The sequence below is a fragment of the Sus scrofa genome, chromosome 1 (genome assembly GCF_000003025.6).
Source record: "Sus scrofa isolate TJ Tabasco breed Duroc chromosome 1, Sscrofa11.1, whole genome shotgun sequence".
NCBI classification, from domain to species: domain Eukaryota; kingdom Metazoa; phylum Chordata; class Mammalia; order Artiodactyla; family Suidae; genus Sus; species Sus scrofa.
The window spans coordinates 242,396,457-242,678,712 of NC_010443.5; the positions used below are offsets into that span (position 1 = coordinate 242,396,457).

Genomic DNA, 282,256 nt, shown 5'->3' on the forward strand with positions numbered 1-282,256 from the left:
TTGAGTTGAAATATTTGCCTATTTCTACTGCATTCATAATCTCATTGTGGCTTATTCCAAGCCACCATCGGATATTACAGAATGTAGAGCTGGGGAGAGGTGAGCATTCTGTTAGATGACATTTCCACCCTGCAGATGTAATAGACGCAAATAACTTCAATGGCATAGATTATAGTAAATTATAATAATGTAATTAAGGAGTGATGACCCTTGAGTCTACATTACCTTTAGAATTTTTTATTTTTTAAATACTTTATTGAGATAAAAATCCACATACCATAAAATTCACCCTTCCTATTTTTTGAACTGTATTTATATTTTATTTATTTCACCCTTCATCTAGTTTGTGTCCATTTAAGTTGAATGAATTTTTGTACATTTTCTGAACTGTACAACCATCACCACAAATTATTGCCTTTTAAAAAAGTTTTTTTGCAGTATAGTTAATTTACAAGGTTGTAATAATTTCTGCTGTACAACAGTGACCCAGTCATACATATACACATATCCATTCTCTTTCAGATTCTTTTCCCACATATATTATCACAGAATATTAGGTAGAGTTCCCTGTGCTAGACAGCAGGTCCCTGTTGGCCACTCATTCCATATACCTCAATGTGCTTATGCCAATACCAAACCCCTAGTCTATTCCTCCCCCTTCCACCTGTCCCCTTTGGTAGCCTTAAGTCTTTCAAAGTCTGTGAGTCTATTACTGCCTTTGCTTCTTAACAGAATTTATTTAGGTGTATGTTTATATAATTTAATAATAGCTGTTCACAAAATTGTTGAAAATTTAACATTCAGCTCTCACAAGTAGGTCTTTGGCATGCCACAGATTTTCTGTGAAATCTCCTAATTTAAAAATGTTGACTCAAAACAAAAAGTATGGTGTGTTTAAAGAAACACACCTGTAACCTAGGTTGGCTGATGGGCTGCCATTTTGTGGTCTCTGTAACAGGGGCAGTAAGACCAGGTGTTATGTGGGAGTTGCTAGGAGCAACACACCACTTCCCAGGCTTTCTTCTCAGGTGGCACCAGCAGGCGTGTGGGATTCTCTGCCTCCATGATGCAGGACTGGGGGTATTTGGGGTTGTTGCTGTGCCAGGGCCACTGTGGTGGCATTCACTGGCAGCCCCTTGAGTGATGGGAGGTGCAGGGGCTGTGGTGAAGGGTCTTCAGTTAGCCTTTTACTGTGAGAGAGACCCTGCGGGGAGACAGAGCAGGAGAGGAGGAAAAACGGAAACTGTCTATGGAGGCAGAGACCCTTATGAGACAGTCCAATCAGAAATCTTAAAACTGTGGGGAAGTATCTAGAAGCCCTGAAATCTTTGGTGAAGGTGTGTTAAAAATCACATTAGGGAGTTCCCATTGTGGCGCAGTGGTTAACGAATCCGACTAGGAACCCTGAGGTTGCAGGTTCAGTCCCTGGCCTCGCTCAGTGGGTTAAGGATCCGGTGTTGCCGTGAGCTGTGGTGTAGGTCGCAGACGTGGCTCGGATTCCGCGTTGCTGTGGCTCTGGCGTAGGCCGGCGGCTACAGCTCTGATTAGACCCCTAGCCTGGAAACCTCCATATGCTGCGGGAGCGGCCCAAAGGAAATAGCAAAAAGACAAAAAAAAAAAAAAAAGACCAAAAAAAAAAAAAATCACATTAGATCTAGATGGGACCTTATATTGGGAGGCTGTATATTCAGTAATAAACTGGGACACTTTTGAGAGTGAAAGAGAATGTTATGAATAAAATAGCCAGGAACAACAGGTGTAAGTGGGGACTGTGCTGGACAAACTGGCTCAGTGTTCACTCTGCTTATTAAAGTAGTTCTTGGAGAGGATGCGCTATAGACTGTGAGGAAAATTTCCAAAATAATGACGCAATTGGGAAGGCGGGGAGAATGAGGTGTAGAGAGCAGTTCTTTTCCAGAATTTGGTGACAGGAAGAATATACAGTTTACAACAGCTCTCCGGGTGTGTCTTGTCCCCTCTATCCCACGCTGAGGGTGGCAGAGGTATGAGGGTCACAAGGTGGCAGAAGTTCTGGAACCCAGAGCTTCACACTGGGCTTGGCACAAAGAAGTTGATGATAGGGCACTTAATGACCGACGGAACTCACGTATCTTGTTTTCCAGGTCTCTCAATTTCCGGAACAAAGCGGATTCCAGGTGCGCTTGCGCAGACTCCAGCGTGGGAGGGGGTGCTCTCAGGGTCCTCAACGCAATTCCATCCTCGGTTGGTGACCTTGCCTGCCAGTGGATCTCGCTTCCCTGTGACTCACCTGTGTTAAGTTCCTGAGAGGGACACAACCCCACCCACACACCACCAGGCAGCCTCTGTTAGAAATTGCTTTGCGCACAGAGACTCAGCACAAATCTGTTCTTAAGCTTGTCCTAGTAGCCCCCGGAGTGCGAGGTGCTGCGGAGACTGCGTTAGAGAGGGTGGTGGAAGCAAAGGTCTGGCGGTGGAAGCCAGGGTTCGGCAAACAATACCTTCCAGCCTCGGCCTAGGGGCCCACGTGATGCCAGGGCAGCCTGTGATCCAGGCGCCATATTTTAGGTCTAGTCTGTCAGTAAATAATATGAAACAGATGTTGCTGAATATTTTATGATTTACTGGCCCCAGGGGTCCCTAAATGTTTTATCATTTCTGGGTAAAGCTAGCAAGCATCCAGGGCTGTGTGCTCTTCGCGGCAGGTTCAGTATCCTTTTAACACTTTAGATAAGAGACTTTCCCCTCTTCCCACAATCACACTTTTGAAAGACAATAGCCATAAAGGTTAAAGCTTGGGTTCTGTGTGAACATGGCAGATGCAGGGAAATAACATCCAACTGGAGGGGTGGAGACTAATTTCAGGATTATTATAATGATAAGGTAGCTTGATTTTTGCACAAAATCTTGAAAACAGATTGATGACTCTTGGTTTTTTGGGTTGAAGCCTTTTGAAATTGACCTATGGAGCAGAACTGCTTTCTTTTCTATAGGGAGGCACAGTTTTTTTCTTTCTTTTTTTTTTTCTGCTTTTCAGGGCTCCCTTTTTTTTTTATAATGATTTTTATTTTTTCCATTATAGCTGGTTTACAGTGTTCTGTCAATTTTCTACTGTATAGCATGGTGACCCGGTTATACATACATGTATAGATTCATCACAAGTGATTAGACATAGTTCCTAGTGCTATACAGTAGGATCTCACAGTTGTTTCTTTATAAGGGTCAAATTCATCTCAAGATTAGGTCAGCTGGGTATAAGGAGACTCTCCGAATCTCCCCGGCCCTCTGTTCTTAACCCATATCAGCACGATCTTAAACAGCAGAGGGCGCCCTGCTGACAGCAATCTGAGGGATCTCCCCAGAGTGAGGACCAGGTGAGCTGAGGTTGTGTGTGCCTGTGTTTACTTTTAGTTTACCTTTTCACATTCCTTCAGTGAACTAAAATGGAATCCCGTCTCACAGGTCAAAGTAGGGAGTGTGGGAATGTGGGAGGGAGACAAAATTTAATTAGAGTGGGAAGGAATGGCAGTACAGTGTAGGGTGATGGTGAAGCTCATGCACTTAGGAGACTTGAACTTGGATTTAGCTTCTGGCTTTGCTTCTTACTAGCTGTGTCCTTGAGCAGTTATGTTTTTTCTCTGCTGTTTCCTTATTAATTAAATGGTGATAAATATTAACTTTTTTTTTTTTTTTTGGTCTTTTTAGGGCTGGACCGTGGCATATGGAAGTTCTCAGGCTAGGGGTGGAATTGGAGCTGTAGCTTCCAGGCCTACACCACAGCCACAGAAATGCCAGATTCCAGCCACATCTGTGATCTACACCACAACTCACAGCAACGCTGAATCCTTAACCCATTGAGCAAGGCAGGGATCGCATCTGTGTTCTCATGGATACTAGTTGGCTTCATTACCACTGAGCCACAACAGGAACTCCCAAATATTGGCTTATTTGTAATAAGTCTTTGGCATAATGCAAACGTACTCAAATATTTGCTTTAAAAAGAAGAAAGTAAGCAAACAGACATTCTCAGGTTCAGGCTAGGGGAAGAGAAAGGCAGAAAATGAGTAGGGAGCCTGCTCACCTATCATGATGGAATAACTTATTTTGAAACATATTGTACAGACTAAGATATATATATATGTATATAACTGATTGATTAAAAACAGTCTTTTATAAGGTGTAGGTCCGTGTTACTTATCATTTCATGTTGGCTTTCCATTTATTTGGGAGTTGTTGGTTTTCTTTCACATATAAATGATTTGATAGTGTGAAATTCTAAAATAGAAATTTGAAATTATTCTCTAAAATAATCCTATGCTTTTCCAGGGAGAAACTTGATATGCCCAAGTATGAACCCAACTTAAAGAGGAAGAATGATATGAACTGGAGGTGCTTTCGGAAACTTGTTGCAGATCTGAGGTCTGAAGATGCAGAGAAATGGCTTTTACCACGTTTCACTTTGAAAGGTAGGAAACTTCTTTGACACAGTTGGTAGAATTTCAGAGGCAGAGTCCTTAAGCTTCTTATACTTAAAAAAAAAATAACTTACCTGTCCCTCCTCCCCCCACCCAATTAAATAATGTCTTAACAGTGGGGCTAGGTTAGGAGCACTTTTACAAGCTTCTCAGGTGATTCTGTGCACAGCATTGTGAACTCTTGATCTAGACCAGCTCATTTTACTGATGGGAAAAGTACTTTCTGCTGGTGGGGAAGGTACATGTTCATCTTCCATGTGGCCTCCAAAATATGCTAAAAAAAGAAATTGGAGTTAAAAACCTTCACTGAGTCCCCCCACCCCCTTTCTGACATTTCCCTTCAGTTTTTAGGACCAAGCTCAGGGTGTTTAGCTTAGATCACAGCTCTTTTCAGTATTTGCCTCTTGCTACACATCTCACCTCCATTTTTCTCTTCCCCTACTTCTACCCCTACACCCTCTGTCTAGTCACGCCCAACTGCTTGCATTTCTAGAATGAGGCATGATGCTTTACAGTGCCACACTTTAATGCATGTTTTTCTCTCCTCCTCCTGGGCTGCCTTTATCTCTTTCCTCATTTTCAAAATGCAGCTCAAGGTGAGATTCCCAAGTAGAGGGGCAACTAGGGAGCATTAGCTATGGCTACCTCGGTTAAAACACTGTAGATATTTCTTTTAAAGACTGGGAAAGACTCTTTGAGATTCTTTCATTTCTTTTCTTTTTTCTTTTGCTTTTTTAGGGCCACACCTGTGGCATATGGAGGTTCCCAGGCTAGGGGTCCAACCAGAGCTACAGCTGCCGGCCCACCTCACAGCCACGGCAACGCCAGATCTGAGCCACGTCTGTGACCTACACCACAGCTCATGGCAACGCTGAATCCTTAACCCACTGAGAGAGGTCAAGGATTGAACCCGCAACCTCATGGTTCCTAGTCAGATTCATTTCTGCTGTGCCACGATGGGAACTCCTCAGTCACCTTGTTTTTCAGATGAGGAAACAGAGCCAGGGAGGGTGCTGGGAACATGGTAGTATATGGCAATGTCAGAACCCAGGTCTCTGAATATAGGTCCAATCTTTTTCCCATCACACCATAAAACTGTGGCACATTTCCCTTTTAAGTGCTACTGAATTTATCCCAGGCAATAATAATACTCATTGACAATGGTACAGTGTTGCACAATTGGTGAAAAAAAGCCCTAACTCCATGTTGTAAAAGTACAGATCAGGAAGGTGCTATAAAATAAGATGTCTTTTTCTTCTTGAGTTAGACTTCCTGCCTACAGAGGCAGAAGACCATTTTCTCAGGTCTGCTTGGAGCACCCTGCCATGGACACACTCAGCTCTAGCGTTATTCTAGTCTGAGACACTTCTCTCCCAACTCACAGTTGCTATACAATGAAATCTTAGCTCTGCTGTCTGATTTATTCATTTCCCTTTCTAGGCTGCTTGGGTTGGTTTTACACCTTCAGGATATCTGAAAATAAAAACATCTTCCCCAGCCTTCTTATCTAGAAGAAAGGAGTTTATTCACCCCATATACAACTGAAATGCCAGTTATCCTCGCATGTGGCTGAGTTTGAGCCTGGGTGTTTCCTCTGGTCTGGTAGAGAGATGCTGTACTGGCTGAGTTCTGAAAGCTTCCTTGCTAAGGAAGATAAGGCTTTATTCTGATGCATGAATGCCCTGGGCCTGTTTTTCCTGCTTCACGGGTCATTGTCCAACCTAAGGTATGGAGAGTACTGCTTTGGCTCTTCAACCGAAAAAATAGCTATGCTTGCTTCTTTGCCAAGGGACTAACTATTGGGGATAGAGGAAAATCTTCCACATCATGCCATCAACAGGGCTGGGAAAAAGATAGCAGAAATAGTAAGCGGTGAAGGATATGGTGTGTAGGATAAAATCTTGCCTCTTAGTTGATCAGAAGATTGCAGATTTGGAGAGGAGAGGCTGGGAGTTTGGGATGTCCACTGTTTGTCAAGATGACTACCCCTTGCCCCCTCCATTAGAAGCATCTCACAGTAGCTGGGAGATTTCCTTCTTAGCTCCTGGATACTTGCCATCTCTCTGCCCTGTCCTTATGTTGTGGTGATGCATAGTGGTTTATGAGATGCAGGCAACTTCCTGGCCCACGTTGCTGAATGGCCAGGTGTGTTTTATTGATGTTGTGGTCACAGAAGGTGTAACTCTCCTTGCAAAGCAGCAGAGTCTGTGTTTAAGGCAGACTTTCCTCAATTAAAACACTTCCTTATCTTGAAAGTCTTGGTTGAGAAAGATAAATATTTATAATACAAGGAAAAATGTAAAAATAAAAATAAAACAATAGGAACTGAAGAACAGTAAATTATTTAACCACTTAATAAAGGAAGGGACAAGCCATAGGTTTATTTTAAATAGCAAGATCTCTAATAATTTTTTAAAAGGTTTCCCTTTATATACAACTTTCAAGAAACAATGTTATTTGTATTTGTATATTATTTACACTCTTCCCACTGTTTAAATACAAAGCAGATCTTGATATATAGAAGCTTAAGCCATCTTTAAAGATGAGAAAGTTCATATTTACAAAGGTCTTTCTTTCTATTCCAATTTTATGATTTTCATAATTATAACAACAGATATTTTATATGCCATGATTACAAGTTTCAGAATTGTATTCACAACTTGATAAATTTGTTCTTAGACATAATTATGTAGTCTAGTCCCTGTGCTGCAATATCCTTATATGTCTGACACTATGGCAGTGACATTTTCTGGATTTACTGCTGTAGCTACTACCTGTCTTCATAGTCTGGTTCTTAGAAAATCCTTAATATTCAAAAGGAGCTAATGACTGGGAGGCGTCACCATTTGTTCTTTAAAATATTTTAAATAAGAAGTGAACTCTTTAAACAGTCTGCAAGGAAAGCCATCTCTCTTGGTGGTTTCTGTGTTCGTAAAATTCCCCAAATGTGCAGTTTTTCTTTGGTAACTTAATTTCTGCTGCAGATGTCCATCCAATTTATTTGTGATTTATCATAGATTTTAATTTATAGTGAAAGTGCTGGGCTGGATTTGCAAAGAGGTAATATTTTTTTCCTAACCTCATTCCGGTTTCAGTGAATAATTGTTTTTTTTTCCCATTATTACTAATTTATCTTTGGATGTTAATGCTTCTGGACAGTGACTAGCTTCAGAGTTCTTCTCTGGCCGTCATGTTGCAAACCTAACACACCTGGGACCTTCTAATGCCAGTGTAGCTTTATATTAGTAGAAAAAATTTCTTATGACTGAGTCTCTTTATGTTAAGAATGGAGTTATAGAATCAAATGTTTGAAAAGAAACTTAGAGGCACATAAGGCATGTCATTTGTTTGATTCATAAGTGTCATCTTTATTATACCTGGAAGGTAATCGTCTTACTTCACTATGATTCTTCAGAGACAAGGAACTTACTCCTGGTTGCAGACACCTCTGGTCACCATTCAGGCCTAATTTTCCCAAAATAGGACTTGTGAGTCCTTGAGCAGATTGCTTACCCTTATATGGATTGGAATATTCTCATGTATATAGTGAAAATATAATAGCTGCTGTGCCTATTTTAGAAAAAGTCTGTATAGCTTGTTGGTTGAGAGAAATGAACTCTGGGGCCAGATGGATCAGTGTTTAAATCTTAGCGCTGCTGCTTAGTATAGTGTGACTCTGGGAAAGTTATTTAACCTTTCTGAGCCCCACTTTTCTTTTTTTTTTTTTTGGTCTTTTTGCCTTTCTAGGGCTGCTCCCGCGGCACATGGAGGTTCCCAGGCTAGGGGTCCAATCAGAGCCACAGCCGCCAGCCTACGCCAGAACCACCAGCAATGCAGGATCCGAGCTGCGTCTGTAACCTGCACCACAGCTCAAGGCAATGCTGGATCCCCAACCCACTGAGCAAGGCCAGGGATCGAACCTGCAATGTCATGGTTCCCAGTCAGATTCGTTAACCACTGCGCCACGATGGGAACCCCTAACCTTTCTGAGCCCCACTTTCTTCTTCTAGACAATGGGTAAAACATTGATACCAACCTATGGCATTGTTATGAAGATGGAGTGTGATCATGTATTTTCTGTGCTTAGTGTAATACTGGGCATAATATAAGTTTTCCTAATTTATTGTGGCATGTTTATGCATCTGTTTATATGTATTTGTAAAGATCAAATAAAATACAAAAGTGGTTTAAAAGTGGTGTAAAAGTGTTAGGGAGCTATTCAGATATGTTGACATCATTATTTGAGCACTGCAGTTTTTTTTTTCCCTTGAGCCTGGACCTCGAGTCACAAACCTTCCAGAAACTGAATGAGGCAGCCACAGGAAGGCCAATCCATGTCCACCTTCTGTCTCTAGCCACAGGTAGCGCCGTCCAGCTATTATGCAGTCCAGGTCCTGTGCTTTGCCTACTATACTTTGTTCAGCTGTTATTATTCCAGGTCCTGTGCTTTGCCTACTTCACTATTAACCCTCCTAACAATGCTGCAAGGTGGGTATGATGATGCACCTTCTATAGTAATAAAATGAATATTATAACTTCTTTAAGGTTTATCTGAAACAGCTCTTAAGTTGGGGAATTAAAATCAAAATCCAAGTTTATCTGGATTGAAAGTACGTGTGCTTTTCACTTTACCATGTCTCCTGGTGGGAGTGTAACAGCGGTTGTGAGTCAGATAGATTTATACCTTGTCCTGGATCTGCCACTCACAAGCCCTGGGTCCTTAGGGACCTTGGCTTTCTACTCGAGCCTAGGTTTCTTCATCTGTAAAAGGGCAGAAGCTACCCCATGGGAATGCTGTAAGTATTAAACTAGAAGGCATATGGTTAGTGACATTAAATGATGGCTGTTCATGTTTTTTCTTCTGCTACTTTCCATCTCCCCAGGGGGTGCTGGAGAGCCGCTCCTCCCTCTCCAGGTCAGCAGGGGGCAGTCGAGACCATAAAGGACAGGGCCAAATCAGGGCTGTAGCCTTAAATCTGCTCCGACTGGTATCCACCCAGCAGTCTAGGAATCTCTGAATCAGATCAGATTAGTGATCTTTGATTCTGGCCCTTAGAGGAAAAAAGAAGGAAAAAACCCTGTTGTTATACAGAATAATAGTAGAAAAAAACACCACAACAGTGGTAATCCCTAGTGTATGCATAAGACTCAGAATAGATGGTTTTATATTACATATGAAGCTATTCGCACTTGGCCTGTGTTAGCGATTTCATTAACCTCATGAAGACATTAATATCATTAAGAAAACAGAAGGCGAATACCTCCAACTCCTTCATTAGACCCAATTAGCAGAACACTGCAGCACAAAGGAGGTCCATGCCGTGCCTGTCTGTGCTCACGCCTGCAGCCCCTGTGATCCCCATTACATTATGTCTCCTTGGAGTCATTACATCAACCTCATTTGTGATATGGAGGCATCCTTCCCCAAATAGCTTGCTTTCAAGAAATGAATATTGGTAAGTGATAATGATGATAAATTAACCCAAGATGATAAAGTAAATGCAGTATGGATTAGACCAAACGGGGATGGATGGAGTGGGGGTGATACATCTCAATTGCTTTGCAATATTATTTGTTTTTTCTTCATTTCTTAAATCAACCCTATGAGACCCTTATTATTTTTGTTTTTCTTCTGGTTTCTCTGGCTTTCTCCTTCTTGCTGTCATGAGCCCTTGCAAAGTCCTCTGTTTTTCTCAAAAGGGGTAGTGGTGTGTGTGTGGGGGTGTCCCCTGTGTACCATGAACAGTTACGATGGATTTCCACGTGGCACATGCAGTTTTATTCCCCTTTCTTCTGCGCTTATGTTCCCCTAAGCCACGGTGAGTTATTCCCACTGTCCATGGTCCCTTCTTTTTTGTAGTGTGACCGTTGCTGGTTATACTGGTTGCCCTCAAGCTCTGGAGGTGCCAGACTATGGTGTTTGTGCTCAGGTGTGTGTGTCTGAAAGATGCTTTTTTCTTTTTTTGAAAACTCACATCCTATTAGACACTGTCAGTACGATACCTAGAGGACCTAGAGGACCCTGGTTTCTTTGTGAAAATAGACGTCTTTGTGTCCATCCTTCAAAACTGAGCTCAGATATCCTGTTCTCCAGGAAGTCTTCCCCAAATTCCAGGTTGCTCTGTGAGCAGCCCCAACCCCCCTGATCCCAAAGTCCTTTGCTTACTGCTCTCTCAGCACACCGTAGCCACCAAATCCTAGTAGGACAGATGACATATAACTCCTTGTTCACTTTCGTATTCTCAGCACCTGGAATAGTGCCTGTCTCTGTTCATGGCATGAACCTAATCTCTTTGGTTTTACTCCTGGTCCTGTTCTTGCCACCTCTTACTTTTTTTAATCAGCTCTGTCTGTTGTCTCCCTTCTTTGGCCTCACACCTTGAGTAACTCTTTTTACCTAGGCCTCTGGCTTAGTGGTCTGATTTTCGGTGATCCACCAGGTTTTAAACCAAGGTTTTGATGCTGTGTTAGTTCAGTGGGGCTACTGGAATGAAGCACAACAAGCTCAGGGGCTTATCAGAAATATGTTGTCTCATAGTCTAGAGGCCAGAAGTCAAAAATCAAGGTTCATGGAGTTCCTGTCATGGCGTAGCAGAAACGAATCCGACTAGGAACCATGAGGTTGCGGGTTCAATCCCTGGCCTTGCTCAGTGGGTTAAGGATTCAGCGCTGCTGTGAGCTGTGATGTAGATCGCAGATGTAGCTTGCATCTGGCGTGGCTGTGGCTGTGGCGTAGGCCGGCAGCTGTAGCTCTGATTCAACCCCTAGCCTGGGAACCTCCGTATGCCTCAGGAGCGGCCCTAAAAAAACAAAACAAAACAAAACAAAACAAAACAAAAACAGGGTTCTTCAGGGTTGGTTCCTTCTCAGGGCTCTGAGGGAGAATGTGTTCCTTGCCACCCTCCCAGCTTCCAATAGTCTCAGCCATATCTTAGTTTGTAGATGGTGTTTTTCTGTCTTCACATTATTCTCCCTCTGTAAATGTCTGTGTCCAAATTTCTCCTTTTTAGGGCACCAGCCATATTGTATTAGCCCCCTTCTTCCCCCAGTAACCTTGTCTTAACTTGATCATCTGCAACTATTTCCTAAAAATGTCATAATCACAGGTCCTGGAGGGACTTCACCATCATTTTGGGAGACACCATTCACCCGTAGCAGATGCCTCATGGGCTAACACCTCAAGGGTAGATGGCATCACTTGACTAGCTGAAGTTTGGCCAAAGTTCCCCATGGCTGTTTCTCTTTTCAGGGAGGGCATTCACACAGAGCCTAATAGTTGCTAGCTCACTTTCCTTTTCCCTCTTCTCAAGGAGAGCACAGAGCTCACATTAAGACCTGTTTCTTATTTTTCATGCTTCAAGTGAACTAGGCTGTGCCTTTATTTTGAGAAGTGCAAAAAATTGCCCATGCTAATCAGCTGAAATCAAACTCGGTAATATCCTGGGGTATTTGGGGTTTCTGTCCTTATAGCCCATTTGTGGGAAGACAACTGGAGTGTTACAGCAAACTCCTGATAAAATATTCCAAAATTTTATTAATTCGCTACCTCCGGGAGTTGCTGTTGTGGTGCAGCGGAAATGAATCCCACTAGGAACCATGAGGTTGTGGGTTCAATCCCTGGCCTCGCTCAGTGGCATTGCTGTGAGCTGTGATGTAGGTTGCAGCCACGGCTTGGATCTGGCATTGCTGTGGCTGTGGTGTAGACTGGTAGCTGTAGCTCTGATTCAGCCCCTAACCTGGGAACCTCTATATGCTACAGGTGTGGCCCTAAAAAGACAAAAAGACAAAAACAAAGTTGCTACCTCTGAATGGATTGGGAATCCCCTGAATAATCCCGCTGAGGCTGGGTTATCTTAGAACACATCTTAACAGCAGTGAATCCTACAGAATAGGCTTGTTTGAAACAATCCACAAGGATCATCTCTAGAGAGAAAATAAAGTCAAAAGCATCAGAAAGAACTGAGTGGGAGAAATGAAGCCAGTGGAGGATTTAGCCAATTTCCATTTTAGATTTGAGTCCCTGGTTTAATCTTGGCTCTTGTTCTTGAAGCTGCCCACGTTGCTTTCCTTTTCATTTTGACGTTCAGTGTGTGAACCATCTGTGTGTCCTTCCATTCCCTCTTTGGCTGTTACTCTCTCTGACTTTCCTTGCAGAGCTTATGCAAATGCATCCAAGTTTGGGGGTCCCTTACTGAAATTTGTGACTTTACACTCGAGGTGCTCAATCCTGGCTGCATTCTCACAGATCCTGCTGCAGTTTTTCTAAGTGGTCTGGGTGTCAGTGCTTTTAAAGAGCTGATCTGCTGATTCCAGTGAGTAGCCAGTGCTGAGAACCACTGACTTGCACCTTTCTGGTTTGTTGGATTTGAAAGGCACATGGGCACAGCTTGGGGACTCTTTGGAGTGTAATGTCTGCCTGAATCCCATGAGGCCACGTCTTCTCCTGGACAACCTTTATCCCCAGGTAGGTACGTTGAGGCTGAATCCCACCAGAGCTCCTACCATGGCCATGGCTGTGGAAAAGCATGCAGCTCCATGATAGTTGCTTACTGCCCACAGCTTTGAGTCCATGTGGTAGTCGGATTCCCTAGACACTGGGCTTTTAGTGTCTGGTGAAATTGCCTTCTATTTCGTGGCCTTTTGGCTGAGTTGGTGGGTCATGTGACTGCTGTAAGCATTTTTCCTTATTTGGAAAGCAGAAACAATTGGCCTCTTCCCTTGTACTATTGTGAAATGAATACAAAAATTCTGAACTTGCAGAAATTGCTTGAAACTGCCGTCTTCCATTCCCATCAACATACCTCTGTGTGTCTGGTTTCTCTGTGATGAAAACATGAAATAAATCTATCTATCTATCTATCTATCTATCTATCTATCTATCTATCTATCTATCTATCTATCTATCTCCCCCTTGTTGTTGTCAGTCCAGACTACACTAGATAAGTTAACAAGGAAGCCAGTTCATTTGTTTCATCAAAAAGTTCAAGTATTGGAATTCCTGTTGTGGCTCAGCAGGTTAAGAACCCAACTAAATATTATTCATGAGGATGTGGACTTGGTCCCTGGCCTTGCTCAGTGGGTTAAGGATCCGGCATTGCCGTGAGCTGTGGTGTAGGTTGCAGACATGTCTTGGATCTGATGTTGCTGTGAGTGTGGTGCAGGCCGGCAGCTGCAGCTCTGATTTGACCCCTACCCTGCTTCAGGTGTGACCATAAAAAACAACAACAAAAGTTTAAATATTGATGTACACTGTGTTGATTTAAAGATGGCAGATAGGATTTTAATAAGGAGAACCTCTATTTCATGAAATTTAATGAGATGGTGCATGTGACTACTCTACCAAGCACAGTGCCTGGTATTGAACAGGTGATCAATGCATGGCTGTTTTTTCACTTATTAACTCCTGTAATAAGAGTCTCAGTGAGTATGGCTTCCATACAATACACTGGAATCTTTGAATGTGTCAGTGAGGGAGTATGAGAGTAGGTTACAGTATGTTCTCATCTTTTATTTTCCGAGTAATTGCTCAAGAATGCATGTACTCTGTTAGGAAGTCCAGAGTTGATCAACACATATTTAAAAATATCCACTTCCATCAATGAATGAATGGGTAAAAAAGTGGTTCATATATAATGGACTATTATTCAGCCTAAAAAAGAAAGGAAATTCTAGTGCATGCTGTAACATGGATGAATCTTGAAAACACGCTATTTGAAATAAACCAGGACAAATATTGTGTGAGTTCACTTACGTGAGGTAATCAGAAGAGGCAGAAAGCAGAATGGTGGTTACCGGGGGTTGAGGGTGTTACCTAGAATGGCAGCTTCCTTGGTTCTCATCTCCCCAAGGCAAAGAATTCAGTTGGAGAAATGTAGAGCAATCGGAATTTTATTAAGCAAAGCAAGCTAAGGTATGCTCCCTAAGGGAAGTGGGCACGCTGTATGGCTGGAAACCAAAAGCAGCCTTGAATGGGGGCAGGGCTGGTTTTTCAGCATAGTGGAATGCCCCTCCCTGTGTCCTGAGTCATTTGATTGACAGGGTGACTGACAGCTTTAGGTTATGTAACTTTTTCTCATTGTGTGCAGGTGCTTACCTCTAAGTGCTCAAGTGAAACTCCCAGGGGAAGGGCGGGCAAAAACTGCAATGCTAATTTATTATAAATACAGCATAATGAACCCCAGGTTACTCTGAGTCACCTCCTAGATCTGGGTATGCCTGTGCCAACCAGTGTTGGAAGTTTGGAAAGCCCAGTGGTGTTTTTTGACTTTCTGCTTGGGCTTGATAAGGCTGGGAACTTGATGGCTCTTAACCACAAAAGGGATGATGTCTGGATGTATTCTGGCAAGAGTCAGAGTTGGGGAGGGAAAGATGATTCCTCTGTCTGGGATGGGGTGGGACCAGCTCACATCTGCCTAGCTACCTAACAAGGGGACTGGGGAAGGGAGTTTATTGTACAGTGGGTACAGAGATACAGTTTGGGATGATAGAAAAGATGATGGTGGTGATGATGATTGCATAACATTGTAAATGTACATAATGCCACTGAACCGAATCCTTAGGAATGGCTAAAATGGTAAAATACATGTTATGTATGTTTTACCACAATACAAAAAAACAAAAAGAGCACTTTGTGACTACACCCCATGGGGTAGTAGTGATTTCCTGAAAAATAAAAGTTATTTGTAACATTCACTGATTTCTGTGGTATAAATGCTCCCCCCCATGGCTGATTTCAAACTACTGACATTATTTTGAACTTGGAGTTGTTAAGAGAGGAGTGACACTGGCTCTTCCTGAGCTCTCTCCTGCCTGTGCAAAATGAGGGACTCAGAAAGCCTTTATTTCTTACCTTTTCTCCCCACTTACCACTTTTTGTTGTGAATTATTGTAAAGTCAGATTGTTAGACAATTACTATTTTTACATTGGGTGACATATAACCTCTTAATGATAATTTGACATATGCATTAAATTTTTTTGTGTATATGCTATTTAAAATATATTTCATGAACTTTCTTTTATAATCTCAGTTATCCCTTTCTTGAATTTTAGATTTTATTTCATTTTTTAGTTGTATTTAGAAACTTTTTTTCATGAAGAATTCATACGTGTTTTAACTTTAGGTATTTAAATTTTGTTTAAATTTGAAGATAACTTTGAAGATAACTTGTTTGCCTTTAAAGATAACTACTTGAATAGATACAATAAACTTTTCCCCCTCAAAGTTCAGATGATAAAGACTGAGACCAATCTGATATTTATTCTTTGCACATCTCTTTTATTTCTGATTTTATTCTAGCATATTTCCTCACTAATCTTGAAGTTCAAAATTTTATCTACATTATGTCTAAATAATTTTGTCTGGTACTCCTTTAGGTGTTGGGATTTGCAAAATCCATTCTTCATCTGAATTTGCTTCTAATTGTAAAAAGTTATTTCTTTTTCCTGTCTGTTTTACATCTGGCATTCCTTCTGTAAATAGAATCCCAATTTCTCTATATATCAAATCTTTTCTTGCACCAAATTAGCCTATTTCTTTTGTATTTGTGGGAGAGTATTTTGAGCTTGCTTTATCTGTATAGTTCTGATTATGTATTTTCAGAAGGATCCAAACAGCTGCTCACTGTGTCCATTGTAGTGTTTTTGATACATGTTTTCATTACTATATGGTTTTTTTTCTGATGCCAGGATGTTGTGACTTTTTTTTTTCTTTTTTGACTGCCCTGCAGCATATGGAGTTCCTGGGCCAGATGTAGCTGCCATCTAAGCTGCAGTTGCAGCAATGCTGGATCCTTAACTCACTGTGCTGGGCTGGGGATCGAACCTGCATCCCAGCACTCCAGAGATGCCATCTATTCTGTTGAGGTTTCATCTATGTGTGCTTCTTTCTCTGCTTTTCTTTTGAGAACACACATTGGGAAATGTCTGCAATTCTCTCCTGTTCCTGGTAGTCACATATTTCAAAAGCTGATCTTTTTCCACTTCCTCAGGTGGTTCCTCTTCATTTGATTTGCATTATTGCTTTATATGGTTGGTGGTCCCCACCCCCTTGCTTGCATATCTTGCAGAGGGATGTCAGTGTCTGTCCTCTAGTGGTAGTTGAAATGGGTCTGATGGGATATGGATCCATGTTTGAATATTTCAGATACAGGTAATGAAGAAAGAGAAAAGGGACAGGTTGGATTGTTTGGAGCTTTGAGCTGTCTCCTAGTTTAGGTATCTAGCATCCTAGCAGGAAAAGAGTGGGAGCTAGAACCAGTGTTTACTTCCATGTTAATTGTGGCACTGCTTTGCAGCTGGGTTCTGTGGTGTCCTGTGGATGATAATGTTTCCCTTTGCAATATAATAATTGTCCAGGTACCTGTACAAACCACTGTGGTGGCTCACGATTGGGCTTCAAGATCCCTCTTACCTTAGTCTCGACTCAGATGTCCCTAAAACACAGCATTGTGCAAGGATGACTGGGTTCCCAGGGACTTCCAGTGTCAGTATACATTGTGCCATTACTAGGCCTCCTGACTTACACATTTCAGGCCTGTTGAGCCCAGATCGCTAACCTAGATTACTCCTTTCCACAGGTCATTTTATTTCAGGGGGCTTGTCTCTCTTTCATGTGGGCCTTATTCTGGACCACTCTGGTCTGCTCTCATGGTCTTCCTGACTTTGAGTCAGGGAGGAGGGTTTGGGGGATCAGACCTTCCTCTCTTGGAATACGCCATAGGCAAGTCAGTTCTCCTTCTCAGAAACCAGCTCCTGTTGCCAAAGGGGATTTTGAGGGATTTGACTGGGTAAGGCACAAGTGTTTCTACTATGTTTTTCTGCCAAAACAAAGGTGCAGGCTCATGCTTCATAAGAGACTACTCAAAAGATTCTTTGAAGAACAGATGTCTAGTTCAAAGTGCCACTCTGCCCCTGCCAATTTGAAAAGCTGTGACTTTCAGTGATGGTGCTTCAATGGCAGTGACCATACATACAAAAGCCAGTGCAATCCCTATTCCTCTTGGTATTCTTCCATAATGCTGTTATTTTGTGAGATAGCATGACTAATGAGGGTATATAGAGTTACAGAATTAGAAAAGGCAAATAGGTAAGTAGTGGAATCATTTTGATTCCATCTCCCTGACTGTAAAGCCAGTGTCTAGTTAGTCAATAAAAGTCATTATTGGGCATCTGCCATGTACTGGGCATGTGCTTGGTAGGTGCTGGGGATACAAGGATGAGTAAGACATAGTCCTGGCGAGGGACTTAAAATACCAGAAATGGTTAAGTACAGCTTAAGAGCTATAAACAGTGTGTCACTGGAGCATATGAGATAGGGCACCGGAGGAATGGATTCCTAGAGAAGGAGATGTTTAAGCTGATGCTGTAAGGAAGAACAGGGGAGGACAGGTAGAAGGAGAGGAAATAGGTTCTTTTCAGTTAGATGAAGCAGTGAATGTGACTACAGAGCTTTCTGGTGACCAGATGTACTTCTTCATGTTTGGGGTAAAGCGCACCTGCTGGAGTAAAGGCTTTCTATGCGTGCCTCTTTCTTCCTTCTTTTTAAAAAAGTTTTACTGAGGTGTAATTGTACTAAAAAAAACTGTACAATTTGATGAATTTGAACATAGGCATCCACTCCTGAAACCATCAATGCAATCAAGGTAATAAACATATGCATCATTTTCAAAACATTCTTTATGTCTACACCTCAGCTTTTTTTTTGTAGTAAGAACACATAATGTGTTATCTGCCCTCTTAACAAAAATTATTTTTATCAAATTTTTTGCCTCTTTTGTGGCTACTCCATGGCATATGGAGTCCCAGGCCAGGGATCAGATCTGAGCCACTCTTGTAACCTACACTACAGCTGTGTCAGGGCCAGATGATTTGCCCACTGAGCGGGGGCTGGGGATTAAATCTGGTCCTGGTGCTGCAGAAACTGCTGATCCCATTGCACCACAGTGGGAACTCCCCCCCAATTTTTTTTAAAAGATTTTTATTTTTTCCATTGTAATTGATTTACAGTGTTGTCAATTTCTATTATACAGCAAAGTGACCCAGTCACACACACACATATTCTTTTTCTCAGATTATTCTCCATCATGTTCTATCACAAGTGACTAGATATAGTACCCTGTGCTATACAGTAGGACCTCATTGCTTATCCACTCCAAATGCAATAGTTTGCATCTATTAACCCCAATGCCCAGTCCATCCCACTACCTTCTCCTCCCCCTTGGTAACCATAAGTCTGTTCTCTAATTCCATGAGTTTCTTATCTGTAGGACGTTTCATTTGTATCATATATTAGATTCCAGATATAAATTATATCATATGGTATTTGTCTTTCTCTTTCTGACTTACTTAGTATGAGAATCTCTAGTTCCATCTGTGTTTCTGCAAATGGCATTATTTTGTTCTTTTTTATAGCTGAATAGTATTCTATTGTGTATATATACCATATCTTCTGAATCCATTCATCTGTGAATGGACATTTGGCTTGTTTCCATGTCTTAGCTATTGTGATAAGTGCTGCAGTGAACATAGGGGTGCATGTATCTTTTTCAAGGAAAGTTTTATCCAGATATATGCCCAAGAGTGGGAATGCTGGGTCATATGGCAGTTTTATGTTTAGTTTTCTGAGGTAATGCCATACTGGTTTTTATAGTAGTTGTACCAATTTACCTTCCCACCAACAGCGTAGGAGAGTTCCATTGTCTCCACACCCTCTCCAGCATTTGTTTTTTGTTGACTTGTTAATGATGGCCATTCTGACCAGTGTGAGGTGGTACCTCATTATAGTTTTGATTTGCATTTCTCTAATAGTCCTGCTGAGCATTTAAAAATTTTTTTAAATTTTATTAATTTATCATTATTTTTTTATTTTTTTCCCACTGTACAACATGGGGATCAAGTTACTCTTACATGTATACATTTTTTTCCCTACCCTTTGTTTTGTTGCAATATGAGTATCTAGACATAGTTCTCAATGCTATTCAGCAGGATCTCCTTGTAAATCTATTCTAAGTTGTCACTGATAACCTCAAGCTCCCGATCCCTCCCACTCCCTCCCTCTCCTGTCGGGCAGCCACAAGTCTATTCTCCAAGTCCATGATTTTCTTTTCTGTGGAGATGTTCATTTGTGCTGTATATTAGATTCCAGTTATAAGTGATATCATATGGTATTTGTCTTTGTCTTTCTGACTCATTTCACTCAGTATGAGAGTCTGTTGAACATTTTTGAATGTGCCTGTTATCCATCTGTATCTCTTCCTTGGAGAAATGTCTATTCAGGTCTTCTGCCCATTTTTCAATTGGTTTGTTGGCTTTTTTGCTGTTGAGTTGTATAAGTTGTTGGTATATTTTAGAGATTAAGCCCTTGTCAATTGCATCATTTGAAAGTATTTCCTCTCATTCTGTAGATTGTCTTTTTTTAATGGTTTCCTTTGCTATGTAAAAGCTTGTCAGTTTGATTAGGTCCCATTGATTTATTTTTGCTTTAATTTCTGTTGCCTTGGGAGACTGACCTAAGAAAACATTTGTAAGGTTGATGTCAGAGAATGTTTTGCCTTTGTTCTCTTCTAGGAGTTTTATGGTATCTTGTTTTACCGTAAGTGTTTAAGTCTTTAAGCCATTTTGAGTTTATTTTTGTGCATGGTGTGAGGATGTATTCCACTTTCATTGATTTACTTGCAGCTGTCCATTTTTCCGAGTACCAATTGCTGAAGACCCTGTCTTTTCCCCATTTTATATTCTTGCCTTCTTTGTCGAAGATTAATTGACCATAGGTGTCTGGGTTTATTTCTGGGTTTTCTGTTCTGTTCCACTGGTCTATATGTCTGTTTTGGTACCAGTAACACACTATCTTGATTATTGTAGCTTTGTAATATTGTCTGAAGTCTGGGAGAGTTATGCCTCCTGCTTGGTTGTTTTTCCTAAGGATCGCTTTGGCAATTCTGGGTCGTTTATGGTTCCATATACATTTTTGGATTGTTTGTTCTAGTTCTGTGAAAAATGTCATGGATAATTTGATAGGGATTGCATTGACTCTGTAGATTGCTTTGAGTAGTATGTCCATTTTTACAATATTAATTATTCCAATCCAGGAGCATAGACTCTCTTTCCATTTCTTTACATCCTCTTTAATTTCCTTGATTAATGTTTTATTGTTCTCAGAATATAAGTCTTTCACTTCCTTGGTCAGGTTTATTTCTAGGTATTTAATTTTGGGGGCATGATTTTAAAAGGTACTGTATTTTTATATTCCCTTTCTGATATTTCATTGTTATTATACAGAAATGCAATTTATTTCTGAATGTTAATCTTATATCCTGCTACTTTGCTGAATTCGTTGATCAGTTCGAGTAGTTTTAGTGTAGAGTCCTTAGGGTTTTCTATATAAAGTATCATGTCATCTGCATATAGTGACAGTTTCACCCTTTCTTTTCCAGTTTGGATACGTTTTATTTCCTTTGTTTGTCTGATTACTGTGGCTAGGACTTCCAATACTAGGTTGAATAAAAGTGGTGAGAGTGGGCATCCTTATCTTGTTCCAGATTTTAGTGGGAAGGCTTTCAGCTTCTCTGCATTGAGTATTATATTGGCTGCGAGTTTGTCATAAATGGCTTTTATTATGTTAAGGCATGTTCCCTCTGTACCCACTTTGGTAAAAGTGTTTATTGTGAATAGATGTTGGACTTTGTCAAATGCTTTTTCTGCATCTATTGAGATTATCATATGGTTTTGACTTTTCTTTTGTTAATGTGGTGTATAACGTTGATTTATTTGCATATGTTGAACCATCCTTGTGAACTTGGGATAAATCCTACTTGGTCATGGTGTATGGTCTTTTTTATGTGTTGTTGGATTCGGTTGGCTAAAGTTTTTTTTTTGTCTTTTTTTTTTTTTTTTTTTTTTTGTCTTTTCAGGGTTGCACCCATGGCATATGGAGGTTACCAGGCAAGTGGTCTAATTGGAGCTGTTGCCGCCAGCCTACGTGAGAGCCATAGCAACATCAGATCTGATCCGCATCTGGGACCTACACCATAGCTCATGGCAATGCCAGATCCTTAACCCCCTTGACCCACTGAGAGAGGGATCAAAACCCGCAACCTCCTGGTTCCTAGTTGGATTCGTTTCCAATGAGCCATGACAGGAACTCCAGGTTGGCTAAAATTTTGTTGAGAATTTTTGCATCTCTATTCCGCAGAGATATTGGCCTATACATTTCTTTTTTGGTAGTGTCTTTGTCTGGTTTTGGTATTAGGGTGATAGTGGCTTCGTAGAATATCTTTGGTGTTAGTCCTTCTTCAACTTTTTGGAAAAGTTAAAGAAGGGTGGGTATGAGTTCTTTGTATGTTTGGTAGAATTCGCTTGTGAAGCTGTCTAGTCCTGGACTTTTGTTTGTAGGGAATGCTGTTTTTAATTAAATATTCAGTTTCATTTATAGTGATAAGTTTGTTCAAATCATCTATTTCTTCTTATTTCAGTTTTGGCAGGTTGTATGTCTCGAGAAAGTTGTCCATTTCCTGTAGGTTGTCAGATTTGTTAGCATATAATTGTTCATAGTATTCTCTTATGGTTTTTTGTATTTCTGTAGCATCTGTTGAGATTTCTCCATTTTCATTTCTTATTTTGTTTTGAGTTCTTTCTATCTTCCTCTTGGTGAGTCTGGCCAGAGGTTTAGCAACTTTTTTTTACCCTTTGAAAGAAACAACTCTTGGTTTTATTGATTTTTTTCTATTGTTTTTGAATCTCTATTTTATTGATTTCCTCTCTGATCTTTATGATTTTCTTCATTCTGCTGATTTTAAGTTTTGTTTGTTCTTTTTCTAATTCTTTTAGGTGGTAGGTTAAGTAGTTGATTTGAGATTTTTCTTCTTTTCTGAGGAAGGCCTGTATCCCTATGAACCTCCCTCTAAGAACTGCTTTTGCAGCATCCCACAGATTTTGAATGGTTGTGTTTTCATTATGATTTGTCTACAGGTATTTTTTTTCTTTGTCTTTTGTCATTTTAGGGCCATACCGTGGCATATGGAGGTTCCCAGGCTAGGGGTCAAATCGGAGCTACAGCTGTTGGCCTACACCACAGCTACAGCAACACCAGATCTGAGCTGCATCTGCAACCTATACCACAGCTCACGCCAGATCCTTAACCCACTGAGCGAGGCCAGGGCTTGAACCTGCAACCTCACGGTTCCTAGTTGGATTTGTTTCTGCTGCACCACAGCGGGAATTCCCTGTCTACAGATATTTTTAAATTTCCCTTTTGATTTCCTCATTGACCCATTTTTTTTTTAGTAGCATGTTTTTTAGTCTCCATGTAGTCAGTTTTTTTCTCATTTCTTTTCCTGTGGTTGATTTCTAGCTTCATGCCATTGTGGTCAGAGAAGATGCCTGAAATAATTTCTACACTCTTCAATTTGTTGAGGTTATTTTTGTGCCCTGGTATGTGGTTAATCCTTGAGAATATCCAAATGCACACTTGAAAAGAATGTATTTTCTGATTTTTTTTGGATGTAATGGCCTGAAAATATCAATTAAGTCTAACTTTTTTATTGTGTCATTTAGAGTATCTGTTGCCTTATTGATTTTCTGTCTAGAGGATTTGTCTATTGATGCAAGTGAGGTGTTAAAGTCTCCTACTATTATTGTATTCCCATCAATTTCTCCTTTTATCTCTGTTAGTATTTGTTGTATGTGTTTGGGAGCTTCTATATTAGGGGCATATATATTGACGAGTGTAATACCCTCTTCTTGCTTTGATCCTTTTATCATTAAATAGTGTCCTTTCTTTGTCTTTCTTTATCGCCTTTGTTTTGAAGTCTATCTTGTTTGATATGAGTATTGCAGCTCCTGATTTCCTGTCTTTTCTATTCACACGGAATGTCTTTTTCCATCTTCTCACTTTCAGTTTATATGTATCCTTTGCTCTAAGCTGAGTCCCTTGTAGGCAGCATATTGTAGGCTCTTTTTTTTTTTTAATCCAGTATGTGATTCTGTGCCTTTTGATTGGAGCATTCATTCCAATATTTAAGTTCATTATTGATAAATATATATTTATTGCCATTTAAACCTTGTTTTACAGTTGATTCTGTTTCTCCTTTGCTCCTTTCTTTTTTTGGGGGGGGTGGTTGGATGATTTCCTTTTATTTTGTACTTGTTTTTGGTTTTCGTGAATGTATTGTCTGGTTTTGATTTGTGGTTGCCCTCTTTTTCAAGTATGTTAACCATTTCCTATATCTGCTTGCTTTAGTCTGATAGTCATATAGGCTCAAACATATTCTACAAAAAGAATCTAGATTTTCTTACTTTCCTTCCCCACATTTTGTGATTTTTGATGTCCTTCTTTAACATCTTCATGCTTATCATTTTGCTGTTCCTTGTGTTTATCATTGCTTTTACAAATAGGTTTTTTTTTTTCTTTTTGATCTGTACACTGGCTTATTTAAGTGATTACTTTCCAAATGTGATTTCCTCCATCCTATATCTTCTTATGTTTTTCCTATTTAGAGGAGAGTTTTCAGTATTTCTTTTATAATGGGTTTGGTATTGCTGTATTCTTTTAATTTTTGTTTGTTGGAGAAATTCTTTATTTCTCTTTCTATTTTAAATGATATTCTTGCTGAGTAGAGTACTCTAGGTTGCAAATTTTTCCCTTTTAGAACTTTGAATGTATCTTGCCACTCTCTTCTGGTCTGTAATGTTTCTGTAGAGAAATCAGGCTATTAGACCTATGGGAGTTCCCTTATAATTAACCTTTTTCCTCTTGCTGCCTTTGGAATCCCCTCCTTATCTTTAACTTTTGCCATTTTTATTATAATATGTCTTGTTGTGGGTCTGTTTGGGTAGCCCTCTGTGCTTCCTGTATCTTGATATTTATTTCCTTTAGATTTGGACATTTTTCAGCCATAATTTCTACAAATATATTTTCAATCCCCTTTTTATTTTCCTTCTGGAATCTCTATTATGCAGAGATAGTCCAGCTTCATATTATCCTGTTGATCTCTTATATTGCTTTCATGTTTTTTTTTTCATTTGGTTTTCTGTCTGCTGTCCTGATTGAGTGATTTCCGTTATTCTGTCTTCCAAGTCACTAATTCATTCCTCTGTGTTATTCATCCTACTCTTCAGTGCATTTAACTCAGCTTGCATCTCTGCAAATGAGTTTTCTAATTTTTCTTGGCTCCTCCTTATATTTTCTAGTTCCCTTTTAAAGTAATCTGCGTTACTGTTCATATCCACTCTTAATTCCTTCATATTCACTCTTAATTCCTATATGTAGATTTTTGGATGATGGCTATTCTGACTGGAGTGATTTGAGACCTTATTGTAGTGTAATTTATGTTTCTCAAATAATTAGTGATGTTGAACATTTTTTCATGTGTGTTGACCATTTGTATGTCTTCTTGGAGAAATATCTATTAGATCTTCTAACCTTTTTTTGATTGGGTTGTTTGTTTTTTGATCATGAGCCGCCCAGCTGTTTTGTGTATTTTGGAGATTAATCTCTTGTTGGTCTTATTGTTTGCAAATATCTTCTCCCATTCTGTAGGTTGTCTTTTCATCCTGCTTATGGGTTCCTTTGTCATGCAAAAGCTTTTAAGTTTAATTGGGTTCCATTTATTTATTTTTGTTTTTATTTCCATTACTCTAGGAGATGGATGCAAAAAGATATTGTTGTGATTTATGTTAGAGAGTGTTGTGCCTATGTTTTTCTCTAGGAGTCTCATAGTATCTGGCCTTATATTTAGGTCCTTAATCCATTTTGAATTTATTTTTGTGTATGGTATTAGAGAATGTTCTAATTTCATTCTTTGACTTGTAGCTATCCTGTTTTCCCAGAGACTTTCTTTTCTCCATTGTATATTCTTGTCTCCTGTCATAGATTGATTGAACACAGGTGTGTGGGTTTATTTTTGGGCTTTCTATCCTGTTTCATCCTGTCTGTTTTTGTGCTGGTACCGTACTATTTTGATGACTGTAGCTTTGTAGTATAGTCTGAGGTCAGGGAGCCTGATACCTTCAGCTCTGTTCCCCCCCCCTTTCTTTCTTCTCAAGATTGCTTTGACTATTCGGGGTCTTTATGTTTCCATATAAAATTGGATTTTGATGATCATTGTATAAGTATAAATGTAATAAATTCATTGAGTAATAAAAAAAGAAAAAAAATTTTGTTCTAGTTCTGTGAAAAATGCCATTGGTAATTTGATAGGGATTGTATTGATTATGTAGAGTGCCTTGGGTAGTATAGTCATTTTCACAATGCTGAGTTTGATTATTTTAAATACTTCATATAAGCACAATTTTTTTGGTAAGGACATATTTATACTTAATGGGAACTAATTTATGTATAACTCATTACTGTTTGAATCTGTGGGACAACCTAATTTGTGTTAAAGTAAAACTCAACAATTCTGACCCATCATTGTCTGGTTTTCATTCCCATTCTTTAAGTCCCATACCGTCAAAGTTATAGTTAGTTGTTTTAACACACTCTCTCTCTCTCTTTCTCTCTGTGTGTGTAAATTATTTATTTATTTATTTTTTTGGCTTTTTAGGGCCTCACCTGCTGTATATGGAAGTTCCCAGGTAGGGGTCGAATTGGAGCTATAGCTGCCGGCCTACTCCACAGCCACAACAATGTGGGGTCTGAGCTGTGTCTGCACAGCAATGCCAGATCTTTAACCCACTAAGCAAGGCTGGGGATTGAACTATTCCTCATGGATAGTCGGGTTCGTTACTGATGAGCGATTATGGGAACTCCTTGTTTTAACATATTTTTAAGCAATGCTCATAAATGAACTAATGCTGTTTGAGTATATTCTGTATATTAGACTTTTTATATCAGTGTTCTCATGAGGTAATATTATCTTTGTTTATAGTTAGAGAAACCAAGTCTCAAAGAGATTGAATAATGTACCAAGAGTTCCTGTTGTGACTCAGCTGGTTAAGAACCTGACTAGTGTCCATGAGGATGCAGGTTTGATCCCTGGCCTCACTCAGTGGATTAATAGTCTGGCATTGCTGTTAGCTGTGGTGTAGGTTACAGATGCGGCTCTGATCTGATATTGCTGTGACTGTGGTGTAGGCCAATAGCTGCAGCTCTGATTCAACCCCTAGTCTGGGAACTTCTGTATGCTGCAGGCGCAACCCTAAAAATAAAAAATGAAAAAAAGTGCCAAAGAGCACATAACTACCAAATGTATAGCTGGAACATATACCCAGGTCTGACTCACTCCAAGGGAATAACCAAAGCTCTCGCCACCAAACTCTCACTTGCTGAAAGTTTGAGTTATTGGCATAGAACACAATTAATTACATGTGCATGAAAATAGAATGGGGAACATTAGGCAGGTGTGACTATAAAAACAGCTCTGTTTTGGTTGATTTAATTGTCTCCCAGTGTTGGCTTGAATTGGTCGTGAACATACTGATAGAAGGTAATCAAAGAGCTGAATGAACCTGGCAGTTGTAAACAGAAGCACGGGGTCCCCATCGGGCCAGCAGAGAAGTCAATGAGTCCATTGTTTTTAATAGGCCAAATATTTCTCTCTCGTTCCCTGGGAGGCAATTGGAAGAGACATGCTGATAGCTCCCCTTGGGGCATTAACCGGAATCAAATTAGTGAAGTGAAGCTTAAGTTGGTCATTTTATTCCCAGTTCACAAAAACAGGAAGTGAACGGTGGTGGGAGCAAAGACATCGTTTCTAGTTCATCCAAGATTGCAAATTGTATTAGTGCGATATTTTCATTGTAGTAATTACTTTGTGTGCATAGTGATAGAAAAGGATCACTTCAGATAAATTCCCATTTTTCTGCTGTGATTCTTTTAAAGCATATCTTTTTGACTGTAATGATAATCTTACTTGCCAACACAGACATGTACCTCTGCTTAGGTTACTGATTCCTCAGCACATGGTCCCATGATCTAAACTCAGGTTGTGCCTTTTAGGTGAAAAGCATCGCTGCCCTGTCTGCAGGACATGGACAGCCTCTATGAGAGCAGCATGTGTACGCCTGCATGAACTTTGGGCCCATGTTTTGAGTGCCTTATGGTATGCCTTAGGTATTTTCAAGACATCATTTGAGGAATCAAAGAAAAAAAGTTGACTTATCCTGTATGTTCCTTTAATATTATTTTTGCCAAGATAAAGACAGAGAACTTGCAATGCCATAAATCAGAAAAGTGGTTCATAGTGTTCCTGTTGTGGCTCAGTGGTTAACGAATCCAACTAGGAACCATGAGGTTGCGGGTTCGATCCCTGGCCTTTCTCAGTGGGTTAAGGATCTGGTGTTTTGGTGAGCTGTGGTGTAGGTTGCAGATGTGTCTCAGATCTGATGTTCCTGTGGCTGGGGTTTAGGCCAGTGGCTACAGCTGCAATCCAACCCTAACCTGGGAAACTCCATATGCCACAGGTGCGGCCCTAAAAAGACAAAAAAATGAAAAGTGGTTCCTGGGCAATGGAAAATGGTTTGGAGACACTTCCATTCTGAGGATTTAGAGATTTTTTTCTTTCATTTCTATGGTTGCTCCTGCAGCACATGGAAATTCCCAGGCTGGGGTCGAATTAGGGTAGCAGCTGCCAGCCCACGCCACAGCATCGCCAGATCTGAGCTGCATCTGTGACCTGCACCAAGCTTGTGGCAATGCCAGATCCTTTAACCTACTGACCGAGGCCAGGGATTGAACCTGCATCCTCATGGATGCTAATAGGGTTCTTGACCTGCTGAGCCACAACAGGAACTCTATAGAGATATTTGATGTGTATGTTTTGGGGGGCATCAAGTAGCAACCAGTAGCAGCCCTCTAAGGATTCATGAAAACAGAGGCCTGAGAAGAGAAACAAGACGAGCTTTTAGTGCCTCAGCGCACTGTGCATTTTTTATCATCCACTAAATTATGAATTTAATGAAGTTACTCAGATACCTATGAAGTCAAATGAGGGTTCAGCGTATTTTCAATTGAATTATCCAGCTTGACTGTTGGCATGTATGATAGTTAATTTAATTTATTGCTGCTTATATAGTTGTGGACACTCAGTATAAATGAAAACAATAAATTTGGTTGCATTTTCGAAGCAGTAGCCTCACCTGGGAATATGAACAATAAATGGATGTGGCAGCTGTCAAAGAAACTTTTTTTTCATGAATATCCCATTTCATGTCATACCAGTATTTATATAATTTTTTAGTTGAACAGCCATTCATTTTTAGAGCTAATATATTCCTGGTCTTGTGCTATGTAGAGTTTGAGGTTCTCAATATGAATAAGACAGTCCCTTGCTTTGAGACACTCAGTTCTTAATTGAAAGATTGAATTATTTATCTTGAGTAAATTGAAATGTGTTTTAAACCTATTAAGACAGCCAGTGAATTAAGGTTCTGAGAGATAGTTTATTTTGTAAATAAAGGATTGTTTTTGTAAAAAGAAGAGTTACTATACTGATCTTTTAATAGGCTGTTTCTTAATGTGGGGGCCTATCTCTCAGGTAGCTCCCTCTTAAAACAGGAGGAACTTCAGGCTTGCAGAGCTTCAGTCTCTGGCCACTTACTGTTTCCCACTTTTACCAGACCCTCTACTTCAGGGGCTGCTTCCCTTATTGGTTCTTACACAGTTCATTCTCATCTTTCTTGGTAATTGCTCAGTATGTTTCTTTCCTCCAGAATTTTTCTATTCTCTGATAATACAAATCTTTCATTAGCTTTAAGGTTTAGTTCATTTCCTATTCCTCCTTAGAGCTTTCCCTACCCTTATTGAAAACTCTCTTTTTGCTCATTGAAATTCTGGAAATTGTCAGACTAATTAGCACTTGGTCAATTTCTAGTGTTTTAAGAACATTAGTGATAACAAGAACAGAGAAACTTCTAATGAGTGTTTACTGGGTACCAGTGTTATAACCAGCTAACACATAGGTACTATTATTATCTTTATTTATTTATTTATTTTTTGTCTTTTTGCCGTTTCTTGGGCTGCTCCCTCGGCATATGGAGGTTCCCAGGCTAGGGGTCTAATCGGAGCTGTAGCTGCCAGCTTGCACCAGAGCCATAGCAACGCGGGATCCCAGCCGCGTCTGCAACCTACACCACAGCTCATGGTAACGCTGGATCGTTAACCCACTGAGCAAGGGCAGGGATCGAACCCACAACCTCATGGTTCCTAGTCGGATTCGTTAACCACTGCGCCACGGCGGGAACTCCTATCTTTATTTTTAATAGGTGGGAACATTGAAGCCCAGAGGACTTTAGTAATGGTAATCACGGATGCCAGCTGGCAAGTGCTGGAGATGGGAGTTAAACCCAGACTGTTTGACTCCCAAGCCTTAGTTCTTATCCACTGGTGTCTCTCATTGTGTGGTCTCCTAACCATGTGTATTAATTATAATCACTTATGTGGGTGCTGTCAATAATGCAGATTACTAAACCCACCCCAGAGCTACTGTCTTAGAATCTGTGAGCCTAGGTGTGGAGCCTGGGAATTGCATTATTAATAAGCTTCCTGAGTGATTTCTGCAACCCGAACTTTGAGTCATTGCATATGTTTTTCTGATGTTCCATTTTTGTATTTACCTCTGTAATCAGACTGTAAACTTTCTGAGATCAGAGATTATGTTATCTTTTGCATTCTGAATCCCAAAGTCTGAAATAGACATTTAGTCACTATGTGCTTACTCAGTATTTGCATTTTTGATGTAGGCAGCAAAATTAAATGTATTCATGGACCATTCACTATTATGGAACTTCCAATTTAAAGCATCTGGTAATATTCAAAGGCCCCACAGAGTTAGGACCTAATCTTATGAATACTTCTGTAGGTTCTGACACTGATTCACTGCATCTTCGTTTCACCTGTCTTCAAAATTGAGGTGATTTTTAAAAATTAATTAATTAATTAATTAATTTGCTTTTGTCTTTTTAGGGCTGCACCCGAGGTATATGGAGGTTCCCAGCCAGGGGTCAAATCGGAGCTGTAGCTGCCAGCTTATACCACAGCCGCAGCAATGCGGGATCTGAGCCACGTCTGTGACCTACACCACAGTTCACAGCAACACTGGATCCTTAACCCACTGAGAAAGGCCAGGGATTGAATCCGCAACCTCATGGATCCTAGTCGGATTCATTAACCACTGTGCCACAACGGGAACTCCGAAGTGATTTTTAATAATAAACGAACAGAGATATTGATGGGAATTAATGATTGTAATTAGAACATAGAATTTTAAAAGTGGTAAGACTAACATACCTTTTAGAAATTCGAGGTAGTAAATGAAATTAGCTTATTATTGGAATGAGATCCTATGGGGCCCAGAAGAACCCTCTTCTAATCCACTGTGGCAGAACTTTCACATCAGTTCAATTAGATAGGTATTGGGTGCCACACTGAGACTCTCCTATACCCTCTGACAGTTGTTGGGTGAGACCCTAGAGGCCTCTCGATACTGTGTGGTGACAGGTGCTCTTCTTGCTCATGTCGTCTGGTCTAGCTTCCCTGTTTTAGAGATCAACTGTGTAATTTCCCATGGTCAAGAATTTTAACCTAGACCATAATATTCCAAATTCATTGTTTTTCCATTGCATCATGCTTCTTGCTTTGTAATACATGCTATTGAATACGTGTAGCTTAGTTAAGATCCAAATAAGATCAGTAACACAGACAAGAGAAGACATTTTGTTTGCATTCAGTATTATGACAGTTCAAAACTTTATTTTTAGATGCTGATTACCATGACTAGGTACTTGTTACCATTAAACCGTAGCAATAGGCTAATATCCAACTAATTTAAACCTATGAAACCTTCTGGATTACTATCCTGCCACTTAGGATACACCACTTAGTGTTGCTCATTCTTACCAAAATCTTGTTTAAGGGATAGTTTTGGAAACAACAACAAAATGAAAAATATGAATATCACCTTCCTTATTGAGGATAAAAAATGTCTAATATTTATTAGAAATTCAGTGGACTTGGTGTAGATTGTCAAGAGTTAGCATCTCCACAAGTGCCCTTTGTCTTTCTGTAAGTCATTTGTTAAGGTTTTGCCATGATGGTTCTGTCTGCCACCTGTCTGTAAACATGGTTTCACACTGACCTGAAAGAAGCAGTTTAAACATGATAAAAATATGTAATTAAATAACAAGGAAATACTCCAAAAAACTGCTCTTCTCCTTAGGGACATCTTAGGATGAGTTAACCAGTGTGAATACTTTGTTGAAGCCCATTGGAATGAAAGATGAATCTGGCAACCTCATTCCTTTAATGGCCTCCTGTCCAAAGTAAGACTGGCCAACAAGCAGTATTTATCTTAGCACTGCTGCCATTTTGTATCACAAAGTGACTATGTAGTCTCATAAACATAGTCCAAAAGTGCTGACTTTTAAAGGCAGTTGATTTTTTAACTTGCTGCTGTTTTACAGCTTGGCATAAACTGCCAGTGCCATGACATTTATAGAACTATTAAATCATTTTAATGAAAGAGTAACAGTTATACAACTAATTCATCTGAGTGCATTTCCCTTGCAGAATCCTTTAGTAGTTGACTGTAAAGGGAAGGGACTTTTTTTTTTAGCTCCATAATTTTGTTCTCCCATGGATCCAAGTCCCATTATTTTGTTGTGCTTTGTACCCAAGTCTAATGGAGCCAAATTTATCAACATAATTTGTTGTCCCAAATCTGGGCTCATTTGCCTCATGGCCCCCACTTAATGTGATCTATGTTGGCGTAAGCCAAGTCTGCTTTTCTTGAGAAATAGGGCTTTCTGTTTTCCTTTTAAGTGTTTAAGTGTAAATATATAGTCATGTATTTTCAGCTACTGAAAAATGAGCTCAATTGCCATAACACCAAATCAAGGAAAATATTTGGGCTTTAAAAATTGTCTTGTGATCACATCAGAAGACAGCTGGGATTGATTCTCATCCTGGGCCCACATTTCCTTGTTAATGGCCATCCCACTCAGCATATGCTGTCATACTGGGGCTTCTGTAGAAGGAAGTGGCTGAAAATTCCTGGAGACATGAAGCACTGTGTGCAGCGGAATTAGATCTGCACTCCCTGTTAGAGCACCACTGTTCGAACCTGCAGCTTTCTTTTAGAGTGAAGATGACTCTTACTTCTCTCTGTGTCTTTTCAGACAAAGCCCTCATTTATAGATAATTCTTACTTCCTTTTGCTGATATCCTCAAATGCTTGGGATATACAGAGAATTGACTTCATCGTTGACATATTTTTTTTACCCCTTATGAACATTCATATTCTCATGAAACGTGGGAGCCTGTATTTACTTTGCTTACCCTGACTGTAAATTTTTGTTTGCTTTTCATAGTCCTGATTTTCTTCTGAACTGACGAATCTTATTACCATACTACTGAGTTAAAGGTTTTTGCTGCTAAAAGGTTCAACCATTGTCATATCTTTTTCTTCACCTTAGGCTTGAGCATGGGTGTAAAATGTTACATAGAGAGATATGGAAGCTAGAGTGTATTCTCTCAGGATGAACTGCTTTTTTATTCAACCTAATATCTGAAACAACAGTGCTTTTCTGCATTTTTATCCTGCTTTGGTTAATTATTTTGGAACAGAATTTTCTTCTAAAATAATGCCCATACAATGTCATTCCGAGAAAATAACAGTGAAATTGATGCCTTTTTGATTTACTGATGTTCAGTGGTTTTACCATTTACACAATGTTATTGATGAGATGAAACACATCTGTTTAGGCTTTCATTGGTAGCCTAATTTACTGTATTCCATTATTCTCAATGAGTTTCTGTTTGTGTTTATGTAGGTACTGAATTGAATGTGTACAATTTTATGAATATTTTTCGCTGGCTCATCAGAATACAAATTTTGTCTCTTAAAATGTCACATATTTCTTTGGGTTAATGTCATAATCATTTACCATTTTTTATTAGCTGTAGTAAAAATGAAGTGAAAATCACTTTGCCATTTATCCCTGTGTATCATTAACTATACATTAAAATCTAGAGGTCTGATACTACTAGTAAGAACTAACAATTACATAGTAATTGAAAGTTTATGAAATCCTTCCACAAATATTTGACCTCACAATAATGCTACAAACATTTGTAATCACAGCTTTACTACTGAGAATATGGAGGTTTCTAAGCCTGTAATCAACTGAATGTTTTTATTTTTTCTTTTTCCAGCTTTATTGAGATATAACTGACAAATTGAATAAGCGTAAAGTATACAATGTATTGATTTGATATATGTGTACTTTGGGAAATGATTATCAAAGTCAGGTTAATTAACATGAATGTTTGTTCCCGATCAGTGTAATAGAAGAGACCATTTACTCTATGTTACTGAATGACCTGGGAAGTTATATCTAAACTGTTATCAGAATTAAGGATGAACATTAACACAATTTGCATGGAGGTATTTTGGCCACAAGAGGGCTAGTGTGTTTGTGGAAACTCGTCATCCAGGTCTGCTGCGTGATATCAGTGGTCACCTCTGCTGCCATGAACTCAGATGCTCCTTAGGTGGTGACTATGCCATTGCCAAACCAGCATCAGCCCATGGAAAGGCCAGGATTCTTTAAATAAGATAGAAGTTAGGCATGTGCTTCCTTAGAGGACTACAGATTCAAAGACTAGAAAAGACCCTACAAACCATTATCATTTTCTCATTCTTTTAAGAAGGCTTTAAACAGAGTGTAGCTGGCTGTCAATATGGCTACATTTGAGTGTAGAAAAACTTTCCTACCTTTCAGTACTTTTCTCTTAAGCATGATCTGTCCTTTTCACCCTCTGCTATTTCAGATGTAAGAATCATTCTAGTGGGTATTGCCCATTTGGCTAAAAGCTCTGCATATGTACTTTCCTAGTCATGACACATCTTTTCATGTTACATAAACAGTCTTCTCCAGGATCTGTTTCTCCCTCCTAATGCCTCACCCCTGACATTTTCCCTGGGTGACTTTTTGTATTCTCAAATGTTACCAATATACTCGACTTTGTATTCTATGGAACAACCTCACTCTGATGTTCCAGGTTTTTTTTTTTTTATTTAAATCTAGTTCATAATCCTGTTCCACAAATTCTGTTTCTTTGTCTTCATTAATTCAATTGCTTCAATTCCTTAAGTTAGGATCCTCAGTATTTCTCTTCCTCCATGTAAAATAGGTTATTAAGTTGTATTCCAGAGACTCCTGAAGTCATTTTCTCCTCTCCATCCCCCTGACCACCGTCCTGCTTTAGCCGCTCATCATCTTCTGCATAGATTGCCAAAACTGAACTTGATGAGTTTGGTCTCTGTGCTGTGATTCTCTACTTCCAGTCCATCCTTTGCGTTCTTATCAGACAATGATTTGGTTTTACAAAACTGATTATGCCTCTCTGCTTGGTTAAAATCTTTGAATGGGTTCCCTTAAGGTCAGGTTCAATTCCCTAAAGGTTATAGTCAAAGACCTTCACAAGCTGATTATAGTTTAATGACTTATATACCTATGTATGCATGCACGTGTATTGCTGTTTCCTACTATGTTGCTTATATGCTAATCACACTGGACAACCTACAAGTCCTGAAGTACAATGTATATTCTCAAGCCTCTTTACCTTTGCTTATGTCATACCCACTGCTTGGGGATGTCTTTCTTCCTATAGTAATAGTATTCTACTTATGCTCAATAATCTAGTTAAACTCCTTTGTAAAATCTTTCTTTACTGTTCCTTCTCAAGTCCCTGTCCAACCTTCTGTTCCCAGGTGGAATTAATCCGAGTTCTCCACCTGCCACAGAATGGACTCAAGCATTGGATTTAGAATGGGTTCAGTCATTGCAAGCCTCCCTATACTATAAATATGCCATCTCCTGAAGGAAGGGAATAATCAGTTTGTTCATGAAGTTGGTCAACAATCTTCTTAACCTTAGTCCCTCAGATGTGTCTATTAACTCCTTTGAATCTACCACTTCGTTTTCATTCTCAGACTCCTGTGGTTAACCACACCTGGTCCAAACTATGCCACAGTTAGGGAAGGAAATGGTTCAGCAATCTAGACTCCTCAGGTAAAAATACTGTTTGTATTAATTCCTTATTTTTTTAAATAGATGCTTTATAGATATTTTTTATATAATGATTTTTATTTTTTTCCATTATAGATGGTATACAGTGTTCTGTCAATTTTCTACTGTACAGCATGGTGACCCAGTTACACATACATGTATATGTTTTTTTCTCACATTATTATGCTCCATCATAAGTGACCAGACATAGTTCCCAGTGTTATACAGAAGGATCTCATTGGTAATCTATTCCTTATTTCTCAGACTTAATATTACCAGTTTTCTGACCCTGTGCCTGACCTAACTTTAAATAGCTGAGCCTGTGCTGTTAGCCACCTGCCTAGTTATTTTCTCCTGTCAATTAACTGCCATCTGAATCCCTAGGTATTGGACTGCTGCCATCTGTACCTGCCATATCTTTTGGCCATCTGCCAAGCTGTCCAGTCTTCTGCGCTTTTGAGGTCATCTGCAATCCTTTATCTTAGCTCTCCTCATTCTGACCAGTGACCTCTAGCTTCCAATCTTGAGAGCCAAACAGATAATTTGTTACTTTTGAGGGGAGATACACTAAGGTGCTAATAATTAGAATCTATCGTGGATTTTTTATGGTTGGAAATAAAATACATGACTGAGAAAATGAGACCTTGGAGAGATAATTTTGAAAGGGACAAAAGTGGGAATGGGAAAGGTCTGGAGTTTAGGGGTTCTTTGTGGGTATATCTGGGAATACATGACAATAGTCGAGTATCTAGAGAAGGTACCACAGGGTAAAGAGACATCAAAGATAACTCCAGTTATTTCAGCATTTGGCATAGGCCTGGACTGAGTGCCAGCTGTGTATATACACTCTTCATTATGCAACATAAAACAAGATTCTCCTATGGTTGTGTCAGATACAAATTCACTAGACAATTTATTCAAGCTTTTGGAATTGAGACTAGGTCTAATTATTTAAATACATAATAAAAACTCCATGGACCTCTTTGCATATAACCATCATACTTTCCAGGACATTGCACTTAAAAACTGTTATTTAAAAAATAATAATTTCAGGAGTTCCCATCGTGGCTCAGTGGTTAACGAATCTGACTAGGATCCATGAGGTTGCGGGTTCCATCCCTGGCCTTGCTCAGTGGGTTAAGGATCTGGTGTTGCTGTGAGCTGTGGTGTATGTCGCAGACACAGCTCGGATCTGGTGTTGCTGTGGCTGTGGCGTAGGCCAGCTGCTACAGCTCCGATTAGACCCCTAGCCTGGGAACCTCCATATGCCACAGGGGTGGCCCTAGAAAAGACAAAAAGACAAAATAATAATAATAATAATAATAATAATAATTTCCTTGCAATGTTTAATTTCATAGAAAAACTCAAATTTAATTGCATAAATTCATATTATACAACTTATTATTAAAGAGTTGTTTAAGGTGGGACAGTGTCTTTCCTTTTCATTCGTAGGATTAAGTGCTCAAAGATTTACAGTGAAGTAATGTAACTCCAGTAGACATGGTTTGAGTGTACAAGGTATTCAGAAATACTGGGCTGTCAGGGAGGGAGTGGGATCTGTTCCCCAGGACGCAAGGTAGGGGCTGGAGAAGTTGTCCAATGATAGAGGCTTGGCCTGGAGCAAACATTTTGGCTGCTCAAACATGATAGTCTCAAGTTCATTCTAGAAGGAAAATGTAGGCATACCTCTATCAAGGTAATCCAGAATCAATGCAGAGTATCCACTACCACGTGGTCACTGTTTTGGGAAATTTTCCCATATCCATATGGAGAAATTGGAGATAAATTTGGACTCTAGAGGCAGAGGCTGGAGAGAGCTAGAATCCAGGAGGCAGTATGGTGCAATGGAAGGTGCATCATCTTCTTACCAGCAGTGTAAACTTGAGTAGGTTTCTTAAACTCCCTAAACCTCAATTTTTTTTTTTGGTCTTTTTGTCTTTTTAGGGCCGTACCCGCGGCATATGGAGTTCCCAGGCTAGGGGTCGAATTGGAGCTGCAGCCGCCAGCCTACACCACAGCCATAGCAACAAGGAATCTGAGCCATGTGTGCAATCTACACCACAGCTCACGGCAACGCTGGATCCTTGACCCGCTGAGGGAGGCCAGGGATCAAGCCCGCAACCTCATGGATCCTAGTCAGATTCGTTTCTGCTGCGCCATTATGGGAACTCCAGTTTTTTTAATCTATAAGACAATGATAATAGCACCTCATCTGTGGTGTTTCTGAGAGGTTAAAGGAATAATATAATATATTAAATATATGAAGAGCTTAGCATAGTCCTTTACTAATAGTAGTTTCTCTGAGTAAATCATTCACTCTCCATACTGTGTAGCCATCCTCAAATCTTTTTTATTGAGCTTGGAAATCAGAGTCACCTTCATTTAATAGGACTTTAGCCAAGAATAATGGAAATGTGGGCAGAGCTCCAGTCCTGGGAGGAGGTCTGCAGTCATGGAAAGGGTAATAAGTCAGAATGAATGGGACAAAGGTGGTTGGGCTGGAGCTGCCTAAGGCTTCCATAATGTGCTGGTTTGTGTTTCTGGCTAGCAAGATGAAGAAATCAGAAAATAGTTGATCATACAAAGATAATTCATATCATTTATGGATGCCAAATTTGCATAGGTGATGATCTTAATAAAGACAACAGTTGTCAAAAATTGACATTATTCATTGAAGTTATGTTTCTGAACCCTAGAATGAAAAGAATCATCCTTTTTTTATACTCTGTAGATAATGTTGTCTTATTCTTTTTGCCAGGAATGATAAAGCAATTTTTAAAAATTTAATGCCATTATTATTATTACTATTATTAACAATCTATGTCCTATTAGCTTTTTTTTTTGTCTTTTTAGGGCCATACCTGTGGCATATGGAAGTTCCCAGGCTAGGGGTTGAATCAGAGCTGTAGCTGCTGAACCACAGCCATGCCAGATCTGAGCAGAGTCTGCAGATCCTTAACCCACTGAGTGAGGCGAGGGATCAAACCTGCATCCTCATGGATACTAGTCAGATTGGTTTCCACTGAGCCATGATGGGAACTCTCTCCTATTAGCTTTTTTAATTTAATTTTTTTTCTTCTCATATTTTTCAATGAATTTTATCATATTTATAGTTGTACCACCATCATCACAACCCAATTTTACAACATTTCCATCCCAAAACCCAGGCCATCCCTCCCCCCTCAACCTGTCTCCTTTGGTAATCATAAGTTTTTCAGTCTGTGAGTCAGTTTCTGTTCTGCAAAGAAGTTCTCTATTAGCTTTTTTTGTGAAAGAGGATACTATGTAAATCTCTAGTGGCCAGGCTAAAGTTAAGAAAGTCACTTAAAATCCAGGCCAAGCAAAGAATGCCTTCCTTTATTACCGGCCAGAGTGCCCATGTGACACGAGGAGAACAGCCATAATGGGATGATCTCTGGGGGAAGATAACAAGGATGAGCACAGAGATAAATATGGTACTCCCCTGTGTTGTGAATGCAGTGTCCACAGGGATTATCAGTTGTCAGTGGAAATGTGGTTTTAGATTGTGATGCATTCATGTTACCATGCCTATTGCTATGAATGGCTGATTCCCCCTCCCCCCCAAATGAAAGTAGGAATTAAGAAATTTAGAATTTTCTTATTTTTAAATCAGTACACATCAGAGATTCTGTTGAACACCTTAATAGAACTGCTCATGAAATGTTAGTGAGGTTTTGTAAGTTTCCATTTGCTAATTCTATAAGTCATAATGTGATGACTGAAGCATGCTGGATAAAACAACAGGTTTCATTCAATGATGGCTTGTGGCCCAAATCTGGCTTGCTGCTTATTTTTGTATGGTTCGAGAGCTAGGAATGTTTTTTACATTTTATATGGATGAAAAATAATCAGAAAGAAGATTTTGTGACATCTGAAAATTAGATGAAATGCAGATTTAGGTGTCCACGTACTACATTTTATTGCAACACAGTCACATTTATTAATTTTCATCTCATGTATGGCTATTTTCATGCTACAATCTTGGAGCTGAGTATTTATAATATAGACCTTATAGCCTGTAAAGCCTAAAATATTTGCTATTTGGCCCTCTACAGAAGAGGTTTTTTGTTTTTTTTTTTTTTTTTCCCTAGGGCTGTACCTAAGGCATATGGAAGTTCCCAGGCTAGGGGTCAAAGTGGAGCTGTAGCCACTGGCCTACAGCAACAGCAGCACTAGATCTGAGCCACATCTGCGACCTACACCACAGCTCATGGCAATGCTGGATCCTTAACCCACCAAGTGAGGCCAGGGGTTGAACTTGCGTCCTCATGCATACTAGTTGGGTTTGTTACTGCTGAGCCAAAACAGGAATTCTATACTGAAGAGGTTTGTTGATCCCTGATATAGATTTCAGTACAACTAAAACAACATAACGAGTCATAACTATTGTACTGTCTCCTAGGTATAAAAAATATAGGTCTTTAGAATTTCAAGTGCATTGAATGACAACGACTGACAAAGACTTGCACTTATCAGTTGAGAAAGTGTGAAATGACAGTATCTGACACGTAGTGGGCCTCTGACTGTTATTAAATGAATGAAATGATCATGACTTTTGAGGCAGATAACAAGCTTATGCTAAACACTAAATTATGGTTTTTGGTAATACAAAAGTGGATACAAACTGGATCATAATATAGATATTCTTACGCTGTTTATCTGAAACAATGATATGCTAATATTTCCTCCTTGGAATATTGACGGAAACCAAGATGATGTGTAATAGCCCTGTTAAGCAATGGCATTTCTTAAATGACGAAATTTGTTTTGTGTGTAACATAATATATTCTCAGACTAAAAGGCAACTAATCCTTTTCCCCAAACCTACCTCAATAAGGAATATGTTCTGCTGCAACTACTGATAGACTGGCTAACAGGGTCTTAAACAATAGGTGTTTATTAGTTTATTTATCTTTTTGACTCAACTGTGTTACTAGAGACCTAAACCTTTTCTCTCTCTCTCTCTCTCTTTTTTTTCTTCTTCTTTTTAGGACTGCACCTGCGGCATATGGAGTTTCCCAGGCTAGGGGTCGAATCAAGACTGCAGCTGCCAGCCTACGCCACAGCCACAGCAATGCCAGATCCAAGCCATGTCTTGACCCACACCACAGCTCATGGTAACTCGGGATCCTTTAACCCACTGAGCGAGGCCAGGGGTTGAACCCACATCTTCATAGATACTAGTCGGGTTTGTACCCCCGAGCCACAATGGGAACTCAGAGACCTAAGGCTTTTCTGTCTTTCCTATATTTGTCCTTGGTGTGTTGACTCTTAATTTCATGCTTGCACTCTACTTTTGAAGTATCAGCCATAACATATACATTCAGAGAAGGAAGGAAGTGCTGTGGGCTGGTGGGTTGGGATGGGTTTAGGATGGGTCATTGGAAATGTTTAAACCATATCAGAGTAAGCGAAAGTTCCCAGAAGCTGTTGTCTGACTTCGGTTATGTCCCAATGGCTAGAATTGTGTCATGTGGGCACTCCTAGCTGCAAGAATAGGCTGGGAATGTATTCAAACTTAAATGAAGGCTAGCAGGTAGAAGAGGAATGGCTTGTAGAAATGGCTGTTGGGAATATCTGCTACACTTTACCCATAAATGTAAGAAATGTTTTTTTTTAAAAGCAAAATTTTTCCATTTTTTTGTTGTTTAAATACACTTTCAAAATATACAAATATTCATTAGGACCTAAAGCCAAAAGGGGAAATGAGCAGAGGCAAGATTCAGCAAGCGCTTGCTGACTTTGATACCAGTGGTAGCTATTTCAGAGAATATTGTCCATGTTTGTTTCCAGATTATCTCAAAACCCCATGTTTTCTATATTGTACAAGCATAGTTAATAGTTATATACGTTTGGAGAGGGAAGAGGCATTGAATCATCTTTATGACATCTGCAAAGCAATTAAATGTTTTTGTGCAAAAACATTTCACATGAAACTGCGACTAGGTGTGAAAAATGCTCATCTGTTTCCATTTTAATCCTTAGTCTACAAAAAAAAATGTAAATCACAGAATGTTGGAGCAAGTAGGTGGGCCTTCACAGATTGTTTAGTGCAAAGCCCTCATTTGTGATTCAGAGTGGGCCCCCTTGTGCCAGCCCTATGGGAAGATGTCTGTGCCTTACCCAGGACAGCAGGGCAGAGATGCCTGCTTTATTGTTGCCTTAATGACCTCTCTGAGTTGATACTCAATACATGGTCAGTACTTTTCCATCTCTTGCCCTTATTTATGGGAGCAAGTTTATGAACCGACATGTATTGATTGTACAATATTCCAAAGTAGGTTTTTGCTTATTTACTTAAGCAGTCTTGTACTCACAAACAAGTTGTGCCCTTTAATTTTTTTTTTTACTCTTTTAAACAGCCCCATAATGAACATCCTTATACATATGTCATTGTATTCTTGTCCAATTTATTAGGCTTAATTCCCATAAGTTGGGGAATGAAGCCAGAGGATAGAATACATATTGCCAAATGTGCCTACACACCCTGTTAGACAATGGGAATTATTCAATTTAATTTTAACCATGTCACAGGAAAAAAGGATAGCTCATAATTATTTTAATATTCATGGCCTTTATTAATTAGGAGATTGCTTGCTTTGTATGTTTATTAAGCATTTGTTTTCACTCCTTTGTGAGGTTTCAGATCATATGCTTTACTTGTTTAAAAAATGGAGTCATTATCCTTTTCATTTTGATTTTTATGAGTTCTTAAATTATCTTCCGATCATTTATATTGCAAATATTTTCTAAGTATGTTACTTTATACTACCTTTTTTATATTTTTGCCAGTTTTTAATTAGCATTAAATCAGTACTTTCATTTGTGATTTCTCCCTTTGCTGTCATGTTAGAAATATCTTTGCTATTTAAAATTTTCACAATTTTGCATACATTTTAATAGTTTTGTCATTTTAGTTTTATTTTAGTTTTATATTTAAGTTTTAATAAATCTGGAACTTAAAAATGTATGATATAAGATATGGTTATTTATTTTTAATTGGAGTCTGGCCAGTTTTCCTAATATCATTTAATAATACATCATTTCTACTCACTAACTTGAAATTATATTTTGTCATTTAGTATATTCTCAGTTAGGTTTTATAGTAAATATGTGTTTCACTATAACCACATACTTCCTAATATATTTTCTCAACATTTCTTCTCAGATTTTCTATTTGGGATTGTCTTCCTTCTGATGAAGTACATCTGTTAGAATTAAAAAAAAAACTTTCATTCTTTGAAGGCAATCAACTGGATTTTGTTATAATGTAAAACTTTGTTTTAGAAAGACAGTTCCACTGGTTTAATATTATTTGAGTTTGGCGGTTATTTTTCTCTTAGAACATTGTAATTATGTTCTTTAATTCATTGTCATTGAAAAGTCAGTTGTTAATCTAATTATCATCCCTTTGTTGGTGCTTTGTCCATTCTTTCTGGCTGTATTTATTTTTCCCTTATCATGTTCTGTGGTTTCACTGTGCTGTGTCTGGGAGTATATGTGAACATGCAATACATTAAGGATTTTGGATCTGAAAAGTGGGATCCTTTATCTGGAAAAATATTAGCCATTGCCTGTCCATAATGAAATGATTAGACATACGTTAGACCCTCATGGCACTTAACCCTTTTAAATTTTCTTGGAAAGATATCTATGTTGTATTTTACCTCCAATTTTATGAGATGTAATTGATGTATAACCAAAAAAAAAAAAAAAAAAAAAAGAAAGAGTTTCCGTCATGGCTCAGTGGAAGTGAATCCAACTAGGAACCATGAGGCATGAGGTTGCGGGTTTGATCCCTGGCCTCAATCAGTGGGTTAAGGATTGGCGTTGCTGTGAGCTGTGGTGTAGGTCGCAGATGTGGCTCGGATCCCAAGTTGTTGTGGCTCTGGCGTAGGCTGGTGGCCTCAGCTCTGATTAGATCCCTATCCTGGGAACCTCCATATACTGCAGGTGCAGCCCTAAAAAGAAAAAAAAAATGACATATAACATTGTGTATGTTTAAGATACAAGGTGATTTCATATACATATGTGTATGTATATATATACATATATATATAGCAAAATGGTTAACACAATAAAGTTAGTTAACACATCCGTCACTTCACATAGTTAACTTCCCTCTTTTTTTTTTGATGGAAAGAACTTTGAAGATTTACCCTCTACTAAGTACTCTCTACTACTTTCATATATACAACACAGTATTGTTAAGTACAGTCATCATGTTGTACATTAGCTCTTGAAAACTTACTCATCATATAATTGGAAGTTTATACCCTCTGTCACCCATTTTACCTACCCCCTTGTCACTGGCAACTACCAGTCTACTCTGTTTCTATGAATTCAGTTTTTAACTTTTAAAAAATTTATTTGTTTATTTTTTTATGGCCACACTTGGGCATATGGACGTTCCGGGGCTAGGGATTGAGTCTGAGCCACAACTGCAGCAACGCCAGAGCCTTTAAACAACTAACTGCATGGGACAGGGAATTGAAACTGTGCCTCTGCAGCGACCTGAGCCATTGCATTTGGATTCTTAACCTACTGTGCCACAGTGGGAACTATGAGTTCAATTTTTTAAGATTCCACAAATAAGTAAGATCATACAGTATTTCTTTCTCTAACTTATTTCACTTAGTATAATGCCCTCAAGTTTTATCTGTGTTGTCTTAAATGGCAGGATTTATTTCTTTTTAAGAATTATGTTGTCTCAAATGGCAGGATTTCCTTCTTTTCACTTTTGTTTTGTTTTGTTTTGTTTTTTTGCTTTTTAGGTCTGCACCTGTGGCATATGTTCCCAGGCTAGGGGTCCAATGGGAGTTGCAGCTGCCGGCCTACACCACAGACACAGCAATGCTGGATCCTTAACCCACTGAGCAGGGCCAGGGATCGACCCTGCATCCTCATGGATACTAGTCAGATTCGTTTCCACTCAGCCACGACGGGAACTTCTATATGTTCATTTTCTTAATCCATTCATTTATTTACGGACACTTTGTTTTGATGTCTTGGTATTGTAATAGAGGTGCAATAAATGTGGGAGTGCAGAGATTCTCTTATAGATAATGATTACATTCCTTCAGGTATATAGCCAGAAGTACAATTGCTGGATCAGATGGTAGTTCTATTTTTATTTTATTTTTTCTGTTAGGGCCACACCTACAGCAAAGGAAGTTCCTAGGCTAGAGGTCAACTGGAGCTGCAGCTGCTGGCCTACGCCACAGCCACAGCAATGCAGGATCTGAGCCAGATCTAAGACCTACACCACAGCTCACGGCAATGCCAGATCCTTAACCTACTGAGGAAGGCCAGGGATTGAACCTGAAACCTCATGGATACTAGTTGGGTTCTTAACCTGCTGGGCCACTATGGGAACTCCTATTTTTGATTTTTTGAGGGACCTCCATATTGTTTTCCATAGTGGCTGAAAGACTTTACATTCCCATCAACAATGAACTAGGCTTCCCTTTTCTTTATGACTTTGCCAATACTTATCTCTTACCTTTTTGGTAGTAGCTATTCTGAGAGGTATGAGGTGATAGCTCATTGTGGTTTTGATTTGCATTTCCTTTATGATTAGAGATATCAAGCACCTTTTCATGTACCTGTTGGACATTTGTATATCTTCCTTAGGAAAATATCTATGCAGTTTCTTTGCTCATTTTTACATGGATTATTTGTGTGTGTGTGTGTGTTTGCTATTGAACATGAGTTCCTTATGTATTTTGGTTAAACTCCTTGTCAGATATGGTTTGCTCATATTTTCTCCCATTCCATATGTTGTCTTTTCATTTTGTTGGTGGTTTCCTTTGCTGCACAGAGCTTTTTAGTTTGATGCAGTGCCACTTATTTTTGCTTTTGTTGCTTGAACTTTTTGGGTTAATATCCAAAAAACATTGCTAAGACTAACTTCGGGGAGCTTTTTCTCTCTCAGCTTTGTAGTTTCAAGTCTTGTATTTATGTCTTTAATTCATTTTTAGTAAATTCTTGTGAATGTTGCAAAATAGGGCCCCAAGTTTCATTCTTTTGTGTGTGGCTATCCAGTTTTCCTAACACCATTTATTGAAACTATCTTTTCTCCTTTGTGTATTCTTAACTCTCTTATTAAATATTAGTTAATTGTATATGCATTGGTTTATTTCTGAGCTCCCAGTGTGACCTCTGTGTGTTTTCATTCCATTGCCATATTGTTTTGTCTAGTATAGCTTTACAATGTAGTTTAAAATCAAGAAGTATAATGCCCACAGATTTATTCTTCTTTTTCAAGATTGCTTTAGTGATTGGGTCCAGGAGATTCTTCCAGGGATCCCTGCTTTGTGAGACCCGAGTGGGCCTCCTGGAAAGTGTCCTGCAAAGCTGGGGAAGCTGTATGTCCTCACTGGAATCTCTTTTAATAACCAGAGAAGATGCAGGCCCTCTTAGTGCGATGTTGTGCCAGCCTGGGGGAGAGCAATGTGTTTAAAGTGAAACCTTTCCTCTTACCCTTCTCAGGTGGTCCTTCTTGGTCTCTGGTCCGTGGTGTGTTTCAGCCCTAGCCCTGGCTTTCTGGGTGTTTCACAGTGGTGAAATACCTATGGATAGTTGCTAGCTGGCTTCTTGTAACAGGGACTGAGGTTGAGAACAACCTATGTCACCATCTTGATGCTGTCATTTACCTGTTTTTCATTATTTTCATCTCTTTATCTTTCTGGATTTCATTTTGGATCATTTAAAAAGTATTTTGTGGTCTGCTAATTTTCTTTCTAGCCATGTCTTGTTTATTTTATCCCTTTGTTGAGGTTTTAATTTCATTTATTTTAATGTATATTTCTAGAATTCTACTTGGTTCCAGTTTGTATGCTTAATTAGTCTTTCTGAGCTCTTGTTTCTATCTCATATTTTCAAGCTTCTTTTTATTTCTTTAAATTATATTCAATATGGTTATTTTAGTTTTGGTGCTTGAGAATACCATTTGGAGATCTTTTTTAGGTCTGTTATATGTTTCTCATTCATATTGCCTTATTTTCCTTGTATGTTTAGTAATTTTTCTTTCTACTGTGATCTCTTCATTTTCTTTGGAATTTTTTCTCTGGGAAATAGATGAGCTCTGGATTGAAGCTAAATTCCTTTAGGCAGGATTAGCACTGGCTTCTGCCAGTTGCTTAGTGGAACTACCAAATTGGGATCACCTTGAATTAAATTCTTTGCTTGAGGGTTTTTGTTCTCACAGGTGGTGTGAATTTAGACTATAAACTCTTGTGCAGACTGGCTTGTTATTAATTATCAGGGGATTTTTTTAAACCCCTTTCTCCCTGGTACCAAAGTAAAAACAGGCAAGATTTTTCATTCCCCTTTTGTGCAGTGGGGCTCATTTTGCTGAGACTGAGGTGTTCTTGCTTTATGTGTATTTTTTTAAAAGTTTACTCATTTAAAAAAACCTTTTTAGGGCCGCACCCATGGCATATGGAGGTTCCCAGGCTAGGGGTTGAATTGGAGCTGTAGTTGCCAGCCTGCACCACAGCCATAGCAATGCCAGATCCAAACCTTGTCTGACCTGCACCGCAGCTCACAGCAACACTGAATCCTTAACCCACAGAGTGACGTCAGGGATTGAGCCTGTGTCCTCATGGATGCTAGTCAGATTCATTTCCACTCAGTTACAACAGGAACTCCAAGTTTACTCATTTTGAGTAGATCCAAGGAATGATCTTTCTATTGAAATCCAGGCAGCCATCAAAGCAGAAGCTTAAGATCCCTAGGGTTCAGCAGAAACTTTAGGATTAAAAGCCAGCTTTGGTGTGTGCTTATTTGCATAAGCTTGTTTCACTTCCTATTCTTACTTTCCTACCTGTTCAGTTTTACAGTGAATTGCATTTCAAAATATTTCATAATTTTATCCAGTAGGTTATTTTTTTCAACCCTGAGAGATCTGTTCATTCACGCTAATCAACCACAGTGCCATAAATAGAAATTCTGATAATCTATATTTCTTCTTTAATCTTTTTTCCCTTGTGTTTTGGTCATTCACTTTGATAATAAGAAAGTTCAATGCTAGTATAAAATGAGACTTTCTGGTGTTTAAATGTTAAGTGGGAATATTTGAAACTCATAGAAATAGGTTTTTTTTTTTTTTTTGTCTTTTGTCTTTTTTTGTTGTTGTTGTTGTTGCTATTTCTTGGGCCGCTCCCGCAGCATATGGAGGTTCCCAGGCTAGGGGTCCAATTGGAGCTGTGGCCACCGGCCTACGCCAGAGCCACAGCAACGCGGGATCCGAGCCGCGTCTGCAACCTACACCACAGCTCACGGCAACGCCGGATCATTAACCCACTGAGCAAGGGCAGGGACCGAACCTGCAACCTCATGGTTCCTAATCGGATTCGTTAACCACTGCGCCACGATGGGAACTCCCAGAAATAGGTTTTTTATGAACTATGATAATTTTATTAAAATTGGTGAGTTTCCAGATCCCCTGAAAGTCTTGGTAAACTTTATAGCACACTGACTTCTAAATATTCAGTTATTTTCATGTTGACTTCCCGCTTATTTCTTTTTTAGTATTAACAAATAATTTTTAATTAATGATAGCAGTCCATTCTCTGCTAGCTCAGTCCTTGAGAAACTTTTGTTTTCCTTGTCACAGTCATACTTTAATGCTAGAGATATTTATTATTTAGCCAGGGGCATTAATATCACCAGTTCCCTTCAAAAGACCTCATTTAATCAACTGCATTAGTAACCTACTTAAAGCAATCATAGGCTAATGGAATAAAAAAAAAGAGAAAACCAGTACACCATGCCAGTTAAACTATTAGAATCTGTAGGATTTGATGGGAAAACACAGTTAAATTATAAAATCTTTTTTATATATTCTACTTCCTCCTCAGTGGGAGAGAATCTGTATTAAGGTATTATTACTATGTAAAATACTTAATAGTGCCTAAAAGTGTGCAAAACTGCATTTACATAAAGTATTTTTATTCTTGCCATACTCTGACATAAAGAACTGTTTGCTTTAAAAACATACTAAAGATATATTAAGATAGGAAATTGGAAGGGCAGTAAGCTGATGAGGTTCTTTTTCTCAGAGAGGTTTTATTTATGTCACACTGGGAGAATGTATATTTGATCTTTCCCCCCAAAACTATCAGGTTATTTTAAGCTTAACTTAGCAAAATTTTTGTAGATCTGTTTCTTTCTTAGGTGGTCAAAGCATCATTATATCACTAAGCACATTACTATAAAGTGAAGAGCATTTTATATCTTACTACTTTGATATATTGAGTTAGTTCAGTGTAAAATTCCAGATAAATAAGAAAGACTGGAGGAGGGTTTTCTCTGCCTGCCTGTGGTTTTCACCCCCATTTTTTTTTTTTTTTTTGATTTTTAGGGCCGCACTTGTGGCATATGGAAGTTCCTGGGCTAAGGGTCAAATTGGAGCTGCAGCTGCTGGCCTACGCCACAGCCACAGCAACGCTGGATCCAACCCATGTCTGTGACCTACACCACAGCTCACGGCAATGCTGGATCCTTAACCCACTGAGCAAGGCCAGGGATTGAACCCTCATCCTCAGGGATACTAGTTGGCTTTATTACCACTGAGCCACAATGGAAACTCCTATATTTGTATAGTTGATTTACAATGTTGTGTTAACTTCTGTATAGCAAAGTGACTCAGTTATGCACATATATATTCTTTTTCATATTCTTTTCCATTATGTTTTATCACAGGATATTGAATATAGTTCCCTGTGCTGTACAGTAAAATCTTATTGTTTATCCATTCTATATACAATAGTTGGCCTCTGCTAACCCCAAACTCCCAATCCTTCCCTCCTTCCCATCCCCCTTGGTAATAAGTCTGTTCTCTATGTCTGTGAATCTGTTTGTGTTTCACAGATATGTTGATTTGTATCATATTTTAGATTCCACATGTTATATCATGTAGTATTTGTCTTTTTCTGATTTTACTTAGTAAGATAATTTCTAGGTCCATACATGTTGCTGCAAAAGGCATTATTTCATTCTTTTTAATGGCTGAGTAATGTTCCATTATACACCGCCCCCCACATCTTGACTTTTTTAACCACCTCTTAATTTCTACACATATTTTCACGCATAGAACACTGAATATTCCATATGAGACATAGAGGTAAGAATTAGACCCTCCTTATTCATGTTTTAGTACTAATGGACCAGGAGGTGGTTGAAATTAGAGCCAAGTTGGAAATGTTGTCTAGATATGCAGGCATGTATTTGTCATTAACCTATTATAATTAAAGAACTAGGAGGGGCTGATATTCTCTCTCTCAATCTGTGAACACCTTTTTCCAGATGGCAGGGCTAAGAAATTCCTGGATTCTTTGGGTTTCTTTGTTCTCCTGTTCAACAAATACTTACTGAACATCTAGCATGTGCTAGAACTGGGCTTGGGGCTTGGAATCGGTACATCCGCCACTGTTTCCTCACTGCTGGGGAAGGGCAGACATTGTTAGCACAGTGTCTGGCATGCAGTAGAAATTCCATAAATATTAGTCGTGATTGTTATTGCTCAAGTAATCCCACATTGTGCACAGAATAGCAATGTCGGTTACACTGTGATTCCATCTCAGTGGATTGGAGAAATATAGGAACTCCATTGACTTTATTTATTCCAAATTATTGATTTCACAGGAAACCCCTACACCAGGAGGAGCAACCACCTTCATTTGCTGAGTCAATGCAGCAACTTCAGGGACGCCCAGTAAATAAAAGGCTTCTTGGGGGCCAGTCCACAACAGGAAGTGTAGAAAGTATAGCAAGACTCTTAATAGACATTTTGTTCTGGGCTTCCTCCTTGTCCAGGCCCCTCATCCATTCACTGAGGGCAACACCAGCATGTGCTATCATTTCCCTGCTCCATGCTGCCTCTTATAGTAGTCTACACTTCATCCACTTAGTCTAATATCCTTAATATATTTGTTGTGTTATTACGTATTTCTTTTAGAAGGCACTCTTACTTCTTTTGGGAGATCTTTTCTTTGATATTTGGACTGAAAATTCCAAGACTGAATTCAAGTTGTGATACTGATGTATTAATTAATTAATTAATTTTTGCATTTTAGGGCCATACCTGTGGCATATGTAAGTTCCCAGGCTGGGTAGGGGCCCAATCTGAGCCACAGCTGGTGGCCAATGCCACAGCCACAGCGACATGGGATCCTTGCCACATCTGCCACCTACATCAGAGCTCACAGCAGTGCCAGATCCCCAACCCACTGAGTGAGGCCAGGGATTGAACTAGCATCCTCATGGATCCTAGTTGGACTTGGTTTGCTGTGCCACAGTGGGAACTCCCTGATGTTTTAATGTATAAGCCTCTCACTTTAGTAGGAGCGTTTGGATTTTATATAGAGCTACCATTTTGTTTTTTAAATTTAAAATTTATTTTTATGGCCACACCATGGCTATGGAAATTCCTGGGCCAGGGGTTTAATCTGATCTGCAGCTGTGATCTGTGCCACAGTTGCAGCCATTCCGGATCCTGTAACCCACTGTGCCTCCTCAGTGAGCCAAGCAGCTATAGTCAGATCTTAATCCAGGGTGCCACAGCAGGAACTCCTAGAACTACCATTTTAATATAAATATTTTAGTTCTAAGATTCTGCCTTGAAGATCATACCAGTGTGATAAACTGTTAATGAAGTTTTAGGCATGCTACTCTTAAGAATTGATGTCACAGGAAAGAAGGAAGATTCCAGTCCCCACTTTTTCATGTCTATAGTACTTCCTGTGTCGTGTTGCCCCACATGGCACTTTTCATTGGGAACTTTCAGAATAATGTCCTGTTTTGCTTTTTTCCCCCCTATATAAATAAAGAAATCAATTTGGCAGTAAGGAAGAAACTTTTGTAATCAAATGACAACATATTTTTAGAAGGCCCAAATTAAGGAAACTCTGTAGGATACCTACCAACCGTAGTGATGTTCTATCAAAAAACAGAGTGAGTTAAAATTATGGTCATACTTTTAGCACATTATCAGATATGTCACCTGTAGGGATTCTCATTTGCATTGGTGATATTATCCAGTAAAAGATGTCACTTTAGTATGTTTTATATTAGGTAAAAACTTATTTAAAAGAAAACACGTGTGTAATATCAGCCTTTTTTTGCACATTTCCAGATTATCACATTTTCATGTCGCTCCACCTGCCTTTATTTTCAGTGTTAAATGCCCTGGTTCAGTTTAATTCAATCAAACATTGATTGCACATCTCCTATGTGTCAGTTATATCTTTCTCTTGCTTTTAAGTACCAAGAAAACATTTTGTCTGATCCAGTTATATGGCATAATTGGTGTATTTTGTTTTTTTGAGTTTAAGTTCTATCTACTCAACTACATTTCAAGGTCTTGAAGTTTACTGGATTATATATTTTTTTATTCATTTTGCTATGTCTAATACTTAAGTACACAGTAGGCAGTCAAATATTAGCTGATTGGATTAAATGGGCTAGTCTATGTAAAGGCATTAGAACAATTCCTGACACATGATGAGCAATGCGTGACTGATAAGTAAAATATGAAATCATTAATTAAATAAAAAAATGTTCCTAAGGTTAGTATATTTGGGGAACAGTAGTTAGGGTCTGACATGGTATTGGGCACAGCGTAGACAATAAGATTTTGGTAAATTATTCAATTGAAGCTTGGTATAAATCTATATGGTGATAATTTCACTGAGGTTAGATATGTTGGGAGTCAAGCAGGCAGGACTGCAGTCCCTTGGTAGAAATATTTTGGCCAAGGAAAAAAAGTGTAGTGGGGACTAATCGGAAGGTGATAGGATAAAAAATAATTGATCCTTGTCTGAACTGGTTTTGATTAGAGCAGAGGACATTGGAATGAACTAGAGGCAGGGACTTGGGTGGGTGGATGCAGAATCAAGTGCTGAAAGTTAGGCAGTTCTACCTACCAAGGTTCAGTCTTAGATTCTGTTCACTAAAGACTCAGCTGACATTGTAGATATGGGGTAAGGCATCTAAGGTTGAGCAGACCAAGACCAGATGCCTGAGAAGACCTCAAACTATAGTCTTAGTTATAAAGGTGGAGTCACATCTGGGTGGGGTCATTCTGGTTGGCATCTGCTGGGGAAGTTGTTCCCTTGTGCTCACATCGTCATCACATAGTTCTTGTTATTTATCATAAGTTAATGTGTCCTGAAGCCTGAAGGCATCAGTCGATGCACACCACAAATTGAATCAAATTTTCATGTTCAGAGCTTTTGGTCACTAGCAAAACCAGGATCTGATACAAATTTTAACATATAACAAAATCCTTTTCCATTTCCTTGGTGTCAGTAGATGTGGAAATATTGAAGGTGGATGCAGTTTTCTATCACTCACATAAACACACACATTTGTGTGTGCATGTAAATCTAAGCAAATTTAATTTTAGGTTTTTTTTGAGCTTCTTTTTTTTGTTAGCGTTTCAGCTGCAGCACATTTTTCTTTGAAATTGAATGCACTGGTTTTTGTTTTTTGTTATTTTTAATCCAAACTAAAATTAAAATTTCCTTTTATACTTTTAACTGGTTATGTGCCTCATCAGTTTGTGAAAACACATTTGCATGAATATCCTATATTACAAAGTCTTTATACTTCTACTCTAGTTTCCAGCAATACATACAGTCTTCACCAGGTTCTTTGGAAACCTAGATGCTAAATCCTGTACTAAAAAATCTGTCCTCTTGTCAAGCCATCTGGCTTTGGAGTTCTGGTGTCTCTGTTGCTCTGTACATAAGCCTTTGCTCACTCTGCTTAGGTCACCCGTAAGATTGACTGGTAACTTTTCTTTTACTTCTTTGAGTAAGAAGGGGCACAAGCCCTTCCCAGAGTGTGTTGCCATGAGATGGCTGAGACAAACCACAACAATGACAAAACTAATGGTGACTGAAAATCAGTGCAGGGGGAGTATTCAGCATGGAATGTAACCTAAAATAACTTCTAGATGAGGATTCTCTGTCTTCCATAGGCCTGGATCTGTGATGGCGGGTCCTTGATAGTGTCCTCAAGGCAGGTGACACTTTGGAGGCCAGATCCAATTTCCAGAGACAGAAAGGATTTTATCTATTCCTATCTTCTAAATCCTCATTTTTTTGCCCCAGGATCTGTGCTTTATTCCTCCATTTTTTTTTTTGGCTGCACTAGCAGCATGTGGAAGTTCTTGAACTAGGGATTGAACCTGAACCTGCAGGAGCTCCTGCAGTGACAGTGTTGGATCCGTAACCTGCTGTGACACAAGGGAACTCCCTATTTACTCCTATTTTAAAGAAATCTCACAGGCATGTCATCTTGGCCATGGCTCACACCAGGGTAATAATACCAAGTTACAGTAGTCCAATATCAGCATGCTTAAGGCCTTTCAAGTTTAAGTAACATGACAGATCATAGGAAGGTGGCAGTTATTCCTGTCCAGACTGAGCCATGCTGAGTTCAGTTTAATTTACTTTTAAAGAACTTGAAGATTGTGCCTACTGCCTTCTGCTGGGCTGAGAGTCTCAAATTCTCATCTATATAAGCAACTCTAGGTACACCTGCCTTTTTCTATCCCTGAAGCCACTCATTTCCATGGGCAAACCAATGGTATTATTTAAATTCATGTATAGGAAAAAATAGCACTAAAATAAATTGTAAATTCTTAGAGACATAATCATGGCAAAGGCATTTTTGCAACAATCTGTATCACCAATAGAAATTGTATCTTAAACTTAAATATCTAGTCTAGTGTTATTTCACCATTTCCCTCAAGAATTATGTGTGAGGAAATTTGATTAACCAAAGGGGTCATCTGAGATAATTTTCCTTAAAAAAGGTAGAAATAGTCACAAAGGTGATTTTTTTTTTTTTCTTTTTATGGTCACACCTGTGGCAAACGGAGGTTCCCAGGCTAGGGATCTAATCAGAGCTACAGCTGCTGGCCACAGCCACAGCCACAGCCACAACCACACAGTATCTGAGCTGAGTCTGTGACCTACACCACAGCTTATGGCAACGCCATATCCTTAACCCACTGAGCGAGGCCAGGGATCGAACCTGCAATCTCATGGCTCCTAGTTGGATTCCTTTCCACTGAGCCATGACAGGAACTCCAGCGATTGATTATTTAGAGAGACCAAAATGACTTGCAGCTACTTGACCAGGTAGTGAGTTTTCCTTCTTCCTCTTTGATTCTTTCGCCTCTCTTTTTGTCCACTTTCCCCTGAGTGAACTTCCTGTCCATCCTTGGGTTATGTTAATGGAGACTAAACTGAGGGACCCATTTGCCACAGCAATTTGCTCTTTTGGATCTTTTATTATGGAATATTTCAAACATACATAGTAGTAGAACAGTAAAACATACCTTCATATACCCATTAACCAGCTTAAACAACTGTCAGATTTTTTATCATCTTATTTCATCTGTTCTCTCCACATCTTTATTTTTTGGTAGCATATTTGAAGCAAATCTGTGACATCATATTATTTCACCCATAAATACACTGGTATGTTTATAATAGATAAGGACTTAAAAACACCACCATACATTAACAAAGATTTTATATTATCTGATCAAACAATATTTCCAAAAAATTAATTTTTCTCCAAAGTGCCTTTTTGTAGTTGTTTTGTTTGAATTAGGATCTAAACATGGTTCAGACATTACATTTGTTTGCTATTTTTCTGAAGTCTCTTGATCTCTCAGAACCCCTCCACTCCCCAATTTCATGCCATTTATTTCCTAAAGAAGTTGGGACATTTTTTCCGAAAGAGTTTTTCTTAATTTGAAGTTGGCTGATTGCCTGCTCATGGTGTCCTTTAACGTCATTCTCAATTTTGTCTTTTGTAGACTGGTAACCTGATCTAGAGGCCCAATTACATTTAGACTCAATTATTTTGGCAAGAATGATTCCACAGGTGTTGAAGCACAGAATGACTGGTTTTTCCACTTTTCATAGTATTTTAAGGTTGGTTGTTGGGTTCAGGTGATTTAAGCCAGGTTGTATATTATAAACCATCAACCTATCACTTATATTTACATAAAGCATAATTTTTCTAATTCTGTTATTTCTTCCGCATTGTTAGCAGGGATTCTCCTGTGAAGAAGAACTTTCCTTCACCATCTCTTTGGTTTATAAAACCATTTACCAGCCTAGGTGGAGCATATAATGCTTTTGCTCTTGGCAGCTGCCTCTCCCAGAATCTGCTCTGAAGGCCCTTCCCAGCCCGATGAGCCTGATGGAACACACCAGCTGCTCCCTCACATATCACCACTGATCAGTGGCTTCCCTCCTACCACCATACTCTAGTCCCTGGCAGTCTATTTTTATAACCAACTGGTGCTCAGAGGGAGCAGAGAGCCTTTTGACAAAAGAGGCTTTCCTAGCCAAAAGTATGTGGTGGGACTTATCAGAACACTCTCATACCTGTGAAGATTGCCTGCATTCATTTAGCTCTATGCGTGTTCTTTACATGTGTGTTGCAGTCCTCAGGACTGGGTGTTTTGTGAATTTTCAGGGTATTGCTGGAGTAGACAGGCATGACATGAAGTTTGCATCCTTGTTGAGTACTCTCTGGAAAGTTCCCTGCTCAGGAACATTGGAGCTGAGCCTGTCAGCCTTCTGCCTTATGATTTCTCTCTGTGGGAGGACTCCATTTGCTGTAGGCTTGCTTATAAAAGTGCCTTGATCTGTAGTTAAAGAGAAAATTCATGGCTGTATTAATGAGTAAATGTGACTCATAAACTCATATTCTGTATTGGTGCAAGTGAAAAAGAGACAAAGAATCTAGGTTCATATTCAGCTGCTAATTTCATAAATTCCCTAAAAAGTATTTTTTTTCCCCTCTAGAATGGACCAATTAACAAGGAACTCTCAAAAACTAAGTTCTTTATTTATTTTTAATTTTTTGTCCTTTTTAGGGCTGCACCCACAGCATGTGGATGTTCCCAGGCTAGGGGTCTAATCGGAGCTGTAGTCACCGGCCTACGCCAGAGCCACAGCAACACTAGATTTGAGCCGTGTCTGTGACCTACACCACAGCTCATGCCAACGCTGGATCCTTAACCCACTGAGCAAGGCCAGGGATTGAACCTGCAACCTCATGGTTCCTAGTCGGATTTGTTTCCGCTGAGCCACAACGGGAACTCCCCAAAACTAAGTTCTTATCCAGCTTCTTCCCCAGTACACTGGAAAGCCCTGGCATATTTCATTACAATTCCAGATATTCTGACATTAAGCTCCTTTCTTCAAATTTTCCTTTTAACTGGAAGTAAGTTGAAAGAACAGTTGAAAGACTTGCTGTACAGAGACAAAAATCCTTTCTCCTACCACTGAATCAGTTTTATGGAGTTTGTTCTGTGGTCAAATTGAGTTCTACCCCTTTATGCTCTAGGACCGCTTTAAAGATGTGAGCCCCAGGGTTTTCAGTGCATTTATCCATTGCTATATTTGAATTAAATTGAAAAAAATTCCAAGAATTTTAATTTCCATATCTTTTTTTTATATTTTTCTATGAATTTCTTTAGGTTAACAGTATGAGTTGAAAAAAGGTTGATGACTCTGCCATTGCTCGATTAGTAATTATGTGTGTTGAAAGTGTTCGAGCAAGGTAAGTATCTTTTCCAGTTGCCTTTTCCCCAGAGTCTCCGCATCTGAGACAGCTGAAAAAAGCATGAAAAATGAATGTGACAGGAAGTGGCTTTAGTTCCCTGACATGCCAGTGTTCTGGAACTGCTTGGAATTTATTGAAGCAGAATCAATGGCAAGAAGTGCCCAGTGCTGCCAACATATCCAGTGGACTAAGGCCCTAAAAATCTGTGAAATAAATAGCTGCCTAGTGGTATTTTTTCACCTATTTGTTAACTGGTAGATAAGTTTCTTTGTTGTCATGGCAACCTGAGAGTGGCGAAAGGAAACAGTTGGCAGGTAGTTACAGAGTATCAAACTTCTTTTACTCCTTCCTACCCAATAAAAATTTTCTGTTTGTGGGTTTGTGGCTGTACTGGCATCAGGGTATTTTTGAAAAAGGCGTTCTTTAAGAATTCATGATGTCACCTATGGCATCTGAGGAGCTCTACAGAATGCCCCTAACAACCGGGGCTCTTACCCTGGAGGAGCTCACACCAAGAGCTGTTTAAGAACTGACATCTCACAAGACGGAGGGACCTGGGAGGATTATTTAGGGATAAAAGAAATTTTCCTTTGAAAATTGCCCTTTGATTAAGAAAAGAGAAATGGATTTTCTATAGCAGTTTTAATATCTAAAATTGGATTTTCCAAAATACATTAGTATTAGGACTCTAATATGTAATAATAGTGTTCATGTATCCTTTCAAAGAACTTTCCCATCCTCTTCCAAACTAAGCTTTCCTAATTCCACTGCTATAAATGGAAGCCTTATCTCTGCTTCCCAGACAGAGAGCTGAGGCAGTAAGTAGAGATGAGTTGAGTAGATACAGAGTTACAAGCATGATTAGTGTTTTCTGGATCTTGAACCTGGGCCCATACTGTTAGGATTTTTCTTGTTCCCTTCTTCCCAACCAGGATATACTGCATATAAACATTCTTTGGCAATGCTGAATAAATTTTGAGTGGTTTACACAGGTTGTAACTTTCAGTTATGTTTCAATATCCAGTCACACTTCAGGTTTAGTCTCCTTTGACTCACTGTAAAATATTGCATGCACTTGTAACCTCATAATTTATTTGTTTTGTTTAGCTCAAGGTTCAGCAGTTCAAATCCTTGCAGGATTGAGGCTGTGTAATTGTAATGGATTTAATGTAACACAATAGAGTGGTTGTGAGGCTTGTGGATAATTGGAATCTCTACTTAGTATTCAGATAAAAAAATTTAGAGCAGGTTCAAATAAGACCTTTGTCTGGGTTGAATCCAGCCATCAGTTTCAAGATTGGAGTCTCTAGAAATATTTAAATGCTTGAAAAATGCCTTAATAAAAAATATGACTCAGCTTTCTTAAGCATTGATAATTATATTGAATTGAAATTATTAAAATACATAATTTCTTAAATATTGGAAACAATTATGCATGTTAAAAGTCACATTTTAGTACAGCAGAAATTCATACAACGCTGTAAATGAAGTATATCTAATAAAAAATAAATACATTTTTAAAAGTCACATATTTCAGGGAGTTCCTGTCGTGGCACGGTGGAAATGAATCAGTCTGGTATCCATGAGGATGTGGGTTTGATCCCTGACCTCACTCAGTGAGTTAAGGATCTGGTGTTGCCATGAGCTGTGGTGTAAGGTCAAAGATGTGGCTCGGATCCCAGATCCTGCGTTGCTGTGGCTGTGGAGTAGGCAGGCAGCTGTTGCTCCTAGTTGACCACTAGCTTGGGAACTTCCATATGCTGCAGGTGTGGCCGCAAAAAGCGAAAAAAAAAAAAAAAAAACAAAAAAAAAACAAAAAACAAAAAAACCCCCAAACAAACAAAAAAACATATTTCAGAGGCTCATACAATACAATGACATGCCACCGTATTGGATATAAATAAAGCCAAACTGTGCCTTAGTCTTGAAAATTACCCTAAGAAAATTACTGTAGAAAATACCAGTTATTATTGTCCTGAATGTCCATATTTTTCTTAGCATCATTCCTTCTTTCTCTCCTTCTTTTTTTCCTTCTCTCTCCCTTCTTGCCTTGATCCTTTTTCTCTCTGTGTCTTTCCTGTCCTTCACCTCCCTTCCTCCTTCCTTCCCTCCCTGTAGTCAAACTACTTTTAGTACTACTTTTAGTACTAGATATTATAAAATGTCTTTTCTGGAACAAGCCGCATAACTTGGAGACCCCAGTAATCTTGTAGTAAGCTTTCGGCAGTGGACAAATATCATCCTGGGACATTTCTTTGTCGCTGCTGTGTTGGAGGTCTTATGTTCTGTATCCTGTGTCTTCCTGTTTGGGGGTTAACTTCTTTGTTTTGCTGGAATACTTTCTGTAATGACTTCCTGAGAAAAACTGTGTAGAAGGTAACTTTATATTTTTGCATATTTGAAAACGCTTATATTCTAACATCACATTTAATTGGTAATTTGGCTAGTAGAGAATTTACATTTGGAAATAATTTTCCCGCAGAACTTGGAAGGCACTAACATCTGGTTTTAACATCTAGGTTTCAGTATTGGTGTGGAGAAAGCATTCTGATTTCTGAGGTTTTGCATGTGATCTGTTTTTTTCTCTTTTCAATGTTCTGAACTTTCAGAATGGTGTGCCTTTGATGTGAACGCTTTGAGAACTTGGGTGGGCTTATTCACCATTAGAAATATTCTTATTTATTTGATCATTTCCTCTCCTTAATTTTCTGAGTTTTTTTTTTCCTGGAAAAATGTCAGAGGTTGTACTTCCTGGAAAAAACCTTTCTTAATTATTCTTTCGTGATAACCATTTCTTCTTTTACCACCCCCACCCATCCCTCCCATCCCCCACTTTCTGGGATTACTCCTTCCAAATCTTGTTTCATCTTTTACTTCTGCTATCATATTTTAAAGTTTTTATAATCCTTCTAGTTCTGTACTTGTTCTTTTTCTTGGGTTACATAATCCTGCTTATTCATTTGTGCAGTAATTTAACCTCTCTAATATATTCGAGGATATTAGTTATAATTCTTCCCAAAGATTTTTCTGGTGCCTGAAATTTTTCTGTTGCTTTCATGTTCCTTTTATCTGCTTGTTTGTGATCTTCCTTTTGTGTTAGAACAGGCTTTCTCAATTTATTTTTTCTCTGAAGGAATCCTTGAAATAATTTTCAGTTCTGAGGGAACTTCTGCATAAAACTGTTACATCTTCAGCACAAGATATATAACGTGTCCCCTAAGTTTTAGATGTAAAAATTTCCAATGCTCTTTTGAATAGAGAAGAATATTTTCTGCAGTTTTCTTATTTTGTCCAATATATTAGCTTAATTTTTATGTGTAGTTCCTCTTTCCCATGTAAAGTGTCAATTTTTAAGTAAGACAGTAATATAGATAGTGGTAACTTCAAATTTTTTCCTTTAAATATTTTCAACTTGATTTTAAAAAATTTCTCCAAGTAGCCTAAAGTTTTATTACAAATTTCTGTTATATAAATTGCTAATATGTGGTATAACATGTATACAACAGTAGTTTTCCTCCTGTTTTAAACTAGAAAAAGCTGTTTAGCCAGTCTTTTTTTTTTTTTGAAACAACTAGATAGTAAATGTGAGCTTATCTTTCTTAAAATTAATGTAGTTCTTTCTTTTTAAAATAAATCTAAAAATCTCATGAAGGAGACATAAATTCTATTGAGTAACTGGCTTAAGCCAACATGAAATTTCATTTTTCTAAATATGGTTTTTGTAGATTTAAGAAGAGGTTATGACTTGATTTTAATTAATGATATTTAGAGCATGAAAATGTATAGACAATGTTGAATAGTGATGCTATTACAACCATAAGCAAAAGCAATAAAATGCATCATGAGATATAATTGTATACAAGAATTTGGAAAAATATTTTCTTATTATGTTCATGACCAGGATTAATTTTAATTTTAGTACTTACAAATTATTATAAATATGTTAGTTTCTCTTTCGCTTTTATGGAGTATATAGGCATAAAAGGGCATTAGTTTTGAAAGTTAAAAATAAAGAATTACATTTATCTAATTAATTTGAAACCTGTGCCTCTTTCTTCCTGCATAAATTTCAAGTCTGGGTCAAATTTGAGATAAGTATACATGTATTAAATTTTCAACCAAAATGAAATGGTCTCTTGATGATTGCTAAGTAAGAAAAGTTCACCCAGACGTGTTAAAAGTTGAACACTACAGCAAAACATTTGTTGTCTTTCTGTGAGTGACTGGATTTTTTTTGATTACTTGTTGCACTTGAAATGACTTTTGAGATTGTAATTCTTCATCCCTACCTTATTCGAATTACTTACTGACTTAGGTTTAGAATTCTTCTTTTCTAAATCATACCTCATCTTCAAAAATAACCATTTTGAGCAATCAGCTATGCTCGTTAAATATAATGCAAGTAAGATAAAAGACAAAGACAACAAATAGCTGTATAAAGTATCCCCAAATAAATGAAAGCATCACAATACAATTTATTTTTAACTTTTACAGCACACATTTGGCATGTTCAAAATAATAGCACAATGGCAGAAAAGCATATAAATAGTTGTTTAGAATGAAAAGTTTCCTCTTTTTTTTTTTTTTTTGTCCTTTTGTAGGGCTGCACATGGGGCATGTGGAGGTTCCCAGGCTAGGGGTCAAATTGGAGCTTCTGCCGCCAGCCTATACCACAGCTACAGCAACCCATGATCCGAGCCACGTCTGCGACCTACACCACAGCTCCTGGCAACACCGGATACTTAACCCACTGAGCAAGGCCAGGGACTGAACCTGCATCCTCATGGATGCTAGTCAGATTCATTTCTGTTGAGCCATAATGGGAACTCCTAATTTTTTTTTTTTTTTTTACTCCAGCAGTAGAACATATTTATTCACATAAATAAAGCTTGGTTGAATTAATTTGGAAGGGATTGACTGATGTCATAGCCTACTATAGTCACCTCCATGCACTCACCAATTAGCAGCAGCCTTCTCTGTTTCATGTCAAATACTGAGAATGGGCTTAAGGCAATTAACATGGTCCTTATATATAATGCATTGCTGAAAGATCTCTTTCTAAATTGCTAACAGAGTTGTTGGGTCACTGTGTATCATTTTATCACAGTTTTAAACTTCAAAACTGATGTTATTTTTTTGAATCATGATCTTTCACAGAGCCCCTACTAACACCTTGCAGAACTCTAGGGCTCCTTGAGAAATACTATGTTAGTATCTTCACATCAGATTTCTGTGAAGATTTTTGGTTTGGACCTTTCTTTAGTTGATGATCCTCATGTGTCAGTACCGATGTCTTTTCTAGGGGATGTTCAGGAACCCTCCACATTTCTACCTGGAGATTGGGGGTTATATGCTTGGCTTTTAGTACTTCTGGATCTTAGCAGTGCAAGGAGTCTGGATGAGAACCTCACTATTCAGAATGTAGACTTTTCTTATATTACCGGTTTTTACATGGTACCCCTTCCCTACCTTCCACTTTATCTAGTGTCTAGATTTGGAGAATCTCTGGTTTAATTTCTTCACAGATTTAATTCCCCATCTGACCACTCCTTGTGTAGATGTTCAGCCAATGCTCTTTTCAGTCCCAAATTTCATCTGCAATTTTGTATACCTGGTACCATCAGTCCCTAAGTTTTATGGGGTTTATGGTACGAATTGGTTTATTTCCCTTTGTCTTATCACCCTCCGTTGCAGGTTTTTGGTATTCATCTTTCTCAGCTATGATAAATCCTCCATTCATTTTCAATGTTCCAAAAGTTTGTTGGCCTCTCTAATCTGTGCTGTCTCCTTTCCTGTTAGCTTTATTATTGTGGTTTTCTCTGCTGGTCTCTTTGTCTTTATGGGATTCTACCTCTTTATTTCTTTATTCTCATCAGTGGAGTTCCAGGAAGGAATAGAGAAAGCACATGTGTTCAATATGCCATGATTAACCAGATGTCCTTCATCAGAAGTCTTAATCCCTTTCTTGTTGAGGAAGAATTCAACATGGTGAGGGATGTTCATGCGAAGTGTTAGAACTCAAATAAAAGAAGCTCAGGCTTAGGCTCAACCCAGAGGTGGAAAACTGGCACCCTGCAGGTCCAAAACAGCCCCAGATATCATTTGTTTGAATATACAAAGTTTATTCTTTATTTAATTAGTATTAGTTTTTAAATGGGGGAGAGTTTACATTATAACCAAGAATTTGGACATCTTTAAAACAAATCAGAAGATCTGATTGTCCATTATTGCGTAGTAATTGTTGGCTAGATGTGAGGGGTAACTGTGCATGTGCTCACCGGCTTGCTACAGTTGTACTCAAGTCAGCTTTAGTCACAAATCTGAAGCATTTGATTTTATACTGTTTCCACTCAAAAAGAGTGTTCCTCGGATTTAGGAAATTCAGTATGGGTTATACATTTGTTGTGTTATCTTCTGTTTACTGAAAGATGTCATTACTAACCCTTTTTATATCATGTCTTCCCTCATTTACTTTAAACAGACACATTTGTATTCTCTCCTTTAACTCCTTTTGAAGTAACTAACTATAACTGTTTTCTTGTAATCATAAGAATGAAACCATTTACATAAAACCAAATATAGATAATAAGCAGATTAATACAAAATACTTAATTATGTTAGTAACTGCTGATTATAACTTTGTGCCTTTTAAAATTTAGATACATTATCCCACCCCAAACCCAAAGAGTAATGAAATGAAACATCACTGCAATACTGCTAAGATTATGATAAATCCAACAGACTCATTTATGGCTGAGGGAAATATAAAATGTTGAGTCCCTTTGGGAAAACATTTGGGTAAAATGTATTTTAATAGTGTGTAAGTTATGTGTATGGAGATAGTTTTGAAAGTTAACTATTACAGTAAGAGGGGAAGAAAAGAAGGGGAGAAAATTTAAACACCTCATTAAAGAGAATGATTAGGTAACTTGTGATCTAGTAACATAAAGAGAATATTATAGGTTTATTAAAAAATATAATCAAAAACTCTGCTTTATGTCAGAAAGATTATAATACAGTGCTTGGTAAAAAAATCAGAGTATTCAAGTGTATATTTATACTTTTAAAATTATGAAAATTTAAAGCGTACAGATCAAGAGCATAAAGTTATTATTTTTCTGATTTTATGTATAATATAAAGTAAGTAAAAGTTACACTTTTTTTCTGATTTTTTTTTTTTCTTTTTAGCCCATGTTTGTGTCATATGAAAGTTCCTTGGCCAGGGGTTGAATCCAAGCTGTAGCTGTGGCCATGACAACACTGGATCTGAGCTGCATCTGTGACCTATACTTCAGCTTGAGGCAACACTGGATCCTTATTTTTTTTTATTTTTTATTTTATTTTTTGTCTTTTTGCTATTTCTTTGGGCCGCTCCCGCGGCATATGGAGGTTCCCAGGCTAGGGGTCCAATCGGAGCTGGAGCCGCCAGCCTACGCCAGAGCCACAGCAACGCGGGATCCGAGCCGCGTCTGCAACCTACACCACAGCTCACGGCAACGCCGGATCGTTAACCCACTGAGCAAGGGCAGGGACTGAACCCGCAACCTCATGGTTCCTAGTCGGATTCGTCAACCACTGCGCCACGACGGGAACTCCAGCACTGGATCCTTAACCACTGAGTGGGACCAGGGATCAAACTACATCTTCATAGAGACAACGTCAGGTCTTTAACCTGCTGAGCCACAGCAGGAACAGAATTTTTTTTTTTCTGATGTTAAATGTGATATTTTTATTTTTTAAAGTTATGAAGTAGAGTGAAGTATATAGAATAAAATAAAAGCATTCTTAATTCTACCACCCCTGTCAATACACACACACACACGCATATCTTCTTCTTCTGTTACAGCTTTATTGAGCTATAATACACTGTATATATATTTAAAGTGTACAGTTTCATAAGTTTTGATATATATCATGTTATAAACATATATATCCACAAACATATAAATCAACATAAACAAAAAGCATATCCATCACTTCCAAAACTTTTCCTCTTGTCCCTTTATTATTCTTTCTCCTATGTCATCTTTTAAAAGCAACTATCTCTCTCTCTCGTTGGAGAAACCATAAGTTTGGAAACCATAAGTTTGTTGGGGGGTGGGGTGATGCTGGAGGTTTGGGATGGAAATGTTATAAAATTGGATTGTGTTGATCATTGTACAACTATAAATGTAATAAATTCATTGGGTAATATATAAAAAAAGAATGGATATATGTATATGTATAACTCACTTTGCTGGACACGTGAAACTAACATAACATTGTAAGTCAACTGTGCTCCAATAAAATTAGAAAAAAATACAAAAAAATAAATAAAAAGCAACTATTGATTTCTGTCACTATAAATTGGTTTGAATTTTCTAGAATTTTATATTAATCAAATCATCCATGAACCCTTTCTTTGGTGTGTTTTTTTTCTTTTTTTTTTCTGTCTGGTCTGGCTTATTTCAACCAACATAACTACTTTGAAATTCATCCGTGTTGTAGCCTACATCAATCCTTCATTTTTTATTGCTGAATAGTATTCCATTGTATAGATTTATTACTATGTGTTTATCCATTTACCTGTTGGTAGACATTTGGATTATTTGCAATATGGATATTAAGAAATAAAGTTGCTATCAGCATTTGTGTAGAAGTCTTTGTGTACACATATACGTCTATTTTCTTGGCTAAATAGGAATGAAATGGCTGAATCATGTGGCAGATGCATGTTTAACTTTTTAAGAAATTGACAAATATTTCCAAAGTTGTTGTACTTTTTACATTCCTACCAGCAGTGTATCAGAGTCCTAGATCATCCACATCTTCACTAAAACTTCATAAGTCAGTTTTTAAAATTTTAATCATTCAGCAGGTTATCTAATTGTGGTTTTAATTTGTTTTTCCAAAATGTCTACCGATGTTGAAATCTTTTCATGAGAATGTGTCTTCTCAAATCTTTTGCTGATTTATTGTTATTTTTACTGAGTCTTGAGTTTTTTATGCATTCTAGAAACAAGTCCTTAGATATGCGACTTATATTTGTTTTCTCCCAAGTTGTGGCTTATCTTTTCATTCTCTTAGCAGTGTCTTATGAAGACTCAAAGCTTTAACTTTGATCAAGTTCAATTTATCAATTTTTTTCTTGTATGGATCATGTTTTTGGCACTGTATCAAAATAATTTTTACTTACCCCAAAGTGTTTGTTGTAGAAATTTTATAATATTCATTTTACATTTATATCTGTTTTGAGCTCATTTTTGCATGTGGTTGAGTTATGGATTGAAGGAAATGCTTTTTTTTCATATATTCTTTCCTGGACTGCCTTTGCATCTTTGTTAAAAATCTACTAACCATTTATGTGTGCATTTATTACTAGACTCTCTTATTTTTTTACCTATTTGTTTTTCTTGATACTCATACCATGCTGTCTTGATCACTATAGCTTTATATTAAGACTTGAAGTCAGGTAGTATTAGCCTTCTAACTGTGCTTTTAAAAAAACTTGTTTTGCCTATTCTAGGCCGTATGCATTTCCATATGAATTACATAATTGGCTTGTCAAGTACTACAAGGGTGTCTGGAATTTTGATTTGGATTGCATTAAATCTATAGATCAGTTTGAGTAGTACTGACGTCTTAACAGTATCCAGTCTTCTGATCCACAGATACAGCTTATCTGTCTATTAACTTATATTTTTTTTAACTCTCTTAGAAATGTTTTATAGTTTTCAGTATTAGAGTATTACATATCTTTGATCAGATTTATCCCTAAGTATTTCATTTATTTACAAATGCAGTTTGTTTTTTATTGACTTCTCTTATTTTTTTTTCTTTTTTGGTTACTCTGAGGCACATGAAGTTCCTGGGCCAGGGATCAGATCTGAGCTGCAGGTGTGACCTAAGCTGCAGCTTAGCAACAGCAACACTTGATCCTTTAACCTACTGTGCTGGGCTGGGGGTCGACCTGTGTCCTGGTGCTACAGAGAGACCGCTGATCCTGTTGCACCACAGTGGGAACTCCTATCTTTCTTTTTAAAAGTAATTTTTTTTTGGAGTATAGGTGACTTACAATGTTGTGTTAGTTTCAGGTTAACAGCAAAGTGAATTGGCTGTGCATGTACATATATATCCATTCGTTTTTAGATTCTTTTCCCCATAGGCTATCACAGAGTATTGTGATAGATTTACTCAAGCTATATAGTAGGTCCTTGTTACCGATAAATTAAAAATTTTTTTTTTTGTCTTTTTAGGGCCATACCTGTGGCATATGGAGGTTCCCAAGCTAGGGGTCCAATTGGAGCTGTAGCCACTGGCCTACACCACAGCCACAGCAGTGTGGGATCCGAGTTGCATCTGCGACCTATACCACAGATCATGGCAACACCAGATCCTTAACCCACTGAGCGAGGCCAGGGATCGAACCTATGTCCTCATGGTTGCTAGTCAGATTCATTTCCACTGAGCCACAATGGGAACACCTTTCTTTTTTTTTTTTTTTCTTTCAATTTTGTTGTATATAGTAGTGTGTATGTGCCAATCGCAATCCCAACCTTCCAATCCACCCCTCTCTGCAATGTTTCCCCTTTGGTAACTATAAGTTTGGTTTTGAAATGTTTGAGTCTGTTTCTGTTTTGGGAATAAGTTCTTTTGTATCATATTTATTATATTCCACATATTAGTGATCTCATATAATATTTGTCTTTCTCTGACATAATTTACTTAGTATGATAATCTCTAAGTCCATCCATGTTGCTGTAAATGGCATTATTTTTTTCTTTTTTAAGGCCAAGTACTATTTCATTGTATATATGTACCACATCTTCTTTATCTAATCCTCTGTTGATGGACATTTAGGTTGCTTCCATGTCTTGGCTATTGTAAATAATGCTGCAGTGAACATTGGGCACATGTATCTTTTCAAAATTTAGTTTTCTCTGTATATATGCCTAAGAGTGGGATTACTGGATCATATGGTACTTCTGTTTTAGTTTTATTTTGTCGAGGAACCTCCATACTGTTTTCCATAGTGGTTGTACCACTTTATATTCCCACCAAGAGTGTAGGAGTGTTCCCTTTTCTCCATACCCTCTAGAGTATGTGTGTATGTATGGATATATGTATGTGTGTATGTATGTATGTATGTGTATGTATAGCTATACCCATGGCATATGGGAGTTCCTAGGCTAGGGGTCAAATTGGAGCTTCAGGTGCCAGCCTATGCCACAGCCATGGCAATTCAAGATCCGAGCTGCAGCCATGACCTATGTAGCAGTTTGCGGCAATGCCAGGTCCTTAAGCCACTGAGCAAGGCCAGGAATCAAACCCGCATACTAATGGATGGATACTGGTTGGGTTCTTAATCCACTGAGCCATATTAGGAACTCCCAGAATTTATTGTTTGTAGACTTTTTGATGATGGCCATTCTGACTGGTGGGGGGTGGAATCTCGTTGCTGTTTTCATTTGCATTTCTCTAATAATTAATGATGTTGAGCACCTTTCCTGTGCTTTTTGGCTATCTGTCTGTCTTTGGAGCATGTCCATTTAGATCTTCTGACCACTTTTTGATTGGTTTGTTTGTTTTTTAGTGTAAAGCTGTATGAAATGTTCGTATGTTTTGGATATTAATCCCTTGTCAGGCACTTTGTTTGCATTTTCTCTTGTTATGTGTTTTTTTAAAATTGATCATGATAAATTCACTTAGTAGTACCTACCTCCTCTTCCTCTTTCCCTCTCTCCTTTCCTTTTTTCTTTCCTCCTCTCCCTCCCTCCCTCCCTCCCTCCCTCTCTCCCTTCTCTCCCTTTCTTCTTCTTTTTTCCATTTTTTTATGGTTACATTCGCAGCATATGGAAGTTCCCAGGCCAGGGATTGAATCTGAGCCACAGCTGTGACTCTTGCCATGGCTGCAGCAATGCTGGAATCTTTCACTCACTGTGCTGAGCTGGGATTTGAACTTCTGCCTCTGTACTGACTTCAGCTGCTACACTCGGATTCTTAACCCACTATGCCACAATAGGGACTCCCCTCCTTCTTTCTTTCTTTTATTCTTTCCATGCATTAGGATTTCCTAAGTAGACGGTCATCTTGTCTTTGGAGGAAGACAGTTTTACTTTAGTTAGAACATCTGGCACAATGTTAATTAGTTGGGGAAAGAGCAGACATCCTCATTTTATTCCCGATCTTAGGAGGAAAGTAATGATGTTTCTTCTGTCATGAAATTTATAAAAGTTGCTTATTTTTGGAGATTAACAGTTATGCCACATTTTAAGCAACAAACGTATTATTTTGATAAAAAATTAGCTTTCAGATCAGTTTTATTGTAGTTTATGAGTGTATGTTGGGGTATGTTTGTTCCTTTCAGGATGTAACAGAATACCTGTAAATATTTGAGATTAGGAAGTTGAGTGGTAATTACTTTCTAATAATAAACATGTCTTTTCTATTTAAAGTTTAAACAATATTTGAAGAGGTTGGTAGCAACATATTAATAAAGTGTGTTTGTAGTAGCTGAGGAGCAGCTAGAGTTGGATAAGTATTGCTGGTTCTTAGGAGTTTGACAAAATTTTTTTCTTTGTAACATTCAGATTTTCCAAATCTATAAAGCCATTCTTTTCTATGCTGCATACTTTAAATGCTGACCATGGTAGCAGAACCCGATTTGAGTCTAAAAAAAACCTTCGTTAATCATGAGCCTTGATGGGAAAAACCTACATCATAAAATTCATCTTTGTCCTTGGGGTTTTGCTGTCAGACTCAGCAGAGTTCAAACATTTACTGAAGACCAAAACAGTATTTTCTTTATATGCCTTTCTCATCCTTGGCAACCATGGGGGTTGTCATCTAACTAGAATTGCTTGAGCAGTCCTTGAAAGGGGTTTCAGCCCCAGAGGATAAAGAGGCTCTTAAAAAACTCTTTGCCCAGAATTCATCGTATTTACTTGAAACTTCTGTTACTTCCAAAGGATTATTTAGAGTGCTGTCAGAGATCTCCAAGGAGCTATAAAACACCTCATGTAATACAGTATCTGTACCAGCTAAAATGGTTACAACTCTTAGAAGCTCACCTTTTTGGCCTGAGAATGTTAATTGAAGGTATGAAATGAGTAAATAAGCCATGCTTTTTCCTCTCCCTATCCCACCCTGTACTTTACCTTTCAACTCTTATTCATCCTTCAGGTCTCTCTGCACTCCCTTCTTCAACCTGGGTTGGAAGACCTTACTTTCTATTTTGTTAGCACCATGTGCTCCCCCAAGCACACACTTAAAAAAAATTCACTCTTTATTTTGGACGAGGTTTGTAAAAAATTGATTTATTGGAATATGGTTGATTTACAATGTTGTATTAGTTTCAGGTGTACAGCAAAGTGAATCAGTCATTCATATAAATATATTCAGTCTTTTTTTCCCCCACACATGTAATTACAAACTATTGAGTAGATTTTCCTATGCTATATGGTAGGTTCTCATTAATCATATGTTTTATACAGTAGTGTGTGTGTTATTCTCTCCCTCCCAATTCTTCCTTCTCCCTAGTGGTTGCACCTATGGTAACCATAAGATTGGTTTTGAAAAACTTTCCTTAAAAAAGACACATGCACCTCCGTGTTCATTGCAGCACTGTTCACAATAGCCAAGACATGGAAACAACCCAAATGTCCATTGACAGATGATTGGATTAGGAAGATGTGGTATATATATACACAATGGAATACCTCTCAGCCATAAAAAGAATGACATAATGCCATTTACAGTAACATGAGTGGAACTAGAGCCTCTCATCCTGAGTGAAGTAAGTTAGAAAGAGAAAGACAAATACCATATGATATCACTTATATCTGGAATCTAATATATGCACAAATGAACCTTTCCACAGAAAAGAAAATCATGGACTTGGAGAATAGACTTGTGGTTGTCAAGGGGGAGGGGAAGGGAGTGGAGTGGTTGGGGAGCTTGGGGTTAGTAGATGCCAACTATTGCCTTTGGAATGGATTAGCAATGAGATCCTGCTGTGTAGCACTGGGAACTATATCTGATCACTAGTGATGGAGCATGATAATGTGAGAAAATAGAATGTGTACATGTATATGTAACTGGGTCACCATGCTGTACCGTAGAAAAAAAATTGTATTGGGGAAATAACAACAACAACAAAAATATTGGTTTTGAAATCTGTAAGTTTGTTTGTGTTTTTTAAGTAAGTTGTTTTGTATCATTTTTTATTAGATTCCACATATAAGTGTTATCATATGATATTTGTCTTTCTCTGTCTGACTTACTTCACTTAGTATGATAATCTGTAGGTCTTCCATAACCTTGCTCAGAAGGATGCCCACCTTTCCTCCTCCAGAGCCAGACCTCCCTGCTTGCATCCCTTAGCCCCTTGAGGAAACAGTACCCAAAATGTCTGTCCACGGAGGACTGGATAAAGATTTGGTACATATATACAATGGAATATTTTTCAGCCATAAAAAGAATGAAATAATGCCATTTGCAGCAGCATGGATGGACCCTTAGCACACATTTACTGTCTATATTGTGATTGCCTCTCAACTTGTTTGAATATTCTAGGTTATAAACTCTGAGAAGGCCCCTTACTCTAGTCAGCTTGTTCATTATTATGCTTCTAGCAATAGTGCCTAGCCCATTGTTGGGCCTGATAGACATTTGTTACATGAATGTGAGAATGAATTAATACACAGAGCAGGCCCTGAGTGGGGTAGCTGTATTTCAATTCTCTTTTTTAAAATTATTTTTATTTATTTATTTATTATTTTTTTTTTGCTGTACAACAGGGGGACCAAGTTACACAAACATGTACAAATATTTTTTCCTCCCACTGTTGTGTTGCAATGTAAGTATCTAGACATAGTTCTCAGTGCTACACAGCAGGATCTCATTGTAAATTCATTCCAAGAGCAATACTTTGCATCCCTTAACTCCAAGCTCCTGATCCCTCCCACTCCCTCCCCCCCCCTTGACAACCACAAGTCTATTCTCCAAGTCCATGATTTTCTTTTCTGTGGAAATGTTCATTTGTGCTGTATACTAGATTCCAGTTATAAGTGATATCATATGGTATTTGTCTATCTTTTTCTGACTGATTTCACTCAGGATGCGAGTCTCTAGTTCCATCCATGTTGCTGCAAATGGCATTATATCATTCTTTTCATGGCTGAGTAGTATTCTATTGTGTATATATACCACATCTTCCTAATCCAATCATCTGTCAATGGACATTTGGGTTGTTTCCATGTCTTGGCTATTGTGAATAGTGCCACAGTGAGCATCCGGGTGCATGTGTTTTTTTAAGGAAATTTTTGTCTGGATATATGCCCAAGAGTGGGATTGCTGGGTAATATGGCAGTTCTATGTGTAGATTTCTAAGGTACCTCCATACTATTCTCCATAGTGGTTGTACCAGCTTCCATTCCCACCAACAGTGCAGGATGGTTCCCTTTTCTCCACAACCCCTCTAGCACTTGTTATTTGGGGACTTATTAATGATGGCCAATCTGACTGGTGTGAGGTGGTGTCTCATAGTAGGTTTGATTTGCATTTCTCTAATAATCAGGGATGTTGAGCAGTTTTTCATGTGCTTGTTGGCCATCTGTGTATCTTCCTTGGAGAATGTTCTATTCAGGTCTTTTGCTCATTTTCCATTGGGTTGTTGGCTTTTTTGCTGTTGAGTTTTATAAGTTGCTTGTATGTTTTAGAGATTAAGCCCTTTTCAGTTGCATCATTTGAAACTATTTTCTCCCATTCTGTAAGTTGTCTTTTTGGTTTCCTTTGCTGTGCAAAATCTTGTCAGTTTGATGAGGTCCAATTGATTTATTTTTCATTTTATTTCTGTTGCCTTGGGATAATGACCTGAGAAAATATTCATGATGTTGATGTCAGAGAGTGTTTTGCCTATGTTTTCTTCAGGAGTTTGATGGTGTCCTGTTGTATATTTAAGTCTTTCAGCCATTTTGAGTTTATTTTTGTGCGTGGTGTGAGGGTGTGTTCTAGTTTCATTGATTTGCATGCAGCTGTCCAGTTTCCCCAGAAATTCTTGCTGAAAAGACTTTCTTTTTCCCATTTTATGTTCTTGTTTCCTTTGTCAAAGATTAATTGACCATAGGTATCTGGGTTTATTTCTGGGTTCTCTATTCTGTCCCATTGATCTGTCTACCTCTTTTTATACCAGTACCACACTCTTTTGATGACTGTGGCTTTGTAATATTGCTTGAAGTCTGAAAGAGTTATGCCCCCTGCTTGGTTTTTGTTTCTCAGAATTGCTTTGGCAATTCTGGGTCTTTTGTTGTTGCATATAAATTTTTGGATTGTTTGTGCTAGTTCTGTGAGAAATGTCATGGGTAATTTGATAGGGATTGCATTGAATCTGTAGATTGCTTTGGGTAGTATGACCATTTTTACAATATTGATTTTTCCAATCCATGAACATGGAATATCTTTCCATTTCTTTACATCTTTTTTAATTTCCTTGATTAATGTTTTATAGTTCTCGGCATATAAGTCCTTTACCTCCTTCATCAGATGTATTCCCAGGTATTTGATTTTTTGGGGTGCAATTTTAAAAGGTATTGTATTTTTGTATTCCTTTTCTTTTTTTTTTTTGAGGGTTTTTATTTATTTATTTATTTTGCTTTTTTAGGGCCGCACCCATGGCATATGGAGGTTCCCAGGCTAGGGGTCGAATCGGAGCTACAGCTGCCGACATATACCACAGCCACAGCCATGCAGGATCCGAGCCGCATCTGTGACCCACAGCACAGCTCACGGCAATGCTGGATCCTTAACGCACTGAGCAAGGCCAGGGACCGAACCCGCAACCTCATGGTTCCTAGTCGGATTCATTACAACAGCATCACACCGGGAGTTCCTGTATTCCTTTTCTAATATTTCGTTGTTAATATACAGAAATGCAACTGATTTCTGAATGTTAATCTTATATCCTGCTACTTTGCTGAATTTGTTAATCAGTTCAAGTAGTTTTTGGGTTGAGTCCTTAGGGTTTTCTCTATATAGTATCATGTCATCTGCATACAGTGACAGTTTGATCTCTTCTCTTCCTATATGGATGCCTTTTATTTCTTGTGTTTGTCTAATTGCTGTAGCTAGGACTTCCAAAACTATGTTGAATAGCAGTGGTGAGAGTGGGCATCCCTGTCTTGTTCCTGATTTGAGTGAGAAGGCTTTCAACGTTTCTCGGTTGTGTATTATATTTGCTGTGGGTCTGTCATAAATGGCTTTGATTATGTTCAGGAATGTTCCCTCTATACCCACTTTGGCAAGAGTTTTTATCACAAATGGATGTTTGACTTTGTCAAATGCTTTTTCTGCGTCTATTGAGATGATCATATGGTTTTTGACTTTTGTTAATGTGGTGTATGACGTTGATTGATTTGCACATGTTGAACCATCCTTGTGAACCTGAGATGAACCCCACCTGGTTGTGGTGTATGAACTTTTTGATAAGTTGTTGGATTTATTTGGCTAAAATTTAGTTGAGAATTTTTGCCTCTATATTCATCAAAGATATTGGCCAATAGTTTTCTTTTTTGGTGGTATCTTTGTCTGGTTTTGGAATTAGGGTGATGGTGGCATCATAGAATGTCTTCGGGAGTGTTCCTTCTTTCTCAGCCTTTCCAGAAATCTAAGGGGGATGGGCACCAGATCCTCTTTGTTTGGCGGAATTCACCTGTGAAGCTATCTGGTCCTGGGCTTTGCAGGGAGTGTTTTTATGACGTATTCAATTTCATTTCTAGTGATCGGTCTGTTCAGTTGATCTATTTCTTCTTGGTTCAGTTTTGGCAGGCTGTAAGATTCTAGAAAGTTGTCCATTTCTTCCAGATTGTCAAATTTGTTGGCATATGGTTGTTCATAGTATTCTCTCATGTTTTTTTTTTATTTCTGCAGTATCCATTGTGATTTCTCCTTTTTCATTTCTAATTTTGTTTACTTGGGTTCTTTCTCTCCTCTTTTTAGTGAGTCTAGCCAGGGGTTTATCAATTTTGTTTACCTTTTCAAAGAACCATCTCTTGGATTTATTAATTTTATCTATTGTTTTTTGAATCTCTATTTTATTGATTTCTTCTTTGATCTTTATAATTTCCTTCCTTCTGCTGCCTTTAGGTCTTTTTTGTTCTTCTTTTTCTTATTCATTTAAGTGTTGGGTTAAGTTGTCAATTTGAGATCTTTCTTCTTTTTTGAGGAAGGCCTGTATTGCTATGAATTTCCCTCTGAGCACTGCTTTCGTGGTGTCCCATAGATTTTGAGAGGTTGTATCTTCATTATCATTTGTCTCAAGGTATTTTTTAATTTCCTTCTTGATTTCCTCATTGAGCCATTGTTTTTTTAGTAGCATGTTGTTTAGTCTCCATGTAGTAGGTTTTTTCTCATTTCTTTTCCTTTGGTTGATTTCTAGTTTCATACCATTCTGGTCAGAGAAGATACTTCCAATAATTTCTATGCTCCTAAATTTGTTGAGGTTAGCTTGTGCCCCAATATGTGGTCAATTCTTGAGAATGTTCCATGTGCTCTTGAGAAGAATGTGTATTCTGATTTTTTTTGGATGTAGTGTCCTGAAGATGTCAATTAAGTCTAACTTTTCTATTGTTTCTTTTAGGATCTCTATTGCTTTATTGGTTTTCTGTCTAGAGGATCTGTCCATTGATGTGAGTGGGGTTTTAAAGTCTCCTACTATGATGGTATTCCCATCAATGTCTCCCTTATATCTGTTAATATTTGTTGTATGTATCTGGGTGCTCCTATATTTGGGGCATACATGTTGACGATAGTAATATCTTCTTGGATGGATCCCTTAATCATTAAATAGTGTCCTTCTTTGTCTTTCTTTATGTCTTTTGTTTTAAAGTCTATTTTGTGTGATATGAGTATTGCAACTCCTGCCTTCCTGTCATGTCCATTGGCATGAAATATTTTTTCCTGCCCCTCACTTTCAATCTATATGTGTCTTTTGTCCTAAGGTGAGTTTCCTGTAGGCAGCAGATTGAAGGTTTTTGCTTTTTTATCCAATCTTCCACTCTGTGTCTTTTGATTGGGGCATTCAGTCCATTGACATTTAAGGTGATAATTGATAGATGATTATTTATTGCCATTTTAAACATAGTTTGCCAGTTGAATCTATGATTCTCCATTCTTTCTTTTTTTGATTGGATGGTCTCCAATTATTATCTGCTTGAGTGTTTTTCTTTTCATTTTTTGTGAATGTAATGTTTGATTTTGATTTGTGGTTGCCCTGTTTTTAAAGTATGTTAACCCTTTCCTATAATTGTGTGTTTTAGTCTGATAGTCCTGTAGGTTCAAACACTTCATTACCATACTAAAATTAAAAAAAAAGAAAATAAGCTGTTTATTTCCTTACTTCCCTTGCCCACATTTTAAGATTTCGATATCTTTTTTCTTTTTAATTTTATATTGTTTTAAACATGTTCATGATTAGATCTGTATGCTAGCTTATTTGAGTGACTGCTCTCTGATTGTGGTTTCCTCCATCCTAGTTCTTCCTCTCTCTCTCCTTTTTTTTTTTGATTTAGAGAAGCCCTTTCAGTATTTCTTTTAGAATGGATTTTGTATTGTTGTATTCTTTTAAAGCCTTTGTTTGTTGGAAAAAATTTTTATTTCCCCTTCTATTTTAAATGATACTCTTGCTGGATAGTGTATTCTAGGTTGCAAATTTTTTCTTTTCAGTGCTTTAAATATCTATTGCCATTCCCTCCTGGTCTGTAAAATTTATGTAGAGAGATCAGCTGATAACCTTATGGGGGTTCCCTTATAAGTGACATTTTGCTTTTCTCTTGCTGCCTTTAGGATCCTCTCTTTATCATTAACTCTTGCCATTTTTATTATAATGTGTCCTGGTGTGGGTCTGTTTGGGTTCAACTTGTTTGGGGCCCTCTGTGCTTCCTGTATCTTGAACTCAGTATCCTTTAGATTTGGGAAGTTTCCAACGATGATTTATTCAAATATATTTTCCATCCCCTTATCTTTTTCTACTCCTTCTGGAATTCCTATTATGCATAGATTGGCCTGCTTTATATTATCCCATAGATCTCTTATATTGCTTTCATGTTTTTTTCATTTGGTTTTCTGTCTGCTGTCCTGTTTGGGTGATTTCCATTATTCTATCTTCCACTTCACTAATTCATTCTTCTGCATTATTCGTTCTGGTTTTTACTGCCCTTAGCTCAGTTTATATCTCTGCAAATGAATTTTCTAGTTTTTCTTGGCTCCTTCTTATATTTTCTAGTTCCTTTCTGAGGGAGTCTGCATTACTGTTCATATCTTCTTGTAATTCCTTCAGTATTTTCACTATCTCCCTTTTGAATTCCAAGTCTGTCAGACTGCAGAGGTCTGTTTCATTGTTGACTGCTTTAGGTGAGTTCTCCCGTTGGTTTAACTGGGAATGGTTTCTGAGCTTCTTCATCTTGCTTGTTATTTTCTTTTTCCTGGTATAGGTGTACTCCCCATGGCCAGGCAGGGTTTACCCTGCACTGCTGTGGAGTGTTTCCCAAGGGCTGGCGGGATTGGCAGGTCTGCACTGTGATGAATGTAGACTTCCCATCACCAGGCTGGCCTTTCTGGACTTTGGAGCTCTTCCAGGGGTCCAGTGGTTCTGGGCAGCTGCTCTTCATGGGGACAGCTAGCAGGGCCACTGGGAGACAAAGGGGCGCTTCCCCAGGGCAGTCGGAACTGGCAGGACTGCTCTGCAATGAAAGCAGATGTCCTGTGGCCAGGCTGAGCTTGCTCTTGGTGTTTTTTGGCTGTGGGGCCCTTCCAGGGGGCTGGTGGTGCTGGGCGCTGCTCCCCAGGGGTGTAGCCCCTCCAGAGGGTGGGCAGACTAGGACGGGGAAAGGTGGTGAGGCCAGTCCTCCGGGTTGGCAGGCGGCCTCAGGTCAGGTGCCTGTGTGGAGTAGGGAGAGGGGGGATGCACTGGAAAGCACTGCTCTCTGCTAGCTGGTGGGCAAGCTCGCTTGCTGGGGTGCAAGGAGATTCTGTGGCAGCCCACCCCTCCTCCTCTCCCCTCCCCAACGCTGGTGCCTTGTCTCTCCTGCCTGTCCAGCTCTTCTCCCAGGTTCCCTCTGTTGTGGCTTTCCATTCCCCCACCCTTAGCGTATTTCTCCTTCCACCCAGAACGCACTGCTTCCTAATCCCTCAGGCTGTCTCCACACCGCCAACCCCAGCCCGCTCCTGGGGACTAACCTCTAGAGCCGAGGTCTCAGTGCTCAGCGCCCCCGCCAAGCGAGTCAGTTTTTGGTGACTGTGCCAGTAGTTCAGATGATCTGTTCGGCTCTCACTCTGTTTTTCAGCTTTAGACCTATTGCTTAGCTCTTCTCGGTGTCTGGAGATTCCTCCAACTTGATTGATCTTTCCCTCGATTAGGTGACTTTCCAGGGTGTGTGTTCCCTTTCTTCTTCACAGTTCCCTTTTGGGAGCACCCATCCGGTCCCGATTCCCCTTCTCTCACTCTCTTTTCTCTTGTTTTACCCAGTTATGTCACGAGATTCTTGCTGTTATTGGAAGTTTAAGTTCTTCTGCCTGCCTTTAGTTGCTGTTCTGTGCCAGTTGTTTAACATGTAGATGTGGTTTTTTTTTGTTGTGTTTGTGGGAGAGGGTGAGCACATCCCCCTACTCTTGCCTTCTCTATTTCAATTCTGAAATAAAATAATAAGACAGTTTACCTTGTCGATGAATTGAATTAATAGATGAGGCACCAGAGTTTGAAAAGCAAGTGAAGGAATAAACCCAGAGTTTTAGAAAGAGAGGAAGACAACTACTGCTATGTAGACTAGAGGTGCTTAAGATCATAGCAGCCTGTGAGGGTCTGGTAATGAGGTTACCTGCTTGTGACTGGGGGTCTGGAGCATGACTGAGGCATGATATCTATGACCTTGATGTTTAGTTAGAAGTGTGCTCTTACCAGGCAGGTTGATACATGGATATGGGACACTATGGTAAAGACTCAATCTGTTGTAAAATTTTAGAATACTTTGACAAAAGAGAAGGGAATGCTGCTTGTTTTGACTTGTATGTAACCATTTTTATTGATCCTTGAAATATTTCTCACCATATCTGAAGCCTGCCATTGTAGTGGGAAGTTATTACATAGGTAAGTGGTGCTCTTTTGGTATCTTTATATTTCCTGAAATGTTTGTGTCTAGTTTTCTTTTACCCTCACTTTCCTTTGAGTTTTCTCAACATGAGTGTGTTCTAGCTGGGGAAGAAAAGGATAGAACTGATGTATAGAAAAATTTGTCATTTGAATTGTATGTTTGGTTTTCAAATAGCCATATTATTGATCTCTCTCTCCCCTCCCCCACACTTTTTTTTTTCTTTTACAGCTGCACATGTGATAAATGGAAGTTCCCGAACTAGGGGCTGAATTGCAATTGCAGGCCTATGCCACAGCCACAGTAACAACAGATCCGGGCCACATCTGCAACCTAAGCATCAGTTTATGGCAATGCCGATCCTTAGTCCACTAAGCCAGGCCAGGGATTGAACCTGAATCCTCACAGAGGCAATGTTGGGAGTTTAACTTCCTGAGTCACATGGGAATTCCTAACTCTCACTTTAATTTCGATATTTATTTCAATTGATTGTCTTGGATTTTTTTCAGGTAGCTATTGTGCTATGTTCAACTAAATATATTTCCTTTCTTTCCTAATATTTATACTTCTTTTTTAAATTATTTTTTTATTTCCCCAATACATTATTTTTCTTTCTACTGTACAGCATGGTGACCCAGTTACACATACATGTATACATTTTTTGTTCTCACATTATCATGCTCTATCATAAGTGACTAGACATAGTTTCCAGTGCTACACAGCAGGATCTCATTACTTGGAGAATAGACTTATGGTTGCCAAGGGGGAGGGGGAGGGATTGGGAGTTTAGGATTAATAGATGCAGACTATTGTCCTTTTTTTTTTTTTTTTTTTTTTTTTTTTGGTTTTTAGGGCCACACCTGCAGCATATGGAGGTTCCCAGGCTAGGAGTCAAATCAGAGCTACAGCTGCTGGCCTACCTCACAGCCACATCAATGCAGGACCTGAGCCTATACCACAGCTCACAGCAATGCCAGATCCTTAACCCACTGAGCGAGGCCAGGGATTGAACCCACAACTTCATGGTTCCTAGTGGGATTCATTTCCACTGCACCACGATGGGAACTCCCCTAATATTTCTACTTCTTTTTTTTTTTTTGACTTCTTTTTTATTCTAGCAGTCTTATTTAATTGCCTAGATCCATCAGAAGGATGTTAAAAGATTAGTTGTGATGGTGGGCACTTTCAGCCTCATTTTTTATATTCATAAGAATGTCCATAGTGTTTTATATTTAAGTATTACATTGCCAATTAATTTGACTTAGGTATTCCATATTGCATGAAGGAATACCCTTCTGTTTCTAGATGAGAGATTTAAAAGTTTATCAATTGATTTTTAGAAAACATCTATTGAGGCAGGCAGGTGGCTTTTCCCCTTCGACCTATTAATATGATGAATTATAGATTTCCTGATATGGGCCCATAATTGCATTCATTCCTGGAATAAATCCTGCTTTGTTATGGTGTACTATTCTTTTAATACTCTGACAGATTTGATTTTCTAATGTTTTATTAATGATATATGTATTTATAGTAATAATTGAGATTGCCTAGGAGACTGGATTTGCCTTACAGTTACTACTCCGTGGCCAACTCTTGCTTCCAACCCCTCCAGCTCTGAGATGGGGTGAGGAGGCTGTGACTTTTTCCTTTGATTCTGGTTACTTTCTTCTCAGCCAGGTTATGTCTTGTCATTCCTTTATTTTGTCTTAATCTATTGTCTATGTAGCAGAATTTTCTTAAATCTTCTCTCCTTGTTTCATCTGATTCAGATTGCTTCTCTTATTTTTCCTTTCTTTTCTATTTTCCTTTGGATTTTCTTTATCAGACACTGAGAAAGTGAGGAGTAGGCAAAATGCAAATCCAAAAGCCCCTGATCTTGTGCTTCAAATCTCAGAGCAATGTGGAAAACAAAATCACATAGTTACTTTCATTCAATTCACATTTGAGATCATGGCATTTTTAAAAATCTTATATTAGCTTTCAAAATTTCATAATAGTAAAGTCTCTGCCTGAGGGAGGAGATAGTGTCACTTAACTACTTCCCTAGGAGTTGAGAGTATCTCAGTGGTTGGCTCACGATTGAAGCTGAGAGCCAAGATATGGAAACAGCCTAAATGTCCATTGACAGATGAATGGATTAAAAAGATGTGGTACATATATACAATGGAATACTACTCAGTCATGAAAAAGAATGAAGTACTGCCATTTGCAGCAACATGGATGCAACTAGAGATTCTCATACTAAGTGAAGTAATCCAGAAAGAGAAAGACGTATAACATATGATATCACTCATATGTGGAATCTAAAATATGGCACAGATGAACCTATCTATAAAACAGAGACAGATTTACAAACATAGAGGACAGACGTGGTTGCCAAGGGCGAGGAGGATGGGGGTTGGATGGACTGGGAGTTTGTGCTTAGTTGATGCAAACTATTACATTTAGAATGGGTAAGCAATAAGGTCCTACTGTATAGCACAGGGAACTGTATCCTATCTCTTGGGATAAAACACAATGGAAGGTAATATGAGAAAAAGAATGTAAATGTATGTATGACTGTGTCACTTTGCTTTATAGCAGAAATTGGCACAACACTGTAAATCAACTATAATTAAAAAAGATTGTATATCTGGAATCTAATATATGGCACAAATGAACCTTTCCACAGAAAAGAAAACCATGGACGTGGAGAACAGACTTGTGGTTGTCAAGGGGAAGGGAGTGGAAGGGACTGTGAATTTGGGGTTAAGAGATACAAACTCTTGCCTTTGGAATGCATAAGCAATGAGTTCCTGGTGTATAGCACCGGGAACTATATCTAGTCACTTATGATGGATCATGATAATGTGAGAAAAGGGAATGTATGTGTGACTGAGTCATCTTGCTGTACAGTAGAAAATTGACAGAACACTGTAAACTAGCTATAATGGAAAAAAATAAAAATGATTAAAAATAAAAAATAAAAAAAGCAAATAAAAAGTTCAATGTTGAAAAAAAAGATTGAAGCTGAGGTGGTTGACATTCCAAATCTTGGGCTTCTAAGCATTGTGCATTGAAGAGTATCTTTCATTGCGAGGCTTTTGTATGGTTGCAGTAAAAACATTTGGTCAACTCTGGTAATTGGAATAAGATGCATACTTTTGTTTAAGACCAATAGAATGCTACCAGTTTTTACTGTGCTTTGGGAGACACATTCTGAATCTTGTATATACTTCTGATTAAGCCCTGAATTATCTAGAAGAGCATTTAAATACAGTCCTTAAAAAACCACAGTTACACCAGCAGTCAATTACAAACACCAGGAGTGTGCAGAGCTTGTGCTAAATGACACTTTACCATCTGTGTGGTTCACTTTGGAGATGACCCATACAGTGGATGTCCCACTTGAGGGTGCCTTCTCAGCAGGGTCTCTCTCCCTTTTCCTTGGTTTTCTCTAAGTCCTCCCTTGCGGGGTGGGTCTCAGTTTCTTCAGTTAGTGCTCTTTATAGTCAAGGTCAGAAATTCTAATGCAAAATTCCATCCTGGTAGAAGATTGAGGATCTTCCTGGCTTGGGAATTTGAGGGTTTGGGGGTAGACTATAATTTTGACAAACTTTCTCTGGTTAAGACTGATTCTTTTTCAATAATGCAGATGTGCTGTTTAGCCAAAGAAAATTCCCTCTCTAACAGAAGGGAATATCTGGAGGGATGGAGGATACGGAGGCCCATCCTGCCATGTGTTTTAAGTAGCATGGGCTATCTTGACAGCGATTTTACAGAGCATGGCCAGGATTATTAAATGGAGGTGCCACCCATTGGTCTTTGATCCCACGGGATTGAATCTGCTTTCCTATATCCAATGGGCGAACAGTCTGGACAAGAGTCCCAGAGTTATGGTCTTTCCAAGCCTCTGCATCCTTGAATATCTTTGGGAAAATGCATTAGTTTCTCCTTCTGTAAAAGAAAGGTGATTGTGCTGTCTCCTCCTTTCTAGAGCTGCTTGGAAGATGGATGTGAATAGAACAGTAGAGAACTCTGAGCTCCCCTGAGAAGGATGCTGGGTAATCACAAGGTGTCACGATCACCACTCCTGTTATGTGTGTTGAGATTGTGATGGCTGGAACTGAGTCATTTGCACTTGCCTATTTTTAAAAAAAAATTAAAAAAAATTATAATGATTTTTGTTTTTTCCTTCATAGCTGTTTTACAGTGTTCTGTCAGTTTTCTACTGTACAGCAAAGTGACCCAGTCACACATGCATATGTATATTCCTTTTTCTCACATTATCATGCTCCATCATAAGTGACTAGATATAGTTCCCGGTGCTATACACCAGGAACTCATTGCTTATCCACTCCAAAGGCAATAGTTTGCATCTCTTAACCCCAAATTCCCAATCCATCCACTCCCTCCCCCTCCCTCCCCCTCCCCCTTGGCAACCACAAGTCTGTTCTCCATGTCTGTGATTTTCTTTTCTGTGGAAAGGTTCATTTGTGCAGTATATTAGATTCCAGATATAAGTGATATCATATGGTATTTGTCTTTGTCTTTCTGACTTGCTTCACTCAGTATGAGTCTCTAGTTCCATCCATGTTGCTGCAAATGGCATTATTTTGCTTTTTTTATGACTGAGTAGTATTCCATTGTGTATGTATACCACATCTTCTTAATCCATTCATCTGTCCAGGGATATTTAGGTTGTTTCCATGTCTTGGCTACTGTGACAAGTGCTGCAATGAACATGCAGGTGCATGTGTCTTTCTCAAGGAAAGATTTGCCCAGATAGATATATGCCCAAGAGTGGGATTGCTGGGTCATATGGTAGTTCTATGTATAGTTTTCTAAGGTACCTCCATGCTGTTTTCCATACACTTGCCTATCTTTGTCATCAGCTTTAATGCTTCCTGTCCCCCACATGGCCTATAAGCAAATAAATATTATTTTCCTAGTCAAGTTGCCTTCCAAGGAGTCAGGGCTTACTCTTGCTTTCTACTCTCAAATCTGATCTCGGGTATCTGGTGCAATGGATTCTTTTCATGGCCAGATAGCCCCAGTCCACTATTGTTGGAATCATTGCTTAACCTCTCTAAGGCTCTATGTCTTCACCAGTAAAACTGGGTTACTTATAACTATTGTATGGATTAAATGATATTAGTTTTCCAAAACTCCTGGCAAGTAGAAGGTGCTCAATAAACGTTAGTGTTTTGAAATTTTGTTTTCTTTTATTCTTTCCCATTTTGGCCGTGACATTAATGTGGCATATGTACTACTATCCCAGCATCTTGTTTTGGGTAGCAGTGGATATTTTGAGTGCTTTGAGGTATGACATCATTATGCAGAAACACTTCATTTTGAACTACCATCATTCTCAGTGTCCTCAAAGCAATTTAAACAAACCAAATGTATAAAAGCATTTACTTTGTGACATTTATTTTCAATGGCTTGTGAGCCCTTCCATGCTCTTAATAGAAAGCAAAAGCTACAAAAGTTGGCCCCGCTGTTAGGAGGTGCTATTTAAAGCCTTAGTGGGCCAAAAATGACAATTTCGAAATTGACTGTGGAGTGTGATGTTGCCAAGTACTAGCAGACGCTCAGGAAATCTGTCACATTTGCCATGTGTTACCCCAAATCGCAAGAGTCTACAGAGGTTTTTAGAAGAGTTTTTGTCTTAGGAAGCTTTTGCCATCTTCATCTCTAGACTTCCTTTTTTGCTGTGCATGGAACATGCTGCAGCAAAGGAATCACAGGCTGCAAACTGGGGCTCGGTGAATAGGGAGAATGTCCCCCCGTAGAGATATTTGTGGGGCTGCCTGCTGAGCTTAGTTACATGACAGTTACACCTGGGAATCAATGATTTTGTGGAAATGGGGCTATTTCTGCTGCACATGGTTGTTTTACAGTGGTTTAAAGGTCTTCTCTGCCTCTGACTATCTAGGTGACCTTGTAGAGTTATTTAGCATGGGAGTCTCAATTTCATTGTCTATAGAATTGGGTCAGTGGTAACAACCTCATGGTATTTTTATCCAAATGTATTTAAAGTATATAAAGTTCCTACACTGGTATTTGGCATATAGAAGGAACATCAATACACTTTAGCTCTTATTATTTTTAGTAAGATAATCATTGTGATAGGCAGAATAATTACCCTCCAAAGACATCTTCATCCTAATCCTTGGAACTTGTGAATATGTTACCTTTCATGGTAAAAGGGACTTTGCAGGAGTTCCTGCTGTGGTGTAAGGGTTCCGAATCTGACTGCAGTGGCTTGGGTTGCTGTGGAGCATGAGTCTGATCTCTGGCCTGGCTCAGTGGGTTAAAGAATCAGCTATGGCATAGGTTGCAACTGCAGCTCAGGTTCAACCTCTGGCCTGGCAACTTCCATATGCCATGGTATAGCCATAAAAAAATAAATAAAAGGGACTTTGCAAATATGATTAAGGCCCTTGAGAGGGGGATGTTATCCTTGGTCATTTGAGTGGGTCTGATCTAATCACTTGGACCCTTAAAAGGAGGCTTTTCTTTGTGGTTAGAGAAACAGATGTGACAACATAAGCAGGGTTAGTGACATGCTACCTTGCTGGGTTCGAAGATGAAGAAAGGGGGCTACAAGCCAAGGAATACAGGCAGCCTCTGAAAGCTAGAAAAGGCAAGGAAACAGATTCTTCCCTAGAGATCCCCAACACCTTACTTCAGTCCAGTGAGACCCATGTCAGACCTATGACCTATAGAATTGTGAGAGAATAAGCCTGTGTCACTTTAAGCCACTAAGTTTGCGATAATTTTTTATATAGCAACAGTGGAAAACTAATAGGTGATTAAAGAGAATATCAGAGATTTGTTCAGTTGTATCAAGGATGAGGCCCATATGATGTGCTGGACAAGCTATTAGGGTATATGTGTGAGTCTCCTGGAACTTATTAGTAAGAATGTTTGAAATCTTACCAATTTCTCTTCTGGATAGGAGATATTGCTTACTTTACAAGAATTGAAGTACTTTGTTATACCCAGGTGTTTTTTTTATTGTTGTTTTCCCAATACAGTTTTTTCCTACTATATAGCATGGTGACCCAGTTACACATACATATATACATTCTTTTTCTCACATTATCATGCTCCATCATTAAGTGACTAGACACAGTTCTCAGTGCTACACAGCAGTATCTCATTGTTAATCCACTCCAAAAGCAATAGTTTGCATCTGTTAATCCCAAACTCCCAATCCATCCCACCCCCCGCCACCTCCAGGCAACCACAAGTCTCTTCTCCAAGTCCATGATTTTATTTTCTGTGGAAAGGTTCATTTGTGCCATATATCAGACTCCAGATATAAGTGATATCATATGGTATTTGTCTTTCTCTTTCTGACTTACTTCACTCAGTATGAGAGGCTCTAGTTCCATCCATGTTGCTGCAAATGGCATTATTTCATTCTTTTTATGGCTGACTAGTATTCCATTGTGTATATATACCACATCATCCTAATCCAATCATCTGTCAATGGACATTTGGGTTGTTTCCATGTCTTGGCTATTGTGAATAGTGCTGCAATGAACATGCAGGTGCATGTGTCTTTTTAAAGGAAAGCTTTGTCCAGATATATGCCCAAGAGTGGGATTGCTGGGTCATATGGTAGTTCTGTGTGTAGTTTTCTAAGGTACCTTCATACTGTTCTCCATAGGGGTTGTACCAGCTTACATTCCCACCAACAGTGCAGGAGGGTTCCCTTTTCTCCACACCCTACCAGCACCTGTTATTTGTGGACTTAATAATGATGGCCATTCTGACTGGTGTGAGGTGGTACCTCATAGTAGTTTTGATTTGCATTTCTCTAATAATCGGGGATGTTGAGCATTTTTCATGTGTTTGTTGGCCATTTGTATATCTTCCTTGGAGAATTATCTATTCAGGTCTTTTGCCAATTTTTCTATTGGGTTGTTGGCTTTTTTGCTGTTGAGTTTTATAAGTTGCTTGTATGTTTTAGAGATTAAGCCCTTTTCAGTTGCATCATTTGAAACTATTTTCTCCCATTCTGTAAGTTGTCTTTTTGTTTTTTTTGTTTTGTTTTTTTTTGGTTTCCTTTGCTGTGCAAATGCTTATACCCAAACAGATTTGAATCTAGTCTCAAAAAGTCTCATTACTTATATATGAATTTTGGAATGACCATAACTGCCCATAAAGTTTTGCTATGCCTTATCATTCTGTAGGTGAAAGAACTTAGAAGTCAAAGCTATAAGATGTGGGTCTGAGTCCTGAATATCCTGGAAAAACAAACCACATAACCTCTAAAATGGTTTTATAGGATGGAGATGATAATATTTAGTTTATCTACACATTGTATGGATCAAGGAGATAATGTGAGTAAAGATGCCTTGAGAACTGGCCCACTCTACAAATTCCAGATATGATTATTATTATATTTGCTGTTGCTGTAATCATGTGACAGAATAAAAAATGGGCTCTAGATATTGTTTAGTTCACTAGCCTTGGAACTTGGGTCAAGAGAGGTTGTGTAACTTGGAAATGTTCTCTTGGCTCTCTGGTGTCTGGCCTCTGACCTGTCCTGGATAATCACAGGGAGATGGGTCAGGCTAGGAACTTTACTTATTTGAATGGTACATGCCGGGGTGGTAAAGGATACAGATGTAAGAATTGAGAGGCAGGGGGATCCAGCCATAAGAATTGGTGATGAATTGGGAGGGATTGGCAGCAGGAGAGGATATCCAGGTGGACCTAGGAATTTGGGGAAGTAACAGGGTGGAGTGGGGTGCAGTGACACCATGCTGAGCTGATTAGTTAGTGAAAATGAGAATATAACTTTGAGCTTCTGACTAAATTCATGTGTTCTTTCCACTATACATAGTGGTTTTGGTGGGAAGGAGGAGAGGAATTTGCTTTATATGTGGGTCTTCAAGTGTGATTCATCCCCTGACTTTTGGAAGGAACCTAAGATAGGCTTATTTTGAATTCTGCTCAGGGATTAAGGTATTGCAGTCAGGTGCATTCAGACAGCTGAATGGTCCCCTTCAGTATGTGTTAGGCTCATATCCTCAGAAAAATCTTTAATTTTTGGTCCTGAAAGTTTATTTAATATCCAGACTCATCATGGATAGTCAGGTAAAACAAAATAAGACAAAAAACTCTTTATAAGGCAATAGCAATTCTAAATTCATCTCTAGCTCCCAAGGTCTCCTGAATATGCTCATACTCAACCAAACACATACTTACCCACAGCTCACACACATACATATAGACACATACACTCAAACCGCACACGACTCACACCACACTTATTGTACATATACACACATTCACACTGAGATATACACACATACCCTATATGAATGCCCCCTGTTAAAGAGAATTATAGTACCACTGGTTTCAGGATCTTTTAGGTATTTTGTTTCCAAAGTAACATACTGAATTTCATCCCAGTATGTGCTACATAGAAATGTGACCCATATACAGTGTGTATTTTCCTGGATTGTATTAAGTGGCCATTTGCAAAAGAAGAGTGGATGGGAAGGTGGAATAATGAATTGCTATTCATAGATTCTAATCTAACAGTCATAGTTCTTTATGATTTTTATATGGATGTAAAATTCAGAGGGCTTTCATATTTTCCAATGCATTGTATCCCCCAATAATTCTGTGAAAGAGGCAGGGAGATGTCATTCTTCTTGTTCCACAGATGGCACTCAGAAATGTGACCTGAACTGACCAAGGTAAGAGGTGACTCTAAAAGAAAGGACAGCTGACTGCTTTTCTATAACCACGAGGCTGTTTTCCCCACCTAGTTGCTGAAGAACCACAGCAATAAAGACACTTTAAATGAGGTTTAAAATTGATTAAAAAATAGAGATTATTTAAAGGTTTTCCAAATCTAAGTGTTAAACATGTTTGTTGTGCAAAATTTCATTTTTTTTTTTTTTTTGTCTTTTTGCCTTTTCTTGAGCCGCTCCCGCGACATATGGAAGTTCCCAGGTTAGGGGTCTAATTGGAGCTGTAGCCACTGGCCTACGCCACAGCCACAGCAACGCAGGATCCGAGCCACATCTGCAACTCACACCACAGCTCATAGCAACACCAGATCCTTAACCCACTGAGCAAGGCCAGGGAATGAACCCGCAACCTCTTGGTTCCTAGTCGGATTCGTTAACCACTGCGCCACGACAGGAACTCCTGCTGTGCAAAATTTCAAAAGGATAGATGAGGAGTTTGGAATTAGTAGATGAAAACTATTACATTTAGAATGGATAAACAATGAGGTCCTACTGTACAGCAGGAACTATATCCAATCTCTCGTGATAGAAGATAATATGAGAAAAAGAATGTGTGTATATATATATATGTGTGTGTGTATATATATATATGTCACTATGCTGTACAGCAGAAATTGGCACAACAATGTAAATCAACTATACTTTAGTAATAAAAAAACTTGGGAAAATAGATGGGAGAAAATTATCTTTAAGGATGACTGACTATTGTTAAGATTTTTGGTGTATTTCCTTCAAAAATATTTTTTATGCATGGAATATCTTTGTTTACTGAATAGGTTAATACTGAATTATAACTTGTCTTTTTTTTTTCAAAAAACATTTTGTCATACATTTTCTTATGTTATATTACCTTAAACATCATAGTCAATAGTTGCAAAGTACTGCATCAAAGGGCTGTACCATAATTTATTTAGCAATCTCTGTTTTAGGATCTAGGTTGTTTCCAATTTCTGGCATGTCCACATTTGATCTAATTTTTCAGGGGCAATATCAAGAATGGGATTATCAGGCTAAAGCAAATTGGATATGTGTTTGCCGCATTGCTTTCTAAAAGTGTTATACCAATCTATCTTTTGTATTGTAGAAATGAAATCAACTTAGGATGGAATATTATTCTTAAAAGACTTCCAGTGGTGCTTGTGGTTGTCATTGCTGTGGTATGGCTGGCCCTGAGGAACTTCTGTATGTCATGCTGCAGGTGCAGCCAAAAAAAAAAAAAAGAATTCCAGGAACAGCAGGGAATTTCTAACTGGTTGCCTTTCCCACAGGACCCAGCATCTCGCTGTGTTGTTCTCCTCCCTCTTTCCCTTCTCTACTCCCATTTCCAACCTTTCACTGCTCAGCCAACCTCACCCATTCTTTTCCAAGGCACAACAGTTTGGTTTTGCTTCCTTACATTATAAGCCCTCAGGACTTCATTTTTTCCTTCAGGACTTCGTCTTTGTTCCCCCAGATGGCTTATTAAAATATTTTTCTAAACAAAGTTCCCTCCCTACAAAAGGCTCTGGAGCTAGCTGTAAAGATAATTAAAAAAAAAAGAATATAGTTGATTTATTATATATTATTTCCGGGTGTATAACATAGTGATTCATTATTTTTATAAATTATTCTCCATTTTTTTTGTGTGTGTTTTGTCTTTTTAAGGCCACACCTGGGGCATTTGGAGGTTCTGAGCCTAGGGGTCCAATCGGAGCTACACCACAGCTGCCGGCCGGAGCCAGAGCCACAGCAACTCCAGATTCGAGTTGCGTCTGCGACCTACACCATAGCTCAAGGCAACGCCAGATACTTAACCCACTGAGTGAGGCCAGGGATTGAATCTGCAACCTCATGGTTCCTAGTTGGATTTGTTTCAACTGCGCCATGACGGGAACTCCAGATTATTCTCCATTTAAAGTTATTATAAAATATTGGCTGTGTTCCCTGTACTGTACAATATATTTTTAATTTGATTTTGAGAAAAATTTAATATGTTAACTTCACCATACAACTATATTCTAATGTTATTATTTTTAAATGTAAAGAAATGGATCCTTATAAGGCCAAAATAACCCAAAGGCCATGAGGTTGGTTTTTACTTTTTTCTTTTTTTTTGTTTAAACAAAATGTGCACCACGATGGTTCAACAAGTAAGGCAAATGCCTTGAATATGAAAGCTGTAGTTTGTAATGTACCACTTCTAGAACCCAGGGAATCATTCTAATTAAATAATCAGGAAACATCAGGACAAGTTGGTTTGCAGCATCCAAAGTGTCCATTTAAGTGTCTTTTTTCTTAATGATCAGAGGTCCCACGTTGTCGCCAGTTTGTTCATTGTGCAAATATGCAATCCATCATAGAGTGGGAACTTTTTGGACCTCCAACAGCGTCAGTGCACAGCTTTATCTCTTAAATCCTCCATGTCAAAAGCATGTACTATCTTGGGTTGCCTTTCTGGATGTGAGTGTAGTTTACCATAGATTTGTTGCGATGATCTTTAACATAAAATCTTTTGCTGCGATCCACTCAATTCGTACGCTGGAAGTCTTACTCACGGCGCCGTCGCTTGCAAGGATGTGCACAAGGCGCTGAGCACAAACCGGCTCGCGTGGACAGTGGGAGTCAAGGGGCGACAAGCGATGGTCCCAAGTGCACCGACTCCAGGCTCTGTATAATATGTTTTTGTAGCTTATTGATTTTATACATAGTAGTTTGTACTTCTTAATCCCCTACCCCTATTTTGCTCCTCCTCACTTACCTCTCTCTCTCTGATAACCGCTAGTTTGTTCTCTATGAGTCTGTTTCCATTTTGTTATATTCATTCTTTTGTTTTAATTTTTGGATTCCCTGTATATGTGATAACGTATAGTATTTGTCTTTCTCTGTCTCACTTATTTCACTAAGCGTAATACATTTTGTTGCAAATGGTAGAATTTCCTTCTTATTTTTGGCTGAGTATTATCCGTTGTACCTATACGTATCATCTTTGTCCATTCATCTGTTGATGAATCCTTAGGTTGATTCCATATCTTGGCTATTGTGATTACTGCTGGTGTGAACATGGAGGTGCATGTGTGTTTTTGAATTAGTGTTTTTGTATTCTTCAGCTATATACTCAGCAATGAAATTGTTGGATCATATGGTAGTTCTGTTTTTAGTTCTTTGAAGACTCTCCATACTGTTTTCCCTAATGGCTACACAAATTTACATTCCCACCAACAGTGTACTGGATTGCCTTTACTTGTTGGCCATCTGTTTATCTTTGAAAATGGCTGTTCAGGTCTTCTGCCCATTTTAAAATCAGGTTGTTTATCTTTTTGATATAATGATAACATTTTCTTTTTTTCTTTTTTTTTTTTTGTCTTTTTTCCCTTTTCTAAGGCAGCTCCCGCATGGCATATGGGGATTCCCAGGCTAGAGATCTAATTGGAGCTGTAGTCACTGGCCTACACCAGAACCACAGCAACAAGGGATCTGAGCTGTGTCTGCAACCTACACCACAGCTCATGGCAATGCTGGATCCTTAACCCACTGAGCAAGGCAGGGATCAAACCCATAACCTCATGGTTCCTAGTGGGATTTGTTAACCACTGCGCCACTACAGGAACTCCTGATATAATAATAACATTTTCAACACTGTATCACTCACCAGTGCTTGAAAAAAAATCTGTTTATTTGTTTGAAAAACATGTTTTGTTTGCTTATTTAGGCTGATGGTTTTCATGATCTTGATAAGGATGAACTTTGTAGTTATAACAGGCGTCCTAAGGAGAGAGCCGCTTGCAGGAAGTGCTCCTAGAGATGTCCAAGCAGAGGCTGATGATCCCTCCTTAGGACAATTGTAAATGAAGTTCAAGCAATAGCTGACCATTGGGCTAGAGTAGTTGACCTTGAAGATCTCTGTTAACTTGGGATTCCGTGAATCTACAATATTCAGCTTTCTCTAAATATTAAAACTTATCAGAGGAAGTTCTTGGTGTGGCTCAGCAGAAACAAACCTACCTAGTATTCATGAGAACCCAGGTTTGATCCCTGGCCCCTCTCACTGTGTTAAGGATCTGGCATTGCCATGAGCTGTGGTGTAGGTCACAGATGTGGTTTGGATCTGGCATTGCTGCGGCTGTGGTGTTGGCTATGGTGTAGGTCACAGATGAGGCTTGGATCTGGCATTGCTATGGCTGTGGTGTTGGCTGTGGTGTAGGCTGCCCCTAGCCTGGGAACTTCCATATGCTGCAAGTGCGGCCCTAAAACCAAAACAAAAAACAAAAAGCAAACAAAACCCCCCCCCCACAAACAAACAAAAAACCTTATTTATTGATGCTCCATTTTAATGCCTTTTCCTTTAATAACAGCAAGCATAAAGTGTTGGGCTAATGGGTCAGTCACCCATGTCATGTTGCTTCCTCACCTGTGATTCAATGTGATTAGCTCCCTCTGGCAAGCTTCCTCCCAGTGGAATCTTTTTAGGTAATTTTTCTGCCTCTGAGACATTTCAGCCCTTTCACTATTTTAGGAACACACTTCTAAATTATACAAGGTTTTGCTGACACAAAGGCCATAACACCTTGCCAAGAGGAATTCTCCATGAATGGAATAAATTAGGAGAGAAAGCCTGTGAAATGTGTGTCAGTGCAGCTGCTCAGACTTCTTCAAATTCAACACAGCTTGAGGCAGAGGATTCCTGACACTCAGGGCCAGATGATGCTTTTCGTACCCGGAATTAGTTATATCAGAAAGGTGTTGATACCATAGATAGCCTGGGCTTGGAGATGCTAGTATGGTCACCAGCCCTTATCTACCTGCAAGTCACTTTCATTGGATACTCAGATCACTGACACCTTTCATGGAGACTTTTTTTTTCCTTTCCTTTTTTATGGCTGCATCTGTGGCATGTGAAAATTCCTGAGCTAGGGTAGAGTTGGAGCTGCAGCTGCCCCTACACCATAGCCACAGCAAAGATGGATCTGAGCCACGTCTGTGACCTACACCATAGCTTGTAGCAATGCCAGATCTTACCCTACTGAGCAAGGCCAGGATCGAACCTGCTTCCTCATGGATACTAGTCAGGTTCTTAACCAGCTGAGCCACAGTGGGAACTCCTTTTATTAATTTTTTTGGTTTATTTTATTTTTTGGTCATACCTATGGCGTGTGGGGAAGTTCCCAGGCAAGGGATTGAACCCATGCCACAGCCATGACAGCCAACACCTTTCATTTCAATATCATGTAGCTGTTAAGATTGCTGAGGAACATGTTACCCTAATGTATGGTAATTATTCCACTTTGCTCAGAACTAATCTCCTATGCCCCTTTCATAATAAGCCAAATATAAAATATTGCAAAGAACTCTTAGTAATATAAATCCTGGGACCTAAAATATACCAGAGGACTTAAAAGTTAATATACCTTTTATCTTAACAACTTTACTTCTTCAGAAGGAAATAATGAAAGAAATTTTGAGCATGTGTGATTGCAACACTCTATAGTATCCAAAATATGGAACTCTCCTAAAGGTCCTCAATTAGGAGACTATTTATTTATTTATTTATTTATTTATTTATTTCAAGGAAGAATTTATTTATTTATTTATTTATTTATTTTTTGTCTTTTTGCCATTTCTTGGGCCGCTCCAGCGGCATATGGAGGTTCCCAGGCTAGGGGTCTAATCGGAGCTGTAGCTGCCGGCCTACGCCAGAGCCACAGCAATGCCAGATCCAAGCCGCCTCTGCAACCTACACCACAGCTCATGGCAATGCCATATCGTTAACCCACTGAGCAAGGGCAGGGATCAAACCCGTAACCTCATGGTTCCTAGTCGGATTCGTTAACCACTGCGCCACGACGGGAACTCCGGAGACTATTTATATTAAGTGAGGTACATCCATTATATTAGGAATTGTGTTGTAGGAAAAGATTTAGCGAGATGGAGATGTTTATGATACATTACTCAGTAAAAGAACCAATCTACTTTTTCTGTTAAAAAAATATATATGTGGAGTTCCCGTCGTGGCGCAGTAGTTAACGAATCCGACTAGGAACCATGAGGTTGCGGGTTCGGTCCCTGCCCTTGTTCAGTGGGTTAACAATCCGGCGTTGCCGTGAGCTGTGGTGTAGGTTGCAGACGCAGCTCGGATCCTGCGTTGCTGTGGCTCTGGCGTAGGCCGGTGGCTACAGCTCCGATTCAACCCCTAGCCTGGGAACCTCCATATGCCACGGGAGCGGCCCAAGAAATAGCAACAACAACAACAACAACAAAAAGACAAAATATATATATATATATATGTATTTTTTTTTTGTCTTTTGTCTTTTTAGGGCTGCACCCAGGGCATATGGAGGTTCCCAGGCTAGGGGTCCAATCAGAGCTGTAGCTGCCTGCCTACATCAGAGCCACAGCAATGAGGGATCTGAGCCTCATCTGCGACCTACATCACAGCTCTTGGCAATGCCAGATCCTTAACCCATTGAGTGAGGCCAGGGATCAAACCTGCAACCTCATGACGGGAACTCCAAAAAAAAAAAAAAAAAAATATATATATATATATATATATACACACACACACACACACACACACACACATATATATGTATGTATATATATATACACACATATATATGTATATATATATATATGTATTTTTAAAGAGCATGTTTGACACAGATATAATGATAATGGTTAACATATGCTGAGTGCATACTGTATGTCAGGCATTGTCCAAATTTCTTTGCATGTGTTAACTTATTTAGTCCTTAAGAAAACTCTGTGAAGTACTGTTATTGTTCTCATTTTACTTGGCATGGAAAAAGCTTAGACAACTTGCTTAAGTTTACTAGGCAGAATAGGGATTCATGTGGGGAAAATTTAACTCCAAAGTCTGAGCTGTTAACCACAACTAACACTCTTTTTGATAGATTAAAAAGACCATCTCTGGAGTTCTGGTTGTGGCTTAGCAAAAATGAGCCTGACTAGTATTCATGAAGATGCGGGTTTGATCCCAGGCCCTGTTTGGTGGGTTAAGGATTCAGTGTTGCCTCAAGCTGTGGTGTAGGTTGCAGATGAGCCTCGGATCTGGTGTGGCTGTGGCTGTGTCATAGACTGGCAGCTGTTCTACCCTTGGCCTGGGAACTTCCATATGCCACAGGAGTGGCCCTAAAAAAATATAAATAAAAAAATAAAAAGACCCCCTCTGAAAGTTGCATACATAGATACATTACATATGGATGTTAAGATTATAGGTGATATTTTTATTTTGAGCATTTATAAAGAAAGTAATAATACTGGTAAAATAACATTATAAAAAAGAATCCTGCACTATAAATAGAGCTCTCTAGTTAATTTGTTTACTCAACCAACATGAATTTGGCTAGAAAAATAAAACAGTTTTTCTGTGTGAAATAATCACCATTTGGTATTCAGTGCTTAGCTTTGGGCCAATCAGTTTACTGTCCCACAGAGAAGCCAGGAAAGTAAAACCAAAGCTCCTAATTTTCACTCTAGGTTCAGTTCTTAATTGGTATCAGACTAATATTGACCTAGGCTATTTATATTTAGCAATTATATTCCTTTCTTGTGTTGCAGGCCTCAGAATTGCATAATATTGGCACTAGAGCAGTTTTTCTCAGCTGGGGGTAATTTTGTTCCTTAGCAAACATTTGGCAGTGTCTGGAGACATTTTTAGTGTGGCACCTAGGGTGGGGTGCTGCTACTGGCATCTACAGGGTGGTTCAAGGATTCTGGGAGTTCAAGGGTACTGATGAGCGTCCTGTGGTTCACAGGATGGCCCTTCACAACAAAGACTTACCTGGTCCCAGATGTCAATAGTATAAAGAAGCCCTGCCCTGCAGGTTGTCAGAGGTCATCTGGTCCCACTTCCTGTTCTGGAGGCACTAACCTGACTCCCAGCTGCTCTGACTTCGCCAAACTTACTGCTCTTTCTTTCTGGCAGAGCTTGGGAGGCTGCATCTCCACCCACACATTCTGGGTCTGTGAAGAGATGCTGGCAATGGAAAGAGCATGGGCATTGGCATCAGATAAGAGAGACCAGGCAGACCTGTACTGGGGACCCAGACCGGCCATTTACTGATCTGTGAGGCTGTGGGCAAATTATTTACCTTCTCCTAATGTTGGTTTTCTCATCTATAAGCTGGGAATGGCAACAGCAACTTCCCAGGGGTGTTGTGAAGACTTTCTGAAATACTGTTTGTAAAATATCTGGCATGGTACCGATATATAGTGGGTGCTTGATGAGAGTGTTTTTTCCTTTCCACTTTATCCTGAGGAAGAGCATCAGTGATCAAATTAAGCATCACAGTATAAATTAAACATGAGGAAGTGATCCAATGGGCACAAGTTAGGTTCTTAAAAGTTGGTATCATGCAACATCAACTTTTATGTGTCTGGCTGATGATGAATCAACATCCTTTCTTCTGTTTGCTTGGAAAATTACCAGCTTCATGTGTTGGAGGAGCCTAGCAATGGGCCTTGCCTGCTTATTTCTAAGAGAAGATTCAGCACTATCATAGCAGTTCTTTTTGAGCTACATTTATCTCCTGCTTTCCCACCATTACAGCTCTATTAGCTAACTGCCTTGGAGGAACTAAACATTGTGATAATCATGATAATTATAGTAATAGTCACAACAATAATAGCTAATAGCTAGCACTTATATAATATAATGTTTTCTATACACCAGACACTGTTCTAAATACCTTACATATGCTAACCCATCTCATTACTATAACCCTCTGAGGATGACCGTGGTAGGCTGAACAATTGTCCACAAAGATGTCCATGTCCTAATCCCAGGAGCCTGTGTGTCAGCAACCTTACATGGGAAAAGGGACTTTGCAGAAGTGATTAGATGCAGGCCTTTGAGATGAGAAGATCATCCTGGATGCTCTGGCCAGGCCCAGCATAACAACAGAGGTCCTTAAAAAATGTAAAGACGTCCCCTGCTGTTGTCAGAGGAAGATACATAAAGATAGAAACAGGGTCAGAGAGCGATGATGCTACTGTCTTTGAAGATGAAGGGAGGGGAGCCACAAGCTAGAGGAATGTAAGGAGCTTCTAAAAGCTGGAAAAGGCAAGGAAATTGATTCTTCCCTAGATCATCTCTAGATCGACAGAGGATCTAACCCTTGCTTACCTCTTGATTAGCTCAGTGAGACCTTCAGGCTTCTGACTTCCAGAGTTGTAGTATAATAAACTTGTGTTGTTTTAAGCCATTAAAGTTGTGGTAATTTATTGCAGCAGCAATAGTACACTAATATTTGCTCTTTTGTAGTTGAGGAGACTAAGACTTGGCGAGGGGAAGAAGTTTGCCGAGGTTTGCACAGCAGCAGCTGGGAGCCCCGCTGTGGTCATCTGATTCTAGCGCCCGTTTCTCATCACTGCATGGTACTGCCTATGAGAAAAGGATGCCTGGCGGTGACTGTCCCTACCACCTAGACTGATGTGACAAAAATGGAACTTGGTGAGTGACTGCTAAACACTGGCTCAAAAGGAAAATAAACACTCACATCATCTCCTAAAATCTTTTTGTCATACCAACATTTGAACTCTTCTACTCTCCTGAGAACTTTGTGCTTACGATAAAAGTTGATCATCCTGACACTTTTGAACTTAAATTCTTATTTGCTTACTTTGTTAGTGGGCATTTTTTTTGTCATTTCTTTAAGTTTTATAATCCTTTTTTGGTTTACAAAACACATTAGTATTTGTTGCTTATTTAATTCTCATAATAATCCTATGTGGTGGATAAAGTAGATGGATCTGAAGCTCTGAAAATTTATTTTGCAGCCAAAGCAAAACAACCAATAAGGGTAAAAGCAGGAATTCTGGAGTTCCATTCCAAATATAGTGCTATGTACAGTACATCTTATTTTTGTGTGATTTTGTACAAAGCCATAAATCTATTGTTGTATTTTCATTTATATTGAGACCAAGCACCACCTCCTCCTTTTAGAAAATTGTTACTCAGAGTCTGATAAGGATGCATGAGTGATTTTAAGGGCATATCTATCACTTCCAGTTACAGACCTTATGAAATGAGTCTCAACATAAGACAAGTAAAATCTAATTTCTCTTTGGCTTTTATTTGTCATTTGCCAGTGAGTTACTCATTATGTCTAATCATTAGTTTATAGTTGTTACATAATGTCACAGTATTTAGAATAACAGTTAAATAGGGTGCAAATCAGTTTTGTGTATGTATGATCAGTAAATCCAGAGTATTGAGAAAAGAATATTCTGTGTCAGATGTAATTTTTTCTATTTGAGTATTTATCCTATGGATGTTGAAACCTCAACATTTGGACATCCATAGGATAGAGAGATTTTAGTAGTGTCATAGCTTCTTCACCCTCTCAGCGAAGTTACAGAAACACTGTAAAATAACTCTGTGGTTACATTAGCTAATTAATTAATATATTAAAAATCTTCTACAAAGGGTTTGCTATGTGCTGTGAATTATGGTAGATAGGAAAGAGAATCCAAAAGTGGATTAGAAACAGTTCCCATTCTCACAAAGTTCACAGAATTCCATTGGAGTATAGACCCATAAGACGTAAACCTCAAAGCAGTTGGATCAGAAAGGATACAGAAGTCTTTTGTAGGTAAGACCTGAATAGACATTTCTCCAAAGAAGATATACAGATGGCCAACAAACACATGAAAAAATGCTCAACATCGCTGATTATAAGAGAAATGCAAATCAAAACTACCATGAGATACCACCTCACACCCGTCAGAATGGCCATCATTAATAAATCCACAAATAACAAGTGCTGGAGGGGCTGTGGAGAAAAGGGAACCCTCCTGCACTGCTGGTGGGAATGTAAACTGGTACAGCCACTATGGAGAACAGTTTGGAGATACCTTAGAAATCTATACATAGAACTTCCATATGACCCTGCAATCCCACTCTTGGGCATCTATCCGGACAAAGCTCTACTTAAAAGAGACACATGCACCTGCATGTTCATTGCAGCACTATTCACTATAGCCAGGACGTGGAAACAACCCAAATGTCCATCGACAGATGACTGGATTCGGAAGAGGTGGTATATATACACAATGGAATACTACTCAGCCATAAAAAAGGATGACATAATGCCATTTGTAGCAACATGGATGGAACTAGAGACTCTCATCCTGAGTGAAATGAGCCAGAAAGACAAAGACAAATACCATATGATATCACTTATAACTGGAATCTAATATCCAGCACAAATGAACATCTCCACAGAAAAGAAAACATGGACTTGGAGAAGAGACTTGTGGCTGCCTGATGGGAGGGGGAGGGAGTGGGAGGGATCGGGAGTTTGGGCTTATCAGACACAACCTAGAATAGATTTACAAGGAGATCCTGCTGAATAGCATTGAGAACTATGTCTAGATACTCATGTTGCAACAGAAGAAAGGGTGGGGGAAAAAACTGTAACTGCAATGTATACATCTAAGGATAACCTGACCCCCTTGCTGTACAGTGGGAAAATAAAAAAAAAATAAATAAAAGAGCATTAGAAAGAAAAAAAAAAAAAGAAGTCTTTTGTAGGTAGAAAGTAGGCCAAGAATATGGAGGTATAGTTCAAGCAAAGGTATCAGAGCGTGAGAAGGCAGAGAAGTTTCAGGAATTGCATATGGAGGCTAAAAAGGTATGTGTGTGTGTGTATGTGTGTGTGTGTGTGTGTGTGTGTGTGTGTGTGATGTGTGGCCATACCACGAAGTGTGGGTATGTCCGACTAGGTAATGTGAGTCATTGAAATGGTTTAAGCAGAAACAGATAAAATCATTTTTACAAAAAATTTTAAAAATGATTTTGTTTTTTCCATCATAGTTGGTTTACAGTGTTCTGTCAATTTTCTACTGTACAGCAAGGTGACCCAGTCACACATACATATATACATTCTTTTTCTCACATTATCCTCCATCATGCTCCATCATAAGTGACTAGATATAGTTCCCAGTACTATACAGCAGGATCTCATTGCTTATCCATTTCAAAGGCGATAGTTTACATCTATTAACTCCAACTTCCCAGTCCATCCTACTCCCTCCCGCTCCCCCTTGGCAACCACAAGTCTGTTCTCCAAGTCCATGATTTTCTTTGCTGTGGGAAGGATCATTTGTGCCATATATTAGATTCCAGATATAAGTGATATCATACGGTATTTGTCTTTCTCTTTCTGACTGACTTCACGCAGTATGAGAGTCTCTAGTTCCATCCATGTTGCTGCAAATGGCATTATTTTGGTCTTTTTAATGGCTGAGTAATATTCCATAGTATGTATATGCCACATCATCCTAATCCAATCATCTGTCAATGGACATTTAGGTTGTTTCTATGTCTTTGCTATTGTGAATAGTGCTGCAATGAACAAATGGGTGCATATGTCTTTTTCAGAGAAAGTTTTGTGCAGATATATGCCCAAGAATAGGAATGCTAGGTCATATGGTAGTTTTCTAAGGTATCTCCATACTGTTTTCCACAGTAGTTGTACCAGTTTACATTCCCATCAACAGTGCAGGAGGGTTCCTTTTTCTCCACATCCTCTCTAGTATTTGTTATTTGTGGATTTATTAATGGTGGCCATTCTGATTGGTGTGAGGTGGTAATTTAAATGCATTACTTTGCTGTGTGGAGGCCTAGCTGATGATCAGTTATTAGATTAATTGCTGTAGTTGAGTGAGGCTAAGAGCCTGAACTAAGATCATGGAATCGAGAATGGAGAGAAAGGGGTAAAACTGATCTCTTAGAAATGAAAGCAGTGGGCATTTATGAATAATTGAATGGAGACAATGTTGAAGAAATTATTTTAGTGTTGTGACATTAATTTTTCTAAAAGATGCTTTATTTAAGTTAGTGTATTTAGTATCCACACAAGTTAGATTTTCTTTTAGTCATTCATTCAACAAGCATTTATCGAGTAGCTCCCTTAAAAGCAAATCCCAATGTTTTAAGCATGGTGGGACTGTGCTTATTATGTATTTCATATGATATTTGGTCTTGACCCTTAAGGAACTTTTGTGTAGTGAAACTTATTTAAGGACCCTGGAAATACTGTTTTTATTCTTAAATCATGTTTCTAGGCTTGAGCAATAGATGCTTTTTCCTGGGACTTTGCTTCTTGAGCAAGTGGCACAGAACCAGTGGGTGGTGGTCTCTTGTAGGCTGTGTCCTAGAGCCTTTCCTATCCACAGGTGGACCAGAGTTCTTTGCATCTTTACCCTCTGAAGTTCCCTTAGTCCCATCTGTTTCTAAACCTGAATTTCCAGGCTTTTCCTGATTCTGTAAATCCCTAGAAATCTGTTGAATTTTCCTTGTACTAGTCAGAGTTGGTTTCTTTGGCTTACCTTCCTTGTGTGCTGATATATTTGATTTTCTTGATATATTCAATTTTCTTATCTTTGCTTTTTTCTCTCTACATTTGTTGAAAAATTTCAAGCTTGTCTTCTGCTTCATCTATTCTGTTTTCTGAAGTTTTGATTCTGCTCTTAACTGCCTGCAAAGCCAGTTTTAATTCTTCTGTTCCACTTTGGTCCTTTCAGATCCTTTTCTATTGCAGTCTCATCTCTATTGTTTCTTTTTATTTTATTTTATTTTGTCTTTTTAGAGCCACATCCACGGCATATGGAAGTTCTTGGGCTAGGGGTCAAATTGGAGCTGTAGCTGCCACAGCTACAGCAACGCAGTATCTCAGCCACGTCTGTGACCTATATACCACATCTACATGGCAACACTGGATCTTTAACCCACTGAGTGAGGCCACAGATCAAACCTGCATCCTCATGGATGCTAGTTGGGTTTGTTACTGCTAAGCCATGATGGGAACTCCCATTTCTATTGTTTTTAGTTTCAAATTGTTCTCTTCATATGGATATCTTTTCCTCTTTCACAGGGAATTTGCCTGCCTTCACACAGTGAAGATTGCCAAAGCATTTTACTCCCATCAAATATTTTCTCACCAAAGAAAGAATAATGAATATTATTTAATTCCTTAAATCAACTGCATTTTAGGGAGAAAGCCCAGTGTCCAGAAATACTGTTTTGAAGATTGTATCACAAAGAAACTCAAATACATTCCTTTCTGTTTCCCACATCAAAATATCTTGGATTCAGATAAAAAAAAGAAAAACAAAACAAAACAAAACAAACCATAGACACCAATGGATTTATGGCTGTCAGTTTCTGCTGTTTAATCTCCCCCCACTCCCATTTCTATGAAGTCTACCTCCCTAGGATTCACAAAGGCCATTTCTTCAATAAGCAGGACTCATCATTGCTTGTTTTCCTCCATGCCTGGCCACATTCAGGCCTCACATACATCATAATATTTTAATGGACTAGAAAGACCTCTTCACTTGTCACGAGATGAAATTCTTCTCTCCTGAATCATCAGTTTACTAGTGTTTTTGGGTTTTTGCCTTCCAGATCCTATTCCATCCCCTGAATATGTGTTATGGCTCACAACCAATTCCCACTTTCCTTAGCATTTCTTATCATTTTCAACAAAATGGGAAAGACTCTCCTTCGCCTCTTTTGTTAAAGAATATCTTGCTTTATTTTTTCTTGTCACTCTTCTGACTATTACTTCAGAGGCTGAGAATAGGCTGACTGCAGGAGATTATATGACTTGCTCTTCTGCACCTGTTTTAAGGAGAGTGAGAAATGGAGGTAGAGGAAGCTTGCTGTGTCATAGTATTTTGTTACTCCCTTTATCTTTTATTACTCCCTTTCCATAGGCAGTTGGACATACAAGGCATAGGTATGTCCAACTGCCTATGCCATTTCTACTTGGATAGCTTATAGGATCCTCACACTCAATGTGTGTAAAACCCTGTTCATATCCCTCAACTCTGAACCCAACCTAAAGCTTGCTCCCACTTCAGTTGTCCTGAATTCAGGAAATACCACCCACATGCCTAGCAATTATCTTTGACACTTCTTTCTCTCCTCAACCTTATCATTACTGAATTCTATTGAGTATATCTCTTAAATAAGTCTTAAATTATTCGTAACATTTACCCATGATAATTTCTACAACTCTTGCCTAAGTTAATGGTAACTCTATATCCTGGAATGAAACCACCTAAGTGATTATAAGGAATCTTTTGGTGGCACAGCTTAAACAATAGAGGACTTATATAATTGAAAAGGCCAGAGTCAGGTTTAGCTTCAGATAAGATTTGATTGGCAATGTCAACCAGGTCACCCAAATCCTGGTTTCTTTCAGTTTGTCCTTTCTTCCTTCTACTTTGTTATCTCCCTGCTCAAACTGGTTACCTTGTCAAATAAGAGGCTGCCAGGAGGTCTGAAGTCCTCATACTTCTTTGTTCATGATCTTTGGGGTGAGGAAACATTTCTCCCAGTAGCTCTCATAGAAAAGTGAAAAAACGTCTTTCCCAGAAATCATTAAACACCCACCCCCCCAATCCATTTGCTCAGTTTGTGTTGCAAGTCTTTCCCTGAATCAGTCGCTATGGTCAAAGGGATGGATTTTGCCAATTGGAGGGTTACTCTGTGACCTAAAGGGAGATAATCCTGTTTAAACCCCAAGGTGAAAAATGTCACATAGGAAATAACTGCAAGGAATTTTGGGGATTTGTAACTCAGAAGGAAAAGAAAGTGAACCATATTTGAGTCATCCATGACACCACCACTTTTGTTCCCCTCTAATCTTTTCACGTTGGTGGAGACAGTGCAATCTTTTAAAAAAAGAAATTGCGTTGTGCCATTCCTTTTTAACCCCACTTTGCTCCTCGGATAAAGATAAAAATAATCATTGGAGTTCCTGTTGTGGATCAGTGGAAACGAACCCGACTAGTATCCATGAGGATGCAGGTTCCATCCCTGGCCTTGCTCACTGTGTCAAGGATCCAGGCTTGCCTGGCGCTGTGGAGTGGGTCATAGACATGGCTCAGATCTGGCGTTGCTATAGCAGTGATGTAGGCTGTAGCTCCGCTTTGACCCTTAGCCTGGGAAATTCCATATGCAACACCTGTGGCCCTTTAAAAAAAATCTTTGACATGCCTTACAAGTTCCATCTGGCCTTGCCTACCCATCCAGCCTCATCTATTACCACTCTCTGCTCTTGGTCACCATCCACTCACACCTCTGGCTTTTGTTCATTCTGTTGGCTTATCATGGCTTTTTCCTATCTCACTGCCTTCAAATCTGCTGTGCCATCTACCTGGATGATCCTAGCTACACTCTTCACCCAGAAAACACTTCATCTCTGCTTCTCTGTTATAGTCCTTTCCACTACTTAAACTAAGTTCTAATTAGATTGGTGACCTAAGGCTTATTTTTCCAACAAGTCTGTAAGCACCACAAAGATGAAAGCAGAGTTTATACTTTGTAAAAAGCTCTGTTTCCCTGGCATCTAGCATAGCTCTTGGGCCTTGTTCATCAAAGACACCTGCCACTTCCCTTCTAACATCACTCTCATTTGGTGACAGCAGCTGTCCCCCACTTGCCTCTCTTTGTTCATTTGTTAGATTGGACATCATTACCCAACCTGTTCTTCACCTTGAGTAAAACCCTTCACTTTGAAGAGTGTAAGTGTCCTCATATCTAACCCAGGAAGAAGATATTTACCTCTTAGGATGCTATAAAATTAAATTAGCTAAAGTGTGTATAAATGTTTAGGACACTCAGTATACTCTGATGAATGATTGCTAACTTAAAATTGGAATATTTATTTGGAGAACTTGTCCATCTGATTTCTGTCCAGGTAGTAACTTCTGTACTGGGGAATAGCTGAATGACCCTTGGAAAGTGATTTTTGCCCTTTCTTAATAAATAGCTTTTGAACACTTAGGATGTGGGGTGTTTTCTCAGGCTATTCAGGGACAAGTGAAGAAAGAAATCTGAAAGACGGAGAGAAGAGATACTCTCCAGAGCTGCTGGTTTTACTTGCACTTCATCCCAACCTGACATAAATATACACATTTTTCATTGTTTTCTGTTATTGAAACCTGAATCTCATTATATACCAGTCTACAAGGTCTTTGTAAAGGATTTTAGTTCTTTGCTCTTGTTTTCATTTTTCAGATTGTATTTCTGCTTGGCTAGACTTATTCTTCAGATGTACTTTGTTAAAGGCCCTATCATAAAACATAATCATTTTTACATGAATTATAATTTCACAAATGGATTTCTTAACCTATTCCTGAGTATTCACTAAGGAGATTCATAGGAAAGGAATGACTAAGGTGGCTGGGCACTTTAGTATTCATTATATTATTGCATAACTTAAAAATTTATCCTTTTATTATAAAAACAACTCATATTCACTATAGAAAATTTAGAAGATATAGATAAGGAAAAAAAATTTGAAATCTTATCACACAAAGAGAGAACTTATCACTGTTGACATTTTGATAAGTGTCATCCATGCAGGGTGCACACATGCATGGACCCTGTTTCAAATGATCAAAAGGAAGTCAGAATATTCATCCAGTGTTATAATGTTTTTCAGGAAACAGTAAATTGTGATCTCCCTCAGTGAAGTCTTATCAGTGCCTGTAGTTTTACCGTCGATTTTCTTGCTTTGTCAGGTAGACCTATCACATACAGGTAATATTTTGACCTTATTTTTGCAAGTGTTCATACCTGCTGATTTGTTTTCCTGCCTAATTTCATTGAATTTCCAGAACAGTGATAATTGTGATCACAGTAGCTTATCATGTTCTTGACTTCAATGCAGTTGTGTGCAGTGATGTGTATGTAATGAGCGTGTGTGTGTGTGTGTGTGCATGTGCTGTATGTGTGTCGGTGTTGACTGCATCAAATGAAAGGGGTCCTGAAAGTCTATGATTGGTTGGTGGGGTAGGATAATTAGCCATCAGTACAGTTTAAAGGACTGAATACATTTAGAGCAAATAAATTTTTCCAGCATTGGGAAGTTAAAAAAGGATTAAAGATGAGGGAAAACTAAAGGCTGACTCACCACTATACTTTCTGAGACATTAGGTGGTAGAAATTCATTTATATGCCATGTTTTTTGGGGGGATGGGTGAGTTGGGATATAGAAAGGTAACCACTTAAAATCCGTTTTGCTGTCTTGGAGCAACAACACTTGAAAGCAACCCCTGGATCCATGCAGTAGCTAATTCAAGCACAGAGATGGAAGAACAGCAAAGATTTTACACCCAGAAAAAGGTCCAAGAAGGAGACCTTTGAGAGCCAAACCATGTAATTTGCACAGAGGCCAGGCTAAGCATAAAGTTTTAAAGAGAAACCTGGCCTCTGTCACAGCTATGTAAGCAAACACCAGAGGAAAAGGCATGAAAAAGATATTTCCTTGTTATAGCTGCCATTCGTTCATAGAACCTGACATAAAGCAGCAGATTGAAGAAATTCCAACAACAACCAGATGGGCAGTGAGGGAAAACCTAGGCCTTGACAGACCTTTTCTAATTCCAGTGTAAGCAGATAAAGGAAAATCAATATGAGATTCTTAAAAAAATAGGATGGCAAAACAAAGATGTTAAAAATTCAGAGGTGCAACAGAAGAAAGGGTGGGGGAAAAACTGTAATTGTAATGTATACATGTAAGGATAACCTGACCCCCTTGCTGTACAGTGGGAAAATTAAAAAAAAAAATTCAGAGGAAGCACAAACTTTTTTTTGACAAAGATTCTCTATGGGATTTATAAAGCATTTTGATAGCATCTGTTTATGGGATTAACTAAATTTATAGTGTTTCATCAAGTCTAGGATGAAAAGTGAAAGACAGTATAATGAGAGCTTATCCAGATGAACAAAGAACTTCTTGAAAGGCATGCAGAAATAAAGACCTGGATTAGAGTTTAATTAAATTAAAAATGTAATATCAGATTTAAAATCAGAATTAGGAATGCACAAGGCAAAAGTGCATTTTTTGATTTTTGATTTTAAGAAATTATGTAAGCTATGCAGGAGACAATTTTGAAATGCTTTTTTGGAATATAGCAAAAATGATATGTAAATGTAAAGATGACAGGAAAATCATAGGAATGGAAAAAAGAACAGGTATTAAAAATATGAATAGGAGTTCCTGCTATGGTGCAGTGAGTTAAGAATTCAACTGCAGGAGTTCCTGTCGTGGCTCAGTGGTTAACGAATCTGACTAGGAACCATGAGGTTGTGGGTTTGATCCATGCTTTTGCTCTTACTCAGTGGGTTAACGATCCAGCATTACTGTGAGCTGTGGTGTAGGTTGCAGACGCCGCTTGGATCCCGCGTTGCTATGGCTCTGGTGTAGGCTGGCAGCTGCAGCTCCAATTTGATCCCTAGCCTGGGAACCTCCATATGCTGTGGGAGCAGCCCAAGAAATGGCAAAAGGACAAAAAAAAAAAAGTGGCTCAGATCCCTACAGAGGTGTGGGTTCGATCCCCAACCAGGCACTGTGGGTTAAAGGATCAGGCACTGCCACAGCTGTGGCATAGGTCGCAGCTGAAGCTCAGATTCAGTCCCCAGCCCAGGAACACCCCTATGCTGTGGGTGTGGCAATTAAGAAAAATGAATGCTGTAGAAGGAAATCAAAATAAATGAAAAATAAGTTTCTTTAAGAATTTTTTACACACTGAAAAACCACCTGAATGTGTAGGTTGGAAGGACTCACTGTGCCTAAAGTGACAATTCTGGTAAGATGAATAAATTTCATGGAGGGCCAGGCCACCTGGAGCTCCTTCTTTCATTATAGATCAGTAACATTTGGAAGTGGCTCTAATGGGGCTCAAACAGTAATATTGTCATACCAAGTAGGAAGTCAGCAGTTATCAGACCTTTGCTTGACATGACTTCTTACTAATAAGATGGTCATCCCAAAAGTGATGGGTAGTAATGTGTGGAAGAATGACTCCCTTAGTGATACTGAGAATAAGAAGCAGAGAATCCAACACCAAGCGATGGCTATGGCTTCTCAACAAAGAAGTGACCAAAAGACAGCTGCTGAGACTTCCCATAGTCCCAGGTCTCTTCCTCATGTTACTAGATTATGGAACTTTCCTTCATTTTGGATTTAAAAGGAATTTAATTGTGTCCAGGGAAGGACCTCAGGGAGAAATTAACCAGATCATCTTAGGGCAAAGAACAGCTCGAGTTAAAATTGTCCTCATTCAAGGATGAAAATAAAGCAAAATAAAATGGAATGGAATCTGACAGAAATTATGAAATGATTATAAAAGATAAAATAAGAAAAATAAAATAGAAAGGGGTGGAGAAAAATACTTTTGAAAGCAGTTTTCAGCAAGAAACAGTATGCAACCCATACTGTACTATAAGTTAAAGAAAACATGTGCTTTTGAGACAAGAGCTAATTAATGAGTATCAGAACAAGGAACTGAGTCGTAGGTGGAGCTATCCCAGCAAAGCCAAGAGTGTAGGGAAATGTCCCAAAATACATGTTAAAATGTCATTAGAGAAGTGCAAATTAAAGCCACAATGAGGAGTTCCCACTGGGGCGCAGCGGAAATGAATCCAGCTAGGAACCATGAGGTTGTGGGTTTGATCCCTGGCCTCGCTTAGTGGGTTAAGATCCAGCATTGTGGTGAGCTGTGGTGTAGGTTGCAGACATGGCTCGGATCTGGCATTGCCGTGGCTGTGGTGAAGGCCGGCAACTACAGCTCTGATTGGACCCCCTAGCCCAGGAACCTCTGTATGCCATGGGTGTGGCCCTAAAAAGACAAAAGACAAAATAATAAAATAAAAATAAAAATAAAAATAAAGCCACAATGAAATATCTCCTACCAGAATGGTTGTAATCCGAAAGACTAGAAGTGTCAATGGAAAACAAGTTGTTTTAAAATGTTTTTTTTCTTTCTGGAAAACCATCTGAATTTGTAGCTCAAGATAACTCACTGTGCCTGAAGTGAAAATCCTGGTTCGATGAGGGAAAATCCTGTTTTGATGAGGGAGCTAATTACTGATGGGAATGAAGAGTGCTGTAGTAATTTCATAGATTCTTAAAATTTTAAATGTACATTTTCCAGATGTCCTAACAATTCCACTCCTACATACCTACCCAAGGACGGTCTTGTATGCAGATGTTCATAGTGACATTACTTGACATAGTTCAAAAGTAGAAACAACCCAAATGTCTGTTAACTGGTGAATGGATAAGGAAAATATACATACAATGGAATAATGGTAACAACAACAACAAAAAAACCAAAACAAGCTACCGAGACATGCCACAGAATAAATGTCCCTAAAACACTTTAAACTCTCCTGTCCCTTGTTTTTATTTTTTTATCTTTATTTTATTTTTTTTATTATAGTTGATTTACGATGTTCTGTCAATTTCTGCTGCACAACAAAGTGACCCAGCCATACATCCATATGCATTCTTTTTTCCACATTATCCTCCATCGTGTTCCATCACAAGTGATCAGATATATTTCCCTGTGCCATACAGCAGATCTCATGGCTTATCCATTCCAAAGGTAATAGTTTGCATCTACTAACTCCAAACTACCAGTCCCTCCCTGTCCCTCCCAGCCCCTCCCCCTCCCCCTCAGCAACTACAAGTCTGTTCTCCATGTCCACCAGTTTGTTTTTCTGTAGATGGGTTCATTTGTGCCATATGTTAGATTCCAGATATAAGTGATATCATATGGTATTTGTTTTCTGAAACACATTATACTCTCCTGTCCCTTGTTTCTGAATGTATCTGTCTGGCAAAAGCCCAACCCTAGATGAGCCTGAATGTCTGCCTTTGCCTTGTCTGCTCTCAGCTTCCTAGACATGTGAGCAAAATGCCACAGTCAGATTGAATTGGTGTCAGTATAAAGCTGTGGTTATCAACCTCCATTGATTGCTCTCTGCTCACCAGTTTCCCAAGCAGCCCAAACTGTAGCCCTCCACAACTGTTTTATACTTTCTCCCTTCTCCTCAGACCTCTGATGCCTTCTTTTCCCAATTCTCCTTAAATTTTCAGCAGATTAAGATACTGCCTACTTTCCAGAAAGTAGATAAATAAGACTTCTGTAAACCTCCCTTCAATGAATTTATGAACCTATAATTTTATTTTCCTTTTACCTTTCATCCTTCCTACTTATATGAAGAATTGTCTCTCGTCCTATCTAATTTTACCACTCGTGTGCTAGGAATTGTAGCAAACAGATCTCTGCCTTGTAAGGAGGTTACATTCTGCTGTGGGTGTCGGTTCTCTGAGTGAGAGTGTCAGTTCTCTGGGGAACCCTTTTCTAAATCATAGACTGTATAAATATTTGATTGACTGCTCCTCAAGTATCCCGAATCCCTACCTTGGAAGTAGGGGTCAAATTTACAACTGCTTGTTCAGTGTCATTCTTTCCTCTCACACTGTTAGCTTCATGAGGGCTCACTGCTATATTTATAGCATAGCACAGTATTCTGTATGTGGTAAAGACAGTAAAATTTTATTAAATGACTAACCAAAATTAATGACTCTGTTAACCAAAATTATTTCTGTGTGATGGAAAGAAGTACTGCTACCAATTTACTCATAATTTAAAAATGTTTCTAAATATCCTTTATGTTATTAAATTATATTTTATACTAAAAACAATAAACAAAACAATTAATAATCAGTGAATTTGAATCTAAGTGATTTTTGCCTATGTAATCTTGGGGGGAATTTCTTTGAATTATTTTGTGTTTATTCAGACTAGAAAAAGAAGCTATATAATCTGCATAGAATTCAGAAACAATTTTTTTTGTCCATTGTCTTTTTAGGGCCACATTTGCAGCATGTGGAAGTTCCCAGGCTAGGGGTCTAATCAGAGCTATAGCTGCTGGCCTACACCACAGCCACAGCAACTCCGAGCTGCGTCTGCGACATACACCACAGCTCATGGCAATGCTGGATCCTTAACCCACTGAGGAAGGCCAAGGATCAAGCCTGCAACCTCATGGTTCCTAGCCAGATTCGTTTCTGCTGTGCCGTAACGGGAACTTCGAGAAACAAATTTTTGATGGGTTGTTAGGTAACAGAATCAGGTACAAGAATCCAGTTATTTTTCTACAGTTAAATGATAGAAACTTGTGTTTAAACTTCTAAAGGGACTGTGAAGTCATGCTAATTGGCTTTTGAGCAGTTTATTGCTTATTAAATATTTAGCAAGACTCTGAGGAGCAGGTTGTGTTATCATTTGGATGGTTTTCAGACTCTTCTCTATAAAGTTGAAGAGTTAAGGTGATCCTATATGACAGTAATGCCCCAAAGAGTTAAGACTCTAAATTTGTATAATGTAAAGGACTTGCCACTGAAGGGCCATAGAAGGTATACAGGAACTGTTACTATGCAGTGCAATAGTTTTGTGTACTATTTATATTATTATTTATAGGTGAATTAGTTTAATTTCATCATAAAATTCAATTATGAAATATCAGCGAATTCTAAAAACTATTTATTCATTTATGGGTTTGTTTTTATATGGTCTCTAATCTCTGACTTTTCTTAATGACTGTTGACATTGCTGTAAACTGGATCACTTAATTAGTGGATGGCATAAAGTGGAAAATCACTCTTCATGCTGCATTTCATTTTGCAGTTATATAATTCTGCAGCCTCTTTTAGGGGAAACAATAAAGCCAAAGGGATAAGGATTATCAACTATATATTATGAACAAGAAAGAAGTCCTTCAGTTTCTTTTAGTATATAGTGCTCTGTGAATTATTCTTTAGATATGTTGTACTGAGCCCTCTTGCTTACATTATCATGGTAACAGTATATTTTAGTGTATCATCCTTGGCTTTAGTGTTATGTTGAATCCTCCTCTGTTATAGAATAGGGGCCTAGAATAGACTGTATTATGGATAATATATATTTATTTACATATACACTCAGAAATACATTTGTGATATCAGCATCACTACTTTATCACAAGGTCATATCTGGGTATGTTGGACCCTTTTTATACTGTAGCATCAAGAAAAGGTATAGTCAAAAGGGCTCTGATCTTATCCCCAGTCTACCATTCACCAGTCATGACTGAGTACATCAACATGCCCAAAGAGGGGACCTGATCAGCATCCAAATGTACAGTGAACAAAGTCAAGGAAATTAAAAAACAAAACAAAACAGAAACAACCCAGCCTGTCTATTGACAAACATGCTGTTTGTGCAGACTCTTTTCATTTGATGATGATAGCCGCTATCACTACTACCACTCACCAACATCTGCCACAACAACATGAAGCCAGTGGAGGAGTTCCCATTGTGGTGCAGCTGAAATGAACCCAACTAGTATCCATGAGGATGTGGGTTCAATCCCTGATCTCAGTGGGTCAAGGATCTGGCGTTGCCATGAGCTATGGCATAGGTTGCAGATGCAGCTTGGATCTGGTGTTGCTGTGGCTGTGGCATAGGCTGGCAGCTCTAGGGGGGATTCAACCATAGCCTGGGAACTTCCATGTGCCACAGGTGCATCCATGAAAAGCAAAACTAACCAACCAAACCAACCAACCAACAAACAAACCATGAAGCCAATGGAAGAATTGCGGCACAGCCAGGGAAAGGAAGAAAGGACACAGCCTGACTTGGAGGCTGAGGCTAAAACTTCTGTGTATCTGTAAATTATGAAACCAAAAATTATATGTATATATGTATATATATATGTATATATGTATATATATATGTATATATGTGTATATATACACACACACACACATTTTAGAAAACTTTGTTAATATGAGTTATTGCTGTTTTGAGAGAGAAAAGAATAGCACAAGGAAAGCATAGTCAGAGAAATAGAAACAGAAGTGATAATAGAGACATAAAAATGAAAGTTTCCTGAAAGGAATCTATAAAAATGAAAAAAAAAGAATTACAAAATAGAAAGAGAGAATCACATCTAGATATTTACTGGCAAAATGCACTCAGATGAAGAGAAAAAAATCTCAGTGCATGTAATATTTACCTGTAAAGGAGTAAAACTATGGCTGGCTCAGAATTTCTTAGGAATGATAAGTCCCAGAGAACAGTGGAGCAATGGTTTAAAATTTCTACGAGGAAACTCTTGAGATCTCACAAATTTAATACCTATTTGTTAGATTTCATGTGTAAAGGCAAGAGAAACACATTCTCCTATATGCGAAGTATTGAGGATCACTAAAAACCATTGGAAATTTTACTCAAGCGGCCCCCAAATGAGCAAAACATGGTATAGAAGAACTTGCAGGTATTTGAAACCAGTCAAACATAGGATTAAGACAAATATTTATAGTACAGTGAGTTTTTATTTAAAAAATTTTATTAAGGTTACTTTTTGTTTTTAAAAAATTTTATTGGAGTATAGTTGACTTCAAATGTTATATCAGTGTCAGGTGTACTGCAAAGTGAATCATTTATACATATACACATATCTGTTATTTTTCAGAATATTTTCCCATATAGTTTATTAGATAATATTGAGTAGATTTTCCTGTGTTATACAGTGGGTCCTTGTTAGTTATCTATTTTATACATAGTGGTGTATATAAGTTAACCCCCAATTCCTAACTTATCCCTCACCTCCACCTTTCTCCATTGACAAAAAAATGAATTTTTAAATTAAATGCAAATTTCATATTTTTTTCTTGAAGGAAAAAATATATTTTACAATTTTATTAACAATAATTTATATATTAATAGATATCTTAACCTCAGATATCAGGTAAGGTGAGGGTGTATGTGGTAAAGAGCATTCCATATGTTTTTATACACACGCGCACGTGCGCACACACACACACACACTCACTGCTCTTATGTGCTCAATTGCTGAATGCAGGGTTGGTAGGTGGTTGGCACACATGCTCCAGGTGCCCCATGCCATTGTACCATTTGCTTATAGCTGGTATCTCTTCTGATTGGCCAAAGTGTACATTCTGATGGGTTGTACTGTAACAATTCTTAAATGTTTTGAATATCATCCAGGTTGAATGTATGAATGAATGATCAGAGTTGATCTTTTCATTTATACTTACCCCTATATTGTTTGGGGTATTTTCACTCTCACATTTAAGAATCTCTGAGCAGGTGTGTGTTTTCTTTATACTCAATAGAGTTCTGTTTCTTCTTCCTTCACATCAACCACAATATTCCATTTGTGTGTAGCTGTCTACGAAGCCCAAGGACAACCATAATGTTGCATTTGTCTTTTATTATTATTATTATTATTTTTTTGTCTTTTTGCTTTTTTCTAGGGCCACACCCGTGGCATATGGAGGTTCCCAGGCTAGGGGTCGAATCGGAGCTGTAGCTGCCAGCCTACGCCAGAGCCATAGCAACGCAGGATCCGAGCCACGTCTGCAACCTACACCACAGCTCACGGCAACGCCAGAACCTTGACCCACTGAGCAAGGGCAGGGATCGAACCCACAACCTCATGGTTCCTAGTCGGATTCATTAACCCCTGCGCCACGACAGGAACTCCTATTATTGTTTTTTTTACAATATCAATATTTCTTTGTTCTCTATACACACTCTATATGATAGTATAAAATCATCTGAGACTCTATTATTTATGAATCTATTCTTAGTTGCTGTCTTGTGGACACACTGGGTACCTTGGCATTATTATAATTCCTTCTATTTCTTGCCTGTTGGGTCTCTTCTGCAAGTGGATGCATACCTCACTTTTTTATTTTCTCTCTCTCCCTTTACAGATATGTTGAATATTAAGATTAGAAGGACTTATAGACATTGTATTCTTATTTAAAAGGTGACTGGGATGAAAGTGGTACCATAATTTGATTTAATTACACTTAATTGAGGCAAAGCTTCAGCCAGTGTCCAGATCTCCTACTCCATTGCTTTTAATTGGGTTAGTTCATTTTCAGACCAACATATGCTTCTCTGTACTACTAACATGTGCTGCATTTCTAGCCCAAAGCTTATCATTTTGGTGTTTTAGATTGTATCCAGAAGCCTAAATTTTCTTCTTTGACACCATCTGCATAGCCTGTCTTTCACCTCCCATAGCTGCCTTTCTCTTTGAAATTCCCAACTGTTAGTTGGAAGAATCAATGACAACACCACCTGTGCCCCCTCAGATTCCTAATCCACACTCTTTGGTCCCAAAAGATGTTTCCTGGAGACTACTTTATTGCCTAATTAATTAATTAATATTTATTGAGCAGCTATTGTGTGCCAGGAACTGCACTAGTTGGTTCTTTCCCAATTAAATAGTAATTGAACTGATAACGAACTTAAGGCATATTTCTATTTCAATACACAAACAAGTTGTCTTTATCCCCACTGAGGGCATCTTGTCTTGCTTTCCCCCTAAAATTCTAGAGGTACACTTAAAATATTTTGCAATAAAATTTCAGTTTTGCTTTTTTAAACTTCCATTTTTTTCATTTTTAGGTAGACAATATATGTTCATTCAGTCACATTAGAAAATTCAGGTTGAAAAAAGGAAAGTGTTTTGTATGTACATGCATTAAAAAGATCTGAAAGAATGTACTCTGAATAGAACTGCTCAGTGACATGGGACTTGAGGCAGGGAAGAGAGGATCATAGCTAAAGTATTTTGCTTTGTTCACTTCTATATGGCTTGGATTTTTATGATCATGTATTGTTTTTATAACTAAAGAAAAGATCTAAATGTACGGTATGAAACATAAACCGTCAAGGTCATTTAGAGTTGGCAATCTTTTAACTTTTGTGGCACGTGGGACTTAAAGGGCTCAACTATGCTTACATTTAATTGTTAGGATTTTATTAGATTCAGAATGTTGGCTTGTAATCTATTGATGATGTCTAGATCTTACCTTAAGGACACTATTGAGAGACAGTTCTGATAAATGCTGCTATAAGTTGGATTGTGTCCCCTGAAAAAAAGTTAATGTTGGAACCCTTACCCCCAGACCTCAGCATGTGCAAAATGTGATCTTGTTTGGAGATAGGGTCTTTACAGAGGTAATCAAATTCAAATGAGGTAATTAAGGTGAGTCCTAATCCAGCATGACTGGTGTTCCTATAAAAAGGGGAAAGATGAGCACAGAGACACCATGTGAAAATGAAGGCAGAGATCCAGGTTATAATCTACAAGCCAGGTAACAACCAGATTGCCAGCAAACCACCAGAAGAGCCCAGGAACAGATATTTCCCAGGTGCATTCTGAGAGTGCATGAACCTACTGACACCTTGATCTTAGACTTCTGTGAGCAATAAATTTCTGTTCTTTAAGCCACTCAGTTTATGGTACTCTTTTATAGCAGCCGTAGCAAACTAATACAGAAGCTAAATTGTAAGGCATATTTTGGATGTTCAGTAAATTGGCCGTTAGTAGAAATATGACCTTTAAAGTATAGCAAATTTAACTATCTTATCAGATATTCAAAATATGTAATCCCCGAAAAGACCAATCTTTCTCAGTTCTTGCACATACGTATTTATGAATAGGCATGTTTACATATTGTGAAAATATCTTGCCCACTAAATTTTTTTATGTTGATGTTTATTTTTACTATAGTTTAAAGGATCTATTGTGGTCCCAATCGGTTTACCAAAAGGTTATATTTTCTGGGGTTTCAGGACTCTAGTTCAGGGATCCAGGTGGATGGGGTTTCTTCTGTGCTTGATGGCTGTCAATCAAATTGTGATTTGGGGATTTAGAAATCAAGAAAGAGGCAAAAGGAAGTAGAAACAGCATGCTGTATTCTTCAGGATTTAATTTAGAAATACAGAAACCACTCCGGATATGTCAAGCAAGAGAGGGGTTTAACACAGGTAATTAGGTACTTTAAAAACCATTATAAGAGCATAGGGTATAGAAGGTCAGGGGAGGCCATTGCCTACTTTCTAATCATGCATGGTGCCTCTCGGCATTCTCTAAAGCAGAATTCTGTTGTAGGGATTTGGGGAATCTAGTTCCCAGGCTGTTATCCCCTGAGATGCAAGTGAGACCATAAATCAGGGATTTTGGAGGTTAAATTACAAACAGACAATCTGTACAGAAGTTTTAAGCAGTAGATATGGGATCTTTTTTTTCTCTGTCTTGATTCCAACTTTGAACTTTCTCCAAATATAATATCTATAGTTATCTGAAGATATTATAGTTTAATATTTCTAAGTCCAAAGTGTAAAACTAAATTTGCCATTAAAGCAACATGATTTTTCAAATAAGAAAGAAGATTATTATTTTGGGGAAAAATGAGGGCCCTGGTGCATTTATTAATACAATCAGGGATTCAAACATCAATCAGGATGGTGGGCTTCAGCCTAGTTGAGAGATATATTTATTGAAGCAACTTTCTCTCTACATTAGAAGAAGATAATGTTCACAATTCACTAGCATCCTGACTTTTGCCCTGTGCCAGCAAATCTCCCTAGGATAAAATCCTGAAGGCCAAATATAAGTCATGGCTGCAGTTTTCTGGCAGCATCTGCAAAGATGTCAATGCCATGGGGGAAATGTCAATGTGAAATACTTGAGTCAGAAAAGCTAGGGGCTTACAGAATGGGAGAAAACAGTTTCAAATGATGCAACTGACAAGGGCTTAATCTCTAGAATATATAAACAACTTATACAACCTAACAGCAAAAAAGCCAATCAATCAATGGAAAAATGGGCAAAAGACCTGAATAGACATTTCTCCAAAGAAGATATACAGATGGCCAACAAACACATGAAAAAATGCTCAACATCGCTGATTATAAGAGAAATGCAAATCAAAACTACCATGAGATACCACCTCACACCCGTCAGAATGGCCATCATTAATAAATCCACAAATAACAAGTGCTGGAGGGGCTGTGGAGAAAAGGGAACCCTCCTGCGCTGCTGGTGGGAATGTAAACTGGTACAGCCACTATGGAGAACAGTTTGGAGATACCTTAGAAATCTATACATAGACCTTCCATATGACCCCGCAATCCCACTCTTGGGCATCTATCCGGACAAAACTCTACTTAAAAGAGACACGTGCACCCTCATGTTCATTGCAGCACTATTCACAATAGCCAGGACATGGAAACAACCCAAATGTCCATCGACAGATGATTGGATTCGGAAGATGTGATATATATACACAATCGAATACTACTCAGCTATAAAAAAGAATGCCATAATGCCATTTGCAGCAACATGGATGGAACTAGAGAATCTCATCCTGAGTGAAATGAGCCAGAAAGACAAAGACAAATACCATATGATATCACTTATAACTGGAATCTAATATCCAGCACAAATGAACATCTCCTCAGAAAAGAAAATCATGGACTTGGAGAAGAGACTTGTGGCTGCCTGATGGGAGGGGGAGGGAGTGGGAGGGATCGGGAGCTTGGGCTTATCAGACACAACTTAGAATAGATTTACAAGGAGATCCTGCTGAAAAGCATTGAGAACTTTGTCTAGATACTCATGTTGCAACAGAAGAAAGGATGGGGGAAAAATGTAATTGTAATGTATACATGTAAGGATAACCTGACCCCCTTGCTGTACAGTGGGAAAATAAAAAAAGTTATAAAAAAAATAACTTGGAAACAAAAAAAAAAAAAAAGAAAAGCCAGGGGACCCTGAGTAAAAAAACAAAAGGGGGACGATAAATAAAAAGAAGGTGAACTATTAATTTTACCCTTTTATTGGTTATTTTCTTTCTCCCAGATAGATGTAAACCACAGAATATCACAGGTATTTTGTCTGATTGTTTATTTGAAGTATAGTTGACCTAACAATATTTTATTAATTTCAGGTGTACAATATAATGTTTCAGTATTTTTATGGATTTTGCTCCATTAAAAGTTAAAATATTGGCTGTATTCCCTGTGCTGTACAATATATTCTTTGTAGCTTATGTATTTCATACACAGTAGTTTGTTACCCTTAACTGCCTACCCCTGTCTTGCCTCTGCCCACTGGTAACCACTAGTTTGTTTCCTATATCCCTGAGTCTATTTCTGTTATATTATCTTCATTTGTTTGTTTTATTTTTTAGATCCCACATATAAGTGATAACATACAGTATTCATATTTATCTGTCTGACTTATTTCACTAAGCATTATACCCTCTAGGTCCATCTATGTTATTGCAAGTGGTAGAATTTCATTCTTTTTTATGGCCAAGCAATATTCTGTTGTATGTATACCACATCTTCTTTATCCATTCACGCATTTATGGATACTTAGGTTGCTTCTGTATCTTGGCTATTTTAAATAGAGCTGCAGTGAACATTGTGGTGCATACATCTTTTCCAATTAGTGTTTTCATGTTCTTTGGATATATATCTGGGAGTGGAATTGCTGGATCATAAGGAAACTAAAACTATTTTTAGTTTTTTAAGGAACCTCCATGCTCTTTTCCATATTGACTGCACCTGTTTACATTCCCACCAATAGTGTAGGAGGGTTCCAAGATCATCTCCAACATTTGTGATTTGTAGACTTCTTGATGATAGCCATTCTGACAGGTGTGAAGTAATACCTCATTATGGTTTTGATTTGCATTTCTCCAATGGTTAGTGATATTGAGCATCTTTTCATGTACTTGTTGGCTATCTGTATATCTTCTTTGGCTTTGTCTGCTTTACTTTCGTATGCTCAGGCTTAGAACAAAACCTGACATATAAAATTTAATAAATATTTGTTGAAAAAAGTAAGGATTGTGTGTTAGTATTTCAAAAATACTTAGGTGATTCTAATTTAGGTGGTTCTAGGAGTACTCGAATACTGGCTAAAATTACAGATTATTTGAAAGAAATTATATTATTTTCAGGGACAAATAATAAATCAGAAGAATGGTTTATTGGCTGTTTTGCTTCTGAGGTATGTATGATTTCTTAAAACATAAAAATCATTACCCATGAAAGAAAAGACTGATAAATTCAATTACATTAAGATGAAGAATTTTATTCAACAACAGGCACCATAAAAAAGTTGAATAGATAAGTCACAAACCAGGATATGTAATTTGCAGCACATGTAACTGACAAAGGACTAGTATTTGCAAAGAAATAAGATTTTATTTATCAATAAATAATACCTATAAGTCGATAAGGAAAAGACAGGCTGATATAGAATGAACAAAAGACTTGGGTAGACATTTCATAAAAGAAATCCAAATGACCAATAAACAATAAGGTAATGTGCTCAATTTTATTGATAATTAAGAAATATAAGTTAAAACTACAATAATGATATAGTGTTACACATTCACTAAATTGACAAAATTTAAAAGACAGATATGCCAGTATTAATTGTTGTAGTGGATATGGAGCAGTGGAAAATTATACCTTGCTGAAGGAAATAAATTTTGGTACAGCCATTTTCAAAATGACTTTTAGCACTATCTGATAAACTTGGATATACCCCAACACTTAGCATTTCATTTTCTAGGTATATCCTAGAGAAACCCTTGCATATAAACATTATATACATGCAAAGATGTTTACAACTGTATTAGCATGTTGTTTGTAATACAAAAATCATTAGAAATAGCCCAAATGTCCACCATCATGACAATAGCTACATAAAGTGGAGTATTATATGTAGTGAAGATGAAACAGTTACAGCTCCACTGTGATAGCATGGGTGAATCTTAAAAACAATGTTGAGTGAATAAAGCAGGTCGCAAAAGAATCGGCGCAGCTAAATACCATTTAAGAAAGATAAACAGGCAAAACTTAATTTCATGTTTAAGATTACATATATACAGAATAATTCTACAAGAAAAGCAAAAGAGTGATAAATAAAAATTTCAGGATAGCTGGAGTTCCCATTGTGGCCTCAGTGGAAACAAATCTGACTAGTATCTGTGAGGACGCAGGTTCAATCCCTGGCCTCACTCAGTGGGTTAAGGATCCAGCGTTGCTGTGAGCTGTGGTGTAGGTCACAGACTTGGCTCAGCTCCTGTGTTGCTGTGGTTGTGGTGTAGGCCAGTGGCTACAGCTCTGATTTGACCCCTAACCTGGGAACCTCCATATGCCTTAAGTGCGGCCCTAAAAAAACAAAACAAAACAAAAATTTCAGGATAGTGGTTAGTCTGGTGAGGGTGTAGGAAGCAGATGAGGAAATCAGAAAGGGGCATGTGGTTTAATACAGGGATATTTGGAGTGTTCTAGGTCAGAGGGTAGGTGGTAAAAGCATGAGGTAATTACTTTTATGCTTCAAAATATGTGTATGTGGCTTTCTTTTTTGTATGCCTCCGGTATTAGATAATTTAAAAATCCAATCATAAGAATGATTTTTAACTAAAGAAACTTTAGTTTGTAATTACCAGATTGTCAATTCCTTGAGCGTACCTGTTTGGCACAAACAAAATGTCAGCAATGATTTGATGAACAAAGACTTTTGTGATATGTATATATGGATACCTCTAGAGCTCCTGAAAAAAAATGTAGTTAGAAGAGATTGAATATTGATGTCCTATGTAGTCCTCTTATCACTTTGTCTTAATTTGCTTAGGAGAGCCATTTTTTTCACAGAGTGCAGCTAAACCACAGTCCTACGTCATGAGAAATATTGAATTAATAGGATCCGAATGAATGTGCTTTTATTAATCTGTATGATATTGATGACTGTCTTAGGTAGAAACTCATAATTTGTTCTAGCATGTGTAATTCATGTCTTGGAAGGGGCTGATGGAAGGAATTAGAAGATTTAATTTATGCTGTTGGAAATATTCTTTCTGAGCCCCATTCACTTGTTCTGAACAGAAAGTCAAACTTTTACCCCCATATAATAAATATGGTTAATGGATACTTTGAAAGAGGTAAAGAGGGGAAAGCTATAGAAAGAAGGATAGTTTTCCAGAGAATAATCTCACTCACTCTTTATCTGAAAGGGATTCTTTTGTACCTCAAACAGTAAGGCTAGGGTATGAATAGCATTGATCTGCATGCTTATAGACTTGAATGTTGCCCAGCAGACTTAGAAGAGGTTGACAGAGAGACACATTCATATCATACTGTACAAGTTTTTGAGGTCAGAAATATTTAGTGCTTATCCTGAAGACACTAGTGGTCCTGAGATCAGACTGGTCAGTGGCTTTGACAGTGACCAGAGTGGACAAAAAAATCAAAAGGGATGTAGAGCCAGTGAGGTCTTAGATTTTGTGGCCAGTGAGTCAAGGATGGGTCCTCCTTGAGAATCTGAAGTGCAGGTATTGAGGTCTTATCTTGGGATAATATTGCCAAAGGTGTGGTCACTTGGGATTTTAGAGAATCATGAGGTATTTCTGGTGCTGCAGTGGAGGAGAAAGTAGGAAGCAAATGAGAAAGTGGAGCCTATTCTGGAAATGGAGAGAGCATGCCACCAAGAGAAGGCACCAAGAAGGCTAAGCTCAGGGTAGGATAACAACAAGCAACTATATAGAGGCTGGAAGAGCCCACAGCCAGGGCCACTGAAGCATCAGGGTAGCAAACTTGTACATTACAAGCAGATTTTAAAAACAATGTTTAAGGATTATCTCAACCTTGAGACAGAGTGTAAGGGGATGGAGTTGTAAAAAGTTAAAGATGCTTAGGATTGGAATGAAAGTAAGAAGGTAAAAACTTTTCTACTTCTCAGCAAACCCCTCTTTTGTTTTTATGTTCTGGACTTTTCCTTTACTAAACAATGGAAAATGATTGAACTAATGTGAGGAGTGCCTCTGCTTCAGAGGACTCTGTGTTAGAAGGGAATATGGTATTTAGAAAAGGGATGCTATTCATTTTCTCTGGGTTTATGCTGACACTTGACTCCTCTACCTTTGATAGTTCCTGAAGTTGGGAACCTAATTGCAAGTGAGCTTGTTTCAAGAAGGATCATCAACATGATGCATTATAGCTACATCCATGCCTAGAGGGATGCTTGGAACTATGGTGTGTACTGCTATGGGATTAGTGGAGATAGATCCTCAGAAGCATTATTGCTTTTTTTGACTATTATCTTTCAATGTAAAGGCCTTTGCTCTAAGATCTTGGGTGCTTTATTTATTGGCCCAGGTAAGCTGATTTAAGAGGCATGATAGAAAATGCTCCCGTTCCCTTAAGGTAACTTAGTAACTAGGAGAATGATTCTAAACATCAGACACCAGGAAGGGACAGTCTGAAGGCCTCTGAGGCAATCACTGACATCCACAAATTAGTTTGGGAGCAGAAGACAAAGGTAAGGAAAAAGAATCAGATCTCTAAGAAACCTCAAGACCCTGGTCAGAAAGTATTAATCTAATCTGATGCAAATTCTTTCTTAAAACAGAAAGGTAGCAATCAAAGATTGATTACAGATGCAGTTTAAGATTTTATCTTAAACCCAAGTTTTGTAATTGCTAGAATGTAAGTTGTGATGTCAGGAAATTTCAATATTCCAGTCTTGGGAAAAATGATCATCTTTTCCCTGGGTTAATCTATTCCACTTGAAAACTGTAATTATGGGCACAGTTCCTGGGCCTTAGGATACAATGATGGTTTTGTAATCTCATTCCTCTTGGTCACAGTGCCTCTACAGTGGACCTGATAAGGCACTGAATAGACTTAAATAAAGTTCTGCTGACTACACAGTAAAGAAATGATTAATAACAAAACAGTCAGATCCGCCCAAAGTGATTGCACCATAGCTCATCTTCTCAGTTTCTCACATTTTTTATTAAAACGGTAGATTGATTTTTCTGCTTTCACAGCTTCTTCAGGATAAGGTGATGCATTTCTTGCCTGGCATCAGTGGCAGCCTACAGTTATAAAGCTGAGTTCCTGTTATTGTGTGTGTGTATGTGTGTGTGTGCGTGCATGTGCACGCGAGGCTATAAATGCAAAAGTTCTGGACTGAACGCTAGGAAATCCAGTTTTTATTTTTGCTTTCTGCGCTCACAATCCAGATGATTTAGTGAAAACCGCTACTCCTTGAACCTTTAAATTTTGTAATAGCAACGTTTCCTTTAGCTCCTCAGAGATGTGTTAGAGCCTTTTGTCATTTTTGCTGGGTGAGTTCGTAAGGCACTGGTGTAATGGTTAGGATCAATGGTGCTACATGCAAACAGATCCTCTTTTGAATATTGGTCCTGCCATTTACTTTGTGTGAGTGTAGAGAAATTGCTTCTTAGATAGTGTTTTCTCATTTGCTTGAATATGGCTGTTGTGAACTTCAAATCGGAACCCGTGTGTACCAGAAAGCCAACATCTTTCAGCGCGATGATAACTTGTCTTCTAACAATTATGAATCTTGATGCTCTTTCAGTATAAGATTATACAAGGTAATACGTCTGACATCAATCTCTAATCATTACCTTTCTAGTTCAAGAGAGAATTCAGAAGAGCTCAGTTAAATATCTTAAAGGAAGGGTTTAAAGTGTATGTACGTTGTTCTGGTCCTTTCTTTTTCTGCCATTCTACACTGGACCTCAGTGACTGACATTGGAGGCTTTCAGATGGACCCTGCATTTGTTGAGTGAATAGATAAGTTCGTTAATATTTTCTGTCAACAGTAAAGCCTTGATGACCCATCTAGTCTCCAAGACACATTCGAAGTCCATTTATTCAATCTTTGTTTTGGACCCAACCATGGAGACTTTTATTTAAAAATATTCTCTGTCATTGTACCAGCCTCTGTTTTCTGAGACATAGCACTCCTCTCCCAAAGCTTACATTGATGCTTTGAGGAATTCTTTATATTTTCCTCAATTTGCCACAAAATAAAAAATATGTACATCATAATTGTCTATTATTCCCTTTTCCAAAACCTGGCAATAGTTTTTTTTGCATTTTGGACAAAGTGCAAAGACTTCTTTTTCCTTACAATCATGGAAAGCAGTAAAAAGCTGACAGAGAGTAAGTGTGATTTGTTTTCTCAACAGTGGCTGTTACTCAGAGTTAAGGACATTTCATCATTATCACTGAATTTGTAATATGGTGCTTGACGGTTGGTGTTCAGTTAACAAAGGAAAATGCCAGGTGTGAATAATCAGTAAAAAGAAGATGTTCACTATGAGGAAGCTAATTATCTAACAAAAATATGTTTTCAGGTCTAATAGGATTTCTTGGAGATCTGAATGCAAGGACCATTTTAGATTTTATATCAGGAAAAGAGACCACATTATGAGAGACAAAATAAGCAAATACTTCATCTGGTCATTCTTTGATGTTTAGGTTATTTATATTCTGCTAGATTCTTGAAATGATTTAAGGTATCTTACAAAGATCCATATATGGGAGCAAGATAAAATAAATTGAATATGAGAATGAAAAATGAAGCAAAGTGAAAATAAAGACAGGGAAGTACAGTGGAGTCTGGAATTCCTTAGTACAAAAAAGGCAGGCTATGAAATCCTATGCACTTGCTAGGGAAGGCCCCGGAGATTGGCTTGAAACTTCCTGTTGGCTGTTGTTAGAAGGAAACATGATCTAGTGTGGAATTTACAATATTAGTAATATAATGAAACTTCCTCTCATGGATATTTATAGAGAGCGTATTTTGAAATCTAGTTAATCACATCCTCAACAACAAGATAAGCAAATACAATTTTAAAAATTGTGATAAAATCTACATAACATAAAATCTGTCACTTTAACCATTTTAAAGTGTACAATTCAGTGGCATTAAATACATTCACATTGGAGTTCCTGTCATGGCTCAGCTAACAAACCAGACCAGCATCCATGAGGACGCAGGTTTGATCCCTGACCTCGCTCATTGGGTTAAGGATCCAGCGTTGCTGTGAGCTGTGATGTAGGTCTCAGCTCAGATCCCACGTTGCTGTGGCTCTGGCATAGCCTGGCAGCTATAGCTCTGATTGGACCCCTAGCCTGGGAACCCCCATATGCTGTGGGTGTGGCCCTAAAAAGACAATAAATAAATAAATAAATAAATAAATAAGTACATTCACATTATTGTATAACCATCAATTCTAGTTCCAGAATTTTTCATAAAATGAAAACCCCATACCTGCTGAGTAGTCCCCTGACAACCACCAATCTCCTATCTGAAAAACATTCTTAGAGTAAACATGAAAAACACTTTTATAATCCCATGCATTATATATATTATATTGTATATATACTATGGTTGCACCTGTGGCATATGGAACTTACTGGGATAGGGGGTCAAATCAGACCTGCAGCTGAGGACTATGGCACAGGCATGGCAACACTCGATCCAAGCTGTATTTGAGACTTAAGCTGCAGCTCGCAGCAACACTGGATCCTTAACCCACTAGGCAAGGCCAGGAATGGAACCCTCATCCTCAGGGATACTATGTTGGGTTCTTAACCCGCTGAGCCACAACAGGAACTTCAACCCTATGCATTATAATGCCATAGAAGTGTGTGGTGGCATACTGTTTGAATATTTATGTTCAAGTGTTTTGTAATTTTTATTATCTAGAAAAACTGACTTGACAGAAAAGAGGGTGGATAGCCTTGCTCACCTCTGAAACCAGCAGGAGGAATACCTGGGGAGACTTGTTCTACCTAAGTGATTGTATTGGAAGAATTTCTACAGAGGCATTTACCAAGTACTACGTAGGTTAGTTGGGAGAAAAAGAAATGCTTGGATTGAGTTTGTTGAAAAGTAATTTATAGCCATGAATTACATAACCATCTTCGCATTTGTCACAGTCTTAAGTAAGAGTCAACCGAATTCCTGCTGTTGCTGAGACTAATCTAGCACGAGAGAGAAGCCACAATGGTTTCCCTGATTAAAAAAAAAAAAAAAAAAAAAAAGAAGAAGAAGTAAAGATTTGGGAAGTTAAAGGTGAAACAAGTATGTGTCAGCCCATTGAACTAAATTCCAGATAAGTAAGGTTGGGGGAAGGGAGATGGCCTAGATGCTAACCTTTAAAATCATTGTGGGTTTCAATTTGTAGGTCGAGTTCCTGAATTTTTTCTTTTAATGTGCGAAGAAGAAAAACTGGTTGATTTTGTCTTGCTCCAATGTTTGAGTTTTAATATTTAATAATAAGTAAGAGTGGGGATTTGAGTGTAAAGAAGCAGTGTGAGTTGGGATATGGAGGCATTGCACTTCGGGTTACACTCAGAGTAGTCTTTGGTTCTTTTTTTTTTCAGCCACACATCTAGTCATTTGATGAGTTTTGCTTATGTGATGTCTTCATTGCTTCTCTTACCCATGACCTCTCTGCCATCCTTAGTGTCATGACCCTAATTCAAGACCTTGGCATCTTTTGGCTGGATGACTACTGTAGCTTTCCATTTGGTCTTCCACCTTTCAAGCTCTTGACCATTTAATTCCTTTTTCAAATTGTTGCCAGAATTAATGTCTTAAAAGATCTTTTAGACCATTTCAGTCATATAACTCTTCTTTTTATAAGCCTTAAATTAAAAAAAAAGGTGACATGATGATGTCCTCAAATTTAGCAGAGAAGAAAGGATTATTCAAAAGGTTGAGCTCAGGCATGAGTTATTTACTTGGGAAAAATGCTACTTAAATCTTCATCTTATGTCATAAAAACTATAGATATATTAATGACATAATAAAGGCAATCAAAGAAGATATGGGTGAATAGTTTTCTGATAGAAGGTTAGGTAAGAGATTTTCTAATGGGAGAAATCATAATAAAAAATTGAATTGATAACATAAAAATTCAAATTTTGTATGACACAAATATATATGAAAAAATATACATGAAGCTGGTCAAAACCCATAATGAATATGAGAGATCCCTGACTTTTACATTCTCTAGTCCCAGCCACACATGTGGCAGTTACTAGAAATAGTCAGTCTCTTCCTTTACATGTGTTGTTTCCTCTGCCGGGAATGCTATTCCTACACATCCTCCCTTGACTGGTGCTTCCTCATTATTTAGGTCTGGGTCAAATATTCTCTTCTTAGAAAGAGAGGTCTTTCTTCCCTGTTATTCTTTTGTAAAGTAGCTAGCCCTCACTCTCTTACCCTTTATGACTGTCAGTCTGTCCCATTTCTTGTTGTGTGTTCTTTGTAGCTGATGGAAATCATCTTATTTGTTAGTGTCCTCATCTGTCCTCTAGAATACAAGCTGCATGAATGTATGGATCTCATCTGTCTTGTTCAGCAGAAACTAGACTTCTTTTTGAAACATGTTGGATGTTCAATAAATGTTTGTTGATTGAGTAAATGAACAAATAAATATGTACATATGTAGACAAAAAGATTGGAATGATATGCAGCAAAATATAGTAACAGGGTTATTTCTAGGTGGAATTTTGTAGATGATTAAATTTTTCTTTTTTTAACTTTTCTGTCTTTCCCAAATTTTCTAAAATGAGTGTGCATTAATTTGATTGTCAGAATTATAACTAGTATTTAATAGAAGCCATATTTTATGAAACAATAGCATCTATGGTATCAGATCATTAATCTCAGTTAGCATTGACAAAAGATGATAAACTATGCAGACTATAAAGAACAAATTTCCTAGAAACAAGAGTGTTAGCTTGCATCCTCTTAAAGTATTCACACATTTAACACATACAGTTAGCCTAGCTGAATAATGAAGGAATCAGGCCAAAAAGCACCATCCAAATTGGATCTTCTTTTAAGATTCTAAAATTAAACTCTTGATTCAATTAAGGAGAAAAATAATTTGTAAAAATCAAGTATCATTGTCTAGTTTTAAAAAATAATTGCCAGGGGTTTAGTCTCCTGAACATACCAGACATTAAAAAGGGCAGTCAAGGAAAAGGCCTTGATATAAAGCAGTTTGAAAAATATCACAGTGAAACTATCTTCATTGCCATCTGCAGATACATTATGAATCTGGAAAGGTCTGTTATAGTCTTTTATTCATTGTCATATATTAGCCTTGTTTAAGCTGTTTGGTACAGGGGAGAAAGTATCAGTTTTTTTTCCCCCCAGATTGTGAATTTGTTTTTGGCCACAACAAAGACTTGGTCAGGTTTTTTACTATAAAGTGGGTATACTTATATGACCGCAAATGGTCAAGTAGATTAGGAGCAAAGGTGAAACAAAATATAGTAGCCCTGTGTTTCATTTATTCACTTGTGAAATCTTTATTCAATATCTAATATGAATCAGGCACTGTTGGGTATTGGGGATGCAACACTGAATAAGACATGATAATTGTCCTCAAGGAGCTTACCGTCTAGTGGAGGGAAAACAAATAGACAAAATAGTTTTGTGATAAATGCTGGAGAAAAAATTTCTATAAATAATAAAAGGGTAAGGAGCAATTGTTAGATAGAAAGATATGGAAGACCTCTTCAGGGAAATGAAATTTAGGTTGAGACCTAAAATGATGAAAAGGAGCCAGCTATGTGAAGAGCAAAAAGTGTCCATTCCCAGTGCAGAGATGTCTAGGAAATGTCAGAATCCTGCATGATTGAGTGAAATGAGCAGTGGAAATGTGAGATGAATTTGGAAAGGTAGACAGAGGCCAGGTCACATAGGACATTGTAGTATTTAGTTTTAAATACCACAGGAAGCCACTGAAGTATTTTAATCAGGGGAGTGACAGGATTTAAAATATCATAGGATGCCAATAAAGTATTTTAATGGGGGAAATAGCAGAATCCAGTTTTAAATGATCATTCTTGCTATTATGAGGAGACTGAATTTTAAGGGGGTAGAAGTAAAAGCAGGAAGACTGGTCAGGAGATGACTGTCATCATTCAGAAGAAAGGCTAGGGTCGGACCATAGGGTCAGCAGTGGAGGTAGGGAGAAGTGGATAGATCCCGGATATATTTTGGAAGCATACTCACTTGGAATGCTGAGGGGTTGTATACAGGAATTTAGAAAAAAAATCAGGTTGAGTCTCAAGCTCTGGCTTGACCATTTGGAGGCCAAGCATAGGATGAGGAGATTGGTGGAGGAACAGAGCTTTTTGTAAGAGTGGTAGGGAAGTAGGTGTTCTAATTTTGGAATTTAAAAATTGGATTGGCTTAAAAGTAATCAAATGAAGATACTAATTAAGCAGTGAAGATACTCCTTCAAATGATCAAACAAAATCTTGAAATTTTAGTAATATTTTTGTTGTAGACACTATTAACCATCCACCTGTGTTCTCTTGGGTCTTTTTACTTTTTTTTTTTTTGAGTACACTGCCTCCAGTGTGCTTTCCCTCCCAACAGCCAACACCTGGACCCATTGTTGGATGGCTGCCCTAAAGCTGTTTGAATCTGCTTTGACTACCCAGATAAAGAGCAGGAAGGGCTCATATGAAGGCAGCCTTAACCAGTAATTAAACCATGTAGGACTATAAATGTTTCATCTCCAAGTCTTTGCATTGGGACTATACTGTCTCCAGAATCCCCCCACAGCTGGATTTTACTGCAGGACTTTTCTGGATACGTTATCCTTGCTTGGCTTTCTTTGCTTTCCAATCCTACCTCTCCACTCTTCTATCAGTTTTCCTTGAGAAATTCCCTAATGAAACGCTTACCCATATATCCTCATCCATGTTCTCCCTCTGGGGAACACAACTTAAAACTTATATTTATTTTTTAAATCATACATCAACTTAGTCTGTCATTGCCCAACTTTGTCATGAAACAAAAACCATGGTGCTCAAACACTGTCTTACTCACTTATGATATATTCAAAGTTGTTTTCTTGGCTTTATTTAGTTTCCATTAAATGAAAAAAATATTTATGGGCATATGAAAAATTGATGATATTCATTCTATATCTCAAAAGTATTTCTTAAATTTTCTTATAATGGAGCAAATTAAGGAAGTAGAAGAATAACTATGGTATCTTTTTTTTAATATTTTATTTTTTTGCTTTTTAGGGCCATAACCATGACACATGGAGTTTCCAAGGCTAGGGGTCCAATTGGAGCTACAGCTGCTGGCCTACACCACAGCCACAGCAACATCAGGTCTAAGCTGTGCCTGTGACCTGCACCACAGCTCATGGCAATGCCAGATCCTTAACCCACTGAGCGAGGCCAGGGATTGAGCCTGCAACCTCATGGTTCCTTGTCGGCTTTGTTTCTGCTGTGCTATGATGGGAACTCCAACTATGGTATTGTACTAGTAAATATTTCTGCAGTTATGCATACCTCTGGTTTACCTGTTTGAACTTCACCTATTTTTATCATCACTTTAGATTTGGGCTTTATTTCAACAAATAATTCATTTCTTGTATTTCAACTTACTTACAAGCTGAGTTCTGATGTTTTCTAAGTTGTTCTTGATTCTGTTAAAGATGGCAGGTGCCGTGCCAGCAGGAAGGGCTGCCTTGCCTGTACAGATAGTGTCATCATCTCATCACTGTGATCAGTCAGTTTTAAAACCTTGACATCAACTCTCCTCTAGTCAGTTACTGAGTCCCATTATTTATATAATGGCATCTTTGGCATTTTTGTTTTATTACCTCTGGCTACCAGCCCTACCCTATTTTAAGCCCATACCTCTTAGCCAGACCTTCATATTAGCCTTCTTGTTGATTTTCCTTTATTCAGTTATTTCTCCTTCCCATCTCACCTATACTGGAGGTAGGAAGGAGCTAGATTTTCTTGCTGAAGCTCACTACCCAGGTCAAAGACCTTTACAAACTCTCTGTGGTCAAGGTCATTCCCACATCAAAGCCCTGGATCAACTTATGTATTGGCTGGGATGTTGGACCTGATGCCCTCTAAATTTCCTTCTGTATTAGTTTCCTATCCCTGCTGTAACAAATTACCACAGACATGGTGGCTTGAAACAACATACTTTTACTTCTTATAGTTCTGGAGGTCAGAAGTTTGAAATAGTTCTCACTGGGCTAAAATCAAAATGCTGGCAGGGCTGCATTCCTTCTGATTTTCCTGGGGGGAAAATCCATTTTATTGACTTTTCTAGCTTTTATTGGCCACCTGCATTCCTTGAATTGTGGCCCCTTCAAAGCCAGAAATGTCAGACTAAATGTTATCATCTCTCTGATATTCCTTCTTCTGTTTCCTCTAGGCTGACCCACATGATGACATCAGGTAATCTCTCTTGCCCTTTCCTCTTGTTAGGTTAATGGGAAGCTTCAACAGGATGTAGGAGAGTGAGCTTTGGGCCTTTATTTTCTTATTTCCTCTCTGATAAATGTCTGTGGGTTGGGTGTCACCTCTTTCCCAAATGCCAAAGCTCTTATGATGTGGTCATCTCCATACATCTTTTCTCTTTGAGTTCTGGTAACCACTCTCTTTATGCCCCTTCAGGCATAGGATACTAATGGTTCCTGGTTATAACTGAACGGGAATAATTCATTGTGGTTTGCCTGGAACTTTCTGAACTTTAGCTGAATCCTGAATCCCAGGAAAGCCTCAATTTTCCATTGGGGAAGTTGACTGCCCTACTTTTACTAGGCCCGAAATCCTTCCCACTCCTTTAGAAATGATTTTTTTCTCCCATTATGTTCTTAGTTTCCCAGTTTGAGTGTCATGAGTTTCTTCAGGCCATGTTTGACCTGGAAGGTATTTGGAACTTGTTCTTAATTTCTGCACTTTAGAAATATGACTCTGGCTGTAAAAAGGAGAACCAAATGAAGGGAGTCAGAGTGGATGTGGGGAGACAAAAAGTTGTCAGACTGGCCAGTAGGATGTGGTCTTGCCTGAATTAAGTCAATGAGAATGAAGTTGGAGAGAAACGGGGAGAACTGAGAAATATAAGGAAGGCAAGTATAATAGGATATGGCAATTAATTGGTTGTGGCTAAACAGAGATGTTGAAGAGACAAGGATGACATCTAGCCTGTTGGTGGAACACTTGAGTGGACTGCGGTGTCACTCACTGAGACAAGAAGGGTTAAGTGTGGTTGGGAAGACTGTGAGTGTGAAGTTTCTCCCTCTGCAGTTTTTATTTTCAGGTTACTACACAGGCCTCTGTAATGGATCATGTTCAATAAGCACCTTATGAATTTGCTAGTGAGTTTGTATCTGATAGAAAGTGACCATAACAGTCATTATTTGTGCTGTAAAGGCCAGCAAAACCTAGTCTTTTGGGAGATGCTTTCATTACCTTTTGAGTTTTTGGAGGTCTGTGTAGCAGATTAGTCTATACTTTATGAGGGTGAAAGTGAAATCCAAAGTTGGACTGGGCCCTCCCTTTGAGGTCAAAAGACTTTAGACAGAATCTTAGGAGGAAGGGAGATTCCATGAGAAACTGGCTCTGAGGGCTTTGTTGAAATTCTTCCATCAGCAGTCTAGCTAAGCAGGCAGTGAATAGAAACTTGTGAATTGGTGTGTGACCTAGGAGCACATGTAACAAATGACTTTGTACATCTTGGGAACATTTGCAATGCTTGAGTGTCTGTGTGTGACATTTAAATGTAACACTTGAGTAAGTTCCAGAGTTAGCTAGAGTCAATAAATGCTTTACTCAGTATGCAGTGGCATTTATAACTAGTATCACAGTTCCTCCTAAATCTCCAGGTGATTTTGTCCTGTAACAGAACCATTACCATGATTTTGTTCACATGGTCCCAGCTGCTGCAGATCTTCTCGCCTGGAAGACATTTCTTTTTAACTCTCCATTTTCCTGGTATTTAACTTGTATATTCCTCATGGTGTACATCATGTCTTGCTTTTTGTGATGGGGCAATTTGTATGCATGCCATTTCCCCTAGAAGATGTAACAACTGTCAGACTCGGAGCCCACTGAGATTCCTGATGAATTCCTGGGAGCTATCTCTGGGTGGCTCATAAATTCCCCTGGGCTATTATTAAAAGTTTTCTCTGTAACTGCTGGTGTCTGATCTCCACTCTACCCCCTGGAAATCTTGATATCCTGCTTTTCTTGCTCTAACTTAGCTACTTTTAGTAAGCCTACTGATTTGAAAGAGGGCAATTAAACTCTCTCAGCCTTTTATAGCCCTCTTTGGATATCTGGACTGTAAGGCTTGCATTCCTGAGTTAGCATGGGAAGGTAATCTATAGCACCCCACAGGATCTTATCTTCAGTAATTCTCAGTCAGGTATCCCATGTCCCATGAATGATCTCCACATAAGGATCTTACATTCCCCCCCACCCCCAGTTTTAAAAACTGTGCTAAAATACACATAATACAAAATTGATCATCTTAACCATTTTGAATATACAGTTCACTGGCATTAAACACAGTCATATTCAACCATCATGACCATCCATCTGTAGAACTCTTTTCATCTGGCAAAACTGAAACTGTACCCGTTAAACTGTAATTCCCTATTCCCCCACTCCCATCAGCCTCTGGCAAGCATCATTCTACTTTGTCTCTGTGTATTTGACTACTAGACAGTATTATTATATATAGTACATGTATTTTTTATTATACAATACATCATATAAATTGAATCATATGGTATTTGTTTGCTTATGACTAGCTTATTTCACGCAGGATGTCCTCGAAGTTTATCCATGTTGTAGCATGCTGGAATTTCCTTTCTTTTTAAGGCAGAATGATATTCCATTGATAGTATACACCACATTTTGTTTATCCATTCATCCATCAGTGGACATGTGGGTTACTTCCATGTTTCAGCAATTGTGAATAATGCTGCTATGAACATGATGTATCCTTACATTCTCTTTTATTTTAGGTTTGCTTCTTTTTATCCATGACAGTTCCTAAGAGACTGGATTTATTCTGTTTTGATATCTGTCAATAAGACTCTGAGAAGAGGATTTGGGTATAACTGATTGATTAAGGAAGTGTTCCCAGGAGACTTAATAAGGCATTGGGGGAAGTAGAACTGGGAAGAGGATAAAGTCATCCACATGTGCAATATTAGGGAATCCTATAGAAGGTAACATCAGCTTGATGCCCCAGGAGAACCTTGGAATATAGATTAGCAAGAGAGCTGAATTTCACACTCTTAAACCCTCAGTCATCCCCTTTGGAGAGGTAAACTCCCAGGCACTTCTGGCTTTCTGTGGCCTTGGGCAGAGTGACTCTGGAAGTTCCAGGTAAACTCCCAGGCACTTATGGCTTTCTGTGGCTTGGGCAGAATGTCACAATGTAAACAATCTGAGAACAGCAATTATATATTTTTAGTTCTGAGCAGTCTTCAAAGTAACATTGCAAGTGTGGGCTGTTGGAAGCAAAAGCATCCCAGAGCTGAGAAAGGGGCACACAGAAAGAGGAGAAGGGCCAGGGAGAATCAGGGTCAAGCACCAGCAATATCTGCTTGAGCGTCTCACAGGGAGTTTAGGTATGTTCCAGGGTCCTGGGCACAAACCGTCACTTACACTGCATTTTCCATGGCCTTTCCAGGACACCCATCAAGAATTCATAAAATTATGACTCCTAGTCACTTTCTTCGATATGATGGCATTTCTGAGAGCGTTTATGAATGTCACAATGTAAACCATCTGAGAAAAGCAATTATATATTTTTAGTTCTGAGATGCCAACCTCTTGGAGAAGGCTTTGCTGTTGACAGTACTCCCTAAATTTAAATGATCTTCTGCTTTTCCAGACATAGGATCTATTAATTGAATAGCACCTAAGGGTAGCCCCAAACAAAAGCAAAATTAGGAAGAAAAATTAGCCCCTGTATGTTTACTGGACTGAAGGTTAGTTTCATTAGCTATATTTCTTACTTTGAAATTAGGCATTAAATGGGCAAAATACTTGATTAGACATTTCTCCAAGAAGATATACAGATGGCCAGCAAGCACATGAAATGATGCTCAACATCCCTTATTATGAGAGAAATGCAAATCAAAACTACCACGAGATACCACTTCACACCAGTCAGAATGGCCATCATTAATAAGTCCCCAAATAACAAATACTGGAGGGGTGTGGAGAAAAGGGAACCCTCCTGCACTGTTGGTGGGAATGTAAGCTGAAACAACCACTATGGAGAACAGTGTGGAGGTACCTTAGAAAAATATACATAGAACTCCCAGATGACCTAGAAATCCCACTCTTGGGCATATATCTGCACAAAACTTTCCTTGAAAAAGACATGCACCCACATGTTCATGGTAGCACTATTCACAATGTCCAAGATATGGAAACAACCTAAATGTCCCTAGACAGATGAATGGATTAAGAAGGTGTGGTATATATACGCAATGGAATACTACTCAGCAGTAAAAAAGAACAAAATCATGCCATTTGCAGCAACATAGATGGAACTAGAGACTCTCGTACTGAGTGAAGTAAGTCAGAAAGAGAAAGACAAATACCGTATGATACACTTATATCTGGAGTCTAATATATAGCACAAATGAACCTTCCCACAGAAAAGAAAATCATGGACTTTGGGAACAGATTTTTGGTTGCCAAGGGGGTGGTGGAGGGAATGGAATGGACTGGGAATTTGGGGTTAATAGATGCAAACTATTGCCTTTGGAATGGATAAGCAATGAGATCTGCTGTATAGCACTGGGAACTATATCTAGTCACTTATGATGGAGCATGATGTGAGAAAAAGAATGTATATATATGTATGTGTGACTGGGTCACCTTGCTGTACAGTAGAAAATTGACAGAACACTGTAAACCAGCTATAATGGAAAAAAATCATTAAAAAAAAAGAAATTAGGTGTTAAGGAGAACAACTTTCTTGGGGACTCCAAGTGCATTCTGCTTCATGTGGGTGAGATCTCCTTGAGCAAATGACCTAGTCAGACTTGGGACTTTTCTTGATATCCAGAACTGTGAAACCTCAGATATTATTTTCTAAAGCACCCCTTAGATGTCCATTATTATCTTTACAGACCTCCCTGCTCCCACTGAAATTAGTTTTGAAGGTTGTTCACAAAGTTATAAGACTGATTTTCCTCTTACCAGCTGTGGAAGGAAAACATTTTAGGACACTATGACAGACAAGGGACATTATTAATGCTATTTTACAAACTCATATATATAACCTTGATTATATGAATACACATTTATACCAGTGTTCAGGTTCTGGGGACTTCCTGTTGCTAGCAATGATGCATGGAGGGGGAGCACGTTATTAAAATCTGAAAATCCATCTCTCCCACTGTGTACATAACTTTTAATTTGACAGCCATAAAATCATCAACTATAACCATAACTACCATTTTAAAAATGGAGGAAGTGAGGCAGAGAAAGTTAATGGCACTTCACTGAAGTTATATTAATATGATGATGGATCCCGGCATTAACTACAACTTACTCATTTTCGGTCAAAAATAAATTTCTTTCATGGGATGTAATTATTATTGATTAGCAATATGGTTTAAATTTCCTCAAGACAGGTATCCTTTCTAGCCTCCATTTTTTTTTGGTCTTTTTTGCCTTTTCTAGGGCCACTCCCGTGGCATATGGAGCTTCCCAGGCTAAGGGTCTAATCGGAACTGTAGCCACTGGCCTATGCCAGAGCCATAGCAATGCGGGATCCAAGCTGCTTCTGCAACCTACACCACAGCTCATGGCAATGCCAGATCCTTAACCCACTGAGCAAGGCTAGGGGTTGAACCCTCAACCTCATGGTTCCTAGTCAGATTCATTAACCACTTCGCCATGATGGGAACACCTAGCCTCTATTCTTTCTATTTGCCATGTAAATTTTAGTTAATCCAAATGAGTTTTCAAACTGAATGGTTAGATTAGGCTTTATGCTGTTGGAGCCTAAGGATCTTTGACTTTTGTAGTTTAGGATAGAACTGTGCTGACTGAAGTTCAAATCAGATTCATATTAAGCATTAAGTGATTTCTCTGTGCCTTGATCTCAGATATCGTCTCAAGTATTATTCAACTTAATCTATATAATACTCTCATGAGAAGAGGTTATTGATTCCTCTTTTACAATTGAATGTAACAGTAGGTCTTGATAAAAGATATGATATATAGTCATTTAATCACAGTATCCAACATTATTCTCCTAAGTCCCATGATCATCTGGAATTTCTTATTAAAGAGCCACGTAGCTGGTACTTATTGGTAACTTTTTCAAGATGGGTAAAGGAGATTAAGAAAAATAATGGCGTGATATTAAAAGCAGCCCTTAAAGATTATGAGTATTACAGGAAGTTCCTATAGGATTGGAGAATTTCTAAACATATATTTTGGAGAACAAGGTGAGGTAGAAATCATGCCCTTATCAGACTGTGTTAGGGCATCCTAATTAGCTTATGCCAATGTTATTGAAGTTACCAGTGGAATGTAAAAACAGTGTAATTGTGATACTAAACCAACAGCGCAAGGCATATAGTAATAGATCAACTCTATTTTAGAGTTCTAGTATATCTTATGAAGATAATTCTCTCCTTCTCACCTGGTGAACACCCTAGCAGGACCCATTGCTTTTCTAGTTACTCTTCAGTAATGATATAATCCTAAAGTCAGTGGAAGACTTAAGACAGTTCAGTACTTAAAATATCTAGTCCACTGTTCTATTAAAAATGTCATACTTCAATCCTGATTTAAAGTTGAGACTTTCTGGGAGTTCCTGTCGTGGTGCAGCGGAAATGAATCCAACTAGGAACTATGAAGTTGTGGGTTCGATTCCTGGCCTCGCTCAGTGGGTTAAGGATTCGGTGTTGCTATGAGCTGTGGTGTAGGTCGCAGATGCGGCTTGAATCTGGCGTTGCTGTGGCTGTGGTGTAGGCCAGCAGCTGTACCTCCAATTCAACCTCTAGCCTGGGAACCTCCATATGTGGCGGGTGAGTCACTGAAAAAGACAAAAAAAAAAAAAAAAAAAAAAAAAAAAAAAAAAAAAGACAAAAAAAAAAAGTTGAGACTTTCTGGGATTCCCTAGTGGCCCAGCAGGTTAAGGATCTGGCATTGTCACTGCAGTGACTCAGGTTGCTGCTGTGGCGTGGGCTTGATCCCTGGCCCAGGAACTTCTGCATGCCTCAGGTGTGGCAGAAAAAAAAAGTTGAGATTTTTCTCTCTCCCCAACTGGGTATTTTTAAGGCATAACAGTCGTAGTTGAGGAAGAGAAAATTATGCTGAGTTTCTCTTTCTCTTCCTAGCACATATACTCCTCTTATGTTTTGCCAACCTTAATTTTTGAGTATTGCAGACTGGACTACAAGGAGGGACATGAAATGAGAGGAGCAGTTCTTTTTAACTGGCACTGGACCTGGTGATCTAGCACCGAGATCACATAATAGGGGCCTAAAGTGGATTCCAAATCTCATGAACACCTTCATGGGTTCTTGATGAGTCCTCTGTCCCTATTGCAAAAAAATTCTCTGTTAAAATTCTCATGAAGGGGGCAAATGTCTGGCTGATAGCTTACTTTGATACCTAGGCATCTGGCAACACCTAGATCTATCAGTCAAGTTTCATTAAAACATTTTGAGCAGTAACACTTTTAATACAGGGGATTATTGCTTTAAAATTGTTGCAAGCACTGAGAGAGAATATTCAAGTCTGCACATTTAGGAGTGATAATTAGAAAAATGTAGAACTGACCCACCAGGAGAGCTCCTACTTCTGATACTAGAGCCATGGCAAAATTAAGAACCCACTGCTGTCATTGATCACTGCGAATATCTTTGGAAACACAGGGAGTTAGACTATGGATATCATAGCTTTGATTCATGTTTCAGCAAACTAAAACATAACATCAATACTGCCACTTCAACTGCCTCTGCAACTACTCACCCATAAGGGAACAGGAGAATGGCTGCAGAGAAAACTTGTGTTTCCATTACTGTGCTTGCTAGCTGAAACAGCCAGGGAAGGTATAGGAAAATAGAGTCGGCATTACTCCTGTCTTCTAAATCTCACAGAAGTGTTTCTAATTGTCAGAAACAAATTTATATATAGAAATATAGCTATAAGGGAAGTCTAGGAGGTGATTTTAGCTTTCCAATTTTTGTAACCTGTATGTACATTGCTATGTATGTATATGTATTATTATTTATCTTCCCCTAGCTTTATTAGGTATGATTGACAAATAAAAATTGATATTCTGATATGCATATATGTTGTGAAATGATGACCACAATCAATGTAATTAACATATCCATCACCTCATATAAATACTCTTTTTTTTGGTGTGATGAGAACACTTGAGATCTATTTTATTAGCAGATTTCAAGTATACAACATATTATTATTAATTATAGTGACCATGCTTAACATTACGTCTCCCAAGTTTATTTATCTTATAACCAAAAGTTTGTATCCTTTGATCAATATTTTCCCCTTTCCATCATGCCCAGCCTCTGGTAACCACTATTCCTACTCACTGAAAACTTTAACGTATTAATGAAAGAAATTGAAGAAGATAAAAAAAAGTGGAAAGATATGTTTATGGTTGGAAGAATTAAAGTTAAAATGTCCATTTTACTCAAATCGATTTACAGATTTAGTGCAATCCTGTCAAAATTCCATTGTCGTTTTGTACAGAAATAGAAAAAAAAAATGCTAAACTTTATATGGGACCATGAAAAACCCTGACTAGCTAAAGAAGTCTTGACAAATCACATATCCTGATTGCAAATTGTATTACAAAGTTATACTAATCAGAAGAGTTTGGTATTGGCATAAATGTAGCAAAATATTTAATGATGAAAGACAATGCATTTCTACCTAAGAATGGAGACAAAGAAATGATGAATTAATTTAGTTAATTCTTACCACTCTTAGTCAATATTGTACTCTGGGTTCTAGGTGATTTAATAAGGCAAGACGAAGTAAAAAGCATACAGATTGGAAAGAAGAAAATAAAAATATCTTTATTTGACAACTTGGTTGTCATTGTAGACAATCCCTCAAAAGCGAAAAAAATCTACTAGTACTGTTTTTTATTGAAGTATAGTTGATTTAGTTTAAGGTGTACAGCATATTGATTCAGTATTTTTATAAATTATACCCCCCCACAGTTATTCCAAATAATGGCTAAATTCCTTGTGCTGTATAATGTATCCTTGTTGCTTATGTGTTTTATACATAGTAGTTTATATCTCTTAATCCCATACCCCGTTCCCCTCCTCACTTTTCCCTCCCTGTTGGTAACCTTACTTTGTTTTCTGTATCTGTGATTATGTTTCTGTTTTGCCATGTATGTTCATTTGTTTTATCAGCAATACCATATACTATTTGTCTTTCTGTGTCTATCATAATATTCTCTAAGTCATTCCATATTGCTACAAATGGCAGAGTTTTATTTTTTTTAAATGGACGAGTAATATTCCATTGTTTTTATATACCACATCTTCTTAATTCATTTATCTGTTGATGGGCACTTGGGTTGCTTCCATGTCTTGGTTATTGTAAATAGAGTTGCTCTGGACATTGGGCACATATATCTTTTGGAATTAGTATTCTTTTTCTCTCCAGATGTATACCCAGGAGTGGAATTGATAAATCATATGGTAGTTCTAGTTTTAGTTTTTTTTCCTTTTTTAAAATAATTTTTATTTTTTACATTATAGTTGGTTTACAGTATTTTGTAAATTTTGTACTATGCAATAAAATGTCCCAGTCATACACACACACACATATATATATACTTTTTCTCACATTGTCCTCCATCATGCTCCATCACAAGTGACTAGATATAGTTCCCAGTGCTATACAGCAGATCTCATTGCTTATCCATTCCAAAGGCAATAGTTCGCATCTATTAACCCCAAGCTCCCATTCTACTGTACTCCCTCCCCCTCCCCCTTGGCAACCACAAGTCTATTCTCCAAGTCCATGATTTTCTTTTCTGTGGGAAGGTTCATTTGTGCTGTATATTAGACTCCAGATATAAGTGTATCATATGGTATTTGTCTTTCTCTTTCTGACTTACTTCACTCAGTACGAGAGTCTCTAGTTCCATCTATGTTGCTGCAAATGGCATGATTTTGTTCTTTTTTACTGCTGAGTAGTATTCCATTGTGTATATAATCCACATCTTCTTAATCCAATCCTCTGTAAATGAACTTTTAGGATGTTTCCATGCCTTGGATATTGTGTGCTGCCATGAACATATGAGTGCATGTGTCTTTTTCAAGGAAAGTTTTGTGCAGATATATGCCCAACAGTGGGATTTCTAGGTCATCTGGGAGTTCTATGTATATTTTTCTAAGGTATCTCCACACTGTTCTCCATAGTGGTTGTTTCAGCTTATATTCCACCAACAGTGCAGGATGGTTCCCTTTTCTCCACACCCCTCCAGTATTTGTTATTTGGGGACTTATTAATGATGGCCATTCTGACTGGTGTGAAGTGGTATCTTGTGGTAATTTTGATTTGCATTTCTCTAATAATCAGTGATGTTGATTATGTAATAATAATTGTCAGTGATTATTTCATGTGCTTGTTGGCCATCTGTCTATCTTCTTTGGAGAATGTCTATTCAGGTCTTTTGCCCATTTTTCCATTGGGTTGTTGGCTTTTTTGCTGTTGAGTTATATAAGTTGTTTGTCTATTTTAGAGATTAAGCCCTTGTCAGTTGCATCATTTGAAACTATTTTCTCCCATTCCATAGGTTTTTTTTTTTTTATGGTTTCCTTTGCTGTGCAAAAGCTTGTCAGTTTGATTAGGTTCCATTGGTTTATTTTTGCTTTTATATCTGTTGCCTTGGAAGACTGACCTAAGAAAACATTTGTAAGGTTGATGTCAGAGAATGTTTTGCCTATATTCTCTTCCAGGAGTTTGATGGTGTCTTGTCTTATGTTTAAGTCTTTAAGCCACTTCGAGTTTATTTTTGTGCATGGTGTGAGGGTGTGTTCTAGTTTCATTGACTTATAGGCAGCTGTCCAGTTTTCCCAGCACCACTTGCTGAAGAGACTTTTTCCCATTTTATATTCTTGCCTCCTTTGTCAAAGATTAATTGACCGTAGGTGTCTGGGTTGATTTCTTGGTTCTCTATTCTGTTCTATTGGTCTGTCTGTTTTGGTACCAGTACCACACTGTCTTGATGACTGTGGCTTTGTAATATTGTCTGAAGCCTGGGAGAGTTATGCTTCCTGCTTGGTTTTTGTTCCTCAGAATTGGAGCCTCCATGCCTTTTTCCATAGTTGCTGCACCAATTTATATTCTCACCAACAGTTTATGAGGATTCCCTTTTGTCTATATCCTTACCAACCTGTGTTATTTGTAGACTTTTTGATGATAGCCATTCTGACAAGTGTGAAGTGATATATGATTGTTGTTCTGATTTGCATTTTCTTAATAGTTAATGTTATTGAGCATTTTCTCATGTGCCTGTTAGGCATCTGTATGTCTTTTTTGGAAAAATGTCTATTCAGGTCTTCTACCCATTTTTGATTATGGTGTTTGTTTTTTTGATATTGAGTTATATGAGCTATTTATATATTTTGGATACTAACCACTTGTTGGTTATCAATTACAAATATTTTCTCTCATTCAATAGATTGCCTTTTTGTTTTGTCAGTAGTTCCCTTTGCTATGCAAAATCTTTTAAGTTTAATGAGGTTTCATTTGTTTATTTTTGCTTTTATTCTTTTGCCTTAGGAAACAGATGAAAAAATTTTATTTGTTAACGTCACAGAGTGTTCTGCCTATGTTCTCTTCCAGGAGTTTTATGGTTCTAGGTCTTACATGTAAATCTTTAATCCATTTTGAGTTCATTTTTGTATATGGTGTGAGGAAATATTCTAATCTCATTGTTTTATATGTGGCTATAAAGTTTTTCCAGCACCACTTATTGATGAGACTGTCTTCTTCACACCTCCTGTATATTCTCACCTCCTTTGTTGTAGATTAATTGACCATAAGTGTATGGATCTATTTATGGGTTCTCTATTCTGTTCCATTGATATGTGTGTGAGCACCATGGGGTTTTGGTTATTGTAGGTTTGTAGTGTAGTCTAAAGCCAGGGAGGGTGATACCTCCAGCTTTTTTCTTTTTTCTCATGATTGCATAAGCAGTTCAGGTATTTTATGGTTCCATATATATTTTAGGGTTATTTGTTTTAGTTCTGTGAAAAATCTTATGGGTATTTTGATAGGGATTGCATTAAATCTGTAGATTTCTTTGGGTAGTATGGCCATTTTTTACAATCCTAATTCTTTTTTTTTTTTTTTTTGTCTTTTTGCCATTTCTTGGGCTGCTCCCATGGCATATGGAGGTTCCCAGGCTAGGGGTCGAATCAGATCTGTAGCCACCAGCCTACACCAGAGCCACAGCAATGTGGGATCTGAGCTGCATCTGCGACCTACACCACAGCTCACAGCAACGCTGGATCGTTAACCCACTGAGCAAGGCCAGGGATCGAACCTGCAACCTCATGGTTCCTAGTCAGATTCGTTAACCACTGCGCCATGACGGGAACTCCTACAACCCTAATTCTTTTAGTCCAAGAGCACAGAGTATCTTCCCATTTCTTTGTATCATCTTCACTTTCCTTTATCAGTGTTTTATAGTTTTCAGACTATAGGTCTTTCATCTCCTTGTTAAACTTATTCCTAGGTATTTTACTCTTTTTGATGTTATTTTAAGCTGAATTGCTTTTTTTTTTTTTTTGTCTTTTTCGTTGTTGTTGTTGTTATTGTTGCTATTTCTTGGGCCGCTCCCGCGGCATATGGAGGTTCCCAGGCTAGGAGTCGAATCAGATCTGTAGCCACCAGCCTACACCAGAGCCACAGCAATGTGGGATCTGAGCTGCATCTGCAGCCTACACCACAGCTCACGGCAACGCCGGACCATTAACCCACTGAGCAAGGGCAGGGATCGAACCCGCAACCTCATGGTTCCTAGTTGGATTCGTTAACTACTGCGCCACGACGGGAACTCCTGAATTGTTTTTTTACCTTTCTATTTTTTTATTTAAAAAAATTTATTTTTTATTAAAGTATAGTTGATTTACAATGTTGTGTTAGTTTGAGGTGTACAGCAAAATGATTTTGTTTTATATATATATGTATATATATATATATTCTTTCAGATTATTTTCCCATTTAGATTATTACAGAATGTTGAGTATATTTCCCTGAACTACACAGTAGATCCTTGTTGGTTATCTATTTTATGTATGGTAGTATGTATATGTCAATCCCAAACTCCTAATTTATTCTTCCCTTCACATTTTTCCTTAGGTAACCATAAGTTTGTTTTCTATGTATGTGAGTCTATTTTGTAAATAAGTTCATTTGTATCATTTTTCATTATTTTCTACATGTAAGTGATATGATATTTGTCTTTATCTGACTTACTTAGTATGATAATCTCTAGGTACATCCATGTTGCTGCAACTGGCATTATTTCATTCTTTTTTATGGCCGAGTAATGTTCTATTGTATATATGTACCACATCTTCTTTATCCATTCCTCTGTTGATAGACATTTAGGTTGCTTCCATATCTTGGCTATTGCACATAGTGCTGCAGTGAACAGTGGGATGTATATATTTATTTTTTAATTATGTTTTTCTCCAGATATATGCCTAGGAGTAAAATTGCTGGATCATATGATAGTTCCAGTTTTTAGTTTTTAGTTTTTAAAGGAACCTCCATACCTTTCTCTGTAGTGGTTGTACTTTTCCATGTCTAACATTTCATTATTAGTGTATAGAAAAGCAGTGGATTTCTGTATATTAATCTAGTATTCTGTGACTTTACTTAATTCATTTATTAGTTCCAGTAATTTTTTGGTGGAGACTTTAGTGTGGAGACTTTCTGTATAAAATATCATATCATCCGCAGATAGTGACAGTTTTACTTTTTTCCTCCCAATTTCCAAGGGTGCCTTTTACTTATTTTTCTTGTCTAATTGCTGTTACTAGGACTTCCAATATTGTATTAAATAGAAGTGATGAGATTGGGTGTCTTCATTTTGTTCTTGAATTTAGAGGAAACACTTTCAGCTCTTCACCATTGAGTATGATGTTAGCTGTGGGTTTGTCATAAGTGGACTTTCTTATGTTGAGATATGGTCCCGCTATACAAACTTTGATGAGAGTTTTTGTCATGAATGAAGAATGTTGAATTTTGTCAAATGCTTTTTCTTTGCCTATTGAGATTATCATGTGTTTTTTTCTCTTTCCTTTTGTTAATGTGTGTCTCACTGTTTGATTTGCAAATATTGAACCATCCTTGTGTCCTTGGAATGGATCCCACTTGATCCTGGTGTATCATCATTTTTATGTATTGTTGAATTTTTTTTTGCTAATATCTTGTTGAGGATCTTTGCATCATAGTCATCAAAGATATTGGCCTTTAATTTTTTTGTAATGTTTTTATCTGGTTTTGATAGCAGGGTAACAGTGGCCTCATAGAATGAATTTGGAAGTGTTCCATCCTGTTCAATTTTTTTGGACTAGTTTGAGGAAGATAGGTAACAGCTCTTCTTTGTACCTTTGATAGAATTCCCCTGTGAAGCCATTTTTGGGAGTTTGCTGGGATTTTTTAAAATTTTAATTTGATTATTGATTTATAATGGGTTAGCCTTATATATAGGCATATATCCATATTCAAATATATATATTCTTTTTCAGATTCTTTTCCCTTATAGGTTATTACAAAATGTTGAGTATAGTTCCCTGTGCTATATTGGCTATATAGTGGGTCCTTGTTTGTTATCTGTTTTATATATAGCAGTGTGAATACATTAAATGCCAAACTCCTAATTTATCTCTTTTCCCCTTCCCCCTTTGGTAACAATAGGTTTGTTTTCTGTGTCTGTGGGTGGTCTATTCCTGTTTTCCTTTTTTTTTTTGTCTTTTTAGACCACACCCATGGCATATGGAGTTTTCCAGGCTAGGGGTTGAATGAGAGTTGGAGACACTGGCCTACACCACAGCCACAGCAATGCCAGATCCAAGCCACATCTGTGACTTACACCACAGCTCATGGCAAAGCTGGCTCCTTAACCCACTGAGTGAGGTCAGGGATCAAACCTACGTCCTCATGGATGCTAGTCAGATTTGTTTCTGCTGAGCCATGAAGGGAACTCCTATTCCTGTTTTCTAACTAAGTTCATTTGTATCATTTATTTAAAAAAAGATTCCATGTATAAGCAATATCGTATGATATTTGCTTTTCTCTATCTGACTTCCTTCACTTAGTATGATAAAATCTGGGTGCATCCATGTTGCTGCAAATGGCATTATTTCATACTTTTTATAGCTGGGTAATGTTCCATTGTTTATTTACTCTGTAAGTAATATTCTGTTTTCCTTATTTACTCATCCGTTGATGGGTATTTAGGTTGCTTCCATGTCTTGGCTATTGTAAATAGTGTTGCAGTGAACATTGAGGTGCATGTATCTTTTTGAATCATGATTTTATCTAGGTATATGCCTAGGAGTGGGATTGCTAGATAATATGGTAATTCTATTTTTACTTTTCTGAGGAAACTCCATACTGTTTTCCACACTGGTTGTACCAACTTTCATTCCCACCAACAGTGTAGGCAAGTTCCTTTTTCTCTACACCCTCTCCAGCATTTATTATTTGTAGACTTTTTGATGATGGCCATTCTGACTGGTGTGAGGTAATATCTCATGATTTTGATTTGCATACCTCTAATAATTAGTGATGTTCATGTTTTCATGTGCCCTCTGATCATCTGTATGTCTTCTTTGGAGAAATGTGTACTTAGATCTTCTGCCCATTTTTTGATTGGGTTGTTTGTCTTTCTGATGTTGAGCTATATGAACTGTTTGTATATAGACTGAGAGAAAATATTTGCAAAACAGATATCAGGATCTGGATTTAGAATATACAAAGAACTTTCACAACTCAATAGTAAAATAACAAAATCCAGTTTAAAAAACAGGCAAAAGATTTGAACAGTCACTTCACAAAAGAAGAGGAGGTACTTATGGCTGATTGCCAATAAGCACATTTAAAAATATTTAACATCATTAGTTACTACACAAACTTATGAAAACACAAATTAAAGCAATGTGAGACTACATTTATTTATTAGAACAATGAAAAGGAAAAGAAAGGCCCCTGCCTCTTCACTCTATCCTTACCCCAGCCCCAATGTGACAGTTTCAAGTGTTAGTGACTATATGAGAATGTGGAACACCTGGGGTTTTTATAAACTGCTGGGGGGAATGTAAAATAATGCACTCACTTTGGAAAACAATTTGGTAGTATCTTATAAAGATAAACAAATACTTACTATAGGGCCAGAAATCCCATTCCTGGATATTTACACAAGAGAAGTGAAAACATATGTCCACACAAAGACCTGTATGCAAATATTTATAGCAACCCAAATGCCCATCACCTGATGAATGGATAAACAGATTTTGGCACACCTACACATGGAACACTATTCATTAATAAAAAGGAACAGTGTTGATTTATGCAACAACATGACATCCTGGAAAAAGTAAACATTTGAAGACAAATTATATCAGTGGTTGTTAGGCACTGGGGGTAGAGGAAGGAAATTTATTCCAAAAAGGGCATGAGGGAACGTTTTGATAGGAATAATCAATGTCTTGATTGTGATGGTAGTTACAAACTCTACATTTGCCGAATTCATAGAACTATACAGAAAAAGTGAATTTTACTGTATGTAAATTAAAAAAATGGTAAGGAATAATGCAATGATTTAGACATAGAATTAAGTCTAAATACTTTTTGCAAATTTGGTCACAGTATCAAACTCAGATTTTAATTCAGTCATAAAAAGATATTAAAATAAATAATAATCATTTGTAATAAGGAACTGGATACAAAATCAGAATCTTTGGATTTTATTTCTAAATTGCTAAAATAGAAAAAAATAAAAATAAATGTACCTAAGCCATCAATTCAAGCAGGTATAAAGAGAATGATAAAATAAGTCAAAGGAGACCAGGATGAAGAAATTAATAAAGATAAAAGCAGATTTTGTTGGATTAGAAAACAAGAACAAGAGATTTGATTAATAAATCCCCAAAAAAGTTATTGAGAAAACTGTAAAATACATTGCTGCTCAACCACTGAAGAAATTAAGTGATATTAGGAATTAGAATAGGATGTAACCACAGATAAGAAGATAAAAAATATGAGAACATGATGAAAAATTCAATGCCATGATAACTTTTCAATTTAGTTTATTTAAAATAACATTTTCCTGTTTAAGTGACAATTTTCATAGCAGAAATATGTGGAAGAGAATACTTAAAATGAAAATCACTCATGATCCTATCAGTACTATCATTAATAATTTGGCATATATTATTATAATTTACTACTTGTCTGTCTTCTTGTCTGTTCATAGTACTTTTTATAAAAATAGGATAATTCTCTACATTTTGTATATTTCTAGAAGCAGAATTCCTGGACAAAATTATATAAAATTTTTAAGAATTATAATTTTTTTTTCTCAAATTGTCTTCCAAAAATAACATAATCCTTTATTATTTTGTGAGCGGAGTATGAGAGCTTACTTCCCTGCCCTTTTACCAATACTGAGTAATAAACTTTTTTTGATCTTTGCAATTTAACCTGTGGAAAATGGCATTTAATTGTAAAATATAGGCGTTCCTGTTGTGCCTCCGTGGGTTATGAACCCAACTAGTCTCCATGAGGATGTGGGTTTGATCTCTGGCCTCACTCAGTGGGTTAAGGATCCAGCATTGCTGCAAGCTGTGATGTAGGTCACAGATGCTGCTTGGATTCTGCTTTGCCATGGCTGTGGTATAGGCCTGCAGCTACAGCTTTAATTCGACCCCTAGCCTGGGAACTTCTATATGCTGCAGATGAGGCCCTAAAAAATAGATTTTATTCTTTTTTAATACCCAAATGTTACATGTTCTTTGAAGAAACTTTGGAAAATTCAAATGAGATGAAATTAAGAAAATAAAAGCACCCATAATTCCATACCTAGGAAAAGTTGTGTATGTCTATATTCTAAGCTTTATTAAAAGGTGAGTACATATTTGGTCATGTTTCAAATGATTTTCAGATTTCAATGGCTCTAAGTCTTGTCTTGTATATTATCTGCCTGTATATGAAATGATTTCTCTTCCTAAATATTTCTACAAACCCCCAAGATTACTTACACTTTTAAAACTATCTCTCACCTGTGTCACTTACCTTCTGAGATTTCCTGACAGAAGGAAAATATTTTCTTATAAAAAATTAAAAGTTTCTGATGGGAACTCTTTGCTTTCCTTTTTACCACCGTATTCATGGGGCTCATGGGTCATTTGTCCTTAAGCACTACTTTGAAACCTCCTGTTGCCCTCTTGCTCTTGGATTTTTTTACCTTACTATAGGCCCCTGACTACCTTGCCACCTGGGTTGTTAGCACCGCTGCCACCATTCCAGTCCTGTGAATCTGGGCTGCTGTGCATTGCTGTTTTCATTGTGGTCCTTCTCTAGGTGTTACCGGTCTCTACAGCTCCACCAAACCTGTTGTCCCCTGATTTCCATTGCTCACCTCTCTCATCAGCCAGGAGGACAATGCCTTCACCTTCTCTTCTTGTGTTTAACTTTTCAGAGTGGCGTCCCCATAGAAAAGTTGTTTAGATTCCCAGTACATATCTTTTATTTCTACCACAGCCCTTTCCTTTCTAGAGGTCTTGGGTGCCTGGAGTTGGGGGAAGATTGGGGAAGCTAAAGGGAGGGAGATCAGGAGTGGTTAAGCACACATTTCCTTTTTCCATTGCTTTCTTCTAATCCCTAGGACTTGCTGCTATTTCTGGTGCAAGGTTCCAGATTTCCTCTTTCATGTTGATGTCTTCCTTGAGTTTTCACATTCTTTCTTATATTGAGTCTGGTCTGGCTTTTCTCAGGGATTGTCTCCTTGCACATCCTCCCATCTATGTCTGCATACCTGATACTCAGTTGTGGTCAGGGTTGAAGTTGTTTTCCATGGACCAAAAGAGCAGGGGACCTCTTTAGGGGGTCTTAATGTTCCATGGAGGTTAAGCACTTTTCTAACATTCTTTGAACAGTCTTAACCCAACTAGTGGTTTGGGAAATTCTGAGATTTAGAGAAAATGTTCCAAGGAGTTCATGGTGTCAAAAGAAATAATGTGCTTGTTTAAATTTATGGTAAAGATCAACAGATAAAGTAATTATTTAAAAATATCCTTTCAAGGTGAACATATAGTTCCTTTATATGTAGTTAGGTATGTTGTTGAGATCAAATGAGTGTGTTTATGACTCAGTCACTTAGCCAGACACTGAATTAAACGTCAACCACTAGCCATGATGGACTTGGCCATCACATAGCTGTAAATTATTTTTATTCATTTTAATTATTATTAAGGGTAGACAATTATTTAAGACCATTACATAAGGAACACAGTATCTGATAAATCAAGTTAATGAAGAATATAAAATATTAATAATTCTCAAATTTCCTTCAATACAAATTTCACCAAATCTGTAAATTGTATCCATTTATCAAAATTCTCATGTAGTACATCAGAGATAGGAGAATAATTTAAAAATTGTTACTTAAGGGGGGTCCGATTGTGGCTCAGTGGTAACAAACCTGACTAGTATCCATGAGGATTTAGTATCCTCAGTGGATTAAGGATCTGGCATTGCTGTGAGCTATGGTGTAGGTCGCAGACCCAGCTTGGATCCCATGTTGCTGTGGCTGTGGTGTATGCTGGCAACTAGAGCTCTGATTCGACCACTGGCCTGGGAACTTACATATGTTGTGGGTGCAGCCCTTTAAAAACACTAATAAAATAAAATAAAATAAAATTCATTATTTACATTCTTTTTTTAAATCTTATTTTCCATACGGTTTATCCCAGGACATTGGGATATAGTTCACTGTGCTATGCAGTAGGACCTTATTGTCTATCCATTATAAATATAATAATTCGCATCTATTAAAACCAAAATCTCATTCCATTCCACTCCCTCTCTCCTCACCCTTGGCAACCACATGTCTGTTCTCCATGTCTGTGAGTCTGTTTCTCTTTTGTCGGTAGGTTCATTTGTGCGGTATCTTAGAGTCCATGTATAAGTGCTATCATATGGTATTTGTCTTTCTCTTCTGACTTAACTTCATTTAGTATGAGGATTTCTAGTTCCATCCATGTTACTGCAAATGGCATTATTTTGTTCTTTTTTATGGCTGAGTAGTATTCCATTGTATTTATGTACAACATCTTAATCCAGTTCTAAATGTCAGTGGACATTCAGGTTGTTTCCATGTCCTAGCTATTGTGAATAGTGTTGCTGTGAACATGTGGGTGCATGTATCTTTTTGAATTATAGTTTTGTCTGGATATATGCTCAGGAGTAGGATTGCTGGATCATATGGTAATCTATATTTAGTTATATTTTCCATAGGGGTTATACCCATTTACATTCTCACCAACAGTATAGGAGAGTTCCCTTTTCTCCATGCCCTCTCCAGATTTTGTTATTTGTAGACTTATTAATGATGGTCATTCTGATCAGTGTGAGGTGGTACCTCATTGCAGTTTTGATTTGCATTTCTCTAATAATTAGTGATGTTGAGAATTTTTCATGTCCCTGCTCACCATCCATTTCTTTGGAGAAAATGTCTATTTAGGTTTTCTGCCCATTTTTTGATTGAGGTTTTTTTTTTGTTGTTGTTTTTGTTGTTGAGTTGTATGGTTGTTTGTATATTTTGAAAATTAAGCCCTTGTCAGTTGCATTGTTTGCAACTATTTTCTCTCATTCCATAGATTGTCTTTTTTTAAAAAAAATATGGTTTCTTTTGCTGTGCAAAACTTGTTTGATTAGGTCCCACTGGTTTATTTTTATTTTATTTTTCAGAACCTCACCTGTGGCATATGGAGGTTACCAGGCTAGGGGTCAAATCGAAGCTGTACTTGCTGGCCTATACCACAGATCACAGCAACGCCAGATCCTTAACTCACAGATCAAGACAAGGGATTGAACCTGCATCCTCATAGATACTAGTCAGATTCATTTCCACTGAGTCATAATGGGAACTCTTCATTGGTTTATTTTTGTTTTTATTTCTATGACCTTGGGAGAGTGTCCTAAGAAAACATTTGTAAGGTTGATAGCAGAGAATGTTTTTGCCTATGTTCTCTTCTAGGAGTTTGATGGTGTCTTGTCTTATGTTTAAGGCTTTCAGCCATTTTGAGTTTATTTTTGTGCATGGTTTGAGGGTGTGTTCTAGTTTCATTGACTTATAGGCAGCTGTCCAGTTTTCCCAGCACCACTTGCTGAAGAGATTATCTTTTTTCCATTTTATGTTCTTGCCTCCTTTGTGGAAGATTAATTCACTATAGGTGTCTGGGTTTATTTTTGTGTTCTCTGTTCTGTTCCATTGGTCTGTATGTCTGTTTTGGTACCAGTACCATGCTGTCTTGATTATTGTAGCTTTGTAATATTGTCTGAAGTTTGGGAGAGTTATGCCTCCTGCTTTTTTTCCTGAGGATTGCTTTGGGAATTCTGGGTCTTTTATGGTTCCATATAAATAAAAATCATTACCTAAATGGAGAATCTCAGAATGGCTTTCATGTGAAAATAAAGACTATTTTTAACCACATGTGTTACTATTAGAAGAGTGCATACAAGCAGAAAAATTAAACAAAATCTGAAAATGCTAATTGTATATTTTTGCATATAAAATAAAAGACTATCAGGCATCCATAGTAAGTTAGTTTTTAATCTGTTTTATGCTATAATTCACAGTTAAATTTTATTGTACTGTTGGCTCCCAAGTACCAATATAGTACACTTTTAAAACTATACTTTTATTTTATAATTAATCTATTTAACTAGCTTATGTTATTGTTAACAGCAAAATGTCAAAATTTGTTTTTGTACATAGTGGGTATATATATTATGTAAATGTATAATTCGTTGGAGGTTGAATTTAAATGGAATTTATAATACAATATATTTCAACCTAAAATCATATCACTATAACCTACAGTGCAAAAAACACGGCAACCCACGGAGTTCCTCTCATGGCTCAGCAGTAATGATTCAGACTAGTATCCATGAGGATGTGGGTTCAGTCCCTGGCCTTGCTCAGTGGGTTAAGGATCTGTCATTGCTGTGAGCTGTGGTGTAGGTCATAGATGTGGCTTGGATCTGGCATTGCTGGGCTGTGGGGTAGGGTGGCAGCTGAAGGTCCAAACTGACCCCAAACCTGGGCCATATGCTGCAGGTGCACCCCCCACCAGAAAGGCAGCCCCTTAACAAATATCTAAGGGATTGAAGACATTTTACCACCATACCATTCAATATGGTAGCAACCAGCTGCATGCAGCTTTTAAAATTTAAATTCATTAAAATGAAATAAAATTAAAAATTTAGTTTCCCATTTAGACTTGCCGCATCCCAACTGTTCAGTAGTCTGTGTGACTGGTGACTGTCACATTGGACAATGCAGTTGTGGAACATTTGCATCATTGTTCACAGAATATTCTGTTCCACAGTGTTGATCTATATTATTATGAAAGAAATTTGTTGGTTAGAATAGTAGGAAAGGCTGTTTGATGTGTTAAAGTTATTCTTGCTAATGTCTTTTCCATGACTTTAAGCCTTTAGAGAGTAGGATTTATATCTGACCATGATTGGTCCATGATGGATGCTAAATACATATAAACGTACTTATTGTATCCCAGTATCGGTAATGGTGACAATAGCAGAAAGAACAATGCTGCCGTGCATTTTGATACACTTTACATTGTGCAAATTATTCCCGTTTTACAATTGAGAAGTTTGAAATTCAGGAAAGTGAAAGGACTTTTCTAGATAATAACAACAATAACATTTATTGATAATGTTTTTGGTCATTAATTTTAAATGTTTATTAATAGGCATTTTGCTCAAAAGTCTGTTATTTGAACCCTGGAATCTGTTATGTTTATAGTTGGGCTAAATTTATGCTCTGGCTTTTCTTCTGCTCTAGTTTTGGCCCTTCTTCTGCTCTAGCTTTGGCCCTTGAAATCCAAAACTCAGCAGGGGCCAGTTGGTAACTTGGTGGTCCCAATTTGACCATCTTGTAAGGAAAGAAAATTTAGCAACTAGCATACATGTCAAATAGTCCAACAATATACAGTATATCGAGTGAAGCAGAGCTTGAGATGCATGGCATCTTTATGGGACAAACGGAAGCTATTGATCAAAAGAACAAAAGACTTGTGCCTCGGTAGAGTCAGTCTTACATTTGTTTGCAGCTGAAAACTATTACGATTTTTCTCTATAATCAAGCAAATTGACAATATGCTGTCAGCCAAAGACCTAGAAATCACACAGTTAAGCCAGTCACAACTTGGCATTGCTAAGGAATGAAACTCCAGCTAAAAACAGATGCCTCTGTAGTCATGAGTAAGGAACTCCAGGTGTTTACATCATTTCCAGCCCAACATTTTTGGGTAATTTATGTGACTCCAACTCTGTGACAAATGTGAATTAAGTTTTCTGAGTCTCAGGGCTCAGGCAGGAATGTGGCTGTACAGATGGAAGGCTGATGCACAATTTGAAGTATCGCCATGTTTGTGTGAATGGCTAAAAGAGTTTCTGCAAGCAGTCAGAACATGTTGCACATCAATCAGATAAAAAACTGCTGTTTCAGTAAAATTCCACTGGTCATGAAGGTGAAAACCATATTGTCAGAATTTTTTTGTCATCTATAAGACAAATACTAGGCTTCTTTAGTACTGGTGTGTGTGTGTGTGTGTGTGTGTGTGGTAGAGAGAGAGGGAGAGAGAGATAGGAAGAGAACGAGAGATAGTAAGTCTGTGGGTAATATTGGCTGTACTCTCTCAGTTGTAAAAGTCAGAAGCGGTTCAACTTGGTTTAAACAAAGAAACACAAATTGGAATCCATTGTCTCTTGTAACTGGTATTTTCAAGGGGTCAAGCTATATTTAGGCATGGCTGGATTATGAGGTTAGATTGATGTCATTAAGAAGCTTTCTCTTTTTCTTCACCTTCCAAGACTACACTCCTCTTTTGAATTTATTCTCAGGAAGCCTTTCTTCATATGGCCACAAAGCTGCTCTTAACCTCATCTTCTTAAATGGCTCCTAGTGTCTATAATCCTAGAAAAGGGAGTACTTCTTCAGAATAGTTCAGAAGTTCCATGAAGGGCTCTGATTTCTCTGCCTTGGGTCATCTGATCATCTCTGAACCTCTTTGAAATAAACTGGAGGGATGGACACTGAGGTTGACCAGGCTCGATCATGTGCTCACCTCTGAAGAGGGAAAGTAGAGGCCACCGTCATCAAACCACATAGACTGAGAGTAGTGGAGAGATGTTTCCTAAAGTGAAAAATGGGTTTTGGATAGCAGCTAAATAAACAGATGGTCACTACTTGTGTGTGTGTGTGTGTGTGTGTATTTCTGGTGTGTGTGTTAAGATCAAACCCTAGCCAAAGTTCATAAGTGACTTTACAAAATTTGATTCAAATTGCCATGTATAACTTTGAAATAAATCTTAGTTTTTGTTACTGTAGAAAGTTTATGTTTAGCTACAATTTCCAATGTTAGAAATGAGTGACTGCATGCACCCGCATGTTCATTGCAGCACTATTCACAATAGCCAGGACATGGAAACAACCCAAATGTCCATCGACAGATGACTGGATTCGGAAGATGTGGTATACATACACAATGGAATACTACTCAGCTATAAAAAAGAATGCCATAATGCCATTTGCAGCAACATGGATGGAACTAGAGAATCTCATCCTGAGTGAAATGAGCCAGAAAGACAAAGACAAATACCATATGATATCACTCATAACTGGAATCTAATATCCAGCACAAATGGACATCTCCTCAGAAACGAAAATCATGGACTTGGAGAAAAGACTTGTGGCTGCCTGATGGGAGGGGGAGGGAGTGGGAGGGATCAGGAGCTTGGGCTTATCAGACACAACTTAGAATAGATTTGCAAGGAGATCCTGCTGAATAGCATTGAGAACTATGTCTAGATACTCATGTTGCAACAGAAGAAAGGGTGGGGGAAAAATGTAACTGTAATGTATACATGTAAGGATAACCTGACCCCCTTGCTGTACAGTGGGAAAAAAATATATTAAAAAAATCATTAAAAAATAAAAAAAGAAAGGAATTCTTGGTGGATAGAATTGGGACTCACTTTAATTATAAAATATGGGCAAAGATAACTGATAGTGATCTAAATGTCTAATTTTCTTTGAATAAGGAATTATTTTGCAGTATTCTCCAAACAAATCCATAAATTTTCATGCTAATTATGCTGTGGCAGTGCATTAAGGATCCAGCATTGCTGCAGCTGTGGTGTAGGTTGCAGCTGTGGCTCAGATTCAGTCCCTCACCCAGGAAATTCCATATGCCCTGGGTGTGGCCTTAGAACAAAAAAAAGATCACACCAACTATGACCTTACATGTTCCTTTCTATTTATTGCTTTTGAACATTGTTCTTCTCAAATTATCCTATGATCTACAGTGAGATCGCAGGAACTTCTTGCTAGTGCACAAAATTTGGTATCCCAAAAGGTAAGTGAGCTGATAGAAGGTTGATTATATTTTTCCTCAGGCAGCATTCCACAGGAACACCACATGGTTATTTTGTTTAAGCGCTTCCAAAGGCTGTCAACATTATCCTTTTCACCTTGAACCCTAGGCTGTCATCACACATGTATTTGCCTTCCTAGTTCCTTCCATGTAGAATGCTCTGGAATGTCTCCTTGGTTCCTGCCTCTGCTCCTTTCCATCTGCTCTGTGATCTGATTCAGCCACTAGCCTTTTGATCAGTGTTTTGCTTTCAATTCTATCATCAGCCCTTGGTTATAATAGCATGACTGCTCCACTGATTCCATTCTTTTCATTGTGGCATGCCACTAAAGCAAATTGTCCTTCTTGGTAGACAGCAGCTTTTGAAACTTATTAACAACTTCAGGGTATTAACCATTTTCTTCTTAAGGCTATTCTTTTTAAAAAATTTTTAAATTGAAGTATAGTTGATTTACAATGTTGTGATAATTTTTGTTCTAAAAAAGGGTGATTCCATTATACATATACAAATATTCCATTTTTTTCAGATTCTTTTCCTATATAGTTTATTATAGAGTATTGAGTAGAATTCTTTGTGTTGTACAGCAGCAACTTAACGCTATTCTAAGGCTAGTCCGAGATGGAGAGATGAAGAGGCAAAATCTAGAGATACTAAAAACTCAGAATTTAGAGAAGTTGAGAACTGATAAGAAATGAAGGTACAGTTTAAGGAGAGAAGTTTGCATGACATATCAGATTTGACAGTCAGAAAAGTATTAATTCTGTGGAGACTCTGTAGAGGCATGGGCAGAATTTGAAAAGAGAGTTCAATTAGCAAGCTCTGCTGAAAGCTGATGTCAGGGATTAGCAGAACAAATGTGATAGGGATCCCATTGGAGAGGTGCCACAGTCCAGCAGAGGCTGGATGGACTTGCTAAGAGAGCCAGGTGGGGTAGTGTTGGAACTAGGACTTCATCTCAGCTGTTTTAAAAGTCTGCGTTGCATCCACATGTGGTACAGCCCTTTCCGCTCTCACCTCCCAAGAGGGCTCATAGGTGTTCTTTGACAGTGTGGCAATTCAACCTTGAACTAATGCATCGAGTTGCAGCAGAAACCAACTAATATTTCTCTGTCCTGTTCTCAGGGATATTAGGAGAGGCTTTATCAGATCTGATGCTTTCCTCCAAATGGTCCATGCCTCATATTCCCCTAAGCTACCCAAACTATTTACTGGTCAGGATGTCTTTTTTCCTGGAGAATTGATGTTTGTCCCTAGTGATCACAATGATTAGTTTTAAATGATGATGTTCTTCATTGAATACTGGGATATATTTGTTCCATCTCCTATGTCCTGGCATCTTTTCTACTTCTCTGACACAGCAAAGATTACTGAAATTAGCTGATTATCTAATTCAGTATTTATGAATATAGTTTATCCAGGCTAGGAGATATAGGGTAATATAATGCAATTGGTGTTTTTTTATAATTTATTCATTTATTTGATTTTATTTATGTTAATTGGACCAAGAAGACAAATGGATTATAGAAGCTATGAAGTTCTAATATTTTAATGTCATCTGGCATCATTGTAACTTTGACCACATAGTGAGCTGTCATTTCTTTCATTTATGTGCTGAAGAAAAAAAGGCTGAAGGTGAGAACCAGACCTTTGTTGAACTTGTCTTCTTTTCAAGTGTCATCAGGTCATGGGTCTTTAGTCCTCTAGGAACTAGTGTTTCATATCAGAGCTGCCTTAAAGATGAGTAGCTCTGTAAGGAGTGACTGAAAGAGGGTGAGAGTTGCCTTAGCATCAGAAATATTCTGCTGTACTGTCACATGTAAGTTTCATTTCTGTAAAAAAAAAGTTGTAATTTATAAATCCTACAAAGTTAAATTAAAAATCTAAATTGGAGTACTCTTGTGGCACAATGGGTTAAGGATTCAGCATTGTCAGTGCAGCTTCTTGGGTCACTGTCTGATCCCTGGCCCAGGAAATTCCAAATGCCTCAGACATGGCCAAAAAAAATCTAAATTAGTTAATTTCTGTTTTAAAAATGCAGGTTCCCTAGCCTCATCTCTTTCCATTGTCAGGTAACTAGAAAATCAGAACCCTTGGCCATGTCATCAGCTACATTATTATTATTATTTATTATTTTTGTAGAGGCACTGGGACCATGGTTGGTACTTCGAATATATTATTAGGGGTTATTTCTCAACCATAAGTGGTTACTCACAAGAAGTCATTCAGGACTTGAGTTCCCATTGTGCCTCAGTGGGTTACTAACCTGACAGAGTATCTTTGAGGATGTGGGTTTGATCCCTGGCCTTGCACAGTGGGTTAAGGATCCCATGTTGCTGTGGCTGTGGCATAGGCTGGCAGCTTCAGCTCCAATTCAACCCCTACCCTGAGAACTTCTACATACTGTAGGTGTGGTCGTAAAAAGAAAAAAAATTGCAATCAACAAAATAATGCCATTTGTAGCAACATGGATGGAACTAGAGACTCTCATACTAAGTTAAGTAAGTCAGAAAGAGAAAGACAAATACCATATGATATCACTTATATCTGGAATCTAATATACAGTACAAGTGAACCTTTCCACAGAAAAGAAACTCATGGACTTGGAGAACAGACTTGTGGTTGCTAAGGGGGAGAGGGAGGGAATGGGGTGGACTGGGAATTTGGGGTTAATAGATACAAACTATTGCCTTTGGAATGGATAAGCAATGAGATCCTTCTGTATAGCACTGGGAACTATATCTAGTCACTTATGATGGGGCATGATGGAGGATAATGTGAGAAAAAGAATGTATATATGTATATAGGTCACTTTGTTGTACAGTAGAAAATTGACAGAACACTGTAAACCAACTATAATGGAAGAAATAAAATCATTGAAAAAATAAAATAAAAGCCCTGCAACCATGTATTGGAATGGATAAGCAATGGAATCCTGCTGTATAGCACTGGGAACTATGTCTGGTCACTTGTGATGGAGCATGATAGAGAAAAAAGAATGTATACATGTATGTGTGACTGGGTCACCTTGCTGTGCAGTAGTAAAATTGTCAGAATATTGTAAATCAGCTATAATGGAAAAAATAAAAAAACATTACATATTAAAAATTATAATAGGTGGCCAAACCAAAAAAAAAAAAAAAAAAGGAACAGTTTTGTGAGCATACTTCAAAAAATTTAGATATCTGCATCCATATGACAGGTTTTAAAACATTCTGGGAAAACAGATATATGAATAAATGATTGGGATGGATGTGTTAAAGGGTAATCTAAAGCAGTTGTATACCAATTTTATTTTATTTATTTTATTTTATTTTATTTTATTTTATTTTATTTTATTTTTTTTGTCTTTTGTCTTTTGCTGTTGTTGTTGTTGTTGCTATTTCTTGGGCCGCTCCTGTGGCATATGGAGGTTCCCAGGCTAGGGGTTGAAACGGAGCTGTAGCCACCGGCCTACGCCAGAGCCACAGCAATGCGGGATCCGAGCCGTGTCTGCAACCTACACCACAGCTCACGGCAACGCCGGATCGTTAACCCACTGAGCAAGGGCAGGGACCGAACCCGCAACCTCATGGTTCCTAGTCGGATTCGTTAACCACTGCGCCACGACGGGAACTCCATGTATACCAATTTTATTTTTTATTTTATTTTTTTATTTTTGTCTTTTTTGTCTTCTTTTTTTTTGTTGTTGTTGTTGTTGTTGTTGCTATTTCTTGGGCCGCTCCCGCGGCATATGGAGGTTCCCAGGCTAGGGGTTGAATCGGAGCTGTAGCCACCGGCCTACGCCAGAGCCACAGCAACGCGGGATCCGAGCCGCGTCTGCAGCCTACACCACAGCTCACGGCAACGCCGGATCGTTAACCCACTGAGCAAGGGCAGGGACCGAACCCGCAACCTCATGGTTCCTAGTCGGATTCGTTAACCACTGCGCCACGACAGGAACTCCATGTATACCAAATTTAGACATAGCTAGTTTCAAAGAACATAAAATGCGAAAAAGACAGTCTTTTCAGCAAGTATTGCTGGGGAAACTGGACAGCTGCATGCAAAATAATGAAACTAGAACACACCCTCACACCATGCACAAAAACTCAAAATGGCTGAAAGACTTAAATGTAAGATAAGACACCATCAAAGAGAACATAGCCCAAACATTCTCTGATATCAACCTTATGAATATTTTCTCATGTCAATCTCCCAAAGCAATAGAAATGAAAGCAAAAATAAACCAGTGGGACCTAATCAAACTGACAAGCTTTTGCACAGCAAAAGGAAACCAAAACGAAACAAAAAGACAGCTCATGGAATGGGAGAAAATAGTTTCAAATGATGCAACTGACAAGGGCTTAATCTCTAAAATAGACAAGCAATTTATACAACTCAACAGCAAAAAGGCCAACAACCCAATGGAAAAATGGGCAAAAGACCTGAATAGACATTTCTCCAAAGAAGATATAGTGATGGCCAATAAACACATGAAAAAATGCTCAACATCCCTGATTATTAGAGAAATGCAAATCAAACTACCACGAGATACCACCTCACACCAGTCAGAATGACCATCATTAATAAATTCACAAACAACAAATGCTGGAGGGGTTGTGGAGAAAAGGGAACCCTCCTGCACTGTTGGTGGGAATGGAAGCTGGTACAACCACTATGGAGAACAGTATCGAGGTACCATAGAAAACTATACATAGAACATAGAACTACCATATGACCCAGCAATCCCACTCTTGGGCATATACCTGGACAAGACTTTCCTTAAAAAAGACACTGCATGTTAATGGCAGCTCTATTCACAATAGCCAAGACATGGAAACAACCCAAATGTCCATCAACAGAGGAATGGATAAAGAAGATGTGGTACATATATAGATTGGAATACTACTCAGCCATAAAAAGAACAAAATAATGCCATTTGCAGCAACATGGATGGAACTAGAGACTCTCATACTGAGTGAAGTAAGTCAAAGTAAAGACAAATACCATATGATATCACATATCTGGAATCTAATATATGGCACAAATGAACCTTCCCACAGAAAAGAAAATCATGGACTTGGAGAATAGACTTGTGGTTGCCAAGGGGAGAGAGAGGGAGTGGGATGGATTGGGAGCTTGGTGTTATTAGATGCAAACTATTGCTTTTGGAATGGATTAGCAATGAGATCTTGCTGTGTAACACTGGGAACTATGTCTAGTCATTTATGATGGAGCATGATAATGGGAGAAAAAAGAATGTATACATGTATGTGAAACTGGGTCACCATGCTGTACAGGAGAAAAAAAATTGTATTGGGGAAATAAAAATTTCATAGAGTCAGAACATTCTAGAAAATATGGTGAAAAGAAATTCATACTACCAGGGTTACTAAGATCTCTTTTATGCCTATAGGATAAAATATGTATGGAAAGTATAATACACATGGAAAAGGTTTGTTTCCTCTTAGTAGGGTGCCAGCTTCCAAGATCAGCCCAGCATGTGTTCTCCCCGCTGGAAGGAGTGTAGCATGCTGATGGCACACAGCTGTGGCCCCCACAGGGGCTGCCGGCAGTTGAAGAGCACTGTATTGCCTAAGGTTATGCCCTCCTTGGGACAGGCCATCCCCAATAAAGGATCAATGTGGAGTTACAAGGCCTCTTGCCTCATTCTCAGACAACTTTGAAGGGCCATCCTCTCTCCAGAGTTCCTGTGGAATTAGTGGAAGCCTCTGCTACAACTGTATCGTGCATCACAGTTCAGCTTCTCCCGCTCCCATCCTCACCAGTGTGATTCATGAAATCCTTCTCCAATAAACCTCCTACATACAAATCTTCACTCCAGAGTATATTTCCAGATAAGCAAACCTGTGGGTATAAGAAATGGTTTTAGGGAGATGGCTCTATAGGGCAGTTTTGCAGCTGGATGACCTCTTCACTAGGATGAGTAAGTAGAGTACCAGTAACTTCTGGTATACTGGATTCCTGCAATTGTTGAAATTTTTACTGGTGGTAAATTTGGGTGAGATAATGTTGGAAGGGAATGTACTGGCTGGTGCAGTATATCAGGCATTGCGAGTTGTGAAGTAGTTCTTACAGGAATTATAAAACTGGAAGTCTGTTACTGAGTAGTACTGATGCATTGGAGAAGACAATGAAAGGCTGAAAATTGATTAAAGCAAGATAAGAATATCAGAGGGTCTCCTTAGTATATAAAGAGCAGGAAATTCTGAGAATCAGATCTAATCAGAGTAGTAGGACTCCAGAGAAATTTGCATTGTCTACTCCAACAAGTTGGCTATGCCAAAATAAGGGGCCTGAATGAAAAGTTATGGTGCTCTGAGATTTGGAATGAGGACATGTGGATTACTGCACTCTGTAAATTTGAAACCTCAGATCCCACTGCACCTGGTGGGCCGACGTAAGTGTCCCAACCTTTCTGTTAATGGTGATGATCATTTTAACTCCAGTTTTGCTGTGTGATCTTGCACAGGTGCTTAGGCTCTTGGTTCTTCAGTTTATCATCTGTCATATGGTTGATCTCTAATGTTGCCTTTTGCAATGTGAACTACTCACCTATATATCTCCATTATCTCCAGTGCTGTGTGGCGAATAATAGTCACTTGATAAAGCTTGTTGAAGGAATGTTTTGTGAGTCTAAAATTGGATTTTCACTAGCATTCAAAATTGTAATACATATATGCTTGTCTTACTCATTGCTGTATTCCCAGAACCTACCACGATTAGACTGTAGGTACATTATAAATATTTATTTGACAAAAGCATGAACCAGTATCATGGGACTTCTTGGTTAAATGATCACTAACAACAATATGAATTTCAAAGCCTTACTGTATTATTTTTAATTAATACCTCTCACAGCAAAGGGCATTTGTAACAAGATGTATGTGTATTTCCACTCAAGCCATTGTATTTTTCCCACACAAGTCATGGTATCATAATATATGCCCACAAAATGAGCATTGAATTAGAACTTGCCCAGGAAAAATCCATCTCCTACAAGTTATATAGTCACTCTAAGACAGTTTCCTTGGTCTTGGGGAGAGCCTATTGGAAGCTAGCCAAAATCTGGACTCCTTTAAGTCAAGATGACATAGAAAGATATAAGGGGAAATTTTCCGGGCTTTAGCATTGGAAGGACTAAAGTTTCAGGTTTGGCTCCTCTGCTTGCTAGGGATGTGTTTTAGGAAGTTACTGTCCAATGTGAGTCTCAGGTTTTTCATCTGTTATTTAGGGGTCAATATTAATTGCCTCACTGACTTGTCAAGGTAAATGAAAAAAACACTGAGTAGTATTAATATCCATTCCTTTTAAAATAATACTACCATTTTACTTTGTAATACCTAATGGATATGTTCCAAAAATTGGCGTGTGCACACAATTTTCTGTGAATTATATTTAATTTGTTAGGAAACAGAGAAATTTTCCCTGTGAAAGGATCCTGCTGCAACTCTTTTTGAAATGGAAGTGGGATGCTCCCTAGTTTGTTTTGTTTGAGATTTCAAGTTTGGGTATAAAGTTTTACAGCATAAATGCTCAGTGTTCTTCATCAGCAAGTAATCCTTTTAGATTTGTTTCACTGTGGGTTGAAATACATATGGCTTCTTTGTCTCTCAATGAATTCTGGTTCCCAGGCCTTTTCGTTGTACAAATCAAAACAAGTCAGTATATCATAGTTATTAAGATCACTGGCAGCAGATGGCCTGGGCTCTTGTGCAGCTCTGGTCTTTACCAACTAGGTGGCATTGGGAAACTCTTAACCAGTTTCCTAATGTCATAAAAAAAAGTGGAGTTCCCGTCGTGGCACAGTGGTTAACGAATCCGACTAGGAACCATGAGGTTGTGGGTTCGATCTCTGGCCTTGCTCAATGGGTTAAGGATCTGGCGTTGCTGCGAGCTGTGGTGTAGGTTGCAGACATGGCTCGGAACCCACGTTACTGTGGTTCTGGTATAGGCTGATGGCTACAGCTCTGATTAGACCCCTAGCCTGGGAACCTCCATATGCCGCAGGAGCGGCCCAAGAAATGGCAAAAAAAGACCAAAAAAAAAAAAAAAGTACCTACCTCACGTTATTGTAAAACTTACATTCTGTAAGTGTCTTGTATATGATGAGGTAAAAATATTTGATTTATTTATCTCCAGGTTTATTTCCAGATCCCGGAATTTATATGCTTGGGATTGTAAAGGTGGAGCTAAGCAGAGGGCATGCAAAAGCTTGGGTTAAATTTTTCAACTCGCTCAGAACACTATTCACAAAGCAGTTGTTTGAAATAGGGCTCTCCATAGTGTTTTTGAGATTCTCTGGTGTATATTTAATATATTGCTCTTCCTAAGTGCTTCCAGTGCACTTAGATGGCTTCACAGTTGAATTTTTCTCTCATCTGTTGTGGAATTCACTAAAGATAGTATATAACTATAAATAAGCCTACCCATGCAATTGTAACCATGACAACCACCAGCTTTCAAATGGGGAGAGTAGGACTCACAAGGCTGGTCTCAACTTCACAACAGCCTGATATGTCCCCTCTCAGCTCAAAATTGCATTTTGCATACAATACAGCCATTCATTGCTCTCTACAGAGTGCCCATCATATACTTCAGTCTAATGCAGTTCATTTCTAGCTCTTACACGTCTTTGAAAGCACTGTACTAGGTTCTGGGGGATAAAAAACAACTCACTTAAGTTCTTCCACCAACATACAGTGGCATCTTCCTAACATTTATATTTCTTAGGTTACTCCCTTGCTAAAGCCTCCTCAATGGCTCCCTGGTGGATACAGAATCTGGCTTTTACTCAGTTTGAAGCTTCATTTCTCACTCTCCTTTCTATTGCATCTTAAACTTCAGGCTTTGTCTGAAAATTTCATGCTGTCCAATGATGTACTCTCTCTTTCTCTCTCTCTGGGTTTTTCTCCCAAATCTTTTATTTGCCTTTCAAATTTTTACTTTTTAACCCTTTTCAGCTCAAGTGCTTCCCCTTGTGAAATTTTCTGTTATGATGTGGTCTTAAGATTAAGTTACATAGAAGTCAATCATTTCTCTCTTGCTCACATGAGTAACTCAGTGGGATCAAGCACTTACCTTACTAGGTACCAGAAAATGAAAAATAAAAAGGAAACAACCAAAATTTCAAAATTTTATTTATCAAAAAGAATGAAAATGGCAAGTGTTACTTAAGCTAGTCTCAACATATAAGATGCTCCTGATCTGATAATCTTCTTTAAATGGATGTGGCTAGTGAGAATTGTGAATGCAGGTATTTGGTGAAGGTTTTGGGTGGGGATTGATAATAGACACTCAAAAAAGGAAAAAGGGATTCATAGAATATGACTGACTTTAAATGAGAGATTAGAAAAAGAGGTAAGAGAGGTAATTGTAAGGTCCAGGTGAACTGTGAGAATAATGATGCCATTATTATAACTATAATATTTATTTGTAATTATAATGATGTCTCACATTATTGAGACAGGAAGCAGAGGGAGAAGATGTTTGGGGGTGGAGTTATATTTGATTTTTGACCCATTGCATTTGATATATCATTACTCCATGCATGTCTAGCAGAAGGTTGGAAATTACTGCTTAGAACTTACTTAGGAGTAAGTTAGAACTAGAAATAAAGAGTAGAAAATCATCAAAATGTAGGTGGAAATTTAAGGCAATGGCATGAATGAAATAGCTCTGGGAGAGTGTAGATTGAGAGGAGACACTTGCATTCAAGAAGGAGACCCAGAATGAATCACTAAGAGAGAGACAATTGAAGGGGCATGAGCCAGGCCTGGTGAGTAGGAGACAGTCTGTCCTTGAGCCAGGTGGGAGGAAGTGCAGTTGCAGGAGAGTGACATTGTCCTATTCCCTCTCTGAACAAAGCATGAGTCAGAGCGTCTGTGAGGGGTGAAGGATGTGGGGGCAGGTTTTTCATCTTGATAAGAATAGAGTAGTTGAAATAATGCCATTTTTGGCAACATGGATGGACCCAGAGATTATCATCCTAAGTGAAGTAAGCAAGACAGAGGAAGACAAATATCATATGATTATTGTTTTCATGTAGAATCTAAACTATGATAAAAATGAACTTATTTACAAAATAGAAATAGACCTACAGATATAGAAAACAAACTTCTGGTTACCAAAGGGGAAAAGGGGGAATAAATTAGGAGGTTGGAATTAACATGTACATACTACTATATATAAAGTAGGTAACCAAAAGGGACCAACTGTATAGCACAGAGAACTATACTCAGTATTTTGTAATAATCTGTAAGGGAAAAGAATCTGAAAAAGTGTGTGTGTGTGTGTGTGTGTGTGTATCACCGTGCTATACACATGAAGCTAACACATTGTAAATCAACTATACTTCAATTTAAAAAGGTAGGGTAGGAGTTCCCCTTGTGGTGCAGGGGAAACAAATCAGACTAGGAACCATGAGTTGCAGGTTTGATCCCTGGCATCGCTCCATGGGCTCAGTGGGTTAAGGATCTGGCATTGCCATGAGCTGTGGTGTAGGTCACAGATGAGGCTCAGATCTGGCGTGGCTGTTGCTGTGGTGTAGGCCGGCAGCTGTAGCTCCAATTCAACCCTTGGCCTGAGAACCGCCATATGCCACAGGTCGGACCTTAAAAAATAAAAAAAAGCAAAATAAAATAAGATAAAATAAAAAGGTAGGGTAAAATTGAAAGTTCTGTTGTGGGAAAAGACTTAAGGAAGAGAACCTAACTGGGTGGATTAAAGTGGCTGAGATTGGATAATTTATCTTTAAGTGGAGACCATCATGTGATTTCTTTCATTGGGACTTAATAGCTTGGGAGAGGGAATGAAAATGAGTAACAATGAGGTGATGACCTTATCTCTTACTACCTTACCTCCCACTTGCTCCATGCCAGCCACCTTGACCTCCTTCCTGCTCCTTGAACATTTCTGGTGTATCAGCACTTTCCTCTGCAGGAAAGGTTTTCTTGCAATAAGTTAACCACTTAGCTTCTTTCCTCCTTCTTTCCCTTTTTTTTTTTTTTTTTTTTTTTTGGTCTTTTTAGACCAACACCTGCAGCATATGGAAGTTCCCAGGCTAGGGGTGGAAACAGAGCTATAACTGTCAGCCTACACCATAGCCACAGAAATGCTGGATCCTCAACCCACTGAGCCTCATTGAGTGAGGCCATGGGTTGAACCTGCCTTCTCATGGATACTAGTCAGGTTTGTTTCCACTGTGCCACGATGGGAGCTCCCTTTCTTTCCTCTTTTTGGGCCTCCAAATGACTGTCTACATTGGCAATCTTGTTGAATACTATAATGTCAACCCTCTGCATTTCTGATCTCTCATCCCCTTTACCCTTCTTTAGGCCAAAACACTTACCTCCTAATATATTTAATAATTTACTCATTTACTATGTTTATAATTTATTGTCTATCTCCCTCTACTTGTATGGAGCTCCCTGAGGACAGGGATCTTTGTTTTGTTGTGATGTATCCTAGATGACCAGAACAGTGCCTGGCACATAGTAGTAGCTTGATAAATATTTATTAACTAAAATTAAGGTAGCTTAAGAAATGTGGGTCTCAGCAAAGGCACATAATGGGTATTAGCTTTTACTTAACCAGAATCAGAAAACCCCTATAAAAACTGCACTTTTCATGGTTACTTTTTAGATTTATTTTTTTAACAAACTTCTTAGGTTATAAAATTAAATTATCTCCTCTCCTTCTTCAGACACTCACTTCTGTATCTCCTTCCATATATAGTTGTAGGGGATCCAGCATGTGGAGATGGGATTAAGATGGTGGAATAGAAAGACTGGAGCTCAATTTCTTTCCTAAAAACAACAAAATTTACAACTAAATGCTGAACAATCTTCAACCAAATGGACCAGAAACTTTCAAAAAGATATCCTACTCCAAAAGACAAAGAGGAGGCCACATCAAGAGGTAGGAGGGGTGATTATGAGATATAAGCAACCCCATACCTTCTGGGTGGGAAGCCCCACAGACTGGAAAGTAACTGGTCACAGAGACTCACCTACAGGAGTGAGAGTTCTGAGCCCCACACCAAACTCCCACATGTGGGGATCTGGCAATGGGAGAAAGAGCCCCTGGAGCTTTTGGCATTGAAGGCCAGTGGGGCTTGTGCACAGGAGCTCCATGGGATTGGGAGAAATGGAGACCCCATTCTTAAAAGGTGCACACAGACTTTCATGTGCACTGGGTCCCATGGCAAAGCAAAGTCTCCATAGGAATCTGGGTCAAACCTGACTGCAGTTCTTGGAGGACCTCCTGGGAAAACAGGGGTGAATGTGGCTTGTTGTGGGCGAAGGACATTGGAAGCAAAGTGCTCGGGAATATTTAGCAGCATGCCTTTCTCTGAAGGTGTCCATTTTGGGAAAATATGGCCCCACCCATCAGCACTGATAAGCTGCAGGGAAAACAACAATCCAGGTGGGATCACAGACCCACCCATCAGTAAACAGACTACCTAAAGACCTCTCAGGCACACAGCCACCTCTAATCTCATCCAGAGACAATGCCCCACCCATCAGAGGGACCCATCAGGAAGCCTACACCAAGCCCCCGTACCAATTTCTGCCACAAGGGGGGCAGACACTAGAAGAGAGGCTACAACTCTGTTATCTGTAAAAAGGTCACCACACCAAAAACCTATAAAAAATGAAAAGACAGAGAACTATAACTCAGATGAGGGAGAAAGGAAAAACCACAGAAAATCAGTCAAGTGATGAGGAGATTCTCAGCCTCTAGGAAAAAGACTTTAGTCTGTTGATGCTGAAGATGATGCAAGACATTGGAAATAAACTGGAGGCAAAGATGGATAACTTACAGGAAACACTGAGCAAAGAGATACAAGATATCAAACTTAAACAAGAAGAGATGCAAAATACAGTAACTGAACTAAAAAAATTCACTAGAAGCAGCTAACAGCAGAATACAGGAGGCAGAATAACAAATAAGTGAGGTGGAGGACAGATTAGTGGAAATTACGGTTGCAGAACAGAAAAGAGAAAAAAGATTGAAAACAAATGAAGAGAGTCTCAGAGAACTCTGGGACAACGTGAAATGCACCAACATCCATATTATAGGGGTGCCAGAAGGAGAAGAGAGAGAGAATGAGACAGAAAAAATATTCCAAGAGATAATAGCCGAAAACTTCCCTAACATGGGAAAGGAACCACTCACTCAAATCCAGGAAGCACAAGGAGTACCATATAAAATAAACCCAAGGAGGAATACACCAAAACACATATTAATCAAACTAACCAAAATTAAAGACAAAGAGAAAATCTTGAAAGCAGTTATGGAAAAGAAACAAATAACATACAAGGGAACCCCAATATCCCATCTCTAAATGGTAAGGTGATTGAAAATATGTAGCAGCTTCCATATCCCATCTCTAAATGGTAAGGTGATTGAAAATATGTAGCAGTTCAGTAAAGAGCGCATGGTTTTCTCAATAAACCATGGTTTTAGAAATGTAATTTGTTTCCATGTCTCAAGGAGAGTTTTCTCAATTGAAGAAAAGGAGTTGAATCTAAGTTTAAAATGTGGGTTTTCATTCCTACTGTCACCTATTCCCATCTTTACTCTGTGTAGGGTGAAATTCTAAACAAAGGCTAGTGAATAACTTCAGTTTTATTAATACCTACATGATTGTTAAGTTTATTTTAAATCTTTCAAGTTCATGTACTTTGGGATAACAGCTGTGGGATAAAAGTTCCATAGAGAATTAACTTTGAATTAAAGTACAAATACCTAAGAGTATGATCTACTTTGTACTAGAATGTCATAGAATAAACCACTGGCCAAAGTGAATTCTTTAAATTATTTTAATGAGTTCTAAGCCATTTAACTAATCTTTATTCTACCTGTTTCCCCCAGAGAGCCATTATTCTAAAATTGATAAGATTCTCTTTCACTCTCATACTTAAAAACATTTAAAAGCCCTCTATTGCATTATGCATAAAATAACAGATTCTTATTAGGGAATTCAAGATTCAAAATCTAGTTTTTGGTTTAGACAAGGCATATCCTTTGTATTAACATCACATACATTTTCTTCTGCTCCAATTTATATCTGGAGTGCCTTTTTCTAATTTCCCATATGCTAAACCCTTACTAATCCCTCAGCTATCAACTCGACATCACCTTAACTCTTCTTCAATATCAGAAAAATGGTTTGGTCCTCAAACTTGATTGTACATGGAATCACCCAGGTAACTTGAAGGAAGGAAGGAAAGAAGGAAGGAAGACCAATTTCTGGGCCCCAGATCTAGAGATTCTGATTTTGTTGATCTGAAATGCAGTCTAGGAATCAATATTTTTAAAAATATCCCAAGGTTAGGAGTTCCCTGGTAACCTATTGGTTAAGGATCCAGCGTTGTCACTGCTGTGGCTCAGGCCACTGCTGTGGTGTAGGTTTGCTCTTTGGCCTGGGAACTTTTTTACGCCACAGGTGCAGCCAGAAAAAAAAAGTCCCCAGGTGAATCTAATGTATAGTCAGGTAGAACATCTAGTAGTGTGATTAAGAGCCCAGATGATGTATCAAACTATGGATGAATCTTGATTTTACCCCTTAATTTTTTGCCTAACTTCTCTATGTCTCAGTTTTCTCATCTGTAAAATTGCAAAAATAATTATATTTAATTCTTAGGGTTGTTGTGAACATTAGCTTAGATAATGCAAGTAGAGTTTAGACTAAAACCTGCCATATTTAATATTAGCTGCTATCAGTAGGCACATTAGTTGTTCCCTTTGGGTTCTGATATTTATAATTTCTTAAATTAAAATTTAACTCTGTTATAATCTTTATCACACTGTGATATGATTCTTAAGGCCATTTGTCTCTTTCTCCATCCATAGAATAGATCATCTTTGGGAGCAATCTGGTCCTGACATTCCCTGCCCCCCAGGTTCCTGTTCCATTAGAGTTATCTCCTATTGACCTTATCACTTGGACAGAGTTGAAGACCTCAGTCTGTCTTTGGAGGAAAATTGTAGAAACTTCTTTAAGTAATCTCCCTTCACCCAAGCTCTCCCGTCAACAGTCTTAAGCAACAATTTCTTATTTTTTTCTGTGCTTCTAGGGACATTGTAAAAACGGTTGTTATGAAGCTTATGGTTCTTTATTTACAAATTCAATTCTATTTTGGACTGTGAGCCCTCTGAGGGAAAGGTCTGTGGCTTATTTCATTTGCACTTATGGCTTATTGCAGTGTCTAGGAACATAGGATGTAGTTTGTAGGATGGAAAAAAGAGGAAGAAAGAAATTTGGAGAGAAATAGTGTTTTTGAGCCTACTTAAAAAATGTGATTGAAAGCAGTCTCTAAAAAGTCTCTGTTTCAAGAATTTAGATAGAACAGAAGGCAGATATGAATATTGAAAAAATCTCATACATCATAAATTTATAAATCATGGCGCAGCTGTCATAGGCTAAACTGAAAGAGTTTTTGAAGCTTCAGTGTTAGTACTCTAATAATTTCTTAAGCTCTTCAATAAAATTTTCTAATTATCTGCTCATTCCTTCTTCTTTCCAACTCCTTCCATTTTTGCCATTAACCTGAGCAACTATTATGTCTTAAGAGTGGAGCACCCTAATTGGGTTTATTTCTTATGCACAAGACTATTGGATCAATGTTCCTTGGAAAAGAGAAATTTGAGAGGTAAATAGAAATGTTAAATTCTCTTTGCCACAGTGCTGATAAAGAATGCTTCTGGGGGTATAATAATAATGCTGAAAAGACATATGACTATATAAAGATGCTGAAAAGAAATCTGAATTTAATCTGTGTGTTCTTTATGATTAAATGGAAAATTAAAACCAGCTTAATAGTCATGCTGTTCAAATATTTTGTGGCATTTTAATAGCATATTTCACATTTTAGTACCAAATTCATTATATAATATTTCAAATATCAGCATTTTACCATAACCACAAGACCATTAGAATGTATACTATCCTTTTCCTGTGGGAATTATACACCACTTCTTATTTATTAGCCTTGGGGCATGTTTCAGAGTACTTAGTACTGCTATTTATGATCCAAAGGAGACAAAATATAAATGAACTACAGCCTCTGTTACTTGTAAAATTTAGACAATGTTTAAGAAGTTTTATACTTCTATTCTTCTTTTGTTTTCTTTTAAAAGAAACAACATGTATCTTGTTTCTGCTTATAGAAGTAATGCCGGCTAATTAACATTTTGAAAGCAAATAAAAGCAAAACAAAATAAATATCTCTTATAATCTTATGACTCAGTGATGATGACCAATGACATTTTGTTATTTTATATTTTATTTCAGCCCTTTTTTATATGTGAAAGTACATTAAATTTAAAGGGAATAGCCTGCAGACATTGTTACATACTTGCAGGTTTAAATATTAAAAGTGTTTCTGCAGCTTAATTTTTATGGTATTGGCTGTTTCAGTGGGAGTTGGGGGAAGGGGGATAAGACATGTTTTATCTTAGCACCATCTTATCTAGAAAGCTTCTGCAATGATTTTTGAACAAATGAGTTCAGAATGAGAGAAAAACAGCATCCAGTTGCCACGTAAAAGCTAGAAATACAGATTGGGAAGGGGGGAGTGTCTGGTTGGCTAATGTGAGAAACAGCAGATTCAGAAGCAGGAAGGAAGGGGGTGATGTGAAGGCGAGACCCACTGGCCAGAATAGGCAGGTCCAGAGAAGCAGATCCCAGACAGATAAAGAGAGACTGAGGGATCTTACATCTTTTCTTTTTTTCTGTCCTATCTGACATTAACTGCAAAAGAGAGCACAAGAGACAAACCACCATTCTCTTTGTGTAGACTAAAGTGCAGATACTCTAATCACTCACTCCTCATCTCTACAGTGTCTTTATTTCCAAAGCAAAGTTTCATCATTTTGACCCTCAGGGAAGTAAAGGGGTTGGGTGTGGGAGGGTCAAATGTCCAATAAGGATTAGGTGGAAGTGTGAGCTCCACTGGGGTAATTCAAACTTGACACTCTTCTAACTCACAGGCAAAGCTATTGCCTGTTTCTTCTGTATTAATATCTCATCTAATGAACTAGAAAACTCTTGAGAGAGCTGCTATGGGCCTCATTTTACATCCAAGGTAAAGGATGTTCAGAGAAATTAAATCATTTGTTCAACTTTACACATAAAATGAAGGAGCTCAGATTTAAATTCAGGTCTATTGACCATGAAGGATGGTGTATGATTTTTAAAAATCTTTAAGAGAAATTCTGGAATAGTAAAATCATGGGAGCTCTTAGGCTTGAAGAGTGTGAACAAAACATCCCATAATGGGAAGAACAACTTCAAATCATATATATGGAACTAATTTCCTCAAGATTTTGTATTCTTTAAGAAGATCACTCTGTTCAAGAAAGATTTTCAGAAATTTGCCACAGGAAAATTATGGACGCTTGGATGCATTTTCAACCTCTCAGGCTTTGTATTCTTGGGAGCAAAAGAAAGGCTTTGTCTTTTCACGAAATGTCGCTTTGGGAGTTCCTGCTATGGTGCAATGGCATCGGTGGTGTCTTGGGAGTACTAGAACACAGGTTCCATCCCTGGCCCTGCACAGCGGAATAAGGATCCAGCATTGCCACAGCTGCAGCTTAGGTTGCAGCTATGGCTTGGATCTGATGCCTGGGAACTCCATATAACACGTGGAGGCAAAAAAAGAAAAAAAAAAAGTCTGTGACGCTGTAAGGTAGACTAAAAAAAAGTGTGAGCCTTGGAGACAAATGGATTGAGTCCGAATTTCAGGAGGACCATTAATTATTTTTAGGTACTGGGCATGTTAATGCTTCTGAGTCTGTTTGAATTTTGACATCTGTATAAGGGGATAATACTCCATGTCTCATAAACTTGCTCTTCTGATTAAATGAGATTATATGTTATGAAAAGCTGTCTAGCAATGTTGGCTGTTGATAAGCAACAATTATTACTATACAGTGAACAAAATCATTCTTCCAAAAAATGCCAGATGTTATTCTTGGTTGTGTTTCAAAGAGCGCTAAATATGATTGCATCCTCGGGGTGATTGTTTGTAAGCCAGGTGTGAAAAGAAGACACTTTACCAGAGTGTTTCAGTAGTCATACCAGCCAATTCACATAATTCTAGACCAACTCAAGGTACCGTGTGGACCTGGTATCCATCTGTTGTTTGGGTAAATCATCATCTAATTCTTATTGCAGTTAAACCAAATAGACAAGAGCATCTACCATTGCTTATTCATTGAAAATTTTTCTGCTTCCTGTATAAATTATAGCATCTCAGTTGATTGTCTTTACATCTCAGCTTGGAATAGTCCCAATTGAATTTCTTTAACCTTGCCCAAATATTGAAAATATTTGGTAGAAAATGCAGCTCTTCTTTTATTTAGACACTCAGTTAACCTTGTACTATATCTGCCCGAACTTCACCTTTCTGCAATATTCTTGACTCACAGAATATCTAAGCTCTTCAATGATTTACATCAAGGCGCTCACAAATTAATCTCTGCTCTCTCTGCTTCATGTTTCCTCCTCTTCTCCCCATGTTTTCAACTTTCTAGTCACAGTGGCTTTTCAGAGTCCCCAGCTGCCTCCTGTATTCTCTTTCTTGGTTGTAATACCACCTGCATGAGGCCATTCCTTTACTTTCCAGTTTAGATGAACATCACACCCCAGAGTGGGATGTGGATTCTTGATCAGCTGTCAAGTGATCACCTTACCCACCAGAGGGGGAACCTTGATTGATGGGAAAACAGAGAGATGAAATTTTTTCCTTTCTCTTTTTTGTGAACTAGTCCTAGGTGTGACTCATCTGGAGAGGTACTGATTAAACCTCTTGGCTGAGTAATGTGCTCTGTATCTTTGCTTGTGAAGCTGTAGCTGTTGTAACTCATAGCATCACCTTGTATCAGATCTTCCTTGTCTCCTTCCTCCCTTGCTCTCTGCTTTCTTACTGTCCTCCCTTCCTCCCCTCCCTCTTTCTTCTTTCTTCTTTCTTTCTTTTTTCCTTTCTTCCTTCCTTCCTTCCCTTTTTCCTTTTTCCTTTATGGTCTTCAGCTTGTACCTTCCAAGTGAAGTATTAACTCCTTATTTCTTGTTTTAGGTTCGACATCATCATTCCTCAATCCACCACACTTTTCCATACTTCCGTGTTTTGTACATACTCTGTGCTCTGCTTGTAATGTTCCTCTACTCTCTGTTATGCTTTTTCCCTTTGGCCCATGCCTGCAGCATGTGCAAGTTCCCAGGGATTGAACCTGTGCTACAACAGTGACCCAAGTTGCTGCAGTGACAACACCAGATCCTTAACCCATTGCACCACAAGGGAACGTCATCCATTATTCCTAAAGATCCACTTCAGTGGCTGACAGCTCCATGCCCCCAGGGTACCTGGCACCTCTTCAACTGCAAAAGCATGAGTCATGCTATTTTGTATATACATAATGGTGGACCAGGTTGCCTTAACAGACTGGGTTACAGGAAAATTGTCTTATTTTTTTCTCTATTTCTAGCACTTAAAATTCCCTGCCACATATATGGTACTTTGTGAAGTTGATAAGGAAACTGGACCAGTTCAGTTCTGTGCTTTCCTTGGTTGCTCTTGAGCATGATGTTTTAATGTGAAGATGTTGTAATACTTTAAGGTTATTTAATTTAAATAACCTTGAAGTATTTAACTATTTTAATATAGTTTCTTTTGGACAAATTGGTGAAAATAGTAAGCACATCTCTAGATGGTATTACTCTAAGACACTGTGTGTTGTGTACAGTCTTCTGGAATGCCTGGCTTACTAGGATTCCAAAGCTTATCTAAGGACAAAACATTATGTTATTAGAACAGTGACACTTCAAGGGTTTATGTAATGAATCTGGAGGATAGACATTTAGGAAGGCTTCCATGGGGTTGAGGAAGTATTTTATATTACTTGGATAGTATTATGGGCCTGGAATTATAGAAGCTCTGGAATTGAGTGAAGCCTGCCATCTTGGATTTCCTTATTCAGTGTTCTCTGATACTGCCTACATCTCTACCTTTCCCTGTGCTGATATGTAGAACCTATGTACTTGGGTATTTTCCTGTTGACCTGAAGATGATGGGCAGGAGAGAAGGACCCACAACCAATATGCTCTAGTAAATGTCCTTATGAGCAGATGCCAAAGATCACAAGATATCAATAAATAATGGAAAAATGTAGACACAAATCTCTTAAGACAAAGGATAAGGATCCCCCCCACACTTCTCTTTTTTGAATATATTCCCTCTATGGTCCCTCCTCTTCCCATTGCTGCCTCCTTTTGTCTGATCTTTGTATTGTCTTGGAGTGTTTGATTGTAATATTTGTGTGAAAACCTTTTGAGTTAAGCTAATACAGGAGCATTCCTTAACTTCCCTAGTACAAGCATAACAGCTATCAAAAGAATCTCCTAAGATTTTCCCAGTGCAATAGTGTTGACCATTTATAGTTTATATATGATCCTAAGACCCCTAAAAGGGCATGAATACAGAGAGAAGTAGATTTTGGTAATTGTTGGGCCAGGGTTGCAGGAGGAGCTTATGATTCAGAACTAGGAGGGGGAAAGGTACTAGCATTTATTGGAGGCCTAAATGCTATTCTAGATATTTTATGTGTGTAATTTTCCCAGTAGCTATATTGTAAAGCAGGCATTATATTTTCATTTTACATATGATAAAACTGAGAACCCAGAGGGTTTTAGTAACTTGACCAGTGCTACACAACCAAGAAAGCACTGAATGATAACAGTTGCCATATGCACACAGGCTAGCATCACTTCTTTCAGATGTGGTGTGGTGAGGGCTGTCTAGGAAGAAGATAGTTTTACACTTTAGATGAATTCACACCCTTGCTGCCATCTGTTTCAACTTCTATTGAAATACTCATAATATATTAAACTATTTCAGACACGAGACAACTTCCTGCAAAAAGAACTATTTCTCATATAACTCTTCTGGGTTATATAGAAATAGGAGACAATGAAGATTTAACAGTGGTAGTTGAGACTGGCAATTCAACAGTTAATGCCTGGTGGCATAAAGCCTCCTGTAGAGATGAACAACAGAGTGAGAATTTTAGCATATTGGACTTTGGCAGGCATAGAGTGCAGCAAATGAGCCTCTTGACATATGATGGCATCTCATCAATTGAAAAGCCCAAAGAATGTTCTAAACCTTCCAGTCTCTTCTCCTGCAGAGATAATATCACATCATTTCTGAGAACAGCAGAAAGTTTATTTTGTGCATTTTTCAAATTTAAAAACTCACATCCAAGTTCTTCTTATAATTTTAATGGTCCAAGAAAATGTTCAACCCCATTGTCTCTTTTAGTTATTACTATTGAGAAGCCACTTTAAGAGAAAGACCTTTCTTTTCTCTTTTCAAGATAAAGACCACCAAAATAAATCATTTCACACAATTTATTCAGAAAGGAAGCACATGTGAATATTTCTTAATCTTCCACAAAGCTCTCCACCCCTGTAAAAAAGAAAGTATTAAAATGAAATGATAACAACTTGGAGTCCAACAAATTGTGATTGTTGAGAGAAAAATATAATAAAAGCAGAGGTTTACTCTAGGTGGTTCCATGAGAGACCTCTCTCTTTAATAGCACTGTTTTTCATGTCCACTCTCATGTATTCATGAGAAGCCTTTCTTCTCATCTACTGTCTGGTCACCATTTTTGGCTTTCTTCTTAAATTTAACATGAAATAACAATTAAAAAAATAAAAAATAAATAAATTTAACATGACCAATGTGGAATGCATAAACCTTTTCTGAAAGTCCACTTTAACTCATGGCCCCCCACCTATTTTTAATGGAATGGTAATATCCTAACCCACTTCAATTCCAGGAGCCATCATGAAGTCCCGTTCTCTGACAGGTTGCCTCTTCAGATCATCACCTTTCTCAACAGCCACAGTTCTCCCGTGAGCTTTTGCCTTCCCATCCTTCAAGACATCATGCTCTTTCAGGCCCTTCTTGCCTCACATATAAATCACTGCCATGGTCTCTTAGTTGACTACCCCTCATCTGTTCCACCCTCAGTGCTTCTCATGGCTTCTAGTAGATGATTTCAAACTCTAATTTTCATTGATCAACCTCACTACGTATTAACTTCATGATTCCTCCCTTCTAGCCAGACAGTTCTCGTCATGGTCTTCCCAAAGCATGAGGGTATTCGAGGCACTATTTTAAGCACTTTTTCACATACCATCTAATTCAGTTCTCACAAATGTATAGCGAATAAGAGTGCTGACTGGTTGCATTGGGTTTTGAACTTGGGCAGGTAATATAATCCATTGTATGACCTTGGGCAGTTAAGGTAATTGTTCCATGTGTTTGTTTCCTCATCTGTAGAATGAGGATAATCCTAACACCTTCTTTACTAAGTTATTGTAAGGATTTAATGCACAAACCTATTAACAGTGCTTGGCCCATAAGGCATGCTCAATAGATGTTGACTGTTAGTATCACATCATACAGAAGAAGACACTGAGGCACAGAAAGGTTAAGCTATTGTCAAGGTCCTGTAACTGTTAGTGAAGTTGGAGTCTGAACCAAATCTGACTGCGAAATTCACCTAAGCATTATACTATGCAGCTTCTCTTCATACCATGTACACCTGCAGTCCCTCCCCAATCTCCTTCCTTTAAGGAATAGCATAGACCTCCAGGACCATGAGTAGCTGCCCTCACTCTACTCTGAGATGCCATGGAAGCCACAGAGAGGGAGCAGATGGCCCTGTATGTGGCTCTAGCCACTTCATCTTGATTCCTGGCCAGGAGGCTGTAATTGCCAACACCTGACCCCTCTTGTACTCTGAATGCTTTGAGTGACAGTGCATGGTTTGGGCAGAAAATGTTGATCTCTCAGCATTAAGATGCCTGGATTGAGGCTCTCAATGAGGGAAGCAGAAAAATGCAATATTGTTATGTCATAAGAAAGGCTATTAAAGAGGTGCTGCCTGTACTTTAGGATGCCAGAGATGGCTGAGAGACCTGGTCCACCTAGGGATCATCCTCTGGTGAAAGGAGTCCATTTTCACTGCAGGGGCCATGTCTATGGCTTGAAGATCTCTATTATACATCTGACTAGTGAATTCCCAAACAGAGAAGAACTCTTTTGATTCATAATTATTAGTGTAGGACCGAGTTAATTGGTTTCGGCAGAAAGAGAACCCTAGAATGCTGGAGGAAAGAAAAGAGAAAACTAATATTTTATTATATAAGGCTCTCTTCTGTACCAGACACCATTCCATACATTGTCATACATTCCAGAGATAAGTTTATCAAATTTCGAAAAGCACTTTTTATGTGCCGGGAAGGCACATGGTAATTCCTGGGACTCTGAGATGAATATGGTGGACATACTCCTTGCCCTCTTGGAGCTTACAGTCTTGCAGAGGGAAAGATATAGAGCAAACATTTAATTCTCTTCAACCCCTGAGAAGCAGGAATGTATTTCCACATTATAAATGTGGAAACTGAGGCTCTGAGATATAATCCATCTTGCTTAATATTGCAGGCCTATTAAGTTAAGAAGTAGAAGGAGTTCTCTGGTGGCCTAGTGATTAAGGATCCAGTGTTGCCGCTGCAGTGGTGTGGATTCAATCCCTGACTGGGGAACTTCCACATGCCTGGGCATGCCCCCCCACCCCCCGCCAAAAAAAACAAACCAAAAAAAACGGAAGTAGAATTTTATTCCCAGTTCTTCCCAGACGTTAATTTTAATATCCTCCTATTTGCCATAGAGTCTCTTCTGCCATTAATTTTATGAATAGCTTTGTAGCTAACATTAGGTTAAACAATAAATTTCAGAGGCAGGCTTCTGAGATTTTAACATATTGGATTGTTCTTCATGAAATAAGCCAAATCTTTTCATTCAGCCTACAGAAATTCTCAGCACCAGAGTTTTGAGTATTGACTCTTTTTCATAAGCACTAGGTGGGTATATTAGACACAATTATTTCTGAATAACTCAATAACAATAAAAAATTTTCTACCTAATCCCTTAAAAAGTATATATATTGATTTCAAATAAAATTAGTTCCCTGGTTAAAAAGTGGCTTGAACGGTAGTATTTAATCCTCCTCTCAGCCTCAGCAAGTAGATTCCCACTGAAATGCCAGAAGACACATAGAAACAGAGAACATTTTGTATCCACCCTGGGAAACAGGAAAGGATATGTGATCATCAGAATAAGCTTAAGAAAGCTTCTCTTATGCTTGTCTGCATGTCTGTCACAGCAAAGGTTTATTCCTCAACCCCCTTCTCCTTCACATTTTTCCTGGAATGTTACCCTTCCAGTGAGATCTTATGTGCAAATTTTCCTATTTCTCTTCTTCTGATGGTACGTTTGTCTTCCCTGTTTTATTTTTCTACATAGCTTAAAGCAATCACCCATCATAGTATAAATTTAGCTTTCTTATTTTATTGTCTGTCTTCCTGTTTTGTACCAGTAGAATACAACCTCTACAAAGGAAGGGTTTCTTTGATTTTTCATTGCTATATCCCTGTTGCCTAAGATCCTGGTATACAGAAGGCACTGAATCAGTACTTCTTAAATGAAGGAATTCCTGTTTTACCTATGAGGAAACTGAGGTTAAAGAATGCTGTGCTCTCATTCTGCCCCATTTTGTGGTCATTATTATGTTTATGAGATTTCTCCATGTTGACAGATATAGATCTTATTAATTCTCCTTGGCATGGTATTACATAATTTGGATATTATTTTTCTGTTCCCTCATGGATGGGCATCTGTGCTGTTTCCAATTCTAATAGAACAACTTAGTGCTGGTATTGAGTTGGGTGTTTCCAGTTGGCTCAAAAGTGAAGAAATCAGCAAAAGCCTAAAGCTAAGGACAAAAGGAACTAGATCCATCCACATTCTATATGGATGGACATGTCAGCCACAAGTGCCACCTGCCTCTCTGCAGGGCTTGCCTCTCCCAACTGGTTATAAGAAGCGGGTTGGGGGAGTTCCCATTGTGGCTCAGTGGGTTAAGAACCCAACTAGTATCCATGAAGACGTGGGTTTGATCCCTGGCTCTGCTCAGTGGGTTAAGGATCCAGCATTGCCATGAGCTGTGGTGTAAGTCACAGATATGGCTTGGATCTGGTATTGCTGTGGCTATGGTGTAGGCTGGCAGCTGCAGCTCTGATTCAGCCCCTAGCCTGGGAACTTTCATATGCTGCACCCATGGCCCTAAAAAAAAAAAAAAGAAGCGGGGTCGGAGAGAAGAGGAATCAAACTCCTCTTGGGGAGTACTGTGTTCAGAGAAGCCCTCTCTTCATCTACGTGTGTGTGTGTGTATGTGTCACGGGGAGTATGTCCCTTTCCTGAATGTCAGGAAAGGAGTCCACAGGAAATAATTTATAAAGTCCCAGGGTGTCCAAATTGCCTGCCCTTCACTACAGTTTGAGTTCAGAAACTTCTCCTCTGAATGTCACTGATGCCCTGAGATTGAGATATTAGAGAAAGGGACCTAAGAATGAAGAGCCAAGAGAAGGAACACCAGGAAAGCAAGTTGAATCTCCTTTACTTGGTGTGGCGAAACTGTGCTTTTTTTCTCTCTTTTAGGTGATGGGGACACTTCTTTGACTGCCTTATTTAAAGATTTGAGTTGAAATTTGGTACATTCGCTATTGATCTTCCACCATTGACTTGAAAGTTGTTTTCTTTCTTCTTGTTTTAGCAATATTCTCCTAAAGCCCCAACGTTTTAAACAAAAGGGCTGATGTTAAAAGTTTTCATGTGTGGTTGTGTAACTCTTACAGTGAAGGCACAGTGCCTTTAAAATGAGGAAAATCGTGCTGCATTCAGGAGTTCTAATGGGAGAGAAATAATTTTTGGTTATGTGTAACAAAACAGTTCTACTTGAGGGCTTGAATAAATCAGAGTAGACATCTAGAGTAACTTTTAGATGTATTAGGAACAGTGTCCAAGCTGCCTTTAAAGTGTCCTGAGTAGGATATATTTTTACAATTAAAGAAATCACACTTTATTTGAATGATTAAAAAACCAGGTCATAATGCGATATCAAGACATTATTTGTACACAATTTAGTTAATAATAAGACTTTTCTCATTAAACCTTGTTACATGCCTCCCATACATTGATGGTGCCATTTATGATTTGGTCATATCTTCTACCCAAGGTCCTTCTGTGTAGAATATCTTGTCATCATTATGTTTTCCTCTAATGCTGGGTCAGTTAATGTTTGTTACAAGATTAATAGTTTTTATTAAAGTTATACTGAACTGAAATCATGCCTTTAAAGGCTCTGACTGTTCACCCTGTGATTTCTTCTTACTCTTTTCCAAATCTGCTTACTGCATATTGTGTTTGAATTGGCTTCCCTTGCCAAAGTTTTGATTAAGTAAATGCCAACGTTAGAAATTAAATTAGAAGCACTTATCAAATTGCAGCCAAGTGATATCGATCTCTAAATGTAACCTATATATTCAGTGTAGGATGCAGGGCGTGGGCTTTCTACCTATGAAATGAACTGTAGTAATAAATTGGGTATGCTACATTCTTCATCATGCTTTTAGCATCCATTAGCCAATTACTAAAAAGTAGGGGGGGATGGGCTGATAAAAAGGATGTGCATGCTGCAGATTTTAAATGTATAGTATTAGCAATGAAGAGGGCATTGCAGCATTCACTTCTTTACAGTTCCTTAGGATTTCTTTCCTAAATCATTTCTCTACTGCCCATCATCAGGTTGTGGGGTGTCTAACTTACTGCATGCACTCAGGTCAGTTCTTCTCTGGAGGAATACTGCTAATGGCAGAACTTCTGTTACACAACAGCTCCTTGAGAGATTTTGTCCAGTCACAGGGCATTAGAGAAGTTGCTGCCAATATTCCTCCATCAGGAATACTGAAGGCCCCTTGCCCATCACCTTCAATTAGGAGAGCAGGTGTCCCAATAGGTAGCTGTAACTGCTAAGGGGCCTCTGCAGCTGCCAAGTTAGTGCCAAGATTCTGCAAGTGAATGGCCAAATTGCTGCCTGAGGGTGCCAAGGTTTAGAATTATCCATGCAGGGGCAGTTACCTCCAGCTCAAAGGTGAAAAAGAACTTCTGTTGAGGCTTTTTCCCTTCTGGGAGGGACTGCCAGCACGCAGTGAAGCCACAGATTAATTGGATGTCAGCCCTGACTTAGCTATCAGGAGGACTGTGATAACTGGGTCATTATTATTTTAATCCCAGCTAAAGAAACTGGAGGATTCAAATAATTGCCTGGGAGTTCCCACTGTGGTGCAATGGGTTAAGAATCTGACTGCAGCAGCTTGAATCATTGTGGAGGTGTGTGTTCAATCCCGGCCCAGCACAGTAAGTTAAAAGGATCGATCCAGTGTTGCTCCAGCTGTGGTGTGGGTTGCAGCTGTGGCTTGGATTCAGTCCCTGGCCAGGGAACTTCCATATGCAGCAGGTGTGGCCATAAAATTAAAAAAAATTACTCTGATATTTCTAGGGCAAACTAGAATAGCGGCTGAGGTTCCTGGATAAAGCTGATCTCTTGGCTAAGTCTCATCTTATTCTCACTTGATTCTCTTTCTCCTCCTTCCCTCCTTTGCTCCTTTACTTACCTGAAATATTGGGTGGTGGTGAAAAGAGCTTTGGAGCTAGAAAGGTTTGGATCAAATCTCCAATTTTCTGCTTATTAGCCAGTATGACTTTGGACAAATGGCTTTATGTGTTGATCCTCCATTTTCTCATCTACTAAATGGGTTGTTGTGATAATTAAATAATAAGTTAAATGATACAAATAGCCTTGCATCTGGTACAATGTTGGCATATCAAGTTCTTACTCCTTTATTTTTCCCAATATGATGTGTCCATTTTATTCACAGCTCTAGTCTACAAAGCTTTAAAACTTGTTCTGATGCTCTGAGAACATCTTGTAAAATAACTGTCCATATTAAGCTCTGTTTAATTCCAGGGCATATTAACTCTATGGCTATTCCATCACTCATTGACTGACTAATTGATTGATTGACTCATTCATTGAAAAATTATTTCATAATCAACATTGTATTCTGAATGATGGCTGTACCAGGAAGTGGGGAAGAGGAAGTCTTTTCAAGGAGATAAATGAGAATTAAGTATGGGAAGGTAAAAAATTTTCTCATAAAGAGAAATGTGCTATGCATATATATGGCATTTTATTTAAGACTAACTTTCTGAGAAATAAAATAAAAAATCCTACCCCAAATAATTTGTTTAGTGATTTTATATTTTCATCTCTTTGGCTTTCTCAAGGTGGATGTCTATTTTCATGCTCAATGCAGCAGGATGTAGAGGTTGCAAGCACAGATATATAGACTCCAGTTTAGAACTGGACTTGCTCGTTTGCTGACTCCAGGCTCAGTCACTTACTGGTTACATGACTGTGGTTAAGTAACTTAGCTTCCCAGTGCATCAATTTCCTCATTTATAAAATGGAGCCTATAAGAGTTAATCACCTGATAGGGTTGTTGTGAGGATTAAATTGGCTAATATTTGTAAAGCATTCAAAACAGTGCTAGACATATAGGCCTAGAGTATTGATAATTAGCCTCGGGTATTAACAATTATCCCTAGAATATTAATAGTTAGTAGTGTAAAGCAGTGTCTTTAACCCATGGTTACACTGTATCTTTTCTATATTCTCACTAGTCCAGAAGATTTTGTCCATATTTGCTTTCTTTATTTTGTATTATAAAACAAGAGGATATGGAACACTCTCTTCTAAATTACATGCCCAACCTTAAGATTCCTATATACCAACCATCTCTTGCCCCCTCTCTAGCTCCTTTTTATTAGGAATCACAGAATAAAATAAGTCAATCGATAATAAGTGTTGGGTCTTTGTGGGCTATGGAGGGTGGTTAGTGATATATCTAAAAGCTGAAATGATGGAATGAAATTGGCTGGATATTCCTGTAAGAACTTTACCAGCACTAATGAAATGCAGTGGGCCCATTCCCTTTTATAGAACAGCTGTTGCAATTTCCCCTTTGGCCGTAAATTTCTGTAGCCACAGACAGCTGAGCAATAAATTCTTTGTTTAATTTCTCATAGCCCTCTGTTGGGAAGGGGTTCCTTCACATGATTATACTTGATGTGAAAAAGAAATGACATTGTTCCTATTCACTTTTAATCAGTTTCTTTCTCTCTGTGTTATATATAATGCTTAGGTTGTTTTTGTGCACTTAAGCATAATGGGATAAGTAAATAGAGTTCTAATGGTTTTAATTCTCCCGTTTTTATAACATTGTGTTTCTTTTGATAGTATCGAGTTTGAGAAAATGAAGGCATATATTTTATGTAGTTATCAATTTTGGGATTTGTATTTATGCCATTAGGTGGCCCTAACCCCCACGGACTCGCACGTGCTCATTAATTGTATTTTCAGGTGCAGTATTGCTCAGGGTCAGGAGAAGGATTTAACTCTTGTGTCTTAGGCTGTCATATGCTCTGCTTGGAAGATGGTCCACAGCAACAGGCTAGAGCTGATGGAGTTAAGTGTTATTCTTCCATTTCTCTCTTGTCTTTTACGTGGATGAAAACTTCCACTCTAATCATTCTTCATCAATTTTATTTGGTTTTAATAATTTGAATCTATAATGCTTTAATTTTCACAGCTTCCAGGTTTCATTTAGAACCCTCCACAGCTAGCATTTTACAGTGGTGCATCAGTAAATTGGTCCCTGAGGGAAAATGCCTTGGTTTGTAATGCATGTCCCCATGATATAAATGCTCACATCATGGCTGAATTTGGGATTCTAACATGACATCCCTAAATATGAAGTTGGGAATACATGTGTGCATTTGGTGCCCGAGAGCCAATGAGGCAGCTCCAACACTCCACTGCCTCTATAATTATTATTATTTTTTTTGTATTTTTAGGGCCACACCCACAGCATATGGAAGTTCCCAGGCTAGGGGTTGAATCGGAGCTACAGCTGCCAGTCTACACCACAGCCACAGCAACGGGGGATCAGAGCCACGTCTGAGACTTACACCACGGCTCATGGCAATGCCAGATCCTTAACCCACTGAGTAAGGCCGGGAATTGAAACTGCATCCTCATGGATGCTAGTTGGGTTCGTTAACTGCTGAGCCACAACAGAACTCCTGCCTCTGTAATTAACAGCATATTTTAACCAACAAAATGAATTAGTATTCCTGAATTATTCTACATCAGTTGAAAGACATTGTATATATGTATGTATAAATGTATGTGTGGATATTTATATGTATGGGTATGCATATATATGTGTATATATGTGTGTGCATGTATATGTATATATATGTATATATACACAGGATATATTTTATGTCTCTATATATCTATATATCTAAATTTCTTTTGAGCCAGAATTTTAAGCATTTTGATTTCCTTGGCAACCGGGTATCATGTGATCGCAAGTGAAATCCAGTATAACATCTCTACTCCTTTGGATAATACCTAAATGAATAAGGATATTAGGTATAAAAAGCCCAAAACTGGAGAGATTCCATTTATCAGTTTGCTTTTCTAACAAGCCAGGTGTTCTTAGATTAAAAAGAAGAAAACAGAACATTGTTCGGTTAACCTGATTTTTAGTTTAACTCTATTTAAATGAACAAAAGGTCTAATTAAAGAGGCATCTCCTGTTACACTTCCAGAAAACAGACCCAGATTGCTGTAAATTGTGGTTTTCTTCAATCACTCAAGTTCTGCTCTCTAGGGAACCTCTCTTAGGCTGACTGAGATTTTTCCTGGGATGGGCCCAGCTTCGAAAGCTCTCAGGACCCTATCAGTTCTGTCTTTATTATCCTGAATGAACTGGAATTTGGCAAAGAAGTTGTGCATAGTGCCTAGTGATATTCAGCTGGCTGTGGTTGTGTGTCTGTCCATAATTTCCCAGTGTAATTGTGCCCTTGGACTTCTCTGAAATTTGGTTTGCCATGTAAACAGCCATCGGTGTGGTTGGAGGAGATAAACTGGCTTTATTTCACTGAAACATTAGATCTGATAAAACATTGAGGTTCGTTCCTATTATCAATAGGGATTATAATGTTAGCAGGGCTAGCTACCTGATTTACGAGGCCCAGTGCAAAATGAAAGTGTGAATACATTTAGAATGGTTAAGCAATGAGATTCTACTGTACAGCACAGGCAACTATATTCCATCTTTTGGGATAGAACATGATAGAAGATAATATGAAAAGAAAGAATATGTATATAAACACATGACTGGGTCACTTTGCTGTACAGCAGAAATTGGCACAACATTGTGGATCAACTATACTTTAAAAAAATAGATAAACAACAAGGTCCTACTTATAGCACAGGAAACTATATTCAGTATCTTGTAATAACCTATAATAGAAAAGAATCTGAAAAAGAATACATATACACACATGTATATTTCTATACATATCTATATCTATATATGTGTAAAACTGAATCACTTTCTATACACGAGAAACTAACACAACATTGTAAACTAACTGTACTTCAATAAAAAGGAAAAAAGAGAAAAAAATGAAAATGTAAGATTCCTTGTTAAAATACAGACTTTGAAAAACTTATGGTTTCCAAATAAGACAGCTTGGAGGGTTGGGGGATGCACTGGGAGTTTGGGATGGAAATTTGGTTGTGATGATTATCGTACAACTATAAATGTAGTAAAATTCATTGAGTAATAAAAAAACTGTTAATAATTTCAAGGCACTGACAGCTGAGCATTAAGGCAAGTGTGGGGCCCTGAGTGATTGCACTGACCACAGGTCCATGAAACCAACCCTGGGCATCAGCATGGGTCCTCTGCACCTTCTTCCCCCATCCTGTGGAGTCTCTGTGATGATGGATGGAGCTGGACAGCTGCAGAAGGGATAGTACGTACCTGGGTTTGAGGAAGCCTCCATCAACATGGACAAGAAAGTTTTCAGTCTTTAAACAAAAAAATGGCAGTCAGTATTTCCCTCCAGAAGACAGCTTAGGCGGAGAATTACAATATAGAGCAGCAGAATGCTCAGTCAGAAGAGATTCAGTAGAAAAGGAATTGCCATGTAAAGCCCAAAGGATAAAATGTGAGGCTTCCTAAGCAGAATCAGAAATCTTAAATCTAAAAGGTTCCATGAGAACAATTCAGTGAGAATAACCTATGTAGCCTACCCTCTAAGCAAGCACAACTAAGTAGAAAAAATCAGGCCCATTTTCTGCTATGACTCTGCAAAGTGGCACTAAAACAAAAGCTATACAATCTGTGAATTGGCTGCTAACTGACTTGGTAGAAAATGCTTGATTAGCAACATCCAGAGGTTAAAATACAGTTTAGACTTTTTTTTTTTATTAAACATAAATATCCTCTTATGGCCAATGCATTACACAGATCTATTGGGAATGATTTTTCCTTTTAAAAGGATTCTCCAGAGTGGAATTGTGTCTAAAGCCTTGCTGTCACTTAAAAATGTAAAGAGTTGACAGTTCTTATTCTTCTACCTTGGTATAAATGACAACCAGGGACATGCTAGAAAAGGTAGAGGCAGGAAATGGTAGCTGGCTGAGTCAGAGTCTGGATATAAGGGGGCATAAAGCATGATGAAACTTGTCCCGAGTTGAATATGGTGTTAAGAAATAATCAAGTCCATTGCAGGTCTTGGACCATAGACTTGCTAACAGATAAACTGAGGCATGTTGAAATTTGTAAGTTTATTTGAGCAAAAAAGTCAATTGGAATCAGGCGGTGCCAAACCAGAGTGGTTAGGAGCTTGCTGCCTAAGGGAGCCAGGGGAAAGGCTTGCATAGAGATGGTGTGGAGGCAAAGAAAGGAAATGATTTGATTGGCTGTAGCTTAAAGTCTAGCTGGCTGTGTGTGATTGGTTGTCCTTAGTATTTTGATTTTGTAACCTTGGGGTATTTACAGGCTTAGATTTTGGTTTGCTTAAATAGACCACCACCACCAGTGCCATATAAGTCTAATGGCTTCCCTGTTTAATTAATTTAAGACTGTATTTCTAGCACTACACACCATAGGGGATGTGGTTGTCTTCCATGGCTTCAGCAAGGTCCTTGAGCGGAGGACTTGCAAAGATCTGGCTCTAGCTTGTAGCTCTTTTCTGAGCTGTGGACTTAGACCTAACTCCCCACCACATTCCCAGTCACACTGAGCTTGTGGGATTTAGAACACATGGTACCTTTCCCCTTGCTCTTCTCTCTGCCCAACCTTCTGTCTTGGACCTTCACCCCTAGCACCTTGTCCTACCTTCTTTCTAACTCCTTCACGTTCTTTTCAACTCAGTTCAAATATAGTTCTTCCTAGAAGCCACCCTCCCTTCTCTTTCTGATTTTTATGCCCTTCTTCCAGCATCCTTTTTACCTACAATGCTAATGGCAAATTGTGGATTAATTAATTTGTCTCCTTCCCCAAAGCTAGAGCTCCTTTAAGGGTCAGGACCAATCAGCTCATGTTCTTATTATATTTTCAGTTCTTTAGCCCAGTGCTGATGCAATGTGTGTAATAACTGCATGTTGGATGAATGAATGAATGAATGAATGAATAAATAAAGAAATGGACACTGTAATTCCAGAGAGACAGAAGAAGGATTTTCTACATTCTGGGCCCTTCCCCTAAGAAAAATTGTTTGGGAGTGGTTAGTGGAGAGTAAGAAGTGTAAGGATTACTTACATGTAAGCTTAACATGTAGTTAGTTGGCTGCTACTGAGAACACACTTAGATAGAGTAAACCTGGAGTTTGTTTCCTCACTTCCTCTGTAAGGGTGATGGGGAGAATTGTTTTACTCCTGTGCTGCTGTGTATCAATATGGCCTTTAATTGTGACTTTCTGTTCTGGCCAGGCATTCAGGGTACTCACAGCCAGGGCCTTCTTATTAATTCACTGTCTTGTTCCTTCAAAAATGTTTCTGTACCACTTTGGACTATATTCAGGAAATTGCTAGTATGGTTGAGGGGGATGGACTGGGTTCCTGCTGTGTGCACACTGCTCCCAGGGTCATGACTAAGGCTCTGGGAAGCTGTGTGGTTGGTGGTTTGTTGGCTGCTGCCTGCTCTCATCTTGCCTTTTCTACTCGATATTGATTTTGGCTGCTCAGTTTCTTTTGGGGTGGGCAGGTCCTTGGTGCTGGGTTTTACTCCCTGCTCAAACAGCCCCAGAAAAATGGAACCACCTACTTCAACTGTGCAGGGGCCCTGGAAGGCTAGATCAAGAGACTAAGTGGTAGATACATGAGAAAATGATGGAGTGAGTTAATTGGAATGAGAATCTTGGAAGCAGACATAAAGGTGATTGGACAGGCAAGTGTTTCTAATTGTGTTCTTCTCAGAGTGTGTTAGAAATATATTTAAAAGGAAATAGATTCATAAATCCCATAAGTTCTGAAAGAGGCAGAAGATGAAAGTCCTGCATTGTAGACCCACTGATAGCATCAAGGGCTGTTAGGAAGAGAAGATTCAACCCCTTAATTTCTTAGATAATCATAATAATTGGCATTCCTTGAGAATTTACTGTGTACTAGTAAAAGCATCATCTTTCTATTATTTCATTTAATCCTCACAATAACTCTGGAAGGTAGGTCTTATTATTCTCATTTTTCTTTCTTTTTTTTCTTTTTCTTTCCCTCCCTTCCTCTCTCTCTGTTCCTCTCTCTCTCTCCCTTCCTTTCTCCCCCCCCTTCCTTCCTTCCATCTGGCTGCACCTGCTGTATGTGGAAGTTCCCACACTAGGGGTTGAATCAGAGCTGAAGCTTCAGGCCTATGCCGTAACCACAGCAACACGGGATCTGAGCTGCATCTGCGACCTATGCTGCAGCTTGTGGCAAAGCCAGATACTTAACCCACTGAGCAAGGCCAGGGATTGAACCCACATCCTCATAGATACTATGTTATGTCAGGTTCTTAACCCAATGAGCCACAAAGGGAGCCCCCAATTCTCATTTTAAAGATGAGGTTCTTTAGATCAGAGAAGTGAAATAAATTACTTGATATCATGTAACTAGTAGGCAGTGGAGCCAGAGTTAGGACCCATAAGACCTTTAATTTTACACCTGTAATAATATTAGCTGATATTTATTTTTGAGTGGACATACACTGAGATGAGCCCTTTACATGCACAAAGTCTATGTCGTCATGACTTTGGGAGATAGATACTATCTTCACTAGACAGACTAGGAAACTGAGATTCCAAGAAGTTAAGGGGCCTATTCAAGGTCAAGCAGCATAAATGCACTAGAAATCAGGTCTTCTCTCAGGTGAATGCTCCTTTAATTCCTTAAGGTTATGTCAATGTCAGGTTATGTCAGAGTTTAGAAGGAATTTTTGACAGTATTATCTTCATACTCTAGAAGGGGAGGTGGGGCAAGTTAATGTGCCAAATTGCTTATTGGTATTCTGCACTTCTCCTGTCTACCTGGGTTCTCTTCCAACTATTCCAGGGATTGGAAGCCTGGAGCTGCATTTCCCAGAATCCTTGCCAGCAAGGTTCTACTCTAGGTTACACAGATGAAAGAAACTTCCAGATTTGGAACAGGAAAAGAAGCAGAAGACATGATCTTGCTTCATCTCCCATCTCCCACTGCTCACCATCTTCTCACTTACTCCACTATAGCCCTGTCAACCTCTTTGCTGTTTAGCAGACACTCCAAGAGTATGACACTGTCATGGATTTTGCACTTGATCATCTTTCCACCTGGATTGTCCGTTCTTCAGATATTCACATGGCTCTCTCCATCTCCTCTTTGTTCAGATGTCTCCTCCTTACTGAAGCCTTCTCTTAGGATCTCATTTAAAATTGTAAAATCCACCCTGGCACATGCTATCTCCCCTTCCTTGCTTCAGTTTACTTTGTAGCATGTATAATCATCTATTTATTTTGCTTTTAAATTTATTTCCATCTCTTTCCAGTAGAATGTAAACTGCACAAAGGTGATTATTCGTGTCTGTTCATTACACGATTTCCTGGTCCAGAAACATATCTGGCTCAAATTAGGCATGCAATAAATATTTTGCAAATGGATGAGAATAAATACTGCCCCTGACAGGTGACCACAGGTGGTGCTTCTGTGCATGGGGCACTGTTGCTCTCTTGGACATCATTTGTAAGAATCTCATTTGTTTTGATTTAGAGCCTTCCCTTACCTTTGCTTTTACTTCTCTTTCTTCTTGCTATTCTGATCTGTGAGGGCATCTGTGTTGGATAAAAGATCCAGTTTTCTATAAAAAATGCAGATGGCACTATCAGGAAGGCTATGCACAGCAGAAGCCTCACTCTGCCAAGCATTTGTGAGATCTTTATTGTGGCAGTCAGTGAGGCACCAGAGGGGAGGCAGGAAGGCTGTCTGCCATGATGGGGAGTAGTATTTCATCACTGACATTGTTTAGAGTTGCCAGTGCATGGTAATAGTAGAAAGCTGACTTTTAGTTGGCTTTATTTATATTCTTTTACAGAAAATGTATTTCCTTATTGCCTTCACAGAAAGTTGTCCACTGACACTGCCCTACCCTTGGTATACTACAGGTAGCGGTGCAAAAGTGGCTGAGGGTCTGAATCTGACCTCTAACTGGTCATGCCCACAATGATTGGGATCTCACTGTGGTAACACCTCTACCACTGAATACAGTGTTCATTTGCAAGGAAGGTTAGTGTGGACACTAATCCAGATCTTGAATTTGTTTAGTTTGTTCATTACTTCCTGATAGCCTATTCATATTTCCAAGTCCTGAACTGTCATGGTTCTAGGTCTGTTACCTGTTTCCTTATAACAAATCACTCCAAAACTTAATGGCTTAAGACAGCAATATCTCAGATTTTCTCAGGGCTAGGAAGCCAGGCAGCCTAACTGGATCTTCTGTTTCAGGGTTTCTCTGTGGGTGACAGGCCATTATGTGTTGGTGCTTTGTACCATACTTGGTTATTTTGAGTTATTCAGAACCAGATCACAGTACTAGGCTACAGTCAATGTGTCAACAGGGGTTGTAGTCTCATCTAAAGGTTCAGCTGGGGAAGCATTTACTTCCAAGCTCACTCACCTAGTTATTGGAAGACCTTAGTTCCTCGAGGGTTGTCAGATTGAGGGCCTCAGTTCCTCAGTGACTATTGGCCAGAGGTTGCCCTCAGGTCCTTGCCATGTGGACCTCTTCATAGAACATCTTGCAACATAGCAGAGTAAGCGAGTTAGAGGGTAAAAAAAGAGCACCAGCAGGAGGGAGAGGACTATCAAGACCTAAGTCACAATTTTGTAACCTAATTTTGGAAGTGGTATTCCCATCATTATTATTGTATTCTGTTAGAAGCAAGGCCCTAGGTCCAGCACACGTACATACATGGAAGTGACTTTTACCACGGTGAGAGTATGAAAAGACAGGGACTATTGAAAGTCATTTCAGATGCTGCCCACCGCACTGGATTCCTTTTTCAGTGGTTACTCCACATATTTTAAATATTCAATCAGTGAACCTTAAGAGTAGTATTTTCCTAAGCTAGGTCCTGTTTGTACTATATATTATAGAAATTCTTCAAAGTTTCTGGCTGATTAATGGATTTTTTTTCTTCTGGGTTACACTGAGGATGAAAATTTTTTCTGCTTTGAAATTTCAAAGGGACCAAATATTTTTATATGGAAATTTCTGACTTTTTAAAAAAAATAGGTGCGTGGGAAATACAGTTTTTGAGCTCTTGCATATGAAGATGCCTTGCTGTTGTGTTTGTTCATAAAGGAGTGGTGTGAATATCAAATATAGTTGTCCCTCAGTAGCCACAGGGGATTGGTTCCAGGGCCTCTCGTAGTTATCAAAATGTGCAGATGCTTACTTAAGTCCATTATATAAAATGGCACAGTATTTGCATATAACCTACACACATCTTCCATGTACTTTAAATATCTCTGGATTGCTTATAATATCTAATGCAATGTTATGTAAATACTTGTTGGTGCATGGCAAATTTAAGCTTTGCTTTTTTGGAAATTGCTGGAATTTTTTGTCAAATATTTTTGATCTTTGGTTAGTTGAATCTGGAGATGCAGGACCTATGGATGTGGAGGGCCAACTATTGATACATATTCATTTCTCCTCAAAACTTTGCTGGCATTAATTCACTGCTTTCTATTGTTGTTGCTGTAGAGGAGAGTTCTGAAGCTAATTGGGGTTTTGGCCATTATTAGTCGATGCTTTCAAGTGCTCTCCTTATATCACCTAAATATACCATTTTAGTTTGTGCCAGTAGTGTCCTTCTACAAGCATCTGTGAGCTACTGTCTGAGGGCTTTGCCTTGCGTATGGGCTAAATAGCAGTTCGGAATAACTATCCCAGCTTCCTAACTGCTTTGGTGGGTGATACTGAGGTGTGCTCTCAATTCCTAGATTTCTCCATTAGGACTGAGCCCCTGATGCCCATAGCTGTAACCAGCTCAGTAAAGACCTTTTGATGATTCCTTTCTCTTTCTTGTCCCATGTTACCCATGCCCCTACAGGTGCTTCCTGGGATCACCAAACCCCTGTCTCAGATTGTGCTTTTGGGGGAGTTCACTGGATGACAGTTCTTTATGGATGAGTTTGTTCAGATACAGGTAACCTTACTCAAATGTTTAAAAGATTTAGAAAATTTTATTTATCTTGATTATGCAATATTTTGTCAGGTTTTGAGGCTGTGTTCTTTTAGCTCATTTTTTCTGGATTTAGGAACCCCTTAAAAACATATATGTCCTGGTCTTCCCTCAGCTCAAGGATTTTGTTAACTATAGCTTTGATTATTTTTTCTTTCTCAATTTATTCTGATTTCTTCTCTATGAAGTTCAATTTGTTCTGATCTCCCCTCTACTATCACTAACCAGCTGAATACTCTTTCTCTGTTTTCTTCTTCCTTATCTGTAATTGTCTCTCTCATTACTAATATTTTTTATTCTCCACATTCTAAGAAAGCTTTTAAGATTGTCACATCATTCCTTCTGTTTTCTGCAGCATAAGTTTTGCTCTTTACTCCCTTAGTGTTGTCTTAAGTTCTGCTACTGTGTTTTTCCAATTCCTCGTTATCTCATTTATCTCCCCATTTAATCTCTTCTCAAGTTTTAAAATAACTTGTTTTGTTTCATATATGACATATCTTTCACACTTTACTGAAATTTTCTTTCAGGTTGTACACTTAATGGCAACCTTGTCTCTAGGTCTTCTAGATACTGCTTTTCCCTCTTGTTCTGTAGTTTTATATTTAGTGTTGTTATATTGACATTTGTTCTTGGTAAAGATAGCATCTATCTAGACTAAGTGTTTGCCAACAAATAGGGTGATTATTTTGGTCTGTGTACTTTCTTTTTGTGCAGAGATCAAATCCCTTTCTCAGATCCCTGTTGGAAGAGGGAAGAGTCACAGAACCTAATGAAATTTCCATTTTTCTAGCAAGCATGAATCCAGTGAGGGCTTTTCCTTTATTGGCTAATTTTCTGGGACATTAAAAACCATAAATAAATTTCCTAGGATGCTCCATGCCATTTCTAATTGTGCCCACTCTTAATCCTTCTCCCTATTTCCTGCCCTGTTATTTTCTAGGAGTTACAGACTCTTCAGGGATATAGGAGAATCCCAGTGGAGGTGGAAAGGAGTAGTTTCAGGAGATCAGAGATGGCCACACTGCACAGTGCAGTTCTGAGTATTATAGAGGAATGATGTCTCAGAGCAGGCTTGACATGGTTATTTAACCCTATATTGCAAAGGTTATAGTAGATTTTTCCTTCCTTATTTTACATGTTTCTTTTTTTTAATAAAGCAAATCTGGTTAATACCACAAGCTGATGCTTGAGTTCACATTCTAAATTCATGCCCATATTTCCTATAATTGTTCTGATCCCAGATTTTGGCATTGGATTTTTTGACAGCTTATCCTAGATTTTGGCATTGGATTGTTTGACAGCCTTAATTTCTCATGACCTTGTGAATTGTCTTCTTTTAATGTGCTATTGTAATATTTCTATACAAGATTGAGAGATACTGGGTAAGACACTTTTTTAAATTGATAAATCTCATTTTCATGTATATTACAATAACTGCATAATGGATTTTGTCTAATTAGCAGAACATGATGTATAGCAATACCACCTATGACAAATAGCTTTATAAGCCTTTGTATATGCTATAAATGTCTACCTTAAAATTATTTTTGAGGCTACCACTTCAACTTTAATCTGTCTGCCAATCTTGAGGAATATTGCTGTCAAAAATTATGATGAAGTATTCCAAAGTGCACATATTCATGGCCATTGCTTCATGTCAATCCTCAGAATTCATGATTACATCCAACACAGTGACAGAAATTCAGGGGAAGAAACCCAAGAAAGCAAAACATAAGCCATGCAGAGTACTTTCCCCATCTTTATCAGGTATTAAAAACATCAGCCTGAGAGTGATTGATGAGCAGGAGGATATCATAAAAGTTCACGCTTTCGAAGGCCGTGTCTGATATGCTGAAAATCCAAAAACGAGAGGCCAGACTTCAAAATTCATGTACTTGTTTACCTGAAGATTAAACTTTGGCTCTGGCCACCTTTGATTAACGGTAGAACTACTAGACTTTTCGTGGTATAAATAAAAATGCCTGTAGACCAGAGATCAGATGTTGCTCAATCTACTAATGAGTAGAAAAATCCACACATTTAGTTATTTTTAGGAGTGTGCTGGAACAGCTTTTCTGGGTTCCTGAGAACCAACTGTGTGACTCTTCTGAGCTCTGCATTCAATGACATCAGAATGATAGCCTGAGACTGCCACGTTGGGAGCATTTATGTCATAGATATTGGTGAATCCTATATTTAGGGCTTTATTTCCCCTCCCAGAGAGCTAGTTGTTAAACATTTATCAACATACCTCTATTATTAGGGCCCTTTTTATACTTTCTTTTCTGGTGATTACATGATTATATTTAGTTTATATTAAACCTGTCAGACTTCATTATAGTGATTGAGTCAGCAAATGATATTGGATTTGAATTTTCATAAATTTGCTTTTACACAAGGGCAGAAACCCATATGCAAATGGTTTTGTACCGTTTTTTTTTTTAATAAGGAATTAGTTGTGGCTAAGAGCTACAAAAAGGCAACAATTGTAAGCTAGGTCCGCTTTGATTTTTTTTATCATTAATTTTTCTAAACTAAAAAATGTACTTCTATTTCAGGTTTTTATTTATTTATTTTTAATTTTTTTTTTTTTTTTTTTGTCTTTTGAAGGCTGCACCCTCGGCTTATGGAGATTCCCACGCTAGGGATTGAATCAGAACTGTAACTGCTGGCCTACACTACAGCCACAGCAATGCCAGATCTGAGCTGCCTCTGACCTACACCCGAGCTCACGGCAACAATCCTTAACCCACTGAGCAAGGCCAGGGATTGAACCTGCGTCCTCATGGATACTAGTCAGATTTGTTTCCACTGAGCCATGATGGGAACTCCTATTTCAGTTTTTTTAAGCTTTCATGTTAATTAGATGTTGAATACCTCTAGTTATATTAATAGCAGAGTTGATTTCATTTTCCCTAGAGTATGTTTTGCAGATGAGTGTTTCTGCCTTAGAGCCCTGCTTCCATTTCTGCTCCATTGTCTGGGAGCATGGGGCAGGTGGTCTGAGAGGAGCACCCTGAGAAGTAAGGAAGCAGGGGTTCCAGGAAGCTGCTGGCCTTGACCATGCTGCTCCCTCCAAAATTCTCAACCTCTGCAATAGTTCTTTCTCCTTCAATCATTCCAATCTCCTTTCATCATGATCTAGTTGATTGTTTATTGTACTTATTAGGTTGCATTTATATCTCCGACTTTAATTTAAAAAAGAAGTAGCTGATGGGAAAGATGACTGTACAGTTATGTAGGTAACCCAGGTGAGAAAGCAATTTGTCATCTCTTTAAACAAGTGTTTTCAAAAGCGTGTTTAATATTTATTTGAGGAAGAGGGACTATCAGCACCTCTTAAGAATCCTTTGTTGTTTCAACTTGAAAGCACTCTTCTGGTCTATTCTACAGGACCAATTTACATGGAGTTGGCTATGAAAGGATCTGAGGAGACAGAGTCCAGTGAACTGGCATCGTATTTTCAAGTTAATTCAGTAATATTTTAATGTTCCTTAGAGAAGTAGTTCTCAATTTATCAATATGGCTATCTAGCACTTGGGAATCTTGTTAAAAGAAGATTCAGCGAATTCTGATTCAGGCAGTCTGCTGAGATTCTGCATTTGTAACAACTTCCCATATGATCTGAGGTTACTGGTCCAGGGAACCACACTTTTGCAGGGGGCGTTTAGGGAGGTGTGTCGCATGCCCTTTACTCTGGCTTGAATGGATGGGTCAGTATTTACATAGGAAAAGCCCGGTGGTGGGGTGGAGAGAATGATAAGCTAGTTTTTGGTTTTTTTTTAACTACTTTTAAAAATTTATTTATTTTTACTTATGAGTCCTTAAAACATTTTTTGGTATGGGGTGGTAAGTGGTTTACTGGCCCCTACTGTTAAAGAAATTCCCTGTTTTAGATATTTTGTCAAAAACAGAGGCTTATAACTCTTAGGAGGGAGTTATATGATTCCGTGATTTTAGAATTTACATTTTAAAGTTCTTGCTTAGAACATGAGCTATGAAAGCTCTGATAGGCCTATACTTGTGGCTATTTTAAAAATGACAAGATTTCGATCTACTCAGTAAGAATCTTTGTAAAAAATTTTTTTAGAGGAGTAATAAGGATATTGAAACTGAAACGTGAAACCTAAAGCCTACTCTTTATGTGAGGATATAAAGTAAACACCTAGATACCTTAATGGTGATAAGAATTGTTATCATGATAAGCATGTAAATTTATGTCTTCATGGACTATGGCATTCTGATTTATGACTATGGGGATATAAAATTGCTATGGCATCAAGCAGATTCCTAGCTCCACATGAAGTTCTCAGGTCTACAGGTGTGAGGTCTGAGCAAACCATGAGTTGCCTATGACATGTCCTGCTAGGCCCATATTAGATGTGCTCTCTCTCTCTCTATGTATATATATATATATGTTGAATGAATTGAACCCAAAGGAAACTTGCATGCATAACTTGGATATCAGCCTGCACAGCTTAAACAATACCTGCCACAAGCAAGTGCTTCAGAAATGATTTCTTCCATACTAACCTCTTCAGTCCTAGAAGATGGGCAGTGCTCTGCTTTTTGCTCGGTTCTGTATCTGCAAAGCTCCTCTCAACTTCAGCCAGTGTTGAGTTTTTCTCATCTAAACACCCACAGCACTTTTCCTAGTTTGTAGTTCTGCCATTTGTGTTTTGAAAATACTGCATCTCCAAGAACATTGAAATTCTTAAAAGTAGAAGTGATGTCATATTCTTATGAGGATTCCATTGTACTTATCACAGAGCTAGTATTTGGTAAAAAAATTTGTTAAATTGATTTCCTGCTTTATTTATTAAATATCTCTGTCACATATTTCAGGCAATTCTCAACCCTTCCAAAATCAGCCAAACAAAATACGTCATTGCTTTAAGAAATTTTCTTATGACTCAGCCTTTGAAACACCCATAGGATAGGATATCTCTCCATAAAAAAGGCTTAGGTTTATTTTTCTAAGGCTCAGTTAGGCATGGTTGTTAGTGTATTTCCCCAAGGTACAGTTGAGAATAGCTTTTGTTATAGTTCCATCAAGTACTGGTTGATGTTTTCTCTCTGTTTTCTTAAGGGTTAGCTGAGCATGATTTTGGTATGATTATTTCAATGAATCAATACTCTGAGAAGAGCATCCCAGATGAATCATGGGGAGATATAAGTAAGTAGTTTTAAATGCATACAATAGCTGATATTCCTAAAAGCTTAATCTGTATCATATCCTCTTCCAGCTGCTTCAGTGAGAGTTTTTTATCTTTGTTGCAGCACTATGAGTTAAGTAATGTTTTACTTCCAGATATAGTGAAAGACTGAGGCTCAACAAATTAGTCACTTTCCTAATGTCATGTGGCCAGGAAATTCAGACCTAGAACTTGAACTCAGGCTGTCTCTAAAACTGTGCCATCCAGTACAATAGCCACTAGCCACATGTAACTATTTAAATTGGTTAAATTAAATAAAATAAAAAATTCAGTCTCTCAGTCACACTAGCCACGCAAATGCTCAATAGCCACATTTGATGAATGGCTCTCATATTGGATAAAGCAAATATAAAACATTTCCTTCATTGAAAAAGTTCTGTTGGACAGTTCTGCTCTAGTGCCTGTACTTGCTGGTGGCCTGCTGGCTGTGCTGCCTCTTCAGAAACTCACTACAAAAGGGCATGGAAGTTGGAGAGTGCAACGTGTATAAATGAAGAACTGAGCAGAAGGGTGGGCGAGGAATGGAAGAGTTCTAGTTTACCAGGGACCTAGGTTGGGAGCTTTGGTAGGGACCCAGGTGCCCCTGGGGTAGCCCTCACGGGCTGTTGTATAGCTGCTGTGGAGGAGGATCTTCCCATCTCCCCACCAGATGGACAGGGACCTTGGGGAGCCACTTTAAAGGCTAAGTGGCCAGGCTGGGGAGAAGAAATCTGTACGTTAGTGTTTTGTGTTAGATAGTGGTAACCATCTGTTTCCATTTGGGCAATGGGCTGCCCTTAAGTTTCACTCTCCTGAAGAAGCAAGATTTCAGCCAGGCCCCTGGGAGGGTGCTGGAGAAGTATGAAAGCCACAGCACATACCTTGACAGCCTCCCACTGACTGGCCACCTTGGATCCTCTGGAGTGTGGGTGGCTGACCACTGCAGAGCCACTCTCTGAATTCCTGCCAGACTCTCAAAACAAGTATTCTGAGTGCTTTACACATACTGACTAGCTTCTCAGCACTGGCTGACCATCTCAGACACAGTGACCACTCCAGATACGCATAAAATAAAAATGATGACAGCTTTGGCCACATGCAATACTTTCCAGGTACTATGTCTAGGTACCATAAGGCAGTAAGTATAAGCTGTAGTTAGCATTATTTTTATTTATTTATATTGTAGTTTATATATCTTGAATTTTCTCAATTCAGTGAGATATGGATGTATATATGTATTATTACCATTGTTTTTATAATAATTCTTATTTTATACAGGTGGAAACAGGCACAGTGACTTGATAACAACAAAGGGGCAGAGTAGCTGATGAGCCCAGTCAGCCTGGGTGCTTGGCCCACATTCTTCCTACTACCCTGAGCTACTTTGCTGGCCCAGTGCTAATGTCATGCCAACTTATACGTGTTTTAGCTGTATAAACACTCAGCTGGGTATTTTGGGTGGCAGGGTTTTCCTATGATTACTCCAACTACAGATAGGCATCCATTGAGCCTCTAGAAACTCCTTATTTTGATTTATAAATACCAACAATGGTGACAAGCATGTAGTAATTGGCAGAAGTTTCATCTTGTTTTATATCAGACTAAGAAGTTCTACTCTGTCTAGTGGCAAATACTTTTTACTTATTTTGAATTTTATACAGAGCTTTAAATAAGTACTTATAAATGTATATATTTTTGAGTTTGTCTTAGGGACAAGAATTTGATTTCAGTTGTTTATCTCTCATAATAACTGTTTTTAGTCACCAACAACGATGTGCTACTTTCTCAACAGCATAACCTTTTAAGTTCAGAAAGCATTATATGAGAATTATAAAAGTAGTAATTTAAAAAAGTAAAGTACAACCATTAATATTCCATTAATTGTTATTAATGTAGGCCTTGCCATTACTGCTAATATAAAACACAGAGAACTAATTTTTAGAAAATTGATACATACAATGTTATGAACATACATTGGAAAAACAGAAATAAAAACCAAGGAGTTCAGAACTCAGTAGACTCAGTAGGTTAAGAACCTGACTAGTATCCATGAGGATGTAGGTTGGATCCCTGGCCTCACTCAGTGGGTTAAGGATCTGGCGTTGCCGCAAAGTACAGCATAGGTGACAGATACCCCTCAGATCCTGCAATGCCGTGGCTGTGGCCTAGGCTGGCAGCTGCAGCTGCGATTCAACCCCTGGCCTGGGAACTTACGTATACCACAGGAATGGCCCTAAAAAGAAACCCAAACAAAATAAGAGGTTGTGTACCAGTCTTGTTTAGACTGATTGAGACAGCCGAAAGCTATCGGTTAATTCTACTTCTTAAGTAACACTGTCGTCAATGTGTTGAAGACCAAAACATTGGGAAAATGATTAAAAATTGAAGAATGTCCTCTGAGTGTATGGTAGACAGAACATCAAACTCGGTGGCAAACACAAATCTGTCAAGTAGGGTAATTCCTTATCTCTGAGGTGATTGGGAGACTTTAGACCAACTCCAGGATGCCACATTGGGGGGTTTTGAGTCATTTCATTAACCTAAATAGGAAGCCATATAGTAACAAGGCAGTGGGTGGAGAGTAGATTGCAACAGTGATAAACCAGCTTGTACTGCATGGGCTCAAGTAAGGCTAACCCAAGAGCAAGCACAGGGATTCAACTTACAAGATCAGTTAAATTACAGCTTCAAACAAGGCCACTTTGGGTAAATATGACTGGGAGAATTCAGAGGCCGAGGGAAGCCTCTGAAAACTGCCCTGGCATCCACAAAACAGAAGCAGTCTTCAGTGGTGCTAATGAATCATGTGTGACAGCCACACCCGCACATGTCTCAGTCCCATCCCTCAGAGGAGGGTGAAATGAGCTACAGATGTGTAATGTCTCATTTCAGCCGTAAGCATGTGTAACACTTAATGAGGATGATGGGGTTTATACCTTCAGAACCTTAGTCTCTAAATGTGTCTTTTGAGCTATAAGAAACTTAAATATCTTGAAGGTTGGTTGGTTTGGTGTTTATTAAGGATTTGGAGAGGCTTAAAACAAGAATATAAATAAATTATGGTAAAATTTAAATAAAGAATATAGGAAGGCAAGAGCAGGAAAAATATAGCCATGCTTGAAAGACAGCAGGGAAATTTTCTCTAGGCTGACCTACTTGTCTCTGTAGTCTCCCTATAGTATAAGCCCATCCCCCATAAAGCCTGTATGACAAGTGACAAAGGGTGGTTGAAATGAGCAGGTCATGTGGATTGCCATATTTGGCTTGAAAGTCCAGAAATTTAAGCAATATCACTCACAGCTGGCAGTAACCAACATCAAGCTGCCACACATTTATTTCTTCACGTAATGGCTATATGTATTATATAACACAGAACAGTCTAGAGGGTTACATGCTCATGTGTGACTGATTTAACACATGGTAGGAAAAAAGTACCCTTTAATCCAAAATTTAATACATATTAGCTATATAGGAATTGATGATTTTAAGAAAAATGTCCACGGTTAAAAATTAAATTGGGTTTTGTTGGTTTCCACTTCTGCACATAAGAACTTCAAAGATACCCTTTTGTCCTAATGATGAGTGAAAAGCTGAACAGACTGAAAAATCAACTTTCTTTGAATCCATAAGAGAGGAAAGGACCCAGGGCTAGCCACTGCCCCCAAGATTAGAGAGACAGCCCAGAGAATGGGGGTCATCAGGGTTTCCTCTCAGTGGAGCCTCAGGAGTAGAAGTCACCAGGGGAGCTAGTGCTGGGGTAGGAAAACCTGAACTGTCATTGATGAACTGCTGGAGGCTCAGTGCAGCCACTCTGAGAATGAACAACTCCAGGGGGACCAGTCAAGGGGCAGGGGAAGACACTTTTTTTTTTTTGTGAGATTTACCTCCAGAGGTTTGACCAGGTTCTCACAGTAAGAATGAGGAAAATCCGGGAGTTCCTCATGTGGCTCAATGGGGGACCTGGCTCGTATCCATGAGGATCTAGGATGCAGGTTTGACCCCTGCCCTTGCTCAGTGGGTTAAGGATCCAGCGTTGCCCTGAGCTGTGGTGTAGGTCACAGATGCAGCTGGGATCTCTCATTGCTGTAGCTGTGGCTGTTGTGATTCTACCGCTAGCCAGGGAATTTCCATATGCTTCCAGTGCTGCCCTCAAATAAAAACAAATAAATAAAAAAAGAATGAGAGCAATCCCCTCATGCTTCCAGCAGGGGGTGGGGAATGGAACCATTCTGAAATAACACCAGAGTACTCTGTTCTTAACAAGGCCTGCCCTCAGGTGAAACTGTTTCACTAGAGCCAACTTAATGGTGCTTTATCACAGTAACTCACCTAGGGCAAGGGAAATTCCCAACTCCAGCCCACTCTAGCCATCTTATGCCACCTAAGGGTGAGGGGTGGAGAAGCCAACTTGAGAAACACTGTGTGAAGTTCATAGTCTAGACGCATAGGCTCACTAGAAGAACCTAAAACTGCTGTGAACGTAGGTATACATATATCTTTTTGAATTATGGTTTTGCTGGATATATGCCCAGGAGTGGGATTGCTATATCATATGGTAACTCTATTTTTAGTTTTCTGAGGAACCTCTGTACTGTTTTCATAGTGGCTGCACCAATTTACATCCCCACCAACAGTGTAGGAACGTTCCCTTTTCTCCACACCCTCTTCAGCATTTATTGTTTGTAGACTTTTTGATGATGGCCATTCTGATCCGTGTAGGGTTGTTCCTCATTTTTTTGTCATTTTGATTTGCATTTCTGTAATAATTAATGATGTCGAGCATCTTTTCATGTGCCTTTTGGCCACCTGTATTTCTTCTTTGTACTATTCACTATAGCCAAGACATGGAAACAACCCAATGTGTCCATCAACAGAGGAATGGATAAAGAAGATGTGGTACATATATACATTGGAATACTACTCAGCCATAAAAAAGAACAAAATAATGCCATTTGCAGCAAATGCATGCAACTAGAGATTATCATACTGAGTGAAGTAAGTCAGAAAAATAAAAACAAATACCATATGATATCAGTTATAAGTGGAATCTAAAATATCACACAAATGAGCTTATTTATGAAACAGATTCGCAGTCATAGAGAAGAGACTTGTGGTTGCCAAGGGGTAGGGTTGGAGGAGGGATGAAGTGGGGATAGTAGATATAAGCTCTTATATAAAGAGTGGATAAACAAGTTCCTATTTTATAGCACAGGAAACTATATATAATATCCTATAACAAATCATATTAAAGAATATTAAAAAACAATATAGGTGTTCCCATTGTGACTTAGCAGAAATGAATCTGACTAGCATCCATGAGGATGCAGGTTAAATCCCTTGCTTTGCTCGGTGGGTTAAGGATCCAAAGTTGCCGTGAGCTGTGGTGTAGGTTGCAGATGTGGCTTGGATCCTGCATTGCTGTGGCTATGGTGTAGAAAATTAATACATTTTAAATCAACTATATTTTAATAAAAAAAAGAACCTAAAACTGCTCTTAAAACAATTAGACGAGTTACCATTTTACTGCCCAAACCAGAATCCAACTATCTTTTTTCCTTCAAGAGGTAATTCGAAATCCCACAGGCAGAAAATGCATATGCCACCGTTGTATATGGAATGATTGGCCAACAGGGACCTGCTAAATAGTACAGGGAACTCTACCCAATATTCTGTGATAATCTATATGGAAAAGAATCTGAAAAAGAATGGATGTGTGTATATGTATAGCTGAATCACTTTGTCGTACAAAGTGTCATACAAAGAAATTATCATAACACTGTAAATCAACTGTATTTCAACAAAACTTTAAAAAATGAAAAAAATTCCATAGGCAATAATCTCTTAAACTTGGGGAGTCAATGATTTTTCAACGAAGCCTTTTAAGTCCAAACAATATTTCAATAAGTAAATAAGAAGTGTAAAATAATTTTTTCTTTTTAAAAATAATACAAGTGCATTTATTCTATAGTTACTTCTACTCTGAAGGGAAATGTAAGACAAAACTTTGTCATTTATTCTACTTCCTTGAAATCTCTTAGTGCAGTTGTACTCTAGATTTTCCACCAACAGATAAAACTATTGGCAGATAGTGTTTTCATAAGGCTACATCCCAGCCAGATAATGTCTGTTGTCAAGAAAGAGGAATTTGGGGACACAAAAATGAGAGGGTTTGAAATTTAAATTATTGAAAATAAATACAGTCAATTTGAATTATGTAAACAGTTCTGCTCCTGGATCTGATCTACATTGAGAGATCTATTCACTTAGTTTTAAGAAATGAAGGGAGGTTTTTTTTTTTCCCCCTCCAAATTATAGCTATAGAAATCAAGGGTTGGTTACATTGCTCAGTGTTCTATAATGTTTTTAAAATGGAAAAGAAAATAAATTCTTTTCTCCTTCGCTTTCTCACACTCTCTCTTCCTTCATTTCTCCTTTCCTTCTTCCTCTTCTTCCTTTATTCCTTTTATTGAATCAGTTTATTTATTTGTTTTGATGAATTTGTAACTACTGAACTCTGTTAGAAAAACTTCTTTGTGAAATACACAATTAGTTTAATACACAGTTGGGAAAATGTCTTACTCTGATGCCCTACTTAGTTTTTTACCCATATTCTCAACTGTTGGTCTACAGTTTCATACTGTATGTTATGGCTGCAGATCTGGGATGCAGGTCCCAGGGAGAGCCCAGCAAGTGTAGATCCTCAGAGCTGGGACAACTGGATGTAGCCTGGGGCCCTGAAGGAGATCTGACTTGTCCTTCTACTTCAGGGCCTTGCAACAGCAGACTGGTGGATGGGGTTAACAAAATGACAGCGAACACTTTCTTGTCAGTCTGCTCGGAAGGTCTTGTTTCCTTCTTGCCATTTGCAGTTTTGCATTTGTCTGTCCCCTGGTGAAAAATCTAATGAAACATCTGGAGAGAAATGCATGTTCTGTTGTTGCCCCCGGCTCCCATTCTTACACTACCTCTTCTCCCCAGAGAAACAATCTGGCTATTCTAAAGTGATAAATGGATGGAGTTTGGTCTTGGCAGCCTGTCTTTATGCTTATATCTTTTCTGGATTAATGTTATTTACAGGAGAAAAGATGGCTTCTTTTAACATGTGACTCAGTGGGGGTTTTCATTTTAGGGTCTTTGCATTTCTGTCTGAAAATCTCTAATGTTGAAGGTCACTGCTTGGGCTGAGGTGACTGGAGTGCAAGAACATACCAAAATCTGAAGGTAGCTCATTCATTAATTTATTTATTCATTCAATGCATAAATATTAAGTGCCCGTTCTGTGCTAACCACTATTATAGGAAAACCATTAAAAAAAAGAAGCCTGGTGAAAAGAACTCTCTGGGTAGAAGATGGCTTGAATCATTTGTCAGGAATTGTTAGCCTCGGGTTGTCTATCTAGGTGGTATTCAGTTATATTCCTTGACCCTAGACTTTCCGTCTAGGATTTGGTAAGTCTTAGGTATGATTCATCATCTTCAAGCATGACTGGCATCTCAGTACAGATTGAGGACCATGGTTATGAACTACTAGATTATTTCTTGCTCAAAATTATATGCCTTTTCCTTGGCTTATCATTATTATTATCATTATCATCTTTTTAGGGCCGAACCTGAGGCATGTGGAAGTTCCCAGGCTAGGGGTCAAATCAGAACTGTAGCTGGTGGCCTACGCCACAGCCACAGTAATGCCAGATCTGAGTTGCATCTGTGACCTACACCACAGCTCACAGCAATGCCAGATACTTAACCCACTGAGCGAGGCCAGGGATAGAATCGGCATCTTCATGGGTACTGGTCGGGTTCATTGCCACCAAGCCACAATGGGAACTCCTTTGCCTTATCATTATTAAATTTCTTGAACAAAGTGTTTTCAGACAAAGGGCCCTACCTTAGAATTTTAGCCAAATCAACATTAGCACATATACAATATAATAACACAGAGCAGTATTTAAAATAGTCTAACAAACTTTCCATACTTGTAGCTTTACGGAAAAGTCCCATGTATCCAATTTCAGTTAGGGCCTCTACTGCACACCCTTCCCACCATCCACTGAGGCTGTATTGAGAAACAAATCTGAAGGCCCAGACCAGGAGTACAGGAAGAATATTCAGTTTTCTTCACATATACTAGTAGTAAGGAAAGATATCATGTATTGAGTATATATGCTAAGTGCCATACATTATTATGATCTTACCAATCTTTCAAGTTTGGAGAGGGAAAAAAAGAGCCATTCTAGGAGCCAGGAAGGTTTGCTTGTCTTTTCCTATGTCGATTTGTTTGATGGTTACACACAGATCTGTTGAAGCCATGTTATGTTCAGACAAACAATAGCCAAAATATCTCAATATATGCAACTAAATACAGCTTTGCTTGCACTGATCAGAAATTAAAATGTATTTCTTTATTCTCAGTCCTTTGTTGTTGTTGCTGGTTTTCCTTTTAAACTATAAGAACTGAAGGAGACTCCCAGAGGTTATTGAGTTCAGCTCTCAAATCCCCAAAGAGCTGATGAAAACTAGAATACCTATATTCAGCCATACCTGCTAATAGAAACACAAACCAAGAGCCGATGGGGCTCCCACAAGGACTTCTTGGAGAGTATATCAAAATTCTGTGCATGTTCAAGTCCTTGAACCTGTGGTCGGGGGTTAGAAATGTCCTTATTTATTTGTTCAACAGTATTAGCAAGGTAGTCCTCAATATATTGCCAATACAAAGGCAGCTGTAAAAAACTCACATCAAGATGAAAATGCTGATGATTATGGACATAAGTACTATGTGTGTAGTGTATCCTATTTTCACAGACAAATCTGAGTGTTTGACTTAAATAATTGCAAGGCTTTCAAACTCTTTTGACTTGAGGAAAGGAAAAATTAAGTATCAAGTGGTCCTTGTCACAGAGGAGGAATATGCTGTGGTAGAACACAGAAACAAAGAACTTTGTTTCTAAAAACTTAAAATTTTAAGACTCTGTAGAGAATTCTAGGCATAAGCAATATATTTTCAGGTTTGGAGAGAGTGGGGCCCTTCCTCCATCTCCCAAACCAGGCTCAAAATGTTTCCTTAGAAGAAGTGTTGGGGGTGGAGGGGAGTAGTGGAGGGGAAATGAAAGAGTAGAGGTATTCAGAATTTGCAGAGAGTGGTCTTGTGTCTTGCTTTCAAGGGCAGAGCCCTGAAGCTGAACAAATCGGTGGATTCCATCTTCTTGGCCCCTCTATTCTGGAGTGAGAAATCAGACTGAATCTCAAGACTCCTGTGATCAAGTCTAGAACAAAGGCTGATTCTCTCCCTTTGGAGCATACGATGAGCCATTTTTGTCAGGATGAAGGAAGCTGTTTTCAACATAAAGCTGATTCACAAATGAGAGGAAAACTAAGGTAAGTTCAGCCAACAGTTGGGAAACCTGATTGACATCAAGGACTGATGCGTTAAATTGCATGTGAAGTCCACTCTGTCGTAAAACTTTTCATCTACACAATACAAGATGTCTCCTTTATTTCTTTTTATTTTAAAACATTTATTGCAATTTATAATGGTTAGAGTATAAATTAGTATAATATATAGCATAGTATATATATGATACAGTTATATCATTTAAATTTTTTTAACTTTTTATATAATGATTTTTACTTTTTTCTATTATAGCTGGTTTACAGTGTTTGGTCAGTTTTCTACTGTACAGCATGGTGACCCAGTTACACATACATGTATAGATTCTTTTTTCTCACATTATCATGCTCCATCATAAATGACTAGACATAGTTCTCAGTGCTATACAGCAGGAACTCATTGCTTATCCATTCAAAAGGCAGTAGTCTGCATCTATTAATCCAAAGCTCCCAATCTATTCCACTCCCTCCCCCTCCCCCTCAGCTACCACAAGTCTATTCTCCAAGTCCATGATTTTCTTTTCTGTGGAAATGTTCATTTGTGCTGTATATTAGATACCAGATGTAAGTGATATCATATGGTATTTGTCTTTGTATTTCTGACTTACTTCACTCAGGATGAGGGTCTCTAGTTCCATCCATGTTGCTGCAAATGGCATTATTTTGTTCTTTTTTACTGCTGAGTAGTATTCCATTGTGTATATAATCCACATCTTCCTAATCCAATTGTCTGTTGATGGACATTTGGGTTATTTCCATGTCTTGGCTGTTGTGAATAGAGCTGCCATGAACATGCGGGTGCATGTGTCTTTTTCAAGGAAAGTTTTGTCCAGATATATGCCCAAGAGTGGGATTGCTGGGTCACATGGGAGTTCTATGTATAGATTTCAAAGTACCTCCATACCGTTCTCCATAGTGGTTGTACCAGCTTACATTTCCACCAACAGTGCAACCCCTCCAGCATTTGTTGTTTGTGAACTTATTAATGATGGCCATGCTGACTGGTGTGAAGTGGTATCTCATGGTAGCTTTGATTTGCATGTCTCTAATAATCAGGGATGTTGAGCATTATTTCATGTGCTTGTTGGCCATCTGTATATCTTCCTTGGATAAATGTCTATTCAGGTCTTTTGCCCATTTTCCATTGGGTTGTTGGCCTTTTTGCAGTTGAGTTGTATAAGTTGCTTGTCTATTTTAGAGATTAAGCTCTTGTCAGTTGCATCATTTGAAACTATTTTCTCCTATTCTGCAAGTTGTCTTTTTGTTTTCTTTTTGGTTTCCTTTGCTGTGCAGAAGCTTGTCAGTTTGATTAGGTTCCATTGGTTTATTTTTGCTTTTATTTCTTTTGCTTTGGGAAACTGACCTGAGAAAACATTTGTAAGGTTGAGGTCAGAGAATATTCTGCCTATATTCTCCTCCATGAGTTTGATGGTGTTTTGTCTTACATTTAAGTCTTTCAGCCATTTTGAGTTTATTATTGCGCATGGTGTGAGGTTATGTTCTAGTTTCATTGCTTTGCATGCAGCTGTCCAGGTTTCCCAGCAATGCTTGCTGAAAAGACTGTCTTTTTCCCATTTTATGTTCTTGCCTCCTTTGTCAAAGATTAATTGACCATAGGTATCTGGGTTTATTTCTGGGTTCTCTATTCTGTTCCATTGGTCTCTCTGTCTGTTTTGGTACCAGTACTGCACTGTCTTGATGACTGTGGCTTTGTATATTGCCTGAGGTCTGGGAGAGTTATGCCTCTTGCTTGGTTTTTGTTTCTCAGAATTGCTTTGGCAATTCTGGGTCTTTTGTGGTTCCATATAAATTTTTGGATTGTTTGTTCTAGTTCTGTGAAAAATGTCATGGGTAATTTGATAGGGATTGCATTGAATCTGTAGATTGCTTTGGGTAGTATGGCCATTTTTACAATATTAATTTTTCCAACCCATGAGCATGGAATATCTTTCCATTTCTTTACATCTTCTTTAATTTCCTTGATTAATGTTTTATAGTTCTCGGCATATAAGTCCTTTACATCCTTGGTCAGGTGTATTTCAAGGTATTTGATTTTTTGGAATGCAGTTTCAAAAGGTATTGTATTTTTATATTCCTTTTCTAATATTTCATTGTTAGTGTACAGAAATGCAACTGATTTCTGAATGTTAATCTTATATGCTGCTACTTTGCTGAATTTGTTTATCAGTTCAAGAATTTTTGAGTTGAGTTCTTAGGGTTTTTGATGTATAATATCATGTTATCTGCATATAGTGACAGTTTTACCTCTTCTCTTCCTTTTTTGATGACTTTTATTTCTTTCGTTTGTCTGATTGCTGTGGCTAGGACTTCCAGTAATATGTTGAATAACAGTGGTGAGAGTGGGCATCCTTGTCTTGTTCCCAATTTTAGTGGGAAGGCTTTAAGCTTTTCTCCATTGAGTTTTACATTTGTTGTGGGTTTGTCATAAATGGCTTTTGCTATGTTAAGGTATGGTTCCTCTATACCCACTTTGGTAAGAGTTTTTATCATGAATGGATGTTGGACTTTGTCAAATGTTTTTTTCTGCATTTATTGAAATGATCATGTGTTTTTTGACTTTTCTTTTGTTAATGTGGTGTATGATGATTGATTTGCATATGTTGAACTATCCCTGTGTACCTGGATGAATCCCAACTGGTTGTGGTGTATGATCTTTTTTATATGTTGTTGGATTTGGATGGCTAAAATTTTGTTGAGAATTTTTTTGTCTATATTCATCAAAGATATTGGCCTATAGTTTTCTTTTTTGGTGATATCTTTGTCTGGTTTTAGAATTTGGGCAATGTTGGTGTCATAGAATGTCTTTGGTAGTGTTCCTTCTTCAACCTTTTGAAAAAGTTTAGGGATAGGTATAAGTTCCTTTTTCTATGTTTGATAGAATTCACGTGTGAAGCTATCTGATCCTGGACTTTTATTTGTAGGGAGTGTTTTTAAGACATGTTCAATTCCATTTCTAGTGATTGGTCTGTTCATTTTTCTATTTCTTCTTGATTCAGTTTTGGCAGGCTGTAGGTCACTAGAAAGTTGTCCATTTCTTCTAGGTTGTCAAATTTGTTGGCATACAATTGCTCATAGTATTCTCTCATGGTTTTTTGTATTTCTGTAGTATCTGTTGTGACTTTTCGTTTTTTATTTCTGATTTTGTTTATTTTTTTTTCTCTCCTCTTCTTCATGAGTCTAGCCAGAGGTTTGTCAATTTTGTTTGCCTTTTCAAAGAACCAGTTCTTGATTTTACTGATTTTTTTTCTCTTGTTTTTCGAATCTCTATTTTATTGATTTCCTCTTTGATCTTTATGATTTCCTTCCTTCTGCTGACCTTAGGTTTTGTTGGTTCTTCTTTTTCTAATTCATTTAGGTGGTGGGTTAAATTGTTGATTTGAGATCTTTCTTCTTTTTTGAGGAAGGCCTGTATTGCTATGAATTTCCCTCTGAACACTGCTTTTGCAGCACCCCATAGATTTTGTGTGGTTGTGTCTTCATTATCCTTTGTCTCGAGGTATTTTTTAATTTCCTTCTTGATTTCCTCATTGACCCATTGGTTTCTTAGTAACATGTTGTTTAGTCTCCATGTAGTAGGTTTTTTCTCACTTCTTTTCCGTGGTTGATTTCTAGTTTCATGCCATTGTGGTCAGAGGAGATACTTGAAATAATTTCTGTACTCTTAAATTTGTTGAGGTTAGCTTTGTGCCCCAGTATGTGATAAATTCTTGAGAATATTCCATATGCACTTGAGAAGAATGTATATTCTGATTTTTTTGGATGTAGTGTCCTGAAAATGTCAATTAAGTCTAACTTTTCTATTGTATCCCTTAGGATATCTGTTGCCTTATTGATTTTCTGTCTAGAGGATCTGTCCATTGATGTGAGTGGGGTGTTAAATTCTCCTACTATAATTGTATTCTGATCATTTTCTCCTTTTATGTCTGTAAGTATTTGTTGTAGGTATCTGGGTGCTCTTATATTAGGGGCATATATATTGATGATTGTAGTATCTTCTTCTTGAACAGATCCTTTAACCATTAAATAGTGACCTTCTTTGTTTTCTTTACGGCCTCCATTTTAAAGTCTATTTTGTGTGATATGAGTATTGCAATGCCTGCTTTCCTGTCTTGTCCATTGGCATGAAATACCTTTTCCCATCTCCTCACTTTTAATCTATATGTGTCCTTTGTCCTAAGGTGAGTTTCTTGTAGGCAGCAGATTGAAGGTTTTTGCTTTTTTATCCAATCTGCCACTCTGTGTCTTTTGATTGGAGCATTCAGTCCATTGATATTTATGGTGATTTTTGATAGATACGTATTTATTGCCATTTTAAACCTTATTTTCCAGTTGATTCTATGTTTAACTTTTGTTCCTTTCTTTTTTTGGTTGGATGGCTTCCATTTATTTTCTGCTTGAGTTCTTTTCTTTTCAGTTTTTGAGTGTAATGTTTGGTTTTGATTTGTGGTTGCCCTGTTTTTTAAGTATTTTAACCCCTTCCTATATCTGCTTGCTTTAGCCTGATAGTCATATAGGCTCAAACACATCATTAAAATAAAGAATCTATATTTTTCTTACTTTCCTTCCCCACATTGTATGATTTTGATGTCTTTTTTAAAAACATCTTCATGTTTAGATCTGTATGCTGGCTTATTTAAGTGATTGCTTTCCAATTGCGGTTTCCTCCATTCTAATTCTTCTTACTTTTTTTTTTTTTTTAATTTGGAGGAACCCTTTTAGTATTTCTTTTAGAATGTGTTTAGTATTGCTGTACTCTTTTAGCTTTTGTTTGTTGGAGAAATTCTTTATTTCCCTTTCTATTTTTAAATGATATTCTTGCTGGATAGAGTATTCTAGGTTGCAAATTTTATCCTTTCAGCACTTTAAATATATCTTGCCACTCCCTTCTGGCTTGTAATGTTTCTGTGGAGAAATCAGCTGATAGCCTTATGGGGGTTCCCTTATAATTAATGCTTTGCTTTTCTCTTCCTGCTTTTAGAATCTTCTCTTTAACTTTTGCCATATTTATTATAATATGTCTTGGCACGGGCCTATTTGGATTCAACTTGTTTGGGGCCCTATGTGCTTCCTATATCTTGCTATGAGTTTCCTTTCAATTTGGAAAGTTTTTAGATACAATTTCTTCAAATATATTTTTGATCCCCTTTTCTTTTTCTTCTCCTTCTGGAATTCCTACTATGCATAGCTTGGCCTGCTTTATGTTATCCCATAGATCTCTTTTATTGCCTTCATGTTTTTTTAATTTGGTTTTCTGTCTGCTGTCCTGACTGGGTGATTTCTATTATTGTATCTTGCACATCACTAAGTCATTCCTCCACATTATTCATTCTGCTCTTTTTTGCCTTTAGCTCAGTTTACATCTCTGCAAATGAATTTTCTAGTTTTCCTTGGTTCCTCCTTGTATTTTCTAGTTCCTTTCTAAAGGAATTGCATTACTGTTCATATGCTTTCTTAATTCCTTAAGTATTTTCACTATCTCCCTTTTGAACTCAATGTCTGTCTTACTGCAGAGGTCTGTTTCATTGTTGACTATTTTAGGTTAATTCTCCTGTTCCTTTAATTGGGATTGGTTTCTGAGCTTCTTCATCCTGCTTCTATTTTTCTGTGAGTTTGGGGAAGCCAAACTGTAATCTTGTAAGCCTACTTCTATGCAAGAATGTATTTTTTGTTGGGGTTACTATTTACTTTTGGTGTGGGAGTTTCAATATTTGCTGTCTCTTTCTTTGGTGTGAGTAGGCTCTTATCCCCAGGATGCTCAGTGTGTTTTCAGGGAGAAGGAGGCAATAGGTAGGGCCAGCAGTCAGTGCCTGGTTGCTGGGCTCTCAACAGCAGCAAGGACTTGCAGGAAGGTGACACAGGCTACTCCTTGTTGCAGGGCCCTGGGAAGTGGTAATGAGCTCTAGGCAGATTTACAAGGTGACCAGAGCATTTGGCAGTAGCAACAGCAGGGTGCATGAGTTCCCAGGGGAGTGAGAGCTACAACAGCTAGTGTTCGATTGCAGTGCCCTCCTCTGAGGTGATTGGAACCACAGGTAGTTCCTGTTCAGGGTCCCCTAGTGGTAGCAGGCCACAACTGCCTCTGAAGTCAGTGATAACTGTGGTGGTTTGCCCCTGGCACCTGTAGACCTTGCATGAAGCAACCCATCTCACTTAGCCCACATAGGAGGTGCTGCACAGGCTGCTCCTAGTTGTAGGCACCTGGGAAGGGACAGTGACCAAGTGTCTGGGTGTTGCCCAGAGCATTTGGCAGTGGCAGCTGTAGGGCGGGTGTGTTCCCAGGGGAGTGAGAGCAACAGTGTGTGGTGCTTGGTTGCAATGCCCTGTTTTTTTCTTTTTTGCTAACCCTTGAGGTGACTGGGTTGCAGGTGGAGCCCACTCACAGACCCTCAGTGGTGGCAAGCCACGCCTCTCTCTGGCCTCTGAGATGACTGTCGTAGTCTGTCCCTGCCACCTGTAGATTGTGCAAGTGGCACCACATCACATTTAGCTCCCTGATGCCCTTAGCCCACACAAGAGGTGCCTGGCTACTGATAGCCTGTACAAGAAACACCCAGTCTCCCTAAATGAACAAGAGGCTTCTCTGTGCCCGCAGCCTCACCAGAGCTGCCCTGCCCTCTGAGAGCCTGCGGGTATGCACACACCTGGGCATGGGGAGTTTCCTATGGTGGTCCGCCTCTCCTCTCGCCCTCCCCAACAATGGTGTCTTGCCTCTCTTGTGGGCTTGGACCTTCTGGGTTCCCTCTGCTGTGGTGTTCCCCTCCCCAGCCTGTGGCACAGAGCCCTCCTGCCCATGGCACACTGCTCCTTAGCGCCTTAGGCTGTCTCCACACCATCAACCCCAGTCCTCTCCCTGGGACCTACTTTCGGAGCCTAAGTCTCAGCACCTAGCCCCTGCTGGAGCATCTCAGGCTGTGATGTCCTGGATGGTGGTTCAGATGATCTCTGCACCTCTCACTCTGCTTTGCCACTCTCAGTCTAGCTGCTGTGCTTTTCTCGGCGACTTTGAGGTCCCTCCAACTCGGCTGAAGTTAGGTGGCTTCCCAGGATGTGGGTTCCTTTTCTCCTTCACAGCTTTCTCTCAGGAATGCTAAGCCCGTCCTGATTCCTTTTTTCTCTCTCTCTTTTTTTCTTTTGTTCTACCCGGTTACGTCAAGGGTTTATTGACCTTTTTGGAGGTTTAAGTTCTTCTGCCAGCATTCAGTTGATGTTCTGTGCGAGTCGTTTCATAGGTAGATGAGTTTTTTTGATGTGTTTGTGGGAGAAGTTGAGCGCAATCTCTTACTCTCCCACCGTCTTGCTCCACCTCCCCTCCTTATTATTAAAGACAATCTGAATTAGGTTTTCTGTTACTTGGAATCAATAGTATCGAACATGGTAAGATAAGTACTATTTTTTAATGTACTTTCTGTGTGTACAAAACTTTCAACATAAACTCAATCTTCACACCACCCTGGGAAGAGAACCTCATTATCTCTGTTTTACAAATCAGAGAGCCAAAACTCAGAATTGCTGCTGAAGGTAGCAGAGTAGAGATTTGGATCTGATTCCATCAAGACCCAAAGCCTGGGCTCTTTCCTTTTTTGTTGTATTATATTCCAATTATGGAGTCTCATATCCCCTGCAGGTGTACCATTAGAGTTCTGTGTTCAATCTGTAACATGCTTTTTTCTGACTTCTGTCTGGGACTATTTCCAACCACCACTGTTTTTGAGGTATAGGCTGTGCGAAAGCACATTTTATTATTATTTTTTTTACTGCTGAATACCCTGATGAGATTCAGGAAATACAAATCAAAGTTATATTAACAGATTAGAATCTGTTTTTGAAATAGACTCAAGTATTTAGGGAGAATTGAATGCAGTTCTTTTAAAAAAATGTTATTGAAGTATAGTTGATTTACAATATTGTGTTAATTTCTGCTGTACAGCAAAGTGACTCAGTTATATATATATATATATGTGTATATATATATATATACACATGCATATATATGTTCCTTTTCATATTCTTTCTCATTATGATTTATCACAGGATTTTGAATATAGTTCCCTGTGCTGTACAGTAAGACCTTGTTGTTTATCCATCCTGTATATAATAGTTTGCCTCTGCTAATCCCAAACTCCCAATCCTTCTCTCCCCTCCCCAGCTTTCCCTTGGCGACCACACGTCTATTCTCTATATCTGTGAGTCTGTTTTTCTTTTGTACACATGTTGCTTTGTGTCGTATTTTAGATACTACTTAGAAGCGATATCACATGATATTTGTCTTTCTCTTTCTGACTTACCTTACTTAGTATGATAATCTCTAATTCCATCCATGTTGCTGCATGGCATTATTTCTGAATGCACTTCTTTTAAATCCTGCCTGAAATGGTAACAGGACATAGCAGAACGTATGGGGATTTGGAATTAGATAGATATGGATAAAAATTCCAGGTCTAGGATATATGGATTTATGGGGTGGCAGATTAAATGTGCCTAACAGATATGCTACCAAAATATCACTTAAAATACAAAAAAAAGAGAAAAAAATAGCAAAATTAAAAATGACAATGACAGTTGAAGAAGAGACTATAGTTCAGAATCTGGCCTGCATTTTCTTTTCTTTTCTTTTTTTGGTGCTATTTTAGGGCTGCACGGGTGGCATATGGAGCTTCCCAGGCTAGGGGTCGAATTGGAGCTATAGCTGTTGGCCTATGCCACAGCCACAGTAACACCAGATCTGAGCAGCATCTGTGACCTAACCAGCTCATGGCAACGCTGGATCCTTAACCCACTGATCGAGACCCAGGATTGAACCTGCATTCTCATGGATAGTAGTCAGATTCATTTCCACTGAGCCATGACAGGAACTCCCACGGCTGCATTTTCATTAACTTCATCAATGAAGGTGAAAGGTTGAGAATCCCTTTCCTGGATGACATACCATGTGCTCTACCTAAAATAGTCCCTTCTTGTACAGCCACTCCAGGATAATGAAGGGTCACACAGTCAGAAAAACTCAGAGCAGATCATACAGTTTTACATGAAATGTCTTCTGAGCCAGACTAACCTGTCTACTAAGCTATTCTTCATTCTGACAGTTTGCCAGTCTATCAGCCTTCCTATGGTGAGTCCCTTTCTCTAATCCTGGTGGTGAATACAACTCCAAAGGCACAATACTGCAGAAGGGAGAGAAGCGTGGAGAAAATGCATTGTATGATACACTATGCGAGAAGTCTCTTGGATGGATGATTTGTCAGTTAAAAAAATGAAAGCAGAAGTGGAGACAGAATAGGGAATACAGAGGGCTGAGAGAAACTCCTGGATCAAGGAAGGGAAGGTCCAGCCTCAACCACTAGATGCTTGTCTGCTAGGAATCAGATGTGTGCTGTGTGCAAACCTTCAAGCCCTATATTTAGATGTGTGAAGGAAAATGGCAGCATCTGAATGGGTAGTCAAGTGGAGGAGTGGCAATCCAGCAAAGCTGTCTCATGACTCACATGAGAAACAAACAAACAAAAGGTGAGTAAGCAGAAAAACAGCACAAAACACACAAACCACAAGAGACAATTTAAAAAATATTGATATGAGAAGATACTCAAGAAATAGGAGTGTGGTGAGATCACATTTTGAGATATTAACCTATTTTTTTCCCCCTGCTGCTTCACTTTTTCCTATGCCTCATACCCTTGCCCCATTCTGGCAGTCCTATATTCTTTTCTTAGGACAGGGATGGATAGGACAGAAGAAGGAAACAACGAAGTATTATGACTTTGTCTTCAAAAGCCTAGGCCCTTATGTGACTAGAGAAGACTTCAGGTGTGGCTGAAATGTTAGGGTTAAAGAGAAAGAGGTCTGCCTTCCCACCCCAACTAGAGGAGGGAGGATGGATTATCTCAGGGAGATGGACTCTCTGTCCTGCTTTCTGGAGGAAGCCTAGGATTCAGAGAGAAAACAACTGTGGTAAGTTTAGGGGGGAGTGAGTCTTGGCCAGATTGGTAAAGATTTTGGCACCCTAACATGATAGGGAAAGACTTGAATATATATTGTGCCTGTAAACTGAAAGGAAATAGAAAAGGGAACCATCAGACCTGAGGGGGCAGGTGGAGAGAAGAGTGTGATATTTCATTGGTGACCTGTGTGGACTGATGACAGAGGAACAAGACAGGTAGTAGCTATCTCATTGACAGATGATATTGAAGACCAGGTCAAACTCCCACCCCTTGCATCAGTGCCATGCCACTGCATAAGTCACTCAGAATTTAGATCTGACTCTAAGGCAAGGGCAAGGAATCCCAGATTATCTGAGATTAAGTTTCTGCCATCTTGGTGGGATGGGAAATAGACATTAGGTCATTATTAATAACTACTATAAAGTTATATTTATTTGCACATCCTAGATATAAACGTGTTAACTATATTGGTTACACTTATTATTACTTTCATATCAAAACCTTCACCTGATTCCGTTCTTTGCTCAATAAAGCCAACCTTTTAAAATAAGGTAAATAAAAACAAATTTTATGATTTTTTAAATTATTTTTGTCTTTTTAGGGCTGCATCAGAGGAATATGGAAGTTCCCAGGCTAGGGGTTGAATCAGAGCTGCAGCTGCTGGCCTACACCACAGCCACAGCAACCCCAGATCCAAGCTGCATCTGTGACCTACACCACAGCTCATGTAAACGCCGGATCCTTAACCCACTGAGTGAGGCCAGGAATTGAATCTGCATTCTCATGGATACTACTCAAGTTCATTACTGCTGAACCATGATGGGAGCTCCAAAACAAATTTTACTGATAATATTATGCCTCTTTTTGAGATAACTGGAGATTCCAACATAGGTTATAATTGGCTTATAATAAAGACTTCAGACTAAATTTAAAGACTTACTTCAGGTGTTTCAACAGTTTGATAAAAGGACCCAAGAGTCAGAAAAATTTGTAAATGCAAACTTGACTGCATTTCTCACTCCTGAGGGTCAAGTACGTATATCCAGTGGTGTGAAATTGGAATTCCTCTTAATGAAACTGACCTTGGGCTAAACGAGACCAGCCGAAGGCTCATTTATATAACTGAAAACCATCTCCCAAAGCAGCCAGTTTTTAAGCTGCCTTTAGATCAAAGTGGGTATTTGGAGAGAAGCTGCTTACAGGTCCATAGAACACGTTGATGTCAGTTGCTTTCTCCTTGAGATTGGAGAGGGCTAGCCAGCTCCTGAAGCCCTATCCCAGCATCTCTGCTATTTAACTTGCAGCACATTTTTCAACTAACCTTGTGAGACAAGTAATTCAAATGATGATGTGTGACATTATTACAGTCTTCCAAAAGTAAAAGAGAAGTGTATTTGCTGTGACAATTTCCAAACGACAGGAAAAAAAAGAAAAAATATAGGATCTGTTTCTGATTTTTATTTCATTTTGTGCTAAAAGAATCAGAAGAACTGTGTACTCATCTTTTGTCTTTATAAACTATCATTTTGTGTACTCTGGATAGCTCTTCCGATTCTACTTTTCTTTATAAATATTCACAAAAATTCCATTTATTTATTTGTTTATTTAAGTTTTGCTTTTTAGGGCCACACCTGCAGCATACAGAAGTTCCCAGGCTAGGAGTTCAATCAGAGCTGCAGCTGCAGAGCAATGCCACAGCCACAAGCAACGTGATATCTGAGCTGCATCTGTGACCTACACCACAGCTCATGACAACACTGGATCCTTAAGCCACTGAGTGAGGCCAGGGATCAAACCCACATCCTCATAGATAGTAGTCAGGTTCATAACCTGCTGAGCCACAATGGGAACTCCCAGTCCTCACAAATATTTCACTTAGAAGTATTTTATTCAGTTGTGTTTTTTATTCTGTAATTCTAAGTGTTTTTGTGTGCTTGGCATTTAGGCACTGTGCCTAAGGCAAGGCACTGTGCTATATGCTGATTTTGTAGAATAACTAAGACATAGTTTGTTCCTTCCTCAAGGAGCTCAGGGGTTCTCGGGGGACACAAACTTGTAGAGTGATTATTACAATTTCATGATATAAGGATTTTGACAAGAACTTGGAATCAGCACACATTGGGTATGGAATGGCTGAGTGGGAAAATCTCAAATCATCACTTGTATAGAGACAGGCAGACCATAGACAGATCCAGGCCCAGCTGCTTGCACCATGAAGCATCCATTTGTAGCTCTGATGTTCTGTCAGGACAGGAAAGAAGTCTGAGAATGAAACATCAAGAACACTGACATTTAAAGGACAAGAAGGCAAGACAAGCTGAGAAGGAGCATCAGACATGTTGAAAGAAAACTGGGCTTGAGCAGTGATGGGGAAGCTGAGAGAGGAGGGTGTGTCAGGAGGAAGGGAGCAGGGATGTGAACCCAGTGCTGCTAGAGCAGAAAGCATGCTTTGGACAGGACCTCGAGACACTAGGTCCTAAGAAGGGAAAGCAAGTTTGTAAGAGTTGAAGAGGGATCAGAAGGAAATTCAGGAGTTTGATGATGAAACAGATTTGTCTTGAAAAGGAGGGAGGATTTCCCCTTCCAGTTACCTGTCAGAATGCCCCTGAACACCTGGCTTACATAGTGGGATTCATGGCAGTGTAAAAAACAGGAAAAGTTGACTAGTGAAACTGTGAAGAGCTAGCCTTGACTGCAAAGCCTCCTTGGGAACTGTAGGATTCTTTTGGGCTAGAAGAATGGTCCGTGGAGAGCAGAAGGGCAAAGCAGAAAGAGGCAACTTTCATAATTCCAGGCCGTTATTTTTTCGGTGGAGCGTAGTGGACTATCAACTCTGTTAGGGAAATGTGTGTTTTTCGGTAATATAATTTAATGGTTTTTCTCAAATTTCTGCAGCTTTCATTTGAGTAGTTGATGAAATAGATTACCTGCTAGTTACATGTTGCAGGGTTATTTTTCTGCCTGGGGATGATTTTATTCTTAAGGGAAAAGGATGCTATTTCTGTAAATCTCAAACATTACATGCATCAGAGAACGCAAGGAAAAAGCTTTTATTCTCTTAAGACAAACACAAATAGCTCTAGTTTCTTTTACTTCTCGTTTAAAGCCACCTTATAAAGTGCTATCACAAACAAGCTCTGGGGATGAATTGTTTAGTGCTATAAGGTTTGTGTGCAAATACACACACATATTGCATTTATACTCATGCACACACACATATATATTTATACTTATACCATACGCTCTAAGAGCACTTTAGAAGACTCAATATAGATTTTATTCAGGGGAAAAGAATAAATATAGACAAATAACAAACCCACATGTTAAATGTAAATAAATGACGGATATAAAAATTTCCTACTAAAAGACTGAAATCTAGCCATTTGGTAATGGAATGCCGATCTTGTACTTGTGCTGTTTTCCCTCTTTAAACCAGATGGTTGCGCTTAAAATTCAGGTTATAATGGCATAACACAAGTTGCATTTTTCCTTTTTCTGTTACATGGTAAACTTCACTTTGGCAGAGTAGTATCTTTGAGGGCCTTCTTATGGGAGAAACTTCTCAATCAGTACCTATGACTTTGTGATCGTTATCTCTTACATGAGGGAATTAGGCCACCTAATTCCATCTTCTCCTCACAGACCTTTGGTTGAAATTCTTCCTTCCAAGTGAGCATTGTTTTTTTTCTTTTTTTCTTTTTTTCTTCATATTTTCTAACCAGTCTTTCTTTTGAAGGTCTTTCAGCTGGGAGTTAGGATTCCATCAATCCCCATGGTGGGTGGGCGTAGGAGATAGCTTAGGAGAGTTTGATAGGCCTCCATAACACAAACCAATCAGACACCTTCAAAACTAAGACCCTGTCTGTTTTTTACATTCAGAATTGAACTTCACATGGCTACAGAAAGTGTACTTTTAATTCCAAGAATTGTCTTACTTTCCCTGATTTATCTCTAGCCCTTAGCAGATTATGTGGCAGACAGTAGACCTGCACTAAATAGTTCTTGAATAAATAGATGAAGGATAATTCTGCTGCCTCAAAATAACAAACCTTTTCAAAGAACAAAAAACATATTTGATTTAGTCTAGATGGATGATTCTGTCCATTTTATTCACATTCCCAAACAAAATATTCCATGATTTGGCCAAAAAAGAAACAAACACACATGCACACACAGAACGGGAGCAATACACAGGTATTCGAAGCTAATAGCCACAATGTAGATATGTGGATATTTGGGCAGCAATACCTTTCACTGTGCTAAGAGCAGGGCTAATCCAGCTGATGTCTAGAATTCTGGGTGCCAAAGTGAAACCTTCCTCTTGAGGTTACAAGGTTCTTTGTTGTGACAAGAGTGGGAATACATGGTTATGTTCTAGCTTTGCAAAGCAGAAGATGAAACAGTGGAGAAATTGCAACATGAATGTGTGAATGACCTGGGTTTTGACCTCATTTCAGTTGCTAAATTCTTACTACTATCTCCTCTGCCTTAGGTGCAAACTAAGGGAGAACCTAATGTTTCACAATCCTAAAACATTTTACCAGGTACAGAGTCTCCATGTTGGAAGGCATCTTTTGCAAAGACAAATTCATAGCTCCCTAAACTATAACAGATGAGAAGATATGTGTAGTCACCATAGAATTTTCAGCCTGGAGTACCTCGCATTGGCATGGTCACAAAAACAAATAAAACCCCCAAGCTATTTTTCACAAGGGCCGATGATTTAACATTCTTTTTTTTTTTTTTCTCCTTTTTATGGCTGCACCTACGCCATATGGAAGTTTCCAGGCTAGGGGCTGAATCGGAGCTGCAGCTGTAGGCCTACACCACAGCCACAGCAATGCAGTATCTGAGCTGAATCTGCAATCTATACCACAGGTTGTAGCAACACTGGATTCTTAACCCACTGAGTGAGGCCAAGGATTGAACCTGCATCTTCATGTATACTAGTCAGGTTCTTAATCTGCTGAGCCATGACAGGAACTCCTGATTTAACCTTCTTTCAGGCATTCTCGAAGCCATTGGATAAGTAAAATGAAGACCTGTTCCTTCGGTGGATCTCAGTGTCTTTTATTTTAGGAGAAAAATAATAATCCAACAACAGCAAAAGTATAATAACTTGAGTTTTCAAATAAATACTACAGTTCTCTACTTCATTTTTCACAGGACATCTGAAATAGCCTTACAATATATTGGCAGTACTCCATGGTATGAGGAAGTTACAGGCCAGGATAAAGTCTGTGGATTAAATTTGGATTCAACAGCTAGTTCAGATACCTGCTTTGAGGTAACCATTTTACTCTCAAGTGTATAAAGACAGATTCTGGAACAATGTACTTGTTATGGAGCTAACTTGGGTGTGTAGCTAGTGGGGGGAGTCAGTCCCTCTGCTTGCAAGCCCTGTTCAGTGGCAGCTCTGAGTCTGCTTGGAGATTCTTGAAGTCTCTTGTAAACTGTAGCTAAAGTAAGGTCATTGGTGGAACTGGGGCAATACAGCTGATTGCATTGCATCAGGGCCCCTTGGGCTGTGAGGAACCTTTGTGACTTGACAAGTTTCAAATGGTAATGAATGTGACTATTAGTCTGTCTAGCTTATTCCCATTTTATCTCTGAATCTAACACTCTGCCTCACTTTAAGTTGCTGCAGATGTTTGTAACATACATTTGTTGAGTAAATGAATTCAGAGCTAAGCAAACTGATGGCAAGAAACGTGCAGAAAAGTAAAAGATCATCCTCTGCTCAGATAAGTTGGTTAAGTATTCAGTAAAGTTAACATGTTTCTTTTTCACTCTGAAGCACCTCAAACCTTTAGTATATATATATTGTGTATCTTCAGGAGAAGAATTTATTTAGCAAAGCAATTTTGCAAGCTTTTTTTTTTCTTTTCGTGTAAAACCCCTTGTTCTCAAAGTAGTGATTAGCCTCTCTCTGCAGTACTTGGACTAATGCATTTATTAGTCAGTATGATATAATATGCAAAACAAAATGCTTGAACTGAATTTTGTTTGCTACTTTTAGAAGAGCTGTGCATGTGTGCATGCATACCCACCTGCTGGGTTTCCATAACAATAGAGTACATAAAATTCTCTAAATATTTGAATGGATCTATGACACCTAGAATCCAGTCTGGTAATGATTGGAGTAATAAATTATTCTGTGTGCTCTGAGGTAACATAAATCCTGATCCTTAATCTGCTCTACAGTTGCAAAACCAAATTATGTAATGCTGATGATTTTTCTTTCTTTCTTTTTTCTTTTTTTTTTTTACTTTTTAGGGCTGCACCTCCAGCATATCGAAATTCTGAGGCTAGGGGTCGAATCGGAGATGCAGCTGCCAGCCTACGCCACAGCTATGGCAATGCAAGATCGGAGCCCCATCTGCGACCTGCACCATGGCCCACGACAATGCCAGATTCTTAACCCATGGAGCAAGGCCAGAGATCAGACCCACATCCTCATGGATACTAGTCTGCTAGTCAGGTTCATAACCCACTGAGCCACAACAGGAACTCCCAAATACTGAAGATTATATAAGCACAGATGTGCATTTATATCTGAAATGCTAAGGGGATTTGTTAGAGATTACGGAGCCCCATTTCCCCTCCAGAGTTTCTGGAGTCAGACATAGGGAGACCTAGGAATCTGCATTTAAAAGTATTCAGAATGATTCTAAAGTAGTTAGGTCAGTGGACAGCAGTCTGAGTAATACTCCTATAAGCAACATTACAATATATCATCACACTGGTCAAATATTTCGCTTTTGTAGTCCAGGGTTTCTCTCTTTTGCCAGTTCATAACTTTTAAGCACTTATATCTCCTTCAGTTTTGGAAAAGATTGTAGGACCCCTAGACTATGATATGGAGATTTATGTCCTTATAGGGAGAAGGAAAGTCTAACTCAGATTTTTCTTTGAGACTCATTTTTACTGGTTATAATGATTCTTGAGATCCTGTTTCAGCAAAGGTTAGTCTTACAGATTGAATTGGAAGCTACAGGAATGGTAACGAGAGAAGAATGCCATCTAAAGAGAAATTGGGCAGATCCCTTTTGAGATTGGACTCTCTCACACCTGTCAAGGTGACAAATGGGCAGAGTGACTGGTGGGATGGGGAGGCATGATGACTACCGTTACGGTCGCTGGATTCAAGATATTTTTGCTCTAGTGCTTCATAGCTGTTACTTAACTTCTCTGTGCCTTAGTTTTTCTTTTTATTTGTAAAATTAGAAAAACAGAAACCATATGGGAATAGTTTTTTTTTTTTTTTTAATGGCTACAGCTGTGTAGCATATGGAAGTTCCTGAGCCAGTGGTTGAACTGAAGTTGCAGCTGCAGGCGTACGCCACAGCTTGTGGCAATGCCAGATCCTTACCCCACTGAGTGAGGCCAGGGATTCAACCTGAATCCTCACAGTAGATTGAGACCTTAACATGCTGAGCCACAATGGGAACTATGACTAGGGTTATTTTTTAGGTGTAAATAAGATGGTTTCTTTAAAGGACATAATCCCATACCTGGCATATATTGAGCAGTTAATTTTAGTAATTATTATCTTGAGTGGCAGTGGCCTATGGCTCCTCCATTTTGATATTTGCTGCCTTAATTGAATTCAGTGATAGTGGTGATGCTTTCATTAAATGCAAAACAAAACTATATAATCTTACATGTAGTACAGCTTTAGAGCTCAGTAAATTTGGGATTGAATATTAGTTGTGTCCCTCACATTTACAAGTTGTGTGAACTTGGACAAGTTATCTAACTTGTGTGAACCTGTTTCCTCAATGGTAAATAGGATTAGAGTAACTAGGATAAATGATGGCTGCTGTCATCATTGCCATTAACTCTGAGTTACTCAAGCACTTGGCAGTTCATTGTCCTCAGGAGACTGATTTAAGTGTTCCTGAATCTTTCTAAACCTCATTTCAGTGAGTTCACTGAGAAGATTTCTTGACTTTGCCAACAGAAATGAGTGAATGCCCAGAGCTCAGGGCCAGCTAGAGTTCCAGGATCCATCCCAGTCAAGGAGTGAATAGGAATAACTGACAACTGTAAGGTGTGGAATGGAAAGGAACTAGATTCTGAATCCAAGGCAATGATGAGCTCAGGTGGAGAAAAGCTTCAAAGTGTCAAGAACAAGGTAGGAGTGAAGAGAGAAAGCAGTGCATTGAAGCAAAGGTTTGGAAACAGTGAGTAGGCAAAAGCAGACTGAGTATGTCCCAGAGGCAATGCCTGGAAATCTCCCAGGCAACTCTCCAGCATGGGAGGAGCCTTTCAGGAAACTGCTAGATTCAGCTCAGATTCAGCTCTTACTAGATAAAGAAATAGTTAGGGGAATCATGGCAGTTTGGACAATGCCAAGTGGTGTGATGGTTATCATTATTCTTACTTTTTTTTTTTTTTTTGCCTTTTCTTCCACTTTATTTCATATTCCCACCACAATAATGACTCCCTTAATTTAAACTAAAAACCGTAGTAGGTCCTTGAAAGGGTGTCAGTGAAGGAATGAAAATGTTAAAGACTAAGGCACAGGTGGGGGTGGGGAATCATTGAATCGTCTTGTTTGGGCTCTTGAAGTTGCTGGTGGCTTGGAGCTGCATTTGGTAGGCCAGTTTCTGGATCTTGAAACCTTAGAGCTGGGGCACAAACTGATTGGTGGGCCATTTGGGCCAATACTTGGGGTCCACCATGAATATTATGTGAGGGGAATATTATGTGAGGGGAATCTGTGTGGTGGTGCCTTGATGACTTGGGCATGTACATGTCCATGCACTTGGGGCAGTAGAGCTTCACCATGGCCTCACCTGGACTCTGTGAAAGGCCAATGGGAAGCATTGGCTAATTCTCACATTACACCCGGGGACAATAGCCAAATTCTTCCTGCTGGTATTTTTACAACATCTGGGTGATGCCACAGTTGGGAGGCTGCAGCAGGTGTGGATCTATCCATAGAGCATTTTAGCTTTCTGCTCAATCAGGTCTCTGATTGGGGTTGTCTTTCAGCTTCTCATCAGGTTCCAGGTCATGTCTAGAGCTTGTTGATAGTGAGGCACCTGCTTGTTGAGTCCAGAGAGATTGAATTTGTCCTGGATGTCACTTTCATCCCTTCACAGAATTCATTACCACAGAGCCCACAGAACCAGGAAATCCAGGACACCTCCTCTGAGCTGCTCATTGCCACATCTGTAGCTGGACAGGGACTGGGACCTGTGGTGGCAGGGTGGTGGGAGGTGGTTTCTGCTTCCAAGGAACCTAGGCAATGGCTACAACTCAGGTTGCAGACCTGACCACGGCAGACCTGACCTCATTATTTTTACTTTCCATATTATACTGTGAACTCCTTGAGACCAAGTCCTGTGTCTAATCCCATTTTGAATCCCTGAATTGCTAGATGTCAGAGAGTAGATGTTTAATATGAGTTGGTTCAAAGATAGCAAATGTCAGCCTTGTGTATCCCACTGCCTTCAATGTCTAAGCCACTTTTTAAATATCTAGGGCTTCTTAAGCTTGATTATGGATTTTGAGAAAGTTCTTCATATTTTAATCAGTCTTTGTAATAAGAATTCAAATTTATTTTATGTATCTAGAATAATTATTAGGTCAGGATATATTTTCTACTTAGTAATAGTGTGTATCTTGTACAGCAGGGAAATCTAGACACATTTTGGAAGCGTCAGTGTTTTCCATAACTTTTTTCTTTTTTTTTGGTCTTTTTTTCAGGGCCACATCGACAGCATAGGGAGGTTCCCAGGCCAGGGGTCAAATTGAAGCTGTAGCTGCTGGCCTACACCACAGCCACAGCAACGTGGGATCCAAGCTGAGTCTGAGACCTACACCACAGCTCATGGCAATGCTGGATCCTTAATCCACCGAACAAAGCCAGGGACGCCAGTCAGATTCATTTCCATGAGCCAAGATGGGAACTCCTCCATAAATTTTTTGTTTTGCAAAAGATTTTAAAGATCTTGAAAATAAAAATGGGAAAGTAATTTTTCCTTCTCCAGATAAATTCTCTACTATTACTTTGATGTGAACTTTAGAAAGTTAAAACTGGGTCCCAAAAAAGAAATATAATCTTAGCCTGCAGTGACCATGTTCAAGGATTTATTGTGTGTCAGCTGATGTGCGTTGGAGAAGCATGTTTTTGAGATACCACTGATGGGAAATGTGTGTTACTTAAAAGGAAAGGAAATTAGAAGACATTTCTTACAAATCTCATCATTGTCTCTTAATTTTCGAAGAAAGTAGTCACAGGATAATTTAGGAATATTTACATAAAATTTTAAAGAACTGTATTATATTACAATACCCTTTTCAAACATCAACATACTTCACAACCTGCAATTTCCTTAATCAGAGAAGATTTCTTTTTCATCCTCTGTGTTGGGGGCAGCACTTGATACAGAGGTTTAACTCTTGATAAAGCAGACACTTGAAGGCAGAATCTGATTAGAAAGCTGTCTGCTTTTTGATTCTGAAGGTGGGATGTGCTGGGGCCTTTGGAATATGGCTGAGGAGGGAGCGTGTCCTGGACTTTCCAATGTATCTTCAGAACGGAAAGAACTATTACTGGTGATATTTGCTGGAACAGAGATGGTTAAAATCACTTTCTATTAAATTCTGATTTGGGAGGAATCGCATCTTACTCTTTTTGTCTTATATATATATATTTTTAGCTCTCCTCTATTTTAAAGTGTCACCATTGTCCTTACACGCATTAAAATTAGAATCTGTTGTTTGCTGAATTTCTACAATAGTTTTCCCTCAACTTTAGTTCTGCTTTTCTCTGCCTTTGACTATACTAATAATTATTTAAAAATGGCAATTGTCACTTACTATGTATTTTCCCAGCATGGCGTTAGGTGACACATATATATTCACTGTCAAAATCACCTCTCTCATAGTCATTCTAAATATAAAACATTACCAACTACACTGAAACTACAAAGACTGAGTCCTTGTTTTTGAGTCAGGAACTTTACGTTTTTTAAGGCCTTTCCCCCTTGTGTTTTCTGCCTTTCAGTGGTAGTTGCTAAAGAGCCCTGATAATGCTACAGCCGGTTCTGCAAGCCTTTGGTGGTTCTTGTCACCTCCAGTTTTCCTTCTACTGGAATTCTCAAGGAGCAGAGTATTTCTTCGGAGCTTACTCCGCCTTGGATTCTACTGTTCTTTCTCCTTTTGATATTATTGGCATAATTTTGTGTTTGTCGTTTCAAGTTACAGTTGAAGGAAAAAGTCATCATCATTTTCGGAATACCCAAACTTCTTTCTCTCTCCAAGCAGGTGATTTTTATCTTTACATTAATGTCAACTTTTCATCTGTAGTTATTAAATAAGAATATTAATAGTTATAGGCAAATTTAATTGCATATCTTAGAAAAGGAATCCACATATTATATACATATATATAATACCACATTTACATATATGTGGTATATATGTAAATGCATTGAAAAATGTCTGGAATTCTATTTAAGAAGATCTTAAGAGTGATAGTGTATATAAATATAAAACCACACTCATATCATCTTTGTATAACTGAACCATGAAACACACTCTTTGAATGCTCTGCAGGAGGGCTCCTGTGCAGTTTAACCAGCCCTTACTCTGGGAAGAATGTAAACGCTGTAAATCCTGTGTATCTCCTTAGCCTCACCACAATCCCAAATGCCCATTTCTACAACCTTCCAACATAATTCCATGTAATAGAGGAAGAAAAGATCGTAGGACTTTGAGCCGAGAACAGAGAGTGTAAGGTACTGTTCTTTAAGAAATGTCCCTTGAGATGTAAAAAATCTGAGACTACATTTATTATTATTTAGTCAAAACTGAAATTTTAAATATCATTTAAAGATGAACAATAAATTGATTGTGTCCTTTTAATGGATCAGATAGCTTGGGGACAAAAGTATGGGAACTTTCCATGCATACATTTTCAAATATCTTGAATTTTGATTTATGTGAATATATTATCTAATGATAATAAAAAATTTAAAAATACTTCCAGAATCTTTTCTCCAGTAATATTTTACATTCTCTTGCCAAAAATTACTGTGCGCTGTGCTGTGGGGTGGGGACCCTGAAAACTGAGTCTGTTAGAACAAAATTTTTAAAACAGTCCTGTATTTCTACTGAATTTTTGAGGGATGCCCCATACAATTTTATTGAAAAAATAGAAGAGATTAAATGACTCAATAAAAAGAAGGAAACTTGTGAAAGATTGTCCAAGAGGTCTTCCCTCTGGGCCTAGATTTTTTTTATAACTGAGTTTTAACCAGCCTTTTAAATAGGCTTTTCCTATGCTAGTTAAACGGTTTCTGTTTATGGAAAAATGTATTCTTCAGTCTATTTTAAAGGGTACCTCTAACATCAAAACCTGATGAAGACAGTATAAAAAAAGAAAAAAATCTGCCAATCCTCCCCCTCCTTTTTTCAACAGCAAAAGTTTTTCATAGCCTCATTGTCCTAATCTATGCTTGCCCACTATTGGGAATGAAATTCAGAAGGGTCTATCAAAGAAGCTGTGTGTTCCTGTCTGTATTTTTTTCTAGGTGAAGTTTTAGATGCAGATAGGAAGGAAGAACAAGGAGAGGGTAGATTATCAGCTCTAGCCAAAGATGAGAATTCCATTTTTTTTTTTAAACCACCGTTACAAACTAGATTCTCATGGAAATCTTCCCTTCAGAACACACATGCATGTACACACATGCCATACAGACATCACAACACACACAAAACCCATTTCTCTATTTGCTTTATTTATTTCTACTTGTACGCATCTCTGTAGTGGTCTTCGGTAGTGGGCCCGTGGTTGCTAGCCCACAAAATGTTCCGGGGGTGCATTTCCTACCAAGTCGTCAGCGTCTCCTCCTATCCTTAGACTCTTGCCCTTGCATCTAGGAGTTTCTCTCATTTGCTTTCCAGGTATGCCACTTCTCAGTAGCTCAGCTCACGGCAAGTTTCAATACGTTTCATTAATCTGGTCCATTTAGTACTATTCCCTCAAGGACAATCTCCAATGTCTTAGGTGTACAACCTTTTCTGTACATTTTCTTGGGAATTTGGGGAAAGGCAGCCCTCGCTACCATCTTATCTGGAAGTGTCTTTATAGCCCTTAGTTAAATAATGTACCTGTATGTTTTACTAAAACTGATTCTTGCATCTTCTGTCTGAAGCATCCCTCTCATCAGGAAATGAGAAAAAGAGGGCACATGTTTTATGTTTTCATAGTACTTTTTATTGTGAAAGCAATTTGATTTTACTTTGAGTGGAATTTCCTTTTTATAAAATTGAAAATCAAGAAAAAAAATGTTCTCTATTTCTCTCTCATGTGCCTTAAGTAATGCTGTTATCCTTATTATCTGTCTTCCTCTTGCATTCCATGCAGAACAATTAACTGTCTCTGTACATTTATTCTTGCTCCTGTATAAAGAATTAGCAACCATTCCCATGCATTTCTGGAATTCTATTTCTTATCTTTTATGCCACACTACTCTCTCATAACCAGTTCTAGCTGCAAATCTATTTCAAATGATTTTACGGGCAATTTATTCTTTTCTTTCCAAAGTCTAAGAATGATTTTTTTTTTCTTTCCTGTTACCATGACGTGACAAGTGTTTCAATTTATAATTTTCCGGGAATTCCTTTAATGTCCAAAGCATCTGATAAGATACACATGGGATCACAAGCTTCCACTTGCTTCGGTACATTTTCAATTATAGATAGTGAAGCGCTCAGACCTCCTGAGCTCCCGGAACATATATAACCTCCCATAACTGCTGCAGACCTCCAGCTGCTTCCATCATCGCTCAAACTGGGGGTGTCAGGTGGATCAGTGTGGGAGATAGTCCACGTGGGATTTTAAACTGTGTTTGTTTAGAATTACAGATTAATGCTTGCCACCATTGTCTCTCGAATACATTCAGAAAGAATAATAAAAGCTGTAGCAGCCTGGTTTATTTTCCCGTCCACCCTGACATAACTACTGGAGAGGAAACATCTTGGTGAAGTGGAAATATTACACACTCGGAGTCGACAGAACTGGACTGAATGCAGTTTTACCGCTTATTATGTGCATGCGTTCAGTCAAGGCACTTGACTTTTCTGAGCCTCAGTAAAATGGGATTGATATTAGACACTTCCTCAGAGCCAGGATGCTTCTGAAGATTGATAAAGGTAACGATGGAGTTTATAAATGAGAGTTTTTGAAATAGGGTGAAGTGTTGCAATGCTCTGACTTGTGTCAAAGTTTATGTACTCAAGATCTGCAGGCCTGGGTTTTAAAGGCTGGGGGGGAGGGCAGCTCCTCCCCCACCCCCACCCCTGTTCTCCAGTTCCCACTCCTGTAAGTCCCTGTCATTGTTCTCTCTATCGGGTCTCTGGCTCATGCTTGAGGATGGTTTCTCCTGAAACAGAAAACACACTGGAGTGCCCAGGTTGAGGCCAGGGCTGGGCTCGCCCTCAGCACTGCTCCACTTGGGGCATATTAATTTTCACATGAAGGGATCCAGTGGACAGTTAGATTTAGAAAATGGGAGCTCAGTAAGCTTAAAAGTTAGGGGAGAGGACTAGCAACAAGGAAAAAATTCCAAATAGAAGATAAGCCTTTTGCATTAGTATACTTATGATAGTATTCCTTACAAAAAAAGAAAAAAATAGAGGCCACTGAAGCATCCAATATTAGAGGATGTACACTGAAAAAAAAAAAAACCTTAAAAAAATAAATCACTTGGTGAGATACACAATTTTAATGGTTATATTTATGGATATTTTAGGCAAGTCAGAAAATATCCATGTTGTAGTGCTTAATGAAGCAAAATGAAAAAACCGAATATGCAATTTGATTTCAGTTACATTAAAAAATTGTAAAAAAAATAGTTCAGATTAAATATACCAATATGTTAATAGTGATTGTCTCTGGGTTGTGAGTTTAGGGTGATTTCAATTTTGTGAGTAATATTCTATAATTTTAAGTCTCTAATCATGACCATATTTTGTAGGCAGAAAAGGTGGCTTTTGCTAGAAGACTGGCTGTGGTTTTCTGAGGGGCATTATCTTAGAGTTGGCTACGGCCCAGGGTCAGCCCTCAGGCTGTCACCTTCCAGTGTTATCACAAGGTCACTTGCCTAGCCTAGAGTCCAGCAAATGAAGGTGGCAAGCCTGGAGAGATATTTTATCATGGCTAAGGGGGGAAGCAATAAATCACCTCTGCCCACAGCAGAAATCACCAGCGAGAGGAAAGCTTGAGCTCCTCAGCCCTAACAGTGCTGCACAGAACACAGACAGCTTCTGGCTCTTGAAATTTCCCTTTCTGTGCATTACGCTGACCCTCCTCTTCATATGTAATTCATTATGTTTCTGCTCACTCAATAGTAACATAGTCCAGGTCTGCTTCCCATGTTTACTCCCAAGTCACATCTGTTTCTTTCACAGACATTCCTCTGGCTTACTTCCATCATCGATTATTCATATCCATTGTGTGTGAATTTTATTTCTAAATTGTTGAAAAACCCTTTAACGTCATCCTAATGTACTAATGATGACACATGTTCATTTCCACAACTGGAAAATGTAACCTTTTGAAAAGGTACAGAGACTGGCTTGTTTGTTTTCTAAACCCTCCCATGAATACACCTAGTTGTATGTTTTTCAACACATTCTGGAGGGCAATATCATTGTCTTTGGCAAAAACATTCTTGAGTTTATGCCTCTAGCTTGGTTACCTGCCAAATTCTCCAAATTCAAAAATGATTTTTGACAGTTTCCAAATTACTCATCGACTCTCAGAGGGCATAGAAGCTGTCCTGAAAAATCTGCATGAGACTCTAGAGGCAAGATCCATAGAGGAGACCAAGAGATTATTTGTACTGGATTGTGACAGTTTCCCTGAAGCAAGTGTCCTTTTGGAAGAGTAAGACAGTCGGTATCCACAAGCCCCAGAATATCAGCCAAAATATCAGTTGGTAACTTAGAGGTAAATCTCATTATACTCAGGCCTTGACATAAACCCAGCTTCAGGAGAAACTAAAGTCGCTAGAAGACTCCTGGGTTGACGTCTCTTGTACAGCAAATGAAATTCTTTTATGGCCTGTGAGAAGGTCTTTTATCATCCTTAATCCCATTGTTCCAAGAAACTTAAATAAAAAAAAGAAGACTGGGTCTTGATGAGTATCATTTGATGATGACGTACCGTATTCCAGATAAGATAAAATAAGAGAGATATTTATCAAATATATAATATTTTAGTTTTCATAGTAACCATCAAAATATATTAATACCCATATTTTACAGAAGATGAGTCTAAGGCTCATAGAGATCGACAGTTTGTCAATAGTTAATTTTGGAAAATGGTTGTGCTAAAATTTGAATCCAGTTTTCCACAGCCCAAGCTTGTTCTTCCTCCCCATAAAGCAGAGTTCTCATCAGATTCATTCTTACTCTTTGGGAAAGGGCTTTATTTTCCATTTTGGGAATCTGGGAATTAGTGTATCACACGAAGGAAGATTTTCAGAAGAAAGTTGGTCTCTCTGGTTCTGTGGGGAGTTACAGACCTGTAGTGGAGAGATAGTCCTAAGTTAATAGGGTGACCTTTATGAAGTGCTTGAAAAGCAAGGATATGCTCTTTCCAAGCACAGATTTCTACTTGACACTTTAAGAAGGATGCAAACAACAACAAGAATAGCTTACATTTATTGAGGGTTTTCTGTGCACCAGGCTCTGTGCCTACACCTGCACATAGAGTGGTGTTAAAATGTGGGCTTTCCTCAGCCAGAAGTATGCCTTCCCAAGGGATGGAGTATCAAATGTGTCTCTTGAGGGGAGGACTAAGAGGTATGCTTAATTTTGGAAAACAGCACTGTAAATATTTTATATATATATATATATAAATATATTTTTTGCATAAGTATATTTATATATAACTGGGGACTGGGGCATATGCCTCTCTCATGGCAATGTTGAGGAATCACTAACAGCTTCTCCAGGAACATTTAACTGCTCTGCTCGGCTAGTTATGCTCTGAGAAGTGAATGAGAGCTGTTGGAAACAGAGAACAAATTAGATTCAGTCCACTTGTAGCAATAAACACAATGCATCTGGCAATATGTGTGCGTAATGCATGGAAATGTAAGTTATGAATTAGAAATTGATGCAGAAGTAGGGTATGAAGGCGAAAATTTCTTTTTGTTTTTGTGGGTCATTTTTCTGGTGTGAGCTAAGGATAGTGTTTCCCCAAAGCATCATGGTTTCCATCCATTTCTTTTTCATATTTGCAGCTTTCAGCCTTGATACATATATATGTATACATGTGGGCCATATAAATAGGCATGACTCTCTTAGATAAGTAGTAATGATTTCTCACTTTTCTGTCATACTAGATTGAGCAGTGAGGAATCTCTTCTTTTAAGGGACTTCACTCCCATAAGGGTTTCCTTGTTTTTTTCTGGGATGTAATTCTTCTGCATAGTCTACATTTTCTGTTCTCTGTGGACATGACACTGCTTTCTTCCTCAGGCAAACATCATATTGATTGTACTCAGGGTTTGACTTAACCAGGGAGGCCAAGTTAGCCCCTGGGAGTGTGAAATCAGTGTATTCACAGTTGTTGTGTCCCACTGTGACTCTATTAGGCTACCCCTTTAGAGTCCAGATTTAAATAAATCTATGATTCTGGGTAAATCATGCTAGTGAGAAGAGAGTTACTATATGCATTGTCCAGAAACAGTGGCCTATTGGTTCCAATATTATAAAATACAATGGTTTTCCAAGTAATTTTTATAACTTCAGTGACTTTTTTTTATAGTTTTGTAAGTGGTACAAAGTACTTTGTGCACACATGATATTGTTTAATCTTTTATACCACATGAATTAGGTATTGTTATGCTCACTTTTCTAGTGAGAATTTTTTTGCTTTTATTTTTTTAGGGCCACACTTGCTGCATATGTAAGTTCCCAGGCTAGGGATCAAATCAGAGCTACAGCTGCCACACTATACCACAGCCACAGCAGCAGGGGATCTGAGTTGGGTCTGCAACCTACACCACAGCTCATGGCAATGCTGGATTCCTGACCCATTGATTGAGGCCAGGGTTTCCACTGTGCTACAACAGGAACTCCCCCCCCACACACACACACTTTTTTTCTAGTGAGAAAATTTAAACTCAGGAAAGGTGATAATTTATTTGTGATCACAGAACCATTAAGAGGCAGAGCCAGAAGTAGAACTTGCTTCTTATCCCCCCAGATCTTGTGCTTTTCTGGCTCTTTTGCAAAAAGGCTTTAAATTCAAATAGACCTGCTGATTTTGTCCAGGACAATTTTGAATTAGGCAATAAAATAATAAATTAGTAATTGTAATATGAATAGTGCCATGGAGAGAAAAAAGCTGGTTTGATTGATATTCTGTGAGGTTAGCCATTGTTATAAGTCCCTGAGGGAACATCTACCAACAGGCTTTGGGAATAGAAAATACCTAGCCTAGGGCCTCAAGAAAACATGCAAAGGTTTGACCTTATAGACTTTATTAGAGACTTCTGCTTGGTTTCTTTGAATGCAGCTAAATGGGTGGTGGGAGGGCCAATAAATAGGGTTACTTTGACCCCTACCCCACGTTTGTCTTCATTGAACTCTGACAGTGTGCCAGGCCTTGTGCCAGCTGTTGGGAATAAGGCCACAAAGAGAACTAGTCCTTCTGCTTCTGGATTTTCTTTCCCTTTTCCTCAATCTGGTTTATTTTCCACAAACTCCACAGAGATCCAGAGCAATCTTGTTAAAATGTTATCCTGACCATGTCCTGCCAGTGTCACCTGGCTGTACAGAGACAAGGGATCACATCTATCTTTTTACCATTATGTCCTCATTGTGCTTGTGATCAATCAAGTGCAAGGCCCTTCACAACTTGGCTTTGGCCTTCTTCCAGCCCTATATCCCTTTCCTCACCTTTCACCCTTCACCCCGGCCTCACTGACCTGCTGTAGGCAACCAAGGAAGGCACCAGGTTCTCTCTCTTCTCAGAGAGAAGTGCTATTCCCTTTGCTTTCAGGCCTCAGCCTCCCTGCCCTTCCCTCTTCTCCTCCAGGTAATTTCTATGAATCCTTCTGCCTCAGTTCAGACCTCAATCCCACTGGAAAACTTCTCAAAACTACCCCAGTACTCTCCTATTTCATGCTGCATTTACCCCATCATGGTGAGTACCACATGGTCATTAATTGACTGTTTCCTTGACAGTATGCCTCCTGAAACAGTAACTAGAATGTATCAGGCATTCAGATATTCTTTTTTTATAATGATTTTTTCCATTATAGCCAGTTTACACTGTTCTGTCAATTCTCCACTGTACAGCAAGGTAAGAAAACCATTGACTATTTGAGTGAATAAATGAGGCAATATTGGAAGTTTGTTAGGAATTTTGTTTTCTCTGTATCTCCAGCACCTGTTATAGTGCATGGCCCATTATAAGTATACACTTAATATTTTCAAATAAATGCATTCATTTATGAATGCGAGACAAGGCTTACACATGTACACGTACCCACATACACTGTACACGTACCCACATACACTGTACACGTACACACATACACATGTACAGGTACACGCATACACACATGTAGGTATATCAGGGCGGTTCAACCCAAGGCCACTCTCACTTGGTTAATTGACATGGTCTATTGAGTGCCCACTGAGGACATATTCTGCATGGTATTTGGTGCTTAGGGAGTTGTAATGACCAAGTGTTCTCATTTAGGGAAAGTGGCTACCACAGTCATGTATTTAAAAAATATCTGTGGGAGTTCTCATTGTGACTCAGTGGGTTATGGACCTGACTAAAATCCATGAGGATGCAGGTTTGATTGCATAAGGATCTGGTGTTGCCATGAGTTGTGGTGTAGATCACAGATGTGGCTCAGATCCTGCATTGCTGTGGCTGTGGTGTAGGCCAGCAGTTGCAGCTCTGATTCAACCCCTAGCCTGGGACCTCCCGTATGCTGCAGGTGTGGCCCTAAAAAGCGAAATACATACATACATACATACATAGATACAGGTCTGTGATGTTCTTGGTAAATACACTTAAGTGGCCCCTTTTTGTCCCCAGGATGAAATGCAACCTATTTAGCATTGTTCACCATTCTAAATCCTGTGCTGTCCCTCTAATATATCTTTCCATTCTCCATTCACCACTCCTTCTGGAACAACCACGTGGAACCGTCTGTGATTCTCCAAGTTTATTCTGCTCCACTGACCCTGAATGTTCAATTGATCTTCCCTGTTTCTGAAATGTCTCCTTTCAGTTCTCGACTTAGCGAACTCTTTCTCATTCTTCAAACTCATTTAAAATATTTTTTCTGTGAACACTGCTCTGGCCTTTTCAAGCAGTTTGCCACTTTATCTTCCTTGCACTTAGAACAGTTTGTATAGACCTCCATAATAAAACCTCCCAATGAGAATAATAATTGTTGACACATAAGTCTTCATGACTGGATGGTGAGTGTCTTGAAGTCAAGGAATATTTCCTATTTGTCTTAGAGATACTTAGCCCTCTCCATACTGATAGGCATACAATAAATGTTGATGCGATAATAAATGAGCAGAAGCTGATTTCTTGGTTTCACCCTGTCTTAGTCAGCTCAGGCTACTATAACTAAGTATCAGGGACTGGCTTTAACAACAGACATTTATTTCTAATATTTCTGGAGGCTTGAGGACCGAGATCAAGGTGTCGGCAGATTTGGCTCCTGCTGAGGACCCTCTTCCTGGCTTGCACAGCCATCTTCTTGCTGTGTCCTTACCAGTGAAGAGAGGAAGCCCTGAGGTATAAGGGCACTACGCCTTCCTATTCTTATAAGGGTACTGATCCCACTATGAGGGTTCTGTGCTGGTGATCTCAGCTAAACCTGTTTGCCTCCCAAAGGCCCCACCTCCTAACACCGCACTGGGGATTAGGGCTCCAACATATGAGTTTTGGGAGGACAGAAACATTTGGTTCTTCACCTATCATATGTATTGTCATGTCGTAATTGAATTTATAATATTTCAATGAAAAGGTCTTACTCTTTTATTTTTTTTAGTTCAAGTTTGAAACACTGCATGGAATTCTAATAATTCCTCAGCAGTGTGTATCATAACAATAAGTTGCCAATTTTTGTTATGGTATAAATTGGCATGTGCTTGAATCACAAGCTTTAAAGCTCTGCAATTTTACAGTATGCAAAATTTAGGTGACCTAGTACACCATCTATAGAATTACATATCAGTCCAATTACCAAAAATGTAAAAGTATAGTATAATTTCTAAGGGAAGCATTTCTCAGAAGGGGAAGGTTTCAGCCAGCATCCCTGTTCTTTGATAAGTTCTAAGATCTTCAGCATATAGGGCTGTATATTATTTTCAGAGTGTTCATAAACATAATTTGCATCACAGTCCTTATTTTTATGTTTGTATTTCCATTATCTATGTTCTTCTTTCCTTAACCAGAATCCTACCCTAATGACTAATGCTACCACAGAGGCAGAAAAGAGAAGCAGTGAAGGGCCACTATACACTTTTCAGCTATAAAATTTTCACTGAGAGAGTTAAATGCTCAACACAGAAGTAATTGAAAGCTTAAAATTGAACAGAAAAAAAATTAGTGCTAAAGTGAATTTTTATTTCCAAAAAATATATAAATTATTTAGGCTAAAATGTTTGGGAGAGAAATATTCTAGGTTGCAAATTTAAGAATGCATTTAATGGGAAAAATTGAACAGCTAAATGTATAGTCTGAATAAGGTGTAAATGTTTTACATATGAATTGAAAAGCAAATAGTTTTGATAATGTTTAATATTCATTCTGTAATTAAAATTAATAAAGAAATATATCGTTTATAAAATACATTTAATTAATAGTGTTTAAAAATTAAGTAGAGTTTAGTGGCAGAATGTCATAATAATTGTAATTGTGAGTGGGACCTAGAATATGAAAAGGAATATATTTACTGGACATGAACCTATATTAATTTTTTTTTTAATTTAGGTCCACCTGTGGCATTTAGAAGTTTCCAGGCTAGGGGTCGAATTGGAGCTACAGCTGCTGGCCTACACCACAGCCACAGCAACACCAGATCCAAGCTGCGTCTGGATTGTCATCCCTCTGAGCAAGGCCAGGAATAGAATGCACATCCTCATGAGTACTAGTTGGGTTTGTTTCTACTGAGCCACAGTGGGAACGCTGAACTTATATTAATTTTGAGGTGCCTGAACAGTACTAATGTTTTCCTATATAACAAGTGCCCTGTATTCTAAATTAATAATTTGAAAAAAATCACTTCTCAGCCTTAAACATGTGAGAAATTTCAAATTTAGCAAATTTGGATCATTAGCACTTTTGGGTATTTATTTAAATTTTTGAAAATTGTATTGGAGTATAAGTGACTTACAATGTTGTATTAATTTCAGGTGTATAGCAAAATGAATCAGTCATACATATACATATATATCCATTCTTTTTCAGATTCTTTTCCCATATAGGCTATCACAGAACACTGAATAAGTTTCCTCAAGCTATGTAGTAGGTCCTTGTTACTGATCGATTTTGTATATAGTAGTGTGTATATATGCCGATCCCAACCTCCAATGCAGACCTCCCCTCAGTGTTTCCCCTTGGGTTACTGTAAGATTGGTTTTGAAATCTTTGAGTCTGTTTCTTTTTTGGGAATAAGATCTTTTATATCATTTTTATTAGACTTTACATATTAGTGATCTCATATGATATTTGTTTTTGTCTGACTTCACTTAGTCTGATCATCTCTAGGTCCATCCACCTTGCTGCAAATGGCATTATTTCACTCTTTTTATGGCTAATATTCCATTTTACATATGTAACACATCTTCTTTATCCAATCCTCTGTTAATGGACATTTATGTTGCTTCCATGTCTTGGCTATTGTAAATAGTGCTACAGTGAAAATTGAGGTGCATGTATCCTTTTGAATTATAGTTTTCTTCAGATGGATGCCAAAGAGTGGTATTGCTGGATCATATGGTAGTCCCATATTTAGTTTTTTAAAGTACCTCCACACCATTCTCCATAGTAGTTGGACCAACCTACATTCATTCGCACCGGGAGTGTAGGATGGTTCCCTTTTCTCCGCACCCTCTTCAGCATTTATTGTTTGTAGATTTTTTAATTGTTATTTCCCTAATACAGTTTTTTTCTACTGTACAGCATGGTGACCCAGTTACACATACATGTATACAGTTTTTCTCCCAGTATCATGCTCCATCATAAGTGACTAGACATAGTTCTCAGCACTACACAGCAGGATCCCATTCTAATCCATTCCAAAAGCAACAGTTTGCATCCATTAACCCCAAGCTCCCAATCCACCCCACTCCCTCCCCCTCCCTCCAGGCAACCACAGGTCTATTTTCCAAGTCCATGATTTTCTTTTCTGTGGAAAGTTTCATTCGTGATGTATATTAGATTCCAGATATAAGTGATATCATATGGTATTTATCTTTCTCTTTCTGACTTACTTCACTCAGTATGAGAGTCCATGGCATTACATCATTCTTTTTTATTGCTGAGTAGTATTCCATGGTGTGTATATACCAAGTCTTCCTAATCCAGTCATCTGTTGATGGACATTTAGGTTGTTTCCATGTCTTGGCTATTGTGAATAGTGCTGCAATGAACATGCGGGTGCATGTGTCTTTTTCAAGGAAAATTTTGTCCAGATATATGCCCAAGAGGGGGATTTCTGGGTGATATGGTAGTTCAATGTATATTTTTTTAAGGTACCTCCATATTGTTCTCCATAGTGGTTGTACCAGCTTCCATTCCCACCAACAGTGCAGGGGGGTTCCCTCTTCTCCACAACCCCTCCAGCATTTGTTATTTGTGGACTTATTAATGATGGCCATTCTGACTGGTGTGAGGTGGTACCTCATAGTAGTTTTGATTTGCATTTCTCTAATAATCAGTGATGTTGAGCATTTTTTCATGTGATTGTTGACCATCTCTATATCTTTGGGGAAATGTCTATTCAGGTCTTTTTTTTTATTACTCAAATGAATTTATCACATCTTTATTTGTGTAATGATCATAACAATCTAATTTCACAGGATTTCCATCCCACAGCCCAAGCACATCCCCCAATCCCCCTCAACTGTCTCCTCCGGAGACCATAAGTTTTTCAATGTCTGGAGTCAGCATCTGTTCTGCCAAGAAGTTCAGTCTGTCCTTTTTTCAGATTCCACATGTCAGTGAAAGCATTTGATGTTGGTGTCTCATTGTATGGCTGACTTCATTTAGCATGATAGTTTCTAGGTCCATCCATGTTGCTAAAAATGCCGGTATTTCATTACTTTTAATGGCTGAGTAATATTCCATTGTGTATATGTACCACATCTTCTTGATCCACTCCTCTGTCGATGGACATTTAGGTTGTTTCCATGTCTTGGCTATTGTAAATAGTGCTGCCACGAACATTGGAGTACATGCGTCTTTGCGAGTTGTGGTTATCTCTGGGTAGATGCCCGGGGGTTGGGGGGGAATTGCTGGATCAAATGGTAGTTCTGTTTTTAGTTTTCTGAGGAATCTCCATACTGCTTTCCACAGTGGTTACAACAATTTACAATCCCACCAACAGTGTACTGGGGTTCCTTTTTCTTTACACCCTCTCCAGCACTTATTGTTTGTAGACTTTTTGGTGATGGCCACTCTGGCTGGTGTAAAGTGGTACCTCATAGTGGTTTTGATTTGCATTTCTCTAATGATGAGTGATGTTGAACATCTTTTCATGTGTTTTTTGGCCATCTCTATTCAGGTCTTTTGCTCATTTTTCCATAGGGTTGTTGGCCTTTTTGCTGTTGAGTTGTATAAGTTGCTTGTCTATTTTAGAGATTAAGCCCTTGTCCGTTGCATCATTTGAAACTATTTTCTCCCATTCTGTAAGTTGTCTTTTTGTTTTATTTTTGGTTTCCTTTGCTGTGCATAAGCTTGTCAGTTTGATTAGGTTCCATCTGTTTATTTTTGCTTTTATTTCTGCTGCTTTGGAAGACTGACCTGAGAAAACATTTGTAAGGTTGAGGTTACAGAATGTTCTGCCTATATTCTCCATGAGTTTGATGGTGTCTTGTCTTACATTTAAGTCTTTAAGCCATTTTGAGTTTATTTTTGTGGATGGTGTGAGGGTGTGTTCTAGTTTCATTGCTTTGCACGCAGCTGTCCAGGTTTCCCAGCAAATCTTGCTGAATAAACTGTCTTTTTCCCATTTTATGTTCTCGCCTCCTCTGTCAGAGATTAATTGACCATAAGTGTCTGGGTGTATTTCTGGGTTCTCTATTCTGTTCCATTGGTCAGTATGTGTGTTTTGATACCAGTACCACACAGTCTTGATGACTGTGGCTTTGTAATATTGCCTGAAGTCTGGGAGAGTTATGCCTCCTGCTTGGTTTGTAGACTTTTTGATGATGGCCATTCTGACTGGTGTGAGGCATATCTATCTCATTGCATTTTCTTTTTTTTTTTTTGTCTTTTGTCTTTTTAGGACCACACTCATGGCATATGGAGGTTCCCAGGCTATGGGTCTAATCGGAGCTATAGCTGCCTGCCTATGCCAGAGCCATAGCAACGCCAGATGTGAGCCATGTCTGTGACTTACACCACAGCTCACAGTGTTGCCACAGCTGCAACAATGCCAGATCCTTCACACCCTGGGCTGAGCCAGGTGTTGATCCCACGCTGCTGCAGAGACAACACTGCATCCTTAATCAGCTGCACCACAGTGGGAACTCCTCTTCTGACCATTTTTTTGATCCTGTTGTTTGTTTTTTGACATAAATTTCCATGAAATGTTTTTATATGTTGGAGATTAATTCCTTGTTGGTTGCTTTGTTTGCAAAGATTTTCTCCCATTCTGTGGGTTATGTTTTCATTTTTTTTTAAAGTTTAATTAGGTCCCATTTTTTGTTTTGTTTTTATTTTCATTATTCTGGGCGGTGGATCCAAAAATATTTTGCTTTGATTTATGTCAAAGAGTGTTATTCTTGTATTTTCTAATAAGAATTTTATAGTATCTGGCCTTACATGTAGGTCTTTAATACATTTGAGTTTATTGTCATGCATGGTGTAAGAGAATGTTCTAATTTCATTCTTTTACATGTAATTGTCCAGTTTTCTCAGCACCACTTATTGAAGAGGCTGTTTTTTCTCCATTGTGTATTCTTGTCTCCTTTGTCATAGATTAATTGACCATAGGTGTGTGTGGGTTTATTTCTGGGATTTCTTTCCTGTTCCATTGATCTGTATGTATGTTTTTGTTTCAGTACCATGCTATTTTGAATACTGTAGCTTTGTAGTAAAGTCTGAAGTTGGGGAGCCTGATTCCTCCAGCTCTGATTTTTTTTCTCAAGATTGCTTTGGGAGTTCCTGCCGTGGTTCAGTGGTTAACGAATCCAACTAGGAACCATGAGATTGTGGGGTGGATCCCTGGCCTTGCTCAGTGGGTTAAGGATCCAGTGCTGTTGTGAGCTGTGGTGTAGATGACAGATGCAGCTTGGATCCCGCATTGCTGTGGCTGTGGTATAGGCCAGCAGCTACAGCTCCAATTAGACCCCTAGCCTGGGAACCTCCATATGCCACATGTGTGGCCCTAGAAATTACAAAAAAAATTAATGATAAAAGATTGCTTTGGCTTTGGTTTTTTTTGTGTGTCTCCAAATAAATAAAAAAAATTGTTCTAGTTCTGTGAAAAATGCCATTGGTAGTTTGATAGGGATTGTGCTGAATCTATAGTTTGTCTTGGGTAGTATAGTCATTTTGACAGTGTTGATTCTTCCAATCCAAGAACATGGTATTTCTTTCCACCTGTTTATGTGTCATCTATTTCTTTAACAGTGGTGATGAATAAAAGGGGCTAAGTGGATACACTTGACTTGTTCCTAATCCTAGTGGAAATGCTTTCAGCTTTTCACCATTGAGAATGATGTTAACTGTGGGTTTGTCTTATGTGGCATTTATTATGTTAAGGTAGGGTTCCCTCTATGCCCACTTTCTGGAGGATTTTTGGATCATTAAGTTTAAAAAGTTTACATCTCACAGCCTAGTGAACGAATAAACATTCTAGGAGTTCCCGTCGTGGCACAGTGGTTAACGAATCCAACTAGGAACCATGAGGTTGCGGGTTCGGTCCCTGGCCTTGCTCAGTGGGTTAACGATCCGGCGTTGCCGTGAGCTGTGGTGTAGGTTGCAGACACGACTCGAATCCCGCGTTGCTGTGGCTCTGGCGTAGGCCAGTGGCTACAGCTCTGATTCGACCCCTAGCCTGGGAACCTCCATATGCCGCGGGAGCGGCCCAAGAAATGGCAAAGAGACAAAAAAAAAAAAAAAAAAGAAAAAAAATTTCTAGATAAATAGATCAATGGAACAGAATAGAGAGGCCAGAAATAGGTCCACATAAATATAGCCAACTGATCCTTGGCAATCCCAATCCTTTGCCAAGATAGTTTTTCAACAATCAGTGCGAGAACATCTGCGCAAACACACACACACACGCACGAATGTAGATACAGACCTTACAGTCTTCACAAAAACTAACTCGAAAATGGATCTCAGACCGAAAGGTAAAATGCAAAACTATAAAACCCCCAGAGGATAAGATAGGAGAAAACCTAGATGACCTTGGCTATGGTGATGACTTTTCTGATACAACACCAAAAGCATGACCTGTGAGAAATAATTGATAAATTAGCTAGACCTCATTAAAATGAAAAACTTCTGCTCTGTGAAAGACAATGCCAAGAAAATGAGAAGACAAGCCACAGACTGGGAGAAAATATTTGCAAAAGACATGTCTGATAAAGGACTGCTATCTAAAATGTACAAAGAACTTTTAAAGCTTCATAATAAGAAAACAAATAACCCAACTAAAAAAAACGGCCAGAGACCTTGACAGACACCAAAGAAGATATATAGATGGCAAATGAACATATGAAAAGATTCTCCCACATTATATATCATCAGGGTAATGCAAATTTAAAGGAGATACCACTACACTCCCATTAGAATGACAAAAATCAGGAACACTGATCAAATACTGGTAAAATTGTGGAGCAGTAGAAACTCATGCATTCCTTGGTGAGAATGGAAAATGATGCAGCCTCTTTGGAAGACCGTTGAGTGGTTTCTAACATAACTGAACATATTCTTTCCATATAATCCAGCAATTGTGCCCCTTTGTTTTTATCTCAAGGAGTTGAAATTTTATGTCTACAAAGAAACCTGCACATGGATGTTTATAGACACTTCATAATTGCCTAAACTTTAGCAATAAAGATGTTTTTCATTAGGTGAATAGATAAACAAACTGGTCCATCCAGACAATGGAATATTATTCAGTGCTAAAAAGAAATGAGCTATCATGCCATGAAAAGACACAGAGGAATCTTAAATGCACATTAGTAAGTGAAAGAAACCAATCTGAAATGTCTACATGATGTGTCATTCAACTATATGATATTCTGGAAAAGGCAAAACTATGGAGACAGTAAAAAAGGTCGATGGTTTCCAGGGGCTGGGGACTGGGGAAGGATGAATAGATAGAGCACAGAGGACTTTTAGGGCAGTGAAAATACACTCTATGATACTATAATGATGGATTCATGTCATTAAACATTTTTCCAAACCCATAGAATGCACAATACCAAGATTGAACCCTAAAGTAAACTATTATCTTTGGGTGCTCATGATATATCAGCGTTGGTTTAACAATTGTAGCAAGTGCATCATTCTGGTGGGTGATATTAATGATGAGGTGGAGGCTATGGAAGTGTCAGGGCAGGTGGTATAAGGGAAATCTTTGTACCTTCCTCTTAATTTTGCTGTGAACCTGAAACTGCTCTAAAAAATAGTATCTTAAGAAATAATAATCTTACTCATATTCTCATCCCCATGTTTTGGTTTTCTCCATAACCCTCAGCTAATATCCTTACCATGACAATAAAACTATTGCTTTTTCTTAAAATTAATTTTTCTATAATATGTTACTCTATATTATAGCATAGCTGAAAAATGCATTCTTCAATTGTCTTGTGGCTAGTTAATATGATTTCTTAATAGTAAATTTGCATTGCAAAAAGGTGAGACTGTCCTGAAATTGTTGTGTGTGATTAGATGTTTACCCCTGTGGATTCTTCAAAGTCAGAAGAAGAGTGCAGCACAGTCATCCTCGGATCTAGAATGGTATCTTACACAAATACACTGTGTAATGTGATACACTGAGTAATAGAGCATCAGGCCAGTAATAATAATAACTGCGTTCAGTACGTCAAGGTATCATTCTAAGTAGCTTACATCTGCTAACTCACTTAGTCCTCAGAATGACCTAATGGGGAAGACACTGTAGGGCTCTCTCCTTCTATTTTAAAGACGATGAAACTCAAGCTCAGGGAAGTTAAGTTAATGTCTCCGGATCACAAAACTACCAGGAGCAGTGCTCATAATTCTAAACTGAAATGATCTAGAACCTGAGTCAGGGCTAACTTGCACAGTGACCTGCATCCCAGGATTTAGTTGATGGCAGTCCCTGGAGGTGTGTAGGCGTCGGTATTGTTACTAGCTCTGTAGTTGATTCTGTTGTATATATGTTTGTGTTGGGTAAACTAGGGCTTGAATTCTGACTCCCTCATTTACTGGCTGTATGAAATTGGGCAAGTCATCTAATCTTTCTGTAAGTAAAATGGGGGGATATTTACTTTAGAGCTTTGAGTGAACTGAGTTATCATATGTGCAGCACTAGTACAGAGTATACGTCTAATAAAGAGAAGGTGTTGCTGTTCTCCTGAAGAGTTTCCCAAATCTTTCAGTGCTCAAGTAACACTCTTTGAGAAGCATTCTTTGGAGGGTGTATGTGTGTGTGTGCATGTGTGCGCATGTGTGTGTGTGTGATTATACCTATAGCTTTTTGTTTTGAGTATACTTTGGAATTATGCTTTCTTATTAGTTCAATAAGAGATACATATATAGCCTGTGTTTTATTAGGGCTTCCAAGAAGTGCCTTGACATGATTTCAAAAAAAAAAAAAACCCTTAAAATAGAATCTCACAAAAATATATTGCTTAATGTGATGTATTGTATAATAGAAATAGGGCTCTATGCCAGCTAGGCCTGGCTCTCCCTGGTCCCCTTATGAATGGGAAGAAGTAACTTAGTCTGTGAGCAAGTTCTTGAAGAGAAGAGATGAAAATCAGATGAGTATCACCTCAGTTTGAACCTCCTGCTTGTTGGAAAGGACCCCAGAAAGCACTGACTAATGCAAAGGGATAGTAATTGGAATACGGCAGTGTTCTCAAACCACCTTTTCCTAGTTCCACTGAGATGCCCATTATGTGAAGGATGGTTGGATTATTATGAAAGAGAAAATGTTTAATTTTTGTCTTCCAAATTTGGCTCTTGCCGTCTAATTCAGAGAAACATTTGTGAAAGGTGAAGCTTTTGATGTGTAAGACTCAGGCTCTTACAGAGGAGAAAAGCATTTCAGAAATCCGAAGGGAAAGCCCAAAAGGAGCAGTGCCTAAAGTTAACACATCCTTGATGGAAATGAAGAGGATAGATGGCCAGTCAGAAGCTCCTACCCTTGGGGTGGAGGGAAAACAGGGCGGGGGGAAGCCACAGAGTGAAGGGAGGAGGCCCACTTCGGAGTCTCCATGCTTGGAGAGTCCCCATTGGAGGAGAAGGGTCGACTTGACCCAGCACCCTTTCTCTGCCAGAGCAAGAGCTTCCATGGCCAGAGGCATGAGGCTGCAGAGTGTGAGCATCACTGGCAGACTTTCCATTGCAGTTTGAGTGATGGCTGCTGCTGAAGTGCTGTGTTATCCCCCTCATTATGTCTACGAGGGCTCCCTGCAGACATGACCTTCAGCTTTCCTTCAGGAGCAATGCTGTCTGCCTTGACACTTCACCTGACCTGTCCAAAGTAATCTGTGTGGCTAATCCTCCACTTCCACAGCACAGGACACTCAAAAGCACCTCCTAAAGAATGGGATCCTGGATTTACCACTGGGAATGCTACCCCTATCCCCATCATATGGACCTAAGAAGTTGAACAGAAAAAGCTTTATTTTTTCCCAACTAGGAAAATAGCCAAACATACTGCCTGTTTTTTTTTTTTAATATACAAATTATGGCTGTTACTCCCTGTGAAGAATAAACATGATGTACTTTGTAAGAATGATAGGTGTCCTGTTTTTCTTATTAAAGTTGGTTACTTTATTAGTTTATGAGTAAATGGTAGGTAAACTGTTAAACAGCAGAGACTGTTTAATCAGAGGCAGCTGACTCTAAAGTGGGAGGAAAAGCAAAAGTAATAAAAGGTGAGTTATTTAATTTTCCATTACAGAAATCACCTTGATAAAAAAATACTGCTTGTAAGGAGATCATCCTTCCTGTTTAACTTGCAGAATGTTATTTAGAAAGTTTTCTAGACTTGGCTGTATGGATCTTTCAGTTTCAAAGTACCTTCATAGGTATTCTTTCATTTGTTCCTTTTTTATCCTTATGAAGAAGGAAAGCATATATTTGTAACTGTTATTTTACAAAGAACTAAGTAGGGTTTGTAGCGTGGGGAAAATTGAGGAAAAAAGGAACTAAATGATCTTGGAAAAAGCTATTGACATAGATCTCTTTTGACACCAAAAATGTGGTGTTTAGTCATTTGGTAAATGCATGTATGAAGAAAGTATAGACTGTTCTGAAATAAATGTTTTCAAAGTCTTCTGGGAACATTGCTAAATCTGAACTTCTCCAGGAAATCGTATATACTATTCTCATGCAATCTAGGGACTTTGGAAGGAGAGCAGCAGCTCTGATTTTATAATAATACCATTAGTTCCTAATTTTTCTTGAAGGGCCTTCAGGTAGAATTTGAAGGGCTCTTTCTGCCCAATCAAAGCTATTATGATAAATAATTCTTACCTAACACTTCCCAGCAGTAGTCATTGCTTCTGTCCTTTATGTCTTAGGATATTTTATCTTCACCTTCCTTGGCATAGGCATGTAGGATTTAAGTAACTTTATATTTGTCTGATTTGCTAATGCTGGATACTTGAAAGAATCTTGGTGCCAAAAGGCAATGAAAGCCAGGACCTTTATGTGCTCTCTGCCAAAAGAGGCTGATGCGTGAAGAAGGCAGGACACTTATCAGGACAAACATCTCTGATTTGGGAATGGAAGTTGCATCAGCAGACTCATTCCTCCAATATTAACTCTAATTTATCAGAGGGTATAATTATGATGATGTTGGTGGGGATGAATGGCAGTGTTAAAACTGGACTGGAAAGGATTTTAATGGGTGTGCGTGAAAAAATAAATAAATAAAAATAAAAAAGGACTTCCCGTTGTGGCGCAGCAGAAATGAATCTGACTAGGAACCATGAGGTTGCGGGTTCGATCCCTGGCTTTGCTCAGTGGGTTAAGGATCTGGCGTTGCCGTGAGCTGTGGTGTAGGTCGAAGACGTGGCTCGGATCTGGCGTTGCTGTGGCTGTGGTGTAGACTGGCAGCTGCAGCTCCGATTGGACCCCTAGCCTGGAAACCTCCATATGCTATGGGTGAGGCCCTAAAAAGGCAAATAAATAAATAAATAAATAAAGGGTGACACATATGAAATTAAGTTTTTTTTTTATATTTGTGACACATATAAAATTAAGTTGTTTTTTTTTTTTTAAAAGTACCCATTGAGTCTGATAAAACTTTATGGAATAGGTAGAGAAGGTATTTTTATCTCCATTTTATGAATGAAGAAATTGTGGCTCAGGAAGGTAAAAATGGTTTACCAAAGCCATACACTCAACCGTCCATATTTCTCCCTGTTGAAGAAAATTTAACATGGGATTCAGTGTGAGAATTCTCCAAAAGAGACTAGAAAGTTTTGTTAATACTTTTCTGTAACTCAGTTCCATTGCATGATTATGGGGGAGGCTCACTATAATTGCTGAGGCAGTGTGAGTTTCCAGTGATCTTTCGGATTATGAGTATAAGTGGAAAGGAACTTCAGACTCAAGGTTAAAAACCAGTGTTATAATCTAACATTAACCGTAAATGGCCTGTGTAGGATACATCAGTGCATTTTCACATCAGCACAAACACCTGGAGCAGACACTGCATTAGCTGAGGTCCAAGAGAAATGGGGCACACTTACCTCTGCAGTCTCTGACAGTGAGAGAGAAATGGACCAGCAGAATTTCAGGCAGAATAAACAAAGGAAGTCCTTAGGTCTTGGGCCCATTTTTATACCCTCACCTAGCTGGGTTGCCAGAGTGCTTCTGCAAACTCTCCTGAAATAATTTCTGCAGGATTTTCCATTTTAATGACTCCCCTTGATTTTAGGAAAGATTCTAAACCTGAAGTTGGCAAACAGTGGGCTGTGGGACAAATCTAGCCTATTGCCTTCTATTATAAATGTGGTTTTATTGGAACACAATCACCAGCATCTGTTTACATATTGTCTATGGTTGCTTTTGTACTACAAATATGGAGGTGAATAGTTGTAACAGAGATCATATGACACACAAAATCAAAAATATTTGGTCTCTGGCTCTTTGCAGAAAAAGTTTTCTCATCTTTGTCCTGAACTGTTAATGGTAAAATGCTTTAATCTTGATGCTAGCTCTAATTAGTTAGGAGTTACTGCCCAGACTACTGATTTGAAAACTCTGGGATTATGTCACTAGTCAATGAGAAAGAGTGATGAGGTCAGTTAGCAATGTCTGCCATAGACATGGAAGCCAGGATTGGTGGCTCTCACGCCAAGTATTTGTCATTCCCTAGTGCAAGCTTGTCATTTTCCTATAATGCTGTGATACCACCCAAAAGTCAGGAGATTTCCTGATGCCTTGAGGACTGTCCTTAATAGAAGGGAGAAGAGATGACTTCAAATATAAAGCAAACCCAGAACCTCCCTGAATGCATTAATTGTGATAACCAGCATGGATGTGACTTGAAAGCTGTAATTTTGTTCTGTGCTTTATTAGTTCCCCCTACAAATCTGAAAGGTAGATATTTGTCTTTATTTTGTGGCTGAGGAAATTAAGATAAGGGGGGAGTTCAGTGACTTTAGTGTTGAACCCAAATATGGTTCCAAAGGTAGTAATTTCATATATCGGTTGGATTGAATTAAATTTGAAAGAAATCACAATGTCATTGTCAGCCTGCTACATTAACCTCAACAACTGGAAATTAGAGCTTATCTTGAAGAGAAATATCTCTCATGTCTAAGAGGATTAAGATATAGGGCATTCACATTTTAGCATGTAATATCTCAACAAGATCATGTTACCTCTTAAAAAACAACTATAATTTTGAAGATTGTATAAAGGTAATAATAAGTTCTCCATTGGTAGGTTTTGTTTGCTTATTTGTTTCAGCAAAGAAAGTTAGTGAACTAATGTTGGAGCATGAGGTGTTCTTAAGGAAAACCAGAATATTCAGAGGTCTAATGTTTACTGAGGATAATGTTTGAGTCATAGCTGGAGTCCAGTGGGTGAACATGAGATAAATTATCTCTGGCTAGTGTTTTAGTCAATATTTTTTTGACTGCAAGTAGCAGAGATTTTTTCAGAGCTAATTCATGTGAAGGGGTATTTGCATGTTTTCTCATGGAATTTAAGGGCAGAAAAGTATAGCTGCTCTTCAAAAGGAACTTGGTGTTGCTGGAAATTCTTTTTCTCTCTCTTTCTCTCATCCCCCCCTCCCAACTCCACCCCACTCCACTCCCCTGTCTGCTTTATTTTTCTGTTTCTCTGTGTTTGTGGTAGAAAAATAACTGCCCCAAATAGGACACTTCCTTATTTTGTCATCGTGGTTCCAGTGTGAGGAATTAGATGCTAGGTCAGGACCTTTATTCTCAAAACATGACCAAAGATGAAAGGACCAGCACCTTATTTAAAGCAAGGTTTCAGATAGTCCCAAAGAGGGGAAAATTTCCCTGGAACCCAAGGATAGACTAAAATTTTACACACACACACACACACACACACACACACACACACACCCCTTTCTGAAGCTCAACATTTTAAAAGTGGGTTCAGAGACTTGGAGTTGGTGAGGGAATGAGGATGAAAGTGGCAAGGTCCAGCCTTTTCACAAGTCCACTTTATCAAGACCTGTTCGTCCTTCTTGATTAAGAGGTAGACATTTCATGCATTACCAATTCTTGGAGACAATAGGAATGAGGCTTCTCAGGATGTGTTTCCCTTGCTAAATCAAAGCTTTTTCGGGACTCAAGAATCTACTTCTAATTATTGTCTATCTGCTTCACACAGTTCTGGAATTCGTGGGCAACATTATAATAGCCGTTATGTTAGCTAGCAAGTCAATCTCTAGGATGAAAAATATGTATTAAAAAAAAGAAAGAAAAAAAGAAAAAAGGAGGCAGTCTTACCTGGGACTTGTTCATCCAAACCTTTCTACTTTTTGTTTTAAGCCTCTTTTGTACAGCATTCTCCTGGCATCTCCTCATTGAACCAGTAACCAACTATCCCACTGTCATTTTCTCTCCTTTTCACCCTCATTCCTTCTACCCTTAACATTTACAATGAAATATTAAAATCTGACAAGGGTAATTATAAATAATATTTACAGATATTTAAGAAAATGAGACCACACAAATTTAGTTGCTTAAAGAGAAATTGAAGAAAAACTTCTGCAATTATACAAAACATTCTAAAACTGCATGTTAATTACTTCTAAAAAAGTATTTTAGACTGTTTGGTGGGTTCTCAAATTATCAAGCAACGAATAATTCCTGTCATATATAAACTGTTTCATAGTGAAAGAGATGGAAAAGTGTTCAATTTATTTAATCTATAACAATACTACAAAAATGAAGCAGATTGCAACAATGAGAAAAAATTTAGATTAAATTTCCTATGACCACAGAGGCACAAATTCTTAATAAAATACTGGAAAGTTGAATTCAACCGTGTATTTGAAGTCCATCCATAATTAAGTAGAATTCATATGATAATTTCAAGGATGATTTAGTATCAGTATTTAACTTTATACTATATAGATTTTAATATCTAACAATCCAAAACAACTGGATGTTTTTCTAGATAAGTATTGAACTGATACTGAGATATAAAACTACATATTATGTAGAAAAACAAAAGAAAATATTAATTGTATAAGGTATGGGCTTAAAGTAAACAAATATATTCTTGGAAAATTGGAACAAGATTTTTAGGAAGATTTTTGGGCTGCTGCCATGGCATATGGAAGTTCCCAGGCTAGGGGTTGAATCAGAGCTGTAGCTCCCGGCCTATGCCAGAGCCACAGCAAGGCAGGATCTGAGCCGCGTCTGCAGCCTACATCACCGCTCACGGCAACGCCAGATCCTTAACCCACTGAGCAAGGCCAGAGATCAAACCCGCAACCTCATGGTTCCTAGTCAGATTCGTTAACCACTGAGCCACGACGGGAACTCCTACAACATATATTTTTAAGATACTTATATCTGTGAAGCCCAGGAAAAGAATAAGGCATTAGCAAACATTAGGCAAAATGGATAAGGAAAATTAACAGAAATTCTAAAAGATATTACATGCCCAGAGAAGTTTATCATTATTAATAATTCAGTAATACATATTAAAATAATAATATACCTTTTTACCTACCAATTAATAAATGCATACCCTTTAAATGTTTAAACTAAATGCCATAGCAAATGTAATTTAAAAAGTATTCTAATATCCTGTTGTATAAATGAAAATTAGTATGATCTTTTTGAAAAATAACTTGGTTATATGAATCAAGATATTTTAAAGAGTTCATATCTCTTAGTCTAATAATTACAGTTCTGGGAAACTTAGAATAAATTAATCAAAGATAATGACAAAGATTTAGGTACGTGGATGCTAATCATAGCATTATTTATAACCAGAAAAGCCTGAAAACAACTAAAATGTGCAACAATAGAGGATTGATTAGATACTATATTTATATGATGACATGTTTCTCATAAATTAAATGTATTTTTGAAGAATAATTACAGGGATAATATTAATGAAATTTTAAGTACAAAGAACTGTAAAACTGAATATACAGTATGACCACATTTTGCAAAACACAGGAATGTGTGCATAGGATATGTGCATAGGAAACATTAAAATATTAATTAAACAATATTTCTGGATAGGATTATATTTTTTTCTTATATTCTTCTGTACTTTCTAGTAATTTTAAATCTTTACCATATATTCTTTGATATTCATGAAAGTTATCCAGTAAAAAATAACATTAAAAATAAGAATGGGAGTTCCTATCATGGCGCAGTGGTTAACGAATCCGACTAGGAACCATGAGGTTGCAGGTTTGATCCCTGCCCTTGCTCAGTGGGTTAAGGATCCAGTGTTGCCATGAGCTGTGGTGTAGGTCGTGGACGCAGCTTAGGATCCTGTGTTGCTGTGGCTCTGGCATAGGCCAGTGGCTACAGCTCTGATTAGACCCCTAGCCTGGGAACCTCCATAGGCCGAGGTTGCGGCTCTAGAAGTGGCAAAAGACAAAAAAATAAAAAATAAAAAATAAAATAAATAAATTAAAAAAAAGAATGGATAACAATAAAGATTTTGCAGTAGTAATCATTTTATTTGTAGGCTCAAGTGAGTATTCTGTGTGTACCTGATGAAATTTAAGAGGACATAAAAGGATCAGAAGTTTTTATCATTGATTTTCTTAACTCTAACACTTCAGCTAAGCAAGTTTATAACTACAAATTCTAGTAAAAACTGAGTAAAAATTTACAAATCTTTTTCTAATAAAGACAATTTCTTACACCTTTAATGACAGAAAAGTGTTATACTACATTTTCAAAAAGTGTGTTATAAATTAATTCATATTTTAAAATAACTATTTGCTTACTCTGAATTTCATAGTGCTATTAGAAGAAGTCAATGCAGCACCTTTCATTTCTGATGCTATCAGTACAACAGAAGTTCTTTCAGGAATATTCTCCCTCCTTTTTCTGTGAATGCAAATCATTGAACTCTTGCTCCTGGGTCAGTGATATTTCCTCCTGAAAGACAGGAAAGTCCTTAATTCTACTGAGCTAATCTTCCACTGCTGTCTGTTTTGCTCTTTTAACAAGGTACTGTATTCTCAGGGTGGTGTTGTTTCCATTAGCAGTAAGAATGCATGTTTCCAATTCTCCTATAGGAGAAAAACAAAACAAAACACAAGAAATCCCTGTCATAACATGATGCCTAGCATGAAGTTCCTTTGAATACAATTGAAAGGGGAAAATCTGCAATTGATTTTTTATGATATAGCTCTTGGTATTTTTTATTTGTGCTTCGGTTTTTGTTTTTAAGCTTAATGCCTTTGTCTGAGCTTTCCCTGAGTTGCCTGAAGATTCAGTGAATGGACCTAAGGCACCTGAGGCTAAGAAATGTGCTTGCAGTTGATATCTAACACGTCACTAGGAGAAGGGAGGATGTGTTTACCTTTAGAGTTGAAAGTAGCTTTATCACTCATAGGCTCTTCTGTTTGCCCTGAAACACTCTTGTCATCATATGGAAGTAAATATTATATATTTTCTATGTCAATTCTGGAGTGAATAGTTAATTAAAGTTCAACAGGAATATTTGTGATTTATATTTATCTTGGCAAAAAGTAGTTCTCAGTTTTGTTCTGAAATAGTTTAAAAATGTGTATAACTTAAAACAGGGTTTAGTAATTTGCAAATTTCTTCCATATCAATTCATTTTCTTACTGAACAAGTGAGGTGGGTCAAGTCGTCTCATTACTATCATTCTCATTTGATGGATGAGAAAAGAGAGGTTCAGGGGTAAGTGCTTTTTGCAAAGTCACATACTTGAACCCTACAAGAAAGGATTCAAATGCAGGTCTTCTGACTCTTTCCACTGTACAGCCTTATTTATTGGACACCAGAACATCCAAATGCGATTGCACAAGTAGAAAATATCCACTGTGGATTCTTTGTAACTCACTAATACTTCTTGCAGAAGAAATCCTCCACTGTACCAAATCCCTGCATACCACATCATAAATTAGTAATTTTTAAGAAAAAGTTTAATGTATGCCAAGTACTTATGTTGATGCCAGTTTGCATTTTTGTGACTAATTTCACAAACCATATCATTCTTTTGAATCTTAAAAGCCTAAGAAGAATATTTATGAAAAGCATTTAACTGCAGGGAGTCAAGGGAATGGCGCAGTCCCTGGATAACTGCAGGATTCAATTCAGTTGCTGGTAGTGGACCCTGACCTTTAATTCACAGTCCCTAAAGGAGAATCCCCAAATGGGAATTTAAATATACAAATAATTTTCCAGGCAATTCAAATAACTGATATTAATGGAGAATACAATATAGGAATATGTGAGAAATTTCTATCAGAACAGAGCAGAATTGAGAAAGAACCTATTCAGGCTTCACCTCTTGAAAGAGACCCAATCTGAGAGGTTAAGAAGAAACTTTGTATTTTTCCTTCCTCCTGAACTAGAGAACCAGTGACTAGATCAGTGAGCCAGAAAACTTACCAGTTGTCCCTGATTACAGGTGCTTCTCTGTGATAGGGCTAAAATACCTCACTGTAGTACATTTATTCAGAAAAAGTAAGTGAGAGGTGTTAAGAACTTTAATTGCAGTAAATGCTTTAAAAAGGTTTATTAAATTATAAATTTTAAATTCTCTTTGAAATAATGAAGCAGTTGGCATAGGATATTTCATATAAAGATCAAAGATGAACCAGAAGATGGAAGAAAGTGCTAGAAAATTGACTGAGAATGCAAGCTATGCCTCACTGTGCTCTCTAGTTGAGAATAAACATGTTTAGGAGATCTGCTGTTTATCTGAGACGTGGGGCTAAAAACAACCAATTTATTCTCAACGTGAATAGACTTTACCTGGTTGGAAGATAAACTGATAGAAACAAACTAAATAAATGAGGGTTGTAGTAAATTAATATAAAACAGGGAAAGAAATGTTCTGAAGGGTGAAGAATGGAGGATAAGTTTGTCTGAGACAATAATTAATTGGATTCAGAAGAATATTTCATAAAACTCATTGTCTTAATTAGAAAGCAAGAAAGTATAGTCCTTAAGAGACTGAGTACTATAAGGAAAGCTACAAAGAAGTCATAAACTATAAAGAAATCATAAGGTCAACACAAAAGAAAACAGAACAAGATATAAAGGAGTATGGATAATATGATAAAGATTTGGAGGCAGCAAAAATGCACTAAAAATATGCTTCTGGACCAGATTTCTTGGATCAATCTTCTTGCAAGAAAAGCTAGACAAAAATATAAACAGTATTTGTCTGAAAGCACTGGAGAACTACTAAAATAGAGATTTTCAGGAAACCAGATCTGGGAAAGAAACAATTAAAGAACTACTAAAATAGAGATTTTCAGGAAACAAGATCTGGGAAAGAAACAATTAACTTTTCTCATCAAGAACATGCTGATTCTGAAAGTGTAGAGGTTGAGGAATTGATGAGAGTTATGGCAGATTAACAGGGCTGACAGTGTGAAAAATGAAGTTCAGAGTCCACTCATGCCAGGAGGCGCTGGTTCATATACTTGGTTTTCAGGGGTGGGGACCATAGAAAGGCTATGTTCTAGGAGTAAGAATAAATGAGAGAGAGAAAGAGAGCAGCCTTCTATATTGGGGATCAGCAAAGTTTTTTTTTTTTTTCAGGGCCAGATGATCATTTTAAAAAGATATTCTGCCCAAGAGTGTCTGCCAGAGTACAGTAGGGATCTCGACAGATGGAATGGAAGCTGAGGGTGAACCACTGGGTACAGAAATGGAAGGGTATTTGTGATGGCCAGCTACCAGAGAGCCCCTGCTAGGTCAAGAGAACTGTGCTCAGGAAGATGCATCAGGAAGTCATCAGCAGATCAGAAAAGTACCCCCAGAGCTAGAGTCATTTTGAACAACTGCAGGTCTAAGGAAGGGTTTGTGTCCCCCACCCATGCTCCCCTTGACTGAACCCAGAGGGGCAGGAAAAGGAGTAGTAGCTGCCCCTTAAATCTGACGAGGAGTCTTTAACAGGATACTCAGTCCCGTAGCACTAGAGGCTCTGACTACTGGCCTGGAGCAGAACAGAGGGAGAGGAGGAGGATAAAAGGCTAGGCTGGAGTGAGAGCTATGTATTTGAAGGTCATGGGACCTAGCTGAATGCCTGGGATTGTGCAAGATTCCCAGGGAACCTTCTCTCTCACTCCCAAAACAGGAATATGGAGAAAGAGTCTGTGGGAGATAGCACCAGTTAAATGGGAAGCAGAGTAGGGGGTTTATCTTAAAGAACAGCTCCTCGTGGAGTCCTTTGGGTCAAAGGCCCCCATTTTTGAGACCTCTTTCTGACATCAGGGCTTTAATCTGTGATATAAGAGGTCGTGGGTAAAAGGTCACCTAGGAATTAAATTTGTAAGCTTGATGTTACCAGTCTATAGAATGAATGAATAGAGCCATTTAGTCAAAGATGTAAAAGGGAATAGAGCTACTGTGAAATGAACTTAGGGTTATTTATTAGACCTTTGAATCACACTCTTATTTGCTGTTATGTATGAATAGTAATACTGCCACTAGTCACTAGTGTCTTCTAGAATGCAAGGAAATGATAATAACTGTAGTGGCAATAACTACGATTTACTGGGCTACACTTTTCCAGGCCCTGACTAGGCCTTTTTTTTTTTTTTTTTTTTTTTTTTTTTTGCATGATATTGTTAATCTTCCCTGGAACAAAGAAAGGAAAATAGTCATGGCCAAGGACATGAATTAGGTCATGGCAGAGAATTCTTATTTCCCATGCATAGCACCAGTGAATGGTTCGTTCCAGCCTATTAATTATTTAAATAGTTATTATCTATGTTTGTCCTTCTTGCTTGATGTGAAAACTGCTGATCTAAGCTTATCTGCATAACATCTTGTAGCAATACAAAGAGTGTGTATGGGATCTTTTTTAGTGGAGAAGAAAGAGGAGGGTGAATGTTACTATGAATCAGGCAGCATGTCAGTCATTTTCACATACATTACCCCATTTAATTATGATAACAAACTTGAAAAATAGGTATATTAACTTCTATTTATAAATGAAACAACCTAGATTAATAAATCCGGGGCTCAGGATATGATCCCAGTGTTTGATTCCAGACCCTAGAATGTATATTTAGGCCCTGTATTTTTTTCCATGATGCTATTCAGAAAGTGCTTTATATGTCATATCTCATATTTCTCTACATGCCTATGAAGTAAGCAAGGATTAAATGATATGATGCTGATTTTACAGATTGAACATTTGCAAAACTAAGCAGGAGAGCCAGTTTAGGGAATCCAATGAGTCAATGGATTTTCCCCAAAGAAAAATATATGCGATTTGAAAAGCTGTTTTACACCATGCCTTATTGTGGTAGGCTGAAAAAACACTGTTCTCCCCCAACAAGGTAAACTTACTTCCTAATCCCTGGAATGTTTGACTATTACTTTATTGGGCAAAAGATTGAATATTACCTTAGGTGGGAAATGATGTGATTAAGTTAGGGATATTGAGAGGCAAGAGTTTATCCTGAATTACCTGGGTAAATACTAAGTGTAATCACATGTATCCTCATAAAAGAGAAGCAAAGGGAAAATGAGACAGAATGTAGAAGATACATACACATAGAGAAGTGATTTGAAGTTGGACCAGAGAGGGATGCTGCTATGAGCCAAGGAATGCTGACACTACCAGAAACTGGAAGACACAAGGAATAAGTTCTATGCTAGAGCCTCCAAAGGGAGCTGAGCCATGCTGACACTTTGATTTCTGACTTCTGCCTGCAGAACTGTGAGGGAATAAATTTCTCTCTTTTTGTTTTTTTAATTCTTTAAAATTTTTATAATGATTTTTATTTTTCCATTACAGCTGGTTTACAGTGTTCTGTCAATTTTCTACTGCCCAGAAAGGTGACACGTACATGTATACATTCTTTTTTTCTCACATTATCATGCTCCATCACAAGTGACCAGTGCCATACAGCTCCATCCCAGTGCTATACAGCAGGATCCCATTGCTTATCCATTCCAAAAGCAATAGTTTGCATCTATTAACCCCAAATTCCCAGTCCATTCCATTCTCTCCTGCTCCCCCTTGGCAATCACAAGTCGATTCTCCTTGTCCATGCCACATACACAGCATATGGAAGTTCTCTGGCCAGGGAATGAATCTGAGCCACAACTTTGACCTGTGCCACAGGTGCAGCTACACCAGATCCTTTAACCCACTGTGCCATGCTGGGGATTGAACCTGTACCTTCGCAGTGACTGGAGCTGCTGCAGTCAGGTTCTTAACCCACTGTGCCACAGTAGGAACTCCTAAGTTTCTGTAGTTTTAATCCATCAGATTTGTGTTAGTTTTTTACAACAGTCAAAGGAAATGAATACATCTGTTATTCATTATTAATTGGGAGGTAATATATTCAATAGGTACTTTTTCTAAATACCTAGATGACACTGGGAGGCAAAATATTATGGTGTTTATGCTTCTGAAATCATAAAGATATTAGTTTAAACTCAAACTCTATTACTGATGATCTTAGGTAATATATTTATGCCTCTAAGTATCACTTTTCTTATTTATAGAATTGAGAAGTTGCTAGTATCTACCAAATAGAATTGTTTGAAGAATTAAATGAGATAATACAATAATAACATATAGTACTTAGCACAACATTTTCCACATAAACATTCAGCAAATGTTAGCAATAAGAAAATAGTAAGAACCTAAGGGATATGCTGAAAAATATAAAAAGTGTTAAATCATCTTGCTCTTTGTTGTAAGTCTCAGAAAAAAGTTATAGGAAAAGGCATAAAAAGAAAATTAGTAAGAAATGACTTTTCTGAAAGCTTCAGTTTATTTTGAGTTTGCTAAATTAACATTTACCCTGAATATAGATGAAAAAATCTTAAATAAAATACTAGCAAATTCAATCCAGAAATGTGAAAAAAAATGCACATGAGATTGTGGTGCTTCTTTCAGTAATGCAAAGTTGGCTTTATATTAAAAATTCAACAAATGTAATATACCACTTTAAAAGAGTAAGAGATAAATTTAAAATGAATATATAAAAGGGAGCCTTAAAATGATCTCGGTAGATACAGTAGAAAGACTGTTTGATAAAACTTAACACCCTTCATGATAAAATTCTTAGCAAAAACTAAAAATAGAAGAAATCTTCAAGCAGATAAATAGCACTTTTGCATCTACAGATAATATTGTACTTAATCATGAAAGATTAAACCTTTATTTCCTCTGAAATTTGAAACAAGAAAAGGTTGTTTGCTCTAACCATATCTATTCAGCATTGTACTAGAAGTCCTAGCCAATGCAATAAGGCAATTAAGAGAAATGAATAGCATAAGTACTTAAAAGGAAGAAATTAAAATGTTGTTTGCAGAAAAATAACTATCTAAAGTGAATAACTTTAACAGGCTTGCAGAATACAATGTCAATATGAGAAAAGGATATTTTTATATAACAAATGAAAAATTGGAGAACTTACACTATTTAAAACTTGGAACTAAAGCAAGAGTAATTAAGACAATGTGGTATTACAATAAGGAGAGTTAGAGTTTAAAAACAACTTTACATATAAATCGCTCATTGATTTTTTTTTTTGTTTGATCAAGATGCCAAGTCAGTTCAATAGACAGAGAAAATTCCTTTAACAAATGTTGCTGGGGTATCTGGATATCCATGTATTTGAAAGAGTCTCAATCCCTCTTAAATCATATCAAAATTAATTAATTTGCAATGAATAATAGACTTACAAATAAAACCCAGACTCCTAAAGCTTCTAAAAGCCCAAGAGGGAGTTACTGCTGTGGTGCAACGGAATTGGCAGTGTCTCCGCAGCACCAGGATGCAGGTTTGATCCCGGGATCTGGTATCCTGTGTCGCTACAGCATGGCTCTGAAGTGCTGTGGAGAGGCTAAAAAAGAAAGGAAAAAAAAAAAAAACAACAACAAAAACAAGAGAATATCTTCATAGTTTCAAGGTGGCACAATCTTTTTTTTGAGAAAACATCAAAGTAATGATATAAATGAAAAAAAATTGATATTTGATTTAGCCTAATCACACATTTCCGCTCATCAAAAGATACTATTAATAACTACATAAATTTACTAATTGGGAAAAAATACAACTATATGTCTAACAAAAGCTTACATGTGTATGTAAAGAAGCTCTAAATATCAACAGTAATTAAATTAACAATCCAATTAAAAAATGGGTAAAAGCCTTGTGCAGATACTTCACAAAAGAAGTATATGATTGGCTAGTAACCAGATAAAAAAGACCCAAGTCTTTAGTCACCAAGAAAATGCAAAGTAAAACTACAATAAGATATGACTCGTACTCACTAGAATGGCTAAAATAAGAAATACTGACAACTCTATGAAGTTCCCGTTGTGGCTCAGCGGTATGGAACCTGACTGGTACACATGAGGATGAGGGTTTGATCCCTGGCCTTGCTCAGTGGGTTGGGGATCTGGGGTTGCTGTGAGTTGTGGTGTAGGTTGCAGATGCAGCTCACATCTGGCATTGCTGTGGTAGTGGTGCAGGCTGGCAGCTGAAGCTCTGATTCGACCCCTAGCCATGGGTTCAGCTCTGAAAAAAAAAAAAGAAAGAAAAATATTTACAACTTTAAATGTTGGTGATAATATGGAGTAACTGGAATATTTTCTAGCAATAATGTTAACAAATACAACAATTTTGAAGATTATTTGCCAATTTCTAATAAAGATAAAAATATATATCAATATTTATATTTATCCTAGGATTCAGCGACTTCATTCCTAGGTATTTACTCAAAAGAAATGAAAATATATGTTTACAAAAGACTTGTGCAAGATTATTCATAGCAATTTTTTTCTTAATAGCTCTAAACCAGATGCAACCTAGTTGTCCATCAATAACGTAATGGGTAAACAATATACAGTATATTAACTCAGTTGAATAAAATTCAACAATTGAAATAAACTATAAGACAATTTAGATAAATCTCAAAATCATAATCATAAGCAAAAAGAGTTTCAGGGCAATACTTTAAAAAAATCCATATTTCTTTTAATTGCAGAGAAATATATTTCTACAAAGGAGCAGAAATTGGGTTTATATCAGACTTCTTAGATTCCAGAAGCCAGTGGAGTAATACCTTAAACATTCTTAAGAAAAATGATTTTGAACCATGAATTAAGATGGTGTGGACAGTTTTATGTCAGTAAATTTGAGATTTCAGTGAAATGTAATTTCACTATAAAATTCAACTTATTAAAATTGACATAATAAGTAGAAAGTCTGGACTGTCCTTTTATTGCTTTGTTTAGTAGTAATGTTTGTTTTAGAAATGGATTATCTGACATTATACCCTTTGTCTATGCATATAGCTGTTCCATTGAGGGCACTACTCCTGTGGAACCGAATACTGTCCTATACAATGAAAACTGGAAGGTCTTCTCCCTTGCATTTCCTTTCGGACTGCAGTTTAAGAAACTTCCTCATTATTCCATCACACCTGCACATAAAGTGGTCATTATCTCCATCCTGCTCCTTCTCCTGCATAAATCGATGCTGATTGAAGTCTGGGTCCAAGGCGAGTTATATAAACCTTGGTTGGAATAAGAAAGAAGAAACCTTCAACCAAATAAATTCTCAAATGAGGTTTTATTCTTCCCATTTTCCACAGTTGACTCTAAGGCAGAATGATGACTTTTAAGACATTATCACAGAAGGAGATTCTAGTTATATTTTGTTTAGAACAATGTAATTGATCATTTTTGGTACTAACACTGCATAAAATGTATTTTGCCTACATTTTTTAGACTTTTGTAAGAATAATCTTTATTAAATCAATCAATAAAATGTTGCTGTAACTGAACAGCAATTGCATACCCAACTTAATAGGGCATAGATTATAAAAGTTTACTAAGAAAGAGATAAATGGGCAGAAGTTTATCCTGGATGTAACTAATCCACATTGGATGGCACGAGCCGTTATTATCTATAATGATTAGATAAGCCAATGATTAGTGCTTATCTAAATAATCCTTATAGTAATAGAAGTAATAGTAATAAGTTACAAAATAATAAAATATCAACCAAAGCTTTTTAGCTCTGAGAAACTGGTAATCTTTCTATCATTTATATGGTGTGATCTTTCCTTGCATTATCTTTTCCTCAGGCTATCAGGAAACATCCAGAAAAGTCTGAGAATCAGTTCTAGAAATTTTATTAATCTTTATAGCTAATATGTGTCCTTCTATCTTTTGTGATATTGGTATTCTCTTTTCATTTGTGTTTTATTAACTTACTTCCATAATAACTGTTCTTCATTGGAAGGTGCCTCAACATGAATGCATAAAGTGTAACAAAATAGTAGAAATTGTGGCATTACAAGGAGGATTTACAGAGAGATTATTTACCCAGATTCCCCATTATATCCCATTCATCTAAATCCAATTTATTGTTTCATGGGTGTATTAGTTTGCTAGGGGCTGCCATAACAAAATACCATAAACTGAATGGCTTAGAACAACAGAAATTTCTCTCATAGTTCTGAGAACAGAAGTCTGAAACGGTGTCAGTATAGCCATATTCCTTCTGAAGACACTGTTTCAGGCTTCTCTCTGGTTTCTGTAGTCCTCGGCTTAGCTTGTTTGTATATTTTAGACATTAAGCCATTGTCAGCTGCATCATTTGAAAGTATTTTCTCCCATTCTGTAGTTTGTCTTTTTTTTTTTTTTTTATGGTTTCCTTTGCTGTGCAAAAGCTTGTCAGTTTGATTAGGTCCCGTTGGTTTATTTTTGCTTTTATTTCTGTTGCCTTGGGAGACTGACCTAAGAAAACATTTGTACAGCTGATGTCAGAGAATGTTTTGCCTGTGTTCTCTATGTGAAATAGAGTTTGATCTATTTCACATTCTGAAGTACTGGGGCTTAGGATTTCTACATAGGAATTTTGGGGGAACATTATTCAACCCATAGTAGTAGGTTTCTACCTATTCTCCAAAAGAAGCCGCCTTCCAGTAATATGTTAAAGTGAAGCTTGTAGCCTCTAGAAGGGAAAGCATAAATTTCAGTATTTATCCAAACATAGGTGGGAAGAAGTCTATTATTTCTCACAAAAATAATACCCTGTCTTCTCAGTGACAACTCCTGTTGTCAACTCTCACTGACAACTTCTTAGCACGATCATTCAAGTGTCTGAAGAGAAGCAATAAGGAAAAAGCACCACATCAATTTTTGCCTGTTGGTTTAGTTTGGTCCCCTTGATGTATACACCTGACTGGTGGCCAGTAGGAATTGTCTGTTGTTTTAATTTTTTGTTTGATGACATTTACATGTGTTGCCCGTATTATGGTAGCTCATCCATCCATACACCAGTCATTCAAGGAGCCTAGCCTTGAAGACTGACAGGAAGTATGTGTAAATGCACATTGAAATTGACAGGTGGACAGGCTGACAAATTCAGAACTGCTCCCACGCGGCCTTCATCTATTCAACTGGAGCCAATCAGACCACAGGTATACATTAGACTCTTTTGCAAAATGCCATTAAGTGTTTGTTTCTCCATTTTTATAAAGATCCTGCATAGGCAGTGGCGAAGTGAAATATGTCAGCTACAGTAAAAATGGTGATAGCCTCATTTTTCTGCTAAATTTCCCATTATGGAAAGGACTCCATTATTGGCAAAGAGCACTCTATTGAGGAGATGCCCTGCTGCTCCTCACTACCACCCCAACAAAGAATTCTAACGAGCAAGGCTGCAATTCTAATGAGAGGAGGCAGAAATGCAACTGAATTTTCCAAACCAGTCCTCTCAGGCTAATCCCAGGGACCCTTTCGTCATTAGCAGTGTGCAAACCCATGGGGCCAGCCCACTGTAGGTGACTTTTGTGAGGGTCTAACACTCTGAGTCTGTTGGTGCTATGAAACGTGTCTGTGTGTCTATATTTGGATGTGGCTTAACTTAAATAATAGTAGTAATAGAATATACTATTTGCTAGACACTATGCTAGGTGCCAAGCATATCTTATTGTATCCTCTAAACTGTCTTACAAAGATAGTACTGTTTTGATCACCATTTTATAAATGAGAAAACCTGGATAGGTGAATTGCAGTTGTTAAGGAGTCTGTGTTTTCTAGGACAGTGCTGTTTCAGTCACCTACACTACTTTATTGACTTTGCTGTATATGTTTCTACTTATGTAATCCAGACGTGGTCTTGGGTGTGTGTGTCGGGGGGTGCACCTGCACAAGTGCTTCTAGGCTCTTTGACCCGCATATGAAAACCTTCATTCAACTCCTCACTCACCTTACTGCCCCTGCTTCACAAGAAAGTGTATCCTATGGTATCACTGCTCATTTCTTATAGATCCTAATGTACCTCATATTTTCCTGGGGTCTATAACATAATCTGGTTATCTGCATGTGTTAACATGTGCCCTTATGTAGCCTGTGATCCCCTGTTAAAGTTAGAGATCTTGGAAGAGTGACAGAGAAGTTATGTGTTGGAAGATGCATACTGGTAGTTCCCATGCTGCTCAGTGGGTTAAGAATCCAACTAGTATCAATGAGGATGCAGGTTCAGTTCCTGGCCTTGCTCGGTGAGTTAAGGATCTGGCGTTGCCACAAGCTGTGGCATAAATTGCAGATGCAGCTGGGATCTGGTGTTGCTATGGCTGTGGTGTAGGCCTGCAGCTGTAGCTCGCATTCGACCCCTAGCCTAGGAACTTCCATATGCCACAGGTGCGACCCTAAAAAGAAAAAAAGAAAAAAAGGACGATGCACACAGACTGGCTAAAGGTTGAATCCTGCTTGCAGATGTGATTTCTTGGCCAACACAGGGTTTCTGTGTTTGAATTTTCAAAAAAGATTTGTTCAACTTAAAAAAAATCAAAGATTCCATATAGAACCTGATTAGTAACTTTTCTTGAAAAACAAAGAACTGATAATACGTTGTCCCTTTCCTGCATGACTATTATCTGATGCCTTCTGTGGAAGGGCACTAACTCTGGTCTATCCCAGGCCCCTCCACTCAAAAGTCTGTACATGCATCTGTACCCAGTATTGATACTCAGTGATTCTCATTGCCTACCTGACAGACTTTCGAGTTTGCCCATGCCTATTTTTCTTGAATCATGATTCCCATCATCCAAGGTGCTGCTAGCAAGGCATCTGTTGAGAACAAATTAGCCAAGGCTGCCCTTTTCCATTCGTTGTGGGTGGTGAGGCTGTGAGTGGCTTTTATTTGGTGGTGCTTGACAGTATTGACTGCTCATGTCACCTACAACCAGAAAAGCCTATGCTGCTAGGTAGTCAAGGCAGAACCCAGCTAACCACTACCAGCTTAGCACTCTCTTCACCCCTCAACTCCCTCAGCACATAGGAAACACAACTTTGTGGGACTGTGGGAATCTTTGGGGGTACTGGGAAATGTGTTTGCTGTTTTAGAAATTTGAGGGCCTCTTTTTTCATTGGAATAAAGACCCAGGTCCTGTATATTTTTTCCACCCAGCTGCAAGCGATCTGGTGCATATCAGTCCTTTCTCCCAAACTGAGGAGAATGATGTGGAGAAAGTAAGGATTTATCAGTTTATCCTGGCACCATTTCGGTGCTATGTTCGGAGCTAGAGATTGCTCTTTTGTATTTTGATTCAATAGATATTTATTGAATACCTTCTATGTATAAAGCACCATGCCGAGCAGAGCAGCTGCTGATCACACCCCAAATTTGTAGAGCACTGCTCTATGTGACCTTATCTAATTCATGTATTAATCCAGTGAGGTGGGTCTTTGTTGTGCCTGTTTTACAGATCACGGCCCTGAAGCTGAGGAGGTCTTACTCAGTGTCAGTGTGAGAAATAAGGAGCACAACCAAGATTTGAACTCAAGGTTTGGGGTTTTATTTCAATGCAGTCCCTAGGTTTTTTAGGATTATTTTAGGCCATATCAGTTTAGAGAAAATGGTCTCACTGAAAAATAAAGAAACAAGTAGTATTCCTCTGACTTCTTTTAATTTGTAATGGGGTATCAAATGGGGTCGTGCGTACAAATGAAAAGACCCTCTTCTCTACCACATAGAAACAAACGCTTTCTATTTAATTCTGGAACTGGTAAGGAAAACCATTATACTGGAGGAGGGAGATGGGACATCACAACTGGAGTTGACATCCACCATGATTGGCACAGATGCTGATCTCTGTGACAAAACCAATACACCAAGCCAACGTTGCAGGTGTCACTGAAGTCGCACTGCCCCCAGTGTTGCTGACACTCATTAATGTAGGCATGAGGTGGCACAGCAGCCACTTGCCATGTGGGGATACTGGCACCACTAATGTGCCAAAGCAGGGCTATGTTCCCAGGTGCTCTGTACACACCCATGCTATACTGCCATTTGGGGAGGGGGCTCAGAGCTAAGAGTGATTCATTTCAGTGAAAGTGGTGGTGGGTTGCTCCACAGCCAAGAGTTCTTATCTATTGGACTTAGTGACAAGCGGAGGAAAACAGTGGTGAGAGTCCCTCTGCTTCCTCTGTGTCCAGACCAGCACAATCCACATTCACCCTGAATCAGGCACTCCTATGGATGAGCAGAAAACAGTAATGTTTTTTTCCTGAGATGAGATAGCCCTTAAGAATTGGGCATTAGCTGCCACATTTAATGCTGTAATTCTAGTAGGAAAGCACACATGCATATGCTGTTTATTTGCCCAACAAACATCTAATATATACCAGGTAAAAGGCATAACTCTAACCTTCAATTTGTTCACAGGTTATAAAGGGACTTACAAATATTTATGTGTACTGACAATATAGTATGAGGGGTGCTGGGCTAGAGGTATACTTGGAATGTTCTGAGAATTCAGAGGAGGGACACTTTACTTCCTCCTTCCTCCATCCTTTCTGGATGAGATGATATCTGAACTGACACTTGAAGGACAAATTAGAGTTAGGAGACATGCTGAGGAAAGTCAGAGCAGTAGGTAAGAGGTACTGGGACAGAGGGCAGAAAACCTGACACACTTGGAATGGTTGGGAGTGAGAAGATTTGGGTGGGTTGTGAAGAATTAGCCGTGGGGCTGGACACGCACAAACTCTTTGTCAAGATCATGAAGGACTTTTAACATCAGGCCAGGGAAAGCTGTTGAAGGGTTAAACCAGTGAGTGACATGGTCAGATTACATTTTAGATCACTTCTGGATGCAGAATAAAAGATGAATCTGGGGCAAGGGACAAACAGCATTCTTCTTTCTCTGGGAAGATGATGCTTGTGAACTGGACAACTTTGGGAGCTGTGGAGAAGGAGGGAACACCCACCAAGCCAGTCGGATCAGCCTGGCAGTCAGAAGGGTGACAGCTGTTCCAGGCACTTTCCCTGACTATCCCTGCAGTGCAGGAGCCTCTGGGATGGGAGGCAGCATCAACCTGCCTCAGTGCCAAGGGACACCTGTCCAACCATACAGAGCTGTGATCGGCATGTGTACCAACCAGGCCTGGGTGGAGCAGGGAGTTTCCAACACCACTGTCATCTTCTGGAGCCTGGAGAAGCTGACAGTAAAGAGAATTCAGACCAGTTTTAGCTGGATGTTGACAGCAGTGGTGGTTATAGAGTCAGGCTGGGCCTGAGGCCAAATGAGTTGGCAGGGTCTGTCTGGCCTCTGCCTTGCCCCCCTAAGCTCCATCTGTCTAACAGGGGATGTCAGCCTTAAAGAGTGCCAGCCTTTGAATCGGGCAATTCAGAAAAGGGGAAGAGGACATACAAGGTATACGTTCATGGGTGGAAAATTGCCTAAAATGTTCAGGGCTAGAAATCAGTCACTGTGTGATCAGAGATAGCTTTTAAATACTGTTCCCATCCTTTGCTTGCCTTCCCTCTTGTTTGTCATTATTACTTAAAGAAATGCCATAATAATGTATCCATAAAGACATTTTCAATGGGGCCAGGGAATGAAAATCTAATTTAAAATGGCTTAAGCAAAAATGAATTATTGCTTAAGTAACAAAAGCCCTGTGATACTTTAAGGCATGGCTAGGTTTAGGGATTCAAAAACATGTAAAGTTCTGTCTCCTGGCATTTCTAGGCTTAGAACATTTTAAATGCTCAGACTCTCCAGTAAAAGGGGACATAGTCTTTCCTGTTGGCAAAAGTCCTGGGTTTTAAACTAATTTTCAGTTTGAATCATTTGCCATCTCTGAGATAACCACAAGGTGAGGGCCATGGCAGATTCTGATTAACTAGGTCTTGGTTCCTTGTCCATGCTTGGAAGTGGGAGAGGTTTTTCACCCCAAACCACATGGATTAGTACTTGAAGAATGGTGGTTTATTGGAGGAAATATGGATACCATTAGTGGTCAAGGGAGAACATTTTCAAACCAAAATAACAGATAGCCAACCTCACTGAAGCTTTGGCTTACCAAACGGTGTAGAATAAAGATGATTAATTCCTGGAGTTCTCGTTGTGATGTAGTGGAAACGAACCTGACTAATATCCATGAGGACGCAGGTTCAATCCCTGGCCTTGCTCAGTGGGTCAGGGCTCTGGTGTTGCCATGAGCTGTGGTGTAGGTCAAAGACACAGCTCGGATCCGCTTTGCTGTGGCTGAGGCTGTGTTTGTGGCTGGCACCTGTAGGTTCTGATTTGACCCCTAGCCTGGGAACTTCCATATGCAGTGGGTGAGGCCCTGAAAAGCAAAACAAACAAACAAACAAAAACCTAAAAAGAAAGGTGATTCTGATGAAGATTATCTGCTGATATCAATGGAGATGTTAATCATCATTGCATTTTGTGGAGAGACTTACATAGCTTGTTATATAGTCCAGTAATCTTCCTAGTTTTTCTGGTCTGAAGAGCAGTTTAGCCCTTGCTGGGTGAATTTATCACTTACCAGTTACTGGGGCTGTGGGAGTACCCAAGGGCTAGGAGACATAGTCTTGAAAAGTTTCGTTAAATGACTGTGTCATAACTCATGTCTACATCAAACTTAGACGGTTAAAATAAACTTTCCTATATAATTGTACTGTACCAGTCCAGTAAAACCTTATGATTGTTTTTGCTAAGTCCTTAAGGCATTTCCTTTATATCTTTCATGGAATTGTTATTTAACAAATACATTTGTAATTTAAAAGTAACATTACTGCACAGTCAGAATATTAGGCCTACTTTCCTCAGAGTACTATCTGAAATTCTCCACCTAAAATTCTCTGATTATATGGGCACCAAGCATATAATACATGTTGGTTAAATAAAAGTAAGAGTGAAAGAATGACTATCTTACTGGTATCTTACCCAAGTATATACCCATAAGTGGAATTGCTGGATCACATGATAATTGATATTTTTAATTTTTTTGAGGAACTGCCATGCTATTTTCAGAGCGGCTGTACCATTTTACATTCCAACTAATAGCACATAAGGGTTCCAATTTCTCCACATCCTTACCAACAGTAATTTTCTAATTTTTTTCTTTTTGGTGATAGCCATCTCAATGGGTATGACATGGTGTCAGTGTATTTTTTTCTTTTCCATGAAAATCACACTTTTTATCTATTACTTATTACGAGCATTATCTTTATCATTGTGGTTTTGATTAACATTGCCCTAATGACTAGAAATTTTGAGCATCTTTTCATATGTATGTTGCCATATGAAATATTGGCACATGGGATATTGTATATCTTCCTTGAAGAAATGTCTATCCAAGTCCTTTGCCCATTTTTGAATTGGGTTGTTTTGTTGCTGCTGTTGGGTTGTAAGTTCTTTATATGTCTTGAATATTAACCTCTTATCAGATACATGATTTGTAATTTTTCTCCCATTCTGTGGATTGCTCTTTTATTATGTTGATAATGTCTTTTGATGTATGGGAATATTTTAATTTTGCTGTAGTACAGTTCACCTATTTTTCTTTCATTTCTAGTGTTTTTGGTGTCATAGCTAAGAAATCATTGCTAAATCCAATGTTCTAAACTTTCCCTCTTTGCTTTCTTCTGGGAGTTTTATAGTTTTTATAGTTTTAGATCTTTGATTCATTTCGAGTTTATTTTATATATGGTATAAGGTAAGGGTCCAAATTTTGCACATGTCTATTTAGTTTTCCCAACACCATTTGTTGAAAAGATTGCCCTTGCCCCTTGAGTCTTGGTATCCTGTTGAAAATCATTTGACCATATATGTGAATATTTCTGGGCTCACTATTCTATTCCATTGGCTGTATGTCTATCCTTAGGCCAGTATTACACTATTTTGATTATTGTAGCTTTGTAGTAGGTTTTTAAATCAGTAAGTATGGAACTTCTAACTTTATTCTTGATGTCCCTTGAGATTCCATATGAATTTTAGGATGGAATTTTCTATTTCTACAAAAATACCACTGGAATTTTGATAGTGTTATGTATTATATCAACTAAAAATTCACATTTTAAAATCCTAGCCCCCAGTGCCTCAGAATGTGACTGTGTTTGGAGATTGGAGCTTCAAGAAGTAATTGAGTTAAAGTGAGGTCATTAGGGTGGGCCCTAATCCAGTATGACTATTGGTCCTTCTAAGAAGAGGAAATTTGGACATATACAGAGGGAAGACAATGTGGAGACCAAGGAGAGAAGATGGTTATCAACAAGCCAAGGATAAGCCCTCAGAAGAAACCCACTCTGTCCACACTTTCATTTCCAGAACTATAAGGAAAGAAATTTCTGTTGTTTAAGCCACTCGGTTTGTGGCCCTAGCGATATGTAGATGTGGATTACATTGAATCTGTAGACTGCTTTGAGGGAGTGAAAATTTTAGGTAGGCTGAATTTCATGACTTTGGGTTGAACATGTAAAAATGCTAAGCAGGCAGCCAAATTTGAGGAACTTCAACTCAGTGAAGGTGTTGCTCCTATAGTGGGACCGATATGAGAAGGTGTTCTGTTTTTTGGGGGTTGAGTTTATCTTTGGAGAGGTGGTTTTCTTAAGGTGCTAGTCATAATTATTTTTTAATAAGATTTTTATTTTTTCCATTAGAGTTGATTTACATTGTTCTGTCAATGTCTATTGTACAGCAAAGTGACCCAGTCATATATATATTCACATTTGTGCTGTATATTAGATTCCAGATATAAGTGATATCATATGGTATTTGTCTTTCTCTTTCTGACTTTCTTCACTTAGTATGAGAGTCTCTAGTTTGATGCATATTGCTGCAAATGGCATTATTTTGTTCCTTTTTATGGCTAAGTAGTATTCCATTGTGTATATATACCGCATCTTCTTAATCCAATCATCTGTCAATGGACATTTAGGTTATTTCCATGTCTTGGCTTTTGTGAATAGTGCTACAATGAACATAGGGGTGCATGTGTCTTTTTCAAGGAAAGTTTTGTCTGGATATATGCCCAGGAGTGGGATTGCTGGCTCATATGGTGGTTCTATGTATGGTTTTCTAAGGTACCTCCATACTGTTTTTTATAGTGGTTGTACCAATTTACATTCCCACCAATAGTGTAGGAGCATTCCCTTTTCTCTACACCCTCTCCAGCATTTGTTATTTGTTGAACTTGTTAATGATGGCCATTCTGACTGGTGTGAGGTGGTACCTCATTGTAGTTTTGATTTGCATTTCTCTAATAGATGTTGAACATTTTTTAATGTGCCTATTAGCTATCTTTATATCGTCTTTGGAGAAATTCTATTCAGGTCTTTTGCCCATTTTTCAATTGGGTCATCGGTTTTTTTGCTGTTGAGTTGTATAGGTTGTTTGTATATTTTGGAGATTAAGCCCTTGACAGTTGCATTGTTTGAAACTATTTTCTCCCATTCTGTAGATTCTTTTTCCTTTGCTGTGCAAAAGCTTGTCAGTTTTATTGGGTTCCATTGGTTTATTTTTGCTTTTATTTCTGTTGCCTTGGGAGACTGACCTAAGAAAACATTTGTATGGTTAATGTCAGAGAATGTTTTGCCTATGTTCTATTTTGTGAGTTTCATGATGTCCTGTCTTGAATTTAAATCTTTAAGCCATTTTGAGTTTATTATTGTGGATGGTATGAGGTTGTGTTCCAGTTTCATTGATTTACATGTGGCTGTCCTATTTTCCCAGCACCAATTGCTGAAAAGACTGTCTTTTTCCCATTTTATATTCTTGCCTCCTATGTTGAAGATTAATTGACAGTTAGGTGTCTGTGTTTATTTCTGTGTTCTCTACTCTGTTCCATTGGTCTATATGTCGATTTTGGTACCAGTAATCACTCTCTTGATTATTGTAGCTTTATAATATCACCTGAAGTCTGGGAGAGTTATGCCTCCTGCTTGGTTTTTGTTCCTCAGGATTGCTTTGGCAATTTTGGATCTTTTATGGTTCCGTATAAATTCTTGGAGTGTTTGTTCTAATTCTGTGAAAAAAATGTCATGGGTAATTTGATAGGGATTGCATTGAATCTGTACATTGCTTTGGGTAGTGTGGCCATTTTTACAATATTAATTTTTCCAACCCAGGAGCATGGGATATCTTTCTATTTCTTTGAATATCTTTGAATTTCTTTGAATTTCCTTGATTGATGTTTTATAGTTCTCAGCATATAAGTCTTTTACCTCCTTATTCAGGTTTATTCCTAGGTGTTTAATTATTTGGTGTGTGATTTTAAAATGTATTGTATTTTTTTTTTGTCTTTTTGCTATTTCTTTGGGCTGCTCCTGCTGCATATGGAGGTTCCCAGGCTAGGGGTTGAATCGGAGCTGCAGCCACTGGCCTACGCCAGAGCCACAGCAACACAGGATCCGAGCTGCGTCTGTAACCTACACCACAGCTCACGGCAACGCCGGATCGTTAACCCACTGAGCAAGGGCAGGGACCGAACCCGCAACCTCATGGTTTCTAGTCAGATTCGTTAATCACTGCGCCATGACGGGAACTCCTGCATTGTATTTTTATATTCCTTTTCTAGTATTTCATTGTTAGGATACAGAAATGCAACTGATTTCTGAATGTTAATCTTATATTCTGTTATTTTGCTGAGTTGATCAGTTCAAGTAGTTTTTGTGTGGAGTCCTTGGGGTTTTCTATATACAGTATCATGTCATCTGCATACAATGACAATTTTACCTCTTCTCTTCCAATTTGGATACCTTTTATCTCTTTTCTTTGTTTGATTGCTGTGGCTAGGACTTCCAATACTATGTTGAATAAAAGTGGTCAGAGTGGGCATCCTTGTCTTGTTCCAGATTTTAGCAGGAAGGATTTCAGCTTTTCTCCACTGAGTATTATATTTGCTGTGGGTTTGTCATAAATGGCTTTATTATGTTAAGGTATTTTCTCTCTATACCCACTTTGGTAAGAGTTTTTGTTTTGTTTTTTGTTTGTTTGTTTGTTTGTTTGTTTTTAAATCATGAATGGATGTTGGACTTTGTCAGATGCTTTCTCTGCATTTATTGAGATGATCATTTGGCTTTTGACTTTTCTTTTGTTAATGTGGTGTATGATGTTGATTGATTTGAGTTTTATGTTGAGCCATCCTTATGAACTTGGGATGAATCCCACTTGGTCGTGGCGTATGATCTTTTTTATATGTTGTTAGATTTGGTTGGCTAAAATTTTGTTGAGAATTTGTCTATATTTCTCAAGGATATTGACCTACAATTTTCTTCTTTGGTAGTATCTTTGTCTGGCTTTGGTATTAGGGTGATGGTGGCTTCATAGAATTTCTTGGGGGGTGTTCCTTCTTCTTCAACTTTTGAAAAATTTTAAGAAGGATTGATATAGGTTCCTCTTTGTATGTTTGGTAGAATTTGCCTGTGAAGCCGTCTGGTCCTGGACTTTTGTTTGTAGGGAGTATTTTTATTATATATTCTATTTCATTTCTAGTGACAGGTCTATTGCTTTTCATAATTAGAATACACTTACCTGTCGTATTTTCACAGGCTGGAATATTGCACTCATATTATTATTTTTTTCCATTTTCTTTTCTTTTTTTTGTTTTTGTTTGTTTTGCTTTTTAGGGCCATACCTTAGGAATATGGAGGTTCCCAGGCTAGGGGTCCAATCGGAACTATACCACAGCTGCTGGCCTACACCACAGCCACAGCAACATGGGATCTGAGCCACACTTGCGACCTACACCACAGCTCACAGCAACGCCGGATCCTTAACCCACTGAACAAGGCTAGGGATTGAATTGCAACCTCATGGTTCCTAGTTGGACTCATTTCCACTGAGCCACGATGGGAACTCTATCCATTTTCCTTTAAAATATTCCTTTTATTAAGTTTCTAGGCCTGCACAAGTCAGTTTTAGGCTAAAAATAGTATCGTTGCTGTTGCTGCCACTGTTCCATGTGGAAAACATAGTGAAGTGCTTTACAGAAAAGGAAAAAAAAAATAATTTTCTGAGTGTATTCTTAAGATAGTGTGAAAGCCATGCTGACAAGGAGCCCCTTAACTGCCAGTGGACTAAGATTTCCTCCACCAATTTCATGGCTTTTAATAGTTTTCTACCAGTTGGACAGAAAGCAGGATTCCTCAGATTCCTTCTACCCAACACATTGCTTATAAGAGAGGTGAAGGGCGGAAAATGAAGAATTAGACTCAAGGTTGGCAAACTATAGTTTGTGGGCCAAATCCAGCACACCACCTGTTTCATAAAGAAAAGGAAAAAATTGGAACACAGCCATTCTCATTCTTTTGTGCAGTGTCTGCGGCTGCAGAGTTGAGTAGCTGTAACAGAGATCACATGGTCTGCAAAGCCTAAAATACATACTGCCTGGTTCTTTACAGAATAGGTTTGTTGACGCCTGAGTTGAGTATGTGATAATGGATAATTTATTCAGACCTCTCATAAAAATGAGAAAAATGGAGATGCTAAAGTTATTGGTAGTGAAGGGTTCCATGTTGGACACTTAGGACAGACTGAAGAAGAGAAATTGATGGGCTCTGGCCAACAAGCCTCTCCTGGACTAGGGCAGGGCTAGCAGATAGGAATTGCTAGTGGTGTAATGTCTACAATGTTCAATGTACAAGGGAGGCAGAGTCATGATTCTAAAAGTTTCTGATGTGGAGGAGCTCACAGGGATGGCACTGGGCATTGAACCAGAGTAGAGGAATCAGTGCTAGGTACCTGGGTCCCCCATGTGAGGACATGGAGAACTAGGTAGAATTTCCAGCAACAAAGGTGCATGGACCCTGGGGGCTGGAGCATATAAGGTAGTAACTCAGAATACAAATCCTGGTACATGGGGGAATCCAGAAATTAGAGCTGGTGAAATAGCTACAAGCATGAGGTTCAGTGCGGGTGAAATGAGTACATAAATAAGAAAAAAATTCTTGAAATCTGTATCACTCAGGGTGCCAGTGAGAAACATAGGGTGCCTTCAAGTGAAGATAACGTGAGAAGAGTACTAGGGCTCGTCTGTGTGATGGACAGAATATGGCAGAAGTGATGGTTTGTTACCTTGGAGACTAGGTTATAAAGAACTGCTTCTGTCTTGGGATCTTTCTTTCTCCCTGAGACCATTCTCAAGAAACTCATACAGGGTGCATGAATTCAGGAGAAATGATCACTAATCTCCCAGTCCTCCCATTTTCCTACCCTTGGCTCAGAGGAGTTGTAGTCAGAGATGAGATCTTTTATAGTCTAGTCTCCCCCTCCCCACCCACTCCCCATCCCCAGATTCCCATCCGTGAAAATAAAACCAACTTCCTCTTAGCCCTTTTCACTCAAGACAGTAATGATAGAAGTGCTGGGGGTGAGATCCTGGGGATGGTCCTTTAAGATGATTTCTTTTGAAGAGAAAAAGTGTTCTAAGCACTATTGCCTCAACTATTTGATCCTGCTTTGGGGGAAAGTTAAATAAATTTGGACACTATTCTGGCTGGATTAGGTTGGCCAGCATGAAGCTATCCTTTGAATAATAATGCAGTTTGAGCCAAAAATGCATTCTCTTTCTGAACCAGAAAAATTAGAATGGACTTGATTTATATGTTTCCAAGGGGATAAAAACTATCTCCAGAAAACCGTTTTACCTTTTGCATCCAACTTCCATTTTTAGATAATCACATACACAAAACCTTAAAACATTGTGTCTTTTGACTTCCTCATCTATG

General features: G+C 38.4%; 1 long non-coding RNA gene and 1 pseudogene across 1 annotated transcript; one reads left to right on the forward strand and one right to left on the reverse strand.

Moving 5' to 3' along the window:
- LOC106509220 lies at positions 3,207-211,272 on the forward strand. Its single transcript, XR_002337059.1, has 6 exons — positions 3,207-3,353; positions 4,306-4,445; positions 98,223-98,411; positions 196,486-196,581; positions 201,707-201,793; positions 210,976-211,272. It is a non-coding gene; the product is annotated as an uncharacterized LOC106509220 (long non-coding RNA).
- On the reverse strand, positions 229,669-230,675 carry LOC100738298 (annotated as a pseudogene).